At 36.3% G+C, this 288,358-nt stretch overlaps 2 protein-coding genes and 1 long non-coding RNA gene across 6 annotated transcripts; 2 read left to right on the plus strand and 1 right to left on the minus strand.

Moving 5' to 3' along the window:
* Positions 1–20,867: 20,867 nt before the first annotated feature.
* On the plus strand, positions 20,868–145,125 carry PREX2 (phosphatidylinositol-3,4,5-trisphosphate dependent Rac exchange factor 2). Of its 2 annotated transcripts, none has more exons than XM_087961822.1 (40): positions 20,868–21,373; positions 56,123–56,194; positions 56,274–56,396; positions 57,096–57,200; positions 58,571–58,672; positions 59,916–60,077; positions 67,057–67,190; positions 67,603–67,706; positions 68,972–69,121; positions 71,819–71,963; positions 73,431–73,531; positions 76,729–76,832; positions 78,010–78,059; positions 80,770–80,845; positions 81,259–81,331; positions 82,143–82,285; positions 82,689–82,781; positions 85,439–85,587; positions 86,914–86,999; positions 88,198–88,334; positions 89,937–90,054; positions 90,493–90,677; positions 97,171–97,332; positions 99,121–99,343; positions 100,579–100,786; positions 101,279–101,458; positions 102,036–102,130; positions 102,914–102,996; positions 103,638–103,728; positions 108,329–108,457; positions 112,342–112,404; positions 113,954–114,171; positions 116,751–116,853; positions 118,094–118,237; positions 119,134–119,248; positions 128,995–129,061; positions 130,406–130,596; positions 134,094–134,196; positions 135,810–135,877; positions 140,210–145,125. In XM_087961822.1, the coding sequence occupies exons 1-40, from the start codon at positions 21,233–21,235 to the stop codon at positions 140,253–140,255; spliced, it is 4,842 nt and encodes a 1,613-aa protein (XP_087817948.1). In that variant the 5' UTR covers positions 20,868–21,232; the 3' UTR covers positions 140,256–145,125. The 2 variants fall into 2 exon arrangements, with proteins under 2 accessions (XP_087817948.1, XP_026547633.2); XM_026691848.2 differs by having other exon boundaries at positions 112,363–112,404.
* LOC148131488 (uncharacterized) lies at positions 68,962–148,510 on the minus strand. 2 transcript variants are annotated; one of them, XR_015748939.1, is made up of 4 exons: positions 148,088–148,342; positions 123,388–123,499; positions 74,947–75,131; positions 68,962–69,096 (listed from the first exon to the last, which is right to left on the minus strand). It is a non-coding gene; the product is annotated as an uncharacterized LOC148131488 (long non-coding RNA). The 2 variants fall into 2 exon arrangements; XR_015748940.1 differs by lacking the exon at positions 123,388–123,499 and having other exon boundaries at positions 148,088–148,510.
* Positions 148,277–224,189, plus strand: C3H8orf34 (chromosome 3 C8orf34 homolog). 2 transcript variants are annotated; one of them, XM_087961823.1, is made up of 14 exons: positions 148,277–148,848; positions 161,745–161,892; positions 162,998–163,129; positions 166,753–166,881; positions 171,120–171,148; positions 172,681–172,850; positions 175,449–175,615; positions 189,341–189,476; positions 196,062–196,147; positions 198,400–198,473; positions 208,636–208,756; positions 212,836–213,317; positions 217,638–217,728; positions 223,126–224,182. In XM_087961823.1, the coding sequence occupies exons 1-14, from the start codon at positions 148,780–148,782 to the stop codon at positions 223,131–223,133; spliced, it is 1,842 nt and encodes a 613-aa protein (XP_087817949.1). In that variant the 5' UTR covers positions 148,277–148,779; the 3' UTR covers positions 223,134–224,182. The 2 variants fall into 2 exon arrangements, with proteins under 2 accessions (XP_087817949.1, XP_026545073.2); XM_026689288.2 differs by having other exon boundaries at positions 148,278–148,848; positions 217,635–217,728; positions 223,126–224,189.
* The last annotated feature ends 64,169 nt before the right edge of the window (positions 224,190–288,358 follow it).

The following is a 288,358-nucleotide window of genomic DNA, read 5'->3' on the forward strand; positions in this document are numbered from 1 at the left end:
GTCTAAACTAGGCCTCATTTCAATCTGATGCATCAGGTTTCTCTCTCTCTCCCACCCTCCCTCCCTCCTAGACTGGCTTTGCTGTAGCTTCCCGATGTGCTTGTGGGGCCAGCGCTTCGAACATGGATGGATGGATGGATATATATAGAGAGAAACAGGTCAGTAGGTAGGTAGATAGATCTATACTGGTAGGTAAGATAGGTAGGTAGGTAGACAGAAAGACAGGCAGGTAGATAGGTTGTCAGGCAGGCAGGCAGACCTTTTGGATGGATGGACAGACAGACAGAATGCAACAACGGCAGCACTTTGGGAAAGTAGAGCAAAGCCAGAGTGACTTTCCCAATGTGCTGCCACCACTGTGTTCGATGCCATTGATCCCCTTGCACCGCTTCAGTGCAACAGTCAATGGGATGAGCCTGCAGTTCCGGTGCCTCAAAAGCCCCCCTGCTGCCTCTTAGTGCCCCCCCTTCAGCAGCTGCTTCTGAGCAGAGCCCGTCCTACCTCCCGTAATCCCCGACATAGTTTTGCACTGACTTCTAAGCCTTGGCCCACAAAGCAAAACCTTCCAACGCTCGACTCCACCAAGAACGCTCAACATGCCGAAAGGCCCGCCCTACATAATTCCTGCGACACAACTACGAGGCAGCGCATGCGCTTTACCTCACTTCCTTGGGGAGACCTTCCTCACAGCTGGCTTGACCCAGCCCTGTGGGGATCTGTTGCGGCTCAGTGCAGGCAGCGCTTCTGGGATTGGAAGGGTGAATCCCGTCTGCAGCGCTGCGCTGATCCCGTGCCTGCAAAAAACCTCCAGCCGCTGTGTTGTTTTTTTTTTGGTGCGGCTGGACTCCTCCAGCGCCCCCCTGCCGCCTCTTAGCGCCCCCCTGAGGCATCCCACCACCCCTCAGGGGGCGGTACCACCCACTTTGGGAACCACTGATTTACACTATTCAATTTTCTTTTAAAGCTAAATTTACAAGGTTGGGGTATTGAATACCATTTAGAATCAGCTTTGATTGGAGTGACAAAACAAATTTTTAAAAAATAAAAGAGGAAATGTGTCTTCTGTTACAGCCTTAAAGAATAATTCAGTCAGTTTGACTGTCTGCTATCTGTAGCTTAGAATAACTCACCTAGAAAATAAGAAGTGAGAGCATTTTGCACTCTGTCTTGAGATTTGTGAAGAAAACAAGAGTACAAATAATAATGTGCATTTGTCTTCATAAATTTTTCTTTGTTATTTTCCAGCGTATAAATTTGATATGATAAAAATGTATATATGCTTTCAGTATGTATCTGCCTTTGTTTTGATCACCGTTTCGCTTTCTATTTGTTTACTATTTTGTAATTGTTAAAAATAAATTTAAGTTATAAGTATATTCTTTAAAATTTTACATCATATAACTATATAAAAGTTCTGCTTAATTTTTTTCATTTCCTAATTGCATCAGGCTGGAGCCAATTACTATTTCCCATAGATATATTACTTTGAATAATGTGAATTTATAGTGTGAATAATGTGTGAAATAGTGTGAATAATGCCACCATTTTGTGGGATTCATTAATCACATTAAATGAGATGTACCTTTAATTAATCAATGAATAGGTTGAACCCTGGATGTATTAGGATAATGATGTTAAAGAGTGGACAAACTCAGACTGAATGAAAGATAAATGTCAGTTGAAAAAGAATGTAAGAAATGTTACTAGTTTAATATGATTTTGGAATTAATTGCTTCCAATCTAGGCTGTTATCAGAATTGTGACAGACCTGTTGATAAGGAGAAGTCTGGATTTGATGATTGAAGGGAAGCTAGTTTTGAATGAAGTAAAGAGGAGATTGCCATTTTGGAAATGGCCCTTGACTAGCAGCTGTCACTGGATTGACAGTTGACAGCTGTGGCAAAAAGTATGTTTCCATAACTATAGGTAGTGTGCCAACAATGCTTGTTCCTGAGCCAGGCAATCTTGTTACATCTCATTGTGACTATCAAAGGTTCTTTATGTGGGGTGGCCTTTGAAAAGTATCTGGAAATTACAACTGCAACTGATGCAAAATATAATGGCTAGGCTTCTATTTGATGCAAGGTTCAGGGATTTTATGATGCCATTATTGAAAGATCTGCATGGTTTGCCAGTTCCCTTTAAGATAAAATTTTAAAGCCCTTTACAACTTAGGGTATGCCTTTCTGAGGGATATCTCCCACTGTATACCTACATGCTTAGTAGGAGAGGCCCTTTGGAAAACCACTCCCCCCTCCACTGCTAGAATCCCTTTTGATTCACTAGAGGACATTTTTCTATCCTCGGATGATATGAAATTTAACTTCTGCTTCTACAAAAATGATGAAAACCCATCCATCACAGAAAAATCCATTAAGGGAAAAGACTAATTATATAATGTCTTCTATTTTGGTTGCTTTTATAGGAGAATGAATAAGTTGCATTTGAAATAATGCCAGTGCCTTATTTTGTTTCTGACAAGCACCCACTAGAGAGCAGTATATAGACAACATACAGTATTGCTGCAGGCTTACTTTGCTTCTATGCTTCAAATGTTCTGATTTTAGCTAAAGAATCTGGGAAGAAATGGCATTAAATAAGCCAAAATTCATTTTACACTCTGTACAATTAAATGGCAAGCTACAAAAATATCCCTTTTTTGTTTGTACAGCAAAGCAATGTACTTATTCAGAATTTCTGATTTCATTAAATATTGAAGTTCAACTTTAGTTTCCAGAAATATGACACAAGCAAGTTGCTAAAATGTAACAAAATATTAAACTTAATTTTAAACTTGCCAAACAAATGATGCAACTTATCAACAGCTCTTTTAATGATCTTTAATTGGAAAGGGGATCACATCCGTTATGATAATCAGAGACCGAATGCAGTAAATCAATTCTGCATTATGTATAATTAAAGATAATTTCTTTTTGAGATAATTATTTTCAATTCTGAACATTCATGTTTGGCGACTATGAACAATAAGCTAAAATATTTACATCTATATGTTCTGATTCAAGCTATATTTTTAAATTTTCATGTGTGGTAATAATCTCAACTGAAATCAGTGAGAGTTATTATATTTATGTATATAAGGGGTGAAATGTTAGCAATTTAATTCTGTATGAATTAAATTAAAAATAAATTTCTCTGAATTTAGGTTTATTCACATTGATTGTGCACATGATTTCAGTCTAAATAGAATGAATAGAAGTTCATTACTAGATCTCTGTGGAATTTGCAGTAGATATCATGATAAAAAGTCTTATTTTGTCCCTTTAAGTTTAGACTGCTGAAAAGAATACATGGGCTTGGGGTATAGAGCATGTAAACAATTTGTGATGTTGTCATGATCACTATTTCCTGGCAGAACATCTTTCTAATGCCATGTTGCTTCTTAATTCTTAGTAAATGTTCATCCACAAGAATCACTATGTTGCTTAGGACTTTGGTTAATGGATGTATGTTTTCTGTAAACAGAAAGTTGATCTTCAAATCTGGAGTAAACCTCAGACTGACTTTTCAAAGAATGTTTAGAAAACATCTTATTCTCTCTCAGAACATTCTGTAATAGAGAAAAATTAGTATTTTGCTTAACTGAAAAGCCTCATGTGTTATATTACTTGAACATTCTTGCTTTGTATAATTATCCAAATTCCATCTTGCCACTTAAGTGGTTTTGAAATTTAGTTTATATCTATTTCCACATTTATTTTAGGATGACTGGAATTAATGTACATATTCATGTCCTACATTGCTAAAATAGCCATGATTTATGTATATTTATTAATCCTTAGTCCATTCAAATATCTTCTGCCTTTTATATAAACAGAAATTATTTAGCCTATAAACCATATTAAAAATATAAGAATATTAGGAAAATTAGGTTAAATTGTTATGTATTCAACTAGCTGTTAATGAAATCTCATTGAAAATGACCCATTTAAAATGTTCAAATTATATTTTTATAAATTAAGTAAAGAACTGAGTGGAAATTTCTGCATGCTGAAACAGTACTGTAATGAAAAATATGGTGGCTCTAATTAGATTATATTGCTTGTCTTTTAGAGATTAGTAAAATCATTTCAATCTTTGTGATACGATGTCATTTTCTTTAAAATGAGTCCAAAAATATTGTAATGGATTAGTCACTTCTTTGCTGTTCAATATAGGCTCCCAAAAGACTATTTAGTATACTTTGAGACAAATATTTTATTATGTGGAAGAGCAATTCTTGTTGTATAGTCTTGCTAATCAAGCATTTTCACAGTTCCTGTCCATTTTAGAAACTAAGTGGATTATTATTCCAGGAAGAAGAATTTTACATTTATAGTCCCACCTTTTTTTATTTTTGCATGCTTTCTTGTGGAATAATACTCTTCTTTTTTGGAACAAGAAATAGAAGAATGAAGAAAGGGAGGGATGTTGCACTGAATTGTAGTTTATTTTTACATAACTGATTGTGTTATTCCATTCACTGTCTGTATAAACTGAACCACTTACGGCTTATAGTATTCAACAAATCTTGGTTATATAAATTATCTCTGCTGTCCATCCATGAGCTGGCAGCAAAGAGATTTCTACTTTAGCTATTACAAGTTCTAGAGGAGCTTTTATACAATTAGCTCTGGAAATGGATGACCTGCAAAGCTCCTCAAGTCACTATTTTCTATACTCTTAACATCTCATTGGTGTTTATGCCCTATTGCTTGCCGTAGGAAAAAGTGAAAAATGGCATGGTGGTATATTTTGATTGATAACACTATTCTATCTGGAATCATTCTCATATCGTATGAACAATTTAGTTGTTTTAAGTGATAAAAAACCTACACTTTGCAGTTTAAGAAGAAAACTTGTATGTTGTCCATATAAGTAAGATGATCTTATTAGTAGCTTAGAAGAGAGAACATTGATTATAAAAAGAAATGAGAAATGAGAATAATTGTGAAATATATCCTTGGCACAGCTGAAAAATGAAAAAGTGCCAAAAAAAACACCCTATATTTTACTGCAGAAAAACAACATCTTTAATACAAGGTATTAAATTTTAGGGATTTTGAAAAGTCGTAGGCAAGATTTAATTCAAGTAGAAAGTTTTTAATAAAGTTAAGTACATTTTAGGGCTTAGTTGAAGACTCACAAAGTTCAATGAAATTAATCTGATCTGGATCTGATCAATTTTTGAATAAGAAATGCACTTGGCAAGAGTTTCATGAAAAAATATCGCACTGAAAGGAAACTTTTCTTTTATTATATTTATTTGCTTCCTATCCCTAGCATCTTAAAGTATTGTAAATTATACTCCTCCACAGTTTTCTTCCACTGTATATTGTATTGACAAGTAGGAATTAGCGTAAACTTGCCCAGGTGAGTTAAGACTAACAGAGCTTTAACAGATTAACAGAGTTGGAAGGGACTTTGTAGGTCATCTAATCCAACCCCTACCCAAGCAGGAGACCCTACCTACACCATTTCTGACAGTCACTTCTTGAAAGCTTCCAGTGATAAAACTCCCACAACTTCTGAAGGCAAGCTGTTACATTGGTTGATTGCTCTCTCACTGTCAGAAAATTTATCTTTATTACCAGGTTGAACCTCTCCTTGTTCAATTTACATCCATTATTCCTTGTCTGGCCTTCAGGTGCTTTGGAAAATACCTTGACCCCCTCCTCTCTGTGGCAGCCCCTCAAATATTGGAACATTGGTATCATGTCTTCTTATCATGCCATGTCCAGTTCCTGCAACAGTTCGTCATATGTTTTAGCCTCCAGTCCCCTAATCTTTTGGTTGCTCTTCTTTGCACTCTTTCTAGAGTCTCAATATCTTTTTTAAAGTATGGTGACCAAAACTGGATGCAGTCTTACTAAGGTTTTATAGAGTGGTATGAGTACCTCACTTGATCTTGATTGTATCCCTCTGTTAATGCAATTTATTCAAGCATTTCTGATCCTAATTAAAAACCTTAAACACACTACTATTTTAACTGAGTGAAAATGCCAGTTACGTCAATCAGTTAGCTGATTGTATTATAACAGACACAATATTAGCTGCTTTTGTCTCTTCACTTGAGTAATTTCCATTTAGAAAAAGAACAGTGATTCATCAGGAATGAATCTTAACCAGTATAATTGTGCATTCATAATATACCCTAAAGCAGTGATGGGCAGCTGCAATTGAGTCCATCCACCATGCTGCTGGTAAACATCTTCTCTTCTCTTTTTAAATTTCCCAGTGTTACGGACTTCTCAAGAAAGCTAAATCTGCTCCAAAATATGATAATTTGAGTTTAGTCATTTGCAACTCAAGTTAGACTTCTGGAGTGATTTGTTTTGTACAGTCTGTTGATATATAATGTTTTGGAATCTTTGTTTGCTTTCTTGGCTATTCATGGTATTCCCAGGAGTCTTCCAGAACACCATTGTCCAAAGTGCCAATTCTCTTTTTATCATGCTACTTCAAAGTCTAATTTTCACTTTCATAGAATATTGCAAGGAAATAAATTGCTTGCATGATTCTAATCTTTAGATTTATCACTGTATCTGAATATCTTTCATTTCTAATCTTCCATTTGTTCTCTGCGGTATATTTACTGACTATTATTGATGATTGCTATTGATAATTGATCCTAAAAGGCAGAAGTTGATACTAAAAGCCAGAATTACTATTTTATAATCTTCATTGCCAATTCTGAAGCTGGCTGTTGTAGCTATTGTCATTAGTCTTCTGTATATTTAAATTTAATTCCATTTTTTAATTCTGCTTCCACAGTGTAGCATAGCATAGCATAGCATAGCATAGCATAGCATTATTATTATTTTTTTAAACAAGTTTTATTAATTTCAAAAACAAACAAATCATCACCAACCATTACATATTTGAACCTTTTTCCATTGTAAATTTTACAAGTCAGATAAAACCTTATCTTATACAATACAATTCTATTTTAAACCATTTCTAAATGAGCATAAAAACATCTCTTGTCCTCTATTTCTTTCTGACTTGATTATCGTCATTCTCTTTCTGTGTTTCTAAAAGGTTTCACCAATACTTCTCAAAAACATAAACAGACACAAACAAACATATAAAAAATCTTTTAGTAAAGTAACTTGGCCCCCAGTACCTCTCTTTATATGGGCTTTAATTATATTCATGCTCATCTTAGAGATCATTACCTATTTTGTTTACCATTCTGTATCTTCTATATATACTTCTCCACACATTTCACTCTTCATAATTCTATCTTATTCAATCCATCTTAATTTAAATCATTATATTTGTATCTTTTGCCCATCCTTTATTATCCCTCTATCTCATTCCTTATAATAAGAAAAAAAAAAAAAAAGAATTTCTCCTGAAATCTCTAATCAGAGTATGATGCCTTTCTATCCTCTCCCTAAATATTAGATTAACATTTAAAATGACACCTAATATCCAATCTGATTCTGCTTGGTACATTCTATCTATTAATTTTACTTTTAATAACAATAAAAACAGAGTAATAAATCAGAAATGTTTAAATACATAGTATCCTCCTAAATACGTAGTTAAATAATAAATCTAAATAATAAATCATTATAGCATTCTCATTGCCTTTTCCTTCAATATTTTATTACATTTTAAAAATCAATCATTATTAAACATTTCAACATTTTAATTTCTTATTAACTCTTAAGCCATTCTAATTTTCTATTTCTAATACAAATATTACAATACCGTCTTATGTACCTTGCAAAATCTTTTTTAAGAAAATTTATGCTTTACCCTTTATCCCTGAAAAAGATTCCTCTTTTCCCATCCAATTTTAAAACTTTGTGGCTTTTCTCCGCCTTTCCCTTTCTTTCTTCCCCCACCAGATCTTCCTACCCCCCTTCTTCTAACCTCTGTCTTGCTGGCATCCCTTCTCTGTTGTATTCCCTTTTTCTCTTGTTTGCTATCATTGTATTTATTTTGCATCATATTTTTCTCTTTCTTAAATGTTTTTTAAAATCTTAAGTCCTTCATTTTCCTCGCTTTCTTCCTTCCTTCTTCCTTAGATAAATTTTGGGATTCATTAAAGATGGTGTCTTCATCTTCTTCTTGCTGTTGTTCCATCTGTCACATTGTCTGTTCATAGTTAACCAGCGCCATTTCTAAAAATAGAAATGCTTTTTCCATACCATCTTTACAGGCTGCTTTTGTTTGCTCATATTCATCCCTCAGTTCCTCAAGGGAGAAAGCCATTATAAATCTTTTCTTGTCTTTTTCCCTCTTTCTTCTTACTCCAACCAAAATATTCCAAAAGAAAAGTAAAACAATCCCAAAGTCCACAATCCTCAATCAATCCAAGCCAAGCCAAAATTTCCACTTTCTCTTCCAGGGGTAGTATCAGACAAAGGAAAAAAGAAAATCCAAATCTGTGTTTTAAAGCCTTATTAAAATTTTATTTCTGTCTCCAAATCCTTAAGGCATCTCCTCCAACAAAATCCAACCAGATAAATATATTTTTTGTCCTCTCCCTTCCGACTTATCCCATAAAGCTAGTTTTACCTGAAAAAAAAACAGGTTTCTCAATATCCGTTTGTTAATTCCGTCGGGAGGGAGAGTAAACTTTCCTTTCAGCACCTCAGAATTGCCGCTTACTTTCTCTTGTGGAAAGAATCATCCAAAAAGCCATCACTTCCAGGAATTAAATTAAATATTCTCAGAGTCCTGGATCGACCAAGAAGACTTTCACTTTTAAAAACTTTCTCCTCTTCCTCCTGCGCATACTTGCCCAGCTGCCGGCTTCTTTGTGGCGGCCATTACGGACCGCCGCTACACCGTCTTGGTAAAAGGAGGTTCTGCCGGCCAGGGAGGGGGTCTGCAACACCCCCAAACCCTTTTCCGGATCCCCCCTACCTTCAGCTGCCCCTGCAGGGCAGCCTTGCTCCGCACCCTTTCGGATCGGAGCCCCAAAAGCGGCTAGCGCAGCAGGGATCGCGCAGCTTCGCAAATCCCTACTGCTCGCAAAGCCGACAAACCGGAAATCCCGTGCATAGCATTATTATTATTTCTTCAATTTTAAAACCATGGTCATTGTCTTCCATTACAGCTCCTGTTAATATATATTCAGAATATAAGATGACAAAATAAGGGAAGAATGCATAACCTTGTGTCACTCTTTTGCAAGTCTGTTTCACTAAGTTCGGTCTATACTATGGCTACATGATGTGTATATAAGTTCCCCATTTTTCTAAGCACACTCCATACCTTGACATGATCAACACAATCAAAAAGCTTTTCTATAATCAATCAAGAACATAGTAGCTTCTGTTTGATATACTTTGACTTTCTTAATTAACCAGTAAGCAGAAGCATTGTCTAATGTTCTTCTGCCTTCTTTAAAGTTGGATTGAATATTTGGCATCTCCTTTTCCATGTAGGCTCTATTTGCATTGGATGATCTTAAACATAATTTTTTGGCATATGAAATTAAGAATATTGTGTGACGGTCTGTACACTCTGATGAATCTCCTTTTTTGGTATTGAAATGTATATTGAAATCTTTCTCCAGATTTGCTGGCACAGCTTGGTTAGAAACTTTATGATTCTTCCTATGTTGTTTGCAATCTTTTTGTGGTAATCCATCAATTCCTATAGCGTTTTGACGGTAAGGACCTGTGTGGATGCAACTTCATCTTCTGTTACTAGAGGGTCTTGTAAGTAGGGAATACAGTATCTTTGAAGGAATCTTGGCTGCTGCCATATTTTCCTTGCAGTATATTTCTTCCATCTTTCTTTTATCTTTTCTAAATCTATTACTATCTGTCCATTGGTCTTCTTTAGCATATTAATTTGAGATTGTATCCTTTTGAGGTCACAGATCTTTTGAATGATTTTTTAATATTTTTTCCGTGATTGTCTCAATGAGCAACGGCTTTATAGAAATTGTAAAGTTGAAATATTGTTTCTTATCTCTTTTAAGAGTTCATAGCATCTTTTGTTAAGTTTCTTGCTGAGATATTTGTCTATCTTGGCTATCACTTTTCTTCTGTTTTCTTCAGAGATCCAGTTAGCTTTCTTCTGTTCTTTTGGTCTTTGGTAGTCCCTTTTCACATTCCTCCTTGATTTTAGTCCATAATTCCTCTGGTTTTGTGTCAATGAGACATTATTTCAAAGCAATTTATGATGTTTTCCTTGAAATGGTAGTATATGGTACATTCAAGATCTTAGTGTGGAAACTGAATAGTTTTCTTCTTCTATTTTAGCTTGACTTGGAACTTATACATCAGCAGTTCGGTATCTGTTCCACACAGTCAGCTTCTGTCCACCTCTTTGTTGTGCTGAGGACCTGAACTCTGACTTAAATCCCTTTTCTGGGATCCATATAAAATTCAATATGGTACATATTGTACTACATTAGTGACTTAACTATATGCCTGTTTAATTAAAAACTTTAGAATATTTTGATAGTCATGATTTATGTATATAATTTCTGTATTGTAGTTCTGAAAGTTATATTTTAAGAATTACAATTATATTTTATATACACTTAGTAAATATTAATGCATGTAACTAAAATGGATATTTCATAATTATACAACTTCAGAGTCAGATTGGTTCCTCTTAATTTAACAAGTGGCATTAAATTCAGATTATGATTCTCTATGATTTGTGCCTGCACAAGAGAAGAAATATTCTGATTTTGGTTCAAGATTTTTCATAGTAAGAGCTTGTATATTTTCTCATTAAAGTATTTATTATATTTGGCATCTTGATTGCAGGAAATACGACTTCAGCAACAAAGTGGTCAATGTCTGGAATACTCTACCTGACTCTGTGGTTTCTTCCCCAAACCCCAAAAACTTTAACCTTAGACTGTCTACTATTGACCTCACCCCTTTCCTAAGAGGTCTGTAGGGGGCATGCATAAGCGCACCAACGTGCCTACCGTCCCTGTCCTATTGTTTCTTTTTCTTTTTTTAATTTTTCTTATATGTATCCATGTATTTATAACTATGTTTTTACTTATACCTATTATCTTGTAAGCAATTGACAAACCAAATAAATAAAATAAAATAAATATACAATAACAGTTTACAAAGACTTGACTGAGAGTTCTACACATGTGATAGTGCATTTAAAGTTATTGTTTCACGATGAAGAATTAGATAAAAGAATCCTACAATAAGTACTCAAATATTCTGGAGCACTTTTTTTTACACTTTTTAATTTTTATTATATTTATTATGCTGATGGTGCCTGCTGGACTGATAGCAGACTCCACCTCGTTCCCTCCTCCTTTTTCCACTCGCCTCTCCACCTCTTCATCTTTTTGGTTATCATATTGATAACCAATATGTTGTGTTCTTTTTCATTTTATTGTTCTATTATTTTACTTTTGTTTATACTCCTTTCATTTTTCTTCCTTTTTTATTATTGCAAGCCACCTAGAGTAGCCCCACAGTGACATTTATTGTTTATTATTTATCTTTTATTTTTCTTATATGTACCCATTTCATGTATTCATAACTATGTATATACTTATACCTATTATCTTGTAAGCGATTGACAAATCAAAATAAAATAAATAAAAAATAGAGTAGCCTCACAGTGACATAGGCAAGAAATAAATTTAACAAATAAATAAATAAATTTTGTACAACTGTTTAGAATTAATACAGAAGTGATAAAAATACCACATATCTTTAAAAAATCAATATTGTAATAGAAAGCAAAATATAAAACATAGGAATGGTAGACAAAAACTTTTGGTAAAGTACATGATGCATAAGCATTCCAATATTGCATGCTGTAAAATCAATCTAGAAATGAATTAATAATAAATAGAAGTTTTGGACATATACAGTATGCACTGAAATACATTAAAAACATTAAACGAGAATAAGAATAAGGTTAATAATGTTATGCTGGTAATGCGGAAGATTCTAGAAATGAAAAATGAGAAATTCCTTACTCACAAACCTTGTGAAGAAAAAGAAATGAAACTGAGTCAAGTTTTTTTTAACCAGGAAATCTCATTACAACAAGAATTCAGATGTCAAAATAGCAATGCAATAAGTGTCAAAAGAAAAAGAATAAGTGCATATTTTATTCTATTGAACTGAACAAATAAAAATATTATTAATGGTATTGTGATTATTTCTCATCCCACAAATTCATTTCTCATTTAAGCTTCAGCTATGGTATTAGATTGTAAGAAATAAAAAGTACATAAATTAAAAACCTTATACTAAACCATTTTATAATTGTATTTATTTCTGAGTACAAAGTAATTCACATTGTCAAAATTTAAGTATGGAATAACAACATTCTGAAACGATCACAGTTTTTATACTTGTGTTTTGCCATAAGAAAATACATTTAACTCTGTGGTTCTAGCTTTTATGTCAGATGGTTGCCATTTAAGTGCATTTAGGAAACTCACAGGCAAGTGAGTTGCTCTCTAGCAGCTGGAAGAACAAGTAAGTCATTCAAGAGATCTCTGAACTCAAAAGGACGTTCCAGCCTCTACATGGCCTGGGGCCAGGTTTTTGAAGAGCCATCATTTCCCAGTTACATCTACCCAACCCATCAGAGCAGGGAAATGGGATGTTATGGGTCCCATCTCCTAAGGATGTCCATCTTCTAGTAGGACCAAGAAGGGACTTCTCTGTGGTAGCTTTCTCCTATGGAACATTATCCCTGTGGAAATAAGGTTGACTCCCATCTTGAGAATCTTTCAAAAGGCTCTGAAGACATGGTTATGCCAGCAAGCCTGGGGACCCCAGAGTAATATAGATCCCATCAAGAGGTTAGTTTGATCGTTGTCACCAGGGGGAAGAGAAATTATTGGATTTTGTACTCACATTTTATTTCTGTAATCTAATCTGAGTCTCTGGAAATGAGTTGGATAGCCATATAAATTTTTGAAACAAACAAACAAATTTAAGGTATGCTACCTGTATTCAAGAGAAAGTACACAACCAATATACAGTCATTAAACTAATAACTGGTAATAGCAAAGTCCTCCATTAATTTGTCCAGACATTTTAAAAATAATATAAACTAGTATCAATTATCACACTGATGGCTGTGAATCTGTAAGGAGTATAATGTCCTGTTATACTGCCACTGTTTTATTATTATTCTCATAAAACTAAAACAATCTGCTGTGATAACGTAGGGAGTCAATAGCATCAACTAATTTTCCCATGAATACATGGAAGAAGAAAAATAACATTTAACTAAAACCAGAAATCTAGAAAGATCCACAAAGATCATTAACTTCATTTTCCGTAAGGAAAAACAGAAATATCAGATTGTGTTTGAAAGTTTTTGCAGAAACTAATTTCCATGTTGTCCATATATTGTGAGATTTAGTGTAGCTGATGACTTGTGGCAGTAGAGTAGAATAAACAATATTGTGTATACAACTGCTAACTGAAGATGAGAGCGTGCATTGGTATATTTAAACTAGGACTTAATAGTTTGGCAGGCAGTGCCATATGTGTCCTATTCTGCTAAGAATAATAATTCCTAGAGTTCCTTATATTTTGGTTTAAAGGAAGAACAGAGTACTATAATAATCAGATATATTCATCCTTGGTGTGGTGAGAATAAAGGTTGCTGGTAGGAGTGATATATATTAATATATGCAAATAAATGTCTAGTTTATATTTGTATTGGTTCTACTTATGTTTTATGTAATAAACTCCATTGTCCTCCCCAACTCAGATAAAGGACTGTTGTAACAATCCTTTCAGGAGTTCCAAGAAGGTTACACAGCCATTTCCACTATTCCAGATCCTGAGGGCACAGACAAACCTCCAAGTGGCCTCAACAACTCTCAGAAAGAGTGCTGAGCAGGTGCTGTAAGGAATATAAATATAACTCTTTCCATCCTCCATCATTCATTCAGAACTGAAGAAGCTTCTTGGATGAGAAACAAAAGGTCTTCAAGGAAAAAACGAAGTGCAGTTGCCTTTTCAAAAATCACTTTGGGGATAGATAGAAGTCAGCTCAAACTTCTGATTTGTTAATATAATTTTGGAAGATTAATGTGAAATCTAATGATTGTGTAGTACATGAATTCATCCTTATTTCTAAGTTTAAAAGCACAGAGTTTTCTGCCTATATTTTCTAGCATTGAGTAAGGAAAATAGTTTTTATGCATTTTTGAATTCACTGCTTAATCAAGTGTTCTAAGTGCAACAAATATGAATCATGTTGATAATTATTGCAGATGGCCAATTAGGGATGCTAATTTTGATATGTAATCATGATTCCAAATGGCAAATAATAATGTCAGGAATAAATTATTCTATACACAGAAATAATGAAAATGTGACACTCTGGCTTTTTAAATAATTTTGGCTTTTTAAATAGTTTTGTTAATTGAAGAAAAATCTGAATACATTATGAATTCAATGTCTGGGTATAAACTGCAATAACATAAGTGCCAATATAAGGAACTGTTTGAGGATGTTACAAATGATTTTGAATTTCTCTGAAGAAATAGAAATATATAAATTACCCAAAAAGTTAACATTGAAAACCTGCATGGGTTCTTTCTCTATATTTGTGTATATAAAAAATAAAAATTGGTGATAAGTATGTTGGATCTAAACATTTTTTTACAGTAAGATGGGGTAGAGGAAGACACAACAAATTCAATAAGTTCCATAAAGTATACTCTAAGTATACTTACACCATGTTTCAAATATTTCTATTCTGCAATATACACTATTCTTTAGAAAATGGTTGCAGTGTCTGAAATTTAGCTAGTAATTCAAGTCTGGGCCTTTACGATATTCTGGAAATATAATTTTATACAAGATGAAAAATGTACATTCTTTGCAGTAGAACCAAACAGCATGCATTCTCTTCAAGGCAAGCTAAGTAAGACTCAAGAACTCTATTGTCGAGTCATTAGACATTGTAATAACTTTAACTCAAAATTGTTACTCAGTTGTTTCTGATTCTTCGTAATCCAATAGGCAAAATTTTGCCTAAGACACACCATCAGTAACTCTTTTCTGAGCTCTTGTGAGTTCATGCTTGTTAGGAACAGTACATAAGCATCAGGTCTTTAGGCCTCTTTTTCAATGGCCAATTTCCCAAGACTTTAATGCCTTTGCGTTAAAATAGCCAAGCTTTTGCTTCATTGTTAGTGCTTTGTGAGAGCAATCTGATTTTGTTTCATCTAGTATTGAATTATTTCTTATTATTTGGTCCTCTAAGGATTCTTATTTCTTCAACACAATTGACAAGCACTAATTTTTCTTTAGTTAAACCTTTATGATGATCCAGATTTTCACTTGTGATCAGCGTGCGATTCTTTGCATTTTAATATTTTGTTTAGACATGTTATACTCTTTCATCCAAGTAGCAGACGCTAGTTGTCTGTTTATTTCATGGCTAATATCATTATCCCTGTGAATCTTTAAGTTTGTTAGGGGACTGTAGACTAAAGCATATAAAGAATGCTTACAGGAACTGGGCATGGCTAGTCTAGTGAAGAGAAGGACCAGGGGAGACATGATAGCAGTCTTTCAATATTTGAGGGGCTGCCACAGAGAGGAAGGAGTCAAGCTATTTTCTAGAGTGCCTGTAATCCAGACAGGGAACATGGATGGAAACTGAACAAGGAGATTTAACCTGGAAATAAGGAGAAACTTTCTGACAATGAGAACAAGAGTTTCAAGAAAAGATTGGACTGCCATTTGTCAGAAATGGTGTAGGGTCTCCCGCTTGGGTGGGGGGTTAGACTAGATGACTTACAAGGTCCTTTCCAACTCTGATTATCTGTTATCTGTTAGTACTTTGCCTTCTCCTACATGCATTTACATTAGGTGACATAAATCTGTTGACATACAGTATTATTAAGATGTTTTTTTTTTAATTGCACAGATCTGGCTTTTGCAGTCTTGTTTTTCCTCTTCATCATTGGATTTCTTAAGACTTTGTTGCTTCTTGCCATCAAGTGTCATTATGAACATATCTAAGGTTGTGGGTACTTTCCCCATCTATTTTAATTCCCATTTCTGATTTTTCTACTCCAACATTTTTCAATATATATTCTGTATGCAAGTTAATAAATAAGGTGCCAAAATTCAAATTTGGTATTCCCTCCACTCACCTTTTTTTAAAATGGCTTTGAGTCAGTTTTGCAGGACAAGTTGCTGCAGGTTCTTGGCAAAATTTCAGAAGTGATTTGCCATTGCCTGCTTCCTAGGGCTAAAAGAGAGTGACCGACTTCCAGCTCCTTTGTGCCTAAGGCAAGACCAGAACTCATCATCTCCTGGTTTCTAGCCTGTTGCCTAAGCCTTACACCAATAGCAATGTGGCGGATTCCCCGGCTAAATGAGAGGGAGAATAAAGAAGCATGCCAGCATGGAGTCATTCTGCAGGAGGATATATCATTAGACCAGAGTAGTGAAGCATGATCTACTGGTTCCTAAGATAATACAGCTTTTTGGTAAAATAATACTAGGTGATCATCAATAATGAAATTGCTTTGGCCTATTCATGAAGTTGTTCTGGTTCCTTCTGCTTGACATAAATCTCACCAGACCTATTGCTCCTGGGAAGGAGAAAACCAAGGAAAGGGCACAGACTCACAGGCCGCTGTTATGTCACCCCAGGAAATAGTGGAAGCCTTGCATTGAGAGGAGATGGAAACAGAAATGAGGAATTTAGGATTGACAATCCTTCAATTGGTTCAGCAACAAGGCCAGAATGCCCAGCCGCAGCCTGTTCCACTGTTGCCAGTAGCACAACCAGCCTCGTTGCATTCCCATGGTAGTTTGCCAAAAGTTTGGAGGAGTAGCAGACCAGAAGAGAACCTTTGTCACTCAGTCTGAGTTGTTTATGGAAACCTGAGCTATGGAGTTTCTAACAGACTGCACAAGAGTGTCCTTTATATTGAGTTTATGAAAGGAGTCTGTGGCCAAGTGGACACTGCCAATAATAAAGGATTGTGACCTGATCACGGACAAATAATCAGAGCTTCATGGAGACATTCAGAGTGCCCTTTGGGAACCAGATCTGAAAAAACTGAGATTTGGAAAATATGATTCTATACTGCAGATTTTAAACAGCACTTTAAAATCTTCAGTGTAGAATCATATTCTCCACATTGGAATAACCAAGTCTTGGTGGACCAATTCAGGCATGGTTTGCACAATGACATTCAGAATGAGCTAGTGGGAGAGTTCCACAGAATCTAGAGGAGTTCCTCTAGATTTTGTGTTGCATGCTCACAGACATCTGTTTGGAAGAGTAGCAGCAAAACCTGTATATGCAGACTGGGATGGATGATCTCAAGGGGATCCAACAAGGTATAGTATCTATTTTTGGTGGAAGAGGAAAATCCATGGCATAAGGGGAGGGTTTTCATGCCTGTGCCTTTAAGGGAAGAAGTGCTGCAATTTTCCTTGACATTAAGATGGTTTGTCATGAGGAAGCCTTCAAGACCTTACACAAAAGGCCAAGAATGTTGCCAGGCCAAGCTGTAATGTGGGAAGCTGCCAGGACTTTTACAGCCCCTAGAAATGGTCTTGTCATACAGTGTTACTGGTTGTAACATGATCTTTTTAGTTTTATTAAACTTTTCCAGCTTTCAGACAAGCTTTCAGGTTTTTAATCTCAGCAATTGAAACAGTTGAGCACTTCATTAAGGAAGACTCATACGGACATTATAGGCTTATGTGGGAGTGATAAAGTGAATATTACAAACATCATATAACTAATAAGTTCAAGTAGACTTAAACTAATCATAGCAAACCAAAAAGGTTAAATCAGAAGTTGGCATTGATAATATATCAGGTACTGTACAGTACGAAGCTGACTGCTTGAAAGCACGGAATAAGCTGGACATATTACGAAATCAGTTACAATAAATTTTAAGGTATAAGATTTCAGGCCTTTTAGATGTAGAACACTAAACTCTTACAAGTCTCAAGTTTGTATGAGCTTTTCTGACTTCCCTTTAGCTCAGATGTAAGGATGGAATCACTTGGCTCAGTTCCTGCTTTAAGACAATCAAGTTTGTCAGTGTAATTTACTTGGGGTAAATTATAATGGTTTAAAACAATAGTGAGGGAGCTTTTTAGCCAGAGAGTTGCATTCTTTTTTTGTTTAAAGCAGTTTGGCTTGAAAAAGTCTCCAATAAATTATTATAGCTTTTTTTACTGTAGGATCAGTCTCTATGTCATCAGTTAATACAGACTAAAATTATAAACCAGTTAAATACAGTTAAGCAAAAGTATTTGCAAACAAAGGAAATATTAGCATCTGGTCTTAACATATAGGTAATAATTACTAATTTGGGTAAAATACTGAAATGCCAAGGTGATATTGAACTAGGAAAAAAAGTTTATAATGTCTTCAGTCTAAAGTCTGAATTTCCAGATAGGAGCTACAAATGGACAGAATGTCTATTGGCATGTTATTTGGCAGTTCTGAAGCTCCCTGCCCTACTTAATTTGCTTTAAAAAAAAAAACCTCTTAATTGACAAAAAATGAAAAGGAATAGCTTGCAGTTCAATACTGTCCTCTAGCATAGCTGTTATATCCAGCACTGCTTCTGGACCTCACATAGATTCTGTAGCTATTCTTATTGGGACGGGGGGGTTGTGAGTAGCTACAACCAAATGCTTTGTCTTCTGGTATGAGGGTGTTCTGTGGTCACCCACCCTCACCATGGTAACTATTTTGTTAGTACCCATAATGTGCTCTCTAAATTCCAAAGGTACTCACTGGACCCAAAAGGTTTGGGAGCCCAGTTTTACTATCTAAAGAATGAAGTTTCTTTTACACAAGTGTGATTAAAGGAGCTTGGATAAGAATTGCTGAATGCATTTTCTTCCCTACACATGTGTATACATATGCACATCATCTTTGTATCTTATATAACTTTCTTTTCACATAAAATAATTGCTTTTCTATGTCCTGGCTCCTGACACAATTTGTGGTGTGGTTTTTCCTAAACTATACACATTAAAATTAAGAAAACAGTGGATTGACTGTTCTTGTTCTTTGCCTTTTCTCTGGTGGCTCACAAGCTGTCTTTGAATGAACCCTCGTTTATTTGCTATTGAGAGAAGCATTAGTGTTTTGGCTCACCAAGTACATGTGAGAGAGGAAAAGCACATTGGAATGCACTTCATTGTAAGTGTCTCAATGAAAACATGAATCTGATATTCTGGTAGCATACTCAGCGCACCACAAACATTTATCCTATAATATTAATAAGTGCTAATGCTTTTCAACGCTATATTTGATAGGTGACAAAATCCCCAGCAAGACTGAATCTTCAGTTATGGTGCCATGGCTATTACTTTGCAGTCACATGTTCTTTTATTTTACTCTGCCAGTACTAAACAACTTTAGAAGCAAGTAAAACCTCTTTTGGTTTTTACTCCTTTTATTTATCACAAGACATCCATTAGATCTCTACTTAAATCAGGATTTGGGGTACTGCAGACATCCTGAAATTGTTGAATTACCACAACATACAACTCCAGCAAACATAAGCCGTGGTCAGGGATGGTGGGAATTATAATTCAGTAGTTAAATGGTCTCAGCAGTATCTGCTGTGCCGAAAGTAGAAATAAGTTCTAATATCTACTAAAAATTAGAGGAAAAGCATGCCACCATTTTTATTTCCTTAGGCTGCAGTACTGAGTTTACTTTCTGCAGCATTTCAGTATTAGATAAATTGTTAACAGCATATTTGATACAAGAATACAGCCTTGACCACTGATTGTATTTTCTTTCTTTCTTTCTTTCTTTCTTTCTTTCTTTCTTTCTTTCTTTCTTTCTTTCTTTCTTTCTTTTTCTTTCTTTCTTTCTTTCTTTCTCTTCCTTCCTTCCTTCTCTCTCCCTTCCTTCCTTCCTTCCTTCCTTCCTTCCTCTTGGTGTTGCTTTCTCACTTAAGGTCAGCTTAGTGCTGATAATTATTTAGGCCTAGCTTAGAATTTTGTGATGATGATGATATTGTGCAGAACTATTCTGACTTTAATTTCACAACATTTGGCTATCTAAGCTTTGCAGGACCACTACGTCCACTGAAGGGAGGCCTACATATCTCTGAAAAATCATTTGGTCTTTCCAAGCTTCCAGGAAATGTTTTGTGGTTGAAAGACAAGATACAAGTGCATCATGTAAACAAATAATTATTTGCACCAATGGACCATATAAATGACAATGGAGTGTATAAATGTTGAGGAAACCTGTATATATTTGGGTGGATTTGCTTAGTGTCTATTCAGATATTAACTCAAAGGTATAGAGATCTGAAATGTTAAAAAGTATTCAGGATGGATTTAACCTGTGTTAAATTATACCTTCATAAATTGTTTGATAGGACATGACGACAACAGTTAGAGTTACCACCATTATAAATTCCTCTTTCTTGCCTTTTTTTTGTTGGGGGGGGGGAGGTTGGGGGGGTATGGCTTTTGCTGTAAATACATTCAGTAGCGTAACTTTGGTGCTATAAGTAGTGTGTATGATACACTACTTCATGTAATTATGCAAACTAATTACTGTATTGGGCTTTATGACTGATTCCCCCCCCCCTTTCTATTTTTCATTGCATGATTTTTACATAATACTTGAAACGAGTAAGAATATGTGGCTAGGAGGTACGATCTACAGGTCACTTAAAACACAAAAAGAATACATTCAGAGCCAGAATTCAGAATTTAAACTCATCTTGCTTAGGGTACTTAAAAGTTGCAGCTCTTCAGCGGAAAGGTCTCCAATTAGTGCAGAACAAACTCTAGCGCACACAGGCTTGTGTGTCAAGCAAGCCATTGTTGGCACGCAACCATTCCCAAGGTTGGGCTTCCTTTCCTTTTTCCTGAGATTTGGCGCGAGCGACGGAAGGGGTCGGAGTCACATGGATGCAACGCGTTTGATTAATGTCCAAGGGCTGCTCCTGCTGTGATCCTCCAACCCTCTTTGCTCTACGGAGGAGACCGCTCATTTTCTACAGGCAGGGTCCTTCTTCCTTACTGGAAAAAGAGCACTTACTGGTAGGCGGGAAGAGGAAAGTTGCTGCAGAGCTGGGGGAGCCTGTCTTAGTCCCTGAGGTGCCCTCTCCTTAAAGGAAGCGCGCGGGGGCTTGGGTTGTTTTATTTTCTGAACTTGGTCGGGGGGCGCGCGGGTAGGTAGTTGGGGGCCTTTTCCCGACTGCTGCCGGCCGCCTTAAGGAGTAAAGAGAAAAGTTCTAGCGGCGCTTCTTTTGGGGAGGAGAGAAATAATGACAGAGGAAAGCAAAGGGGATGGGAAAGGCGAGAGCGGGAAGGATCCGGAGAAGCAGCTACGCCTGCGGGTGTGCGTTTTGAACGAGCTGCTGAAGACGGAGCGCGACTATGTGAACACCTTGGAGTTTTTGGTGTCGGTGAGTTACATCCCACCCACCCCCACCCCCAAATTTTCCTACCTTGCTATGCACAAAGAATTGCCCTGTCTCCCCTCCCCCCTTCTCCCCTTTGCCAAGCTTGCCAAAGGAAAGCGGGATAATGCGAAGGTAATAAATCTGCAAGGTCTGCTTCGTGAATAGATGCCGCTTGCGATCCCTTTGAGGCGTCGAGATCAGCAACGCTTGCAAAGGAACGCATATCTTTAAAACGCATCTTGGATTTCTGGTGGCCGTGGACAGTCTTACTTGATGTGTAAACAGGAAGAAAAAAAAACCCTGACGTTTGGAGCAAACAAGCTAAGGTCTGGGCTTCCTACAAAAGGCCATTTCCTAGCAGATAACTTCGGAGCGTTCAGGCGGTGAAAAAGAAAACCACGTTAGCTGAATTTACGTTTACGGAGGTGTTAGCTATCGAAGTTATGTCGTTTCAACTTTGAAGTATCTATTCTATATTGTCCTGTGTTCTGGAAGGGGATAGATAACCAGAGAAAGAGTAAAAGTACAAAGGAGAGGTTGATCTACAGCATCTGTGCAATATTAAAACCACGTGTACTTTAGCATTTATCTTTTCTTCTCTTATTCTCCTTTGAAATCCTCCTTCTCAAAATCTTGTTTTGGTAAGGGTTGGTGACTGATTATTGAGAAAAAAAAACATGGCAGGGAACTGTACTTAATTTAGTGAATCCATTTAAATTAATGCCACTTAAGATGGTCCTTTGTACTTTAACACATATGATTATTGTTTAATGATACTTAAAATATCATTTCAATAGGTCTACTTTGATTAAATTTGGGTCCAACTCTGGGACTTAGATGCACACATCATAGTAACCCAAAATTTATGTTTTAAAGTTTTGGATTAATGTGTGAATTTAGATACTGTACTTTAAACTTGCAATTTAATTATATATAAGTCAGTTCACTTATTTGATTTACTTTGTGAATAAATCTTAAAAAATGAATTAATTTTAAAAACATTGATTTTATGTACTTCCTGGACAGGTTTGTTTTTCTAGAATCAATATAATAGAATATGGTTTTGCATATGGATAAAGTTGTCTCTTTCATGGAACAAAGATAATTTCAGGATTATATAAACATCAACTACATTATCTTCCAACTACAATATCTTCAGGATTTATTGGCTGCATAATTAAGAAGTAATCAAGTTATCTAGCTGGTTCTGTAGAGTGCCTGCCATAATAGGTTTCACATTTTTCCTCTTCCTCCTCCCCTCTTCATCCTGTCTGAAAGGGAAATATTTCAAAGAACAAACTTCCTGTTTAGTTTTCTGATGTATGTGAACTTTCTGCTGATTATCATGTGAGAGAAAATATATAGCTTGTCTGCTGAAAATAACATGATCTATAAAATAACTTTTTAAGTTTATTCTGATAAACTCTGTGTACATCAATACACATCAATACGTCTAATTAAAAACATTCAGATTTGTCATTTGGTTTTACATGAAAGTTATTTTTGAAGTGGGGGGGAGTTATTTCTACTGGGATGTACCTGAACATCAAAGCCCAGCTTCTTTTCACTGGATTTACATATTACACATCCTGATCTATTTTTTCACATTGTTTCTCTCATTTCATAGCTCTGTATCATAGGCTATATGTGCTCCACCAGCCCCAATTTTCTAGCTCTTTAGATGTTCTTCAAAATCACACAAATGAAATTTGGCACAGAAAGTGCTAAATTTTAGCAGCATACTCAACTTTTTAATGCAAAATACCAAATGTGTATAAGACTTAGTGCAACTATTTTACCATTCAAACTGTTCGGGCTTACTCCAAACAGCCCAACTCTTTCATCCCTCTAGAGATATGAGTGTCCATTATCTCTTCCGCCACTTAGAGGACAAACTGAATTACAATGTAGATGCCATGCTCTCTTCTATCCCATGCCCTTTTCCACCCCATTTTGACCAATCCATCCATTATTATTTTTCTGCTCTTTTTGTTGGTCAGCTTTTTTTCATTTTCCATCCTCCATAAAATAATCAGACCCATTTTCTTCTATATCTTCTTGAAAGCTCTTCCTACATCACAAAACATATACAAATCATAATTTGGTTTATGTTTGGTATGTTATGTGAACCCAATCACTGTAATTTCTAAACTGTAATTAATGGATTAATGCACAAGTTTTCAACATTTATGATGCTTGGACGCCCTCAAACTAATACATATATGGCTAATAATATGACTGAAATTACCGGTATGACTACTACCAATATTTATATGGATATCATTAGTTCTTGGAAGAATTACACTCTCCAAATGTGTGAACTTTTTGCACTGTACTCTAGAAGGCTCAAATGCCAATTCCCATCAGTTCCAGTCAGCTGGCTGGAGATGATGGCATTTGAACTACTTCCCATACCAGGAAGCAAGCCAATTAAAGGAAAAACTGGTGTTGAAGTCTTGTTTCTGGAGAGGCCAGTTAGTGTGTAATGATTGGCTTCTGCTTTGCCTTCTTACATTCTCTCTGTTTGTGTGTTTGGTTCCACCCTCCCTTTGTCCTCCTGGGACTTGGATCCCAGGTGTGGTTAGGGATGGCTGAGTTTCTGATGGATCTTAGTGAGTTATAAAGGAATTGTCTTGTTGTGTTGGTGGTGGCGAGATTAGAGATTTGTGTCTGAAGAAAACATAGGAAAGAAGGGTGGGAAGCGGGGAGCTGATTGAAGCAAGCAGGGCCAACTTTAGTATCATAGGCTATATGTGCTCCACCAGCCCCAATTTTCTAGCTCTTTAGATGTTCTTCAAAATCACACAAATGAAATTTGGCACAGAAAGTGCTAAATTTTAGCAGCATACTCAACTTTTTAATGCAAAATACCAAATGTGTATAAGACAGTGCAACTATTTTACCATTCAAACTGTTCGGACTTACTCCAAACAGCCCAACTCTTTCATCCCTCTAGAGCAGGGGTGGGCAAACTACGGCCCGCGGGCCACATCCGACCCGTTGGTCTGTCCAATGCGGCCCGCCCCTGAAAAAAAATCGCTGCCATTGGTCTGTCCAATCCGGCCCGCCTCTGAAAAAAAATCGCTGGGCGTGGCGTATTGCCCTGTGCCGCGTGGCCCCCAAAGCTGTAAAACAGTGCGGAGCGATCTAGGGGTAGGAAAGAAAAGAAATTTGCAAAGGCCTCGGCTGGGAGTTCGAAATCACCTTCGAGTGCGACCTCTCTGAAGGTGAGTCCCGCCCGATCCCCCTTTTTCCGGGGCTTCCAGGCTTAAACTTTGCAAAGGCAAAGCTTGCAGGCTGGAGCGTCTTCCCGCTGAGGAGCGGGAAGGGTTCCGCCCGACGGGCGGGGTGGGCTGCTTGGAGCGGGCTGCCGTGCGGCTCGGGCGGCGCGGCGCCCGCGGTTAAAAGCAAGCCGAAAGTTGCTGGGAAGTTGCTCGGGTTTCCGGGGCTTCCAGGGCTTTGCAAAGGCAAAGTTTGCAGGCTGGAGCATCTTCCCGTCGAGGAGCGGGAAGGGTTCCGCCAGCGAGGCGGGCGGGCTATAAACTTTGCTTGGGTGGCACTTTAAAAGCCTGCTCCCAGCACCCGAGCGACTTCCCAGCAACTTTTAACTCGCGGGCGCTCGCCCCGAGCCACACAGCAGCCGCTCCAACCAGCCCGCTCTGCCCGCCGGGCGGAACCCTTCCGCTCCTCGGCGGGAAGAGGCTCCCGCCTGCAAACTTTGCCTTTGCAAAGCCCTGGAAGCCCGGAACCCGAGCAACTTCCCAGCAACTTTTGCTTCCTTTTTAACTCGCGGGCGCCTGCACTTGGCCCCAAGCCGCACGGCGGAGGGAAGCCGCGGGCGGGCGGGCGGGCGGACTGCTTGGAGGAGGCTTCAGGCTTCCCCTCCGCCAGGCACGGCGCCTGCGAGTTAAAAGGAAGCCGAAAGTTGCTGGGAAGTTGCTTGGGTTTCGGGGCTTCAGGCTTAAACTTTGCAAAGGCAAAGTTTGCAGGCTGGAGCGTCTTCCGCCGAGGAGCAGGAAGGGTTCCGCCCGGTGGGTGGGCGGGCTGCTTAAACTTTGCTTGGCGGCACTTTAAAGCCTGCTCCCAGCACCCGAGCAACTTCCCAGCAACTTTCGGCTTCCTTTTAACTCGCGGGCGCTCGCGCCTGGCCCCGAGCTGCGCGGCAGAGGGAAGCCCGGCGGGCGGGCGGGCTGCTTGGAGGAGGCGACCGGCGGTGCTCCGGCAGCAGCAACAGGCAGTTTCACCGGGCTCCGCTCAGGTGTCCGGCTGGGGCTGTCAGGAGTTGCTACCGCCGGCGCAGCTCCGTGCGGCTCAGTCCGCGTTGCCTTGGGAAGGAAAAGGCAAAACCAGGAGCCGCTGAGCCTGAGCCTCCGGTGCCGCTGCTCCCGTTGCAAAGCACCGCCGCGGCTCTTCCTTTTGCCTTTCCCTTCCCGAGGCAGCGGGACTGGAGCCGTCGCGGACGCGCCGTGTAGCAACTCCTGACTCAGGGGCCTCCGAGGGGAGGGAAGGAGGAGAAGAGGGGAGGAAGGGGGCGATTCCCAAAAAATCTTGTGCTGACCCGGCCCGTCTGTCAAATTTTAAAAGTCAATCGGCCCCCAAGCCAAAAAGTTTGCCCACCCCTGCTCTAGAGATATGAGTGCCCATTATCTCTTCCGCCACTTAGAGGACAAACTGAATTACAATGCAGATGCCATGCTCTCTTCCATCCCATGCCCTCTTCCACCCCATTTTGACCAATCCATCCATTATTACTTTTCTGCTCTTTTTGTTGGTCAGCTTTTTTTCATTTTCCATCCTCCATAAAATAATCAGACCCATTTTCTTCTATATCTTCTTGAAAGCTCTTCCTACATCACAAAACATATACAAATCATAATTTGGTTTATGTTTGGTATGTTATGTGAACCCAATCACTGTAATTTCTAAACTGTAGTTAATGGATTAATGCACAAGTTTTCAACATTTATGATGCTTGGACGCCCTCAAACTAATACATATATGGCTAATAATATGACTGAAATTACCGGTATGACTACTACCAATATTTATATGGATATCAATAGTTCTTGGAAGAATTACACTCTCCAAATGTGTGAACTTTTTGCACTGTACTCTAGAAGGCTCAAATGCCAAGTCTCATCAGTTCCAGTCAGCTGGCTGGAGATGATGGCATTTGAACTACTTCCCATACCAGGAAGCAAGCCAATTAAAGGAAAAACTGGTGTTGAAGTCTTGTTTCTGGAGAGGCCAGTTAGTGTGTAATGATTGGCTTCTGCTTTGCCTTCTTACATTCTCTCTGTTTGTGTGTTTGGTTCCACCCTCCCTTTGTCCTCCTGGGACTTGGATCCCAGGTGTGGTTAGGGATGGCTGAGTTTCTGATGTGTCTTAGTGAGTTATAAAGGAATTGTCTTGTGTTGGTGGTGGCGAGATTAGAGATTTGTGTCTGAAGAAAGCATAGCAAAGAAGGGTGGGAAGCGGGGAACTGATTGAAGCAAGCAGGGCCAACTTGATGGTTGATGGGCAGAGGAGGATGTGGTAGCAATCCAAGGATGGGCCATGGGCAGGGACACCACGCTGCTGTTTAAAAGCAATCCTGCCATCTGGCACTCAGTTTCTACCCTAGGTGCCTGCCCCTGGCAACCATATCTTCAATGACCCTGGACTTCAGCTGTTGCTTTTGAATGACGATTCAGTTATAAGAAAGCTGCCCTTACTCATGATTTTATTTTGGAGGAGAGTGCCAAGTTGGCATATTTTACCGAGGTCTGATTGAGCCCTCTTGGAAATGTGCCCTCTGAACTTTAGAGCTCTGAACTGGCAGGGAACAGGGAAGAGCAGGAGAAGAGGGAATGAATGCTGTTATCTATGAGTTTCAGTGGCTTTCAGAGGCTCTCCTCCACAGATAGCCTGATGGGAGGCACTCTGGTTAAAGTTGGGTCTTCATGCTGCCCTGGTAGCATCTTGTCCTGAGCTACTGGATTGTGTTCCTGGGTTGGCCATAATTCTCCAGCTTTTTGGTGCTTGAACTTGCTATCTAGGGCAAGCTCAGACGTTTATGCAGTCTATGCAATATGGACCAGTCCTAAATCATTCGTAGCCAGACCCACATGGGAGGCCATACAATTATATTTGGGTTTTGTCTTGGGACAGTTGAGATGTAATCTGGCAGTGGAGGATATTAGCATTAGTCTTTTGTCATAAACAGATCGCCTTCTGGCTGCCTTTCAGCACCCTTCACCCTTCCTTTAGGAAAACAGGGCCCATTTGATCAGTCCACCCAAGGAGATTCCTTGACCCAGTAAGATTCCAGAATAAGGTGGTCATTTTCCCTCAAGATCTAGTGGGTGATTTGGTTGAAGCCTTAGTTGCTGCCAGGAATGGGTGAGTAGCTGGGGTTGTGGATCATACATTTCTTCTGTAGCCTTTCATCAATCCTTGGATGCACCTTGGTTTACCAAGGGGCTCTAGAAAACGAAGTGCTGTAAAAAATGCCTGGAACACCATTGGAGGAAGACTAGAAGTAAGTATGACAGGACACTGATAAAAACCTATTTTAGGGATTACCTCATGGCCATAATGGCAGCCAAATGTCAGTGTTTTTCTGTCCTTATTGTGCCTGATAGCCATCCCGCAATTTGTTTAGTCTCTATTGGGTCATTCTGGAGAGTATTTAGGCTGTCTGATGGATAATGTCATTCAGATTTATTTTGATTTGGATTCTGACAAGGTAGGAGGGACCTGGGCATAGTTTGATGGTGTGATGAGTTTGAGCTAGTGATTCTGAGAGATTTTTCTTTGTGGTCAGCTCAGCCACTTGTTTACTGAATTTGGGCTTGCCTTGATTGTAAAAGTGGCCAGGTAGGGGATTCACAGTTGGTCGAGACTATGGTGTATTAGCCTCTCTAAAGGAGGGAATGGTACCTCTTGCCTGGAAATTGGTCTTTGGACCCAGTTCTTTTGGACAATTACCACTGGGGGATTACCTTTTGGGGAAAGAGGAAGATTATTGGGAAGGTGATCAGTCTGAGCTAAGAAGAACCTGGAGGAAATAGGTTATTTAGGCCAGTTTCAATCAGGTTTCAGGCTGGAATTTTGTACTGAAACTCTTATTGATGATCTCTGGCAGTTGGGATGGAGATGGTGCCTAAATCTTTGATCTCCTTGATCATTGGACTTCAGTACCATCAACCATAGTACTCTTTTGAGCCACTCCATGCGTTGGGAAATGGAGGTACTGTTTTACAGTAGTTCTCTTCTCTTCTCTGGGGCCAGTGGGTGTTGGTTGGGAGAGCAGAGATCACTCTCTAGCTTCCTCCTTTGTGGAATGCTGTAAATTTCTAGTCTCTTTCTCCACTTCTTTTCAATATCTACATGAAACCATAGGGTAAAGTCATACTGTGCTTTGGGTTTGGTATCATCAGTATATTGATGTTACCCAAATACATCTTTCAACTCTGGGCCAGAATCTTAAGTGTGTCAAGATTCTGTCCTAGTGCCTGGATGCTATGTGGGTTTGGATGGAGGAATTTTATCCAATTCATTTGATTGTTGTAACCCAAATTTGTTGAAAGTGGGGCAGCATACAGTGTATCCTTATCGTCATTGTCATCATCCTGTTGACACCAAGAGCCATTTTTCTTCCTGTGCATGATTCACCCTATGAAATTCTTTCTTCCCAACTTTGGGTGTCCTTAACAAGAGCAAATGTTTCAGGGAGGAAAAGGATGGGAAAAGCATTCTGAAGAGGAGGTAGCAAAGGAAGGATTGATGGAAAGGAAGGGAAAATGGCCCAAGGGAGTTGAAACAACTCTGAAGGCTAGGAATTTGTAACTTGCTTTCTTCCTGATATTCTGATCATTCTAGTGGATTCAAGGCATAGCAAACAATCTAGCAGGTGCAATGACCCTCCCGAGAGGGAATGGGATTTAGCTCTTGTAATTTCTAGGGAAACGTTAGGGAGTCTGCTGCAGGGGAAATGGACTTCCTGAAATAAAGATATGCATGCCCTTTGCTATATAAGGGAAAATGGTCACAGCTGGAAACTTATGAGCCTCTTGAAGAACTCTGAAACGTGTGTGGGTGGCTGAGGAAGAGAAATTGGGAGATGTGTGTCTAGCATGAGAAGTGGTAAAACTGGAGGAGATTGAAGTACCAAGGCAGCAGGAGCTTATGGGACATTTGGCTCTCTGGTGATATGGAAGCTGAGTATGTTTTGCCCTAAATAGATTCTGTCTGTTGCTTCTGCCCTCTTGGACGTCATGCTGAAAGCAGGTGGTGATGATGCTGAGCAAATGTGCCATTTTTGGCAGCAGTTATAAAAAGTGGAGACTTTAGTGCCTTGCTGTCTTCTCAGAGGGAGTGCTTCTCAGAGCGCTCCTCATTCTTCTCTCCTCATTTCCTTTATACTGGCCACGTGCCGCATGCCACATGTCTCTTGCCTTCTATTGGATCAGAGCTCTGCAGAACCTGCAATCTCTGACCTATCTGGATATCTAGAAATTCACAATTCCTCGGGGGGAGGCATATGACCTTTCCCCAGAGGGTCATGTTCCAGTTTGAGAATCTCTGGAAATAGTATCATATGAATCCAGACAATTTTAGCTTATTCAATTCATTATACTTATGAAATCATAGCTAACAAGTCTACATTTTAGTGCAGTACTTGCCGTTGTGTAATGAAGCTGTTGAGGTAATATTACATCTCTTGTGGTGGTGGTGGTTGTAGTAGTGGTACCATATCTGAATACAAAAAAAGTCTAAGCTATAAAGGTATTTCATAGATGAAGTTTCAACAGACAACTTTTAAATAAATCTTGAAAATCTAAATATACTTATTTCAATAGGTAGGGCAATGATTCCAATTATAGAGGTGAAAGAGATAAAATATATAAAATATCAAGGGATATAAATTGTCAATTTTTAAAATTCCATTTAGAACTATGTAACAAATCAGAAAATATAGCAGATGAGGATATAGAGCCCTTTCTTACTAATATAAACCCACCACACTTAGGTGATACACAAAAATAACTTGTATTTGTCCCCCTATTTGAGGAAGGGATTAAACAAAAAACTTTAAAAATTACTAGTGGTAAAAATGCCAGGATTGGATGGGTTCATGTATAGAGTGACATAAAACATTTAGAGTGTACCCAAGCTCTGCCAATTATATGAAGAGATATTTGATAATGGCATTTTATCAGTGGCATTTAGTGAGACTTATATTGCAGTTATACCAAGAGCAGGTAAAGATCACAACCAGTGTGCTCATTATCATGTTGATACAAAGATCTGAACAGCAAATAGATGTTATTGTTCATTATTAAGAAAAAGCAAGCAGGGTTTACAGAAAATAAGCAGTAACAATATTAGGTTAGGCTTGAATAAGCTTGAATAAAAATGAAGACCATTTTGTAATTTATAATTAGATGCTGAAAAGGTTTTTGACAATATAAGTTTGCTGTATTAAAAATAGAATTGGAGTTCTTTTGAAATTCATAAAGTGGATCAAGCTGTTATGAAATCACCCACATCTGAAATAAAGGTTATACAAAAACGCGTTTATACAAAAACAGGTTAAAAATGAGTTACATAAGTGTAATCAGAGGTGGTATTCAGCAAGTTCTGACCAATTCTGGAGAACCAGTAGCGGAAATTTTGAGTAGTTCACAGAACTGGCAAATACCACCTCTGACTGGAGATTTTACAGTATCCTTCCCCTGCCACGCCCACCAAGCCACACCCACAGAACTGGTAGCACAAAAATTTGAATCCCACCACTGAGTGTAATGTTATATCTATCTATCTATCTATCTATCTATCTATCTATCTATCTATCTATCTATCTATCTATCTATCTATCTATCTATCTATCATCGGTAGATAAAACGAATTACCCAAAACAAAAGGAAGCTTCAATCCAAAAAGAAATCACTTTGGCAGAAAAACAAATCTGGTCACGTTGCCAACTTCAAAAGCCAATACAAAAATTTATGCCACCAGGTAAAAACTGAATGCACCAATTATCACATTAAACCAGAAGAAAACCTTCTACACACCAATTCTACGCGCGCTTTCTACAATTTTATAAACAACAAACTAAAAGACTCAAGGTCCATCCCACCCCTGAAAGGACCTACTGGTAAAGACTGCAACAACAACACTATTAAAGCCAACCTCTTTAACACATTCTTTGGCTCAGTATTTGTAAACAGCAATGGATCATGCCCAGTATTTCCAAGTTGAACCACAGACAACTACAATGATCTAATATATATCGATTTTACAGAAGACAATGTTGAAAAAGCACTATGCAATCTAAAACAATCTCTATCTATTGGACTGGATGGAATATGTGCCTACTTGTCAGCTGGTGCTCCATTCAAAATCCAAGAAAGAAATACTTAGACTCCTTTAATCAGAGAAAAGAAATATTTTACTGGAAATCAAGTGGTAGCAACAAAAGAATTCTGAATCTGAGATAATGGGCGCTTAAATCACATATACAAAGTAATGGCAACGTTCCCACCCCCAATAATTCAATTGGCTCATCCAATTAAAAGTTGTGTATATCATCATGTGGGCATCTCTAGGTGGTGATGAGGCTTCTGTTCGTTGACCTTGACATGGTTTGATAAAGAGTTGCAGCTGTGCATAGCATAGGATAGAAACCTAAGCAAGAATGTACCCTCCGCCAGCTTATACAGTTCTGGTTTGTAACACCTCCAGCTCACTTCCCATAACCATTCCCCCCTCCTCCCCCCATTACTTATGACAACCAGAAGATGCAAAGCAAAGGGAGAAAATCTTGAAGGCTGACATTCGGCCCTCCTAGAAAAGAGACATTAGTCCTAAAAAAGATAAAAATAGAAGGTAATAGAAAATATACATGTAACAGCATCATACTAATTGTTAGGGTTTATCAGGCTATTTAATACGAAATGCCTTGATAAGTGCAGGAGCTCTAACATCCTTCTCATTCACCCACTCAGCCTGAGAAGGAGGAAAATGTTTCCAAGCAACCAAATACTGGAGTCGACCCCTTCATTTTCGAGAATCCAAAATTTCTTTAACTTCAAAATGTTCACCTTCAATTAGCAATGGCACAGGGGGGTCAACCTGAGTTGGTCACAAGTCGGAGGTATGTTCAGGTTTTAACAAACTAACATGGAAAACAGGGTGGATCCGTCGAAGAGTTTTTGGTAATTTCAGTTGGACTGCCACAGGGTTCACAATTCGTTCAATTGAGAAAGGTCCAACATACTTAGGTCCAAGCTTTTTTGACTTTTGTGTGGTCTGCAAATACCTGGTGGATAAAAATACCTTGTCACCCACTTGATACGGTTTTTGTGGAGTTTTCTTTTTATCTGCAAATTTTTTATGAGCTTGATGAGTATCATCTAATGCTTTACAGGTAACCGGCCAGGTAAGCTGGAGCTGTGTTATCCATTCATCTAATGACTGAATGTTAGGTTTCTCCCATGGAAACTTGGGTATGGGCACAAAGTCTTGTCCTGAAGCCACTTTAAACGGAGTAAACCCAGTACTACTATGTATCAAATTATTGTATGCCACCTCAGCGAATGGCAATAGGTCAGCCCAATTATCTTGCCGATAATTTATATAACATTGAAGATATTGTTCCAATACCGAGTTAGTTCTCTCACAAGCCCCATTGGTTTGTGGGTGGTGGGCGGAGCTTAAGCAGAGCTTAAGCCCCGGGCAGAGCCCAATAACAGGAACTCCTTCAAAAAGTTTGAGGTAAACTGGACACCCCTGTCTGAGATTATGCGTTCAGGAACCCCATGTAACCTGTAGATATGTAAAATAAACAGTTTAGCCAACGTTTTCGCAGATGGGATTTTCGGACAAGGTATGAAATGTACCTGTTTGGAAAACAAATCGGTTACTACCCAAATAACTGTATTCCCCCCCACTTTCAGGTAATTCCACTATAAAATCCATAGAAATTTCCTTCCATGGAGCCATTGGTCTAGCCACATTTTGTAGTAAGCCTGCTGGTTTACCAGGAGGCCGTTTGGCTGAGGCACAGATAGGACAACTAGCCACATAAGTCTCAATGTCCTTTTTCAAGGTAGGCCACCAGAATTGCCTTTTAACCAAGTGTAAGGTTTTCATGAATCCAAAATGTCAATGGCTTTAGTCATGAGCTTGCTGTAATATTTGGTTTCTCAGCTTTGCTGGCACATATAATTTGGCCCCCACCCATGCCAATCCATCTCTAACCGTACAGTTATTTGAGTGAGCAAGGAACCAATCATCAAGTTTTAGAGCATCTCTTAATTGTGCAGTCAAATCATTTGATAAATCAACCTCCTTCTTTTTCTGGGCTCTGGTAACCACTGGAGCTGCCAACTGTTTGGTTGGGACAAACGGTCGTACCACTTCTTAGCGAGCACTATTATATTGAGGTAATCTAGATAAAGCATCCGCCATGAAGTTCTTCCCCCCCTGGAATGTACATCAATGAAAAATTAAAGCGCTTAAAATACTGTGCCCAGCGAACTTGCTTGGGAGACAGCTTCCGAGGCGTTTTCAAAGCCTCCAAATTTTTATGGTCCGTCCACACCTCAAATGGGTGTTTTGCCCCTTCTAAGAAATGCCTCCAGGTTAACAGAGCCCAGCGAATTGCAAAAGCTTCTTTTTCCCAGATGGCCCATCTTCTTTCGGTTTCAGTTAGTTTACGGGAAGTATATGCACACAGTTGCAGAGTCCCTGTCTCGTTTGCTTGTAGTAACACCGCTCTGACTGCTACGTCACTCACATCGGCTTGGATTACAAAAGGAGCGTCCATGTCCGGGTGCTTGAGTATTGGTTCAGCAGCAAGCAGTCGTTTCAGCTTCTCAAAAGCGGCTTGACATTCCATGGACCACTTCAGTGGTTTACTTGGCTTCGGTTTCACCTCCCCTTTGTTTTTTAGGAGATTTGTGATAGGCATTGCAATCTTCGCAAAAGCAGGGATAAATTGACGGTAAAAATTAGCAAATCCCAAGAAACTTTGAAGTTGTTTCCTGGTGCGGGGAGGGGCCCATTCCAAAACAGCACGAACCTTCCCCAGATCCATTTCTATGCCATCATGTGAGATGCGATAACCTAAATAGTCAATTTTTTCCTGGTGGAATTCACACTTGGACAACTTTGCATACAGCTCAGCAGCTTGAAGTTTTTCCAGAACTGACTGCACTAGTTTCACATGTTCATCACGACTCTCCGTGTAGATAAGAATATCATCAAGATAAACCAACACCCCTCTGTATAGATGTTCATGCAACACCTGATTGATCATTTGTATGAATACTGCAGGGGGGCCCTGTAGGCCAAATGGAAGAACGTTGAATTGGAAACAACCCATTGGGCAGTTAAAAGCAGTTTTCCATTCATCCCCTTCCTTAATTTGAACTCGGTAGTATGCTTCTCTCAAGTCGAGTTTTGTAAAAAAAAATTCCCTTTGGCCCAGTGGGCCAACATATCCTTCATCAAGGGGAGGGGGTACACGTTCTCCACTGAAATAGCGTTGAGGTTTCTGTAGTCAACACATAAACAAAGGGAGCCATCTTTCTTTTCACGGAACAATACTGGGGCTGCTACCCGGGGTCTAGCGGGTTGGATGAAACCACATTCCAAATTCTTATCGATAAATGACCGCAGCTCTTCTAGCTCCCGCGGTGTCATCGAGTACAGTTTCGGTTTTTGGAGTTTCACCCCGGGTAAAATTTCAATACTGCAATCTGTTGAGCGATGGGGGAGAAGCTCATCCGAGGCCTTTTCACTGAATACCTCCTTTAAGTCCCAATATTCCTCCAGAATTTTCTCCTCCCCCTTCAGGCTCTCGTTGCCAGTGGAGGCCAGTTCAGTGGGATTCTTGAGTTTCAGTTGAGATTGCCCCTCCCCTTCGGGTGTTGGTCAATACATATGTGCAATGACCCTCTCCTCTAATCAACGTGGGGGTTCCATTTCCGGAGCCAGGGCAACCCCAGTATTAGGGGCCGCTCCATCCCAGGAGCCACAATAAAACACAAAGTCTCTATGCTTCCCCATCGTCATTTCTATTGGTTCCGTTATGAAATGTGCAGGGCCGCCCCCAGCTACCGATCCATCCAATTGGCAAAAGGCTATGGGTGTTTTTAAAGTCTTTAGCCTAAAGCCCATTTTCTCCACTACCTCCAAGCTGATTACGCACCTTGTGCACCCAGGGTCTAACAAGGCCAGCATTTCCCCTTTGGCTCCCGGCGTGGGTACCCTTAATCTCACTGGAATGGTCATAGGGCCCTTGTTTGGACTTACCAGTGAGTCGTCTTCCGATTTGGATTCACTCTCTTCAGAAGAGATTGGAGTTCCCAGCTCCTCCTCTCCTTTCGGAGGCGTGATCTCTACAACCTCCTCTGCTTTAAGCGCCGTTTCATGAGGCTTTGCTGGAGGGTTTTCAGGTTTTCTTCCTCCTCCTGGTGCCCCCTTTGGCTCTAGCTTGGCACGGCAATCTGCAGCCCGGTGACCTTCCTTCCCACATCGGAAACATGCAGTGGTCTTGGGTTTTGCCGCCATTCCTCCCTTTTGAGGTTTTAAGGCTTCTCGAGGGCTGGTGGGAGAGGACTTGCTCCAACCAACCCCCCCCCCCGGCGTTTGTTTCGGGTCAGATCAATTTCCACCTCTGCTGCCAGCATGTACCACAGCTACAGCTCACTGGGGTCTCTTCTGGCAATAAGCTTTGATATACATCTTCATTCAACCCATCTTTAAAAGCTTCTATCAGGGCTCCCTGGGACCAGCCTCGAATATGACACGCCAGCTCTCTAAATTCCTGGGTGTAGTCGGACACTGATCTCCGCCCCTGATTTATGGTCTTCATCCTAATTCTGGACTTAAGTTCAGCAAGTGGGTCTTCAAACCCGGCCCGCAGCATAGTCATGAACAAGTCATAATTCATCAGCTGAGGGGCATTATCATTATGCAAAGTCACCATCCACTTTGCGGCTGTTCCCTCTAGAGCCCTAGTAACACATCTAACTTTGGCTGCTTCTGAGGAAAAATCCCCTCCAGATTCCTCCATATGGCTCCAGACTTGTGCCAGGAAGAATCCTAACTCCTTGGGATCCCCCCCATATTTTACTTCCAACAGAGGCACCTCTGGAGTTCTATGTCTTCTGGCAATTACTCCTCCCACTAATAATTGATTCTAGCAGCACTAATAATTGATTCTAGCAGCACCAGGGCTGCTGCTGCCTGGTGCGCTAACCCAGGTTGATTTATGGGGGTGGCTGCTCTGATTCTTCTGGCTGGGGCTGCCTCCCCCTCCTCTCCCTCATACCTTTAATCAGTTTGAGGTTCTCTGATAGCTTCATTTAGAAGATGTATGGCTTGAGTTAGTAAAAAATTCTTTCTTTCCTTCTCTTGCCATGGCTCCTCTCTTCCACGCCGACGGGTAGTGGTCACTCCTGGAGGAGGCTTTTCCTCAGGATCCTTCCAGCCGACTCCCAGGGACCATTTGGGTTTTACAGCTGGTTTTTCCCCAAGATTTAGTTCTGCTAACAAGTCGGCTTCCCCTGCTTCCTCTAGCAGCAGAGAATCTTGTCCTCCAGTTGCTTCCAGGTCTTCTTGGTCGCTGGCTGGATTTGACAGACCCCCTCGGAAGAAAATTTATTAATTCTCCGGGTGGGCTGGTAATGTGGAGATTCAGAATAATGTCAGCTGGTGCTCCATTCAAAATCCAAGAAAGAAATACTTAGACTCCTTTAATTAGAGAAAAGAAATCTTTTACTGGAAATCAAGTGGTAGCAACAAAAGAATTCTGAATCTGCGAAAATGGGCGCTTAAATCACGTATACAAAGTAATGGCAACGTTCCCACCCCCAATAGTTCAATTGGCTCATCCAATTAAAAGTTGTGTATATCATCATGTGGACATCTCCAGGTGGTGATGAGGCTTCTGTCCATTGACCTTGACATAGTTTGATAAAGAGTTGCAGCTGCGCATAGCATAGGATAGAAACCTAAGCAAGAATGTACCCTCCCCCAGCTTATACAGTTCTGGTTTGTAACACCTCCAGCTCACTTCCCATAACCATTCCCCCCTCCTCCCACCGTTACTTATGACAGCCAAAAGATGCAAAGCAAAGGGAGAAAATCTTGAAGGCTGACACTACTTCTTAAAAAAGCTACCCACTGCCATAGCCGAACCTCTAAGCATAATCTTTGAAAAATCTTTCAGGACCAGCTCCTTGCCTAACCTATGGTCTCAAGCCACAGTCATCCCCATCTTCAAAAAGGGAGACCCCAGCCTAGTTGAAAATTACAGACCAATCTCTTTATGCTGCGTCACCTGTAAAGTCATAGAATCAATTATTAACCAATCCATTATCCTCCCCTTAGAAACAAACAACCTACTCTCTAATAAACAATTTGGTTTTAGGAAAAAGCTATCATGTAATCTGCAACTCTTACATTGCAAAAACATATGGACTACACAATTCGATCAGAGCAAAGCAATAGATGCAATCTGCATAGACTTCTGTAAAGCCTTTGATTCAGTGGTACATGACAAACTACTCCTAAAACTAAAATCTTACGGTATCTCTGGACACCTGCATAACTGGATAGAAGCATTCCTGTCAAACAGACAACAAATGGTCAAAATTGGGAGCGTCCTATCAAATTCTGTACCTGTCAACAGTGGTGTCTCCCAAGGCAGTGTTCTAGGACCAACTCTTTTCATACTCTATATAAATGACCTCTGTGATCATACCAAGAGCAACTGCGTTCTCTTTGCTAATGATGTAAAACTATTCAACATCACAGACAATACTGCTACCCTTCAAAAAGACCTTGACTATGTATCAGAATGGTCAAACAAATGGCAACTTCAAATCTCAACAAATAAATGCTCTGTCTTACACATTGACAAAAAAAAAATCAGAAAATAAAATACAGGCTGAATAGTCAAGACCTTGTTGATGATCCAAACTCTGTCAAGGATCTTGGAGTACTCATCTCAAATAACCTAAGTGCTAGAGCTCACTGTAACTACATAGCCAAAAAGGCGTTAAGAGTTGTTAACCTAATCTTACGTAGCTTTTTCTCTGGTAATATTACACTAATAACTAGAGCATACAAAACATTTGCTAGACCAATACTTGAATACAGCTCATCAGTCTGGAACCCACATTACGTATCTGACATTAACACAGTTGAGAAAGTCCAGAAATATTTCACAAGAAAAATTCTCCACTCCTCTACTCGTTGCAGAATACCTTATGCCACCAGACTCGAAATTCTAGACCTAGAAAACCTAAAACTACGCCCCGTTCAGTCTGATCCAAGTATAGTATATGAAATCATATATTGCAATGTCCTACCTGTCAATGAATGCTTCAGCTTCAACCATAATAACACAAGAGCAAACAATAGATACAAACTCAAGGTTAACTCAAGGTTAATTGCAGGAAATACGACTTCAGCAACAGAGTGGTCAATGTCTGCAATACTCTACCTGACTCTGTGGTTTTTTCCCCAAACCCCAAAAACTTTAACCTTAGACTGTATACTATTGACCTCACCCCTTTCCTAAGAGGTCTGTAGGGGGCGTGCATAAGCGCACCAACGTGCCTACCGTCCCTGTCCTATTGTTTCATATATATAACTTAAGAAAACTATGTATGTATGTATGTATGTATAATTTTTCTTATACGTATCCATGTATTCATAGCTATGTTTTTACTTATACCTATTATCTTGTAAGCAATTGACAAATAAAAATAAATAAATAAATAAAATAAATACATTTAGGGAAAATTAACTTTAATCCAAAACAACCCAGCTTTTGGTTAACTTCTCCAGTCAGCCATGTCACATAGGAGATAATTTATTCTATTGTTTATTTTTATATTTATTATTTCAACATATAAGTTGTCCATCTCAAGTTAAAAAAACACCACCAAAAATCAAAGTACTATATAAGGACACATAAAAGCATATAGAAACGATATAGGGTTACCTGTTCTTTCTACTGCAAACAGAGAAGATAATCTAGAAAGGCCTTAAGAAAAAAAAAGGCTGATTTAACGTTTTGTCCCTCTGATTGCTTTAGCTTTTCACACATGCAGTCCTATTTCTTTGTCACAAGGGTTGTGATGTGGACAGAAAGGGAATGCAGATGAGCAGACATTTTCCCATTGCATTTGGAAGGAGGAGGTTTAGGGACTTCCTTCCCCAAACAAAACTAAACCAGGAAACCTTTTCTTGTGTTTGTTGGGCTTCCTGCCAAGATAGATGCTTCCTGTTAAATTGGGTACCTTTTAGTGCTGGTTAAGTATTTATGCAGGAGTAGTGTTAGACTGGACCAAAATAGTCAGGTGAATGCAGCTAGTGGATACCTAACTAGCTAATATTCAAGATTTAAGTTTATGTGAGCTATATAAACATTTATATTAAATTAAATGGAAGAAACATATTGCTTTCTGTCAGTATCATTTGCATCATTCACATTTTCTGCCCTGAATATTTCTTTGAAAGGTGGATATCAATCAAATGAATAAAATGTCCTAGAGCAGGCAAGATAAGCTTTCAATCATTCTTTGCGCTTCCCGGACTATTTTATTGCCTCTATTTGTAATTCATATTAAAAGCTGTTCCTCGCAGCTCCTCTGAAATACTGTCCACTGGTCTTTGAATCTTTTGCAAAGCTACACTAACATTTAAAAAAAAATGTGGCTCTCATTGTTGATTATTATCTTGCCACAGGAAGTATGCTGTCAAAATGTGGCATCCTCATATACAAAGAAAGTTAAGGAAAAGGACTGGTGAATTGTCCCAATTTATTTCTCTCTCCTTGCACTGAATGTCATGAGACAGGAAAAAAACTTCTACCAATCACTGTCTTTCATGTGGAATAGTGGGAAGATAAATTTAAGAGAGGTTTAAGTTTTCGATAACTTCAAATTGTGAAGATTAAAAAAGAGGCATATGAGATTTTACATTCCTAATTTTTATTTTTGGACCTCATCACAGTGCAACCTTGCAGCCTGTAGCCTGGCATTTAGAAACTTTGATTTCCCAGTTCAAAACAAATCACAACTTCTACTTCTTTAGCTCCAGTACTCAATTCCAGCTTCTTCAACCAAAAGTTCTGTCCCTCTTTCCCTTAAGCTGCAAGCAAAAATAGTTGTGTCAAGTCCCTATCAGCAGAATAGGACCCAGAAAGAAAGATTTGCAATGAGTTTCATTCATTAAGCTTATTGACAAGTAGTTTAGGGGTTAATATAAGAATCTTGGAAGTTGAATAAGCCAATGCAGGTAGTCCTTTACTTACAACCACAATTGAGTCCAAAATTTCTGTTGCTAAGTGAGATATTTCTTAAGTGAGTTTTGTCCCATGTTATGATCTTTCTTGTCACAGTTGTTAAGTGAATCACTGCACTTGTTAAATTAATAACATGGTTGGTAAGTGAGTCCAGCTTCCCCATTGATTTTGTCTGTCGTGCAAAAGTTGATTGTGTGACCCGGGACCCTGCAACCATCATAAATATGAGTCAGTTGCCAAGCATCTGAATTTTGGTCAGGTGACCTTGGGGATGCTGCAATGGTCGTAAGGTGAATAACATTCATAAGTCCCTTTTTTCGGTGCCATTGGGACTTTGAATGGTCACTAACTGGATTGTTGTAAGTTGAGGATTACCTGTGCTCTAGTACTCATTTATTAGTGAATTCATTCAGGCAGAATATCTAAGAGCCGCGGGAACTTCTTTCCCAGAATGCAAGATCAAAGAACCAACCATTTTTTTCTCAGGTAAGACTGATATTGAAACATAGGTGGGTTTTTTTAAAACAAAAATTCAACAGTATTAAGTATTTTAGTTTAATTTATATTAGTTTGTAATATTTACATCTATTTTTGATATCTGAATAAGAGATTATTATTTCTGATAATGTTTAAAAGTTTTAAAATTGTTTTACAATGTTTAATTGTTCAAGGAGTGATGAAGCAAATTTGGGCTAAATGGAAAGAGGGATTATATAAGTATGTTGATAGAGATTATAGTTAAATTTTACTGCACCTTTAATAACATTTATTAGAAAAAAGTCTGATAATTAAAATTTGAAGATACTTGTATTCTTTTCCTAACCAGAGAGTTAGCCCCAGACATCAGGAGAGAAATTTGCACAAATCTTTTGAATTCTGGGTGATTCAAAAACTTGCATTTTTTTTCTTTATTTGTTTAAAACATAAATCCATCCAGCAATAACTTGTTGCTTTATGTTTCTCAGATGCTACCAAGATGTTGATTGTTTGCGTGAGCATCTGTATTTGTGTACTTGTATAATGTTGCCAGCCAAGGGCTGCTATATTTCATGTAGCAGTAGGATGATTCCGCAGCTTAAGGGATCTTGTTGATCTCTGCTTCAGTTTGATGAAAAAGAAAACTGCCGCCTTCCTTCGGATTTTCCATGTATGGCTGAATGTTAGGAAAGTTGGAGCAGAAGGTTGGAATGTCCACTGCTACTTGGCATGTTCAACAGAGACAATTCAACATGACAATGGGGAGTGTCCAGGAGAGTGCTGAGTTATTGTTTTCTGCAGGAGAGTAATCTTACTTGCCTCCTTTAGGTTCCAACTCTCACACTTTCTAGACAATAGAATCAGAGAGGTTGAGCCCATTGAGGAAAGAGTGACTTGCACACAATGCACTGTCTTTTCCCTCCCTGGCCTGAGAGACAGGCGTTGGCTTTCACTGTACCAAATGAGGCAGTTGTCTGGTTTCCTGGCATTAGCTATGTCTTCTTTTTTTAAACTTTGCTGGTGACCATAGTGGACAAGGAATCTGAGTTGTACAAACTGGCCAAGGAACTATAACAGGAACAAGATCAGCTCTCCAAGATGTATCTCATGGTGTAATGCAGTGATCCCCAACCACGGTCCGGGACCGTACCCGTCCAACCTTTCCTACCGGGCCGGCTGCATTGCTGGCGCCGCCATCTTTTTGATGAAAAGTGCTTCCGGTGAGCTTTTCCGGTAGAAAGATCACCGGAAGCACTTTTTCATCAAAAATGATGGCATGCCTGCGCTTGGTGAGCTTTTCCGGTAGAAAGCCATTTCTACCTGGAAAAGCTCACGAGCGCTGCGCCGCCATCTTTTGATGAAAAAGTGGTTCGGTGAGGTCACCGGAAACTCACGAAGCACTTTTTCATCAAAAAGATGGCGGCGCCCAGCTGATGCCGGTACTGGTCCGGGCTTGTTCCAGCTGATGCCGGTACCGGGCCGCGGACGCATAAAAAGGTTGGGGATCACTGGTGTAATGGACAAAAGAGGATAGGTGGCAACCTGTCCTTCCCTATTCCATTCTTGGAAGGGACATGTTGGGCTCTATTCCAAATGCACATGAGAAGCATTTACCAAGCCCATGATTAAAAATAGCTTGACAAATAGGCTAGTAGGTGAATAATGAAGTCCAGATTGAAAGGCTGTTTCCAAGAAAATAAATAATGATTTCCATTCAGAGGTGGTATTCAGCAGGTTCTGATCAGTTCTGGAGAACTGGTAGCAGAAATTTTGAGTAGTTCAGAGAACCGGCAAATTCCACCTCTCTCACTGGAGATTTTACAGTATCCTTCCCCTGCCATGCCCACCAAGCCACGCCCACAGAACCAGTAGTAAAAAAAATTGAATCCCACCACTGTTTCCATTGTTTTACATTGGGAAAAATAGTTTAGTTTGTGTAAGTCCAAGTTGACCTATGAGAACTTTGTGCATCAATAGATTTGGAAAGTACATGGTATTGTAGCTGATTTGTAGATTCAGATTCAGGAGATAATTTTGCAAGCAGTCAACCTCTCCATTATCAGTGAAAATAACTGCTTCCTAGTTGGATCATGGGAAGGTTGATAAAAAAATTAAAAAAATCTCTATTTTAATGTAGATGGGCATATGCTATGTAAAAATTGGGCAGTTCAATACAACTCTTAATAACAGTGTCAGGATCAGTAATGAAGTCCACAGATGATAGCACACCAGAGACAAGATACATTATTCCATGACAGTATGAGAGCTGATCTGTAAAACAAATGTATTTGTGTTGATGGGGTTATTCTGAAAAATAGCTCTTTTGAAAGAGAGTTATCAAGAGAATAATAAATAACACCTTTGTGAACAGAAGCATTTTCCCCTTTGCAACATGAATTATTAAGAACACATACAGTAGGTTTCCAAATAACACAGAAATGGAGGACCAAATTTGTTATGTTAATACAATGTATTTTTTAATCTATCAAGCCGTTTTCCTAATTTAAGTCCAAAGGTAACCTGGAATTAAATTTACATTATATACAGTATATTATTTATATGTGTATATGTTCCATATCAACAATCTATAAACATTATTCAGAAAAATATGAATAATTTGTATGGTAATTGATGACTACATAGTTTTCAAAACTTCATGTTTTGTGAATGTTTTAAATGGAGAGGAAGAACTTCAGAGGGCTGTGCTATTTGATAAGGTTGTGTGATTTCCTTTTCCTTTGCTTCATAACATGCCATTTGTATGGCAGATGCATCTTGTAAATATAACGGAAGTTGAGGCACAATGACCATAGAAAGTCAAAATCTCTTCAATTTGCTTCTAGTTTGTATTGTTCTTAATTTGTCTATTGTGTGTGTGGGAAAAATATGAATGAATATTTGGTGACTCAGAATTAAGTTTCAGTAGCACCACCTGTTTTCTGTACCAAATTAGAATTAGTTGTTTTCTTCATTAAAATAAAATAAAATTAAATTTGTGCAAAAGAAAATCCTTTTATTCTGAACTTTGGGCTGTGGTTCACCTAGAAAATGACAAACATTAGACTGAGCCAGTGACAGTCCCTAATAATAATTTTGCATATTATTATTTCCAGATTCTCTTTCTCCTCCCCCCCTCCGTCCGCCCCTGTGTGTGTGTGCATTTCCAGTAAGACCAGAATATAAGTGTGCATGTCTGTGTGTGTTTGTGTGTGTTTTAAATACTGTTTACAGGTAGTAAACTTGAACCATTAGTTCAGCGACAATGCTGAATGAGGTACTTAAGACCAATTCTTGAAGTTCCAGTTAGTGCAGCACCCCATGGTCATATGATACCAATCTGGGTGTTCAGAAAATTGGCTTATACTTTTTGCATTACAGCAGTTATGTGATCTCCATTTGTGACATTACCTGCTAGCTTCCCACAATTAAGGTGAATGTGGGGACCACCATTGAAGTCATAAGTTGCTCAGATAAGTCTTTCCCACCCGTATGTGCAACTACATATGCACCCTTCCCCCTCTGGTAGCCGCCATCTCCATACCCAGATTCCCTGTGTGTGCCACCTACCTCCTTCTGGCTGCTTGTGAACCACCTGGGACTTGCAACTTTCTGTCACTTCACTACTGACTTTGGTGTTGGATGCCGCCAGAAATTGTGAGACAGTCCTTGCTTAATGACCCACGATTCTTGCTTTACAGTGGCAACAGGGATTGCTGGGATTGCCATTGGTAGGTAATGTGATCATGTGACATGGCACATTATGATTGCATTGCTTAGCAACAGATATTCCAATTACCATTAAGTGAGGATTACCTGCCCAAATACCCAGCACTAAAAGCTATTACATAATACTGCACTAGAGATTTAAATTATTATAATATTCTTGATAGAGTAAAAGAAATTAGAGAGTTTTGATACATTAGAATTAGTAAATGTATTTTCAGGACATAGCAAGTCTGTTGACTAAATTACTGTAAAATGGGTTAGTGGTTTAGGGAATTAACTAGAAAGGACGTGACTCTACATAGCACTCAGGAAGTAATTTGTATTGTACAGATTCATTGAGATAAATTTCAAATTGATCTCTGTCAAACTGTTGAAAAATCTGTAGCTTTTCCCAGCCTTATGCAGCTGCTAATCCTTGCTGCCTTCCAGCCATGCAAGCCTGGAGCTGCTTTAATGAGTTGAAAAGAGATGCTTTAAGAAGTGCTTAAAATTGTTTAGAGTGGTTGAAACATAAACATAGATTTTCCAAACGTTTATGTTGTAGTTATTGTTATGTTATTTTTCCCCAAAACTTTTGTTTTTATTTGAAACATAAACATATATTTTCCAATGTTCAAGAATGGGTACTATAAAGGTAACTGGTGTTTAGTTTAAAAAGCATAATGTAACACTTGGCAAGCAGTCTTAATTTCATACATACAAGGATAGGATCTGAACTGGTATCTTGGTGTCAAATTTCAACTCTGGCATCAAATAATAATTGTTATCTTCAAACCTTGATGAGTTGTGAATAATGATTGATGACTCAAAATCAAATATATTTTTCTTCCCACATGGACTTCTATGAATTTTCCATTGAGGACAGTAAAGATGAGGCTAACCTGTGTAGGAAGTTAGCACCCACCCCTATCCTAGAAAATTGAAATATTCTAGGAAATATTAAAAGGCAGAATATTTCCTCTAAAAAGAGTAGAAATTCAGAAGTAGAAACTCACCTCCGAAGTAGAAGCTCACCCCCACCTTTGTTAATGGGTGGGCCATTAAGGCCTGGACCAAATACTTTACATAACAAAGATCTCCAGGTAAAGCTACAGCAATTGCTCAAAAGCCCTTTCATCATCATCCAGCAAGGCTCAACCAAGCCTGGAACTCAGGGCAGCCTACAGAGTTGCCCCTGCATGGCCTCATGGGAGTCTGACAACCAATCAGAATACAAGCTCCAATTCAAATCCCAGCAAAGGTTATAAAACCCAGGCACTCTCAGCATATCAGCCTTTTCTTGATCTCTTCCTTCACCTTGAAGCATGTGATCATCCTTCCTTTTCACTCTGGAGCTCCAGGCCACGTGGTCCTGTCTACCATTAAACCTTCCTAACAGCCTCTATGTTTGCAGTGTCTTTTTCCCCACTTGGAACTGAACCCAGAAGGATATTTCTTCCAACACCTGCTCATGAAGCAAGTAAATCCCAGCCTTTACTACAACTTCTCTATTGACTTTGCTTGTTGGAAGGTAGCTAATCACTGTTTTGACCCAAACCTGGTTCCAAGAGAGCAAACACAAGACAAAGGCAGCAGTACAACCTTTTTATGTTTCAGCGAAGAATTCTGTTTCTTCACAGATAAAAGGCTGCTTCCAACTAATTAGGTCTGACAAGAAAGAACCTTGCCAAGTTTTTGCAAGTCTGCCAAAATACAACAGATAAGAAATAGTTTACAATACAAGAGTCTTCAAATACCAATTTTAATGTCCACGAGGCTGAGTTCAAAACGTCTTTGCCTTCTGCAAAGTACGTTCATTCACAGCTGGCTTTTATCTTTTTGAAGGAGGAGCCATTACCTCGCAGCCTTACTCCCGAGTCACCCGTGCTGTTGTAACTGCTCTTTCCTCCGAGCAATCCTGTGCACACGTGCACTTGGCACAGGCTTCTCAGGAACCTCCTCATCACTGCTGCCAGCCCCCACAATCTCTGAAGGCAGCAGTACACTCCCTAATGGTCCTGGCTCCTCATCTGAGTCCTTGCTGTCCTCAGCCGTCTGCACCTGCTGCCAGCTAACCACAACAACCACAAAAAGCTATGGGACTCTGTAATTGTTGTAAATGTGTGCTGGTTGTCAAGCACCTGATTCTCAATCACATGACTACAGGGAGGCTGTGCGCGCCCGCCTGCCAAGCGAAAGAGCCAGGCCGACCCAAGCTTGGCTTCCTTCCCAAGTCCCTCCAGCCCGAACCCGAAGGGGCCACCGGGAGAGGCCGCCCGAGGCAGTGATAGTGCCCAGCCATCCATGGACAGGGAGGCAAGGTGACGGCCTGCACCGTGTCCTCCGAGCTGAGCCCCGCCAAGTCAGCGCCTCTGCTTGATGCCCATTCCGCTGCAGCGTTTGGAGCTGCCGGCGCATTTGGAGATGCGTGGGGACGGGGACGGGGACGGGGACGGGCTGGGCGAAGGGTGGAAAGGACGGGCGGCTTCGGGCTCTCTCTGCCGACCAGGGAAGCAGCGCTGTCATCACCTCGCCTCCCTGTCCGCGGACTGGTGGGCGCTATCACTGCCTCGGGCAGCCTCTCCCGGTGGCCCCTTCGGGTTCGCGCTGGAGGGACTTGGGAAGGAAGCCAAGCTCATGTCGGCCTGGCTCTTTTGCTTGGCAGGCGGGCGCGCACCCGCAGCTCGCTTTCCTGGCTCTGCCCAGCCCACATGGCTCTGGCGCGGCCCTGGCGGGATGAGCGGAGGGTCCGGTGGGGAGGTGCTCGCTGCCTTGGTGAGAGCTCTGCTGCCGGGAAGGAGGGCCCGCCTGTCAGCTGCACTGGGTGCCCCAGGCGAATCTCTTTGTACTCTGCCCGGCCCAACGGTGGCGGAAGGTCTTCCGATACGAAGTGCCCCACCAACGCCGAGGTCAACATCCAAGCTGTCGCTGTCTGCCCACCCGATGATGCAAGGGTGGGCAATTAAGTCACCCCCGAAAAGACGGCCTAGCCGTTTTTTCAGGGGCCAAAAAAAATAAAATAAGCCCCGGCCTTATTTTGTGAGAAACACGGTAGTTGAATTATTTTATGGTAGTAAAATTGCACAAGAGGGATGCATATGGTCAGGATGGTATCTGTTTATAAAAGCATGTTACTTACAGTAGGTTTAAAATAGGAGTGCATTGGTAAATAATATTGTATTTTAGCTTCAGGTATTTTTTGGATCTCGGAATAAGAAAAGTATTGCTGTCAGTCACTAATGGGCTATCAAAGCTATATTAGTGCATAAAGTCTTTAATATCAAACTGTTCCCTTATAGTAATTTGTATACTGAGAGATTTAACAGAATAACAGAAGGGACCTTGGAGGTCTTCTAGTCTAACCCCCTGCTCAAGCAGGAAAATGTATACCATTTCAGATAAATAATTGTCCAATCTCTTTTTTAAAACTTCCAGTATCGGAACACCCACAATTTCTGGAGGCAAATCGTCCCACTGATTAATTATTCTGTCAGGAAATTTCTCCTTAGTTTTTACCTTGGATTTTTCCTTGATTAGTTTCCAACCATTGCTTCTTGTCCTGCCTTTAGATGCTTTGGACAAGTTTGGAGAATAGGTTGGCCCCTTCTTTGTGGCAGCCCCTTAGATATTGGAACACTGCTGTCATTCACCCCTAGTCTTTCTTTTCATTAAACTAGACATATCCAATTCTTGCAACAGTTCAACATATGTTTTAACCTTCAATCCTCTAATCATTTTTGTTGCTCTTCTTTGTACTCTTTCTAGAGTCTCAACATCTTTGTTATATTGTGGCAACCAAAACTGGATGCAAAATTCCAATATTTCTACATGCTTGTGGTCAGCACATTATCATATTTCTGTTGAAAAAAGAACTTGATGACCACTAGAAGGCAGCAAAAATTAGAGTTTTCTATACAGCATCACTTTGCTGCTGTCTAGTGGTGATATAGATTTTTTTCCTACCCAGCCTGGTAAGTCTAATAGTGGCTAATGTTTGGACAGCTGTTACAGTTTGACTTAAGAGATGCTGGCTTCTTCTCATCACTAACAACTAGACAGAGAAGAGAAAAACAGTTATTTTATCCAAGTTAAACAAGTACCATAAAGCTGCCTTGTTCCCAATGATAGCACAATCTTTGAGAATTGATTTACCGTTGAAAGAAGAAATTGTATCTCTATTTTAGTATAACGTAAGAAGCAGAGCATGCTGCTCATGAATACTTTAGCCCAACAATGTGGAGACTACCATTTGGCAGCATTTTATCATTGGTGGGAAGTGAAGTCTAAAACATAAAGTCCTGGAAAAAAGCAACCATTGATGTGTGAATGAATGAATAAGTAAGAACAGGAGCTCAAATTGCAGTTTTAGGACATTACAACAACATATGAAACTGAACTGTAGTTAAAAAAATAGATCAGAACAAAGCAGAATTTTTTATTGACATTACCAGACTCATTTGCTGAATTGAAGTTTAGAATTATATCAATTTATCTATGTCAACAATGCTATCTTCCCATCTTAGCCAATGAAGCAGAAGATATTGTTTGCTGGTTTACTATGTCTAAATTACAGCAACCAATTATATTAGCTTATAATAAAGTTAAAATTATGTATCATAAATCCAGGCTGACCAAGACTCTAAAAAGATGATTTCTGAAGAAAATGTGAGAAGTTTACATAAAATTTGGTTTTCAGGGAGGTCCTGGAAAAATCCCAAATGTTGAAATGAAATTACCAGATCTAAGTTACAGAACTTCAAATAATCACTAGATGTCAGGAAAGAGAAATAGAATTCTCAATTTGTTGCCATCTAATTTTGTTTCATGGTCCTAAATTCTAGTAGCCCTCAAATTCTCTAAATTTAAGAAAAGTTTTTGATTGTTTGAAATGTGTGAAGCCTTCCTTGCCTTCCCTTCAGTAATACTCTGCTAGTTGAAGTCTTGCTGTGGTCCCTGATTTAATTCTTTGATATGACAGGGCCTCAGGGCCAGTCCCAATGGAACTTTGATGCATATATTTGTAAACAATAAGTATACTGTTATATTCAAAGAAGTACAGATTTTAGGTCTTCTGAGTAGATCATAATGGCACTAAAATTGGATGGGAATAAACACAACCTACTAAGAAAAAAATAAAACTGAAATAAAATTGAAGTCAAGAGTTGTAATAGACAGTGATTTGAAATATTTCAAGGTTCAGTTATGATTCAGTAAGCACAATTAGCAAAATAAAGAGGTTTGGTCATATTTATTTTTGAATAAATAGATGTACCGTATGTCTGGAGAAGAACTGGGCTACATATATACAAGTTGTATGAAGGTTAAGTGATAGGGGGAGTCCCATTTATATGTACAATGAAGGAGGAAATCCTGCTATTTCTTCTAAATTTGTGGGGGGGTGGGGAATCTACTTTTCCTCCCAGCCTGTTGGACAGTGATACAAAGGCTTTTTCCCCTTGATTTGTCTTCAAAAAAGGGCTTGACATAATTAAAGTTACTCAATGTATTTCAGATATGTGATCCTTTCTAAAATATTCTAGCCTTTTCTCTATTCCAAAAGCATAGATGTTTTTCCTAGGACAGGCCACTTTCATTTCTCCATATATATATATATATATATATATATTAGCTATTCAGTATTTACATGTTGAATATAGCCAGACCTTCTGTTTTACATAACAATGAGTAGCCGCAAGAGTCAGTACCTGTAGGTTAATTGCAAGAGATGAATGTGTCTTTCCTCTGGTCACTCTCTTTTATATTCAATCCATTCTCAGCCAGTTACTCTTGCCACAACAAAGACCTCGCTTAATTTGCTAATATATACTTGCCAAAAATTGTTCAGTTAGATTTTTTAAAATAATAAATACCAAGAAAGGTCTTTTGAGCATTGAATGTATTGTTTATAATATGATATTACAGGCTTTTTCCTGCCCGCCTTTTCAAAAACCAGGTTGTATCATTTTATTAACAGTTTAAAATTTACATTATTAGTTTTATTAAGTATTATAATTCTAGAAATTGGCCAAGAATATAGCATTTTCAGAATTTTCAGATGAATATTAGTGTGCTGAATTTGGTTCCTAGTGGTGATTTATATTGTTGAAGAATTCAAGAAGAACATTCGTTTTGCTAAAACTTAATGAGCTTTGAAGTTAATCTAATTATTGCGAAGTGGATACTGCTGAAATGTATTATAGTTAAATTGACAGATTCTAATGTCAACATTTATTTAATGTATATATATATATATATTTCTTAAGTTTTCGCGGGTACTTACATGTATGGCATTCAGCTTTGTTCGGGTATTTTCCCACGTCATATTAGTGGTGCTTTTAAAGTTGTAGCAACGTTTCAGCAGAATCTCATCTGCCATCATCAGGCTTTTGTATAGTGTTCGTCTGTGAGTCAGGTTTTTACAGTGGTTTCAGATTTGAATTTGGGGCAGCCTATTGCTGTGCCAGAATGGTTTTTTCTTCATCCTGATTGGTTGAGAGTCTTGGTCTGTGTTTATTGGTCTTGGAGTTTGCTGTGTTCTGCTTGATTGGTGTTTCTAATATCTTCTGTCTGTCTGGTTTTTTTTTTTGGCTCTTTTTGTATCTTGATTGGCTAGCAACATTGTGTTACTTTATTGGAGGCCTTTAGTGCAGCTTGGCTCCGGGTAAATGGACGGCTATCATTAGTTAGGAAGCTAGGTTTCATCTGGGTGCCTGGTTGGGGTGTGTTTGAGCTGGAGGTATCAGGGGGGATCTGTTTGTGCCCAGGTGTTTGCCTGGCTTGTGGTGTGGAGATTTTTTTGTTTGTGAGTGCAGGCTTCCAAATGATTGACAGTCTGGTGGAATCATCTCTTCTGTTCATGCTTTCTGGTCTTTTTTCAATCTCTATGGCTTCTCTGATGATTCTGTGGCTGGGGTTTTCTATAGTGGCTAGGGTTTTGGTGCCATTGAAGTTGATGCTATGACCTGTGGCTTCCATGTGTTGGACTAGTGAGGAAGTGTGTTCCAGCTTTTTGACTGCATTTTTGTGTTCATCCAGCTAAACACCTCATGGAACTAACAGAACACTGCTTAACCAACACATATTTCATATACAAAGGACAAAGATACAAACAAATTGAAGGAGCCCCTATGGGATCACCACTGTCACCTGTCATTGCAAACCTGTTCATGGAAGAATTCGAATCCAGAGCCCTGGCCAATGCCATCCACAAACCCAAACTATGGTTAAGATACATCGATGACACATTCGTGATTCGGCCCCATGGAAAAGAAAACCTAAACAACTTCCTAACACACCTAAACAGCACACACCCCAAAATCAAATTCACCATGGAAACAGAAACAAACAAACAACTACCATTCCTAGATGTACTAATCTACAAAAAAACAGATGGCACACTAGGACACACCATATACCAGAAGAAACACACACCAACCACTACCTCAACGCCCAATCCCACCACCACCCAGCACAGATAAACTCCGTGGCTAAAACACTAATTACTAGAACCAAACGCCTGGCAGACAAGACAGACATTAAGACTGAACTATGCACCCTGACCAAAGTACTGACAGCCAGCGGCTTCCACAAAAGCAAAATCACCGGCTTGATCCACAAAAACACACTGAGACATAATAGAGACCCAGAAGATGAACAGACCTATGGAACAGCTGTCCTGCCCTACATAAGAGGCACTACAGACAAAATTAGTAAGATACTACACAGACAGCACATCAAGACTGCCTTCAAAACAGACAGAAAAATAGCAGCCATCCTCAGAAACCCCAAAGATAAAATTGACCTGGAAAACCAAGGCATATACGAAGTCCCCTGTGCATCATGCCCGGCGACATACATTGGACAGACCAATAGAAGAATAAGTACCCGCCTGGATGAACACAAAAATGCAGTCAAAAAGCTGGAACACACTTCCTCACTAGTCCAACACATGGAAGCCACAGGTCATAGCATCAACTTCAATGGCACCAAAACCCTAGCCACTATAGAAAACCCCAGCCACAGAATCATCAGAGAAGCCATAGAGATTGAAAAAAAGACCAGAAAGCATGAGCAGAAGAGATGATTCCACCAGACTGTCAATCATTTGGAAGCCTGCACTCACAAACAAAAAAATCTCCACACCACAAGCCAGGCAAACACCTGGGCACAAACAGATCCCCCCTGATACCTCCAGCTCAAACACACCCCAACCAGGCACCCAGATGAAACCTAGCTTCCTAACTAATGATAGCTGTCCATTTACCCGGAGCCAAGCTGCACTAAAGGCCTCCAATAAAGTAACACAATGTTGCCAGCCAATCAAGATTCAAAAAGAGCCAAAAAAACCAGACAGAAGATATTAGAGACACCAATCAAGGAGAACACAGCAAACTCCAAGACCAATAAACATAGACCAAGACTCTCAACCAATCAGGATGAAGAAAAAACCATTCTGGCACAGCAATAGGCTGCCCCAAATTCAAATCTGAAACCACTGTAAAAGCCTGACTCACAGATGAACACTATACAGAAGCCTAATGATGGCAGATGAGATTCTGCCAAACGTCGCTACAACTTTAAAAGCACAACTACAATGATGTGGGAAAATACCGAGCAAAGCTGAATGCCATACATGTAAGTACCCGCAAAATGTAAGAATATATATATATATATATATATATATATATATATATATATATATATATATATATATATATATATATATATATATATATATATATATATATATATATATATATATATATGTTTTCTTAAGTTTTGCGGTACTTATATGTATGGTATTCAGATACACACACACACACACACACCTTTGAATGAAGTTTGGGAAATGGAATATATTTATACACTCACACACACACACACACACACACACCCTTTGAATGAAGTTTGGGAAATGGAATATATCAATAAAGTTAGCAATAATTTTAAACATTTGAAGAAAATATTGCTGATGAAAAATGGATTGTTTGAAAAAGAGCAGGGACTAATTGCTTCAATCTACAATTGCTTGTAATCACAAGCAAAATATGTGTATGTATGTATTTATTTATTTATTTGATATGTTGACCATATTTTTGTCCAAATTACTTTGGTTATTCCCAAGAGTTGTTTCACTGTAGTTAATAGCTGAGTCCACATCTATACATGCTTGCGCTAATTGGATGTATTTGTGCTGGTGTAAGTGCAAAAATCTCTCGTCTCTGCAAATTGGAATGACAACTTCTGAAAACAGAATAGGCAATGCTGACTCTATGAAAAATAATCTGATGGTATAAGGAAATACTCTGTATATATAAGGAAATGTTTTAGTAGACAAGGCTATTGCTATTTGCTATTCATGATTGCCAAAAATAATTGGAGAAATACACCTTTTTCCTAACTGTTTTACCGACATCCATTAATACTGCACCAGATGTAATGTAAAAAACAGAGGAGGTATATTCTCAGATAATTCAATCTTTCAACATAGTTATTGTGAGGGAAGAACCTATAGTAAGTTTTTTGGAGTTAGGCTTCAATAAAATAGATTTATAGTTTCCTAAAGTAGTAATATATTTTTGGTCAGATTAAATATTCCTTCAAATTTTGACTCTCTTGCTCCTTCTTAAACATTTTAATTGTTGGTGATTGGAGATACATTTAATTGTCAAAAATCGTGTGTTATATGTCAGGTAGTTCTCTGGAAAGAAGCTTAGCTTTTCAAAAACAATACATAAGTCCAGATGGTTTATGGCTATTTAAGTTTGTTGCCTATTGTAGAAGCAAAAGAAATCTCCACCCTCTTCTGTTAAAGCATTAACTATTCTTTTTAAAAAAATCTTCAAACTATATTTGCTTACTTTTTGCATATATCACAAAAATAACAGGGAAAGAAAAAATATTGTGCTCTTTGTAGTTAATACCTGTCAAATGTATTAGATTTTACATCACTATTTATATGGTTGGACAAATTTTACTCTGGTCTGCAAAAACGATCATCTCACAAAACAGTATCTCAATGCATATCAAAAAAGAGGAAAAGAAATATCTGGGTGCTATTCTTAGCTTTATATAAACGAAACAAAGCTATATAGCTATTGTTGAAATCTCTAGCTAAGGACTGAGCTACTCTGGATAATATAATGTGCAGTTCAGTAACATAATTTAGTTTACTTTATTGTCATTGCACCTCATACAACGAAATTAAATGTACAATGGTCTTTGAGTATAAAGACTAACAGAGCAAAATAACAGAAGTTGGAAGGGACCTTGGTGGTCTATTAGTCCAACCCCCTGTTCAGGCATTTCAGACAAATGGTTGTCCAATATCTTCTTAAAAACTTCCACAACTTCTGGAGGCAAGTTGTTCCACTGATTGATTATTTTAACTGTCTCCTTGGTTCTATATTGCTTTTCTCCTTGATTAGTTTCCATCAATTGCTTCTTGTCCTGCCTTCAGGTGCTTTGGAGAATAAGGTGGCTCCCTCTTCTTTGTAGCAACCCCTTAGATATTGGAACACCGCTATCATATCACCCCTAGTCCTTCTTTTCATTAAACTAGACATACCCAATTCCAGCAACTGTTCTTTATATGTTTTAGCATCCAGGGCTTTAAAATCTTTTCAGCTTTTTACGTGAAAAAAAATGCAAATACGGACAAGTTCTCCTGTTGCTTTCAGTTGAAAATATATCTATCGTGTCAACATCAGCTGGCTAAGGATATATATTATTTGTGGTCTCTTGTGTTTTTTTTTCCATGTTGTGCTTTATATTAGCAAATAAAAACTCAGCAGCTGTGCATTGAATTGGAGGTTTTTGAACTGGTTTTGTGATGAGTGAATGGCATCCTGAGCTGCTGGAATAATTTTAGGTATTTGCAAGTAACTTTTTTTTTGGCTTCAGGATGTATTATGTGTTTTTTTTCAAACTACAATAATATATCATCTACATTCAGTGATTTCATAGACCAGGGATGAACAGAATGATACTTATCTGACCTAAGTATTTTGAAATTTTATGAAATCACACAATCTTACATTATTTTATGAGATTTCTTAATAATTTGAGAGCTCATAATTTGGTGAGTCTGAGATCTTTGCTAATTGTTTGTGTGTGTGTGTGTATGTATGTATTGTTGCAAAAAGATGCTAACCCTCATGTCAAAATGTATCACTTTATTTATTTAGCTGTTCTGGTCTACATGTCTGATACTTTAGTGTCTTATTAATTTCTTTCTTTTTCTTTTTCCTTCTATCCAGGCATTCCTTCACAGAATAATGCAGTGTGCTATTACTAAGATTGATAAAAATGTAACAGAGGAAACGGTTAAGGTTCGTTCTTATTTGTTTTCACTTCCTTTTTATTGTTTCTCAAATTGATTTATTTATACTCTGGATTTCTTACTTACAGACATTGTTCTCAAATATTGAAGATATTCTAGAAGTTCACAAGAACTTCCTGTCTAAGATTGAAGAATGTCTGCATCCTGAACCCAATTCGCAACAAGAAGTGGGATCCTGCTTTCTCCACTTTGTATGTCAAAACCAGTAATATAAGCTTTATGTAATTGATTATATTCTTTTCTCCAGTGTTCCTTTTTAAAAAAATAATTGCTGGCATGGTAGTTCATGTATACTCCACTTAGAGGACAAAATGATCTTGATTGCATAATTTATGAGATCTTTTAAGGACACTTGGAAGCCGAATTTGCAGCCTATTCAGTAGAAAGAGTAGGCGTCATCATGATTTTCATGAATCAGGCCTAGCATGTTTGAACAATAATCACTTTTTTTACATTTGTCTTGAATAACTTTCCCCTCCAGTAATATGCAGATAACATTTTTTACACCACTAGAATACATTTGACATATAAGTGAACAGCAGTAATTTCACTGACTTTAAAATGCGTAGTTCTATAAAGTTACACTAGATATTCATTGTGCTATAGGTACCATATGGGAGCTTGGTCTTTAACCATGAGAAGATACAAACACTTCCTTGAACCTAACTATAAAACAAAAAATAATAATGAAGGACTTTTTAAATAAACTGATTTGTATTGATTTTTTATAAATAGATTTGTCAACATGTAAATATTTGTTGTAAACCAATTGTGTTTTATATTAGTTCACAGACACTGTATTGGTTTATAGTTTTATTTTTATTTATATTATTCCTTTAAAAATATCTAAAATATGACCAAAATAACTAATCTAAAAACTTTTTATTCAGAGAGACAGATTTCGTATCTATGATGAATACTGCAGCAATCATGAAAAGGCACAAAAGCTTTTGCTTGAACTTAACAAAATAAAAACAGTACGGACATTTTTACTGGTAAATATATATTTGTTTTGTATTCTATATCTCTGTCTTCTGGTTTGGGTGGTAATTTGATTGCAATTTACTTCTAAGGAAAGCCAGTTTGGTATAGTGGTTAGTGCATTGGGCTAAAAACCAGGAGACCGTGAATTCTACTCCTGCCTTAGGCATAAAACCAGCGGTGTGACCTTGGGCCAATCACTTTTCTCAGCCCTAGAAAGGATGGAAAGGTAAATCACTTATGAAATCTTGCCAAGAAAATTTCAGGTACTAATCTAGGCAGTTTCCAGGAGTCAGCAATGATTCAGAGGTGTGCACGCACACACACATGCACACGCACATTACCAAGTGATATGTAAGTTTTTGAACGCTAAATAAATAGAATAAATGCCCACTTTATTCATCATCCTACTTCCCAGAATTTACAGATATTCAAATGTTGTTAACTTTTAAATTAATCCCAATTAACACAGTAAATAGAAATGAAGTGTCTTGTTTTCAGTAGTGGAAGTTTGTCCTCTGCTCAATACATTCTTTTTCTGAAATGTCTTTGAATATTAGTAGCTCAGGCTGGTAGTTATGTTGTTGATTTGAGCCCGAGCTTAGTGATTTGGTTGCAAACATTTCATCCCCATTCAAGGAGACATCTTCAGTGTGCTTTGGATTGCGCTTGTCTGGGGGAGCACTGGCCTTTAAATATCTTTCAGTGCTCCCCCAACAAGCACAATCCAAAACACTCTGAAGATGTCTCTTCGAACGGGGACGAAACGTTTGCAACCAAATTGCTAAGCTCAGAGCTCAAATCAACAACATAACATCTTTTCCTGTTTCTACCCTGCAACAGGTATTACACTAAAGCTTAATGAGGATGTTACGTATAGACAATGTGGCTAACAGCTATTAATAAAATGGTGTAGACCAATAAAATGGTATATGATCACTTGATCTTATAATTGTGAATCCTATAAACTCATTATGTGCTAAGAGATGTGTTGTCCATTGTTCTGAATTTGAGTTTATAACCTTGACTTTATGTCGGCACTGAACAGCACTTTATCTTTGGCCTTAACAAGCAAAGGATGAGTAGGTCAGAACTTTACCATAATATGTATGAAATGATACAAAGTTTTGCTCTGCAGTTAATTAAAATTTCAGTGTTTTATTATAAATAACATAGGTATACTTTATTTTATCAAGTATAAATTATATTTTCCTCAGGTAGAATGTTAAAGTCTGTTCTATTTCATTTTATTTTTGTCTATGAAAGATAGTCAGGAAGTATGTCCAGGCAAAAGTCTACCAAATCTCAGTTATATTTTTAAATTATCTCTAAGTGATGTATGTAGCCAAACAGACAAATATATATGATTTAATTCCTTTCTTAGAACTGCATGCTGTTAGGAGGACGGAAGAGTACAGAGGTACCTTTAGAAGGTTATTTGGTAACACCAATCCAGAGAATATGCAAGTATCCTCTTCTTTTGAAGGTATATATTTTTGTTTGAAGAAGTATGAAAATATGTTTTACATGGAAATTGTTTTATTTTCTGCATTTTGTTTGTCATTTGGAAATAAAAATCTGTTTGCACAAACAAATGAGATTATTATTTATTAAAGGGTATAATAATACCCATTATGCACAGAAACAAAAGATGGAATCTACATAGTATGTCAACACTATTGAGATTCTTTCTATAAAATGAAGATCCCTGGATGGAGATTTTTGGAAAAAATACTTGGCTATTGCTAAAACTTCTTTGTGCCTATAAGTTTTCTTATTTCAACTGGAAAAATAGCTGAAAGCTATTTAGGGTTTAGGGGACTACACTTCTACTTATCTCCTTCCTTGTGTAAAAATGCTCTTGGAATCATAGCGCCTACAGTTATCCAATTGTGAGGTGACAAGGGGATGAGTGGTGCTATATAATGCCTCAAGGTTTAGAATGGGGTTATAGTTATGCACAAGAAGTAATAAACAAAGGTTTTCTTCGTCACTAACTACATCTGCTGCTGAAGTAGGAGCTGTGAGTCTAGGAAAAGAGGGAGTTCCATATGGGAAAATACAACATATTCGTTTGTTTGACCAATTTATATAGTTGTCCATTTCAATAAACAAGTAACTCTGAGAGGCGTATATAAATTGGAATCCTGTCCCGAATGATGAAATGGAATAGAATGGAAAAATGGAATTCTGTCCACAAGTATGGCTGGATCATTTCTGGAGTCATTGTACTTCTATATAGTAGCCTACTTAAAATCTACTCACTTTTACCACTGAATAATTTTGAATAGAGTTCCTGGTTGGCTATTTGCAGGTGCAGTAACAAGACAAATCGTATGTAGGCATAAATGCCCATATTCATTGTATGGCTCCTGCGGTTATAAAATATTAGAACTGAATGTTTTGGTATTTGATTATAGCTCTTATAAAAATAGTGAAAATATGAATCCAAATGAAACAGGATTCAAATATGATCAAGCATCTTAAAGATTGGAATTGGAAACTATGCATTTAATGAAAATGGATAATAATACTAATTATGTAGCTTTAATCTCATGATTAGTTTGATATCACAATCTTAAGGTGCCTATAACCTCAACAGAATTTATTACCAAATGAATAGACATGGTTTTATAGCTTTATCGTGAAAGTGAAGTTTTAATAATTGACTTCCATTTTGAGAAGAGTATAATAATTGATTTTATTATTCTTTTTTTTTTTTTTTAAAGGAATTGTTGAAGCGCACTCCCAAAAAGCACAGTGACTATTCTATCTTAATGGAAGCTCTCCAAACAATGAAAGCTGTTTGTTCCAACATAAATGAAGCCAAGAGACAGATGGAAAAATTAGAGGTTTTAGAGGAATGTCAGTCTCACATTGAAGGATGGGAGGTAATGTCATAAAATGTAGTATTTTAGCAAATGTGAAAGAAATAAGAACTCTGCACAATTATTCTTATATTTTGCACAGGATATTATCATACACAATTAGAATACATCATTTTTCTTTGTAGATTGTTATCTTTGTGACACCTGATCAACCTACATCTGGTTTATTAATAACAGAAATTTCAAGTGAAGAGTTTTTGGTGCCAAGCCTTCAGGAATTTTCTAGCATTTTTGGACTTAGCTTGGTTTATATATTAACAGTTTTCTAGTTGAAAGTATGATTAAATCTACATATAAACAACTATCCAAAAGAGACAATGAAAAAGCTCAAACAGAAACATTCAATCCTGCTGGAATTGAGGAAGTGGATAGGATCCTCAGTCCTGTAAGTGCAACCACCTGCCAATTAGATCTTTATTCCTCTTGGTTGGTGAAAGCTTCCAAGAGGTTGACTAATAGGCAGGCTCAGGAGATAATAAATTATTCACTGCAAGAGGGGATGCTTGGAGGGACTTTTAAGGAGTCACTGATTTGCCTCCTCAAAAAACCATCACCTGATCCTGCCTGTCTGAACAATTTTTATCCAGTTTCTCTTCTTCCCTTTTTAGAAAAGGTGGCAGAAAAGTGGTTGCTTGGCAACTTCAGAGGCTCTTGAATGAAACTGATTATATAGACCCCTTTCAGTCAGGATTCAGGCCCAGTTACAGCCTTTGTGGATGAACTCTGGTGAGAGCGGAATAAGAGTAGTGCAACTATCCTTGTTCCCCTTGAGTTTTCAGCAGCCTTTGTTACCATCGACTATGATATCCTATGGAGTCTGGGCTGGGAAGCACAGTTTTGTGTTGGTTTGACTTCTTTCTCCAAAGCCAGTCCCAATTGGTGTTGATGGGAATGAAAGATTGAGGTGTATGCCAGTTGCAGCCTTTCCTGTATCAGCAGTCCTTTATTACCTCATCCTTGAATTATTACAATGTGGACTATAAGGGACTGCCCTTGAAGAGCATTCAGAAACTTCAACTGGTACAGAATGCCAGAGTGCTGAACTAGAAATATTCTCCTCTATTGGTAGAAATTTCAAGACTGAGTAAGTGGAAAATGGATAAAGGACAGCCACAAATTTCCCTTACAATCAACTATATTTTCCACTGAGTGGAGGACAGAGATTTTAAATAACGTGAATTTCCTTTTCAAGTAATTTTTTTTTCAGAATAAATAGAGAAGCATATATTGAGGAAAAAATGTTTCTTTCTTGCCTCTTTCTCAAAATTATTGCTTATAGGACATGACTCCTAAAAATCCTTATATTAGTTAGGAATTTTTGAATTAGGTTTTTTTGGGGGAAGCTTTTTTATGTTTTCACTGTGGTAGTAGAAACAATAATGAAGCAGTGTTTTAAAAAATAGCTAAAATGGAGGCACATGCTTTTGCAAGAAGAAAAGCTAAAAACTTTATGGTAAGTAAGTTCCTGATGCAACCATTGCATTAGTTTTTATGCTATCACAGAATTACGAAGCAAAGACTGGAAGTGAAAATAACTGATCTAGAAGAAATTACTTCAAAGAAGATACAAAATAAGGCTGAATATTTTTGGATGAGAATATAATAGAGGATTCAGCAGAAGGGGATAATAGATGAAGCGAATCACAGTACCTGATCAAATAGAAGTTTTATGAAAGCAGAAAAGAAATAATCTGTGTTGGCCAAAGCATGAAACTGTAGAGTTTTTTTCTCATGTGCTGCTAAGCAATTTTTATTAGATTTTAGCTTAGTGTTAACCCAAACCCAGTCAATAATGACTTTATAATGAAATTGCAGTTCAGCAAACCATGCCTTTGTGTGATGTATGAACTCAGTCATCATCAGCTTGGTTTCTCTTTAGCTGAGTCTGTGAATGAATGAACAGTTACTCTGTTTTCCATCAAGATGAATACAATTCATGTGCTATTTTCTCCTCCTTTTTCTCATTTCACTTATTATTCTATATTGAGTATACAACAATTAGAAACAAAACCAGTAGGCAATAAAAACATGAAATCAACTAATACTGTATCTTATATATAAATAGTAAAAATATATTTATAAATCTATGATCTCTCAGATCATTTTGAATGCAAATTTTCCCGTCAACCAAATAGATGGAAATAAAGTGGCATGTTGACCATTGATATATATCAGTAGCTTAGAATAGGGAACAACATTCAGTGCAGTTTTCATATGTTAAAGGGACCTTAGTAGTTAAATAATTGCTTTACATATAGAAGTTCTTGGTTCAATCCTTGGCATCTTGAATTTTTCTTTTTAAAATATAATATATGTCATCGTTTAGAAATTGGGATTGACAATTACTGAAGTGGTTGCTAAGTAAAACAGCAACTGTGCTTATGATCTTACTTCAGCCTTCCTTTGCTTACAGACCTGCAGAGGTCATAAATGCAAGGAGTCATAAATGCAAGAGGTCATAAATGCATTACTTTTGTCAGCACCATCATAACTGTAAACACTTCTACAAGGTGGTCACTAAATGAGGATAACTTGTAATGAGGTTTCTGGAATGTCTGTTGTGACTCCAAATAGCTGCTACTAGTTAAAGCAGGGTTGTCAAACTTGATTTCATTGAGGGTCGCATCAGGGTTGTGTTTGATCTTGGGTGGAGGGTGGGGCCAGGGGAGTGTGGCCAGCTCGACGTCTCTTATGTTGGGGCGCTTGTGGCGGCCTGAGTACTCTGCCAGCGAAAACATGCTCCCGAGCTCCGCTCTGTCAATGAAAATGCAGCTCGTTTAGCATGTTGCTTACTTAGGAAAAAACTATTTTTAGCATCTGATGTAGGATCAAAGCATGACTTGAATTCCTATGCAAAAAGGTCATAAATTGAGCTTGGTTAATGATTATAATTAGACAATTGTAGAAAAACGGACAACTTTAAAAATACATTTTAAAAATTATTTTTTTCTTCTTTAATGGTACACTCTCCAAAAACAGTTTTATTGAGTGAGTGTTTTTATTGTAGAATCATAATTGTTAAAATAACTTACTTTTTTGTTTTGACTTCTTGACAGAAAAAAATAGGATATTTTGAATTAATGCAAGCTGATAACTTCCCTCATGCCAGCAGATGATGTCACACATGGTTCTAAGCAGATGTTAAAGAGGAGTGGGGAGAGGGTGGAGCTCCACTGAGGAACTCCACAAAAAAGAGCCTCAATTTTAACACCCCCCCCATCCCCATTTTGCCTCAATCAACTGGAACCAACTGGAGGATGGAAAATTAAGAATTAAAACTAAAAAGTACAGAAATAAAAATGGGGAAAAAAGAATAGTAAAGAAAAAGAAATAAATAACTTCCTCCTTCATCACAAGTATAAACAATTTTAGTAACTTACCACTTTCTTTTAAAATACACAAATTATCTCTTCTTATATCTCATATCTTAGCTATAAACAAATCTTTAAAAGTCTTGTTCAGCAAAAATTCTATTAAGGTTTACCAGAGATAACAAGATTATTAATTAGATTTAATCTAATCTAATCAACCAACTTTATTTTTTTTTCTTTTTACTTTTAACAATCTTGATTTTTAATTCCATCAAACAATCTCCTAAACTTGATTTTGTTCAGTTTTCCTTAGTACTTTCTGACAAAATTATTCAAAACTTTAACAAGTCTATTTTCTAAATCTGATATAGTAAATGATATAATTTATTCCTTTTAATTATTAAGACATCAGTCAATTTCTTTTGTATATTCCATGGGGCATCTTTTCCCATATCATTCTGGTAGCCTTTCATTTTTAAATCCGAGAGGACCTGCCCCCCTACTAAAGGATTAAATTACTGGCCAGAACCAGCCATATATCACCTTTTAGGAATCCAGTAGGAACATGGGTTAACATATAGATAGCCAAGCTCCCAGTTCTGAGAACTCTTTCTATTTCCCCAAGACAAATAGACTTAAACACTTTTCAGATATCACAGCTAGATCATGTCCCATCAAATTTCATATGATTTTTCATAGCTACAATCTAGGTCAAAGTGGATTTGAGTAACTACGTGCTAGATGTCTATAGTAATGTTATACACTAGATATCTAGAATACTTTTTACAATGGCCATATATATATAGTCCTTCAAGCCATGCATCCCTGGCTATCTGTGAACATGATAACAACAGAAAAATAATTTGGTACTCTTGACTGCCAAAAGGTAGATTCTAATAATTACTTATGCTTGAGCATGTTGGCTCATTGTTTTTCTCCAGTGGCTTTTGCTATTATTTAATTTAATAAAGAGTGAATACTGGAAACTTTTTCAATTTTGGGTTGCATTCTGCAGTTATCTACAATGTTCTATTTGTACAAATGACCAAAATTTTTAAAAAATCTGTCGTTATATGGCCCATGAAATAACATATTTCTCAGTTAACGACTAAGCAAACATACAACTAACAGTTTTACAACTACCGTGTAGTTCTTGATCTTACAACCATGGTAGCTTCCCTGTGGTCATGAGATTGCCATTTGAACATTTCATACCTGGTTTAACAAGTAGAGTCAATGGAGAAGCTGGCAGTGACTTCACAGCTATGTGAAATGGTGCTTAATGGCCATGGGTGATTGCTAAATGGCTACAACTTACAGGACTGATAGAATAGAATAGCAGAGTTGGAAGGGAACTTGAGATCTTCTAGTCCAACCCCCTGCTTAGGCAGGAAACCCTACACCAGACCAATGGTTATCCAATCTCTTCTTAAAAACTTCCAGCGTTGGAGCATTCACAACCTCTGGAGGCAAGTTGTTCCACTGATTAATTGTTCTAACTGTCAGGAAATTTATTCTTAGTTCTAACTTGCTTCTCTCCTTGATTAGTTTCCACTCATTGCTTCTTATCCTACCCTCAGGTGCTTTGGAGAATAGCTTTGACTCCCTCTTCTTTGTGGAAACTCCTGAGATATTGGAACACTGCTATCAGGTCACCCCTAGTCCTTCTTTTCATCAGATTAGACATACCGAGTTCCACCAACCGTTCTTTATATGTTTAGCCTTCAGTCCCCTAATCATCTTTGTTGCTCTTCTCTGCGCTCTTTCTAGAGTCTCAACATCTTTTTTACATCGTGGTGATGCAAAACTGGATGCAGTATTCCAAGTGTGGCCATATGTCAGGCATGACCACATAATGCTTCACAATGATTGTATTGCTTAGTGACAATTGTTGGTGATAAGTAAGGACTACCTGTAGTAGCTAAAAATCCAATTTAATCCTTAGATTAAAAAAATTGGGTAAATTTAGAAAAATAGAAAATTAACCAATCGCTATGTACTATAGGAAGCAATGTTAAATCAAATTGAAATGTTGTGTATAACATGATTTTATGTTTTTGCTTTGAGTTTCATATAAAGTAGCATTTGAATTAGTTTTGGAAATGAATTATTTTATGTATAAAATAGATATATCTTTCTATTTTAAGTGAGTTCTTTACTGGTTGTTATTTTTGTAAAAATTATGTCAACAGTGTATATAACTGATACATTTCTAAGAGGACTGAGGGCCAGAATACTTAAACAAGAAAAATTGTACCGAAGGTTGAACCTTTTTTCTATAAACAATAACACATGATTCTTTTACTTTTATCCTTTGCAGGCATTTTATTGATTGCTTATGCTTCATAAGTTAATAATAAACCATACTTAGTTGAATTTCTACTTCGAGGATCTCAAACAGGAGAGCAAATTGATAATTGTTATATTTACACAAGGAAAAAGGAACTTGTGCAGAATCAGGATGAAATTATTTCTGTAATTTTGATTTGGTGGAATCACTAACCATTATTTGGCAGCTGGGATGTAAAGATAAACTATTAGGTGATTAGGCAAAGATATAATGTGAATAAATATTTACACAGTGATGTGAGGACAGACAAGCCAAATTTGATTAGTTATGCTAATGATTTCATGACTCATAGTATCCTGTAAGTTTTATATACTATTTTGTGCTATAACAAAGCAGTATGAAATAGCTAATATGTTTACAGATGCCTCCAAGAAAGCACTAAGAAACATACTGCCTGCAGCAAACCTTTTCTCAAGAGAGCCTATTAGAATGTCTTTGCAATTACATCAATGAAAAATGTTACCCATTATTTTTAGAATGTCATAATCCTTAAGTCAGCAAAATTCTGCTTTCTTCAGAATGAACTTATTTCTTCATTCTGATCTAGGCACCTATGGTAAATATTCTGCTTAATCCTTTTTATTTTAAAGCAAGTTTCAATGATTTCCAAGAAGGATTATTTAACCAAATTATTTAGATGTGCAGTCCACATTTTCCTATATCCATATTGTTATGGTTTCAGTTCCAAAGCATACACAGTTCTTTGAAAACATCTCTTCAAAAGACGTCTCCAAGAACAAAGCTAAAACTCATCTTAAGGCAGTTTCCAGATTTTTTGCGGGGGGGTGGGGGGCAGAGATTGAACCCATGCATTGGGTAAAAAAAAATCCCTCTTGGTATATAAAAATATCAGGAGCAATTGGAATGGAGGGACCTGATGGTACACAGGGAAAACTTCTGAAACTTTGGAGAGAAGCATCTGATCAGTGCAACCAATCTCTAAGACAGTATCCCCAATCTTCTTCCTCCAGTGGTATTGAGTTAATTTCTTTGTTCTCTGATTGGGAATAAATGATATAAAATTTCTTTATGAGAGGAGCTTAAAGGGATCCTCTGAAAAATTTAGTTTCCTTGTTTTAAAGGACCTTTTTATTAAGATCATGTTTCCAGATAATGCAACATTAGTCTGCATAATAAACCAGTTGTTAAAACAAGATAGATAGATAATGTGACTGAGAATTCATGATTAAGATTGCTTTCTAAATGCTTTGATGTTTTGATTAGCTAAATGCATTATGTATGTAGAGGACTGAGTATTTACTGGGTTTGTCTGTTGACTTTGGGTCCACATAACTCTTATTTTCATATGTTTCTTCACTAGGGATCTAACATCACAGACACTTGCACAGAAATGTTAATGTGTGGTGTTTTGTTGAAAATCTCGGCAGGAAATATACAAGAACGAGTGTTCTTTCTTTTTGACAATCTTTTGGTCTATTGCAAAAGAAAGCATAGGTGAGACACATTCATTGATTTATACTTTCAAGACTGAACGTATATAAATTACCTGAATTTAAATGTTTAAAAATATATTTGAATATTTTAATTACTTTAATGCTCAGATAATGACAATTCTAGAAGTATGAGGTTCCATCTAATGCAAAACAACAATTTTTTTAGAATAAAAGTTTAAGATTACAAAGGATGCTTTTTTTTGCATTGCAACCAAAATTTCTTATTAAAATGTTATTGATTTATTTATAATTATTACTAAATTATAAATTTATCTGCAACAGTATTAAATAAAATGAGGTTAGATATTTCATTTCTAGGTGTATAAATAATTGCTAATACTAATAAACAATCTTGGTGAACCTAAAGTGCAGCTAATACTTTTAATATTTGTACAATTCTTTTCCTTAATTAGACGATTGAAAAACAGCAAAGCATCTTCAGAAGGTCATCGATACCTTTTCCGAGGCAGAATAAATACAGAGTTGATGGAAGTTGAAAATGTTGATGATGGCACAGGTATATGAATATACATCATTTTCTTAACTATTGTTATCTATTAGATGTTGACTTTGTGTCTCATATAATGATACAAGTAATCCTCGCTTAAAATGGTAATTGAGACTAGCAACCCTGTCACTAAGCGTTGCAGTTGTAAAGTGTGATTTCACATGACTGCACCAACGTACAACAAAGCTTGCACAAGTTCCAATTTCCCTGGTTCAGCAAATGCTGCAGGGCTGTGAAGCGCGACATCACATGATTGCTATTTGCGACCTCCTGCTGGCTTCTCCATTGACTTTGCTTGTTGAAGGCATTAAAGGTAACAAATGGCAATCATGATACTGGGATGCTGAAACTGCTGTAAGTTCAAGCAGGTTGCCAAGCACCTGATTTATGATCCCACAACTACAGAGACATTACGATAGCCCCAACTACAAGTCATAAATCTCCTTGTTCAGTGCTGTTCAGCGCTATGATAACTTTGAATGGTTACTGAATGAGTGGTTGTTAAATGAGGAATATGTGTAAACAGTTTCAATAACTTATGCAGTTATTTGATGTAAATAAATTTGGCATAAATGGAAGACCAAAGGTTATACAAATAAGAAATTTATGTTCCTATTTGTGAACAATGGCCCCCGATTTTTATTAGATCCGAATTGTGTGTGAAACTGTAATGAAGCAGCATATTCCAAGGATCCATCTAGCTTGCCCAATCCAATTCGCTTGGCAGATACTATAAATGGTGTTTTAGGTAACTAGGCCCTATGACATGAAGAGCAGCATCTTGAATTACAGCACCATGTAGAACACATTGCAGAAGGCAGGTTGTGAAGTTTCCAAGGCGTGAATGGCTCTCTTTTTTAATAGAAACTATTGTTTATATTACAACGTTACTTAGGACATGCTTTGTTTTTGCTTGTTTATTTTAATATTTTGGTAAATGGATGGATTATCCTAAGAGTATCATTTCTGTTTAGATAACAGAAAGACAATGATTTGGTTTGGCTAGGCAGGATTACATTCATAATTTTGAGCTTGCAGTCAAAAATTAAATGAATTATAACATCCTCCTGATTCTTAAACCATTAAAAAATTTTCATAAAACATAGAAGGAAGCACATGGAGCATAGCATTTATCTGGGGAAGTTTTGCCTTAAGTAAGAGCACGTTGTAATGCTTAAGGTGAGATCAGAAGCAATTTTGTACAGTTCAGAGCATTTGATAGCCATTGGATGGAAAGTACATCTTAGATATTCCTTTCTGTGATCAATTTTCAGCTGATTATCACAGCAGTGGTCACATTGTTCTCAATGGTTGGAAGATACACAACACAGCAAAGAATAAATGGTTTGTGTGTATGGCCAAAACATCTGAAGAAAAGCATGAATGGCTTGAAGCTATCCTGAAAGAAAGGGAAAGAAGAAAAGGTGAGAACATGAATTTTATTTCTATACATTCTCACACCTGGAGGAAGTACTGTGTCAAGAGAAATTTCCTGAGAGCAAAAACAATTAGTCAGTGGAATAGTTGCCTTCAGAAGTTGTGGGTGCTCCATCACTGGAGGCTTTTAAGAAGAGACTGGACAGCCATTTGTCTGAAATGGTATAGGGTCTATTGCTTGAGCAGGGAGTTGGACTAGAACACCTCAAAAGACCTTTCAATTCTGTTATTCTGTTAATTCCTTTTCCATGTATTTCTCATCTGAAGGATGTAGAACAGCAGTAACTTGAAACCTCTGTTCCTATACCTCCTGACAACACCAACTACTTTCCCCAGCAAGATCTAGTAAGTGAATAAGGTCCTGAAGTGTTATGATCCTGCTGGATATTTCTCTGATGAGAAGGATAAAAAAGAAGTGGAGTTAGATGTCTAGAGACATGAATTGTGTGTTTCCAGTAAAGATGAAGCCAATGACTTCTCTCTGGTTGAGTTAAATCCACCATGCCACTAAGAAGCCTCCCATGCCCCCACTAACAACTTCTCAGAAACTTAACCTGAGCAGAGATGGTCATTAAAAATTCAACAGAGCAGAACCCCCTGGATTTTTTTTAAATGATTCCCTCTCCCAAATAATTTAAAAAATCCTATCCAGGTTATTGTTTAATGTTTACAAAGTAATTATCTATATTAGACTTGGAATTATTTACTCTTTCTATACATTACTTGAAAGCAAAAAACCCAACAACTCTCAGACTCTTCAATTTTGAGCAGTTAATGCTGATGTAAGCTGGCAAAGTTTTGTAGAAAAAATTCTTACTTGAAATATAATCTTTCTCTATTTCTACCCCTACCGCTCTCTAACATATAGCTGTAGAGTTTTACAGATAAAAGTTTGTGCAGATAAATCAAAGTTTGTAGTAATATTATTCAGCAAGGAGCAATAATTGGTGAGAACACTAGAATAATCCAGGGCATTGAGACTGGGGTGGGAGAATGTAATTTTGGTCCCACATGAATATTTTTACATTGATAATTTGATAAGCAAAGTAGGTCCTCAGGCACTGTAGAAAAGTATATCCAACAATGAGGGAACCAAAATAAGAGCAAGAGTCAGATTATTTATCACATTAGTTCTCAAAATGAAAGGTTCTGAAACATTTGTATAGGGATTTTCTTTTGATAACCTATGTGTATAGTCCAGTCATTCCATCTCCAAAACATCTGTGTAAACAACTCTTTTAAAGTCAGGATGCACTGACTTAATTACGTATGGAATAACAGATGATTCATGGACAAAACAGTTTTCAGAATTCAAATGCCTTCCCTAAAAGTAGTTGTAAACAACATTCCATTCACTATGAATAAAAAGGAGCTTTTGTTTATTTTATAATTCTATTCACATTCATGAATATAAAGCAATTGAAAAAGTTTACATAAATATAAGTGAAAAGGAAATTTAGCTGTCTTTCTGAAGTAGTAAGATTATGATCTTAAAAGATTTTAAAAAATATTAGCTTGCTTTCTTCATAGATTTTGAGCATTGTGTGTATTCTATCACAATGGAATATTACTGAATTATTTTTGCAATTCAGTTCATGTTTAACTGCATTTTAACACTCAATCTGTTAGCTGCTTTGAATATGTTGTGAATATAAAGATGGAATAAATTTGATGAAAATGCTACAAATAAAAACCACAAATATTTTAATGCTTAAAAATAGTACATAAAATATTTTGTTCTCTCTGCAATCACAATGACCTCGAAATGGGTAGCCTGAAAAGCACTCTTGTAAAAATCCTCCCCCCCCATGACTGCATGATGGTCTCATTTGTTCAATAGCAATGGTGACAAAACCAAAACCAAACAAACTATAAGGTTTACCATAATATATGAACTAAACCAGTGCAAATAAAACCCTTGCTTTTTCTAGAAAACTGCAAGTTGAATCCAGCCCTACTCAGGCAGATTTGCACTTCAGTGTCAGCCTAATGTGACCAAGAGTTACCCATTATTTCAGTACTAGGAGGTGATGTGTGTGCATCCATGCGCTCACGCGCTATGTGGATGTATTACTGCCAGTGTTTAGGCTTTGTCTTCATAATCCAATTTGTTAAATATGACACTATTGGGTCCCTAGTTTCCCTGACAACTATTTGGCTAGTCCATTCAGCTTTTGAAATGATTTTCAGATAAAAGTCCTCGTGAATGGGGGATCTTCACATTTATTGTATATTTGAAAGGAAGCTTTCTTAGATTTGTTTCTTGAGATCATCTTAACACTGAATATATTATACTAGAAATTTTAACCTAAATCTTTTAGTTCTCTCTCTCTCTCTCTCTCTCTCTCTCTCTCTCTCTCTCTCTCTCTCCCTCCCTCCCTCCCTCCCTCCCTCCCTCCCTCCCTCCCTCCCCTTCCTCTGTGTGTGTGTGTGTGTGTGTGTCTGCCTGTCTGTGTATTTGTTTATAGAAAATCATGTCTGGAATGATTTGTTTGTACTTGTCCAGCTGCTCTTGGTAATGTTTACTATTCTAATTTTAAAAGTCTTTCAAGTAAATCACAAATTATTTTACATTTAAGGTTATTAGGATTGAAAACTGAAGGACACCCCTTATGCCCCACAATTGATAGTAATATATTATTTGGAAACACTTCAAAATTATTATATTGGGATTTGCTTTTCAGGGTTAAAACTTGGTATGGAACAAGATACATGGGTGATGATCTCTGAACAAGGAGAAAAACTTTACAAAATGATGTGCAGGCAAGGGAATTTGATCAAAGACCGAAAGAGGAAATTAACCACTTTTCCAAAATGTTTCCTTGGAAGGTATGTGTTTAATATTTGAGTTTAAAAATTTGTCTCATTATTTTAGTTATTATTTATCAAATTTGATAAATAAAATGGTCAGACTATTTAGGGTTTCTGCTTTAGTCCACATATTCTCACTTTGACACTAACTAGCAAATTACTTAAGCCAGACTGGGTATTGACTGTTTTACACAATATTCCTGAAAAAAAAAAAGCCAGCAGATATTATATAAATATACCGTTTTTTTTGAATGATGATATAAATAAATACAATGGTATCTATCTGTCTACCTGTCCTCCAAGCCTTAAAAATGCAGTATTGAAACTATAAATGTTATTTTACATGTGAAAAAGTAATTGGTGAACTGCTTCTGTCTTTCATATGAACAGAATTCTGTCCTATAGTTTAGAATACTAAATAGAATGTGTAATGTGTTACAGTTCACTTTTTTAAATGGATCAACAAGATAGAGTAGCATAAATATATCTTTTTTGGCCTTGTAAAATATAAAATTGTTTTATAAAATATACAGTAGTATTTTATATATGGTATTAAAAGGAGATAAAATAACCATGGCCTATAAACATTTCTGTGTGTATGTATGTATATACACACACGTGTGTGTGTATACATACGCATGCATACATACTTACATACATACATAACGCACAATCTATTTTTCATCTTTTTATGCATATAGTTTCAGGTATCATACTGAAGATGAGTGCTATTTCATTTAATTAATAAATATATTGTATAATAAAACTGATTGAATGTTGCTTCTAGGAACATCAGATTCTTCCTGCAGCCCAGACATTTGCCTTACCAAACTTTCAATGCAAAACAAGCTTTAAGTTCTAGCAACAGTTTGTACCTGTGGACATTGATGAAGTCTGATCAGATCAGAATTGATAAGGAACAGAGACTTGTAACACTTGTAACCATAAACTCTCACATAATTCTTAATACCTTCTTCCTGAACTCTGCACAGTGGTTCCCTTACCTTTTGAGACAGGGTACATATGAAAATTATAATGTGAACTGTAAAATGACTTGCCATAATTAAAAAACAAAGAAATCTCCCCCAGTGCACCTCAGGAAAAAAGGGGTGCAGATAGAATAGAATACCTGGCCTGGTGCCATTAACTTTGATTTATTAGTTCATCCATTATAGTTTTCAGTTCTTCCAATAATATTAAATGCAGCTCTGGTCATCAACATTTTATTGACCCTTACTCTATCCTAGCTTTTAAAGAAACAAAAAATATGAATTCTACAAACACAAATTTAGATTTTAATCCGATATCTTCTCTCAGAAACATTGTACTCAGAGCAGCTTATTCATGAATAGACATGAATTGGATTACCCCATCAATGAGCAAAATGTATTCTGTTGCTTTTTTTTAGGAATTTTACTTTTTTTACTACCTTTAACTTTGATATGTTAAAATAATTTTTGTCTATCTGCTTTTTTTCTTAATTAGTGAGTTTGTATCTTGGTTATTGGAAACTGGAGAGATTCACAGACCAGAAGAAGGTGTTCATCTTGGTCAGGCTTTGTTGGAGAATGGCATTATACACCATGGTAAATAAGTTATCTTTTCTAATAATTATTTACAAACATTTAACTTTTTTTACTTGCCAGTAGATGTACAGAGTACATAATTGTTTATGAGAATGACATTTGTTGCAGGGGTGGGATGCTACCGGTTCTGCCCGGCTGTGTAGAACTGGTAGCTCTGAAGAGTAGCAGACACCGAAACGGTACTGTGTTTGCTGCTGTTTGGCCCACCCGCCTGCCCTGTCCTTTATTTCCTGCTTTTTCAATCTCAGCTGCTTTGTGCAGCACAGCTGAGGTTGAAAAAGCAGTAAGAAAGTGGCTTTTCAAATGCTGCGCAGCTGCGCGCAGTGCTTTTCAGCTGTCCGGGTGGCACAGCTTAAGGTTTTTTACATGCGCGCATGCAGTAACACTGGTTGAATCCCACCCTTGATTTATTGTAGCCAAAAGTAACAGAATAAGTCTTTGGAACAGTGAGGTCTTTGATGCTCAGAGTTCGATTGTTTTCTGATGAACTTTTCACTACCAGACTAGATAACATCATCACTATCTTTGGAACAGTTTGGTGTATTATTTGTTCTAGCTTTTATTTTTCAGATTTAGCCTAAATAACAACCTGTTTTATTGTATCTATTATATCCATGTTGTATCCAAATGATATTTAAGAACTTATATGGATCTGATATTTTCTCTTTTGTCTTTTGTACCTTGTCCTACACTTTACTGTTTTTGTTTTTGTCTTGTTGTTATTTTATACTGTTATTGACCAAAATAAAGGAACTTACATATTTACTTATTATTATGTAGATCCAGCTGTGTTTCCACAGGAACTGAATTCTTAAAATAAAATTGAATGGCCCATCTGTTTTTGTTCAGAAAATCACTGTGCATGTGAGAGACAATTTAGATTTAAATTATAACTGTGTTATTTTCTGCATTTGCAAGTTCCACTTTAAGTATCATTAACAGACTTTTATTGATATTATTCATTCAATATTATTTTTATTGACTTGTAATAATTGGTTAACTCAAAACCACTGTGAAGTTTGTGGATGTTTTTTAATTCACTTCTTTTTGAAATTTTAAATGGGTCATACTCTTTATCTAATAATAAATAACTAAAATATATGCTTTTCATACCAGAACAGTTGAAGAAAGTAAGCATTAAAGCTTTCTTCAAGTCAAGTTTAACTCTTATTGAGTTCAAAGTGATCTTGGTTTTTTTTGGCAGACAGACAATAGGTAAAAGTAAAGGTTCCCCTTGCACATATGTGCTAATTGTTCGTGACTCTAGGGGGTGGTGCTCATCTCTGTTTTTAAGCCAAAGAACCAGTGCTATCAGATGAAAATTCCATAGTCATGTGGTTGGCATGATTAAACACCAAAGTCGCCCAGAACGCTGTTACCTTCCCACCAAAGGTGGTCACTATTTTTCTACTTACATTTTTACATGCTTTTGAACAGCTAGGATGGCAGAAGCTGGGGCAATTAATGGGAGCTCACTGTCTTCCTCGTTTGTTTGGGTTTTTTTTGCTTTATACCTAGCAAACAGCTTTGGGATTCCTTGTAGTTCTCCCATCTTAAGTACAAACCAGCCTACTTTCCAAATGCAGACAAGGATATGCATCTGAAAAAAACAGAAGTTAACATATCTTAATTAAATCTTTAATATTTTTGTTCTGTTAGTCAAACAAAAGGACAAAGTGATTCAAGGATACAAAAGTTATAAATTTATAACTTTTCAATCATAGATATCAATGAATATGAATTTTAGCATTTTTGTTTGATTTTCAAATAACTTAAACTCATTAATTGTTGGTAACAGACTAATTGTTGGTACAGACTAAATATGATCAACACACAACTTGCTTTTTCCTGTTTTGTAGATCAATTTTTTTAAAATATCCAGATGCTGCAATTAAAAATGATGTTTTTGTACTTTTTTTTGTTTTCTGCTATTGCATAATTAAGTTTGTTTGAAAATCTTCTTTTTCAGTTTAATTGTTTATCAGGTTTAAGAAAATCTTAAAAGAACTGTGTATCATTATATAGGCATTGGATTGTTTTAGAATTGTAATTATGTGTTTGAAGGTGTCTGTGAAAGAGATTATATAACATGACATGGGATATAGTATTTACATAGTCATTAAATTGCACTCTGCTGTTAGTGACTTAAAAACATTACTAGGCATTTATTTAGAAAAATGCCTTGCTTTTCATTGCCCCTTTCCAAATTCTGATAGGGATATGATGCATGTTAAGATACAAGCCTTCATTAAATACTAAGTTGTGTTTAGGTTTTAAAACTTTTCAGAGTCGAACCTCCAGCAGTCAGTGGAACTATAAGAAAGAAAAGTCAGTAAAAGACAACTGGAGACCAAAAGCTAATGCTGAAACGAATGCTAATGCTAAAACATCCCAAAGCTGCATCTAAGAACAAATATACATCCTCAATATTATACCAATAAATTGTGAGAAAAGACTCAAATTCCTGACCTGACATACACAAAAAATAGTTTGTTTGTTACTAAGGGGAGGATTGTTGACTTGCTGGAATACTTGTAATACTCCCACATTATTTTTTAATGAAGCTTGATAATGAGGACATTGTGAGATTTGTTCTTGAGAAAAGGATTTATTTTCAGTTCAGGCAGTTGGCAGTGGCTACTAAAGAATGAGAGAAAGGGATTAAAGATTCATATTAAATATTCTAATTTGGCAACCGCTTTTGGAATAAATCTGGTAAGTTACAGGAAAGCTTTGGGTTCATAAGTTATGCCTTTACTATTTTAACTCTTTAACAATTGTAATTTTCCCCATGCAAAGATAGCTGGGAATAATGGGGCATTTGAGTCTTTGAGAAAGGCTATGATGTATAGCCGGGGTGTTAAACTTGCGGCCCGTGGGCCAGATCATCACACTCTGGCCACGCCCACCCCCGGTTTAGTGAAGGGGGAAAAGTTGTGATACGTCGTGATGACAATGTGATGTCACAAGTTTGACACTTGTGATGTATATCATTCTTTACAAAATAAAATTCTTGCTAATCAGATTCAGGGCAAACAACAAAATAAAAGCATATGGTGAAGCATAATGATACCCCATTAATCCTATTATGAAAAAGGGCAAACCCATTACAGCCAATTTTAGGATACAGAATACTTCTAGCACTTTTCATGTATTTTCTTTACGTTAACATATTTTTATGTTTGCTTTTGCATTAGTTACAGACAAACATCAATTTAAACCTGAACACATGCTCTATAGATTCCGTTATGATGATGGCACATATTATCCAAGAAATGAAATGCAGGATGTAATCTCAAAGGTACAAACATACTAAATAGTTATACTATTTAAACATACAAACATTCTGATTAAAAACTAAAAATATGGCATTATAAAATTGGTGTTATAAATTAAGGTAAATTTGCTGTTTTCCTGATGTGCAAAAATAAGGAGATAAAATGATGTTCTGTTGAGCTGTTGAAATGAAAGACAAATTACAGTGTTGTGTAATATAATATTCAAACCTAATATAATGTAATAGGTGAGTATAATGTGATTGAATTTAGCAATATTATCTATGTTCTCTTATTTTTAGTTTAATGTTAGTATTCTTTCAATGAATAACATGCTATATTCATTTGCTAGAGGCAGGCCAATAATTCATTAAAAATAAGCTCACTGTGTGCATTAATTATATACATCCTTCCAATCATTCTTTTGCTTCATTTAATCCCAGTAAATAAATTGGGCAGCAATACCTTAGTAGCGCTTTTCAACCTTAATGCTGGCTGAGGAATTCTGGGAGTTGAAGTCCGTAATCTTAAAATTGCTGAAATCGAGAAACACTGCTTAAGTGTGATGTTATGAGTCTAGGATAATGCTTTGTGGAAGACAAACAAGCCATACTTTATGAACTAACAAACCCTGTTTTAAATCTTGGTTTATGATCCTGGTATAATAAAGTGTTAAAAAAATGTCTGATTTATGTATCTGTTCTTGTGAAAGAATGAATAATGTAGGAAAAATAGAGCATTGTACTAAATAAACTATAAATCCTACGTTATCATAGTATTGTGACCAGAAGTGCATAACCGCTTTCAGGACTACACTTTAAACATCATGCTGATTATTAAACAGTAGAAGCAACTCTCAGCAAGAAGTATGGACAAATATTCTTTAATTCATTAGACAAAGCTATCATTTTTCTCAGATTTGTATTTGGTTTAGGTGTCAATGAATAAGAGGGCACAGTTGAAATGTTGCTGGTATATTAAAAGAACAAATGAATCAATATTTATTTTTGAAGAAATAGCTATGTGGAATTTTCCTGGATTTCAAATATGCTTTTGAAGGAATTTTCCTCTTTCTTATTTTATAAAGCTATTTAAATTAAGGCCATAAATTGCCATTATTTGAGACAGTAACCTGTATAAATATATATGGGCTTTACTTGATATTGAGTAATTTAGATTGAATATTGTTCATATACTTTTCAGGGTGTAAGATTATATTGTCGTCTGCACAGTCTGTTTACTCCTGTGATAAGGTAAGTTTGAATTTCAGTTGTTTAGTTTCATAAGGTTATTAGTAGTTGTTATCCACTTATGTAGATCTTGCTCAATAATTGTTCATTGTTCTAATAAAGAAGACTAAGCTGAAATTATAAGCATAGAAAGTCTGCTAGAAAGCAACCTTTTTTAAAAACGATCAGTCATTTTATTTTGATTATTGACCAGCAAAGCCTTCAATAAATGGTGTAATACTAATGCAAGGCACATTTGCATCTACATTTCCCTTTCCAATAGACAGACAAGCATAGAAACATTTTATATGCACACATATATGCACAAACACAGACACACACACACATTATACATACACACGGTGTGTGTGTGTGTGTGTATGCATGTTGTATGTATAGGCACGAAGCCTACTGGTGGATTCATAGATAGACATAAATAATAGCATAAAAATTATTAGTTAAAGCATTGCATACAATATTTCATTCCAATGCAAACTAAGAATAAGAGAAAAACAATTAATAAACAATACAAATCCTGAAAGAAAAAATTTAAGCCATCTTGGCATGTCACCTATATATTAAATATCAAACAATCATCATTTTAAATAATAAACCTTATGAAATGTATATCACAGAGAACATACTACATTGTTTTGATCAGTGGAAAAAATTGCCTTTTCAAACTGGATAAATTACGTACCTTGAATCTAGTCCTTGATGTCCAGAAAATTAATGCTTTTCCAATTTCTCACTCCAGATATAACCAAAGTTTTTAAACAACAGTGAAGTGTCCCACATTTTAAAACATGTCAATGTGACATTAGTATCTTTACTACTGAAAGACTTTCCCCTAAATCTACTTATATACTGTGTATTAAAATATTATTCCAAAAAGATACCCATAACTCACAGCACTAAATCATGATTTAATACCTCATCACATTTTTTGCAGTGCTAATAGATAAAATCTCTTTTCAAATACATTCTTTGGAGCATCCAATAAATTCAAATAGAACATTTTGATGCACCAGTCTTAAATCTGATGAAACTAATTTAACATTCTTCCAAGTTTGAAAGTATTGGCCTATTCCTTAAAAAATATTCAAACAATCTAGTCTTCAAGGACCACATATAATAGTCAGAGAATGAAGTGAAGCATGTTTCCTATGAAAAAGAATTCTAAAAGATGAAGTCACCCACACAAAAAGTTTTGTGTTTTATGAAAGCCAGCAGGTTTTTAGCAATAAAATGACATCTTTATTCTGGACAAAAGTTCAACCACTGGATTTCTGCTTGTTATGTAAAGATAACTGTTTCTTCAAACTGTCAATTTCTAAATAAGTGTTTAGGACACATTTGAATGTTTGAGTGCATGTAAGTATATGTATATATAATCTCATTTATATTTTACTTTTATTTATTTATTTACTTACAATATTTAGACTAGTCTGGAAGGAGGATTGGGGCCAAACATATTTTTGAGAGGCAATGCACTCTGGCATTGTGGTTAATACGAGATAGACATACCTTCTAACTCGTACCTCTCTTACTGTACTAATAGGAATCTTACTATACCTTTTACATAAACCTTTCTGGTAATAAACAAACTCAGTTGCTTTTTCTTTCCACAAAATATGCATGTACAACTTAACCCAAACAAAACATAAATAGTACTTTTTTTAAATGTACCACATAAAATCAATATAATAAACAAGTAGCAAGCAATTCTCAAACTACAGAATACCCGAAATAAAAAGAATGAATTTTAAAATGTCATACATTAATTTAAGCAAAAATAATGCAAAGTAAACTAGTCATTATTACATTTTCGTGATAAAACAATAAGCAGCAGTTGCATTTCTAGATTCATATGATTGGAAATGTACATATTTGCTTTATCTCTTTTTAGGTATAACCCTGTCTTGATATTGTTCTGTATTGTGAGTTTTATTTTAAAAAACCCAAAACATTCCTTAATCTGCCTAATCATAGTCCCATGTACATAATATATGTCGCTCAACTCCAAAGAATACAGAGTAGAGTTATGAAATAAAAAATATTAAAGCAAAGGGTTGTTCCAACTGAGAAGCTCTTAGTGGTATAAGTACATATTCAGCCATTCATTAAATTATTTTGGAGTAATCATCATCTCTCTTAGCCCAACCTATCTTACAGGCCTGCTGTAGGAATAAAATGAAGGGAGATTCTAGATAAACCAATTTCAATTTGTGCAGGAAAGGCAGGATATAAATTAATCAGCCAAGCAAAGATATTAAAAATGTATTATTATTTCAAATTTCCTTAATAGTAAGTTTTGTGTTTTGTGTCTGTATCAATATTTATATGTAGAAAGAGGGGGGAAAGTAGGAGTATTAAAAGATACAGTTCCAGAAGTCACATATTGCATGTGGAAACATCTATGGTGTATAACATTCAATATTATACTGTAACATTTTCTTTTAGTCCCTCATCAAGATAATTCCATAAATAAAAAAGCCTAGTTTTGGAGATATATGGGAGGTTTAATTTTTGTAATACACTTTGAACCTTGTCCAAAATACACAATACTTTAACTAAAATAAAGTGTTATTATTACGAAGTAATACAAACAGAAAATACTTTTGAATAGATAAGGAATTACTTAGGTTATATTTGGGGTATAATGTATGAATATTCAGCTTTTGTAGAATATATATTTTGAGGATGAACTATTTTATGTTTTTTTTCTCCTCAGAGATAAAGATTACCATTTAAGAACCTACAAAACTGTCATAATGGCTAATAAAATGATAGACTGGCTAATTGCACAGGTAGGGCAGTGCTCCGAAGTATATAAATTTGATTAGTAACATGAAATAAATGTAAATAAATTTCCATTAGAAATTAACATTTTTATATCATATAATTTTGTTTTTATATATTAACTAAGCTACAAATATTTGGATATTATTGGTCATGTGTTAAAGTCCTTGTATCTTTTGAAAGACTTTAAAGTATTAAGCATTCTTCTATTTATCTGCCCATTAAAAAAAAAGTTAGATCATATTATACAAGTATATTTTATTTTAATACCAAAGTAAATGCAACATACCGAGTATTAAACTATAAATTTAATATCACTTATGTTATGAAATTAAAATAATGGGCATGTATAAGCCAAAATATAGAAATTATTTTAATGATCATGTTTATTTTTATATATTAATAAACATCATATCTGCAGGGAGATTGCAGAACAAGAGAAGAAGCAATGATCTTTGGAATAGCACTTTGTGACAATGGATTTATGCATCATGGTAAACTATAAATTTATATAAGTTTTTAAAATGTTTTTTTAAATATAACTTTAGAAACTGATATCGATTCTGTGATAAATAATTTCCCCAGGATATGCAGTATGTAGCATTTATTGATTTGTTACTATAACTTTTGTTCTGTGATTTATACTTTAAAAAGTACTATCTAATTAAGAACCTCTTTAGAATACCTGTACAGCTTACAGATAGAGTACAGGTAGAGAAAGCTGTATAGTTACAGGTAGAGTCCATTCTTGTTTATCATAAAATTCTACACTGTTTTCTTTGTAAAATTACTTGTTAATAGCTGTGAAAAATACAATACTACCAGTATCTACTTATTTGTTTTATATACTTGCATAATCCTTGAAGATTCCTAGAGTTAACAACATAAAAATAACTTACATAACAGTATAACAAAATTACATTAAGAACAATAAGTTGTAGTAAGTTACAGTGCAATAAAGCCAAATATGATGACACTTCACCATTCTACAAACACTTTCTGGAAAACCTCATTTTAACCTATTTTCACAATGTCATTAGAATGGGTGCTGCTCTAAGTTCAGGAGGGAAAATATTCCATAATATATGTTCTATTAATAGAAAATAACTCTTTCTGAGATACAGCTCTTCCCTTTCACTGAAGTGGGAATTATTAATAAGAGATAAGGAGTTTATCAGACAGTTCAGTTTGTTTTGGTAGATGCAGTTATTTAATAAACCATTTAGTAAATAAAATTTTCGTTGAATTATAAATCAATATGTCTATAGGTGCTACACAAATATTAACCTTTTCTCTGTCAAATAGTGCTGGAAAAAAGTGAGTTCAAAGATGAACCACTTCTATTTCGGTTTTTTGCGGATGAAGAAATGGAAGGCTCCAACATGAAACATAGACTTATGAAGCATGACTTAAAAGTAGTGGAAAATGTAATAGCAAAATCATTGCTGGTAAGTTTTTTAAAAATGGAGTCTATACGTTTGTTTGATTTTGATGCTGCTAACTCCTATTATTTGCACATAGACAATGTTATAGTTTGTAGTTATTGCTATTGTCCATCAGCTTTAATCCGCTAGACCTCTCTTGCTGTTTTTTGTACTCTTCAGTTTTGTGAGGAAAATATATATTTACTGAAGAACAACATATAGGTACTTTATAGAGTCCAAAGTTAGTCTGTATTGGTTAAATATTCATACAATGCTCAAATAAATGCATAAGATTAATGTCACAGCTTATGCAGATTAATATATTTGCCAGATGTAATGTTCACAATGATAACAATCATATAGTAGTAACAGTTGCCTGTCAGCCATATTTATTCAGCATATTGATTTACAATTTTTCCTTTTTCAGATCCGATCAAGTGATGGAACTTATGGTTTTGGTTTGGAAGACAAAAACAAAGCACCAATTGTAAAAATAGTGGAAAAGTGCTCAAATGCTGAGGTAATATAGCCTTGTTTATAACTCCCAATTATTACATTTCTGCTCATAGAAAAGTTTACATGTATTTTGACAATTATTTCAATTATAAAGTTTTATTTTAATAATTTTAATTGATTTGTGTATGTGTTTAAATTATTAAAGACTATCCCAGAGCATTTGTAAAATATAAATATTTGTATTATTTTAATAATGTAGAGATTAAAAACATACAATATGGATGATTTCACACAATGCAATTAAGCCATACTGTTTTTTTTTTTAATTTCAGCATAACATGTTGTGAAAATCCAGTTATGGCCAACACTGGATATGGCCCTGCTATGTAGCAGGGCTGGCATTTTCAGTTTTTCACATCAGAGTTTTAATATTTTCTTTTAAATTATGTTAAACCTACTTGAGACTTACATTACATTTTTCTCACTTTTTATACTTCAAAATACGAGTAGGTGTGCTCCTGATTTTCAGCAACAATTATTAGAATGGCTTATTAGGGCTGCAAGAATAGTGCTTGGGAGTTCTGTACAGACAATTATTATCAGCTATTTACACCTTCATGTTTAAGCTTGTAGACAGTCAATAATTGTAATTTCCTAAAAATTTAAACGTTGATATCTTAAAGTTATTGAAAGAAACATTACTTTTCACATTTCTAATTTCACAATTATAAAGAACTATAGAGAATTATTAGGTGTGTGAAGTTTAAGAGAGCTGAGAAAATTGCTGTGTATAAGGCTACATATTGCAGGTAATTTTTTAAAGGTTACCTAGATGAAGAACTTTGAGAATCATTTTTGCAGAATAAGAAATATATTTGTGCAATACAATTTTATATATAGCTACTTAAAAGTAGGTTCATGGATAAGCATGTAAAAATTTCCGTATACAATAAATTAATGTTGCTTAGGGAATGGTCTAGCAAAGAATATGTATTAAAATAGTCATTCAGGATTATCTGATCCACCAATAATATTTTAAAAATGTGGCATCTTCCATTGCCTCCCCCATATCAGGATAGTCTTTAGTAGGGCTATTAAAATGAATAAATCTTATGTGATTGTTAGAATATTAAATTAACAATATTAAAACATATCCTTTTGAATTACTAATTTGTTGTTCCAGTTTACATTTTGAAGGCCTATTAATCAAAGTCACTATTTTCCTAGCAGATGTTGAGTTAATATGATATATATAATATATCATACTGATATGATCTACCAATCTTCTTCATTAAAAATTATGTGGAAGAATATGAGTTTCTTATTAGGAAAAAGAACTTAAGGCTTTCAGTTACATTTGTAATAAAGAATCGTCTCTTCTTACAATATCTAAGGCCTCTTATGTTTCCTGAAAGAACTATACCTCTGTGCAGGCATATCAATGAAAAATTGTTAACCGCTTATATTATTTAAAATAACTGGCTAGATAACAATTAGGTAACAAAACACAAAAACAATTACAAAACCTTTCAAGCTAGTGCCATAATAGTTTCATTACAGAATTATAAATGCAAGATTCACTCTTTACCCTATCCCCAAAGGAAAAGCTATATATTAAGCTGGAAACAAGGAGGTTAGGGATTGTTTGAGCCTTAGAGGTCCAGATTTGAGAAAAGTTTAAGCACCATCCTCTTTTGCATCTGAGGGAGAACAATTTCTTAACACTTGACCTGCTGAAAACATAGAATAGTTAACAAATGAACATATTATTGAGCCACCCCCACTTCAAATCCTGTAGCAATGAAGAGAAAAAGTTGTGGAGTTACTTGCTGTTCCTAGTCAGAAATTACATCCTTTAAAACAAAATGCTATATGAAAATGGTGGTCAGGAGAACTAGGAATGACATGTCAAGGAAATACAGGTCTGTAAACAAGAGGCCATTTATTATAAGGAAGAAAGCTTTGTAGATTCCATTAAATAGCTGGAGTTCTGGCTGTGCCTAATTAGAAGAGTTGACTTCTTCCTTCTGAAGAAGTAGCTGTGTGAATCCCCCCCCCCAAAAAACAATAAACAAAATTTATCAGCATATATACATTGTGTATATGCACTTTGATATGTTTAACATTCGATTTAGCATTCATTTCTGCATTTTTGTGAACCGAGATTAATGCTGAAAAAGAAACTGAATTTCAGGGATAAAATTTTGAGTGTTTGAATGTTTAAATAAATTGATGAGTATTCCTAAGTAAGTCCATTTGTTCAAAAGGAAATTTAACCTGGATATGTAATTTTTTTTATAATGTGGCAAGTCAAATATTTTAATCCAGGGTTTTGAAATCTTTATCTACAAACTTACTATTAATTTAAGTCATACATTTTCATATGAATTTTTCTTAGATGAATTGTGTTGGTAAATGGATAAGTGAATCTATTTAAATCCACTATTAATTTAAACTTTAAGCTGTCAAGTTTGGGGAAAAAATCTTAAAAATAATAAAATGTTACAAATACAGAAGATATTTCCAATAATACTGAATTGCCAGGATTAGTTTTTTTCATAAAGGTATTTTCTGTAAGGTTATATAAATTCCACAGTTGTAAATATAGGTACCGTATATGGGAATGTTTGAAGCTCTTCTTCTGTGCATGTAAATAATAATAAAGGATCACTGATGTTGTGATGCTTATTGATTATATATGTATTTTGCTTTCTTATCTAGGTGGCAGGTCTGGAAATTGGGAAAAAGATCTTTACCATTAATGGTGACCTAGTTTTTCTAAGGCCCTTCACTGAAGTGGATAGCTTTCTGAAAGCATGTTTAAACAGTAAAAAGCCCCTCAGGGTACTTGTGAGCACAAAACCAAGGGAGTAAGTTGTTTCTTTGGTTTTAGAAATTATAAAAATAGTAACTGAAATATGTTACAAAAGTATAGGCATAAATATTATTATGTTAGAAATAATTTAACTAAATTTCATATATTTTAATGATATCCTACCTTTCCCCTCAATTTTATGCAGTCAAGGTGGTTAAACATAAATAAAATGTAAGGTATATTTTTGAATGTTTACTATATATAAGTTAGAACCAATTCAGAAATATCAGTAGTTAAAAGCTGAACAAAAGAAATACTGTATATTTTAGCTGTTCATTGACGGATTTAAATGCAAGTCCAAAGAATGCATTTCATAGTCTGGCATAGTGCAGGAGATGTTGTCCTTTGTGCCAAACAAGTAAGAAAGAGTGGCTTTTTCTCCTCCTCCTGTTCATTCTGAATAACTTCATTGGATGGAAAAACTAGTGTCTGAATTTAAATTTAAGTTCTTGATATAAAATTGCCTTCCTCAATTTGGCTCTCTCTGGATTTTAATTATCACACTTTTCAGTCAATGTGGTAAAATCTAGCACATCTGAAGGGTGGCTGGCATCAATATATTTATCTAATGCTTTTTGCCATTAATCATTTAATAATACCAAAATATCAAGAAATCATTATATTTGTCATTCTGTTATTCTTCAGTAGCATATTATGTAGAAATGACATTTATTTATCTTTTTGCTTGATATGCCAAGATTTGTTCAGAATGAATACAGGTAGTTCTTGCTTAGCAACCACAATTGGGACTGGCAACTTGATTGCGAAGTGATGTGGTCACTAAATGAAATGTCACTTGGTGGAATTACAACATCACTTCCCATTCAGTTGCTAAGCACATTACCACCAGTTGTCAAGCAGGAAATCACATGACTCTGATTGCAATTTTACTGCCTGTTTCTCCAGTTAATCTGCTTGTCAAAACCTGTTTATGAAGTGTGTAAATGAAGATCATGTGACTGCAACAATCATAAATTTGAGAATTGGTCATAAAATTACATTATCAGTGCTGTTGTAATCATGAATGCATGTGAAACAGGGCAGTCGCTAAGCGAGGTTTGCCTATATACATGCTGGTTATTAGCTAATGATGTTTAAAGCTATGATCCAGGTTTCTAAGAAGCAAACCTCACTGAATTCAAGATTATTTTGAAGTTTCTTGCTAGTCTATGTTAAAAGCAGTTGTTATTTTTTCACTTAATGTAAGCTTTATTTTTTTTTAATTAAGTACATTATATTATTTTAATCTTATATAAAATTTGAGACATAAACAGAAATGTTGGTGTTAGATGCTTCATTGTGGGTTTTATCTTGCTTAAAGGACAGTTAAGATTCCTGATTCTGTGGATGGTCTTGGATTCCAAATACGGGGCTTTGGCCCTTCTGTTGTTCATGCTGTTGGAAAAGGTATGAAGTAACCTGCATTTATGAATAGTTGGCCAAATGCAATAAATACACAAACAACCAGAATCCTGATATTGATGTTTGAGGAGCATTCAGAATTTGATGCATGGTTCTGAATTTACGTATAAAGAATTAGTAGTGATTTCTATTGTTATATATAGCTACTTAAGAAATTTGATGCTCATACAACCAATAATAAAGGGAATAGTGGGATTTAGCCTCTAATTGCAGACCTAACAAGCATATATTGATCTGATCTTGGTCAGGAGGAACATGTGACAAGATGGATGGGATTTAGCCTCTAATTGCAGACCTAACAAGCATATATTGATCTGATCTTGGTCAGGAGGATCATGTGACAAGATGGATATTTGGCTTAAGGGTTTATTGCTCCCTGTTTTGATTTTACTTATGTGTTTTATAAAGGCAAAATACACTGAGATATACCTTGTGGAGTATATTTCTTTATGAAAACCATGAGTATTTAAGTAAAAGATTTCCATAATAGGAAACGTAATATCTTGATATATCTTTGACTATGAAAACACTGGGTATATTTTCATATAACCGGAATTAGCAAAATAAGATTTTTTAAAAAGTCCAAGAGCTAATTTTTTACCTTTTTTCGGAAATTCTGTAAAGAGGAAGAGGCACTTATTCATGAGGGAAAGCTGTTTAATTTAGCATGAGAAATTAATACGGTTCTAATATGGTAATTTAGTGTGACATAGGATTTGGGGTTTTATAAATAACTGCTTTCAGACTGCATGGGATCAATGCTATAAATTCATCTTCGGAGAATTTATCCTTTTGAATCTTATTCAGCTGCATTGTTTGCAGCCCATAATTAATCACATTAATTTTGTATAGATTTCTATAGGATAAATCCTTAAAATATGATTATGCTTTTCATCTAAGGGAGTGGACCAACAAAATGCAATGTTTGTATCTTGAGGTTTTACCTTTTAGAGGTTGGACAACTACATATTTAGGATAGCTCCCAGGAAAACGGAATAATTTTTTTCTTACATGATATTCAATGATTCAGAGTAATGTATTTCTGGCTTGTCTTTAACAATGTAGTGTTGGTTCAATTTAATATAATTTGGAATTGAAAAGGAATGTCATTAAAATCAGTTGTAATATGGCTTTTCCCTATTTCTAAGTAAATTTCTAACTTAAATTGTTAACTATTTTAAAGGAACTGTGGCAGCTACTGCTGGGCTTCATCCTGGACAGTGCATAATCAAAGTAAATGGAATTAATGTCAGCAAAGAAACACATGCAAGTGTTATTGCCCATGTGACAGCCTGCCGGAAATACAGACGTCCAATGCGTGTAATGCTAATTATTTTGTTCATTACATATGTCCTTGTTTTTATTTCAGTGGTCCCATAACTATTACCTATTTTTGGCAGTTCATGGAAAAGCATAATCAGTAATAACACTTCACCATGAATGAATGGAATGGGTTTTTTCTTTCACATGATATTGATATTCATAAGAAGGCACGCACCATGTCAACTTTTAAAATTTGCCCTGCTATTTGAAAAAGTCTGTGACTTAATTAAAACTGTGTTCTATAAAAGAGCACACATTTTAAAACTTAAATATTGAAGGGATACCATCCTTGAATATTATACTCTTTTTCCATTACTCAGGTACAATCTGCAAGTTAAATTAATGGAGATCCTGTTGTTATATATATTCAGGGTGGAAATGGAAAAGAAAAAAAACACATAGAGGCATTTTACCTAGCATTAAGTTTGTTTGATAGCTGCTCAGACTCACTTTATTGGTAAGAAGGGCAGCATATCAATTTCATAAACAAACAAACAAACCTTTTATGAGAATATCAGTGACAAAACTAAAATGGAAAACTTCCAGTGGAGGATTGGATATCCATCTAAAACAAAAACTTTTATGCTCTGACTAATTGCATATTATTGAGAATGACTCTATGCTCCTCCTGATTAATGGTGGACTTTTGAATGGACTACCATGCTTGTTCTTGTTTATTTATTTGATTTTGATCTCATTTTATTACTTTTTAAGTAAGATGGCAAATATACAAAGTATGCTTGTCTTTCTCCTCCTATTTTCCCTGTGAAGCGGGTTAGACTGAGAGAGTGACTGGCCTAAAAGTTACTTGGCTGGTTTTTCATGCCTAACTAGAGACTAGGCAAGCAACACTTCCCCAAAATGGCTCTCTTTTATGAGCAAAGAACTGGATAAAGAGTTATGGGATCAGTCATGGCTTCCACTGATGCATAAATCCTGCTTACTATTAAACAAATGGACAACACTGAGATTAAAATACAGTCCTATAACACACTGGTTGATTAGCCTCTTTTTAATTATTATCAAACAATTTCTGTTGATATGCTTCATAACAAATTGTTGTGAAATGAAAGCTAAACATAAGAGATGATACAATGATACATCATTCTATGTGACTGTGTTAGAATCTAAGTCTAAATTAGGAATTCTTCACAAATATAATTTCAATTATATTGAGAAGGAATCTATTTCAATGCTGCAGTTGTAAAAAGCAGTAATACTTGATACTGGTGCTTGAGCCTCATTTTATTCCTCACATTTCTCTTTAGGTTATATATTTTAAAATTTGTCAGAATGCAAATTTGTGTGGGTGGGAAGAATAATAATTCTGCCAACCAGTATTTGATTTTTCCCTTATTTATATAAATTTAAATAACTTGATTTTTTTAAATTATTCTCTCAGATACAGCTTCATATAATCAATGAAAAATGAACCATAGACTTCAGCAACAAACAAATAAACCCTGTTCTGTTTCCAGCAGCAGTCCTCTCTTCCCCCTTGGAAATAAAATGCAAACTAAATCCACAGTTTTTCTGTTTTTCAAAACCTATATGTATTAAAGTGTTAACAAGCCTTATAAATTATTTGTTATTCTACAGCAAGATTCTATTCAGTGGATATATAACAACACTGATAGTGCTCAGGAGGATTTTCAGAAAATGAATACTAAACCATTGGGTGAGGATGGAGGAGATGCATTTAATTACAAAGTTGAAGGTGGGATTATTTTACTTTTATTATTAATCAAAATAAAAATTTGAATATTTCTTAAAGTATTAGAAGCAAGTACAGCATACCAGAGCAAAACAAGGGGATTGCACATCTCTCTTGAAGTGAGATGCATGCCAGCACAGCTGGGATTTAAACCATCTAGAAATGCATGACGTATTCAGATATTACTTTTGTCAATTACATGAATTAGTAACTGGTAAAGTATGGAATGAAGAAATACAGTCATACTTTAGATATCTATGATTTTGCTTTTGAATTAATTGGAATCTTAGAAAATATGTAGCACTAGCTAGCCAGTAGAAAACCACGAGGGCCTGAATTTTTGGTCATAATAATTTATTAAATGACTTTGCAATAAAAATATGTGTTTCAGAGGTAGTCTATATTGATTAATCTACAGAATAGATGTTTGTTTGTTTTTAGAAGCAATTGATAAATTTAATACTATGGCAATAATTGATGGACGAAAGGATCATGTCTGTCTGACTGTTGATAATGTTCATCTGGAATATGGTGTTGTTTATGAGTATGACAGTACTGCTGGAATAAAATGCCATGTTTTAGAGAAAATGATTGAACCAAAAGGCTTTTTCAGCCTGACTGCAAAGGTATGATACATAAAATATGTATATATGTATGTATTTATATGTTGATGAGTCTGCATATCGGGATGAGGTATTACAGCTATCCCGCTGGTGCAAAAATAATAATCTTCTATTTAATATTAAGAAGACTAAGGAGGTTATAGTGGACTATAGGAAAAAAGAGCAGACATTCAGCCACTGTATATAGAGGGAGTTCGTGTGGAACAGGTGGTTGAATGTAAGTTTCTCGGGACCATCATTACAAATGACCTGACCTGGAGTGCAAACACCGCTGCTTTAATTAAGAAGGCACAACAACGGTTGTATTTACTAAGGATTCTTAGGAAACAACAACTGGCTGAGAGTCTATTGACTACCTTCTATCGGAGTTCAATTGAGAGTATATTATCCTACTGTCTCTGTGTATGGTTCTCGAGCTGCACAGTGGCAGAGAAAACAATTCAGAGGGTGATCAAGACGGCCCAAAACATCATTGGCTGCTCACTCCCCTCTTTGGAAGAACTGTATAGGAATAGATGTAAGAGGAAGATACTTAACATATTGAATGACTCCTCTCATCCGGGACATCAGCTCTTTGAACTATTACCATCGAGAAGGAGATTTAGGGTATTAAGAACAAGGATGACCAGATTTAAGAACAGTTTTTATCCAAGTGCAGTTTTGAGTCTGAATGCAGGGTCATAAGATTTTTGTGGAGTCTAATGGCTGAGAGTAGTGGGGTATTTACATTTTTAAATTGTATAGAGATTATTGTATGGTTGGTTGTGTTTAGTTTAATTTTTTTTCTTTTTTTCTTTTCTTTTTTAGTGGTGTTTGTCCACTTTTACTTGTGGAAGAGCACCTCATTTCATTGCACCCGCTTGCGAGTGTAATGACAAATAAATTCTTATGTCTTATGTCTTATGTCTTCTTACTGAAGAAAATTTAAAATTATAAAATTTAAAATTATTTCAAATCAGTGTTTTGTGCACTTTTGATATTTATTTAAGATTATGAATCATGGTTATCTACTAAATTCAAATCATAAAATGATAAATGCAAAAAAGTCTAAGCATCAAACTAGTCCTGAATATATTTTATTTGTTTCCCAAAATTATGAGCTAATTTCATCACCCCATTGTATTTTTATAGTAGTTTTAAGAATTATTATTAAAAATATTTTAATAGTAGGATTTAAGAATTATCATATCATTTGGCAAAACATAGGTGGGAGAACATGGTTGGTTACAAAAAAGATTTTCAGTTCTTCTATATATTAAGAATTCCTAATTTGATTGTTTTCATAACAACACAACTACAAATAATTTATCTAATAAACAAGGCGGATGAGATTGTGTAGTACTAGAAGGAAGAAGATACATTCAATTCAAAGGTGTTATTAGTATATGATCAAATATAATGCTCTAAATATAGATCATATAAAGGGAATTAAGATGCTAAAGAAGAAAAAGTACCTGTTTCACCTTCCCCTTTGTCTCAATGTTATCTAAATCATCACAGAAAGACTATATTATTATATATGCAGATAATATTCCTCCTTAATTAGTCCTGGATTTCATTTCACACAAAGGAAAAGTCTTGCCCTCTTTTTCTTTCTCTCAATATTAAGTCCATTATTTGATTAGCTTGCTGGCATTAATAGGGATGTATCTATATCTATCTATAGTATGCGTCATCAGTGGAAATTGTCAGTTCTTCTGTTCAGTCTCAAATGGTATTGTAAGAGGATCTCTCTACATTTGATATTTGACGAGAATTCAAAAAATAATTGGCTAGTCAATGCAGTTTGCAGAGTTACTGGTATTCTTTTTTCTAAGAATTTGAAAACCATGAAAAAATAACACTTCAGAACAGACTTAAGAAATTTGTCCTTACTCCAAAACATTATTCAACTGCTAGATTGTAACAATATATGCAACTGCTGCTGCTGCTTCTCTCCATCCTCAATGTACTGTGATGTTGCCTCCATTTTCTTGCCACTGTTTTTTTTTTGAAAATTTTATTGATTTTTAAAAACAAACATAAACAAACAAAACACAGAACATAAAAACATAAAACATCTTTTTTGAAAGCAGCCTGATCCCGGGTTACATCTTTTAGTGCAGACACAAATTCAAATTCATGCTCATTTTTATATTCCATTCCATATCTTATTACCATTCTCCATTTTGTATATAACTTCACCCCTCTTTCAACTTCCTTTATTTTATTTTATTTATTTCATCTCAATTTAAATCATCATACTTATATTCTTTGTCTGTCCTATTTCAGCTGTCTATTATCTTTTCTCATTGACCAAAATTTTTCCTGTAATCACTGATTGGAGTATGATGCCTTTATATCTTTCCCCTAAAAATTATGACATTTAATATAATACATAACTTCCATTCGGATTCTGCTTGGTACATTCTAAAACTACACAATGTATTTTTTAAAAAGGAAAAGATTACAAATATATAAAATAAATAAAACAACAATCCATACCAATTCAATTCTATCATTAATGTTGATATTCATTTAAATCTTAAACATTTTACACATTGCTTTTCAAATAAGTATCATACTTCTATGAGAACACTTACAAGCTTTCCATAATTACTTCCCTCCCACTTCACTTATGTTTTACAAAACGTTGAGTAGTTAAAATGTTCCCATTCCTTCCTAATTCAATTATCTCATTTATTTCATTTCATTTATTTTATTCACAAAAGTTTCACTAAATTACACTAACTATTTTATTTCACTTTTTAATCATATGTTGTTTCCAATTTTCTAACATTATTTCTATTACAAATATAACAACACAATCTTATGTACCTTTACAGAATCCCTTTTTCAGTTAAATGTTCACCCATTATCTCTGAATAAATCCTGTTTCTTTACATCTTGCTCCAAACCTTCGTAACTTCTCTTCCCTTGCTTCTTCCCTTTCTTCTCTCTGACCTTTTTACCCCCCTGTCTCTCCTCCATTTCCCTCTTCTGAATTCCCCTTTTCTCTTGCTTTCCAACATTATATCCCCTTTTCACATTATTTTCCCCTTTTTTGGCTGTTTTTTAGGTCTTAGATTCTCCGTTCTCTTTCCCCCTTTTCCCTTTTCTTCCCCAGATAGAATTACTTGTTCATTAAAAATGGCTTCTTCTTTGTCCCAGTCTTCTTGTTGCGCAGTCTTTTCTTGCTGTTTCTGGTAAACACCAATCGCCATTTCTAAGAATTTAAAAATGGAACCAGAGGAGCCCTTCCCTTCTTGTTCCTGTTCTTTAAGTTTTTTAAATTCAATTTTCAGTTCATCCAAAAGTGATGCCATTATTGAGTTTTTTTTTCTTTTTTAAACAACCACCCAATTGTTTTCAGCCATTCAAATGTGATTTCCAAAAGTTCCAAAGTCACCAAACAATCCAAATACACAAAACTGTTTCTTTTAACACTTTCTTCTTTTTTCACTTTCCCTTCTTGGGGTTACTATTTAGTTGCAAAGTTCCAGTTAAAATGTATCCTTTAGAAGTCTTGTTAAGATTTAACTTTTAAATTCTTTTGAATTCCAAGCAGTCTCCTCCTTTGAAGTCCTGCCCTTATTCTTTTCCTCTCCCTTCCCACTTATAGCAAAAAAAGGATTTTTAAGTGTTCAGAAATCTTTATTGTCCCTTTGGCATTTAATTATATTTCCAGTTTAATTGGTGCCAAAGCGGATTTTTCCGATTTCTTTATTCAAATCTTCTCGTTGTCAGCGTGAGGAAGGAGAGTGAAGGAAAAAAAACTTTCCCTTTTCACTTTCGTTCGCTGCTTCCAGCTCTTCTTTGGGAGCGATGTATCTTTTGCAAAATTTAAATTCCAGGGTATCTTAGTTGTTACTTTTTGTCCCAGTCAGCCAAAAACTTTCACTTCTTAACTTCCTCCTGCACTTTCTTTTCCGGCTGAGTGCTTCTTTGAGGCGACCATTTCTGACTGCTCTTCTACCGCCTTCGGAAAAGGGAGTTTAGCCAGCTGAGGAGGAGAGGTGCGGCTCCCCTCAAACCCCGCTGGGTCTCCCCTGTCTTCACCACCTCTATGGAGTGGCTTAGACCCGAAGCCAACTGGCTCGGGGCACTCCAGCGGCGAGCCCAGGCAGAAACCGCGCACGATCACGGATTCCTGCCTGCCGCCGAAGGGCTGCAAACCGGAACCTTGCCACTGTTTTTTTTAACTGTCACCTTTCATTTATTTTTTTAAATTTATATGCTACCCATCACACTCTCCAAAGTGACTCTGGGAGCTGTTGCTGCAGCTGCCATCTCCATGCTTCTTAACTTTGGAAAGTGCTACACTGGCTTGTCTCCTATGTAGACCTTTGCATGATGCTGAGGAAAGGAGGAGATGGAAAAAACTGCTTCCTGCAAGTATGATATTGGATGAATCTTACTTATTTTTACAAAAGATTTTTTGTGGAATGTATCTAAGGATGGGAAATGGACAGGACTAATGGCCATGCACACAGTGTTTGGCCAGCTGAATTGATTTATATTGTTAAGAGTCAAAATAAATGCTATTTGCTTATATTTCTAATATAAATGGCCTTAGTTTAAGAATAGAATGTTTGCATAATATATCATACGTCATAATATATACAGAGGTTTTTACAAGTCTGTTTCAGTCGCTCCATCCCTTATCTGCCTATTTCCTATACATATTCTTTTAAATTCTTCTGTATAGTGCAGTGTTGGTGTGGTGTTAGGGGTTTTGGGTTCAATGTGTGGAAAGTGAAGGATGTGTGTTTATGTTTATTTTCATGGTCATGGTCATGATAGGCACTTAAGATGATGTTTGATTTCGTTGTACGAGGTGTAATGACAATAAAGTAAACTAAACTAATAATTGTTTGTTCTGTTAACTCCTTCTATAGACAGTTTTTGCTAAATTAGAGAGGAGGATAGAAAGAAGGACAAATCACTTTCTTGAACTGCTTAGATATCCAGCACCTTGGTCATGTTTCTACATGTTGTCATTCTCGGACTTTTTTTCCCAATAAAGCTCAGTTTCTTCCACTAGTCAATCTATTGTGCAGATATTCCTTCCTGATTCTACTAGTACTTACTACATTCTTAGATGTTTCTTCCTCCTTCTAGGAGCTGTCAGACTTCAAGATCTTCCTCCTTTCCTTTGCTTCTTTCTGGCTGTCATGAGTAACGGGGTGGAAGGGGGAAATGTATGGGATGTGAGCTGAAAGTGTTACTAACTGATATTGTATAAACTGGGGAGGGTTTCTAATTCCTGCTTAGCTTTATCTTCTCTGCGCAACTGCAAACCTTTATCTGAGTAAGCCAAGGTCAACTAATCATCACCACCTGGAGATGTCCACATGATGAAGTTCACAACTTTTAATTGGAAGAACCGTTTGAACTATTGGGGGTGGGAACATTTCACTCCCTTGATATATGTGATGTACGTGCCTATTTCCCCAGATTCAGAATTTTCTTGTTGCTACCACTGACTTCCAGTAAAAGATATCTTTTCTCTAATTGCAAGAGTCTAAGTATTTCTTTCTTGGATTTTGAACGGAGCACCAGCTGACATGAGCATTCTCTCCAGTTCTATTGCCTATTTCTCTTCAGTGGCTTCAATGCTTGATACAATTGAGTTCACAATGCACAAACACTTTACCACTTACAAATCATGTCCTAGAAGGCAGAATGCTTCTGTCATTGCTCACAAGAGTTTTAATTAATCCAAGAATTTCAAGTTGTCTATGTGATCTTTTTCATGGTAAAATAGACGGAACTCAAACTTAGGACAAACTGCTCACAGTCTCAAAATCCAAATCTGAAACCTGCTTAATAAATTAATTTTTTAAAAAAAATTTAAGCCATAATAATTGGAGCAGTTGGTTTCACAAATATTAGTATTTTGAAATATCAATATGTACCCAATGAAGAAAAAAATAAATATTAAATACATGATCAATACATAAGGATAGATTCATCACATTCCTCACATCCCAGACATAAACTGTTTCAACTCCTTCCCTCAAAACGACACTATAGAGCACTGCACCCCAGAACAACAGTTTTTCCCCGAAAGCCATCACTCTGCTAAACAAATAATTCCCTCAACACTGTTCAACTATTTACAAAGTCTACATTACTATTACTGTTAATCTTCTCATCACTCCTTATCACCCATCCCCTCCCACTTGTGATTGTAGAACTGTAACGTTGTTGCTTGTATCCTTACGATTTATATTGACTGTTTCCTAGTATGATTTGATTGTTGATTGTATCCTATGACTGTCATTCAATGTTGTACGTTATGACATTTCTTGATTCTTAACGAATGTACCTTTTCTTTATGTAAACAGAATATTTACACCAAAACAAATTCCTTGTGTGTCCAATCACACCTGGCCAATAAAGCTATTCTATTCTATTCTATTCTATTCTATTCTATTCTATTCTATTCTATTCTATATATTAGGGGTGTGCTATGAGAATTAATAAACTTAAATAATTATTTTTGTCCTAATAGATCCTTGAAGCTCTAGCAAAAAGTGACGAGCAATTTGTGCAAAACTATAGCAGCTTAAATAGTATACATGAAGTAATTCCTACCAATCTTCAGAGCAAATTCAGTGCCATTTGCAGTGAAAAAATAGAGCACATTTGTAGAAGAATTACAAGTTATAAAAAGGTAAAGGTTGTTAATTTGCTTAGAAGAAATGGTAAAAATATTCAACTGGAACTAAGTATGGGTAAACAATTATGCTACAATTACAATTGTAAATATGTAGAATCAAAGTGAATACATTTAGAGAGAATTTTTATGATAAAGTATACTTCAAAGTATCCTTGGGAAGGTTTCTAATTCCGCAAAGTAGATTTTGAGAGTGTACTTGTTAAATGGAACAGGATGACATCAGAAAAAATGTTTAGCAACAAACTGGCCTTATGTTTTCTGTGATTCCTGTGCAATTAAACTTTCTGTGATAGATAAAATATTACTGGTGTAATATTGGTGTGTTATAGAAAAATTTAATAATATCTGTAGTGTCCAGAATATGAATAGCAAGAGCATATTGGACAAAGTGCAAGTATACTGTTACAACCATGTGGAGGAGGTAGACATATTTACCAAACTAGTTGTAAACCCACATATTCCCCATCTGCTCGGATAAGATCTTTGAAAATCTATGAACATGATGCATACTTATTTTTTTCAGAATGTTTTCTATTTGATGTTGGATGTTGGAATATGTCTTATTCTAAGGATAGTTTATCTTTATTTTTCAGATGGAAACAGATTGTCAAGAATGTGATTAATTGTGCCATTAGTTTCAGTGTAAAAGTGCGAAATTTATAAATAATTACGCAATGACTTTTTAGTATTACCTTATTACTGCAGCATCAATTTAACTAAATAACTTTGTAATTTCATGGGCTATAGAATATTCAGATTAAAACAAATCAGATATGGATATCAAATGAGAATAGAATGGATGAGTGATTGGTTATTTTTCTCACTTTCGGAAATGAAGCTTGTAGCTCATTCTATTATAGTTATATGAGTTGGGAAGTGGGTATAATTTGTGCTTATGAAAACATAGAATATGTTCAAATTCCTGTTGTGGATGCTACATTTGATTCTTTGTAACTGATATTATCTTTAACTCAACAGAGGTGTGCCATTCTCACTCATTTTGATGCAGAATATAATTTTGTGTGCAGAATTATCCGTATTTCCCTGAAAATAAGACTGGGTCTTATTTTCTTTTGGGCCCCAAAATAAGCACTAGGACTTATTTTGGGGGGTGTCTTGTTTCCCCTCCCTGTACGGGAGGCCCACTTCTGCTTGCTTGTGGTGGTGCCATGGCTGTAAGGCAAAGTGGGAGAGGGTGGAGCTACCCCATGTGCCCTGCACTGGCTTACCTCAGGACCCCTGCAGACAGGTCATCTACACCCTGACACCTGCCTCGCCTCATGGCCTCGGCACCACCACACCGCTCGGCCTCCTGCTCCTTTAAGGCTGCGGACAAGAAGAAGTGGGCCAGCGGCCATGTAGGCACCTGCTGTTGCTGCTTCCACGAGTCAGGTGTTGGGGCATGGATGGTCTGGCTGCGGGGGCCCTGAGGTAAACCGGTGCAGAGCATGGGGCAGCTCCACATCCATTGCTCCTTGCCTTGTGGCTGCAGCATTGCAAGCAACCAGAAGGAATGGCCAGACAGCCGGCTGCATAGGTTTTTAAGTAGTGTTATTTTGAGATAGGGCTTATATTCAGTGCACAAGTAAAAAACATTCTACGGCTTATTTTTTGGATAGGTCTTATTTTTGGGGTATGTGTTGTAGAAACAAACTCTATGTGCAAAAATAAGAGCCTGAAACAATACTTTTCTCACATCTGAAAAATGGGTTGCTAAAGTTGTTGTGTAGTTCAAACTGGAATCTTTAGATTCATACGTTTTCCTTTTGGATTTATCTGTAGTTTTCACGGGTCCTAAAAAATCGAGCTTGGCCTACTTTCAAACAAGCTAAGTCAAAGATCTCACCATTGCATAGCAGTGATTTCTGTCCAACTAATTGTCATATCAATGTTATGGAAGTCTCATATCCTAAAACGTCAACCTCACTTGGTAGTGCCTTTGGTGTTCAACTTGATAGCAGAAAACATTTTTCATATGAAAAAGAAAACAGACATACGGAGCAAGGTAAACAGCAATGTCTATCTTTAAAAATTTGTTTCTTTCCTAGCATGACAAGAAATGAAGAGATTGAGTTAATTTAGAGGTATGGAATGTTTTAACTGATACCATTATTAAAGGTAAAGAAGAAATTTTTGTTCAAGGACTAATAATTTTGGACTGTTCTTGCTTTATAAACCAAATACTATCATTGCCATCCTTTCACCTGCCTTTTCTACTTGGAATTGATGAAGAGGGGAATCCATTGTGCAAGGCATTTCTCCTTGAGGTTGTCTTGTTTATCTACATGGAGGAATGTCTGATGCTCCCTCTTAAAGAGCAAGCGGCAGAGATTGACTGCAATGGCTATAGTCCTTTGGAGGAGTTCCGAAACTTTCAAGCATCCAACTCATTAGCTTGTTCTTTGGGAAAGAGAAAATATATATAATATGGGAAATTGTCACTTTGACACTCCATAATGGCTAGTTTGGTGTAGTGGTAATTGCAGACTTATACATAGAGCTAAGTCACATCCATACATATGATTTTCCATTTTAATTTTATTTATTTAATTGTCAGAGCCAAATTTACTCTGTAATCACTACAGTATTGAAGGATTTTTATTTTGTGATCCATCTAAATTACTGCTTATTTCTTCTTCCTTGAATAATTAAATGGTCACATTATGATTGTAGTAACAGGAAGCTGCGAATGTTTATCTAATTCAGCTATTTTTTCATCAGAGCAAGTGTCCTATTTAAAGTGAGTGCCATCTTTGCTAAATAAGTGGCACATTTTTTTCTTTTGAAGTAATCATTGAACAAGCACTGAAAAGAGGGGTGTTGAGGGCATTGTTTGTTTGCTTAATTTACTCCCCTGCCAGCTGAGAAGTAATCATAATAATTTGTGTGTCTATGTCAGGCTGTCTATTTCTGTCTCTAGTTTTTGCTAAAGTATAGATAATTTTTTTCAAAAATTCATGTTTTTTCCAGTATTTATATTGTGTTATCATTTCTATTTTAATTCAGATTATTCTGTTTCATTAACTTGTGGATAATGTTAAAAAGTGAATTATGCTTGTAAAAATGAATTAATTTCATCACGTGTGGATTTTCAGCATTATGTTTTGCTTGTGTTCTGAATGTGTGCAAACTATTTATTGAATGTATGAAGAGAGCTGGATTTTTTTTTTTTTTTGCATTTAAATTAATTGAGTTATATTGAATCTAAATACAGCATTTTATGCAATATACTTTTTCTAGGTAAACTGAATCCCATGGTTTATATACAACATACTATAACAACCATGGCTGCTCCATCAGGTCACTCATTAGGTCAACAGGATGGCCATGGTTTAAGGTACCTGTTAAAAGAAGAAGATTTAGAAACACAAGATATCTATCAGAAACTGTTATTCAAATTACAGAGTACATTAAAGGAGGTGGAAAACTGTGTTTTTCAAATAGATGAGTAAGTAATCCTAAGGTTTAAGATTTATGTATTGGGATATTAATACATATGTTAGCTTTCTAGAATTATAGCTTCAACATTTGGATTTTTGTTGGAGAACCATAAGTCTGTGATAAACATTACCATGCTGCCTTTGCATATTTAGTACTTGATATTTGTGGATTGGAAAAATACTTCAAATAAATCAAACCATTCAATAACTCTCATTTCATTAAGACAACTTTAATAACAAATAGAAGTAACTCTGGTCTTTTGAATTTCTTCCAGTTGGAACAGACTCTGGCTTTAATTTAAAACTTTAAAATATTATGTGTGTGGAGTTACTGAACAATATTTGCACAGAGTAATCCATGATTTGATGCTGTATGAGCCTAGCCACATTAGATTCCTACTTCTGTTTTAAGAGTGTGCCATGTCTGCATTTACAGATTTTCATACAAATTAGAGGGATGCATTATTTTTAATTATCTTTATTACATTTATAAATTTCAGCCTTCTCTCTTCAATAACATATTCTCCAAGTTCACAACAAAGAAATCATGAATTGTTAATGTCAACAGACAATGATAATGAAAAAGGAGAACGCAATGGAAAAAAAGTATGCTTCAATGTAGTATGTGATGAGCAGGAAGATTCTGGTCATGACACTATAAGCAACCGGGATTCTTATAGGTAATGTATCATTTAAGATATCATTTAATTTAATAATAAACACCAAATTTACAATTTTACTGTATATAATGATATAATGTTAATTTTTAAAAAGTCTGTTACATAACGTTATTAAGTAATACATATCGTTACATAGCATTATTAAGTAATACATATTTAGTTAATAATACATTCTTTCCAAGTAAATAATGTATACTTGTTTAATGTATACTTTGAGGCAAACACGCCAAATGTGTACCTTCTGATTTAATATACTGATATGAGTTTCCCATTGTCACAGCCATTCCTCTGTTTTGAAAGATATTATCCTTTTTAGAGGATTTTTTAGAGGACTCAGCTGTTAATACATTTTCAATGAACTTAAACCCACTTTCCTCTTCAATTGTAGCTTTTAGCACTACATTGCAAGGCTTTAAAAATATACAGCACTAATGAGTTTTTTTTAATCCCAAGACACAAAATTTATTGTATGGCTTATTTAATTGTACAAATCGTGCTAATAAAGTATTTGAATTAAATGCCTAAAAATATGTATATTCTTGAAGGATTTATACTCTTACATTTTTCTTCTTTTTAGTGATTGCAACAGCAACCGAAATTCTACTGCTTCTTTCACCAGTATTTGCAGTAGCCAATGCAGTTCTTATTTTCATAGTGATGAAATGGATTCAGGTGCTTTTCAAATGTGTTTATGTGTACATATTTATATACTGTAGTTATTTAGGGGAATGTATGTGATTTTTGCTTACTAGAACGTGTGTTGATTGATTTGAACTTGTGTACTGTCATAATTACACATTTGTGACAAATTAAGTCATAAAACACTACAATTAAAAAAATCACATCATAACACTCATTGAAAATATTATAGCAGTAATTAAGCAGCAATGAAGTAAAGATTTCCCCAAAATTAATGTATGTGATGAAGTTGGAAATAGTGTCCTTCTTTCACTTAGCTGCAAGTATTTTCTTTATTCAGAAACTTCATTTCCATTTAATTGAACTGGGTAGGCGAGATATATTAAACTAGTTTACCCATCATTAACTCCCATCTATGGGGCAGACAAATTATACTTGAAAATCAGGATAGTTTTCTATAGGCTGTAGAAAGAAGGAAAAAACAAAAGATGGAGTTACTATCATACATCTGGTTGTTTTTTTTATCCCACTGAAACACTCTAAACACTTACAGTAAAGGATGAAATATGTTGGATGGAATATTACTATAAATCTGAATGAAACTGTCAATTAAGCTATAGGTACTTGAGTCAAATGAAGAAAGTCAGACTGGAAGTAATTACCTTTTTCCAAAAAGAGGAGGAACCCCTTCTCTGGTAGCAAGCTTAGCGCCCCAGTTCTATTTCTAGATCTTTTTCAACATCAAGATAATTAAAATATGGAATATGAATATCTCTGATCTAAAGTCAACAATGATTTCAAATATTGTCTTATTAGGTGATGAACTTCCTCAGAATATCTTCATTTCTCATGATAAGCAGGATAAACTTTATGGTTGCTTGGAACATCTTTTTGGTCAGGTAAGCTATTTCATTTCAGTTTTTTTTCTGCCCTATAACAAGTGACAGAATTATGAAAGTGTTGGGAAGGAATTGGATAAAATTAGGATCAAGGTGAGCAAAGTCAGTAACTGTCTGGCAAAGTGAACAGGCAAAAAGGGAGTCATGAGTAAAGTAAGCCATGCTGGTTTCTGTTATGCTTTTACTACGCTATGGTTTATTTAAGCAGCAATTATGAATAGACTAGCTCACAGGTCACAACCAAGAATAATCATAGTTTTCAATTGCACACTAAACCAAGGCAAATAAATCACATTTGACTGCAAGGAACTAAAATCAGCTGAGACCTGACACTGGTTGAGAAAACATAAGAGTGGTTAGTGATTTTCCATAGGCAAGCTTATTGAGATGTTGATTCTTGTTTGGTTTTGACATTTTTGATTTGTCTGCTAAGACCAAAAATGGAGGCAGATTTGTCTCCCCCAATTGAGTTCAAACAAAATTCATAATCGTGGATCTCCCACATCTCTGTTTATAGTTTCTTCTAACAAATGCCTAGGTTTTCCCTTAGATCTAGCATATATTATAATATTTTAAATCAGATTGAAAGGATTATCAGAATAAACTTTTTAATATTTATCAATCATTTCTGAAACCAACAGGTAGATTCAATTATTAATCTACTGAAAGGTCCAGCAGTGGCAAGAGCTTTTGAGCAAACCAAGTTCTTCACCCCCGGTCGAAGTTTTCAAGGTATTAATTTTGCAAAGCTAAGTATGACAGTGAGCGTAGTTTCTAGCTCTTTTATTAGCAGTATTATAGTTAACATTTCTTTAAAACACAAAATAAAAATTAGAAATGTATTTTGTATTATATTTAGAGAACCACCGGCTGTAAACATTTTATGGGCCTTTTTTTAGCACACAGATTGCTGTGGCAGAAGGATTGTGAGAAAAAAACCAATGAAAAAATTCATTGGTTCTTATTGTGTTGGGGAAGATATATTCAAGTAAATGCAATAAATATTAAACATTTTGAATAAATCTTTTTAAACAGCAGTCTAAGTTTGACCAATATTTTTTATTATTCTCACAGATCACATTTTCATTTTTCCAGATTTTTTTTTCATAATCTGCATTTTTTTGCCATTTTTGCCACTCTGCTGGAAGAAGGGAAGGAAGTGTGTGTGTGTGTATGTGTGTGTGTGTTTCTCTATGTTTCTATGTGTGAGAGTGATTATATGTGCACAGAAGACAATGGTTGGTATATGCCAACAGGAATCTGTTGAGGTATTGTCCGTTAGGAGAATGAGTGCACTCAGGGAAACGTAGTGAGAATGATGTTGAATAACACACGACCAGCACACAGATACACTGAATAGTAAAATGTAGGTTTTACTTCCAGTAAACGGGTAAACAAAGTCCAACAAACCGTCCAAATCATACATGGTCAAAGCAGTTAGTATCAGTCCAGGGATAATCCAAAAATAAAGTCAAGTATCATAAACAGAATTATATTCCTTGTGAGGGAATATGCACCCATGCTGGAGCTCCAAATGTATGTAGATAACTTAAATTTGGTTTTCTGTCATGCCAACGAGTGAATGGCAATTCACCAGTTGTTGTGTTCACCACATTGTTTAACACATGGTTGCTACACATTATGGCCTCACCCCACAGTGTTTCAGGCAAACCTGAATCAGATAACATAGTATGAGGCATGGCTTGTAACGTTTGCCCTTTGAGTTATGTTGTGGCCTGTAAGGTGCAGAACACTTATGCTTGATACCAGCCAATTTTAACATCGTTTGAAATCTATTGTTAATAAACTCAGTCCCGTTATCAGTAACTACAGTAATTACCTTATGTTTCATTTTTCTTTCTGCAAATCTTAGCCAATTAAAGAAATGTTGGAACGTTTCTGTTTTGTTTTTCATTAGATAGCAGAAACCGTACCATGAGTAATGGTCCATTATACTCAAAACATAGCAGGCACCTCCCACACTGGGTTTCCTAGGACCAATTATGTCAGCAAACACAACCTCTAAAGGTTCTTTGGTCTTAAACCCATTCAGTCTGTTTGCTGGAGTAACCTTGCTTTTCTCTTGATTACAGGCATTACAGTTTAAGTACTTGCTACAGGGTTTTAATTGTACTCCCTCTGACAATTTAACAGTTTGTTTCAGCATTTTGAAATTAATGTGCCCCAGACATCTATGCAGTAAATGTATATATTCGTCATGTGGCTTAACATTGTTATAAACCGAGTTAGCCATCTGCAACTGGTCATCATGTATCACATATAAATCATTCTCTAAATTAGCAGTAACACTTTTACCCTCTTTCTCTATTATACAGTTATTACATATTAGGTTACTAATATTAGGTTACTACATATTAACTAAAGCCCTTACTGATAACAAATTAAATTTCAGTTTTGGTACATATAACATAGATAAATGGTCATTTACACATGAACAATATGCAGTACCTTGACCAGATGCTTTCATCTTCCATCCGTTTGCCAATGATACATGTTGCTTACTCGTGGACATCTTTACAAAAAACTATTTCTAGTATGTTCCACTATCAACTACCCACAAATCATGGTTTACAATTGAATTGCTAGACATAGCTAAATTAACATTCTTCTTAGCCTTCTGGTGATTACCAGTATTCTGTCATTTTCCCTTCTTACAGAATCTAGCTATATGTTGTCCCCTAGCCCCACAAGAAAAATATTTCCTAACAGTATAGGCAGTGGAAAACAAATCCTCTTCTTGTGGTTGTTTCTCTCTCAGTTGGTCTCTTTCAAGCCTTCTTCTTGCCTCTTCTAATAATCGTCCAGCTATGTCACTCAGTGTCAGTTCATTTCTTTTCAGGACTTCCAGTGAAGATACGTAATCATCATAACTTTCATCCAATGAGGAAAGAATGATGTAAACCTGATGCAGTTCTGAAAAAATCAGTTCCTTTTCATGTAGCTCTTGAGAAGTTATTTTCATGAAGTTCAAATGAGCTAACATATGTCCACCTTTCAGAAGACGTGCTCTAAACAGTTTACGTGTAAGATGTATGTGTGCACCTACACTGTCACGAACATAAATCCTCTTCAAATTCTCCCAACGCCTAGCAGCAGACTCTTCTCCACGAATATGGACTAGCTGTTGGTCACTCAGTGTTAGTCCAATTATACAAAGAGCTCGTTTGTTGTTCCGTTTAAAGTCAGCTAACTTTTTGGCATCATCCTCATTATCTGGATCCCAAGCATTTACATCCGGTGGATCTTGAACTGCAGCCCATAACCCTTCCCTACACAGAAGTAGACTGCACTTCATAGACCAGGAAACATAGTTTGCTTCATCCAACCGGGTTATCAGTGATAGACTTGTTGACGGATCTTGTGCCATCTTTACCAGGACAGTAACCCACAATTAAACAGTAAACAGCTGTCTGTATACGGTACTGTGTATTCACACTAACTCTCAGTTATCTGAGCCTGGCATGAACTGGGCTCATAACCAGTGTTGAGGTATTCCCTGTTAGGAGAATGAGTGCACTCAGGGAAACATATTGAGAGTGATGTTGAATAACATACGACCAGCACACAGATACACTGAATAGTAAAATGTAGGTTTTACTTCCAGTAAACGGGTAAACAAAGTCCAACAAACAGTCCAAATCATACACGGTCAAAGCAGTTAGTATCAGTCCAGGGATAATCCAAAAATGAGGTCAAGTATCATAAACAGAGTTCAGTAAATGGAGTTTGCTAACAGTTACAAAAACTCACAGCAATCCAAGTAGAACGATGATCAGGCAAATACGGCAAAACAGGAAATGCAAGGAGAAAGAAACCAGGTTTCTGGTTCCATCTTATGGCCGTTGAAGGAACCTCAGCCAATCACACTTACAGCATTCTCTTAAAGATACAGTATTAAATAACTATCCTGGTTTATATATTTCCAACCCAACTGTTAGGTGACTATCATTCCTAACAGAATCATTTAATGTTGTTAATAGGCTACCTAACTAATTTTAAGCAGTTCTTGCACTCTCTGTCACACGGAGACACTTTTTTTCCCTATTCCATTATTCCGTTTTTATGAGTATGCCTTCAAGCAAGAATGTATCTTTTTTGTCTCAACATTAATATCCGTATCTACTTTCATTCAGACATACATAAACCTATATGTGTGCGTGGTGTGTGTGTGTGTGTGTGTGTGTGTGTAGAAGGAGAGAAATGGCAAAATTCAGTTCAACTGAATTGTCAATTTTATGATAACAAAGTGGGAAAGAAATGTTTGTTTTCTGTTTGCTCTTCATTTTTAGGAAAGATCATCTTAAATTCTTCTTTGGGTATAAATAAATTGTACTTAGGCCCAGTGAGAACGATTGCATGAATACAATCCCCAACCCAAAATTGACTTAGAAAATAAGGTGTAACTGAATTCTCTCCTAAATATGGGAGTCCAGGGAGACTTGTAAAAGTCTGTTCAATGTTGCAAGGCTAGGATGACATTCTTCTGCAAATGTACAACTGGAAAGCAGTATAACCTTATAATTACGAGGGCTATCCACAAAATAGATTACGTTTTCGTCTGTAGCAAGAAGGGGCGGAGCTAGCGTGGCCATCTTTGGTCTGTGCGTCCGCCGCTCAGTCTGCATCTAGTGCTAGTGGGAGGTTCGTATCGTTGCCCGTTATTTCACAGCAAACGTTTGAAATGTGTGCTGCAATTGAAAATCCTGCGAGTTGTGAGGTGCGATCAGTGATAAGGTTTTTGTTGGCAAAAAACCATAAACCAATTGAAATTTTTCGGCAACTGTGTGAAGTGTACGGGGACAACATCATCACTGAAGGTGGAGTGCGCTAATGGTGCATTAAGTTTTAAAATGGCTGAACTACGGCACTCGAGAAGTCCTCAATGCTTTCAAGGAGGAGATTTTTCCTCATCCACCTTACAGCCCCAATCTTGCACCAAGCGACTACCACTTGTTTCCGAGGATGAAGACCTGGCTTGGAACACAGCGCTTTGACGACGATGTGGAACTGCGGGCGGGCGTGACTGACTGGCTCAAATCTCAGGCGGCTGAATTTTATGACAATGGAATTACAAAGCTTGTTCATCGCTATGATAAGTGCCTCAATTTGTTCGGTGAATATGTTGAAAAGTAGTATTTAAGTGTCACTTTCAAGTGTATATAATAAAAAATTTTTCCTACACTTTGTTTTTTTTTCTATTGAAAAACGTAATCTATTTTGTCGATAGCCCTCGTATACTATAAGGTTATACTGTAACATTACAATCAGGTAAAAATATTGTAGTGAAATTAATAATTCTGATTTTGCCTAGAATTTCAGCAAGAAATTGAACTTAAGGTGAACTGCCCAAAGAAACTGAGGCTTCACATTAAACAAGATCCTTGGAACCTCCCCAGCAGTGTTCAAAACCTTTCTCAAAGCATCCGAAAATTTGTTGAAGGTTAGTAATTCAACTCTTGTTGTATGGTTCTTAGACAGAAATTCTGAAATATAAAAGAATGCTTTGATAGCTTTTCAGATGTTTCATTAACCAATTGAGAGTATCATCATTGCAAGTAAGGGTGGGGAATTACTCCATTTATATATAGTAGCTTGCCCTCCCAATATTGTTGGGGTATTGTTTTCTGCTTGATCATTTGCTGGTGTTAATTTCTGCTTATCTGGGTGTTGGCTGCTACAGAGATTCGGTTCTGGTCTTTTGTTTCCTTCTTAGATTTTTTTATTGTCTGTTTTGAATGGTGTGTAAATATGATTTATATTTATGTGTCTATTGGTAGCTGATTTGTCTTAATGCAAATCATTTATGTGTGTGGATGGGTAGGTTGGGTGAGAAAGAGACAGACAGAGCACAAACATAAATCTAAATCTACACAAATTTTAACTGTTATGCATACTAATAGATTTTAATGAAATAACTTAAAAGGAAAGCCATGTTTTTCTTCAGATTCCTTTTCTTGGCTTCATCTTTCTGAGATATCTTTTTTAAAATAAAATTTTATTAAAAAATAATGCCGACTAAAAAAGAAAAATGGAAATAGAGAATAAATAATGCAAAAAAGAAAAAGTATAAACAATTTCACTATCTAGTCATCTTAATTAAAATATATAAAACTCATCACCCCATAATTCAAATCTTAACTATAGCCAAATTTAATAATAATATCTTCTCCAATCTAGTTGTCAGCAAAATGGAGCCCTAAAATAATATTAATTAACAAGTATAAAACTGATCATTCCATAGCTCAGCTCTTGATTATAAGCACATCCACATTTAGAAGATATAAAGTGGTTCCAGTAATCTAGTATGAAGAGACTAAAATTTGATATGAAAAGGTGAGATAATTTTTCCTTTAGAGAACAAGCTCACAAAAATCCCTTTAAGAGGATCATAAGCCAATTATAATCCTCTTAAAGAAAGAGGATATGTGTTTTGTAAGACAATTAAACATAAAATCAATTTAAATGTTCTCAAATTAGGTTACATAAAGTAACTTAAGCAAAAATGCTTAAACATCATGTTAATTGTAAGTATATCCAGCATTTTTTCAGGCCAGATGCCAGAAATCTAAAGAAAACCATCCAAGATAACATGTCAAAATAACATTTTAATTCTGATCAAATAAACCAACATTGTGTTTCTTTTTCTAAAATGTACAATAATTTTGCTATTTAATTCATTCAGCTGATTATCATTCCTTATTTTGAATTTCTTCAGAATATCAAAAAGTCTCTTTTGTAAGTCTAGCAAAAATACATAATTCCAATAGCTTTCTGTACTGACATTTTTATTTCCTTCTTAAAAGCACCATCTGATATATACATTTGTATATATAATGACAAATTCTTGTTCACTTTGTTCACAGACAGACTTTTACTTTTTCTGTAATAGCTTCTTCTGGGAACAGACGGTTCCTGAGAAGACCCAGCACAGCTGACATTATTGATTCAAGGTCCTGATGCAATTCCTCAGAAATTCCTTTGAACATCATTATAAGTTGCCTGTCTTGTTGTGCCTTTAATGTGCCTTTATTCTTTAAAATTAGTTTCAAAGTCATATTCCATTTTTTTCTGAGCCTTTTGCTGCTTGGTGGCTGAGCCGGCGGGGAAGAGGGGAACCGGGTCATGTGAGTGGCAGGCTGGCACATGTGTGTGCACAGGTCAACTTGTGTGGGCCAGTGCATGCGCATATATACACAGGTCGACTGCAAGTTTTCACTGCCGCTGTCATGAGTTGGGCTACATACACACACGCGCATGTGTGCCAGCCTGTGACTAGCCTGATGTGTGTCAGTTGTGAATAGGCCACAGCCTGGAAGTGGGCCGCCGGCTGGGTGTTGGGGACCCCTGCCTTAGTTCATCAAAAACTTTCTATAGTGAAAACCTTGTCTTGCTTTTTGTTGTTTTAAATTCTTAAAAGTTATAAAGATGGAGCTTCATTTTCAAGGATCAAAGAACTCATCCAGCCTTGTCATTTTGAAGGGATTTAATGTCTTTAAAACAATTAATAGACAATTTCCAAAAATGATTAGTAAAGAAAATGTGAAAATTATGGCTGGAGCAAGTATGGAAAATTTTCTCAGGTTCCAGTTCTCTAACTTTCTGGAGACTATTTCTTTGCATTATTCTCATGAGATACAATCATATAGAGTACAGATTGGGGAACCTTACATACTCTCTTTTTCTAGAGAGGGTTGAAGGAACTGATCTACTCAGCTGCTCCCTTGTACTTAACTGTAATCATGCGGAGCCATTTTCAGCCCACCATTCTTTTTCAGGAGTCCACTGCCTCAGATATCTTCATGGTATCTTTTCTCTGGTCTTGCATCATACAGTTCCAGTTCCTAGTTTCCATAGCTGCAATCTCCTCTGTTCCACAATCCATCTGGACCCTTTCCATTCCAGTAGCATCTTTTGGCAAACCAAGAAGGAATCATGCTTAATCCCCCCCCTTTTTTTTGAGAACGTTTCTGTTTTACAGTGTTCTACCAAATTTGTTCTTGCAGCTTTTAGCATCTATCTTAATAAAGTGTGGTATTTTTCATTCAGGTTTTTTGCAATGGTATGTAAAATAAAAATTTGTGATTTCAGTTCAATTTTAATTTTTAACTTTTCCAAATATTTTGAAGTATTTCTCGTACTTTTGAATTTTTTTTACATGATCACTATAAATAATAAAACATTATTTGTTGTAGCACTTCCAACATTTATTTTTGCCTTATTTATTTAACTTGGTAATTATTGATGAAGTTACTGTAGATTCCATCTGTAAAACATTTTATACCTATTTTCCCTTAAATTATAACTTGAAATACATTTTATTGACTTCTTTCATAACTCTTCCCATTGTTATATTATGATTACTTCTTAGAAGCTTTGCTTTAACTTTTAAATCAACTTTTGATTTATCACCTTTTCATTTTTAATAATAATTTGTAGATATGACAATAGCTGATCTTGGTTTGAGTAAGTGCTTCAAATTCTTTCAAGGTCTCCCCTTCTAGTCAGAGATCATTTTTTTTTATTGTTCTAGCAATTTGTTAATACTTTAATCATGGTAAATTCCAACCTTCACTGAACAGTTTTGCTATGTTTTTAGTCTATTTTCAGAGTCTATGTGCCATATTGGCATATACGATTAAATATTTTTTCATGTACTATAAATAGTTATTCCTGAAATAATAAATGGTGTTTGATGGCAAAGATGTTGGCAATGTTACTACCGTGTTTCTCATATAATAAGGCCGGGTCTTATTTTTTTTTGAGCCCCGAAAAAATGGCTAGGCCGTCTTTTGGGTGACTTAATTCCCCCCTTGCATCTTCGGGCGGGCGGCGATGGCTTGGATGTTGACCTCAGCGTTGGTGGGGCAGTTCGTATCGGGGTCAACGCAGGCAGCACCATATCCGGGTGTGCAACAAAAGTACTTCCTAACAGCAAATCCCCCCACCATTCCCCCATTTCGCATGTTTTAATATAGGCCTTAATTTGGGGGAGGGGCTTAATTTCATTTCATGCCTATAAAACATGCTGGGTCTTCCTATTGGGGGAGGCCGTATTGTTGGAGAAACAGGGTAGACTTACTGTTTTCTCTGATTTTTCTTTAGATGGTATAAATATTTTATCTTATATAATCTTTGTATTTCATTGATAACCATGTAATTTTGAATAGAAATTATATATTTATTATAAGAATTATATATAAGATCCTTGTTGTTCCTGTGCCTATTGATTGAAAGATATATTGCTTAATAATAGAAATTTAAGGTTGAATAGAAAGGGACAATCCGTCCCTGGCCTGAGTGCCAAACATGATTTTGTCTCTTCAGGTTCTTCTATTTTTTTTCCAGAGGTAAAAGCAAGAGTCCTTCTGGCACTTCTTGAATATACAGGTAATTTTTATTTAAAAGTGTTGACCAACTTTTGCAAATGTCTTCATTTGTGCTCTCTGAACTTGATTGTTTTCTTGCAGATGTTTCATTACCAAACTAAGTAACACCATAAGTATGTTTGATAATGAAACATCTATAAGAAAACAACCAAGGTCAGAGATGACCAAGGATCCCACAGTTCCAACTCTGTGCTACAAATATTCTTTTTATTGGTACTTAAGTAAGTAAAATAGTTTAATAATATTTAGTAATTGATATTAATCTGATCTGGATAAGGTTACACTCTGGACTAACAACTTATTTTTGAGGAACAGATGATAAACATGACCAGGAAGTTTTTTCACATAAATCCATTTACAGGTGCTCCTTATTTAACAATGGCAACGGAGACCAGAATTTATACCGCTAACTGACTCAGTCATAAATTGTGATGTCATGTGGCTGCACCACTTACTGACAGAAATCCCAGCACTTCTAGTTGCCATTGTTAAGCAAATCATTCTTTGTCATTAAGCAAGTATGTCACATAGTCAATATTTATGACTTCCTGCTGGCTTCCCTATTGAATTTTTGTTTGGTGGAAGCTGACAGTGAAGGTTGCAAATGGTGACCATGTGGCTGTAGGATTTTGTCACATTATTACGATTGCCTAGCAGCTGAATTGTGATCATATGCTGTGGAGATGCAGTAACAGCTACAACTATGTAGAAACATCGTAAGCCCCCTTTGTTCAGCACCATCATAACTCTGAACAGTTGTTGAATAAGTGGTTGCTAACAAGGACTTCCTCTATAAATACATGAGCAAGAAAAACCCATGCATTTTACTGGACTTTCTGAGCAAGCACGTATAAGATTGTGACATAAAGAGGTAACTGATCATTTATCATACAGAAAGGTAGTTGCCATGAAAGTAGGCTAACTTGTGGATATGTATTATATGTACATGCAGAATAAAAAAGTATTATAGCACAGGGGTCCCCAACCACCGGTCCGGGGACCGGTACCGGTCCGCGGAACAAGTCCTACTGGGCGTTGCTGGCGCCGCCATCTTTTTGATGAAAAAGTGCTTTCGTGAGCTTTTCCGGTAGAAAGCTCACCGGAAGCACTTTTTCATCAAAAGATGGCGGCGCCAGCTGATGCCGGTACACGGGCGCGGCGCCCAGCTGATGCCGGGACCGGCGCGCGCCCAGCTGATGCTGGTACCGGGCTGGCATAAAAAGGTTGGGGATCACTGTTATAGCATACACATTAAACAAGATTCCACAATGAATAGCAGTTTTTGACACTTGGATATGTACTAAGGTAGAATAATTTAGTAATTAAATTCATTTATGATGTATCTATAGTCTACAAGCTTACTATATAGACATAGCATGGCATTTCTTTCATCAGCCTGTGCAATCAAAAGAACCTACAAGTATATATATTATCTGGTATTTAATAGCCATTTTTATGCCCAGAAAACAAAATCAGTGCATAGGACTATGCTTACTTGCTCATCAATTTAGATAATTTTTCACCTATTTTTCCAATTATACTCTTTTCAGACAGTGAGATACAGCTCAGGAGAGACATGGTCTTCTGCCAGAGTCTAGTAGCTACAGTTTGTGCATTTTCAGAGCAATTAATGGCTGCCTTAAATCAAATGTTTGACAATGGCAAGGAATATGAAATGGAAACACAAGAGGCCAGTAGGAGATGGTTGGAACAGATATCTACTGCAGGTGTTCTCCTTTACTTCCAGTCACTGCTGTCACCAAACTTGGTGAGAAATCCTATAAATGTCTATATAATATTGACCAATACTTTATTATCCTGAACAAAACCTGAAATAAAATTTTGTAAAAGAGCAATTTTTCAATAATGCTGTTGAATAGTTACTGATAATGTTCTGTATTATTCTAAAGACTTTGTAAATCAAACCAACAGATCAACTGTACCAGGAAGTCCCCATAGTGAGCTAGGTAGCAAATCAATTTAACAAATACTAATAATAATCCTTCAATTATATCTCTAACACCATCAAACATTAACACCTGTCTATCCTAGGTCCTTGGGAAGATCTCAATAGGTGGATAAAAATGCCAGATCCAGTCTGAACATCTGGCTGAATGTGCAACAGTCTATAATGTGCCAAAGTAAAAGAACCAATTAGTTCATATTAATATCCAAAATTAGTTATAGCCTTTTAGATCTTTTTGTTGCTTCTAATTATTATCATTTTCTTAATTTTAAAGGGCTCACTAAAGTCAGAACTGGGAAAAGTTTGAGACTATTAGACATAGCATTTCCGGCTCTATACCATTAGCTACAATCCTTAAGCCCTCACTTATGTGAAAGTGCTGTTTCTTCTCCCTTATATGTGATTTGGCTTCAGTCCTATTTTCTCCAGGACTTGTTTTGTAACCAGTGATATCAGGATCCATTGGATTGAATCTAGTTAGTTTCACTTTAGTTTCAATGAAAGTGGTGGTACAGCTTACTCATTAAATTGACTATAGCCTAGTTCTCATAGGAGTTCTGTCAGGAGTGAACACATTATATTATAGTTGTTAATGCTGTTGAATGTTATTGAGTTCAATTTATACCCTGTAGTTTTAATTTATTCTATCAGAAAATAGTTTCTTCTTAAATAATACTGAGTTTTGATTCTTTTCAATTTCTGTGGTTTTATATCAGTGTCCTGTATTCCTCAATTTTGAAGCAGTTTTCCCCAGCATGATATTTCAGGCCACCAATGTGTCCACAGAGATCTCTTGGCACCCATCAGCTCTCTTTTTAGCTGAGCTTAATTTTCAACCAGTTATTTTGATTAGCAAAGAAATTTTGGAAATGCTACGAATGAAGTGTCAACCTTATACCTGTGTACAACAAGTGTTGCTGGAAAATAAAAATGGCAAGTAGGTTCAGTCTAGTTGTTTGTTTGGAAAAGTGTTCTACAGAAAAAAAATATTCAAGAATGATCTGGGTCTGGAATGTAGACAGATAAATCTTGAAGAGATTTTATGGGGAAGCAATGAACAATTTCATATGTATATCTCTTGTAAATGGATACTGTGATGCTGGAAACCCGCCAAATGAAATCCAAATGAAATTGAATAACCAAATTGCCGTGGCATGCCATTCTGTGTTTGTTTGTGTGTACTCTTGTGTAGCCATGATTTGTCTTCAGAATTTCAGATATTTATTCATTCAATTTCTGCCCAATTCAACCAAGTGATTCTGGGCTGCTTAAATTCTAAAATCATAAAAGAACTAAGCTAGCAAATGTAAAAACATCCAGAAAAGAAATACAAACAACAGTAAAAATAATTAACTAAGAGCCCCATGGTTGGAATGTGAGACGCTTACAAATTATTTTAGAAGCCACAATACAGAATTTCATTTTCTTTTCAATACTTAGTATAAAATATTTTAACTTACAACAGCTAGGGTATGCACTTAAGCTTGATTTGCAGTAGCACATTTTAAATATACTCATTTATTTGAAGAACAATTAAAATTCTAGGCAATGTAAATAGCCAGGTTTTTAAAGCCTTGCAAAAAGTTCACAGAGTTGGAGTGATTCTAATCTCCAAGGGGAAAATATATCACAAGATGGGGACTGTAGCAGAGATATGTCCATTAAGCCAACAAATCTGGGATTTCTGAATCAAAAAGTTGCAGCCTTTCCCAACTTTGTGCTGTACACATATATTGCACTATACTTCCCAAAATTCCTAAATAAACACTGTCCATGCTGGCTGAGCATTCTAAGTGTCATTATACTGTACACTGAACAACATTAGGTTGATGAAAGGTGGCTAATCTTTAATAGGTTAATGATGTCTCTGGAAGTTGTGATACATCTGCATTATTTTACATTTGACTGATTTTTTTTTTCTTCTAAGTTCTATAATTCTGCCTTTCATTAGGCTATAGTTCTATGCTAATGTTTTCTTTGTTAGCAACGTGAGAAAATTATACATTATTTTAGAAGCCACACTAATACAAAACTTCATTTTATTTTCAGCATATTAAATATTGTAACATACAAAAGCCAGTGTAAGCACTTAAGCTTGGTTTGTAGTCACACATTTTAAATATACTCACTTGAACAATTAAAATTCTGTGCAATTAAATTACACAGGCAACACAGTAATTAACTTTCTCTTCTGTATATATTGTTGCTAATAATTTGACAAGAGAAGATGGAGTAAAATTTAGTAGAAGTCAATCCATATTAATTTACTGATGAGTCAGTTTATTGCTTCAGTGAAAGAGGATATGACCATTTGCAGTTAATGTTTATAATAATCAATCTAGCACGATTACTACATTCTGTCTATATGTATATATTTGCAGACTGATGAACAAGCTATGCTAGAAGACACATTGATTGCATTATTTGACTTGGAGAAAGTTACATTTTATTTTAAACATTCTGAACAGGAACCTTTAGTAGCAAGTGAGTATTGTAAAGCATACTTACATTTCCCCTTTCAATATTTGTTGTAAAATATTAGAGGATATAACTACACACTCTCATTTGTATCACATTTGCTTGTATAGTAAACATCTTTGTATGCATATGCAAAATTTTAAACTTTTAACCATTTTGAGGAGAATGGTAATATGGTATACAATATTTATCCTACTTTTCTTACTTCATAAGCAACTCAAGATGGCGAACATAATCCTTCCTCCTCCTTTTTTTTCTCCACAACAAGAACTCTGTGAGATGAGTTGGACTGAAGTGAGTGATTGGCCCAAGGTCACCCAGCCAACTTTCATGCCTGAAGTGGGACTAAAACTCATGGTCTCCTTGGTTTCTAAGCCAACACCTTTACATGTATACCAAACTAGTTCTCCAATCTTACTTCAATCTTGATGCCACTTCTTTATTCATAGCACCTAGCAAAGACAGTAGGTTTAATGTTAGTTATGATAGTTGTAGGCATTAGTACAAGTTAGAGGGGAAAAGAGAATTATTTGTGCAGCCAGGCACAAAATAGAAAGAAGATGGGCAGCAAATCTTTATTCAAGTTTCACTATGAACACAATGTATGAATACAGTCACAATTTCATTTTTTTCTTAAAGCTATCTTAGAAATGTAATGGTATCTACAAAAGAAACTATAGATGAAGAAGTCTTTCCCTGATTGGGAGTATTGCATTTTCACTAAGCTTTTAAAATTAAAAGTGGCTGAAATCTTTTAATATACATGCAAGAATTCTTATAGGATTTTAGACACTAAAAAGTATGCATTTTAAAAAAATAAATGTTTAAAAATTGAAATCGGCCCATTTAGTATTCTTATTGGGACTTCATTTGTACCCAATCAATTAATGCTTCCTCTTAACGTCTCCATTATTCCATGTAGTATATTATCACTGTATTTTCATATCTTTATACAGTAGTATAACATAAGGAAATTAATTATGTGATAATACTGTGACATAGAATTTGTATTTTTACTTACAAACAAACATTGTGGCAGAAGGATTCAATGTTTGGCATTCAGATAGTGGGTCAGTGTAGATTTTTAATCTAAATTGTATTTCCTATGGCACCACAAGGATTAATTGTGATATTTTGGTTGATGGTTGATTTAGTTTTACTTTCTCAAAATATTTGTAAATCTTTGCAAGAAAAATTGAAAAACTTTTGACTGGTAATTTTGACTAAAATGTTATTTTATTTTTAGATATGCCAATCACATATCAAGCAGAAGGAAGTCGGCAAGCTATGAAAATTTATTTTTATCTCGATAGCTACAATTTTGAACAGCTTCCCCAAAGGCTGAAAAATGGTGGAGGTTTTAAACTTTACCCAGTTCTATTTGCACAAGGTAAAATATTTTCAAGTTTACCTATTCTTAATTAGTTTGTTTAACTTATATGAAAAATAATACATAATTGCTGGCATTCTGGGGTATTCATGGATACAGCAATATGTTGAAGAAAATCACATCTTGCATAAATAAAATGCATGTATGTTATTATACATATTTGAATATTTTATTGTACTTATCTTACTAATGTCTACCTTTATTTTTAATATATTCATTTGTTTGTACAATTTTGTCTAGATGGATAACTTACTGCACGTTTGAATTTGATAAGATGTAAAAATGTTTCTTTTTAAAAAATATGCCTGGAGGAATTCTGGGAGTTAAAGTCCACCCTCATTAAAGTTGCCAGATTTGAAAAACACTGATCTAAAAATTTAAAATTTGTTTTCAAATTTTGCCAGTAAGGAGCATGTTTATATGGTTTTGGAATGTTTTTATTCTGAAAGCATAATATAAACTCTTATAATAAATAAAGAAGAAATGTGTTACTGGGTTGAAAATGGCTATTGCCAATACTTAGGTAAATCTGATCTTATGTGTTTAACTTGAAGATGTACTACTATAGGAATGTGTATGTCCTCTATATGCAACAGTGAAATGCACAACATTCTTACTTAACATGTAGTACTGTATATTTAAAGGTACAGAAAAGAACAAGCTTCTGATACCTTTCTACTTAAGAGAAAATATTTCCTTCAGGAATGAAGGAATTTTAGTTAATTTTAGTTAATACGACCATGTGCATTTCAGTCCCATGTGTGTTTGTGTTAGCTGTGAAAAAGCAATATTATATTTGGAGAATTACAGTATCTGTATAGGAAAACTGGAAAATAAATAAATCAATGGATCAGTTTGATATGAATCTGTGTTATTTCCTGTGCATTCTTTTATAGCCCTGGAAAGTATGGAAGGATATTATTATAGAGACAATGTATCAGTAGAAGAATTTCAAGCCCAGATTAATACAGCTTCATTGGAAAAAGTAAAACAGTATAACCAAAAACTCAGGTGAGTAAATAGCTATTATTTCTAAGCACGAACTTGGGTCACGATGCTAAAACAATACTGGCAAAAGTCCTGCTTTAGTGTGCAAACACATTCAGATTTTTCTTTTTTCCAATTTGACATCAGTCTAGTTAATATTTTGATTGATTATATAGGGAAAATAAAGACAAACATCTGAACATATCACACTGTCCTATTGTTTCTTTTTATTTTTCTTATATGTATCCATTTCGTGTATTCATAACTATGTTTATACTCATACCTGTTATCTTGTAAGTGATTAACAAATCAAATAGAAATAAATAAATAAATATAATTTCCAGTATAATCCCTATAATCTATTCAGCCAACTTTACTTGCATGTTTTGGTACTTCATATGAGATTCTGAACTATGATTTTTGCTTTATTATTTCACTGCCACAATTTGATTTTTTCTAGTACTGTGAACCTTCAAGTATATCAAGATAATTTTGTTGTATAACTGCCTCTTTTAAAGATATGGAAGTGAATCTAAGTCTTACTAAAAAGATTGATGGGCATATAATACCAAATCATCTCCTATGAACATGATAACTTATTTATGTTGCTGATTAGTTTTTAATGTAGTGAATTTCTCATTAACGTAGTAATGTGATTTAAAAAACCAGTAATTCATATTTTTCTGACAAATTAATATAGATGTTCAGATTAGAAGGAAAATTTGTATTGCATCTTTCCTTCCAAATGCTTTACAACTTATTCTTTTTATTGCTTGGACAGTTTAAAGACAAATAACAGTAAATTTCTTTCAGTACCACAGTGCATCAGAACAGCATATTATCTTCCATTCTTTCCTCTTAGTAACAAAAGTATTACTTTATATTGTACAAAGTAATTGTATTTCTATGTGAATCCAACTTTATCAACAAATTTGTTGAGTTAGCAACAGCTGTAATGTCATTCATGCACCATTCTTTTATTATATTTCCCTTCTGTCCTTTTCCAGACAATAGGCTTATTCTTATATTGTTTTCACAATGCAACACAATTCCTTTCAGGTTGAATATATCCCCATGGTATGCCAAATGATAAAACTAAGACAAAGTTCTAGTTTAGTGTGCAGCAGCAGCCAAAAAAGCTAATGTAATCCTAAATTGTATTAACAGAGGGATACAATCAAGATCAAGGGAGGTACTAATACCACTCTATAAAGCCTTAGTAAGACCACACCTAGAGTACTGCATCCAGTTTTGGTCACCACATTACAAAAAAGATGTTGAGACTCTAGAAAGAGTACAGAGAAGAGCAACCAGGATGATTAGGGGACTGGAGACTAAAACATACGAAGAACAGTTACAGGAACTGGGCTTAACTAGTCTAGTAAAGAGAAGGACCAGGGGAGACATGATAGCAGTCTTCCAATATCTGAGGGGCTGCCACAGAGAGGAAGGGGTCAAGCTATTTTCTAAAGCGCCTGCAGGCCAGACAAGGAATAATGGATGGAGAGATTTAACCTGGAAATAAGGGGAAACTTTCTGACAGTGAGAACAATCAATCAATGGAACAGCTTGCCCTCAGAAGTTGTGGGAGTGCCATCACTTAAGACTTTCAAGAAGCGCTTGGACTGCCATTTGTCAGAAATGGTGTTGGGTCTCCCGCTTGGGCGGGGGGTTGGACTAGATGACCTACAAGGTCCCTTCCAACTCTGATTATCTGTTAAAAGATCTGTTAAAAGTAGACTGCAGCTCTAAGAACTAAATCTGTTTTTCTAATCTCCATTCGTTTAATTCCCTGTCAACCTGAAAAGGCTTACCTATGAAAGTTGCTTCATGGTTCAAAAATTTTCATGCTTTATATTTCATGCAAGCTCAGCATTACTCTACTATTTATTGACAGAATTTATTGACAAATATTTTAGATTTGTTCAAAATTCTGAAAAAAGATATTTTCAAGAGGGGTTGTGTTCATCAAATTTTCTGCCAGGTGGCACTTGGATTTTGTAATTAGTCTTTGCTAATTCTGTTTTCTTCAGGGCACTTTAAAAAATTGCATATTGTTTTCTGTTTTAAGGTTGTTTAGCAGTATCTATTTATTCTGAATCTGGGTTGATTGGAAGATGATTTCAATCAGAAGAAATTTCCAGAATGATCCTTATGTGGCCAGGAGTTAACTTCATTTGCAGTCCTAGATTGTAGTGATATAATTAGGTGAAAGTCAGGGTTGTTAGTTTTACTAGACTCTTCCTGTTATCAATTTAAGTGTTGCCTGAGGATTTTTAAAAAATAAAATAATATATAATACAAGTTGAAATCTCATTTTATGTGTTTATTTATTCAATTTGCATAAGCGGCCATCCCATCAAGTAACCATGGGATGACAAACAATCTTAATAAATTCAAAACCAATTTGAATACAAAAAATTAAAATATATAGCAACTGAGAAGGATGTCTCAAACAGTGGTTGTTAGCATAACCACAAAACACAGGAGGTCGATTGTCCTTTGTTGGAAATTTTCAACAGAATTTTGACAGCTATTTTGGGGGGATAACGTAGAATCTCTGTAGGGGGCATGAAGTTGGAGTAATTGATCTCTAAGATCCCTTTCAACCTTTACATTCTATAATCCTATGTTAAGATCTGTCAACACATTTTGCAGCAATAGATTCCACTGGTTCATTATGTACTGCATGGATAAGTACTTTCTTTTGTCTGTTCTAAATTGCCTTCAATTGCTTCATTGGAACAATCCTGGTCCTAGTGTTTTGACAGAGGAGAAAAACTCCCGCTCAAACCAGATTTGCAAAACAGCTTTTTGTTTTTGTTCTTTTCTTCAGAGGAATGGAACAAGAAAAGCTTCTGCAATGCAAAGTGAAACTCCAGTTTGTATGCATTCAGTCTTCCTCACTCCCAAACCACTGATATCTGTTTGGGGTGGGGGAGTGATATGGGAGGGAAGCCTCACATTGCTTTTCCTAACTTCACTACAAAGCTAAATAATGCATTTATTCAAAGACAGCTGAATGCATACTCTTTTTATCCTTGTGGACACAACTTCTCCCAACACAAAGGAAAGGTAGAGAGGTGAACTCCACCCCTACATAAGATATAATTTTCATTCCTGCCAGCCTTTTCTCTTGCTTTCTCTCCCTAATCCCAGGTTTGCAAAGCTGAAAGTCACATTAAAAAAAGGGGGGGAAATGTGGGTTGGGGTGGAGGATGGAAAGAAAGTGATGGCAAACCTGTCTTCATTTTTATAAAGCTGTCCAACTGAACCAATACGACACAGGGTGGATGCAACAGTAAACAAACAACTCCCCCACCACACAACATTAAAATATTTACTATACAATATATAAATATAAGAGGAAAATATGAAACATTCAGCTTCCTTTTGTACTAGTTAAGATGCAGTGAGAGAGGTAGAACAGCAAAGAAGGAAAATAGAGCAGTTAGCCTCCTGTCAAATGTGGTGAAGCAAGGGAATTCTGTATTTCATCAGAGAATTTTGAACTGCAGATGGTGAGGACAATTGGGGGAAATGTGAATTGTATTAAAATGCATTGAGCATTATTTGCAAATGGAGCAGCTGTTGGTATACAGTAGCAGACTCAACCTCTTACATTAAGTAACCTGGGTTTACCAACATAAGGTTTAAAATTCTGCTCCTTCAATCAGAGAATGATAGATAGCAAGTCAGACAAGCCAACCTTGATGTAGAACAGAACCAACTTTTCTCTGTCAATATACAGGTACTCTACATTTACACACAAAAACCACCTCAAAAATATCTACTAAATTTTAAAAGCTATAAAGCAAACAGTTTCTGTATATGCATAAGCATTAAGATTTCATCCTTATCATTTTAAGTAGATTAAAAAATAGTGTCTTTTTCAGGTAATGTGCCAACTTTTCCATTAGCTATTGTCATAACATCTGATTGAAGTTCTCAACAAGCATTTAATAATTAAGTGAAGTGCTTTGCAAATTTATATGCTCTCCACAGCTTTCCAGGTTCTCAGAAACACAAATATCCTTTTGTGAAAAGCCACTGGAAGTTGTTCTATCAGTTTTCACTCAAGTGTCAGCTAATTAAGGAAGAAATAATTTTTTGATATGTCATATTTTAAAACTCTAATTAGCATTTGGGAAGAATAACCTTACCTCCATAGCCATTTTGATGTAGTGAGTAAGGCACTGGACCAGAAACTGGGAGGCCATGATGAATTCTAGTCCTGCTTTAGATACAAAGCCAACTGTCATTTTTTCACATGTGCTGAAAAAAAGTTCAGAACAATATTTAAAAAGGACTCTCCCAGCAGCACCTATACAGTGGCCATCTATAGAAAACAGTGAAGTTACATTTGTAGAAGTATGCACTACTCCAAATTAATCATGTCTGCATTCACATACACAATATGTGATATTTTGCTACACTGTCCCCATTCTGTCCATTTTTAAATATAATAATGTTATATTTAAAACTGTACCAACATCAACCAGGAGAAAAAGTTACATTTCTAAATATTTAACCAAGAAATAAATCCCAAGTCAATGCGGTTCTTACTCCCTAGTAAAGGTGCATATGTTTTTTTAAATTATTTGGATCATACTTTCATAGAATGTGCAGTAGTTTAATTCTTCTGATGCATGAGATTTTGGACAAAATCTGAAGCTAAGAACAGCTCTGAAATTGGATTATTTTGTATGTCTTTCAAACATTCTGAATACACTTTTGGTTTCTGTACAAAGTAATTTTGAACTCTGAAACTTTATGTTATTATTGTCAAGCATCCACACAGTATCCATGATATCAATCACTCCGAGACATTATCTCTCCAATTGATTTATTAGGAACAGATCTGGCATGTTCAAAAGCAATTTTCCAAGTGAAAGCTTTTTTGCGCATTACACGGAATCCACCTTCTCTCCTCCCACTTCTACACTTCATAAATCACGAGAACCAATTAACTGCAGCTGGAAATTCTTAATACAACACACAGAATAACCTCGAACTTTTCAACTCCTCTAACTCTCTAAAAATAAATATGTGGCAGCTGAATTTCAAAGCTGACAGGCGTCCTCCCTTGAAAACTCCTCCTAAAAGAAAAGAAAAAAACCACACATATACATTGTCCTTAACCCTCCCCCCACGAGGACCCTTCGGTTTGTGGGGAAAATCCTCATGGAATTGGTTAACCAATTGATCAGCATGAACATCCCAACTCTTTACCCAACTAGCATCTGAGAGGGGGGTATCCTTTCCATAAGACCAAATATTGCAATCGGCCATGGTATAATCTAGAATTGAGAATTTTTTGAATCTCATAATGTGTTTCCCCATGTACTGTCAACGGTTTAGGGGGAGCCAGTGGTAGTGGTCTTATCATTGATGTAGTAGCTGGTTTTAGTAAACTACAATGGATGGAACACTGGATGAATTTTCCCCAATAGTAAAGGAAGATGTAATTGGACAGTGACCGGATTGATTATCTTTGAAATTTGGAACGGACCCAAGAATTTTGGACCCAGCTTCTTACAGGGCAGTTTCAACCTAAGATACTGGGTCGACAAATATACTTTGTCTCCTACTTTAAAAGGCGGTTGAAGGGATCTATGTTTATCCGCCTGTTTTTTATAAATTTTTGCAGCTTCGTTCAAAGCTTTTTTTGTATCTTCCCACCCTTTCTTTAATGAGTTCATCCATTCTGTCAGGGACATGGACGAGGGAGGTTGCCTAGGTAACTCTGGCATTGGGACAAAATCCAATCCAATGTTGATTTGGAATGGAGTCAATCCCGTGCTGCTATGTACTGCATTATTGTAAGCAACCTCTGCAGAAGGTAATAACTGAGCCCAATTTTCTTGTTGTTAATTTACATAGCATCTAATGTATTGTTCAATCATGGCGTTAGCTCTCTCCGCTGCTCCGTTACAAGGAGGATGGAAAGCTGAGGATAACCCTTGAGAGGAGCCAATGGATTTCAGAAATTTCCTCCAAAATTTTGCAGTAAATTGTACCCCTCTGTCTGATATTACTCTGTGAGGTACACCATGTAATCTATAGATATGTTTCACAAACAGCTTTGCAAGTTTTTTCGTAGATGGAAGCCCTTGGCAGGCTATAAAATGGGCCTGTTTAGAGAATAAGTCAATTATAGTCCAAATGACCGTATTCCCTTCACTCTTAGGTAATTCAGCAATAAAGTCCATTGCGATTTCTTCCCAAGGTTGGGTAGGTTCAGCAACTTGTTACAGGAGGCCAGAGGGCTTTCCAGTTCTGTGTTTCATTGTGGCACAAATTGAACAACTTTTTACATGCTTTTTTCGACATCAGGTTTCATTTTTGGCCACCAGAACTGTCTTCTTAGTAAATGCAGGGTTTTTTGGAATCCAAAATGGCCTCCCAGCCGTAAGCCGTGGCTACGCTTTAGTACCAGTAGTCTTAGGGTTCTGGGTACATAAAGCCTAGTCCCTTTCCAAGCTAGTCCATCATTCATTGTCAACTCGGTTTGATGGTCCAGGAACCAAGGATCAATAGGGCCGTTTTCAATTCCGCAGTCAGCTTATCTTCCAGGAGTTTGGGGTTGCGGTTAGCTTGGGTTCTAGTGGTTACTTGGCCAGCCAATTGAGCATCCGAAATTAAGGCTTGTACTATTTCCTCTCGGTGGCTGTCAAACTGAGGTTTTCTGGACAGAGTATCCGCCAGTACATTTTTCCCTCCGGGTATATATTTAATGTTGAAATTGAATTGCTTGAAATATTGGGCCCAGCAGACTTGTTTGGGCGATAATCTCCTAGGGGTCTTTAGAGCCTCGAGGTTCTTATGATCAGTCCATACCTCAAAGGCCTCTGGCGCCCCTTCTAGAAAATGCCTCCAAGTCAATAAAGCCCATCATACGGCAAATGCTTCTTTCTCCCAGACCGCCCACCTTCGCTCTGCGTCTGTCAGCTTTTTGGACATATAAGCGCAAGGCATCAGTCGGCCTTAAGAGTCTTTTTGCAGCAAAACGGCTGCCACCGCTACATCACTTGCATCTGTTTGGACAGTAAAAGGCTTGGTCGCGTCTAGGTGCTTGAGGATGGGCTCCGTTGCAAAGAGGCATTTTAATGTCTCGAAAGCTTTCTGATAGTCCAAGCCAGGGGTTGACTCAGCTTTGATTTGGTGGGTGATGGGCCCGTTTTTAATAGCTCTGTCAACGGGAGGGCAACTTCAGCAAAGGATGGAATGAATTGTCCATAGAAGTTGGCAAACCCCAAGAAACTTTGAAGTTGTTTTCGGGTTCTGGGGGGGTTGCCAGTCCAGCACCGCTTTCACCTTTCCGGGGTCCATTTCAACCCCCAGGTTGGATATTCGGTAGCCTAGGTAGTCTAGCGACTCTTTGTGGAATTCACATTTTGAGAGTTTCACATAATTTGGCGGCTAGAAGTTTTTCTACAACCTGTCGGACCAATTGAACATGTTCTTCCATGAAGATAAGGATGTCATTCAGGTACACGAGGACCCCCCGGTAAAGGTGCGGGTGTAGCACCTCATTGATGAGCTGCATAAACACTGCAGAAGCCCCCTGAAGTCCGAAAGGCATGACTTTGAATTGGAAGCTACCCAGAGGGCAGTTAAAAACAGTTTTCCCACCCTGGAGGGATACTCTCTGCAGGGGGCAAAATTCCTTCTGGGAAATGAGGGATTGCCTCTGAGGCTGCAACATACCTCTGTTAGTTGATGCTTCTTTCTGGCTTCCTCCAACTGGCATCTGTATAGTCTCCTCGTTCCTCATGATATTTGGGTAAGTGAATATGGGTGGTCTCAAGCTTCCACCCGTCCAAACAGACTATGAGACCAAATCTGACATCTTTAAATTCTGGAACTGTTGATATAAATCTGCCCTTGATGGACTTCCAGGAATAATCTGGGGGTTGTCTTCTTGAGAGAAATCCGACCCCAATTGTCTCTCTTCCCTCCAATCCAACAGAATAGCCATATGCCTGGGGCTAGAGAAAGATTTCTCTTCAGACAGCTGGGTAACCCCAGGGTTATAGCAACTTCTTGAGTAGAAACGCTTCAGTATAGCTCCCAATCTCTTTCTCCTACTGCCATCCTGAAAGCATCCATCATCTCCTCCAAACAAGGGCTGGCAGGTTCAATTAATGCTCTGGAGGGCCCCCACCCGCTCCCCCCTGCACACCTCCAACTCCGGCTGATTGCTGCCCTTTGTCCATTTCTGGGAAAAGAACTCCGGGGCATCAGTCAAGCCCATTCAAAAAATAAAAGTTAGACTTGGGAAATAAATGTCAAGCATCCACAAAGTATCCATGATATCAATCACTCCGAGACATTATCTCTCCAATTGATTTATTAGGAACAGATCTGGCATGTTCAAAAGCAATTTCCCAAGTGAAAGCTTTTTCGTGTGTTACATAGAATCCACCTTCTCTCCTCCCTTCTCTCCTCCCACTTCTACACTTCATAAATCACGAGAACCAATTAACTGCAACTGGAAATTCTTAATACAACACACAGAATAACCTCGAACTTTTCAACTCCTCTAACTCTCTAAAAATAAATATGTGGCAGCTAAATTTCAAAGCTGACAATTATACATTTAAGAGTCACAGATTTGTTGATGGCACGAATCTTTTTTAACTGAAATGTATTTTAAAAATAAGTTTTCTATTAGATTAATATGATGGGAAATGTCATTTCCTTTTTTTATATGTTCTACATAGGGATGGGATCCGATTGGTATAACTACCGGTTCTGTCTATTAGCATCACGTGTGAATGCACGAGTCGCGCAAGTGCAATTTACAACCTGCTGAGCTGCCCGGACAGCTGAGCAGCGCTGTAGGCAAGTGCGCAGCGGTTGGAAAAGCCCTTGTTTCCTGCTTTTTCAACTGCAGCTGTGTCACGCAAATCAGCTGCAGTTGAAAAAGCAGGAAATAAAGGTCAGGTAAGAGCCCAGGCAGACGGGTGGGCCAAAACAGCAGCAGACATAGAACCGGTTCTATGTCTGCTGCTCTTCGGAGCAACCGGTTCTACAGAGGTGGACAGAACCGGTAGAAACCCACCCCTGGTTCTATACAATATGAGAGTTTTGTTTAAAATTAGCCATTTATTTTAAACTGGAAAAAAATATAAGCATTGTAATTGCAAGCATAAATAGATTTAGCATAATTCAGAAAGTTTCCTACACATAAGGTGAATAAGATGACAAAATCCTGTCTTATCCAAGTTCATGACTTATGGTCACATTGCTTGTTTGCCTTGTCCCCAATGGCCCTTATATTCCTGAAGGTTGTAGTGCAAGTCCTAAACTCCAAAAGGTACTCCCATATAGATTAAATATATTTTAATTATGCTGAAATGAAATTATAACTACTATTGGCAGCATGCATAAGCAGTTTCTCAAATTTTATTAATTCTGGTGATTTGCAAAAAAAGGTGCTGTTATTGTAATCAAATCCTGTATGAACATCATGAATTCTAAACATGTAAAAAAGAATTTTATAATTTAAAATTCTATTCTCTTTACTGTCTCTTGAGCATTTGTCTGTATTCTGTGGTAGAATGCTTTTAATTCAGCTCTGAGTACCTCAAAATTATTTTTTAGCACAATATCATTTCACATAGGGATTCATAAAGCAGTTCATATTTAATCTCCTGCAATTTCCGGGTTGTAAATACTTGTAACATGTCACAAAGAGACTGAATGCATTTATTTTATAAATATTCTTGAGAAATATTAATATATTGTGGGGGTCTTTTTTCCAGAGCATTTTATCTGGACAAATCAAATCTTCCTCCTAATTCATCATCAAAAGCTGCTTATATAGATAAGGTAAATCAATAGATGTGATTAAAGTAACATTTGAATATGCTGTATAGGTTAGTCCTCACTTGTGACCATAATTTGAGTCCAAAATTTCTGTTGCTAAGCAAGAGAGTTGTTAAGTGAGTTTTGCCCCATTTTATTCCCTTTTTTTCTCTTATTCAGTGAATAAGTGCAGTTAAGTTAGTAACACAGTTGTTCAGTGAATCTGGCTTTCCCATTGACTTTGTTTGTCAGAAGATATCAAAAGGTGATCACATGACCTTGGGATACTGCAACCATCATAAATAGCCAAGCACCCAAATTTTGATCATGTGAGATCATGGGGATGCTGCAACAGTCGTAAGTGTGAAAACGGTCATCAGTCATTTTTCAGTGCTGTTGTAACTTCGAATAATCATTAAATGAATGGTTGTAAGTTGAGGTCTACCTGTATTGTGAAGCAGTGCATGCTGCTACAGGAACAAAAATGCATTATATTTCATATACATGAATATAATTTAAATTGCATGAAATACCTTCATTGTCCCACAGTAATCAAATTTAAGTGCTGAATATTGAGAAATTGGAAAGGTCCCATCTATCTTCCAAGCCTGTTAGATTTACAGCTGCAATTAATTTGTTTGGCATGGTGAATGACTAAAATGTAAGTTTAAAGATGTCAGATATCACATTTGTTTTCATTTCATGGTATGAGATTTTCAGTCTGTTGAGGGCACCATTGTTGGACTGTGCTAAGCCTTAATCTGGTCAATGTTTTCAGAAAAAAATTATGTTGTAGTAAAAGATTTACAGTTAATGTCTAGTTGTCATATGTGTTTATTAGAGTCACTAGATAGAATAGTATAACTACTCTAGTGCAGTGAAAAGCTATTAAGAAAGAACTGAAGTGAAAGATAATGCCTAAGAGATTGCCAAAGAATTGAAGTGAAAGATAATGCCTAAGAGATTGCCATAAAGAGGCATGGTGAACAAAATTAGACCCATATGAGAAAACCTTTTCTCTGTGGTTCCCAGGCTTTGTAATGTAATGCAATCACTTATCTCTTCCGTAAATTTTAATGATTTTAATCTTGCCTGATTTTAATAGTATTGCATTGATTTCACTTGTATATTTTATATTTTATGTTTTTGCTTGTTATCGGTTACTGTAGGTGTTGTATAGTCAGAACTGCAGGATTTAAGGTTAATAAATGGTCATCATATGACTTATAGAAAGAATAAAATAGGACTTCATCCTTATAGGATGTTCAAGACAGCTGCATTTTTTCAAAATTTTGTTGAACTTATAATGAACCCACATGTTCAGTATATTGTCTTTTAATGATAATAGCATTGTATTTTACTTGGCAGCTAATGAGGCCTGTCAATTCTTTGGATGAGCTTTACCGATTAATGGCGTCTTTCATAAGATCCAAGCGCACAGCAGCTTGTGCCTACACAGCTTGTGGTGCTTCTGGAGTTGGACTACTGTCTGTCTCTTCAGAACTCTGCAGCCGGCTGGGAGCTTGCCACATCGTCTTATGCAACAGTGGAGTTCATCGGTATGGTAATTTATCTTTTTGTAAAAATTACTAATAATTGCAGTCCAGATTCAAGAATAAGAACATGGGTATGGATATCAATAACTACCTTGCAATTATTTATGCTGCTCCTCCGGTCATTAGCAATATAGAACTGTCTCACAGAAAATTGTAAAATAATTCCAATAGAATGAGTGGAATTCTATTGGGCCATCATGATAATATGTAGCATTTTTCATATTCTATAAAATATATATTTTAAAATGGAATTGACATTTGCCAAAAGAAATTGGTTCTACAAGCATATCCTAGAATTCTTCAATACATGATGATATTGCCAAGTTCTCTCAACAGATTGAGGTGTCATTCTATATATTGCATTAGACCAGGGGTGTCCAACCTTGGCAATTTTAAGACTTGTGGACTTCAACTCCCAGAGTTCCTCAGCCAGCAAAGCTGGCTGAGGAACTCTGGGAGTTGAAGTCCACAAGTCTTAAAATTGCCAAGGTTGGACACCCCTGCATTAGACCCTTAGGTTCAACTCAAGACATAGTGTATAACAAAAACTGCTCTGAAACTGTTTCTAAGTGCTTCCAACCTTATCTAAAATTATTCTTTTTCCTTAGCAAACAATAGTAGACTATGTTTCTCTAACATTCATCTGGATTACCCCAATAAACTCAGAACCAGGCCTTATTTTATTTTGCAACAATGAGTACTTCACATTTCAAAAATTACATTTGCATTTGATGCTATTGTACTGTTCCATCAGTATGCCTTTTATCCAAATCTGTTACAGATAGATCTTAACTTACAAATGAGCCAGGAATTTTGGTTGTACGTTGTTACAGAAAGGAATTCACTATCTTTTTACGTTGTGAGCTATGTACAGTATTTATGATGGGGTTGTTAGTGTTTGGGGATTAACCCCTAGCAGAGTATTGCAGCAGTAGTCAAACCAGGCAGCCAAACGAGAGTGGAAGGGCCCCAGAGTATACACACACTGAACACAAACACTGTTTGTAGTTTAAATAGTTTTTAATCCATTTAGAGTTTAAAGCATTGTCATTCAGTCCAATAGTCATTCACTATATTTCCATCCAGTAAGACTCACTATTACAGTCCAAATTAAGAGTCCTTACAATATCTTTATCAGCCGATAAAGATATCTTCTCCTCCTCCGGTGCCTCTCTCCAGAGGAACAAACGCTGGATATTCAGCAAGACGCTCAAACAGTAGAACAGTTGAATTCAGCAGTAAATCAGCAAACAGTAGCAGACAGAATCATCTCAGTCACAGGCACAGTTACAGTCAGTACTCACAGTTAATCACAGTAACACACAGTTAGTCGCAGTAACACACAGTAAGCTTTCCAGCTTCTAATGCTTCCTTATATTGTAACTTCTAACCGCACCCTTAATCGGCTAATTGCCTGCAGCATTGTGCTTAAAGTGATAAGCACTTAAACCATGATATCTAAGTTTTATATATTTATTCACCCAAACCATATTTGGTATCAATGTTATACCTAACAGGGGTTGCCAAAAAGAACATTTTGTTTTAAAAAGTTAGAAATGGCTCATTAAGTCATTCAGCTATTTTAACTATAACAAGCAGACAAATGTACTCATAAACCTTACAGAGATCTTTATATTAACCATGTGAATATCTTGACAAGAAAGTAGGAGTATTATACGACGTGGCCCTGAAGCTTGTTTATACTGAATATCAGCCATATCATGTCTTAAGCATGAACAGTAATGCCTGTACAGAATCATATTCTTTTAATTTTTCTTTATAGTGTATAGATGTACAAATAATTAAGTTACTTGTGGCTAGAACTATAAAATAATTTTCTGACTTCTTAGCTTATGAAAGGCCCCCAGTTTTCCAGAATAAGTGCCAGGAACATAAGAAGCTATCTATCAATCTTTCTTTAGTGGAGATCTTTTTGAAAATAGAAATGAACTATTTATACAATTGCAGTACAATAAGTTTATGGATTCACTTTTGGTTCATAAAACACAATTTGAGCCATCTTTCCCACTGGGCTCTTGCTCTGTATTAAAATAGTTTTGCTCGGTTTCCAAAAAAAGAAAAAGTAATAATGGCTATATTGGAATTATAACTGTCAATTGCAATTAGTACAATTCATTATTTTATAACAATAAGATTGTTTTTAAACTGCCTCTGATATAAACTTCAATTTTTCTGTTTGATTCTCATTACCTAGATTTGTTATTATTCTCTATAACACTCAATATCTAAAAGAAAAAATAAAGTGCATGCTAGAAATTAGGACAGCAATGAAGGTTTTATACCTTAGGGGCAGGTTGTTTTAGCGGGAAAAACTGCATTATTAACTATTGCAATTGTAGATATAAAACAAACTATCACAATATTGAAATGGATGGCAAATAAAGACTGAAATAAAACCTCGAATTCTTTAAATGTTCTGTGACTTCTTGAAATTGGGACCATGAAATCTAGGACTCTTGGATACCTTAGTCTGTGTTTTGGTTTCTGTATATGCATATATGCATTCAAATAAAATATTTGAAGATGGTACATATCTCTGAGGGAGTATGGTTGCATGGTACTTCTAGAGGCAATATTTAACTATTTTGTTACACAGGCTACTTCCCTTTGCCTAATAATACAGAGTTTTGGAAATCTCTGTGTTTTGAATAAAATCCTAATATAATTGACATTCTCATGAAAAACCTAATTTATTTAAAGGTCATTGATAAGTGAAATCCAGCAAAGTTAATAGAATGAGTAAATAGTAGAAGGAAAAGCTGGTAGGATATTTATTTAGCAAATGAGAATATAAAATCTAAAATTAATATTTTAAATAGTTTTTAAAGTTATTCAGTAAAAAGTATAATTAGTTATAATTGTTTGAAGCGTATATGAGAGTTTTATGGAAGTCGGGAAGGGAAGAAGTGATAAAATATACATCACAATGTTGTGATACAAACTCTGCCCCTTACATACTTGTGTGCTATTTTGTGACATAAGCCTGAAGGGGAAGAGTGCATCATGACATTGCTAGACATGTTTTATTATTTGGGCATAATCTTGGCTAGCTGCAGATGACTGGGATATTAATTGCTGGTTTGATTCTTGATACTTTTTTAATTTCAGGGAAGAGAATTAAATATCTAATATCCAACAGCTGAAAAAGAAGCAGAGTAAAAATGCAAAAAAGAGTTCTTGTACCATAATATTTCACTGTAATATATAGTTCTTCCTTTTAAGCCTTATAGTATTATGTGGAACATGTTTAGATTTATTATCAGACATAAAAATTTGAAAATGAAAATGTTAAAGCAGCTTACAGCAAATTATAATGCCATTATAATTCTTATCTGACTTATGGTTAATGCATTAACTTTATAGATAGCCTTAAAAATACCAACATTGAATGTGTTTGTAAGCCACCTGGGACCACCTATGTGTGAGTTATAAATTTGTTTAATATATAATATTAATTGATTTCTCGGATTTTGGTTTAGTTGCACTTTGAGCATCACTTTAGAGCAAGCAATCATTCTTGCTCGGAGTCATGGTTTACCTCCTCGCTATATCCTCCAAGCTACAGATGTGATGCGCAAGCAAGTAAGTTATATCTCTCTTCAGTGGTCTTTTTTCAAGGTTATACATACACAACTTAAAGAGATACAATTGTTTTAATGTATTTATCTTCATAGGACCATAGTTCTAGCCATCAGCTTGAGCTCATTGCCCTTCTCTAAATTCTTGCAATTTCCCTAAGCCTAGATTCCTGTTTTGGAAATTATTCTCTGCCTAAAATTGCATTTGCCTTTTTTTTTTTTTTTTTTGTAACTACATGGCTCGTATTCAGTTTGCAATCAATTATTATTCTAGCATCTTGCTTTTAAGTGCCCTTACCAAGCCAAGGATCCCATATCCTATGTCTGTAACAACCTGGAATTATCAGTTAATTTTTTCTTTATTCTCAATTCATTTCTCTGCCCTAGCAAGATCATTTAAAATTTCATGTTAGTCTTCTAAGATATTCGAGTTAAACGTTTTAATGATTTTCAGTATTTTAATGGTTTACTATTTTTATTGCTTTAAAATGTTTTAAAGATTTTAATTGTAATATATGTTTCTGAATTGTAAGCTGCCCAGAATCTTTTGCTGAGATGGGCGACTATAGAAAACAAACAAACAAACAAATAACGAAGAAATAAAATAAGCTGTCTAGCCATTTTGAATTATCTGAATTATTGGTTCCACATTCCTTCTACTTGTTAATACCCATCAGCAATAAAATATGGAACATTCCAGGACTCAGTACTGAATCCTGTGGCCTCACATTTCAGTTTGATGAGGAACCATTGATTAGTGTTATTTGAATGGATTTTCAAGCCAGCAATATACTCACTGAATTAGAAGGATGTCTAGCCTATATTTGTCAAGTATATTGTTAAAAATATGTAGTACTTGGATTGAAAACCAAGAAAGTGCTCTGGAGTTGCATGCGTGCTATACCTATCAATGTTTCCTTAAAGAACTGTAGGTTCAATAACAGAAAATTACATGTTTGAATTAGAGAAGTACCAGCATGTGCTACAAGGTATTTTGGAATGGCATGGGTACAGTGTTGACCCACCTCATTTACTCAAATGCATATTTTCTTGAAATTGTGCAGCTATTTTTTTTTTTACAAATATTTTTACTACCGGTTCTGTGGGCGTCGCTAGGTGGGAGTAGCCATGTGACTGGGTGGGCATGGCTTTTTTTTCAGTACCCCCTGCACTCTGTTTTTTTGCCTCCTGGGCTCCAGGGAAGCCTCCTGGGTGAAGCAGTAAGACAGCGAAGGGGATCCCAGAACAGCTGATCGTTAAGAGGGGGGGAAAAAAGAAATACCAGTTTGGCTGAACCGGTAGCTGTTTTTTACTACTGGTTGGGGCGAACAGTAACATTTTTTACTACCGGTTCACACGAACCAGGCCAAACCGGTAGAATACTACCACTGATACAAGTCCTAGAAAAGATGGTTTCTTTAAAGAGACACTGAGAGTTGGGCAGGACAAGAACATAACAACACTTTCTACCAGCATTTTTATGCATATATTTCTGATGTACAAGTAAAAATAATTATTTATATATTTTTCCTTTTTGAAGGTTGTTTTGGTAATTACCATAGCAAATGTTTTTTTAAAAAACTGTATGGGCAGCACAACTATTTTTCATTTTTACAGGGAGCAAGAGTTCAAAATACTGCAAAGAATTTAGGAGTTAGGGACCGAACACCACCGTCTGCTCCAAGGTAACTTAACATTTCAATCTTTTTCTTTTTCCTGAAATAATTTTAACAATTTTTGCCAGGTATATTTCCTGGATTTGAAATAATATTTAAATACAGAATTTTTTCCCCTTTTAGAATCAGTTTTTAATGTAATTATTTTTTACTTAGCAATTGGTTTCTCAAGAACATCATCAAGTTTAGGAAATGTAATACTAGAGAAAAGTGATGTTTTTTTTACAAAGAGGCCATTAAAACTAGTACACGAAGAACTCTTGATACTAAAGATATTACAGCACAAATATTACATCTTGCTCACAACACAGAATGTGCTTAGCTACATCCTGAAGAGATGTCAGTGAATCTTTGAAAGAATTATTCATATTAAAGCTGTATTTTGAAGCCTCCAAATATTTCTGTAGTTTAGGTAAATTTCTAAAGTAGAAAATAAATACTAAATGTTGGTTATGACATCTTCCTAAACTACAGTGATCCCTTCCATTTAATTAGGGGCAGAATTGGGAAAAGCAGTAGCAGAATCTTCTTTGCATTCTTTTCTACTTGCTATTAAGAGATGCCATTGGAGATATATAAATACAGGAATAACATGTTGACGCATGGGGGGAAAACCCAAAATATACATTTATTCTCTGATCAAATGTTGAAGAATTCTCTAGCTGAGGATCATTTCAGTTGGTGACAGATCTAATTGGGGATCAACATGAGCCTCCTACTAATCTTGTGACACTATTGCAAGTCCCAAAAATAAAATTGCAATTTCTCACTATCCTACAAAACATGTTTTCAAATAATGAGAATTACAAGCTGAAACTGCCAAATTTTGCTGTGTTGCCTGGGGCTGAATTGTGTGAATTTGAAGGAGATGTCTGGCTTTTATTACCTTCCATTATAATGGTGGGACTATTTAAAGGGCTTGACATATGTGTCGTCCTCGTTTAGCAACCATAATTGGAACTGGCAACTAGGTCACTAAATGGAAAATCACAGGACTGTGACTGTGCTTATGATTTTACTTCAGCTTTACTTTTTCCCCACACCTGCCCTCAATGGAATGCTCATCCTAGTGCTGGGTTAGTTAACAAGAAGGAAATTAATGCTTATATTAATTGGACAGGAAAGGGTTATAAGAGAGTAAGCAGGCACATAATGGGAAATGCATCAAAAGAAATGTGCTGACTCTGGTTGTTTGTCTACCACTCTCAGGGCTGAAAACTGTGAGTATGCTAGGCAGATAGCCAGAGTGTTCTCCATTGGATGCCTGCTTATTCTCATATAACTCCTTCTTTTCCAATCTCTTCACTCTGCAAAGGGAGAAAACGGGGGGGAAGGGGGGGGAAATAGGTCAGGCACAAATATACTTGCTGTCTGTAATGACTGAGAAAGAGAAAGATGGTACAAATGTCATAAATATGCGCTTTGGTCACAAAATTATTTTTTTTAGCATTGTCATAACTCTAAACAGTCATTGCAGAAGGCAGTCAGTCAGTGAAGTCTACCTGGAGACCTGATCCTGACACTATGATGAGCACACATGCCAACAGCATCAGCTATCTTTTCTTCTTTGTGCTTTGGTATTAATCAGAGAAGAACAAGGCATTTTTTACTGACAAGGCAATGAACATTGACCAATGTCTACAAGCATTGTAAACTTGTAAACAAGTCAACTGTTTTGATTTTACAGCACTCTGAAATCCTAACACATTTAGAAATAGGCAGCCTAGTCAATCCATTTTAATCAAAAGACTTTGGCAATAATCAAGTTGATGGGAATGCTCTGAATATTGGTAGCATGAGAACTTGTAAGGGAGAATGATAATGCCCCCATGAGGTCTTTGAATCTCAGACGAACATGGTGCTGGATTGGGTAGACCTTGGATCTTATTTAGTAGTATGACAATTCTTATTTAGAATATAAGTTTAATATTATAGTTATTTCATATGTATTTGATTTTATATTTCATGCAAAAGGTTTTAGTGCTACATTTTATTGCTGTATCTTTATCTGGATCAATATTGTCCAAGAATATATTGTTTTATTTTTTTTAAAGAAAGTATTATTAGTTTAGATTGTTGAGAATGTATTTTCATGCAGTGATGAATTAATGCATATAAAACTTAAATGGACAAGTCCTAAAGACTGAATTATACTCTTGTCCCACAGAGATCATTACAATCAATTTTGCTTACAGACTGCCCTTCTCTATCTAGATTGAAATGTAATAATTGTATTGAAAAATAATTAATTTGTATTTGTAGAGACATAAGTTAGAGTCTTAATTATAATAAGGTTTAATGGAACAAAGTTTATCTTTGAAATATCCGCTTAGTGAATTATTTAGACATCTTAATGTATATTGAATTTATTTTACTTGCTGAGCAACAGAAAGAAACATGCTTTTATGCTAATTATTTTGTAGTAAATTATATTCATGGAAGAACCAGACATTTGCCTGTGTCTTTTTATGTAGAGACTTGTGTGCTTCATTTATTGCTTTGGACTTGAAGCAAATTTATAATGACTAGGTTTGATTAAATTTCCCTATATTTAACTGCTCTTTCATTGTTGAAAAGGTTCTTTGATACAAAATTCACTACATCTCTCCATTTGAAACATTTATTCTAGGTTTTATGTTTAACAAAAATTAAACAGAAAAAAGTTGATTTTCTGTGATGTTAACTGCATATATAGAATCTTCCCATTTCCAAAGCAAAATTCATATTTTGCCTCAGTCAATCAGAGAGATAACCTTTAAGATAAATAGGTTCACACACACACCCCAATCTTGAATTTAGAACATATAGTTTAAGATAAGTTCCAATTGGGTCACCAGGAACAGAGATTTAGTCTTCCACGCTTTCAGACTCATGCTGACACTCATTCTCAGGGAAATTTTTTGGAAAAATTTTCTTTTAGTTCTTGGGGAAATTTATTTATTTTTTAATACATTTTTATTCAAACCTCTGATACCAACCCAGATTGAATTTGGCAACCTTATCCTAGAAAACATAAATTTGCCTTGAGTTCTAAGACAATGTCTTTTAAAAAGGGATAAGAGACAGATATTACTTGCTTCAATGATCCAAAGGAACACATGGGTAATCTCTCCCTATCGGTCAGGTGCAAAAGATCAGGACCATACATGAAGTTCCAAATAAACTGATTTATTGTTCATACCTTGCCTATACATGGGTATCTACTTAATAACAATTAGCACTATTTTGTGCTAGATAAGGATTAATAGAATTCAAAGGGGGAGAGATGGACTTGGTCCCTTTGTGGCGACATAAATTTCTACACTGATTCCTTTTTTGACTCTGCTACCGGAGTCTGCCATTCCTTCTCCTACAATGTTCTTCCTAGTCCTAAAACATAAAATATATTGTGATATTTGATATTACAATATTAACAAAGTAGAAAAGGCTAGCCTATCTTATCTTTTGTTATTGTCATGACTGGAACTTAAAGAAAGGGTGGAAATTTGGATTGCTCTCTGTAGAAGTGGTGGTCCCCAATAAATGTGATGAGAATCTCCTAGAGCAGGGATCCCCAACCTTTTCGACGCCGCGACCCGGTTCCGACATCAGCTGGGCGCCGCGTCCCGGTACCGGCGTCAACTGGCGCCGCCATCTTTTATGACGAAAAGGCGCTCCGTGACGCCACCGGAAGCGCTGTTTCGTCATAAAAAGATGGCGCTAGCGCTTCTGGTGAGCTTTTTCGGGTAGAAATGGCTTTCTACCCGGAAAAGCTCACGAAAGCAGCTGGCGCGCCATCTTTTATGATTTAAACAGCGCCCGGCGGCTTTCTCACCCGGAAAAGCTCACCAGAAGCGCTTTTTACCAAAAAGATGGCGGCGCCCAGCAACCAGCGGCCCGGTAAGGCTTGTTCCGCGTCGGTACCGGTCCGCGGACCGGCGGTTGGGGACCCCTGTCCTAGAGTGTTAATTATGGGAACATGTCATCTTGCAACCATACATACATACATACATACATACATACATGCATGCATACATACATACATACATACACTAATTAACTAATTAACTAACTAAATATACACATTTCCTTTTTCTTAAAACAAATTATGCTTCTTACTAAGAGCCAGATAGTAACTAATATAACTATACTTACATCAGTGCAAAACTATTTTAATACAAAAAATTCTTACAAAAATTAATTATGCATGCTTTAAGAATAGTAATTTTATTCTGGTTTACAATCTGTACTTTGCTTCAGATTCAACCGATGTATAGTTAATGGAAAAAAGCACAGTGCATAAAAATATTTGAACATTTTTCATGTCACAGGAGCTATTATAATTGTTCTTTGTGTTGGCAGATTGTACAAACTATGTCAGCCACCCCCACCTGTTGGAGAAGAGTAAAGATGGATTAATCAATATACCAGTTTTCACAAAGAGAAGTATAATAGTCTTTTGAGTATGGATACAGACCCTTTCTTCTTAAACTTGACTGTGTAAAGACTAATGACTTCTGTTGGGGAAAAAATAATATCTGGATTTACTGTGCATGTTCTGTGAATGTATTCCTTGGGCTGTTTTTAAGTGCTTGATTCAGCAATACCAATTGTTCAACAAAGTATGGGCAAGAACATGAAAACAAAAGAGAAAGATTGGAAAACCACTATATCATACTATTTCAAAAAAGCGACATCTTCATCCATAACATGATTTATTAAATTAATGCTCTGATGAAAGAGATATTCTATATTGAAATGGTTTCCTAATGCATATCTCAAAGAGTCGTAGAAACTCTACTGCCTGCTTTGGCAACGGTAAATTTTAATGTATGAAATCCAATTTGTTCCAATTGAGGTGAAACAACAGATGGAACTGATGAATCAAAATTATGTTCAGTGCTCTAATTCATAAGTTGTTCAATGGTTTTTGACAGGAATCTTTCCTGTAATAGCAAAGTTTTGATCATGGTGAGCATTTGTAGAAAATTCAAATGAGATATTCAATCTTATTCATTTTTCTACCTCAGTTGTTTATATGAAATCACAAACATTGACTAAGAACAGTTAACATATTTGTTTTAACTCAAAATTATCTTTTGTCAAACTAACTGAAAAATGAATGTTTTATAAGAGTCTTAAAAATAAGGCATATTTTTTAAAATAATGTAATAGTAGCTATATTCCATTCTTCCCCCAACACACAAGACTTGATTTGCAGGGACCATATATACAATTTGCCTTAGCTTTACTGTGTTGTGTGAATCTACTGTGATTAAAAAGAAAAGCCTTAAGCCCTTTTTGTAAGTTGTTTTTTGTAGGCTGCCCTATCTTAACAACAGTCTAGCTGAATGTCGGAAACCAGAAGAGCAGCTCCCTGGTGCACCACACGGGAGCACTGGAAATCGGAAGCTCAGCTACCTAGCATGCACATGTACGCTGGCCACCTGGTCTTCTGGTTTCTAACGCGCATGCATGCATGAAGATCAGTTGGCTGGTGCGTGCATTCACGCCAGGGAGGTGCTCTTCTGGTTTCCAGTGCTCCTGTGCACGCAAAGATCAGCTGGCTGGCATGCATGCGCATGCCAGAACCTAGAAGAGCAATGGGTGACGGCTGATGTGCCCAGAGAGATGGCTCTGCGTGATATTTCTGGCATGCGTGCCATAGGTTCGCCATCATGGGTCTAGAATCTAATATGCATTAGTTCTCTAGAGTATTAGGATTAACCTCAAAATAGAAAAAACAGGTTTTGTTTTAAAAATCCATGAAGTAAGGGAAGTTAGCATTCCCATTCCACATGCAGACCTTGAAATCCAATGAGTACACAACTGGTTTTTTTTTTTTCAGATATTTTTTACATAAATGAAAAACTATACAAATTATACAACATCTATCAAAAATTGGGTTACCTTTGTTTCTGTTGTCTGGGTTTCATTGACTTAAATGAATTTACAGTTAATTAACATTAAGCCACATTGTGATAATTGTGTAAATGTGTTACAGTATGTTTCAAGCAATAGGTAACAATGATGCAAAAAATAGCAGTATTCCATAAAAACAGATTTTGCTGTCAAGAAGGATCTAGATTGAAAGTGCAATTGTATATATTTCCAAAATAAATAAAGTTCCCCTGAATTCAGTGAGTCCCAAGTAATAGGTAAAGGATTACAAATGAACAAGCCTCTGTCTGATCCAGTAGAAATTGTTGGGTGTTTTACATTAATCCATATTAAATGCTTATGCTGACTCTGTAAACTGCTTAGAGAGGGCTGTAAAGCTCTGTGAAGCAGTATATAAGTCTAAGTGCTATTGCTATTATTAGGTTATATCCATTAGGAATGAAAGAGAATAAATAAAAATAACATAAATTCTGGTATTTATTCAGTGAAGTGGTCAGACACCAATTTTTAATTAGGAAAAAAACCCAGTGGAATTGTAAACTTTCTGTTATAATACACTTTTTATTTGACAAAAGGCCAATATAGTTCTGCATTATTAGTTCATGCTGTCGCACTGATTTCCTGTAATGATTTTTAATTCAATCAACAAAAAGCTCTCCAAAGAACTTGAAAGTAATAATTAATAATTATCTCTTCCTATCCCTGCATTTTCTTGAATGACAAGAAGACAAATGGCAAAGTTTATATATATATATATATATGTGCATTTTGGATAAAAGAAAATTATCACAATATACAAATGCTGGTCCTGCAACAATGTAATCAAGTAATCAGTCACAATATTCTTTCACTCTAAGGAAGCAGTGCAGTATTTTCTATTCAAAAGCGAATGCATTGCATAAAATTGTTTTCTTCATCATAGCTATATTGCCTTCTTTATTAGTACAATAGCAAACAGTGAATATAAAAGCATGGCAGATTAAAAATACTATGTTACAGTAAAAAGCTTATATGGAAATATTGAACAGCAATGGGAATTCATATTCATATATGTATTATAAAATCAAACATAATGAAGTCCAGATCCAAGAATGATGTATCTTAAAGAGTTTGAATGATACCTTATAGTTCAAAAACAAATACTTTATTTTTTAACATCAAGAGGTATGATTCACTTACTGAATTTTAAGCATCCTTTGCATAAGCTTCTTTAAAAATCTGAATTTTGTTGATATTTAAATGTGTACATTTGCAGCATTTAAATTCTAAAACAGAATATATCAACCCCTGAAATGTAAAAGAGTTGCCCTTGAAGTTAGTTTCCTAGTTTCCACTTTGAGTGGACAATCCAACAGAAGGGATTTGTCCTTCTCAAAAGTATTGGCATATGCAGCATTCCCCCCCCACCCCCCCACCCCTGACATTTCTGGTAACTTCTGTTTCAGAAAGTAGTACTGTATTTGTAACCTTTGGATACAAATTTATAATTTATTAGATGTGTTGTTAATTTAAAATTTCTATCTTTCAAAATGGAAATGTTTTGGTTTGATGATAAAACAGAATATGATCTACTGGTAGTATGGTATAAAATAAGCCTTAGTCATGGGAGCCTGATAAACTTTACATATCTTTAATTGGTATATTTGGCTCGTATTCAACCCTAGTCCTGATTAGTTCTAGGTTATTTGGGTAGATTGAGTTGCATAATTTATTTTAGAAGTTGCAGCATCAGCATTTGTAGACTCTTGTTCTAAAATGTTAATGTATTTTTCATTACAAAAATTGCATTCCTCAGATGTGATAGAAAGAACCATTTTCAGGTTAGAAGTATTTTCATACAATAGAAATCTTGCCTTTTAGTCTCCCTCCAGATTAAAAAAAAAAACTGCCCTACAGTTCAATAAAATAATTATTATATTCTAAAGTGCCTTGAAATATTTCTATCTTTAACCCACATCTTGCTGGCTTTTGGCTATGGCCATATTGTTACTATAGGGTAGACTATATTTCTATACCTCGTGCAGATTTCTTCCTTATTTGAAAATATCACAGCAATATTTAATCTGTAGTATGTATATAGTGTAAGAAATCAAGTAATGCTTATGCCATTTGTCATAAAAACCCTTTTTTGTTTTAGCAGAATTAGGTTATGCAGAAGAATATATTTTTTTAATTACTCAAACAGAAGTCTAGAACACTGCTGTGTTTTTGCAAAAGAAAAATAGAATATGAAAACATTTACAATATATATTAATAGCTTCTCTGATGTCTTCAGTATAGTATTATGTATTTCAACTTTTGTTTCATAACATTGATAAATAAAAATAAAAGCTCTTTATGGGTGGTTTTTGTTTTGGATAATATTAGGATGATAGGTTTGCACATGGAATTGGAATGGTATGGATATGTGGGTTCCCCAAGCTTTCCAAGAGCCAAACAATGTGGGACAGGAACAAATAACTTTTTTTTATCAGTTCAACATCGATTGGGGCTCTTGTCAGGTCCTTGGGTGCCTCGAGAAGGAGGGTACCTGTTGATTGTCTCCTAGTCATTGGAGATGGCAAAGGAGCCCTCTGGAAAGACACCAGCATTGGCAGTGCAGTGATGAAAACGGAGTTGGCAATGCTAGAGGAATTTGATGGAATGTTTTTGTTAGTGGATGTTGCCATGCAAGAGCACCGTTGGCCACAGGAGATCATATAAGAGCAGTTCCCTTGCAGATGATAGCATTCTGATAGCAGTGGACTGGCAGCAGTGGTAGCACAAAAGCAGCCCAGCAGTGGTATTGCTGCACTGTTTGGGTCACATGAAACTTGTATTAGCCAGTAACCATCTTGTCTTTGACATGCAGTACCTAGTCTTGGAAAGAACAACTATAGATATTTAGAGCTGCTGACCCACTACTATGGACTTTCCATCTTTTCCTGATGGACTGTGGCTTAGGAATGTGGACTTTTTTTTCACCGAAGAGTTGGGTTTGAATTATAGTAGATGCTCTTTACCTACCTTGACAGATAGATAACAAACGAGAATGGAGATGGATAACAGACCAGATGGCTCTCTTTTCTAAATATGAATGGTATGGTGTGAAAGGATGTGTATACAATTAAAAAATGCTGTTTATTGTACATGTTGGTAATATTTAAAAGGAATATTAATGTGAAAAATAACACGGAGGTCATTTCAATATTTTATCTATAAAAAGCATTCTGGTGTAATTGTACTTGAAATATTCCTTTTATCTTTCCGTGGTATTAGACACCAAACATATATCATTTGTAGAGTTGTTTCATTTTGGGCTTGCTCTCTTACAGTCTGTTGGCAAAAAGCCCAGTGATCACTGTAGTGCATTCAAATAAAAATATTTGTTGCATTTATCTCCATTCACTGGTTTCTTATTAAAGAGAGCATTGTTCTCACAAGATAACTACATTAAACATAGGTAATTATGTAGTAACCAATTTACATAGATGAAATTGTAAATGAAATCCAAACAGTTACAACTGATCTAGTTAGACCACCTGTATTTTTATTACAACTGAAATACAATCACTGTTTTGATATTAGTGAATCTATGCTGACTGACACAAATCCAAATGCTTTGCAGTTTAAAACTATACAGCCTGGGTCCAAGCGGAATCCTGATGGAGGAAGAAAGTGGCGTGGGGGTGCTGCAGTATCTCCATGGTCACTTGTGGGCAAATGACTTCAGGGATATTGCAGCCATCTTAACTTTGAAACAGTGTTGTAAGTAATTTGGGGGTCTGTTTGAACAGTTGTTGAGTGACCTGTGATAAATAAAATGGCACAAGATATCTCTCATTTTTTACAATAGTAAAACTATTATAGTCAATTTTTAATTGACAAGTGAATCCTAGGTCACATGGAATTATGTTATCTATTCTTATCTGTCAGCTAATATATAGCTGTTCCAGAGGCTGAGAGTTTATAACTTTCAATAAGCCAATTCAGTCAGCCATGTATTCCAAGTATATCGAGTCATTTTTGCACAGTCAACGCATATTATATACAAAGTTCTTCCTAAACAGACAAACTCCAAATTTGGGGAATCTAATGACCCTTTAATATCTTTAAATCTTGACTTCATTGGTATCCGCTGGTGGCAATCGTGTATCAAATTGGCAACATGACATGTGCTGAAGTCATATCTTTTCTAACCAACCCCTTTGCACACACACTTTTGCTTGATTTCCTCCCAAAGACCCAGTTCACCATAGGGGAAATAAAGGTAAAGATGAATATTTTCCCCCTGTCCAGTTGTGTCCAACTCTAGAGTGTGGTGTTCATCTCCATTTCTTGGCCAAGGGAGCCACCACTGTCTGAAGACATTTTCCATGGTTATGTGGCTAGCATAGCTATATATGAAAGGCACATAAAATGCTTTTACCTTTCCACCAAAGTCGTATCTATTAATCTACTCGCATTTACATCCTGCCAAATGGGCAGGAGCTAGGGCCAGTGGGGCAGGAATGGAAGCTCACTCCATTGAGCAACGCTCAGGTCTAAACTCCACTAACCACTGAGCCCTTGTGGCTCTCATTGGAGAAATATCTAACAAAAAATGAACTACTTTTCCCTACAATATATCTTCATCATAGAAAAGACAGTAACTATCATTTTGAAATACCCACAGAGGAATCCAAGGGCAGAACTATTCTGGCAAATCAGTGCCTCGCTGTGCACAACATTTGAAGGGACACTTCAAAGTGAATTGGTATTAAAAGTCCTTGAAACACTGAGGCTACTGAGCTTGGTAAGGTTTGGTAAGGTTACTTCAAAGGCTGTTCTTGATTGTTTTTGCAGTGAATCCATGCAGTCACTCCAGTTTACTGGCATTCTCGGAGGGAGCTGTTTGTGGCTGCACATAAAAATCAATCTGGAAAAGCAATCAAAGTAGCTTTGCTAAGCCTTCCAAAGGTTGCGTTTGTGTCAGTGCTCTGGGGAATCAATGCTGTGCATAACTCTTAGTATTTTCTGGCTATATATCCCGCAGGGCAGCTGTAGTGTAAATAAAGGAACATTTATCCATACACTCTCAACATTATAAATATATCAATCCCAAAGTGTTGAGGACTTCTGTTTTCACCTAAATGACAAAAACAACTTATATGACTGTTAAACAAATGATAATATTTTTGGATATTGTCACTCTACTCAGAATACAAAACATTCTGGAAAAAAAAAACAATGCTAAAAAGAAAAAATAATTATATCACAAATACCCATTTCCCCCACAGAGTTGGAATTCATGAAGAACAAAATATAGGAATCACACAGCTTGTATGTCCCAGTAAATGGATGTATAAATAACAGCTTCCAAACACCTACAGCAAAACATTCATTATTTTCCCTACAGACTAAAAGTAAACATTTTCACCACCACAGGACAAAGTACAAGTAAATGATCTCACATTGTGCTAAGTTTGTGATTTCTTTATATTTTGCTAAAGAAACACTAAGCCATAAAATGTCCTTTATATACTTTAATGGCTAGTTCCCCACAACATACTAAACTAAAACCGAATGAACCATGTTATGGCTTGCCCTCAATATGTAAACCTAGCCAGTGATATTCCTCACCATACTGATCCAAAATGTAGTTTTATTATTTTAGCTTTGGAGAATCCATCATTATAACTTAAGTATCATATTCAAACCAGGCCATTACAGCTTGTCCAACAATTTTTTTAAAAAAATCTGGTTCAGTATTCTGATTCCCACAATATATTAATGGTTGTAAAAATCATGACTGCAGAGTTTGTCCAAGACTCAGGATCAAACCATCCACCTCTTGGCTTTACAGAGTATTTATTTATCTTACATCAGCATTGATGTACTGTATACTATAGGATATAAGGAATTTTTGTACGATTTTTGAATTCTACTGGTAAATTACTTGTTTTCTCTTTATTCAACCTCTGTGTTTTTTGTGTATTAATTTCCTTGAAGTCTGGGCTGGGCAGTCGTAAAAATAAATTCAAATAAACGAATCTCATCCTTGTATAGAAAAACAAAGCCACAGAATCCTTACTCCTCAACAAACCTAGAGACATTAGTGGGGCTTAATCTCAAATAAACGAAGGTTTCACTACAGTAACAGTTACGGGACAGTTCTGAGCTGCCACTTGGATGGGAGGTGCGTATTTACGACCGATACTAGCACCCAAGGAACAAGAAACGTAACTCCAAAGGCTCCCATCCTTCCCTTTTAATAACGCCCTCCTTGCTATTCGACCCCTCCTCCGTCACGGTCGCCTCCAAGTATATAGATCAGCAGCGGGGCGAGAGCTGAAAGAAATAACGGAAAGAATTACAAACCACGTGAGAGAGGCCGTGTAGTCGCCGAAGCTGGGCGGGAACGGGCGCTGTTTCCAGCCTCCGCCAAGTCGTTAGCGCACCCCGCCGCTTCAGCACGCATTTCAGCTCAGCCGGCAACGATTTCGGTCACTGCGGTGCGCTCCCGAGGCTTCCTCCAGCCCCGCTCCCCTGACTCGAGAGAGAACCGCGGGGTGTCGTCGCAGTCCGAGAGAGAAGCGGGTCCCCCGCCTGGCTCCGCTCGGGAAGAGCCGCGCCGTTGCTATTGGCTTTGCGAGAGGCGCTGTCGCTAAGGGCGGCAGCTTGGCGAGGTGGCTTCAAGCGGAGCCGGGGCTGCGCGCCCTGTAACCAAGGAGCCGGCCGCCTGCATAGGCGACGCACGGCTCTTCCCGCCGCGTCCTCCTCGCCGCGCACCAGCCCGCGCCTTCCCCAGCTCCAACCTTCACGGCCGAGGGAGAGATGGCAGGGTTTTCTTGCCTCCTGGCTCGAGCTCGGCTCTAACAGGGGACCGGGCGTCCAGGTAGTTGAGGACCGGTGTCGCTCGTCGGACCTCGGGCTTTTCCCGACCACAGTCCCCCGCCCTGCCCTGCTGTTCCCAGCCTGCTCGTTCTGTTGGAGCGAGCTGGGAAAAAAGGATAGCAGGAGTCGCCGGAGAAGCAGCACGCGAACACCAGCCTTCGTTCCTCGGCAAGCTGATGGCGTCTCGGCAGCAAAACAGAATTCAAGCCTACCTGGAAAGGAACAAGATCGGGCCCCTCTTCGAGGTAAGAGCCCCTCCGAGCCTCCGGCTTCCTGGGCTTGGACCGAGGCGGCAGCGCTCGGGTCTTCTTGGCGCGAGCGGCTGGCCGGGCAAGTGCGCGCCGGGTCAATACCAAGTTACTTCGAGTTTGCTTTAATCGAAATCGCAATTGCTGCTGGAAGCAAGCGGTGCGGGGGTGTTTACCTATTGGTGAATGATTCAAGTCGTTGGTCGGCTATTAGCGATCGGGTAGATAAATTTTTCTCCTTGACGCTCGGACCCTCACCTGGTCTTCCAAAGGTGCACGCATTGCTACCTCAACTGAGTCCTTCCACTCACTGCTGGTCGTTCTTTTCTTCCGTGCCGATTGCGGGCCAGCGTGCTTTTTTTACCTAAAGAATTGGCCAGGCATATATGCGCGCACACGCCTCCCCCCCACCACACACATTCTTTTCCTGTGTGCTGCTTCTTTCCCTTTCCACCCGAATCAGATCGGTGACATGCTCTCATAGCCCTGCCCTGTTAAAGACAGTACAGAAGGGAGGTAGTAATATTTCTACCACCTAATTCGGTTTTTCCTGTCATACAGCTTCTGATGTTCTCACTTTTACGACTCCCTTGGTGTCTCCAGACAATGAAGCTTCTCCCACAAGGAATCCAGCAATAGTACTGCAAGCTTCCTCTGGCGGAGAGACACATAAGTCTTGCTTAACTTTTAGCATTATTCTTTATTTAAATGTCTTTTGTCCATCCTACAACCCCACCCCCCCTTCCTTTTATGCATGTGCTCTATGACTCCCGTTTCTGGACCGGCAGTTGCCTTTTCCCCAGTGCTCAGGCATTAATAGCTCAGATTGGTCAAATTATTTGGGCAGTATAGGCAGAAAATCTCCGAAGTGCAGTTCTGTATAATTGATAATAATAAATCACATTACTAACAATCTGCTCAGGCATTTTAGGAATGCCTAAAGCAGCAGTGGTAATGCTGATTTTCTAGCTTTGTATTTATTTTTTATGGTTTATTGATTTTTATAGTAATATTTTTATTGTTATGAGCTGTCCACAGTCACTGAGAGGCAGAATACAAATTTAATAAATAATAATAGTTATTATTATTGTTATTGTTATTTATTATTATTATTATTATTATTATTATTATTATTATTATTATTATTATTATTATTATTATTATTATTATTTGCACAGTCAGCCAGATAGTTAGAATGGACTTGGCATTTTTATCTACCTATCAAGCCCTTCCCAGGTATAGGGATAGACAGAAGTTTTTGGGTGGCATTGAAGGATATGCTTCACAGGATATGCTGTCCCCAAGTACAGCTGTCTGATGGTAACTTTTGCCAATGCCAATGGTGTGCAAGTGTGTTTTGGAATTACACCCAAAGTACTTAACACTATTGGTATTATCTTTGGTTTCTTTCCCTGCAGTTTTTCTACTTCTATTTGCAGGTCTATCTATTTTGTGATTTTTCTGCCGTTCTTTCTCTTCTCTTCTACTGTCTCCAGGTACTGTCATGTCCCATTATTCAGACTTTTTTTGGCTTTCTTGTTGACATTTGTTAAGTCTGGGGTGTTATGCAGCAGGTGCTAGCCTGTTTGAATATTAAAGTCCCAGAACACTTTAGCTCCTTAATTTTCTGTTACTTTGTCTATTTTATGGTCTTCCCAGTTCTTCCTTGCAGGTAAGCAGTATTTCTTGCAGTTCTTCATGCTGTTGTTCGTAGTCAATTTGTGTGAACCTTTTGCAGCAGTTAAGTAGATGCTGTTTCTTCAGCTACTTTGCAGAGGCACCATTTGTTGTTACTGTCATCTCAATTCTGGCTTTGTATGCATTTATTCTTAAAGCTTGGTCTTGTGCAGCCAGAATTGGTCCCTCTGTCTCTTTCTTCAACTTTCCTGCTCTTAGTCATTGCCAGGTCTTCTGGTCTTCTGCTTTGCCTGCTTTTTGTGTGTGGACGTATCAGCCATGCTTTGCCTTGCAATATCTCATTTCTGTTCTTAATTTGGTTTTTTTTATAGGCTAGTTTGGTCTCATCCATATTCAGCAAACGTTCATGGTGTACTAATTTCATTGCATCTTTTTCACTGTCCTTCAGATGTTCTTCCAATGCCTTTGTTTCTTCTTCAGCTATCTGATGTATTTGTAACATTTCATGACCACCTATGTTTCTCGGTAAGTATTATTACATAGAAAACAATGTGAAGTCATAGCTGCCAGTTCTTCAGCTGGTGTTAGTCTCCATTTGCATTGAATTCTTCCCAAGAACCTAGGATATTGCAATGTGTGGGCATGCTATACGTGCAAATCCAAGCAGTGTGGCCTTCTGTAATTGACAGAAGAAATTTTGTCAGTGTGCAGATGTTATAAGTGTTGCCAAAGGCTTTTTGTATGGTACCCAGTGTACCAATAAGTACTGGGATCAGCTGGCTGGTTTATGTCATAATATTTCACTTTTGAGTTTCAGATCTTGATATTTTGTTTTTTATTTATTTATTTATTTACTTTAATTTATTTATTTTAATTTATTTATTTATTGCCCATCTCACCAACAGGGTAACTCTGTGGTCTTCTCCAATTCTTTGCCTTCTATTCTGCTATCTGTTAGTATTGCCACATCAAATATCCACACTTTCTTCTTTTCATCAGTTTAATCTGACATTTATGTGCCAAGACATTTATCAATTTGTATCAAGAAATCTAACCATATTTGAATATCTTCATTTTCAACTACTTTTTCAACTATATATTCTCACCAGTTTCTCATTATTTGGCACATTATAATTCTTACAAATGTTCCAATGAATCATTTTGATGACTTTGATGTTATAGTTGATAGCTGTTGATTCAATCTACTTGCATGAGTTGAGTGTGTGATCTACATTTCTTCTGTCTCTTTGTACAGTTTGCATTTTTAATCATTTGATGACTTTTTTTTTTTAAGTTCTGGATTTGGTTATACTAGTTTGAATAGCTTCCTCTTAAGCAGCCAAATTCTTTGGTTTCTTTATTTAATGTTCCAGTTGTAAGCCATTGTCACGTTTTTTTCTTTATCCACTTTTACTTTGATCTTTTGTAGAAATTGACCATGCAATCCTTGCCAGTGTTCCGTTCCTGATTTTACTACATTATTTCAATATTCATGTTTTGTTCCCTGTACATTAAGTTCCAAGTTTTAATTTGCATCAATCCTTGGCTGTCTTTTAAATAATTAGCTAATGCTTGCTTTTCTTCTTTGACAGTTTATTTGACTTGAAGTAAACCTCTGCTTCCATTCCGGTAGAGTAGGTATAACCTATGTCACTGCAAAGATGTAATGCCTGGTGGTCATCAGTTTTCTTTTTCATTTATTATGCCCTCTCACCTATTAACATGTACATTCCTTCTTTACTGTATGACTTGACCTGCTTTGTACTTTTTCTTTTTTCCCAACTCTTATTCTCCCATTCATACCCCCTTCACAGTATACACAACATACACTTTGTCTGCTTTGAAGTTCTTTTTAGCCCCCTCCTTTGCCTAAAGATACCATCCTAGACATACTTGCTTCATCTGTTTGACATTTGAAAAAATACAGTTGAGCTGTCATTTATGTATATCTAGTTCTGTTGCCATCAAAATCCTCCTTTGATTATTTTTTCTGTTGACCTGCCTGCAAAGAATCAGAAAAACCACCTGGAGTATATGTCAACATCAGGCTGCAAATAATTTAAACTTTGTATAGGCCCATTGTCTTTTTCAGTGGTTCTCAATCTGTGGTCCATGGACCCCTAGGTCCATGATGTTGTCACAGAGGATCTGCAAAGGCTTGAAGAAATCTTATGGTTGAGTTAAGACATGGGGTCCGGGGTCATGGTCCACAAAAGGTATTTAAAGAGGGTGAAGAAAAAGTCAAGAACCACTGGTCTATGTGGTTCTGTGAGAAAATACTGAAAAGAAAGTATCCTATTAGTTGCTTGGGCAAGTAGGGGGATATAAATGAGGAAGTAATATGTGTGTCATTACATCATCCCACAAATGAAATGAGTACCAGAGCAACCTGAATTGATAACCAACAACTAGTACAGAAGACCTTTTGGTGCAAAAGCCCTGCCCATAGGCCACCAATAACCCATGAGCACCACGTTTTGCATTCTACAGAGTGACTCCCCCCAGCACTACTAGGGCCAGCATTTTGGGGAACACTGCTCTAAAACATGTTCCAGTTTGATTGACCTATTCCAAAAAAGATTTAAGTAGCTGGTTTTTCCTCCGGCTACTTATTTTTGTTACTACTGCTTATTTGCAAACAAAAAACAAAAAAAATCATGCTATCAAAGACTTTGTACGTTAGGAGAAAAGAATGACATATGCATGCTTTTTAATTCTCTTTTTATTTATTGCAGTCCAGAAAACATATAATTGAAATCCAACTTTTGTCTAGCTAGCACAATAATGTGATAAAAATTCTTCATTGTTTCTGATTGTGGTTCATGGATTACACAGAAATCTTGACAACTCCACTTAGGAAATAATTAGTCAAAAAAGTAACCTCAAATATTCTGTGAAAGAGCAAAACAGCTACTGACTAACATTGAAGGAAATATGAGAATTTCATATAGGTCTATATGTTTTAAGGGCTTGGAATAATGAGCAGAAATATCTCTGAAAAATAAATAATAGAGCTAAATTGGTGCTAAGAAAGTAATTGGAAGCTTTGAGAAATTGTCAGTGACTAACATATATACTGGTTGTTAGGGGAGGAAAATTTGGGCTGAAGATAATAGTGACTAGGGTTATATAGTGTTTCAGAAAAGTGAAATGGTCTATTCTAAAAATGTGCTTTCATGTTGTGTGTGAGTGGGATGGAAACTGGTTACACTCTTTAAAGCAGCTGCATCTTTCCTAGCCATTGGCATCGGCTGCTGGAGGCACCTGAGAAGGCACCTTTTAGTATCCAACCTGAAGTATCCTAATGGTGCCTGATATACATGAGTGTCCAGGCAAAATACATGTGTCTTGATTGCTTTAGATGACATATTATGAATCTCATTCTCTCATCCAAGATTTGATTAATGATGAAACTTAGGCAAACTGCTTGTTCATCGGTTTTAATGTTTATGTAGGTTTAATTAAGTTATATAACTGTCTGATGGTTTCTCTCAGAGCCATAATTCTTTCCTTGAGTGGTTCTTTTGCTGCAGGTGCATTTGGGATTACTACTCATGGAATAAATACCTAAAATGACCACAATAGTTTATTGTCTCTTTCTTTATGAGTCTTTTGCATTTATAGACTTGAAGAAATGGTTTGAAAACCATTTTTCTACTCTCTTTTGTTTGTTTAAATCAGTTGGGGTTCTTTCAACTAAGTTCAAGTCAACCTGAGCCTAGAAACTCACTGGACTTTGGATCAATTATTTCTTTCAGCTCAACATACCTCATGTATGATGATTGTGCGAAAAATTAGAGGAGTGTTATCTTTGCCTCTTGAGCTCCTGAATTGACACTAGGATACAGCTCTAACAAAGAAATATATTCCTATATACATGTTTACCAATCTTGACCTATTTCAGGGAAACTATTTAGGTTTAAGTAATGTATTTTGCCACAATAGGTTATGGACAGCAATTATAGTATTAAGAAGCAAAGAACACACAGAAAGTTGAACAATAGAATGTTTTATGAATGAGAAAAAGACAGAAATAAAAATTCTTAGATGAGAAATATATTAAAGGACAATAATATACAGGAAGAGTAACATCAGGTCCTTTCTTCTGCCTGGAAACCACCTATCCTACTTTGAAAAAAAGCAGGTGCCCCCCTTAAAGCTGGCTGGTATGCAGCACTTACTCAGGCTTTGACATGCGTTGAAGTTCTGACTGAGAATGTTCTCATACTCCTTATTCATAATTCTAATTTGATATATTTCCTTCTTATTCTTGCTCATTGGCTGCTATAGATATTTTTTAGAACAAGCCAGTTCATCAGTTCCAACCATTTCTCCCTTGGTGGCTGGCCTTGAAGTCTGACTCTAGATTTTTGACCTGAACATGGGCTCGGAAATATAATGTAACTAGAAAGTAACCCTAACATGAAAAATGGAAAATATGGAGTTAGAAAATATGGACTTAGAAAACCAGAGACCTAAAGAAATAAAGGAAAACATTTGTGCATATCTGTGAACCTCTTCAGTGTGAGAAACATCTTTTGTAATGATGCTTTAGAATATTATCTATATTGCACTGTAGTTGTTCAGTGTGACTTTGCGAAGGGAGAGATGAATGCTAGAAGGTACCATAATTGGCACATTGTAATGAAGCCTGGCATGAATATGCGTATAAGGTTTTTTTTCTGTTGGAATGGAAAAATAGTCTACATTAGTAGACAGTGGTCATAATTTAGACTTGGTGAATTATTAAAGGAGCGTAGCTTGTGTGCATATCATCCTTAAGGTGGTAAGTCTAGCCTTATACAAAATATAATAACCATTTTGTGATAAAAAAAAAAGATTTTGCTATTTGAAGGAGTCAACTATTATACCTCAACATAGCAGGTGTGTGTGTGTATGTAGGTATGTGTGTGTGTTGTGCATTCCTGGGAAGGATGAGTGACTAGTGCCATGCAACAGTGATATAGAAAGGCATTGGAGGAACATGATCATGTAGGCAAAGGTATGGTTTTACACTGTTCAGGAAAAGGCAACAGTAAACCACTCCTGTATTTTAGTAAGAAAACCACATAGGTGGACAACATAAAATGATTGATGATATAGTGCTGGATGATAGGTCAATCAGGTCAGATGGCACTCAACATGCTAATGAGGAATAGCTGAATATCTTTCAGAGTAATAATGGAATTTATGATGTGTTTTGATTAAAGCCTTCAGGATTTCTAGTTGCTGATGTTGCCATGCTAAAAAAAATGAAGCTAAAGATAGAAGTAATGGGGGAACATAGAACGTAAAGTTGAAACAAGGGAAAACTCAGCATAGTAAAAGATGAAATAAATAAATATCAGGTTAAATCTTAGGCATTAGTGAATTAAAGAAATTGGACATTGGACATTTTCAATCAGAATATCATTTTGTCTATTACCTAGAGCACAAAAAACAAGAAGGAACAGCATTGCTTTCGTGGTCAAGAAGAATGCAACAAGGATAACACATGGTTACAATGCAATGAATAATATCAATTAGACTTCATGAAAAACCCTTTAATATCATGATTATCCTGGTTTATACTTCAACCACTAAGACCGAAGAGGAGTTGGATGTGTTTTTATAATCAAATTCAATCTGAAATTGGAAGAACAACATTGTATTGTTTGTGGTTGGAGACTGGAATGCCAAAGTTGGAAATAATAAGGAGGAAAATATAGTTGGATTATATGGTCTAGGAAACAGAAATAAAGCAGAACAATGGCTTATTTATTTCTACTATCCAATCATTGATTTATTACTAATATAGTCCTGGAACAATCAGAACAATGCTTATTAGGGAACATCACCAGATGGAGTACGCAGATATTAAATTAATTTAATAATGGTACAAGGGTGTGGAAGAATTCAGTGATACTTGTGAAAATACTGCCAGCTAAAAACTTTTTATAATATACTTTTCTTTTAATCTCATTTGTTCTCCTGTTGATCATTTTTAAATATCTTAAATTTACTCATTTAATCTCATCTTGGCTCTCTACCTGTTGATAGGACCTACATCAGCATTCGCAATATATCTGTAAATTGCATGCCCTCACAATGAACTTGCCATAAGACTATAACATTATTTTGGATTATAGGAGTATATGGTGGAATTATGTCAATCAATACTAACTGAATAGTGGGATATAGGCAAGAAAAGTTTGCAAATAAATGTAGACCAGAAGTTAGGAACTCGGTTACCCAAAATGTTTTAGTTTTTAATTCTCACTAGTCTTCTTTACCATGACTTAGTACAAAGAATTGTGGGATTTGTAATGTAGCTGTGCTGGCATAGTGGTTAGAAGGCAGTATTGCAGGCTACTTCTGCCCACAGACTTGACTTCAATCTTGACTGGCTCAAGGTTGACTCAGCTTTCCATCCTTCTGAAGTTGGTAAAATGAGGACCCAGATTGTTGGGAACCATATCCTGACTTTGTAAACCATTTAGACATAACTAAAACACTATGAAGTGGTATATAAGTCTTGTGCTACTAAAGAAATCTAGATGCTACCAAGTTATTTATCAAGAGTGATCAGTTTTCTAATTCAGTGTGAAATAGCTCCCTGTATTTTTATCTCAACACTGAAATGACCAGTTCACATATAAATAATGAAATGTTATGATATAAACTATACACATAATGTATATAAAAGTTTAGGCATCACTGTTGACATTAAATGTTGCAGTGATACATTAGAACATTTAGTTTGACCAGGAATGTTTAAACTTTTTCATCCAAGTGTAGTTTTACATTTAGGAGTAGAAGATATGAAGTGTCTCTTTTTGTCCCTATCTATTATTTGCTGAATTGTTAAAGGGTCTGTTTCATTTTTTATTTTTTTTAGGAAAATGGAACTGAAGGACATGCTTAATGGGAAGACTGCAGTTTTTTCCTGAACTGATAATGGTTTTCTTATTGTAGAATTAATGAGGTTTTATTTCTATGTGAAATTCAATTCTGAACCATTTGCATTTTAATTTTTCTTTCATTTAGCACTTTGAAAGCATCAGAAATATTTTTTAGAGCAAAACTCTGTGCCTGCAGGATGCTGAGGTAATGGCTTTTAGAAACACATTGAAGCCAGAATCTTCACATTTCTTCTTCAGTCTAAAAATAGCATTTTGGATGGTCAGAAAAAAGCTGAAACCAATGTACCCGAGGCTGATAGTAGAAATATTTCTGGGATGTTTTAGAGGCTAAGAGAGAAAGAAACTTCTTAACATGTTTTACATTGATTTATTAGAGATATGAAACTTTCTGAAATGCTTTGAATACCTGGCTGCTCTCCTAAGCAATCACAAAATACAAAGACCTCCAAATAGAAATAGAGTGACTGTGACAAAAGAAAGCAAAGGTGGTACCAACAATAATAGATGCCTTAGGTGAACTCCCCAAACAATTAAATCACCGCTTGAAAACTATCAGCATTGACAAAATTATCATCCGTCAATTGCAAAAGCAGCTTTTCTTGGAATAGCTTATATCCTGCGACAATACATTTAACACCATTGAAGAATAGCATCTGCCTGTCCCAGGTCTTTGGGAAGAACTCAATAGGTAATCAGAAATGCCAAATATTGTTCAAACATTTGGCTGTCTGTATGACAAGCCAGTAATTATTTATATAAATTGTTTGGCCATCCAACATGAGTGTACTTCATGGACAGCCTGTCTGGCATATTGGGTTTACAACAGGATGTCAAGCTAAAGGCCCTTGGGCCAGATGCGGCCGTGGAGGTGCTTAGTTCTGGCCCGCAGGGCTGCCCTGGAAACAGCGAAGGACTGACCTGCATTGCCTCTGCCAGCGCGACCCTCCTGAGCTCCATTTTTGCTGGCAGAGGTTTGCAGGAGGCCATCCCAGCCAAAAACTGAGATCGGGAGCCCATTTTTGCTGGGAGAGTGTTAGGGCTACCACAGGCGCCCTGATATGAGTGATGTCAAGCTAGCCATGCTCCCCTGGCTACGCCCACCCCAGCCCCCTGAGATCAAACACAATCCTGATGCGCCCTTCAATGAAATTGAGTTTGACATCCCTGGTTTACAAGGTCAGATATGAAACACTTCAGGCTAGCAAAACTTTCTGTAGTAATAGACATTTGTTTTCACTGCACAATTTCAGAAGTTGGATGTTTAGACATTTGTTTCAAGATCCTGCTGAAAGGAAGTTACCTGTCAATTTAATTATGGGGGAAATATAATATTAGGAGAAAGGGAAATGAAAGAATAGTTGTATGTCTGAAACAGTTGAATCACTTTTTCTTTTCAATTAATTGGATGAATAGCGCAGATGAAATACCATGTTTCTAGGCTGGGTGTTCACTTCTAGGAAGTACTGCAAGTGTTACAATGGTATGCATATTATAACTGCCCTGGATATTGCTTGTATATTCATCTCAGTTCATCCAACACTATTATCCTATTCTTTTCCCTATCTTATCAATCCATTCCTTTCTCTTTTCTTGTTGCTTATACATTGTCATTCAAAGCTGATGGTTAGATTCTGTATACATTGCAGGTGTGATGACCCGGGTCGTGGCACAAAGGCAACACAGTCACATAAGTAAGAAAAGTCCCTTTAATACTTCCAACTTTGCCCCCAATGTCCAGTTACCTTCGGCTGGAGAAATTTTTTTCCCAAGAACAGTCTTAAGTGGAAGAAATTCAGTCCGAAAACCAAGCATATATATAAACTGTAAATAAAAATGCACACAAACCATGCTGCAGCAATTAACTGGACAAGGCAGGATAAGGAATTGTAAACTTCAAAGGCCAACAAAAAACACACAGTTGGGAAGATGCCAGGAACCCAGATAAGCCTTGACAATAAAAGATAACTCACGATTTGCTTCCAACAAGTTGCTGTGTGCAAACTCCCTTTTTAAACACTGTGTTCCCAGCTGCAGCTAATGAAGGGCCATTTCCTCCCCCATAAGCCACGCAACTCACGTTGCTCCCTTCTCCATTCCTCCCTGCATGCCCTAGGATGAAGACGGGGTGGGCCTGGATCTTCCTCTGAATTCCTTCTCCCTTGCTCTATCTCTCCCCTGGTCTTTGCCCTTCCCCAGTTTCTTCCACAGCCAACGGGAGCCACACTCCCACTCCCTGTAAGCTGCTCAGCCTCCCCTTCAGAATCAGATTCCGACAGGGGCATGACAGCAGTGTTCTCTTGGGGCTTTCTGGTAGGCAGAACTCCATCCTTTAAAAATATACTGTAATTTTCTTAAGCCAAGAGAAGAAAGATGGATGCTGTTCCTCCTGTTTTCATAAAGGACAGAAAGGCAGGTAGAAGAAAGTAATAATCATAATACAACATTATGCTTTTTGGATATGCAGTGTTTGCCCAGTGTAGAGAAGGAAAATTAGTGGGCGGGTGTTCTGTCTCACCTTTCTTCTTTCCAAAAGATGAAAGAGTACAAACTCACACAAACACAGGCAGGCAAGCTGGCTCGGACTTCACAGAGTTAATTCTTTGGAACTGATAATGTCCTTGGCATTCCAACACACTCTACCTGCCAAGTCCGAACTGATAACAAGTAAAAAGCTACTTCCAGAAAATTACAAGGCAGACCATAAAATCATTCACAAAGAAAACCTGAAGCAAGATTAAACTTTGTCCCGTACAAAGTTCCAGCCGACAACACACCCACTTTTATCCCCTGTGGGGTGTGGCTCAATGACTCAGCTCACTCTCTGACCCTCCCATGCCTCCTACGTGGCTGCTCACGTTTCTTCCTACGACGCTGCTTAGGATCAAGCCAACATTCTTCCTCTTGACTCCCTGTCAGGGGCTGCTCCGATATGCCTTCCTCCTGATTAATCTCAGGCTGTTCCTCTCGGTTGTCTGATGAAACCTGAGACATTATTAGGGAGGAAGGCATTGCCAGAGAGGAAGGTCCTGGGGAGGAAGGCATTCCCAGTTCCTCCTCCTCATCTTCCGAGTCCTCTTCCTCTAACAGCACAGGTTCGGGAATCAGAGCCACAACAGGCGGGTGTATGCATAAACATGTGCACCCATATGCTCACTTCCATAGATATCTGAACATTTGAACAAATCAGCAACTACTGCAATGTTCTTCTTCCAAGAATGAAAAAAAACATTAGGGTACCATGTGTTCACTAAGAATAATTGTGTAGGCATGGCTTCATTTTATTACTTGTGAAATTATAAAAACCATAAATAAATCAGAGCAAACTATCATTTTTAAAAAGAAGAAAGGTAATATTTTAAATTAAATGTACTCGACACAAGATTCTATATGTAGAAAACATTATAACTAGCTGAACTAAGTCAGTTTGAGGGATTTGATAGTTATGAGCTGGACCTTCTTGATTATTTACAGGTTGTTGATGTTGAAAGATAAAGGGAAAAGATTACTAAAGAGAACAATAAAACACTTTAATTGAGAAACACATTTGCAAAAATCCTTTCAAAGCATTAGGTTTTTTTTAAAAAAAGCATATAGATAGTGGTTTCAACTAGGTGAAATCCAGTGAACAAAATGTTGCAATAAAGGAGAAGGTTACATAATTATCTGGAATAATTAACTTTTATGCAAAGAACTAAGTCCTTTCTATCCTGGGAGCTGAAGTTGTCAGGTACCTATTAAATAATAAATGATTTATTTGAAGATTTTGTAGAGTGATTTTGAAAAATATACAAATGAAGAAAAGTATATGATTTTAATAAAAATAATGTATACATAAACCAAGCAAGTTGAATTATTAAATGGTTATTGAATGGTTACTGGATTTACACCAAGTGCTTGGATGTAGTGTTGAATGTTTGATTCTAATCAAAGTGGGCTTTAAACCAGGGTTTATGACTTCCTGCTCTGTGAAACTTATACAACAAACCATATTTAAACAAAGAATGTACTAAATCTAGCTAGCCTTTTCTGCCAATTAAATAACTTCTGGACTTTTCATATGGTTAAAGGAGAAGCATTCTTAGGTTTTTTGCTTTTATTTTAAGGTGGAAAATCAATTACGTGGATCAGAATTTTGCACTTCTGATTCAGTTTTTCTTTGGCAGCTTTGTGCTCTTTGAGGTGGTTTCAATAATACATAATTTTGTCATAAACTTTCAGGCATTCAAATATTTAAGCTTTTTTGCACAAAAAAGGGTTTGATTAATGAGAAGATTAATTATATTTCAAACTTCCACTGAAACAAGATGAACTTTAGAGCATGTATTTGACACATCTTCACTTGATATTTTTAAGGAACTGATGACCAAGCTAATAACAGAGACTCCTGATCATCCAATTCCATTTCTCATTGACCATCTTCAATCCAAACAAGGGAGCCAGAGCCACATTCAGAGAACATTGTCTGGATCTGCTGCTCTCTGGGCAGAGAGTGAAGCTTCAGGTATAAAACAAGAATTATTCACTGGGGAATTCTAAGTGAACACAATTTTGTGATCACTGTTGTATCAGAATTGTTATGTTTTTATTAGACCTTATTTATCTGCCTAGAGGTTATATGGCTAGAGATCATATGTTTTGTATATTCAAAGTACTTACATGTTTTCTTAAGTTTTCACGGGTACTTACATGTATGGCATTCAGCTTTGTTCGGGTATTTTCCCACGTCATTGTAGTTGTGCTTTTAAAGTTGTAGCAACGTTTCAGCAGAATCTCATCTGATTCATCTCAGCCTGATGATGGCAGATGAGATTCTGCCGAAACGTTGCTACAACTTTAAAAGCACAACTACAATGACGTGGGAAAATACCCGAACAAAGCTGAATGCCATACATAAAAGTACTTACATCTGTCTACATTTAATTTATTAAATTACCTATCTCAAAGTTTACCTGGGTTTATCAAGTAGTCTTTATTTCAGCCTAATATCTTCATATTAATTCATCAGTTGCAATGAAACCATACAATTTGGATGCTGCTCATTTGGGAATCCAAGTCAGAAGAAGTTGTCACATATTAATAGGTATTCTTAAAGAAATTGTTCTTTGAATAACCCTTCTAACATCCAGGTGTAAATTTCCAATCCATCCTGGCCATCTGATAATGGTGAGACATAGATCAGTATTTCATTCTAACTGTGGATCTTTTTACCCTATGAATAGATATATAAATGCCAAGAGGCTTTTTAATAAAAAAAATTAAAGAAGTAGTGATTTACATGGTTATTTGATTACATGGTTATGTTCAAAAAGAGTCCTTCATGTCTCTTTACTCTTTACTTGAATATATTGTGGATTATGAAAAGGCTATTATGCAAATGTAGTTTTGGACTGCGTAGTTTATTTTTTTTTTCCATGAACATCTGTCAAAGGCATACATAAATGAAAATCAAAAGAGAATCATAATTTTGTGGAATGAAGATATTTGTTCATAGCAATGTTATGATATTAAACAGCTCTATATAATAATTATTATTATTCTAATTTTATTTGTGGAGTTATAATTTCTTTATGTTTGGAAAAATTTAAGCAAATACATTTTTCCATTAGAACATAAGGGAGCCAGAAGAGATTTCAGAAGTTATGATAAACCCTGGAAGACAAATGCAAAGAAGCCTAAAAAATCAAAAAGTGACCTTGCAGTATCCAGCATTTCTCCTCCATCTCCAGAATCTAAATCATGTAAGGAAGTATTAAATATAGTTTGTGATTCCCCCCTCCCAGTTTCTATACTGATATTTTGATTTTCATGTTTCTGTATGGGTGTCTATAAACTTAATTTTAAAATTTATTTAATAAATGTATTCCTGCCCTACCTTGTGATTTTCAGCGGCCTGAATCATGTAGAATAATAAAACAATGCTATTGCTTGTGACAAAGTGCAGTTCAAATATTATTGCCTATCTAATCAATATGCAGACTGCAGGATTCATGTTATACATATTCATTTGGATATGTATCAGATAATGCATTTGGATAGACATACTGTACTTTTTCAAGTATCAAGTGTCCAACTGAGGTCAGCCTCTACTTTCCTTTTAGAGAATATGGATATATTTGTTTGGCCTATGGTTATATTGGAAGTAGAATGTCATTGTAGGTTCTTGAAAACCTTGTGGTTTTGTTAACTCCATTATGTATCAAAGTTATAATCTGATGATTTTCACATCGAAAACCACATAGCATAAGAATTTTTAGAAATAAAAAGACCTAACCGAAGTAGATGCATAGAAAAAAATGTAAAAAGAATAAAGTCATTTGTTACAATAATAAACAAGGAAAGGTCTAAAATTCCTTATTGATATTAATACATTATGCTTCTTATATTACTTGGGAGGCATTGTACCTGATGTGAAAGATAATAATTCAATAATTATAGCAGGAAAATTAACCAACTTCAGTGCTGGCTATAATAAATGCTGAATAATAGGATTCAGGAAAAGTTTAAAAAAATATTAGTAATGAGTTTTCCTAGCCATTCAGTAAAAATACTATAGTGATCATTGAAATCTGAATGAACTGGTGCTGTTGAAGGCATTTTACTTCATGCAGTTGAAACTTGAACTGGAATTAATTTAAAATTGTGAATTAAAGAAAAAGAAAAATCCCGTACTTTGCCAATAAAAGATTTGCAGTCTCATGGTTATTTTTATTTGTGGGAGTAATTTAAAACACCTTAAGTCATGTGAAAGGAGCTTTTATTCCTTCTACTTAAATTTGTGGGTACTGTAGTATGAAAAATGCGAATAGAGTTTCCCTCCCCTATTTACAAATGTAAGTATTTGAGAGATTTAGGAGGAATAAGAAGAAATACTTCTTGAACTGTTGAATATTCTGCTATCAGAGAAAGGAATGTAAATGATTTAACAAATTCATGGAGGATTAGGCTGTCAATCACTATTTTAGTGCCTTTATAATCTCAGGCATCATAATTTAAATACTAGCAGACAGAAAGCAACAGTAGATATGATCTATTGCCATCTTGTCCATATTTATGAGCTTCTCTAGAAAAGCTTGGTTATTATAAGTCACAGGAATACTAGACTTGATGGGCTCGTCTCATCATTCAGGATCTTCTAAAGTTTATATCATTGTCATCCCAATTCCTTGAAGTTAAGCGTTAAAGGGGGAGAAGACCTATCCCATGGATTCATATCTCATGGTCATTGGACTTTTATTTTGCTGAGTTAATGGAAAAGAAGAAGAAAGCCAAAGTAATTTCCAACCAGAGAAGTGGGTTATTATTTTGAAATAAAAAAGAACCTACTATTGTGCCAGTAATCCCACATCATGTAAATCCCATTTCATCATATTTTAATGATGAAAACTCCTATGAACTATTACATACAAAACTACAGTGATGAAATCAGCAACGGAAAAATGTTACATGTACCTAGACAAAATATTAGGGAATAAACCCTAATTTTATTTGTTTGTACGTTTACTTTAAAACATATTTTAAATGTGGGTCTGGAACCCACATTACGTTATCTGATATTAGCACAATTGAGAAAGTCCAGAAATATTTCACAAGAAGAGTTCTCCACTCTCTACTCGTTTGTAGAATACCTTATGCCACCAGACTTGAAATTCTAGAACTAGAAAACCTTGAATTACGCCGTCTTCGGTCTGACTTAAGCATGGTATATAAAATCATACATTGCAATGTCCTACCTGTCAATGAATACTTCAGCTTCAACCATAACAACACAAGAGCACACAATAGATACAAACTCAAAGTTAACCGCACCAAACTTGATTGCAGGAAATACGACTTCACCAATAGAGTGGTCAATGTCTGGAATACTCTACCCGACTCTGTAGTTTCTTCCCCAAACCCCAAAAACTTTAACCTTAGACTGTCTACTATTGACCTCACCCCTTTCCTAAGAGGTCTGTAGGGGGCGTGCATAAGCGCACCAACGTGCCTACCGTCCCTGTCCTATTGTTTCTCTTATTCTTTTATTTTTCTTATATGTACCCATTTCATGTATTCACAACTATGTATACACTTATACTTATTATCTTGTAAACAATTGGCAAATCAAATAAATAAATAAATAAATAAATATTTCTGGATATATATATATTTTACTTAACAATTCCCAAACAAGTCAATGAGGATTGAGCACACTCAGTAATTAGAGAATGGTATTGATTTGGCGGGGGGGACGACCCAATAATGAATTGGGAAAGGGAAGAATGTCATGGAGAATCTTGAAATGACATCTAACTAGCAAGAGCACTGCAATATTTCACTTCAGATTTCACTGATAAAAATAAACATTATGGTTTAAAAATTTGCTTCTTAATATATGTAAACAGGGGTGGGCTTCAAAAATTTTAGCAAGGGGTTCTCTGCCTGGTTGCTGGGTGGGCATGGCTATGGTGGGCGTGGCCTAGTTGGCCTCCTGCACCACGGCCGGGGAGGCGTTTTTACCCTCCCTGGGCTCTGGAGGCTTTCCTTGAGCCTCTGGGAGGGAGAAAATGGCCTCCCTGGGCTCTGAAGGTTCTCTGGAAGCCAGAAACGGGCCCATTTCCGGCCAAGTCCCCCAAACTTTCAGGAGTCCTGTTTTTCACCCTCCCCGAGCCTCCGTGCATACCCTGCACTTACTTGCATCTAAAATGGGCCGTGTGAGGACTCCTGGGAAGGAAGGTGTGGGATGGGCAGGGCCAGCCAGGAGTGGGATTTGGGGGTTCTCCAAACAGCACAGAATCTTAGCTAGGGGCTGTCCCAAATCCCTGTCATCCGCCAGCAGCCCACCCCTGTATGTAAAGCTCTTGTTTCAGTGGTGGGATTCAATTTTTTTTACTACCAGTTCTGTGGGCGTCGCTTGGTGGGCGTGGCAGGGGAAGGATACTGTAAAATCTCCAGTCAGAGGTGGTATTTGCTGGTTCTCTGAACTACTCAAAATTTCCGCTACCGGTTCTTCAGAACTGGTCAGAACCTGCTGAATACCACCTCTGTCTTGTTTCTTAAAAAATGAACTCTCTTGCAGTGTTTTTTCCGCCAGAATACATTGCAGAAGACTTTCTGAAAAGAAGACTTACTTCAATTTTCATTGTAACATAATTGAAAGGTTGAGTTTTAATTATTTAAATTTAGCATGTTTAGAAATGATTGCATGCGCATAAAGATGTGAAAACCAGTTTCTATAGAAACAAAGCTACAAACGTTAGTTTCAGTTTTAAAATATTGACTAAGCAACCTGTAAGTGAGCACTGGGAAGATAGTTTAGCACAGGTGGAAGCCAGATATTTTCCCCAGATGTTTATAATCTGAAATTGTGCTTTATTTTATTTAGTGCCGCGATCAGTAGGGCACCTGAAATGGGATTGGAAGTCAAAGTCAGTGCATCATGATTTCGATGAATTAAATCATATCCTTCAAGAAAGTAAGAAACTTGGCAAAGCTCTTGAAAATCTTTCTCAAAGTAAGTTGATCAACATGTGAGGCATGTACTGAGGGAAGCATATTCCTATGACATAAAGATTAGAAATAACTTTAGTGAAGGCAATACACGTTTGACAAGGGTTTCATTAAAATAATCTTAAAGATAAATTGGTGTATTGTAATAGATTTCTAGTATCTCTGGATGTATTCGTTTTTATATTTGTTGTCCTGTCAGTTTTGTGCATATTTTTAATTGCTAAAATTTGCTATAATGCATTTTATAGTAAACTAAATTTAATTTGATGTTGCAGTTACTAAAGTGTAGTATTATTTTTAATGCAATACTTCATTTTTATTTGTATTATGCATTGAATATGTTTCGTGTTTATAAAATCCATATGGTTTATTCAGGCTGACTGAGCAGTTTTCAGACAGAGATCAAATTGCATGTGCCAATATTATTGCAAGTAATAAGCTTGTTGTCTCATTAAAGAAGTGATGGCAGTATAACATTCTGATTTAATACTACCCATGTTGGAACTCAACATTGAAAAGGCAACTAAATCCTAATACTTCTTTGAACTTCTCCAGAGCACTATGCCAGCATAATGTTACAAGAATTTTTGCAATAAGGAATTAAAATAATACCATTTTTCAAATATCTTCAACTTTTCATATTAAGTTATTGCTTTACAGTAGCAATTATGTCTTCCATATGTTTTGATTGCCACAAGTGTAGTGTTAATACTTTTTCATATGAATGTGTACCAAGAGAGCCATATTCCATAATGATATATAGAGCCATAGGTTTATAGTAATTAGCTTCACCAATGCAGTTCTTTTCCATATCCATATATTTGCCCACCAAAATAGGGGGCATATTCTATATAGCTTATTTTGTCTTTGCTAGAATCTCATGTGAGCCTTTACAGGGATTCCTTTTTCATTTACTATAGGCATACATGTTATAAATAAATCAATAGCTCTGCTATTTTTCATTCAGGGGTGCTTTGAGTATTGATACAAGGCAAGGGAAGAAGCACACTGGAACCACAGAGAAATTGGTACATTGTTACAATTGAGCTAACATGATTATTCACACTCTCGTCCTTGTGCAAAATGCTGGCATATTTTTTAAATGCTTGAAGAAGACTTAAAACTTTATTTATCATCAGGCATGAAAGAAACATGAAGTTCCAATTAAATTGATTCATTGCTACTCATGCCTGTGCATAGGAATCTGCTGAACTAGCAGCACTATTTTGGCTCTAGATAAGGGTCTGTGGGATTCAAGAAGGTTGGACCATTGTGGTCCATTTGTGGCTATGTAAAGATTCTGAGATGATTCTTCTTTTGACTCCTCCCAGATTCTGCCATTCCTCCCACATTTCTGTTACAGATATCCTATATACCAGGGATGTCAAACTCAAGGCCGCGGGCTAAATCTGGCCAACGGGCTGCTTAGATCCAGCCCGAGGGGCCACCCTGGAAACAGCGAAGGACCAGCCCACTGTGCCACTGCCAGCCCTCCTGGGCTCCGTTTTCACTGGCAGAGAGCTGCAGAACATTGAACTGGCCCCCTGGCCACACCCATTTGGCCCCCTGAGGTCAAACACAACCATGATGTGGCCTTCAATGAAATCGAGTTTAACAGCCCTGTTCTATACAGTTGCACCCAAATAAATTATATAAGAATATAATGCTGTTGATTTTTTTTTTTTTTTTTTTTGCTGAATTACAGATTTTTGGATACAGACAAAATCAATCTTAAAATGAATGTATCAGAAGTACGGTAATATTACAGTCAAATACTGATGATCCATTTTATTTTCATAGACTGTAATCAGTTTGAAAGAGAAAAGACAAAAATGATCCTAACTGCACTGTTAAACCAGAATGTTTAATTCAACAGATTTAGGAACACCCAGTCTTTAATAAGGCCATCTGCTGGCATTTCAGAAAAGTACATCAAGATCAGCCTTTTGTTCTCAATAAAAGGGATACCATCTGAGGAACATGCATTTTGAAATATCATGGCAGAAGGGAATATAATAAGCCCCTTATATCTTTTCTGCTATTGTGATAAAAATCACCGGAATTACATTAAACTCACCTGCATTTAGATGAAAGTAAGCCCCTTGGTAATGAACCACAAATGGCTTCCAGAAGTAAAGCTTCTTTCATTTTAAGAGACACATTATGTGAATCTTGTAAATAAAGTTGAAGAAGCATAAACATAGAAATTAATTGTTAGTAGGAAAATGTTCCTAATGTATATAAATACAGTTATTAAAGCAGGGAGTGTACATTAATAAGTTTTTAAAGATAGACACTATTGTTAAGTGTTCTTTATAGAACTCTGTAGTGCTTATGGTCTCTTCTTCCTTTTTCCCTCTAGAAAAATATGCTGTAATATATTTCAGAGAAGTGCCTTCTGAATAGCCGTTCTATTGTACATCAGGGGATAATATACTGATACAGAGAGCTTAATTGATTGTGCACTTTATTTCCTTACTGTATTAAAGCTATCTTATCAGTTATTTGAACTGTGGCTCGTGGAAATCCCACTCTGAACTCATATTTTCAAAATAAATATTTAATTTAAATAATTAAATGAACATTTATTTTAAATAAAGACAAACTAAATACAGTTATAAGGGTCTATGTTTCGTAGTTTCTAATACATACACCCAATGTATTTGTTCAATGATTTAGAATAAGGATAGGGTACGTTAATAACAAGCAGATTGATTTGGTGGGTATCCCTGAAAGAGGAACCAGCAGAAGCAAACTAGCATGTCTTTGGTAGCTAGAACCTAAAACTGATCTATGAAACCAAAGTGCTTGATCCTAGAAATCAGTGTAAGAACACTGTGTAACCCAAATAAATGGTGACTTTATAATTGAGAAATAAGGAATAATGGATATCCTTAAAGGATAAATAACAAAGATTTAAAGCTTGGGGGGAAATCATATGTAGAAATGACCAAAAATAGGTTACTGTGGTGTGTTTACTCAGCTTTCTGAACAAATAAAGTCTTAAAAGTTTATTCTACTTTCTACTCCTTGCAAGTGCCCACACTGGAGGCAGAGATTGAAGAATTAGAAATGTATTCTCATTGCTAAATTAATCCCTCCAGGATTAAAAATTGATTAACAACTGGAAGCAAAGTGTTTTTGTTCAATGTATGTACTTGGTAAATGTATTTACTTTTTCATATTGAATTGGACATAAAACACTAATCCCCAGTAACAGAACTACAGAAGGCACTCTTGATAAAAATGGTAAATGGTTTTGGGCAGCGGATGTGTCTATTAAGTCACCTTGCATATGAAGAATCTCTCTGAATAATTAAAGTATCCCTCTCTTATTTGAGCCTTGCATGAAGCATCATAAATTGTTCCTGGCAGTATTTCTTTCCAGATAAAGGCACTTTGCTTAACCTTTTTCTAAGAATTGCAAATCACCTCCTTTGAACAATCTGAAATCCTATTGTCTAGGGGGGGGGGGGGGGGGGGGGGGGGGGGGGGGGGGGGGGGGGGGGGGGGGGGGGGGGGGGGGGGGGGGGGGGGGGGGGGGGGGGGGGGGGGGGGGGGGGGGGGGGGGGGGGGGGGGGTTGGGGGGGGGGGGGGGGGGGGGGGGGGGGGGGGGGGGGGGGGGGGGGGGGGGGGGGGGGGGGGGGGGGGGGGGGGGGGGGGGGGGGGGGGGGGGGGGGGGGGGGGGGGGGGGGGGGGGGGGGGGGGGGGGGGGGGGGGGGGGGGGGGGGGGGGGGGGGGGGGGGGGGGGGGGGGGGGGGGGGGGGGGGGGGGGGGGGGGGGGGGGGCCCACTCATTTAAAAAAAAGAAAAGAAATAGGATGGTAGAAAATCCTTTGGAATGATAGAAGGGAGACATGAAGCAGCAGAACTAAATTGCTTTCTAATAAATCAGTATGTTATAACTAGTTATGCTTATGATGGCAGCCATCTCATAAATAGATAAACCACCCATTGGCAACCACTTTGTGAGAGCATCAATTATATGTGTTAATAATTCTAAATATTGCAATGAACTCAAAATGTTAGGTATTCCCACAAGTAGATAGAGGCTGTGGGAATAATGTGAGAGTAATCAGGCATTATATGCCAGCATATTTTCTCAGACAGTTTAAAGCCATAATTTGATAGAATTCTATTGTTACATTTCAACCAGGCCTTGACTAGACATTAAATTACAAGCAATTATACGTTATTTATTTATTTAACTTTATAATTAAGTATAATCTTGTTCTATTTATAGGTATTGCAATTTCTGATGAACTCAATAAGGTAAGAATTACGTTTAGCAAATTACATCAAACTAATAAATCTCACAACAAAATAAGCACATAAAAATAATTTGAGAAGTTTGCGACTACATTGGCAATATTCTTACCAGAATTTAATTTAGGTAGATTACATTCTCAATTCAAAATACTGTATATTTCAACTCATACTATTTCATTCATTTCATGATAGCATTACAAATTTGGGAAGAGAAGAGTCATCTGCATAATTTTCTGAAAGTTGAAGGCCCATCACATCTAGAAGACATTGGAGAAGTCTGTTGAAATTCAAAGTGCTATTCTAAAATTTGCTGTCAGCAACATGTAACAATGATCATTCAGCTAATGGTTGTGAAAAGCAATATGACAGGTTCAGTATAGATTGTACAAGATAGTATATATAAAATACATTTAAAATGCTATGTGACAGATCATCTTTAGTAAAATAATTGTGTCAGGTCATCCAGAGAACACCTGCTCAAGGTCCTGCCTCCTTGGTAAGTGGGACCTGGACCAGTAGACAGGCACCACACTTGGGAGCAGCATACTGGCCCTCTTATTACTGACATTTTGCAGGGCCATAAAAACAATTTTTATTCAGTCTGACTTCCAAAGTTTAATAGTAATTGGATTTCCACTGTTTCTTATTTTATATCCCTTTATGATTTGGATAAGCTATTGTACTTTATGTTCATATGCTTTTATGATGCTTTATTGTATGCTATGTTTTTCTGTACCAACCAGAATCTAGTGATACATACATTAGTGGTGGGTAGTATAGTATTTGGGTCCACACCAGACAAACCCAGCATGGGTATTCTTATTCTACCTTGCTCATTAAAGAAATGGTGCACAATAGTGGTGTTCAGACTCAGAAAAATAAGTACAAATACAGGCACATCTTTAGTAAGGAGCAGCTAGTATCTAGAAGGAAAGTACACTCTTACTTGCTTTGTTTCCAAATACAGTACAACACTGCAGAAGAAGGAAGGAAAAAGGAAAGCAAAATAGAAAGAAAATCGGGCAATCTCTGTTTGATTTTCTAAGGGAAATGTACAAGTCCCAATGTAAAGCACAATCTTGGAGCTTTAGGGATAGATGTTTCTTTGAGCTAGTCTAGAAATGCAGTTTTAACATGTTGTAAGCCTATAATGCTGGTAAAGTTGCCAAGAAAGAAAAGAAGATGATTAGCAACAAAGTGGGTGAGCTCAATTACAATGGGCAACCTGTTGAAAAACCTAAAGGGTCAGGTTGGCATAGATCTACTTAGAGTAAATCTATTTATGTGATTGCTGAGAATTAACACCAACTTAATGGCACATAATGACAGAGTAATTTTAGCTATCTAGAAATGCTGTTAACTTTTCTTTAAGTTGAGTGTTATATTGCAGTCTTACCTGCTCCAGTATCTTCCAGATTCCTTTATGAATATTGTATCTTTCTATGAAATACAGTTGTGTTTTGAATTGCTTGCACTTATTACGTTTATCCATATTGTTGCCAATAAGTAGCAATAAATCATTTTCTCCCTAATAGGAAACGGCAGCATTTAATACTTCACTTGTTCGGCCTCGGGTAGTTGGAGAGTGGATAGGACGTGAAGAAAATGATGCAGATCCACTGGCTGATGAAATGTTGCAGCCTCCAGTACCAAGAAGCAAAATGGAACAGTGGGACAGTGAAGATAGTAGCAGTCCTGGAGGAAGGTACATTTTCCAACTATGGTGAATAATGGGAGATAGCTGTCTCCCATGTCATACCCATTTACAACCATTTAATTTTATTTGATTGTTAAAAGAAGCTTTCCTACTTTGTCTAAGACAGAGATACAGAACGGGGAACATAGCAGACATTTGCACGGATCTTTTATTCATTTCTTGAGTATATTCTCAGATATCTTTATAAGAACATATGCAGATAGTAGAAAAATAAGACTTCATTAAAGTAAAAAATTAACATGTTGTCTACTACACCATATCTGGAGTACTCACGCTTCTCATAGGCTGCTTGTTGCTTTCAGGTCTCCACTGTTCAGCTTTAGGTACCTTTAGGTACCTATTTCTTTGCCAATAGGATTAACGCTGATAAGCTAAATGGTGGGAAAGAAATTGCCCTTTCTTATGATGATAATTTATCAGTCTTGATAAGAATGATGGGGGGAATAGATGTAGAAATAAACATTTATCAAGTGGTACTCATCAGAATTACTATTATTTGATCCTATCTTAATCATCAGGAGAAAAAGAAAGAAAACGTTTGGTCCTCTTCACACTAGCAAATAAGGTCTTGAAAGCCAGGATCATGTGCCTGATCTTGATAAGTTCCATTTGCAAAGATTCCTCTCTCTCTGCTAGGATGAAAAGCACCCTCCCATTTATAGCTTAGCTGGATATCCATTTGTACCAGAGGTGGTATTCAGCAGGTTCTGACCAGTTCTGGACAACCGATAGCAGAAATTTTGAGAAGTTCGGAGAACTGGCAAATACCACCTCTGACTGGCCCCACCCCCATCTATACTCTGCCTCCCAACTCCCAGCTGATCGGCTGGGTCTTCTTTTGTTGCCCTGCACAGGAGAACGGAGCTGGAAAGCAGGTTAGAGGGGTGGAGTGGGAATGGAGATTTTGCAGTATCCTTCCCCTGAAGTGGGGTAGGAATGGAGATTTTATAGTATCCTTCCCCTGCCATGCCCACCAAGCCACACCCACCAAGCCAAGCCACGCCCACAGAACCGGTAGTAAAAAAATTTGGATCCCACCACTAATTTGTACATTAATATGCATTTGTATGTACTATAAAACACTATTACACTATATGTTGCATTCGAAGATAACTATGTGCAAATCCAATAGACCAAACCTAGGGGAATGAGCTATGTTTCAAAATAGGCATGAAAAAAATTAAAGGGCCAGGGAATCACAAAGCAGGTGCCTAGTCAAGGCATGGGCTGACCAAGAATGAGAATGAAAAGAGATATTATGTTTTAGACTTTGTCCATCAATAATAGGGAAACGTTTTTTGCTCTAATTAGAATTCAACATTTAAAATATTTTAAAATAAAATAGAAAATAAACTTTAAAGGTGTCTAGAATTTAATTATAGGTTTTATCTTTGAGTTAGGCTGTCTATTCAGATATTTACTGCATCGGTCATCTAGTTACAAAAAGATATTATTGATTAAATACTTCCAATCTAATTCTTTGAAGTGTTACTGTATTAAATGATCTAATGATACATGTGGTTATATGAAGAGAGCTAGTAACAATAGTTACTACTTGAAAACAATTGAGAATATATCAAACCATAGGACTTTAAAAATAACATGGATATATATTATTTTAATTCAAGGCATTTAAATATTGTATATACAGGGTATACCAAAACACTGTCGCCATAGATAATTATTATATAATTTACATTAAATATTCATATTGCTTGCCTTTTTCTTCTAAACACCTTCTTAGTCATTTGAACATTCCTAAGTACAGTAATATTGTTTCAAAAAAAGTATTAATTAATAAAACATATTGTGATTAGCTTAAGGGGCCTAAGTATTGATATACCCTGTATACTTGCAGTCTTTTCTTTCTCATTTTCTTGTTTTGTTTCTTGGGAAATTTCTTTGTTAGACTTATGCCTGCAAATTATGTCAACTGCTGTGATCAAACTTCATAATATAGGGTTTCAGAACGGATAAGTGGTAAAGGCAATTTTAGTCCTTCTAGTTAGATTTGCTCTGTTTATCCAGAGGTCCTAGGATATAAATCTTTACTTAGCTGAATTCTACACAATTGGGGAAATTGGCTTCGCATGCTTCTGTTTCATGTGAATATATTTTACTATATTTAGCTGAACACAATTACTATTTTAGTATCCACCTTGTAAGTAAATAATGGTAGGCCAAAGGATGGGTTCAACATTTTGTCTGCCATGATGATTGGATTGGGATCCCTGATGAAGACATCTTCCTACTCCCTAAAAAGCTATCGGAGTTGACATTATCTTTCTTTTGAATTGAGCTTGTGTTTCCAGTGATAGGCTTCTTTTGTATGATGGCAACTGTATACATAACAAAGTTACAGGTACAATGAAGTATATGCCATATGTGTGTTATCTTATATGGTTCAGGATGACTTGTTTTACTCTAATTATTATTATATCTTTACCCTGTAAATTGCTTTAATGTCCCATGAAATCCAAAGGACTTAATTATGGATGGTTGACTTATTTAATCTATCAAATATGTAGGTTCTCTTGGTCAAACAATTGCTATTAATAAGACTAATAGATTAACTATTATTTCTAGTTTAAAGATGAAACCGAAGACTAAAGGACTGAAACATCAACAGCAGCAACATAAAAAATTGCTGGCTGCGATGCTTTCACAAGATTCATTTGATTCTCTACCCAGCACAACTCCTTCAGTAACAGAAGAAGATATCGACAATGAAGATGATGCCATGGAACTGCTGGGTAATTACAAAACTTAATTTATCTAATGTGTCCTCAACTGATTATAGGATTAGTTCTTAGGCTTATATATTGTCCTCCAGTGCTTTGTAAATACTCTCTCTGAGTTGTTTATAAAGTCAGCATATTGCCCCAACAATCTGAGTCCTCATTTGACCAACTTCAGAAGGATGGAAAGCTGAATCAACTTTGAGCTGGTCAAGATCAAATTCCTGGTGTGTGGGCAAGGTAGCCCTCAATATTGCATTCTAACCACTGTGCCACCATGGCTCTTATCCTTATGAGACTCAATTTGGAATCTGAACTCAGGTTCCCAAGAGTCTGCTTAGGTATTATAAGCTTAGTTTAAAAGGTCTAGAGAGATATAAAATGTTGCAGTCAATGGGCTTTTTAAAAAGTACCTCATTTTTCAGACTATAAGACACTCCATACTATAAGACACACTTTAGAGGAAGAAAACAAGAAAAAAACTGCCTCTGCCTCCCAGCAATAATTCAAGGACTACCTGGATTTGTAATTGTTTTTGAAGTAATTGTATTTAAGAAAATTAATGTGAAAATAAAGATAAGCAAGGAGAAAAAAGTAGTGGTGATGGAGGATTTGAATCAGTAGAACTGATAGTGATGTAAGATTTTAATTATCCCAACATCTGTTGCAAGACAAACTCTGTCTAGCATAATTTTTCCAAAAATTAATAATTTATTTGTTAACATATTTCTCTTTGGAGAGGATAAAGTAAAGACACAACATGATTAGTCATTCTTCATGCAAACTGATAAGGAATATTTAGTTGAGGGAGAGAGGAAAATGAATATAAAAGCCTAATATTATTACTTAAGGCAAACTCCTATTTTAGCTCAGTCTTCTATGAAAAGTGGGATATTTATTCTACCAAGAAATTATTAAGGAGCAAGAATAAATCTGGAAATTGATGGTTACATACTATAATCAGGGAATATCCACTTACTTTGAATAAATTTACATCTCCAGAGTCAGATGAATTACATTTAAGATAATGAAGAAATTTAGAAATGGTCTAATTGAATCTTTATATGTTATATATTTAAAGGTCTACATAAAGTGTTGTGTCAGATAATAAGAGGACAATAATGTTCTTTTCATCAAGAAAGGAACAAAGGAGGATCTAAGGAAATGCAAACTGGTCAGTCTGTTATTAATATTTGTGAAGATTATAAACTGATCTTAAAACTATGTATTTTTAAGGATTATTAAAACAATATGATGATTACTATAAGTCAGCAAGAATTTGTTAAGAAACATTTTAACCAGTTTAATCTTATTTTTTGAATAGGCAGTTTCCTTATTTCAGAAGTACATGTAGTATATTTTTACTTAAAATATTTGATTAAGCAGTATATAGCTTTCTGATTAGAAAATCAATTAATTGTGGTTTGGATAGAAGGACATAAATCACTTGCTTGAAAGTTGTGCTCAAAAATGTTATTGGTAGTGTTGGAAGAAAAATCCTTCTGGGTTCACTGGGGAAAAAGTGGGGAAAAAGACACTGGAAACATGGAGGCTGTTTGGAAGGTTTAATGGTGGACAGGACCACATGGCCTGGAGCTCTAGGGTGAAAAGGAAGGATGATCACATACTTCAAGGTGGAGGAAATCAAGAAAGGGCTGAGGTGCTGAGAATGCCTGGGTTTTATAGCCTTTGTTGGGATTTGAATTGGAGCTTGTATTCTGATTGGTTGTCAGACTCCCATGGGGCCATGCAGAGGGAAGTCTGTAGGCTGTCCTGAGTTCCAGGCTTGGTTGAGCCTTGCTGGATGATGATGCACTGAAAAGGGCTTTTGGCAATTGCTGTAGCTTTACCTGGAGATCTTTGTTATGTAAAGTATTCTGGCCCCAGGCCTTAATGGCCCACCCATTAACAAAGGTGGGGGTGAGTTTCTGCTTCTGAGGTGAGTTTCCACTCTTTTTAGAGCAAATATTCTGCCTTTTTAATATTTCCCAGGATATTTCATTTTTTCTAGGAGAGAGGTGGATGCTAACTTCCTACAGTAGTTTCTCATCAGTAGCATAGAATATTAAGTGAAGTATCTCAAAGGTTCCTCTACTCATCAACATTTTTTAGTATAACTTGCCCGAAGAGGTGGAGGGAATGCTTCTCAAATCTGCAGATGATATAAGATTAGATGGGATAACTAATATCTTACATGATAGAAGTACATTTCAAAACAATCTTGATAATACAAGCAGTTAAATATGGAAATGTGACTCAAGTGTAATGTAAATATAAAAAAGCAAACACAGTTATAGACAACATTATCCAATCTATTATTTCCAAGTCACGAGAAGTACTTTTTCCACTTTATTCTGGGTTTGGCATTATACTTTAAGAAGGATCCAGAGACAACATGGCAAATTTTCAAAAAATTTCAAAGAAAATTTTCAAAGAATATATAGGGGGCATGCATAAGCGCACCAACGTGCCTACCGTCCCTGTCCTATTGTTTCTCTTATTCTTCTTTTATTTTTCTTATATGTACCCATTTCATGTATTCACAACTATGTATACACTTATACTTATTATCTTGTAAACAATTGGCAAATCAAATAAATAAATAAATAAATAAATAAATAAATAGCAGTGGTCAGAGAACTAAATACTGTGATAAGAGGTTGAAGGAGTTAGAAAGAGAAGAAAAGGTTGAAAGGCAGATAGTCTTCAGGATATGAACTAATGTTACTTAAAAGGTCAACGCTTGTTCTCAGTTATTCCAGTATGCAAGACACAGAATAATGGACTCATATTACAGGAAGGCAAATTCTGATAGAATTATGGGGGAGAAAAGCTTCCCACAGATAGTTGAACGTACATCCAACTCTTTTCTTCCATCTTCTGATTGCCTGGATTTCTGCAGCCCAACTTTAGTTGGAGACAGAGTTGTTACAAAATAGCTATTTTATGTGGTTTATCAAAGTGCATATTTTAAAATAAGGGAAAAAGTAATTCATATAGGAAATACTCCTACAGTTAGCACTTCCTACATTAAGTTATTTATTAAAGTGCATATTTTAATATTATTCTTGGGAAAAAAAGTCCCTATGAAGTAACAGTATGTTACAAGATCATATCACAAAAGCAGCAATTTAAATAATTCAACAACTCTAACTCTACAAATGATAGGTAGCTTGTCCTTTTATGATCAACAATAAAGAAACAAAAAGACAAATACTTGCAGGTTAGGATTTGCTAGATTAGTGATAAAGGCCTTGGAAAACATATTCAGATGCTGTGATGTGTCTAAATCAACAAAGATCACAAGTGTGTGAGCAATAGTGTTCCCTGTGATAATTTGTGGAAGTGAAAATTGAATTTTGAAGAAGCAGAATAGAAAGAATTGATACTTCAGTTGCAGCCTAGAACGGGAGGCAATGAAGAAGTTACTTATGCCCTTGTTTCTCCTGTGTGAATTATTGTGATTTGCTTTATATGAGTCTGCCTGAAGGCCACCCAGAAACAAGTACACCATCTGTGAAGAGCTACTATAGGAAAGCAGCCCAAAAGGGGTCACCACCGTAGGAATAACTTGCTTCTTGAGATGATAGCTTCTCCTTAATGGCCTTCCTGAAGCATTGCATTGAGAGCAACTATTGCTTTTGTACACACTTAGAGTCATCATGATTCAAGTAATTTATTTTTTTCTTCTGTTGAATTGTGTGTGAGTCTCGATAAAATAATTTATACATTCATAACATGGCATAATTAAAATAAACCCCCAGAATTCTGAATTAGGATAGCCAAAAGGCAGAAGAACCCAGAGCTATAGTCCAAATATAATTGAAGGTCATAGGTTGGAACTGCTGCCTAAATATTTCTTTTCAATATCTTTGTTATCTACAAGACCTTTTCACTGCTCTCATTCTTAAATCTTAAACTATCTTTTATAATCTTAAACTATCTTTTGCCATTCTTCCATCAAACATTCTCCAGACTTTTGGTCAATATGCAGACAGTTTCTATATAATGAATATTATAAGGAGGAGGATTTACATTGAATGAAATGATGTGATTTATTAAATACTAACAATAGCTAGGTTGAACAGAATGCAGAATCCAGAGATAACCTAATCTTTTATTATGTGGTTTTCAATCAGAGGTTGTCTTTTCCAATGGGGAATGACAACAAAGGGTAAATTTTCCCCAAGCAGATACTGAGAGAGAGAAAATATGCTTATTCCTCCTTCAAGCCCATCACTTCTCAGATATTTCTCTAATTCCACAGTGAATATATAAGATCTGGCACTTATTAATAATCAGGCAATCTGCTGCTACTTCTGAAAAATCCTTCTGAAAGCAGAACTTTTTCAAAATGAATGGGGCTTGTGCCAATGCAGCACTTTGAAGATCAAGGTTTTAATAAGGCAGATTCTGTAATAGCACTGGAAAGATAGTTTCCCATTACCTTAATGGGGCTTTTGGCTGTAGTTGGTTCAGATATGTTTACATTTCCAAACAAGCCCTATTTTAAAAAGCTTATGTTGGCTCTGTTTGGGACCGCTCCTTCCAAATAAATGGAGTCCATTTTCTATAATACCACATTGATTTATGTTGGATAAAAATGTCTAAATAATGTTCTTGACTTAAACTGAATTCTCGGTAGTCCAGCTCTATAAATGAGGTTTTATTGAGATAATTCCCATTATCCCTACTGTTATGGCATAATCCTGAGATTGTTAAACAATAGTAAGATTCACCAGGCTGCAATTAAGTATTTTTTCTGAGATAAGCATTTATTTTCTGTCTTTATCTAATTAAACTATAAGCAATCACTACTTGAGGAGATTTCCTCTTATCCCTTAATATTTTCAGAAAAATGGTGTTTGTTTTGTGGCATTTGTCTATTCTTTATAGGGACACCTATATAATATGATGAAAAGGCTATAATTGCTTTGAGATTTCATTTTATTTTCGTCTCTAAACATGGTAAGATCTACTTGGTTGAGTTTGGAACATACATCATTCATAAATGCATACGCCACTTTGGGGAAAGGAAGAGTCTAGAAGAGTTGTGGGGCAATTAATACAGGAATTCAGTTTCCATGCTTGTTTCAGACAGAAGAAAAATAGCAAATTTCTTTCTAATTGGTGCTAGAGGTTTACATTCAGCAGTCCTTGTTACAGAAGATGCTTCTGGACATATTCAGAAAACTAAAATTAAGTAAAAAAAAAACTGTCTTTAAAGAGAGAAGAAAATATTCACCATATATATTACCTTTCATGCAGATTATAGGTTTAATCCAACAAACAGATATTCACTATATTTGAGGGAAACATTGAATTTATTTTGTACTGCAAGCTACTCCTACTGCAATTTGGCAGATTGAATTCCACCAGGCTCAAGGTTGTCTCAGCCTTCCATCCTTCCGAGGTGGGTAAAATGAGGACCCAAATAGTTGGGGGCAATATGCTGATTCTAAACTGCTTTGAGAGGGCTGTAAAGCACTATAAAGCAGTATATAAGTCTAAGTGCTATTAGTATTGCGATTATTAAGATAGAAAGCCTCACTTTTAGCTAAACTACATATTTAGAGAGAGAAAAACAAGAACTTCTATTTGTCTCCTAAAAGTAGACTCTCTCAATTAAGAATAGGCCAGAAGAGAAACAGGCCCAGGAGACTAAGTAACAAATAACAAATAATTAGAGTTGGAGGGGACCTTGTAGGTCATCTAGTCCAACCCCCTGCCCAAGCAGGAGACCCTACACCATTACTGACAAATGGCAGTCCAATCTCTTCTTGAAAGTCTCAAGTGATGATGCTTCCGCAACTTTCAAGGGCAAGCTGTTCCATTGGTTGATTGTTCTCACTGTCAGAAAGTTTCTCCTTATTTCCAGGTTAAATCTCTCCTTGTTCAGTTTCTATCCATTGTTCCTTGTCTGGCCTACAGGCGCTTTAGAAAATAGCTTGATCCTCTCCTCTCTGTAGCAGCCCCTCAAATATTGGAACATTGCTATCATGTCTCCCCTGGTCCTTCTCTTCACTAGACTCTTCACTAGACTAGACTAGGTAAAAGCCTTCAAATCTACTTTTTGACATTTTCATCAGTAATCAAAAACCAGTAGATGCAAGGAGAGGCTGCAATCTTCAACAGATGGCTTTGGCTTTCTTTCATAAAATGGTTGGTTTCTGGTGAAAATTGGACCTTGGAGCTGTGATTTATGAAGAAACTTACACAATACAGAGCAAGCTCTAGAGGAAAGTTAAGACCATCATCTGTGGAACTGAAGATCCTTAGATTATTCATTTTCTTTTATTGACTGTACATAAAAGTGGTTATATTGAATTAAATTTATTAAACTGATCCCATTATATTAATATCCCACACCACATATATAACAGGTTGATGGAGACCTGCATCAATTACTACTTAATAGAGAAAATCAGCTGAGTGTCACATCTCCTTACATCTTCCATCTTCAATCCAAAGCATATCACATAATCCACCCTGCACAATTAAGCCTACAATATAACCATATCTATTCAGATCTGAGACACATAAATGAAAATTTAGACCAGGCATTATCTAACTTTAATATCTACCCAGTAAACTAAATGAATAACTAAAATATATCGGTAAAGCTACGTAGATCCCCAGAAATATTGTACAAGACAGACTGAGAAGACAAAAGAAGTTTGCTTGTTGTCACTATAGCTGTCAATTCCCAGCTAATACCACTCCAATACTCTTCTTTCATTCTCTGGCTTATGCTGAGCCACCTAACTGAAAACTATATTAATAATAGATTGTGCCGTAATGGTACAAATACAGAAAGCATATTCTCAACAATATTCTGCCCCCATATTCTCAACAATATTAGGGGACTATACATTTGTTTCACCTACAATGTAAAGTATGCCATCTTCAATCAACAATCTTCAATCAACTTTACATTAGATGTATTGGCAAAAATACAAAATAACACAATCTAACATTGGAAACGGCTGTATCTGGACAGCAGGAGAGGATTTTTTTTAAAAAAAACCTGCAAGACATTCATCAAAATAACAAATACTTGAGAAGAGGAATTAAAATAACCGATTGAATATTGAAATGCAAGAACAGAAATTAATCAGAAGGTTCAATATGTTTTTCATGGTTCAGATGTGGACTAAGATACCCTGAAATATTACAGTCATTAGTTATTTAAGGCTGAGAGCTTCTTGTCAAGTATTGCAATTGTTTCATGTTTGATCATCTCTAAAGTAACCGTTTTTCCTCATTCCCATTTCCTTTGCCTTCAGACCATGACATAAATTTAAGCTATCTGAGTACTATAAATCTTGTGAGATAAGAGAGTTGCTAAGCATTGTGGACTACAGAATTCTTTATTGATTTTGCTGCACCAGACTGACAAGAACACATACTATGATTTTATTTACAATCCGCTCTGTAAACTATTTTGCTTCTCTTTGACCTGACCTCAAAACAATTCTATTCTCCACTTTTTCCAACAGCATGTTCTTATAACATCTCTGTGTTCAGAATTTATTTCTGTGATAAGAAGTTTTTGATATGGCAAAACTGATTGACATTAAATATACCACAAGTTTCCCTCTCACACATTTCCTTCCTTCCTTCCTTCCTTCCTTCCTTCCTTCCTCCCTCCCTCCCTCCCTCCCTCCCTCCCTCCATCCATCCATCCATCCCTCCCTCCCTCGACTAGCACAACAATGTCTTTGGAAACTTTGATACAGAAATATATTTCTGTCTAGTTCTTGCCACTTGAGGGCACTAATGTTTTTTCTTATGGATTCAGATAGTATATAAAAAAATGTAGAAATCTTTCATATAAAATGTTTGTATGCAGTAGATAAAAAGTGATATTTAGTCTATGGATACAAAGATGAATTTGATTTTATTTAAAAAATACTTTCCAAACATTGATATAATAACCAGAATAGATTATTTCATATTTTACCCGGGATTAATATATTTAATTATGTAGAACTGATCGCAATTGATATATTAAAAGGTGTTTTTTTTCTTAAAAGAAAAATTGGCTGCACTAAAAAGAACAAACTATAACATTGAAAATGATTTAATAATTCAAATGAAATGTATTGAAAGATACCAAGACAAGCATTTTCATTCCATTAAAACCAAATAACAGTGAAAAATCTCACAAATGATAAATGTTCTCAGTTGCAGATTTTATTAAGATAATTGCTGACACCATAAATAAATATTATGTAGACACCGCTTGATATTAAGAAATAGCTCTTTTTGTAGGCCCAAATAGACTCCTGTAATGCTCAATTGTAACATTTTAGTCTTGATTCTTCTATTGTATTTGAATTCTATATCCGATCATGTATCAAAACTTGTCCTAGTTTCTAAATTATGCTTTATTAATTACATGGAAATATCCACAACTATGGTGACACAATTTGTTTGTATTTTTGTCTTTTATATTTATTACATTATATACTGGCCAACTCCCATCAACTCTGGTATTCATGTGCCTATTTCCAGTTAATTTATCCTTTGCATTAGGTAAATGTCTTCAATATCACTTGTGCATTTTTGCTATCTTTGATGAGGGGAAAAAGTATAAAATGTTGACTTTAAATTAAAATTTGGGTTCCAGATTTGTGAAATAGTCAAAGTGAGAGTTGCCACTCTTTATGCTTCCATGGGACCCTGCAATACTTAGAATGTTCACTATGTTAACTTATAGTTCAATTCAGAATTTTTAAATTTTAAAGTAGATTCTGAATTATCCCTGCACAATCCACCAATAGGGTTAGAGCTATTTTTGCTTGATAATCAGCTCCAGTGTTCATTATAAAATTATTTTGAATCTGGACCCTTAAAAGTTGTTTGAGATTAGGTAGTCCTCAGGTTATAACAATTTGTTAGCAACCATTCAAAGTTACAACAACACTGAAGAAAGTGACCTACTATTGGTCTTCACACTTACAACTGTTGCAATATCCCTACAGTTATGGGCCTTAACAACTGGCTTGCTTAGAAATGAAAATTCTGGTCCCAATTCTGGTCGTAACTGTAGGACTATCTTAAGGCATAGGAATGTGCTGTTCAATTCACTCTTAAAACATGTCCATATAATCAAAAATTTGGAACTTTGATATTATACATGTTGATGGCAGAAAAACTACTCTTCGCACAGAAATGGAAGGTCACCTTGACCCCCACAGTGGATGACTGGCTGAAAAAATTCATGGAGTTAGCCTAGATGGCTAAATTGAGAAAAAAATACAAATACTTTTATTTCTACTTGGAAACCGATTCTAGACTTTGTGCTTGAGGGTGGAAAACAATTGAAACTTTGATTTTGGGTTTTACCAATTAGATAGATTTGTTGTTACAGAAATGGCTAGTTTATTATGTAAAAGTAAAAAGTTGAGGTTTGATGTTAATGCCTTATTTTACTGCACAGGAAGAAGTCGGAAGTCAATGCCTTTTCTTTTTCCCCGTTTGTTTCCCCCACTTTTCCCTTTTTCCTTCCCTATTTTTCCTAGTATGTGCTTTTCTATTTTCTTTGAATGCTACATTATAAACTCATAAAATTATTATAAAAACATGTCCATATAATCTAGCATTTGGTTTTCATACAAAAATATTGTAGGTACATATTAGTCAATCTCCAATAATTTTATTTTATTTATTTCCTGCCTTTATTACTTTTATAAATAACTCAAGGTAGCAAACATATTCAACACACCTTCCTCTTCTATTTTTCTGACAACAACAACCCTGTGAGGTGAGTTGGACTGTGGTATGAATTGTTAAACTTTCAGTTAAAAATGTTAAAGACTTTAAGAATTGATCTAAATGGGACACTATTATATTTACAAATCATAATTGTTTTGCTGTATTTTATCATTTTAAGTGGAAAATTATATATATTTCCAGTAGATTACTTGGCAACTTGGCAAAGCCTGACTACATGAATCTGGTTACCGTATATACTCGAGTATAAGTCGACCCGAATATAAGCCGAGGCACCTAATTTTACACAAAAAAACTGGGAAAACTGATTGACTCGAGTATAAGCCGAGGGTGGGAAGTGCAGCAGCTACTGGTAAATTTCAAAAATAAAAATAATTAATTTGGGAAACGATCTCACTATCTCACGTCGCCTCGGGAAGGGAAAGGCAAAGCGCTTTTTGCCTTTCCCTTCCCGGCTGGGGCTGTTGGGAGTCGCTGCCGCCTGCCTTTCCCTTCCAGGCTGGGGCTGTTGGGAGTCGCTGCCGCCGGCGCGGCCCCAGTCCCGCCGCCTCGGGAAGGGAAAGGCAAAGCGCTTTTGCCTTTCCCTTCCCAGCTGGGGCTGTTGGGAGTCGCTGCCGCCTGCCTTTTCCTTCCCGGCTGGGGCTGTTGGGAGTCGCTGCCGCCTGCCTTTCCCTTCCCGGCTGGGGCTGTTGGGAGTCGCTGCCGCCTGCCTTTCCCTTCCCGGCTGGGGCTGTTGGGAGTCGCTGCCGCCTGCCTTCCCTTCCCGGCTGGGGCTGTTGGGAGTCGCTGCCGCCGGCGCGCCCCAGTCCCACCGCCTCGGGAAGGGAAAGGCAAGCGCTTTGTCTTTCCCTTCCCGGCTGGGGCTGTTGGGAGTTGCTGCCGCCGGGCGGCCCCAGTCCCGCGTCGCCTCGGGAAGGGAAAGGCCACGGCAGAAGGCCACCACTGGAGCGGCTGCGCGCAGCGCTGCGCTAGCATCGGATCGGGCGCGCCGGACGGTTCCGACCGAGCCCCAAGCGTCGTCTTTGGCGCCCGCCCAGCGCCGCGGAGCTCCCTGTACCGGGAGAAGGGAAGACCCCCGGGCGGGGCAGGGAGAGGAGCTTCTCCCTCCCGCCCCTCTTTCCGCGCCCACCGGTGTCCCCGCAGGGCGACCCCGCCCGCAGTCGCCGCCACTTGAAAGAGACGGGCCGGGGTGGGTAGAAAGGCACCGGGCGCCCTTGGAGGAGAAGGTCCCGCGTTCGCCTGTCTGCCCGCGATGTCAGCGGAGCAGCCACTGCTACGGGAACAGTTTACTGCCATCGCCCTCAAAAAGGGGCAACCGGACAGGGAATCCGAGGGCAGCGCTCGTTGCGTGCCGGAGCGACAAGCCCTCGGGTGGACGTGTTGCCCAGAGACCCCGGACAAAGCAGCGGCAAAGCTCCGCTGACATCCGCGGGCAGACAGGCGAACGCGGGACCTTCTCCAAGGGCGCCCGGCGCTTTCTACCCACCCCGGCCCGTCTCTTTCAAGCGGCGGTGACTGCGGGCGGGGGTCGCCCTGCGGGGACACTGGTGGGCGCGGAAAGAGGGGCGGGAGGGAGAGCTCCTCTCCCTGCCCCGCCCGGGGTCTTCCCCTTCTCCCGGTACAGGGAGCTCGCGGCGCTGGGCGGGCGCCAAAGACGACGCTCGGGCTCGGTCGGAACCGTCCGGCGCGCCCGATCCGATGCTAGCGCAGCGGCGCGCGCAGCCGCTCCAGCGGCGGCCTTCAAGCCGTGGCCTTCCCTTCCCGAGGCAACGCGGGACTGGGGCCGCTCCGGCGGCAGCGACTCCCAACAGCCCCAGCCGGGAAGGGAAAGGCAAAGCGCTTTGCCTTTCCTTCCCGAGGCGGTGGGGACTGGGCGCGCCGGCGGCAGCGACTCCCAACAGCCCCAGCCGGGAAGGAAGGCAGGCGGCAGCGACTCCCAACAGCCCCAGCCGGGAAGGGAAAGGCAGGCGGCAGCGACTCCCAACAGCCCCAGCCGGAAGGGAAAGGCAGGCGGCAGCGACTCCCAACAGCCCCAGCCGGAAGGGAAAGGCAAAGCGCTTTGCCTTTCCTTCCCGAGGCGGCGGGACTGGGGCGCGCCGGCGGCAGCGACTCCCAACAGCCCCAGCCGGGAAGGGAAAGGCAGGCGGCAGCGACTCCCAACAGCCCCAGCCGGGAAGGGAAAGGCAGGCGGCAGCGACTCCCAACAGCCCCAGCCGGGAAGGGAAAGGCAAAAGCGCTTTGCCTTTCCCTTCCCGAGGCGGCGGACTGGGGCCGCACCGGCGGCAGCGACTCCCAACAGCCCCAGCCGGAAGGGAAAGGCAAAAGCGCTTTGCCTTTCCCTTCCCGAGGCGGCGGGACTGGGGCCGCTCCGGCGGCAGCGACTCCACACCATTTTTTTTCAGAGGGGAATCTGACTCGAGTATAAGCCGAGGGGGATTTTTTCAGCACAAAAAATGGGCTGAAAAACTCGGCTTATACTCGAGTATATACGGTATTTAAATGAAGAGGACATAAAAAATTACTATGACAAATTTCATTTACACTGTAAATACTTTCAGTTTATTTTGATATATATTTAAAAATACAATGAAAGAAATGAATTCAGTAATTCAGAGTTTGAGTTCATTGGCAACAATTTCTTAAAATATATTACATGTGGATATATGTTATGAAGGAAATGTATTGAAGAAAAATATGTTGAGCCATAGGCTGCAGACTTAAACCTATCTACTGTAGATTGGTTTCAAAAGCAGAATCATTTAGAAACAAGATTTTATAATCTGACATGATAGTAGTCTTTGTGTTTCTAAAAATATACTGTATTTTCTCCTATAATCTTTTGTTGAAAGATATGATGCAGGTTTAGACTTTTCTCATGAAATTTAAATCTTACTGAAATATGTCTGAGATTGATATCCTTTGCTAAGTGAAGATAATATATTCTCCACATAAAACTTCCATGTCAGAAATAGTCTCTTAGTGTATGTTCTGAAGAATTGGCAAAGGAAAGGAAAGGGTGTAGAATTTTATGTTTTAAATCTTAGCCTACATTGTAAGAATATAAAAATGTATAGAGCATTTTAAATAGATAACACAAATTGAAACTCATAAAAAATTCATAAAGACATGTATTACCAAAGCCTATTTTAAGAGGGATGATCAAAGAGCTAATTTCTTAATCAAGCATCAGCCTCCAAATACTTAAATGAAATTTCTTATTAGACTATGCATCTCTGAGTATTTGCTGTAATTGTGAATTTCATTTGAGTATACACAAAGTTCTTTTTGTCCAAATTAAAGAGAATCATAGCAGGAATTACTATTTTGATATTGTTCATATTCTATCCATCATTCCATAAGCAGAAAAAACCTGAGTTTTTTACTTCTTGAAATGTTTCTCATAGTTTTTTGTCCCTAGACTCAAAAGATAAATATGTTGTTGCTTCTTTAATCTCAAGTGGTTAAAATATAGATTGGATCTTTGGAAGTTTATTATCTCAATTGAGCTTGATGTTTATTTTGTCTACACACACACACACACACACACACACACACACACACACACCAAACTGGGCTAGTTGAAGGATGGGAATTCCTTGGTTGTCTTTATTCCTGATCCCACATTACCTTTGCAATTCTAGAAAGAATGGAAAGGTAACCTAAGTGAAAGATTTTCAAATGCCAAACTGCACTGTTTGCTTGCTCTCCAGAATCTGGCTTTCTTGCATTCTTCCTTGTTCCTCAAGGTCAACAGGAAGCAACTGTCAGATCACACTCAGTGGGCAACCAGTGTCACTCAGCAGCATAGGGTGTGATCTGCAGCACTCAGGAAACAGACAGCAGCACCCAGTCAGCAATCGCTTCCTCTTCTCTCGTTTGTCCAGATTCCACATTTGTTTTACCTTGAGAATTTCTATAAGGATTTTTATAATGAATATATTAGATTATATTATTTAAGTTCTTCACTGTACTTTTATTTTAAAAAAATCATTTCCTTTACAGAAGATCTTGATGATTTAAGAATGGAAGGGGTAACCAGTGTGGTATCTACTGGAAGCAAATTTAACCAAACTCGAAGTTCACATACAGCTGAACCACAAGCCAAAGTTACCCTGAATATCTGTGCAAGATGTGCCAGGTAAATTATTAGACAGGCCTTTAGTGGAATTTACAGCACCACCTGCTGGGACTGGAAAAGAGAAAGATTCACTTTTATCTGACCTATTTTTCTTATTTGTTAAATTTATATGCTGCTCACCTCGTAAGGGTACAGAATCTATCCATTTTAACCTTTATTTCAGGTTCGCATTGTTTTTCATCTAAAATGTGGCAGTGGTGTTTATTACTTGAGATTTTCTTTGGATCTGAAGGTTTAGAAGGAGGAGCTTTAAACTGAATCGGATGAAGTCATTTCAAATGATGTATTTTACTTTTCCGGCTATTGCTACCATTTTCCTACTATTGCTGTTGAATGTATGGGTAGTTCTCACAGTGACTGCCTTGATAGCAACCGTTTGCGGTCACGATGGTGATGAAAAAGTAGTTTTGCAACCAATACCCACATTGATAAGCTTTACAGCATCTCTCTCTCAATCGGGTGTATGCCATTGCGGTCACATGGTATGCTTTTTCCTGTGTAAAATCATGAGCAAAGTCACTCAGCAACCACTTTGCTTCACCTGTGAATTGTTAATTGTAGTTGCTAAATGAGGACTACCTCATTAAAGATGGAGATAGAATTGGTGGCCTTGTTTTTACACTTTACAATGTTCACAGTAAAAGCATACCAAATGTTACAAGGCAATCTTACATAACAAGCTGGGATTATTTTAATTTTTTCCCCTTTAACTTTGATTAACTTGCATTCCATGGCTCTTTGAGGATGATTTAAAGTATATGCAGGCTCAGAAATACACCTGTGTAAATGAAGATTTGGTTGCATGGATATCTTCTGGGAGTTCATGAAGTTGCCTTATAAATACTGCATAATCCTAAATCTTTGGAAAGATCAAATCAGAATGAAGTTTTTCTGGCTTTGGCAGCTGGAACTTATTTTTTCCATATGTAGTGTGACAGCCAAAATTTGGAGCAGCAAAATCAACTGAAAAGGTAAAATTACACATCCTTTGATTTCTTTGTCAAAACTTCATTTTCAAGCAGGGCTTTTCAGCAGTTGTATTAGCCAACTTTGGTAAGTGGTGGAAATGAGTAAAAACATTAATGGTAAGTAGTCTTTACCATTGTCTTGTTATTTCCTGCCAATTTGTATTTTATGTGATACAAATATTAGACAGTAATTATTAAAGAGATTAGTGTACGTTTTTTTATAATGGTTCTCTCCTGTATCATTTGCATTTCACAAACAATGCTAAATCATCAGTTCCATTTAGTAACAACAGAAAGACTGTTCTAGTTGTGTTTGAAAAAATAATAAACAATAATACCAATGAACATAGAAGTACTGCAAGTCATGTAAGATATATGACCTCAGATTTATAATCAGTGTTAAATTTGTGCATATTTATTTCTTTAGGAAAAATTATTTCTATTTTATCTCTTAACATATTAGGCAAGTAGCAAAGTTTAACATACATTTAGATATGAATTACTTGATGTGATGTGCAAGATATCTACAAGTTTTTTCTGTCAATCTTTTTTCATGTCCTTCTATTGCCGAATTTCTAAGACAAATAGTTTGAAGGTACGAAGAAGTGGATGCTGTTTCTGGAAATGGTTGTCAAAGCAGACCCACACTAGCACTAGTTCTTACTGGTCCTTATAACTGTGGACTTTAAGGGAACAAAGGTTCAGTACAGTTTTCTCAGCTCTCATATACAACCCCTGCAGCTGGGTCTCTGGGCAATATTGGGTTTCAGAGAAATTATTTCTATTGCCAGAAGATGTTTCTGTTTCATATTTTCAATAGTTTAAATGTATAAAAGAGAATGGTTGACAGAAAATTTATAAGCATTGCATGCTGATTACCTCTAGAAATATTTGGTCTATAGAGAAATACAGAGCATTATTACTAACACATATTATAGAAATATGATATACCCAATCCCATAATTTTTGTGATAACAGTATTTTTTTCCTTTGAAATGTTTTTAATATAGCTTTAATTGCCTCTTCACTTGATGTCATTTATACATTTATATATTAAATATCACATCAAACCTTTTTGGGATTTGGGAAAAAATAAAAAGTGGAGGCATTTTTGAGTGAGTGAATTATGAAACAGAAAGTAGAAATCACTTCTCATACATGTTCCAATAAATTCAGAAGGGCATTTGTCTCTATAAGTAAGCACAGGACTAGCTTTCTTGGTCTAAGTTTGGTATCTCTGAATTTACTGAACATTTTTCTTAGACACATGGTTAAGGCAAGTAAAAGATAAGGTAATTGTGTAGTATAAACCATTTGTTCACATGCATTTAAGTCTTTTTAACCTCAGTATTTTTGCTTAAATTGTGGCTAAACAGCAAATGTGTATAGTGAACTAAAAACAGTAATTTTGAATCCAATGCTGCTCAACCAGTTTCATGGTGAACACCCTATGAATTTTTCTTGTGAAAGAAATGTCTAAAAATCTGAGCTTTATTGTAGAGAAATAAGAGAGAAGATTTATGTTGCGGCTTAATCAAAATCTCATGGGACGTGGAATTTCCCTAGTTGACCACATTTTCCCACTGAATAAACCCAAAAATAACACATTAAAATGTTAATGGGATAATCAAAACATTCCCAGTTTTAAAACATTCTAGAGATTGTCATAAAGAATTGCTCTCGTTGGAGGGGAAAAGAAAAATAACTGTCTATCACTTTTATAATATATATTATATATCTATCTACTTGCAGGTTTTGTTTCAAACTTTTAGAAGACAAATTTACAAGAATGTTTTCTATTTGTTTTGACAAATTATTTTTGGAGACAAATCTAAAAATCCAGTTTGCCTTTTTTTTCCTGAAAAAAAAAAAATCACTGAGATTTTAAATAGTAACTTTTCAATAGATCAGATCAGCCAAATCAGTTTCTAAACCAGCATCTTCACCACTAACTGGCTTTCTTATCACATTTGACCTTGATGTACCTTTTGCAATTTCACAATAATGCAAACATTATATCATCCAGAATGCATTATAGTAAAACACAAAAAAACCCAAATCCAAAAACCAACTCAGCCAAGCAAACCAAAAAACAAGCATGAAGCTCCAATCACCCACTGCTGGAAGAGCTCTGACTTCAATTGCTACTGGAAGATGAAGTAAGGACTTGTCTAACTTCCAATGAAAAGTCATATGAAACTGCCGGCACGGCTACAAAAAAAGCAGTGCCTCCATCCCTTGACCCTATATATCTTCTAAGAATTGTGAACAAAGTTCAAATAGGCCAGGCTGATTCAAACCGATTAATGATAACCCGTAAGAATTTTATCAAGTTACCACCATGACATGAAATTGCCTTGGCTGACACTGCAAGAAGAGCCACCGGTCTTTCCTTCTGGTTCAAAGTGAGCTTGTCCTTCTGTGGCACACTTTGGGAAGTATGCAAGCATGTCCCACAACAGAACTGGTAAATTGCCAGCCAAACTACTACTCTGCAATAGCATGTGGTCTCCTGGCTAATGTAACAATGCCATACCCTGACAACAACAATAATTACTATTGTGTATTTAAATAAGTTATTATCCAAACCCTATAACTTTGATATATATTTTCTTATGGTAAACAATATTATGAAAAGAGTTATAATTACTTAATGCTTCTACAAAACCTGAACATATAATTTGATAGCAGTATTTTATATGTTTTCTATCATATAAAATAGCTTTTTGTTATTAGCACCAATTTCATCATTTGAAAAAAAACAAAACACTAAGAATCCCAGAGAAATCTTGATGATCTTGTGAAGGGCGTAAGTAAACTAATTTATAGTACAAAAGAGCAAGTATTCCATAAAACAAGAGAAAGGGAAAGGAAGGGAGGAAAGGCTATGTCCATCCTATAAATAAAAAATCACTTTATTTCGTGGGGAAAAAAACAAGTCATCAGGGCCACCTTCAACAATATTTTTAATCAATACTCCGTTTATTTCCAGTATTCATTGTATCTTATTGGGATTAGATTCCATTACTAACCATTATTAATTTTGTTTAAGAATCTTAAGTTGTAAAGAAATCAAAGATGGTGAGTTCTAGGCTCCTCAGGCATGAAAGCCAGCTGGGTGACTTTGAGTCAATAGTTTTGTCTCAACCCAACCTTCTTCACTGGGTTGTTGCTATGGAAAAGATAAGAGGCAGGAGTATTAGATACCTTCACCTTCTTGATTTGACCCAAAATATATATTTTTAAAAAGGTGAGATAAAAATGAAAATGAGGGGGTGGGAGAAATCAGAGTGAAAGATAAGTTATAGTCAGGGTCATATTGTTCTCCAGAAGAATAATGTCTTTATCATATTATGGAATGATATCAAGGCAAGAGCCAATTTAATTTTTAAGGAGCAAGCCTTAACTAAAAAATAATGCTTATCAACTTTAGTTTTTCTCACATCCTGAAAGTGGGCAGCCCAATTTTTTCTGGATAAGCATTTGGGTCAGAGAAAAGCTGGTTTTGTGAGTAATGATACACCAGACCGGAATTGCAACCAGAAATGTATTGGTGATTACTGTTGGCCCATAGCAGGTGTTACATGCTGCTGACGGGTATCAACCAGCAAGTTGGTCACACATTTTGGACCAGTCTTACTGTCTGAGTGATCTTTAAAGTTAGCCTTCTATGCAGCGTACTGATTGAAGCAGTGTATAGAAAACCATATATAAAGCTTTCATTATACGGAGAGTCCTCAACCTACAACAGGTCATTTAGTGACCGTTCGAAGTTACAACGGCACTGAAAAGTGACATGACCATTTTCCCCACTTATGGCCATTGTGGCGTCCTCATGGTTTATCTGATCAAAATTCATATGCTTGGCAACTGACTCATATTTATAACAGCTATAGTGTCCTGGGATCATGTGACTACCTTTTGCGACTTTCTGACAAGCAAACTCGATGGGGAAGCCAGATTGACTTAACAACCATGTTACTAACTTAACAACAGTTATAATCTCAATGTCATGAATATATAAGTCTCACGATATATATTAATAATTTTAATGTTTCTTATTTTTCTACAGATAAATGGTACGTTTAATTATCAGAGAAATCATACCTTAAATTGCATATAAATGGTGCCGGGCTCAAGATTTAGGGTGTCCCAGGCTGTATTGATTGATGGCATTTTCTGCTGATTTGAAGTTTTGTATTTTTAGGCTTACTGATTTAACATTTTCTAAATAGAAAAGTATTTATACTTTATATTTTAGGGCTCTAAAATTGAAAATGAACCATTTTTGTTATGGCCGTTGTTATCAGAGGAGTAGCACCCCCTAAGTTTTGTCTCTGCACATTAGAGATTGGCATATTTGAAATTTTAAAATGCATATAACAACTTATGTAAGGGGGAATATTACTGAATCTGTAACTCTGACTCAAAAGTTGCAATTCTAAAATGTTACAAGGTTTGATGCATGACCAAAATCAGATTTGAAAAAAGAGAAAATTACTAAAATCAAATTTTAACAAAATTAGGCCTAATGATGAACCAAAATGGCAAAAGGGTGGGTTTTTCAAAAGTAAAATAAGCACTATTTGTTTCTGAATATTTGTTTCTGAATATTTTGTTTTGCTGTACTTATTAGTAATGCAAGTAGTGCACTACTAGCCTAGGTGATTTCTGACATACAACTAGCCTTCAGTTTTATGAAATGTTTTAAAATTGTTCAAGGAAGTTTATGATTTATGTTAAGATCTGTGTAAGATTTTTAAAATCTTTTTAAGCTTAATTATTATGTTTATTGATTATAAAAATTAGAGGGGTCAACTTTTGCGTAGAGTTGCACAGTCATGTCCAATGACACAATAGAAATGTTTAACTTTGACTTTTGTTCTTTTGAGGAAAAGGGCAGGGGGCAGGGGAGGAAAAATTAAAACTGTAAAACAGATGTTATGCTTTGTATGGTCCCAAAAAGTTAACAATCACATAGCCCAAAAGGGGATGGAGGCTCAAGGCAGGCATTGGATCTTTTCCCTTAGAGTCTCTGATATGAAGTGTTGATGTGAGAAAGCCTAAAGTTCAAGTAACAATAATGGAGACAGTGACAGTGGTTGGGTGCTAGAGTGAAGGAAACATTTAAAAGAAGCTTCATTCCTTGGAGCATTAAAGTAGCCATGTTCTCTGGGGAGTATGTCCATCTGCTTTAATGACACATTTAATGAATATGAACATAATTTCATATGCATTTGTTTAAACTGACCAATGAAGAATGCTAAAAATAGCAGCTAGCTCTTACCCCTTTTCTCCTTCCCTTCCTGAGTTTTTTTTTATAGCAAGAATGTTTTTTTCCTAAAAGTTCACTTTGCAGGTAGAATTATCCATAAGAGAAATTCAGAAGTACACAAGATGTAGGGCATTTCAATTTCACGAGTTTGCTAGTGATGTACTATATGCTCCACAATTACATAGCATTTTCTCTGTAGCCTGAACTAAGTGGCTCAATGTATAAAAGACCTTTAGAATCAGGGGAATAGATAAAGGCATTATTAAACTCAGACTTGCATGATATTTGCATATAGCAAGTCTCTCTAATAGCAGCACCATGTTTCTGTTTTTAATCATCTAGATTGCAAGGAGATACTTTGACAGAAAGTGCAGAGGATCCGTCTGTTGTCTCTCATACATTTGAGCAAGAAGGACCAGAATCTGTTGGTAATTTTTTTGATTGCTCCATTTATTTAGTTGTTACCTTTGTATCCCTCCTTTATCTCAGGAGTTAGAGAAAAATGTTATAAATCAATGCTTGGAAATAATTAAATTCTAGGCACTGAGAATAAACAGAAAATGCAAATCATGTATAGTGGATGAAACTGGTGAGGATGACAATATGGGTTTTAATTTCAAATAAGTGGATTTTATTTTTAAAAAGGTTATATAAAATGGCTTTCCTAGTTCTTTTTTATACAATGAAGTCATCTTACATTTTCAATTTGAAAGCTGAAGTTGAGTTGGATTTGTCTTAGTTGGAATCTTATTTTTCTTTGATTAAAGCAAAAACAGAACCCCATATAATAGCAAGAGCAATAGGGACTTCTGGTGGCACTTCCGTTGGTGATGGACCAGAGACCATGATTGTGCGCAGCTTCGATCCATGTTTACCCTATTGGAGGGTCCCAAACGGGACTGGATCCACCTCAGCAGGGTGGGGAAAGAGGGGGAGACCACCAGTTGGATCGAGGGGAGCCACATCTCCCCTCCCTGGCTATGTATACTCCCCTTGAAGACAGGAGTAAGCAGCAGTCTTTAATGTCTGCCCTGAAGACTGGAAGCTATCCGGGAATTAAGTTTGTGCTGGAGTGGTGAAGAAGTGGACAACATGGAGACCAGGCATAATTTATGGACATAAAGATACCCTGGAATTAAGGTATAAAGAATTTTTCTAAAAGGATTACAAAGCGGCGACCAGAGAGAGAAAAGAAAGGTGAAATAAATGAAAGAGGATTTGAATTTTGACAGAGCTAAATTGAAAGAGGAAGTTGGAAGAAAATTTGAACAATTATATGATTCTGGCACTAAATAGGTGTAATTAAATGTACTAAACTTGAATGTACTAAAAGGAAATGATTAATAATTTGGACTTATTGAATTTTTTGAAACTTGAAAGCCTCAAATAAAGAGGGGAAAAATGTGGAAAGGGTGGAATTTGGATGTAACAGAGAATGCCACTTAATGGTAAAAGAAAAATTATAGTGACTTTTTAAAAAAAGTGTCTGGTTCTTTCAAAATTGAAACTTGATACAAAGCAAGAGGAACTTTGTTACAATAAAATAGAAACCCTGAAAAGTGAAAACACAGAATATTAAAATAAAAGAAAAAAGTGTGAAGAAATTGTCTTGGGACTGTTTGGTGATTTTGGCACAAATTTAAACATGAATATTGGATTATTTGATGATTTTGGAAAAAAACTTAAAGAGGAATTAATAGAAGTTGATTGTTGGAAATAAACTTCAAAGACGCTAGTTGAATTAAACTAGTGGACAATTGGCTTGGACTTAAATACTAAAGAAAGGGATAAAGAAAATATAAAGTAACTGTATAAAAATGGCAGAACTTTTCTTGGAATTAAAAATGGCATTAAGAAACATAAAGGAAATGTTACATGAAAGAAATGAATCATGCTGTATTACCTTACAATTAATAGAAATGGCGATTCTGGAAAACAAAGAACAAGGAGTGCCAGAAGGGGAGGAGCTGATTAAAGAAGAAGCCAGCTTTAATGAACAAATGGTGCAATGAACATTAAAACAAAGTGGGGAAAATGGGAATTAAAACTTGGAGGTTTGAAGAGACAATTAAAAAGGGAAATGTCTTGAAAGCCAAACAAAGAAAAAGGAAACTGCAGAAAAGGGAATTACAGAAGAAAATTTTAAAGAGGGAGGGGGATAAAAATTGGAATAAGAAAAGGAAGGGAAAAATGAAGGGAAAAAGAGGTAATAAGAGAAAGAACCAGAAAATAAGGAGATATGGAAACCGAACAAAAATGATAAGAAATTGTTTAGTCAGGAGACATAGAGACAATGGGTAGATACAGATTAAAGCAATAACAATAGTATTTAGGCTTATTTACTGCCCTATAGTGCTTTACAGTACTCTCAGGTAGTTTACAATGTCAGCGTTTTGCCCCCAATAATCTGGGTCCTCATTTTATCAACTTCAGAAGATAGAAGATGAGTCAGCCTTGAGCCTCCTCGGGATCAAACTTCAGGCTGTGGGCAGAGTTTGTCTGCAATACTGCATTTTAACCAATTCACCACTAGGACTTAATAGTTATTTTTTCAAAAGTCCCACCTCCATGAAGTAACAACTGACATTTTCCATTGTAATTTTTAAAAAAGCTTACAGATTACTGGGTTGATGTTACTTGTTCTCCTAGTTTGATATTCTTGTTTCTCTGTTTTGAACAGTATCAGAGCCTGGGACAGAAATATCAATGGAGAGTATTGATGAATTGGAGAATGTATCTCTAGCAACTGAGCTGGTAAGAACACTTTATAGGTACTGTCTTGAATATTACATAATACATTCCAGTTTATTTCCAGTTCAACTAGATGTAATAATAAATATAAAAATTGGAATGCCTCAATTAATATTTAATAATATTTAAATAGTTAATATATTGGTCTAATGATCATAGTGCAAGCCCATTATGGATTAAATTCAAACTTTTAACTAATCAGTATTCATAAAAGCACAAATATTTTACCTGTGCAGCTATCTGGATTCACAGTGCTCACAAGGATATGCACATTATATCTGCCAGCATATTCTTAAATGAAACATTTTTTCTGGGATTGTGTGCAAATACTTTAAGGAGCTGCCACCAATTTGGATATGTGAACTCTGAATTATTTTTTCTTTGAATCTAAATATTTGTGTGTGTGTGTGTGTGTACAAGTGAGCCTTAATCCGCCACTGCTTACCAGATATACTACTTGACATGATCAGTTAGTTTGAATAATGCTGACCTGAGTAGCTGATACACTAATATATATATATATATATATATATATATATACATATATACACATACATATATATACACATATACACATATACACATATACACATATACATATATACACATACATACATATATACATACATACACACACACACATATATATACACATACACACACACACACACACACACACACACACACCGTGTTTCTCACAAAATAAGGCCGGGCCTTATTTTTTTTTTGACCCCCCCAAAAAACGGCCAGGCCATCTTTTCAGGGGTGACTTAATTCCCCCTGCCTTGCATCCTTGGGTGGGTGGGTAGCGACGGCTTGAATGTTGACCTCAGCGTTGGTGGGGCACTTCGTATCGGGAGACCTTCCGCCACCGTTGCTTTCCCTTCTCCCTTGCTGCCGTGGTGTTTAGAGCAACACCGTGGCATTTGGCGCAGCCATGTGCAATCACATTTTATATTTGGATATTGTTTTGCAATGTGATGCAAAATGTCAATGTAAGATTTACAGTTTGAGCAGGTTAGGAACAAATGAAAAATCTGACACTCTGAAAATAGGCCAAATTCATATTATTGTTATAAGGCACATCAATATCTTCATTTCTGTCTTTTCATATTTTTATTCAACAAACCTTGTAATTTTTAACATTATATATATGATTCAGTCTAATACAGGTAAAACAAACCCAACTGAAGAATAAAGAACTGCTGTTCAATTAAATCTAGAGTGATAATATTTACCTTTAAAACTAAGTGGTGTCTTAAATTTTAGCCTACAGCTTTTCCTTCCTTCCTTCCTTCCTTCCTCCCTCCTTCCCTCCCCCCCTCCCTCCCAAGTTAAAGATGGCTGAATCAAAAGAAATATTTTTTTTAAATAATGTATAACAGGGCAATCAACAGTTTTATATTTTGACAATGGAAAGTCATATGTAGCTTTAGCCAAGTAAGGATTCCAGCTGTGAAAATATCTTTTAAACTCTGGAGATCAGAGTTGATGAGGTCATTCTGGTTTCTCCAATATTATAGTGCAGCCAAAAAGTCAACATACACTGTGTTTTCTGGCAACTGCAAAATTATTTATGCAATTACAACTAGTCTGCTTTTCTCTCTTCTTCCTAAAGTTTCATTTTTTAATAAGAAAATAAAATTTATCGTGGTCTCTTTGGAAGCTGTGATGTCACTGTGGTCTTGGAAAGATAAAATCATTAGACCAGTTTGGTCTAGTGGTCAAGACACCAGGCTAGAAAGTGAGAGACCGTGAGGTCAGGTCCCGCCTTAGCCAGGCAAACCAGCTGGGTGACTTTTGGCCAGTCAGTCTCTTTCAGCCCAATTCACCTCACAGTGTTGTTATTGTGAAAAAAATTGGAGGAGGAAGGTTGGTTTGACATGTCCGCTGCCTTGAATTATTTGTAAAAATAATAAAGATGGGGTACAAATAAATAAATAAGATTAAGCATGGGAAAAATTTCATGATACTTCATATAAAGGAAAGAATAGAAGCATTCAGAATCTATAAACTGAAACACTCCAAATCCCTCTCTGAATGCTCCCCAAGTCTGCCAAAGCAAAAGAAAAATTGGCCAAAATGTTTGGTCCTGCTCTGTTTGGTAATGTCTTTTCACTGGAAAGCCTTCTGCGTCACATCAATACTACTGAAGGTTAAGAATCTTTCCAATTGATCTAATTTGCTAGCAATTTTTTTCTGCCTTGTCCCTATTATGTTGCTGTCATCTTGTCCCCAGTCCATGAGTGACAACATATATTGATCTGTGCGTTATACTTTATTGCTATAGGCTATAATAACAGAATCTTGAAAGCCTGATTGTGTTTTCTTTTCCCTCACTCTTACACACCAATAAACTTCTTCAGATTATTAAATTACCAGGCTACCTTATGTGTCACTTTCCTGTATTTGATTAGCTTGAATCACATTTTGAGAAGAACTATCTTAATATGTTACTGATGTTAACAATCTGCTGACAGGTTGCTTGACATACAGGACAGAACTCATAATTTCAGTTAGATATCATTTGTTGTAAAACAAACTCTAATTTTAGTTTTAAGGATTAAAAATAATTGCACCACTATAACAACGCTCTGGGGAGGATCTTTATTTTTAGGTAATATTAGAAAATGAATGAACTCCCATCGTGTGTGTGAATAGCTCATGGGAACAAAACTCTTACTACAGAAGAATAGTATAAAACAGGGGTCCCCAACCACCGGGCCGTGGACCGGTACCGGTCCGTGGATCACTTTGTACCGGGCCACAAAGAAAATAAAAATAAAATAAAAATGGCGGCTTTCTTCGCCTTCGGTGAATGCTGCTGGGATCAGGGATCAAGGACACAAATGAAAGAAGGGGAGGGAGGAAGCAACCAAAGCCTGTCCTGCTCTCTGGCTCAGTGGCTTCGGTTTCCTCCCCCACCCCGCCGCCAATCAATCCAGGTTCAATCCAGTGCTCCGTTCTGCCTGCCTGCCTGCCTTCGTTTGTTTCGGAGCAGCTTCAGCTGAGAATAATAACTATTCGCCTCTTTTACTCAGCCGAAGCTGCTCCGAAACAAACGAAGGCAGGCAGGCAGGCAGCAACGAGCACTGGATTGAGCGCGAGGCGGGGCGGGGGTGAACGGGCGCTTCGGAGGAGCTGCGCTCGAAACCACCAGAAATGAAGGCAGGCAGGCAAAACGGAGCACTGGATTGAACTGTGGGTGGCGGGGTGGGGGTGAACGGGCGCTTCGGAAGAGCTGTGCCGACAGGAAAAGCCACCCTGCAGGCTTCTTTGAAGCAGTTTCTTCCTGGGCTGGTGGAGGAGCGAGAGAGCGACTGAGAGGAACAAGGCAGACACCTGAGGGATGAGGCTGAGGGAGGGAGGGAGACACCTGAGGGATGGGGCTGATGAAGGCAGGGCCGAGAGGGGCTTCTCAGCTGTCCTGCAGGGACTATCTGTCGCTCAGGGTTGCAATGAGGAGGCATTGGCGCTTCCTGAACTTGGTGATTTGCTGGCAGACGTTTTATTACCCGACTAGGTAACAACATCAGATGTTACCTAGTCAGATAATGAAACGTCTGCAAGCAAACCACCAAACTCGGACTCCCCCCCCCCCTTGAAAAAGTGTTTCTGCGTGAAACTGGTCCCTGGCACAAAAAGGTTGGGGACCACTGGTATAAAAGAACTCTTACTGCAAAAAGCTTAGAAGTATCCAGCATACTAAATATTTAATTAGTTCTTTGAATATTAATCAACTTTCTTAATAGCTCCTTCAACAGGATTAGCAAAAAAGAATTAATTCATGGGATTATAAAAATATTTTAGTACATTTTGAAATATTTGTGACGTATTACTATTTTGGAAATTTTAAGTTGGTTACTGCGGGCTGTGTTTTTTCTGTGTTGTAAAATTATTTCATAAATTTGCTGGTAGTAAAATATTTAGAATAAAAAGTTCAGGTGAATAATTCAATTTGGAGGAAGCTAATTATTAAACAATTTCCAGGTTTTAATTTTCTATCAATTATTTTGAAATGCCTTTTCCTTAGTACATTTTTATTTTCTTAACTTCAGGAGCATTCTAGTGCCAATTCTATACATTATGATATATATATTTTAAGGAAAAAACTTGCAAATTCTTGTACAAAGCTTAGACATCCTTTTTGTATAAGATGGAAATAAATCTATCTGTATGCAGAGAGCCAATACTTTCAAAGATGAGACTATCTATGTTGTAAAAAATATTCAAATTGCATACTGGGTCTATGAATGCGAAGACAGACAATTTGTCTTTTATTATCCAAAACAGAAATGCTCAAATTCTACTGGTTCAAGAGCTTGTTCGAAGCTGTAGTTTAAAAATGAACCAAGCCAGGATCTAAAGTGGGCTTGATTCTTTCGAGTTGGGATTTTTAAAGTGGGTGGTGGAGTTAAGATTTTTAAAGGGAAAAATGCATTAAGGGGTAAAGGCACACCAAAGACTAAAGGCATCCCTTCTCTGTTTTAATCCACAAGCCTTCCAAATCTTTAAAAGGTAAATTAGTTGATAGTTGATCTTGCCCTTCTATAGTTTGTTATTAAGAATCTTTCTACAAGCCCTTTTCCAATTGTCCAAAATATAAGGAACCAATTAAAGAAGTCTTTGAATTTGGAACATTGATACCAGAAAGAATTTGCTTGTAGTAACCTGAGCAAAAAAAAAAAAAAAAGTGTTATGTAAGTGAAGAAAATATTGAAGAAACTGAAAAAGGCTTTTTAAACTGACATATGGCTGACTTTAGTTGCTGGCAAATACATCTTAAATCTATTACAGTAACATCTTTCTACTGTTGTAATAGCTGGGGTCTTGCCTTAGTTCAAAGCAGCTAGGAGAGTGGTCAAAAGCCATTTCCAAAAGTAACATTGACAAGGACATTTTGGTCATTTCCTTTGCTGGGAAAATTGAAAACGCCCATTAAGAAATATTTTTCATATCTTTTAACCAGGCTTTAAATGTTACAATAACATCAAAGAGAATATTAGCATTATTTTGAACCAGGGTCTCTCTTCCTCTGGAATACAAGAATAGAGCCTTCTCAATAACATTTGCACATTCTAACTTTTCCTCTGGATTTTCTGTGATCATCTTAAAAGGCATTGCTTTTGGTTGATTTCCATTTATTTTTATTGTATTGAAAAGACTTGAGCATTGCCGGTTGCCTTTTATCTTTCATTGCTTTTCCTATAAGTCATCAGATATAAATGTAAAAAATCATTAATTTGACTATTTCAGGTAATAAAGCAAGAAGAAAAAATTGAAAAATAACTTCTTTTTTCCCAGCAAAAAAAAATAGACTTATTTTGTTTTAAATTTTTATCACTTCTGCCAAAGCCTTTCATCAGTTATAGCATTACAGACTAGTATACCTTAAATCTTAGCTAAGAACTTACATTTGTGATAAGGCTGTGTTTTCATGTCAATGCAAATGTTTTCAGGCATAAACCTACAGAGCTTTTATATACATGCAATTAAATATATGAGATTTTCTATTATAGTCTTTCATCAGATATCTCCCAGCCAAGTATTTCATTTGTCTGGCCAATTCCCAAGAAATGTAAATAGTTGACATATTTATATATTTATTTTTGGCCCAAATGGACATCTGTTATGTGAAAGGAACTTAACTGACCTCCATAAATAAAATTTGGTTTGTTTTTATTATATTACTGATTTTTGATGTATACAGAGGTTTCAGTATTATTAACAGCAGCATCTAATGAAAGTCTCCTTTGGACCACTAGATATCACTGTGGAGTCAAATTTTAAATGACCTGTTATCTATTAGTTTTCTTTGCTTTTCTCCCTCTACCTTGTGCAGATTCAACTTTGGAGAAAAGAGTTATAATAACAAAGAATGAAAGTTAAATGTAGGTCTTAGGTGTTCCTGTATTGATACTTGAAAAAGGCCATTAAATCTGCAGTTGTGTATAGTTAGGTTTAAAAGCTACAAAATAGTTCTTTGTAAATTTCCATATATCTTTGTATAGCAAGTCTCTAGAAAATGATATTAGTAGCTTTGATGACATTACAGATCAAAGGACAGAAATTGAACTGTGTAAAATACACACAAACACACACAAAACGTATATCAGAGCAAGTACAGTTATAAATCTAGTCCTGGGATGGTGTGCAAATTCTATCTCCAATTTACACAGCATGTGTGCAAAGCCACTATTCCCCCAGTTAAAAGCACACACCTTAGCATGCTTTAATGGCTGAAGCTATTCCCTTTGTACCATCGGGTTTGGCCTTCAGACATTTAACCACAACCTTAGTCTTTGGCTTGAGTATATTGTACATAATGTCTGATATCTATAAACTCCTGGGCAAATATGGGCTTCCTTGCTTACTATGATCATATAGTATAGTAGATGAAAAGTAGTTTTTGTTCAGTAAAAGTGGTCCAACTGTCAATATATGAATCCAGCCCTAAATAAATCAACTACAGTTTTATGCATATCAGTAAGAATATCGTAACAGAGAGAGATAGAACCAATTTATGTAGCAGCACCATTGTTGAACATACAACCTTTAAGAAGGAAGGAAGGAAGGAAGGAAGGAAGGAAGGAAGGAAGGAAGGAAGGAAGGAGAATGTAGGTTCAATCTAAGAATAGTAATTTCTCCTCATACATATGTCAATTGTATAGATATAAAGAATACTTACTTTTCATAAATTTGCCAAATCTCTCTAGATATGATTTTTCACTCTGCTGCTCATATTCACGCATATTTTAAAGCAATATGTCTGTAAAGATTTCTTCCATTAATGGATATGGATTTTAATTATTCCATACGCATAATTTGGTAAGTTGGGGTTAGAAGGTTAGATGTGGAAACAAACTCTATACACTGGATCATTTTTGTAAGAAAATCTTATAAAGTCAGTTTCTTCCTGAGTAAGAAAATATGTCGGAATCTTTTAGCAGGTTTTATAGAATTGATTGATGTGATACTTAAATGTACCAATGTTTCTTTTCTGTAGAAATGCAGAACTTCAAGGTTTAGATATCAGCAGATTATATAGTTATGGCTAACATTCCTTATCCTACATTTTTAAAATATAATAGCGTGGTTTAGGGGAACATGATTACATGTCTTTTATCAGTAAGTGTTTAAATGAAAAACAGAATATCTTTTAACAATGTTGTTTCATATCTGTCAAGATAGTTGTGAAGCTCAGACTGATAAATATTTATTCAGGAACAGTTCCAAAACAAACTTATACAGCTTTCTCCTATGGTCTTGCATAGTAACATAGTATTTAATTTGAATTTTTTGGTATTTATCATCAAATGTTGTTTAGAAATTTTGAAGACTAGTCATATTTATAGATAATTAACATTTTTAAAACCCACTTCTTTGTTTTCATGAATTACATGCTTATAATTTTGTTGTCTGCAAAAAAATCCTACCAAATTTACTTCTACCAAACTACTACCAAGTTTCTTATTTTAAATATACCGTATATACTCGAGTATAAGTCGACCCGAATATAAGCCGAGGCACCTAATTTTATACAAAAAACTGGGAAAACTTATTGACTCGAGTATAAGCCGAGGGTGGGAAATGCAGCAGCTACTGGTAAATTTCAAAAATAAAAATAATTAATTTGGGAAACGATCTCACTATCTCACGTCGCCTTGGGAAGGGAAAGGCAAAGTGCTTTTTGCCTTTCCCTTCCCGGCTGGGGCTGTTGGGAGTCGCTGCCGCCGGCGCGACCTCAGTCCTGCCGCCTCGGGAAGGGAAAGGCAAAGCGCTTTTTGCCTTTCCCTTCCCGGATGGGGCTGTTGGGAGTCGCTGCGGCCGGCGCGGCCCCAGTCCCGCCGCCTCAGGAAGGGAAAGGCAAAGCGCTTTTTGCCTTTCCCTTCCCGGATGGGGCTGTTGGGAGTCGCTGCCGCCGGCGCGGCCCCCAGTCCCGCCGCCTCGGGAAGGGAAAGGCAAAGCGCTTTTTGCCTTTCCCTTCCCGGATGGGGCTGTTGGGAGTCGCTGCCGCCGGCGCGGCCTCAGTCCCGCCGCCTCGGGAAGGGAAGGCAAAGCGCTTCTTGCCTTTCCCTTCCCGGATGGGTTGAGAGTCGCTGCCGCGTGCGCGGTCAGTCCGCCGCCTCGGGAAGGAAGGCAAAGCACTTTACCTTTCCCTTCCCGGATGGGCTGTTGGGAGTCGCTGCCGCCGGCACGGCCTCAGTCCCGCCGCCTCGGGAAGGGAAAGGCAAAGCGCTTTTTGCCTTTCCCTTCCCGGATAACTGTTAGAGTCGCTGCCGCCGGGCGGCTGAGTCCCAGTAGCCTCGGGAAGGAAAGGCCACGGCTTGGCCGCCGCTGGAGCGGCTGCGCGCAGCCGCTGTGTTAGCATCGGATCGGGCGTGCCGGACGGTTCCGACCGAGCCCGAGCGTCGTCTTTGGCGCCCGCCCAGCACCGCTGGAGTTCCTGTACTGGGAGAAGGGAAGACCCCGGGCGGGCAGGGAGAAGCTTCTCCGCCCGCCCTCTTTCCGCGCCCACCGGTGTCCCAGCAGGACGACCCCGCCCGCAGTCGCCGCCGCAGAAAGAGACGGGCCGGGGTGGTTAGAAAGCCCGGGCGCCCTTGGAGGAGAAGGTCCGCGTTCGCCTGTCTGCCCGCGGATGTCAGCGGAGCTTTGCCGCTGCTTCGTCCGGGGTCTCTGGGCAAACACGTCCACCCGAGCGGGCTTGTCGCCTCCGGCACGCAACGCAGCGCTGCCCTCGGATTCCCTGTCCGGTTGCCCCCTTTTGAGGCGATGGCAGTAAACTGTTCCCGTAGCAGCGGCTGCTCCGCTGACATCCGCGGGAGACAGGCGAACGCGGGACCTTCTCCTCCAAGGGCGCCCGGCGCCTTTCTACCCACCCCGGCCCGTCTCTTTCAAGCGGCGGCGACTGCGGGGCGGGGGTCGTCCCGGGGACACCGGTGGGCGCGGAAAGAGGGCGGGCGGGAGAAGCTCCTCTCCCTGCCCCCGCCCGGGGTCTTCCCCTTCTCCTGGTACAGGGAGCTCCGCGGTGCTGGGCGGGCGCCAAAGACGACGCTTGGGGCTCAGTCGGAACCGTCCGGCGCGCCCGATCCGATGCTAGCGCAGCGCTGCGCGCAGCTCGCTCCAGCGGCGGCCTTCAAGCCGTGGCCTTTCCCTTCCCGAGGCGACGCGGGACTGGGCCGCCCGGCGGCAGCGACTCCCAACAGCCCCATCTGGGAAGGGAAAGGCAAAAGCGCTTTGCCTTTCCCTTCCCGAGGCGGCGGGACTGGGCGCGCCCGGCAGCGACTCCCAACAGCCCCATCCGGGAAGGGAAAGGCAAAAAGCGCTTTGCCTTTCCCTTCCGAGGCGGCGGGACTGGGGCCGCGCCGGCAGCAGCGACTCCACACCATTTTTTTTCAGAGGGAATCTGACTCGAGTATAAGTCCGAAGGGGATTTTTCAGCACAAAAACGGGCTGAAAAACTCGACTTATACTCGAGTATATACGGTAACTTCTAAAATCACTAGAAGATTTTTAGTAAGCTATACTTTTAAATATCACATGGTTGTGCAACCAAATAGCTGAAAGTTTTTCTTGACAATAATGCTTTTAAAGTATAGTAATGTTGTAGGAGCTGTGGTGGTACAGTGCTAAGAATTCAGTATTGCAGGCTAATTCTGCGGACTGCCAGGATTTCCATTGGTTCAAGGGTTGACTCAGCCTTCCATCCTTCCTAGGTCGGTAAAATGAGGACCCAGATTGTTGGACCCAATATGCTGACTCTGTAAACTGCTTAGAGGGTACTATAAAGCACTATGAAGTATTATATAAGTCTAAGTGTTACTGCTATTGCTATCGTCATGAGTTGTTGCAATTATATAGTGGTATTGGAGATGCTCTTTGTCTTTAAAGGAGTAGATTATATTCATATTGAGATGAATTTGGTGTTGACCTAATTTGAATGCCTTTCAGTAAAATAAATGGGTTCACACAAACTAAATCATATGGATTTGACCTTAACACATTGACCTTAATTTGTGGAAATGTTAAAGATGGTTACCTGATACTACTGATACTATCTTAATCATATGGTTAAAAGAATGGCCAATTTGAGTTCATATATGTTAGATGAATCCACATTTCACAAAATTGTCATTGTTTTCTTCCTTGTGTTTAAATATTCTAGAATCAGCCAGCCTGGACTCTAGACATTGTGGGTTCAAGAAGTAGAGACTCTTCAAGTCAGAAACCATTAGAAGATTCACTGGCTGCAAAAGAACTACAAACTATGGAAAAACACCTCTCTGGTAAATGTTATGCACAAGACTTTAATAATACTTTTCATTTAGAAACTATATAATGTTTTAGATGAATATGATAACAAAAGTTTACCTGAATGACTGTGCTACTCTGTTTTAAAGATAGGCAATGACAGTAGGTTGTATGTAGCTATCAAAGGAGGTAGCTGCCTTCCACAATAATATGCCGGTGAATTTTTATTATTACTATTAGGCAATACTGTATACATTTTCTCAAAAAACTTTAGAAAATCCAGCTTTTGAAGGAGATAAATTTTCCTCAAATTATTTGACTTTTATCCAGAGTATGAAAAATAATCTGTAAGTTCTTAGTTTTACTATATTTACAAGACTGAAATTGTCATGAGAAAAGATGACAGATGTAGTAAGCACATAAAGGAATGGAACACTAATTGTCATGGAAGTAGGACAGTCTCCTATTTTAAGCTTCACAGAATGTTTCTTTATTAAGCTCTTATTGTTCCCATTTTTAGAAAACAAATTATTCCAATTGCTTAGCCTTCGTTTCCATAATTTAAAAGGCATAAAAATTTACACTGGATGAATGCTTCTTGAAAAAAGAAAAAAACTAGGAAATACGGTAATAGTTAATACCTAATGCTCACACCTATAACCAAAAGTCATTATACCTGATATTTGCCAGGTGCTTAAGGCTGATTATTATCATCAGACCGTAAGATTTTTAGCATCATTATTGGAGGCAGAAAGTAGATATAATTCTGCTGGCAAATTAATATATTTTATTATTATGAGGGTACATTCTTTGAAGCTGTTGTTAGTTAAAATAAACAAAAACCTCTTAATCTGATTTTGTTCTTACAGTATCTTCAATACATTTGCATCAATTTAGGAAAAACATTCAGCAACTCTTTCTCTGATTAAAATCTATATAGTTTATTAGGCTGTTCCTGGGAGACAGACAATAAACATTATTTTTAAAACATGAGAAGTTTTCAGGTGCTTCCATTAATTATTCAATTTCTCACCTTGTCTATCTGACTTCTTATTACTACTTGTTCTTTCTCCAGCCCATAGAGACATCCAGGCTGTGATATTTAAATATTAGCTTGACATTCACATTGAACATGGGAAACCACATTCTTCGTTATTTCCAATATTCTAAGAATGCAAAAATGTGTTTGGTTTTTAGCAAATAACGAAACACTAAGTTTCCTTTTCAAGTATCCAGCAATTAGTTGATCTCTTGTTAACCTCACAGCCTCTTCATAGCTAAAAATGTTGTGATATGTTAATCTCTTACATGTACAGTACTTCCTCCCATTCAGTGTCATTGATGTGAGCTTTTTAAATATAATGAATGGGCCAAATACATGCTTTGATAAGTTATTTACTGGCACTGTTCTTTTGGAAATACTTCCTTTTTCATTTGTGAAAGTTGATGTTCAAAATCAGAATAAATGCTAAATAAATGTAAACAGTTCTGTACTAAAATTGTTAAATTAACTGTGGAGAAATGATTTAAATGCTTTACTTATCAGCAGAACCAATCAGTTTTTGCAGATAACAAAGCTGAGCCAAAATTATAATGGTTATTGAAACTAACTGAAACATAAATACTGCATTTTTCCAACATACCATCTCTCCTTCATTGCAGATAAGTCATGAACCGAGCCATTTGCAAAAACACAGGTTAATTTAATTGAAAGAGGATTCACTGTACATTTGGTTTAACTTACAGCATCCATGTTATTATCTCTTAAATCAAATTTTTAACAGAACAAGACATTAAATGGATAAACGGAGGAGAAGGTGATTCAAGCTGGGCTGTTGTCACTTCTGTATTTTGAACCATGATGTCCATATGTAGACAGTTCTATGGAATGTTATTTCTCCTAGTCATGACAATTGTTTGTGTGAAAATACAAAGAAAGGCTATTTGGTGAACAAGTGGAAATTGGAGTCTGGCTAGCTGGCAATAACTTTCATTATATCTACATTAAGTGTGAAATTAAATCTGAGGATTCAGTACTCCTAGAATTACTTTTCATGCCATAAAGATAAAAAGAGGTAATATAAAGTGAAACATTAAATAAAGTATAAGGGAGAGGGTTGGAGCTGAAGTATCAAATAGCATATCAATGATACGGTAACAACTGCTTCATAAATCTGCTTGTGATTAAAGGAGAGAAAGAAGCATAAATAGATTTGACATAACAAGTAAATAAAGTCTGAATGTTGACCAGGTAATAATATGACCTGTGATTCTAGGAACCAGCTGTTCTTCCAAGATCCTTTATCTGCAGCTTGTGGTTGGTAGGATGCATTCAAGGCTGGCAAGTTCTGAATAATCAACTACCTGAGGCAAATATCTGAAAATATACAGTAATTGAGAATGAAAGACCATTTAATAAGGTTATTCCAGTTTGGAATAAGAACTAATTTCTATGCAAATAATTTATATTCTATTCTTTGTATGCATGTTTATTCCAGAAGTTTCCTTAGGAGTCTAAAGATGCAAACTGATTATTAGAATACAGCAATTCATATTGTTTGAGGCAGTCTCTATGGTATTATGATCTTATTACTTGCCAGATTATCAGATAGCCATTAAAATATGAAAAAATCTGCTTATTAACAATTTTCTGTTTTACAAATGATTTTGAATAGAAGTATGAACCAGCACAAGTTTTTGTTAACAACCAGACTGGGCAAAACGTACAGGAGGGAATGGAATCATACAGAGAAATAAATGCAGAGCTTTTGGTGCTGCAATTCATTTTGCTTATTAAAAAGAGGAGCATATGTTTATGTATGGCTATGTATGTGCACATATATGTTTATTTAGATGACAGATAGATTTGCCCTGGACATATTTCAAAATATGTTTAATCTTCCTATTATTTAATATGCAATTTCTGGGGAAACATAAAGACAAGAGAAATGTTATTTACTGGGTACAGGCTAAAAATAAGCAAAAACATAAGGATATTGATAATAGTTTGAAATTTTGATAGAGTCATTTGTCTTATTTCATAATTAATATTTATAAATGTCATCTTTTGGGAATTCAATAAAATAGATTAAAAAATGATGAACTTTTTGGGGAATTCAATAAAAAGTTGATAAAATTCAAAATTCATATGAATTTCTGAATTATTTTAATCTAATCTAGACATAGATCCAAAATTTGAGGAGGGGAAAAATTATGTTAACTGTTCATAAATATATTTTTTTCAACCTTTGAACTGTTTATGAGTTTGTCATGAAGGCTATTTTCACTTCTGGAAAGAAAGTCTAAGAAAAATGCTCTGAATAATAATAAATGTACTTTGTGGAAATAATGAAGAAGGGTCAGGCATTCCAAAAATGGCTAATTTTGTATATGTATGAAGTTCATGGACTCACTTTGAATCTGTAATATACCTCTTCCTGGCACTTCTTCAAAAAGCACAATAATTTATTGAAATGGGCTGATTGATTAGACGGAATGAGAAATCAAAAAGATAGTAAGCCTCTTCTCTTACACTGAGTATATCAAAGACCTCCAAATGTTCATGCATAGGAGAGTGCAGTAAAAATGCAAGATGCTAAGGATGGAAAATTTTCTATCTCATAGTCTAATGTGTTTCATGTATTGAAAACAAAGCAGATACTTTTTTCCCCTTTGACTTTCTGTGGATTTCAGTTCATTTTAGTGGGAATCTTATCATAGATTCTTCCAGAAGAAGTCCAATGTGACTGGTTTCATAAGAGTGATGCTGCAAAAGGCATTCAAGTTTTCCCAGTTGAAAACAACCTAGTAATGGAACCAATGGCGGATTAAGGCTCACTGGTACGCTAAGCACTGACAAATCTTGGCGCCCTCCTCCTTTGTACATACTGTACAAATGAAGCCAAGCTGAGGCTACATGAAAGTTTTTGTGGTGCCCTCTTTGGGCCTGGTGCCCTAAGCACATGCTCAGTCTGCTTAGTGGTCAATATACCACTGAATAGAGCTTAGTAACAGTTTGCTTGGGTTAGAATGAAACTGATTATATAATATTAATTATACAATTTTTCCTTATTTTTCTTTTTTCATTATAATGCATAATTTTTGCAATATGCAGACATTGCAAAGGACCTAGCACTGTGGGAAGAAGGAAGATTATCAAGAAATACCACTGGACAATCAACTCATGTAATTCCACTAGATCACCAAGGAAATTTTAAAATTACCCTTAGCCAGGATTCAAGACCAGTTCAGAATGGGAAAGATATTCAGCTCCAGCTTCAAAGAAACAAATCACCACCATTATCCAGCAACAATAGCCTACTAGTCTCCAGTAGACCTCAGTCTTCCAGTACACAGACCAAGAGATCTTCTGGGCTGCCAACTCCACTAAACAGAACTGCAACCCCAGATACTTTGTTACAAAGACCTGTTTCCCCTAACAACCAAGGAAACAAAGAAGGAACCATTAGTATGCAAAGAAGCCAGTCTTTAATATCAAAGAATCAACTTGGAAGGACCATCACTAGTCCTGCAGGGCATCTTGAAACAACTGGAGTTGCTCTAGGAAATATCACTCAAAGAAGCAGTATGTCTGAAGTAAGTTTTTTTTTTAAAAGAATTACAATACTATAACACAGCTTCACTTTATTTCTGTATTAGCCTTATAATTAGTCTCTAATTAAGGTTGATTAAGAGCAAAATATCATATTAGAAGAAATTCATTGTTTATATTTATTATTTAATGCTACTTGCTGGTAACACTTTTAAGTGCTTCCAAAATTCTGTGTGAGGATATATGTACAGAAACACACATGCATACATAGCACATAGCATGCAATTTATGCACGTGTGTTCATCGTATACAGTTATGGAATTATTCTATGTTCCTTTCCAGTGTTTGGCTGAAAATCAAACATATTGGCTAAATGCTTTGTTCTTTTAAAAAATATTAGCATTTGGTCATCTAAAGAAGTTCGTACGTCTGCTCCTTTCTTTATCATCACAAACTTGTGGCATAGTGATTTATGAGTGAGAAAGTTTTTGGCAATCCAGGGGCTATGTCCACCAACAACCAAGATCTACCTCTTAGCTCCTCCTATTCATCTGTTGCCTTAATGCTAAACTAGGGACTATGGTTGCATCATGGAACAAGTTAGATCTTATGGAAGAAAAATATCCTAAGCAGCCTTTAATTCTTTCGTGCTTTAATTTAGGCCAATTCTAGCTCTTAGCTCCTCCAATTCTGTATTTTTACCACATATGCTAAGCTGTGATATAAAAAGTATATAGAACAATACAGTTCAGAACAGTTTTTATCATTTAGTTTCCTTGTTTTCCAAATGAGAGGCCTCTACTACACAGTTTTCCATGCCCCATTTCTAATATATGAAATGCTTTAAAACTCTTCTTTTCTTTATGGAAGAAACCACATAATAAACAGTTTTAAGGCAGGGATACATGAAGAATTTGGCAAAGACTTGCATGTCAGCTCTGAAGTTCTTTTTGTAAAAAGTCCAAGGTTTTAGTTTTGCTATCCTGTCTGAAAGAATTATAAGTTGCCTGATGATCTGAGCGCTTGTACACATACCCTTAGCTCTGTTGGCATGGAAAATGCTATAGCAAACGTGCAGGTGTGTTACATTACTAGCTTAGTTCAAATTCAAACCAAGCAGTATAACATAGATAAATGTTTTTGTTATTGCAGCATTCTGTGTAAACTTATGCTTTAAATTCTTTTCTACATACACTTATATACATTTAGTCTTTGATCTTCAAATATTCCTCTAATTGCAAGTGAGACATATACATCTATACATCGTATCATGACTGTTTCCTTCATTCTTTTATGAAGTACAGATTCTTCATGCTTCATCTCTTGAGACCATTATTCTTTGGAGTCTATGATAGGTCATCACCTGTATACAGGTAGTCCTCAATTTATAAGCATTCATTTAGCAACTATTTGAAGTTACAATGGCACTGGAAAAAGTGACTTATGGCTGTCACTTTTTCCAGTGCCATTGTAACTTCAAATAGTTGCTTGTGAGTGGTGCAGACACAATCATTGCAGTATCCCCATGTTGACATGATCAAAATTAGAATGCTTGGCAATTGTCATTACTTAGAACAGTTGCAGTGTCCGAGCATCAAATGATTGTTATTTGTGATCTTCCCAGCCAGCTTCCAATGAGCAAAGTCAATGGGGTGAATTAGGATTTGCTTAATGACCATGTGATTCACTTAAAATCTATAGTGATTCACTTAACAACTGGCAAAAAAAGTTCATGAAATCAGTCATGAGTCTCTTAACAAGTACCTTGCTTAATAATGGAAACTCTGGCCCCAGTTGTGGTTGTAAGTTGATTTATATGTATTGGGTTGATAAGAAAAGAAAACATCTGGGTAACATGCTTTTGTTTTCTAGTTTGCTGTTTTACTACTAATATCAAAAGAGATTCTATTTTTATTTTTTTGTTGGAACATTGGTTTATTTATTTTAATATCCATCTTTCTTCCTCAAGGGCATGGGGAAAATTAAAGCAAACTTGTAGGAAAAAAACATCATGATTAAGTCTCAGGACATTGCAAATACCTTTGCAAATACGGTTGCATAAAATTGTACACTGGCTCGGAAGTTACTCCGTAATCATTCTGAGCATAACTGCCTTTTCAGTGACTTTGATCGCATAATTTGTTTATTTGTCACCTTTGCTTTCAAAAGAATTTGCTGGACTGCCTTCTCTAGCACACAACTCAAATAAGTTATTTTTTTCCCATCTAGTTTTTTTCATAGTCCAGGCTTAAGTATAGCTCAATTCATAAATTCAAAAGAATCAGTAGAAATCTAAAAGTATGATTGATATAATTTTTTTAATGAAAAATTGAGTGTATTCGTGAAGGATGGATAATGAGAGTTTCTGAATGAAAGACATTTCTCAGTAATGTCAAGAGAGGAAAAATAAACAGGGAGAAAAGGAAAGACATGTAAGAAACTACAATAAAAAGAGAATGACAGCAAAATGACAATTACAACTCTTGTATTAAGAGAATAGGTTTACTTCCAGAAAGGTGAATGGTGAGTAGATACCAAGAAAGAGAATATAGATGCTACTTGGAACTGAGTGAAAGGAATTACATACAGAATATGACAATGTACATTTCTGTTGATAATAAGTATGAAATAGTATCTTTGATGGAATGATCAAATGAAAAAGACTTGGTGTGAAAACACACACGTACAAATGCTGTGAAAATGAAAATGAGATGCATATAATATGTGTAGAAACAAAGCTCAATGAACTTAATCTAGATTTGTTTTAATACTATTTCACTGAAATTGCTGCACATTCTCTTAATAGTTTTTAAGCAGAGTCAAGTCTTTGGTTACTCAAAAAAGTGCTTTATAAATCTAAGATACTCATTTTTTATTATCATGGACAAAAGTCTGTTTTATAAAAAGAACATATTTTCTTGCTTCTCTTTCACGAACAAAAATCTGTTCAATAAAAAGAACTCACTGCACAGTTACAGCACTCCAAACAATATAGAACTAGTGGCTAGGAGGTCATCCTCTTATGAATTCTGAATTGCACTTGCAGCAGGGCCTCACGGTGTGAAATCATGTCTTTCCTGAGCAGTTTTAAAATGTGTGCTATTGGCCTGAAAGAAATCTGGATTCTATTATAATTTACAGCTGTTCAGTGTATATCAACATTCATTTGTTTGCTACTTTTCTACACAGAGTTGACCTGTCAATGTATCAGCTTTGTTAAAGATGTCATAAAGACTAAAGAAAGAGTAGAAGGTTAACCATATGGGTTTTACTTGATTAATTAAATTTGCATAAATTTTACATATCCTGCATTGCTTCCAGTATATAGAATGCATTCCATTGGGAGTGTGCTTGGCTCCATTCAATGTTTAGGAAATTTGGAGTGATCCATCTGTTTTGCCCAGCTTTTAATTGTTAGGTGATCTTGATATTGTGTAGCATTTTAAAATTTCTGTATTCTGCCCGAGTTGAAAGGTGGATATAAATTAAAGAAATAACATGGTTAAACCCAAAATTTCCTAGGAATTCAAAAATTAGTTCAAGAATTTCTGTGAGGCCTCTTGCTAAGACTCCTTACAGAATCACAGCTCTCTACTTTCTCTGAGGTGATGATAGAAGATCTTGTTTTGGTGGTGACAATAACTTACTCCTATTTTGTTCTGAAGTTGGGTCTTTCAAGACCTGAGGTTTGGACCAGCATTCAGCTTCCACGCAAGTTTGTAACTAGTGTGATTTTGAGCAGATTCATTCAGCAAGAAGAAAAAACAGGAGAGTCTTCCTTTTACCCATTTACTGAGTTAAAAATTGCTGTCACTCTTGGTGTAATTCAGGGTAAATATATTAAGTTAAGGCACCCCAGAATCAGGAAGGAGAGGATGATACTGATTTTACTGTCATGTTTTATAATTTGCTGCTTGCTGCATGCTGTTTTGACAGCTTATATAACCATAAAGTTGGGTATAAGTTGAAAAACCAAGTAATAAATACTTTTTTAAAAGGGACTTTAAAAATAGCTAATTACTTTTATTAGTTATTAGAGCCCAGGGTCTTCCTGTAACATTTCAATTGGATTTCCATTGCTTTGTTCCATGTCTAATCTTGTAGATTAGGTAGTTTTTATATGCAGTCAGTTCAACATCTGTTTTGTGAGACTAGAAATAGTTCTTAGACAATTCTACTGATTAATGTACATTTTAAACATTCACAGAATTTCCCTTGCCTTTTCCTGAAAAAGCCTTGAAATAGAGGAAAAAATTACCTGATTAATCAGGAGTACCTGTAATTGATTTAATTAAAGAATCAATTCGATCAATTGCAGCCCTAATTTTTGCTTGACTAAATTGATTATTTTTTTGTGGCAGGAGGACTTCCTACAACAACTTCAGCTGGCTCACCAGCCATGGATTTTGCCAGCTGATACTGAAAGTGAAGAAGCAGAATCAAATCGAGATAAATGTGAGTGATTAGTACCAGATTCATTGCTGGAGATAGAGACCTAGTTTTAATGACATAATTTTAGTTGTGCATCTTTGCTGGTTTCTAACTTGTACTAGAATTTTTGTATTTGTTATTTATTTATGGAAATAAATGTCGAGCTTTCTGGTCAGCATGTAAGAGTGATAATAACCCCAAAATCATCGAAACTGTTCTCTGTGCCACAAACTCAGACTTATCTCTTTTTAACGAAAATGTCACAGAACAGGGATTAAAAACTACATTGTGACAAAAGCTTTTGATGAACACATTTGATAAAACATACTAGAGATGATTCATATTTGAAAAATATGAGTTCAGAATTAGCTGTTTTAGTTCTAACTGACAAATATTTCACTACCTCCTGTAACAAAACAGTAATACCTTTTTATTTGTCTGAACAGTTTTTGTTCGTGCAGACATAATTCATAAACTTGGCTGTATGGTTTTGCTGCTGATAAACATAATGTAGAGAACATATTACATAATGTAGAGAACATATTACATACATTTATGTAATACAGTTTAGACAAGCAGCATATGCTAATTATCTCACTTTACAGAGGCTCAATAAAGTATACACAATGATATAGTAAACCTAAAGGTAGATGGAAAAAGGAATTATTATGACCATAGCATTTGTTTTAAAAAATCACAATAGCTTGTGATATGAAGAGCAGAAAATTGTGTGATTTTCTAAGCTATTTTAGATGTTATGGCTATGAAAGAACATGCTGCTTAACAGGTACTCATTAGCACCTTGTCAATAGAATTGGAACCATTTAACCATGGCAGGGTGAATAAAAAATCCTGTTAGTTTTGTGGGGAAAAACTAATGCTAGATAGAATTTAACATAATAGTCAGGTGATTGCAGAAACTGGAAAAACTAAGAAGACTTGGGCCTGGACTTTCAGATTCCTCCAGAAAATAGCAGAGCTGTGGGCAAAACTGGAAAGTGGCTTTTTTCCTTTTTTATTTTAATTATAGAGTGAAAAATTCCTTCCTTACAGTGCTAAGACAGGGTAATTACATGAACTTGTGGGTGATTTTGGAAATACATATGGAACGGAAAAATATTTTAACCACATTGGGAAATTATACAGAGATCATATAAATTATCATTTGAATGTTTTAACGTATCCTGTCTATTTGAAGCATTACAATATAAACAGCTGATTGCTCCTCCCTTTGGGATAAATAGATAAAACTAAAAATTAGTAAAAGTGTCCGCATGATATGGTTAAAAAGTCAAGATCAGGGCCATGTCATTGAGATCAAAGCTACAATTGTTTTTTAGGTGTGTCACATTTTCATTAGCTTAGTGTGGCATCAGGAGCTAGATCTTAGTTTATTATTTCCAACTCTGGGTACTGCTCAAAGTAAATGTATCCTTGTTGATTATAAGAAATTTCCAAATAGAAAGAACATAAGAAAAAAATAAGCTGTATTTGACAGCATTGTTCACTGTTATGAACAAAAAAAATCTGTTTATTCTAGCTTGAACAAAAGGCAGAGAGTGGTAAAACCTCCTTAACTGAAATAACAGTTACCTTCTTACAAAACTTTGAATCTTGATTTTAGCCCATATATCAATTTTCATAGTAGACTTTTCATTTATTTAATTGGAGGTCACTCAAAATAGGTGGTTCATTGAAAGAGAACAAACATTGTTTGATCTGAGCAATATTGTACTGTGTGTGACATCTGAGCATGGCAAATTGGGTAAAAGAATAAGCCTTTTAAAAATAATTATATGGCTAATAGCAGACATCTGCTTTTGGAATGCAGTTTTTGTGGCCAAACTTACAAGTGAAGGGCAAGTCATGGAAAATGCAGGCTGCCAACATCCAGGTGTTGAAATGCTTGTAATGCAGAGAGCCAGGAAAACTCCTGGCAAAGTTTCTAATGCAAATTCCCTGTAAACACTGCAAATGAAAGTATTATCCATGCAGCAAAAATGCTACAAAAGTTAATAAATGAGACACAAATCTGCACGGGCATTATATATGTGATTTAGTGTTGAGAGAAATTAAATTTCATAATTTATGATTGAGAACAGAAGAGCAATCTTCTCAATAACAGGTGGTTTTTTTTGACTCAGCTTTTAATCAGTTGAATTTAGCTAATACTGCATTCTTCAATTTCAGGATATTACAAAAGAAGTAAAAAAGCTATTTTGGTCATGGAAAAGATTATAGCAAATAAAACAGTTTTTTCACAATAAAAAGGAGGCTTCAAAGCTCTAGATTCTATTTAAATTATTTGTCTGCCCACATTAAATACTTTATTTTCTTAGAAAATTTTAATTGATTAATATATTTAATTGTTTTTAATTGGGGAATTAAGTTTTTCATTTAAAATTCTGTGAAAAAATCATCAATATAATAATTTCTAATGAAGGATGATGAAAGAAATGTTGGTCCCTAAGCTCTACCCCCTTCTGTGTGTGCAATGTTGCAACGTGTGAGAAAAGAAGTGGTGCCAGCATTCCAATGTTGCAGCACTAATTTTATCACACAGACTCTCGTTACCATCCCTATACAGGATGCTGAAGAATTTTCCATTTCTGAATGGACATTGAATGGCACTAAAAGTTGTAGATTCTGACTTTCCCTTAAGGCGGAATGTCTTCCCTATTAGAAATCACATTGGTTTGTTTACTTTATGCTGTACACAGTAAATCAGCAGAATTGAGCTGATTGCAGTAGGTGTGAATTTAATAAATGAATAATAAATGGAAACAGAATCAAAATCACAAAATATACATGGTGTTTTATTTGGACCGAGAGCAACCACAAGTTTCCCAACTCATGTGGAAGCTATCCAGTTTGATTTAGGACTGAATTCTAAATCAGTATTCAACTAGAGGGACAACATATGTATATGTATATGTCTTTTTGTCTGTTCGAATGCACATTTTTAAATATGTCTAATTTTGTTTTGTTCTTGTAAAATTTCTTTTTTTTTCTTTTTTGGAAGCTTGTATTTTAACTTTCTGAATAAAATGAAAAAATTATTGTGACAAAAAATCACATTGTTTTGTTTATGCTGTTAATTACACTGTAAAACAGCAGAATCCAGCTGACTGCTGTAGGTATGATTAATAAATACATTTAATAAATACATTTAATTACATTTAATAAATGATTAAATGTGCTAGAACAAATGAAGCAGAATCAAAACCACAAAATATACATAGTATTGTATTAGGACCAAGGCCAACCACAAAGTATTCAACTCACCTGAAGGGTAATCTAATTTGATTCAGGACTAAATCAAAATCAGAAACTGTATGTCTTCTGTTGCAATGAAAATCCACAAATGATCATCTGCATTTCCCAACTGAATTGGGTAAAATGTGCAGACATCATAATCCTTTTTGAGGGACACAAAGCTTCAAGGTATCAAACAATGGGCTTCTTTTCTAAAAAGCCTGGATTTGTGATTCTGATTCACATTGATTCCTAATGCTGTAGTTTCTCCTAGTCAATCCTGAAATTGTTGCTGGAAGGCAACCCATGAACAATCCTAACCCAGCTTATGCCAACCTAGTAAAATCTGAATTGTAGTTCTTTTCCCCTTTTTGAATGAAATTCTAAAATAAAATTGTGATTTGGATGCCCTGAAAATTGTTTTAAGTTTCAATTAACAGGATTGAACTGGGTAAATGGGAAGATACACATATATGGTACTTCTTTTTATGACTTGCTATGGCTGAGTGGGATGGTGGCAGATGGTTACACTGACTTCAGTGCAAGAAGAAGGAGTGGCAAATGAAGATGTGACATTATCAGAAAAGCATCCAGTGATTGCTTCAAAGATATTTTCATTGATTGATTGACTAAGTGCCATCAAGTCATTTTCAATCAACTAGTGCCCACATCCTCTCTTTTGACTTACCTTTGAAAAATAGCTCAGTTTTAATTAAAATATCAACTGTTAATGGAACAAGTCACAATGGCAGACTTCCCAATATAACATATTTCTTATCAGAACTATTTTTGATAATATTATTTTTACTAGCATGATAACACTGACCACAATCCAAGTCTCCAGTGCTGGTAATTATAAAGTATAAGTTATGAGATAGCGTTTCTCCATTATGCTCCCAATTCTCCGCTTCAATGGTTAGATGGTCTAGACATTGGTATTTGAACATAGATCTTTTAACTTTTATATTGTGTTTTCAAATCTAGATGAAATGTTAATATATATTGCTAGTGCCATACGCTAAATAAATAAATAATAAATCTCCATTCTGAAATGAAACTATAAGCATTTTAAGTCATTTTATCTGAATGTAGTGAAACTCTGAATGTAAGGAAGATTTTCCATTTTAAAGTTCTATTAGAAGGATTCCTAATTCATCTTGATTTCAACACCGATATCCTTCATAGGAAATGCCAAGATAAACCATACTAGAAATATAAATGTTTAACTTGTCATTTGGTTTAAAAGAGCTTACTTAAATTCAAATAAACATTCCCAAAGCATTGTAAACTTTCAGGAGAGATTTCCATTTCCTATGCTCTGTGAAATTTTTACTTCATTTGTGACCTTCCTTTTTAAACTCAGCAAAGCTGGAATGCGTAAAGAAAGATAAGTCTAAAATCTAATCTATTCTATCATTTATTTTTTATTTCTTTCCTTAGACATAATAAAAATGATACAGTGAGAAATGAACAGAAAGCCATAAACTTTCACTAAAGCTGGCTCATTCATTCTCTTTAGGTTTTTTTCTAAAAATTTAATGAACTGCGTTAGCCAAACAGTGATGTTAAGCTGGTAATCATCAAGTGATTGTCATACCCTGAGCCTTTTCTTTTTCCTACCTTTCATTACCTCTCAAAGATGTTGTGACCACTCTTGTGTACATATACGCATCTATATTTTAAAACCTTACTGATGCTCCATTATTCAACATTCATAAGATTCTTGTTGCATCACATATCAAAGATTACTGCTTTGATAATTTGAGCCAGTTGAATTCTGTCAGCCCAAACCGTCTCATAGGGTGGTGGTTGTGGGGAAAATAGGTGGAAGAAGCATTATGTATAACACCTTGAGTTATTAAAAATAGGGATGCAGTAAAAATCAAGTAAATAAATAAAATTGCCAAGCAGAAGAAGATGGGAAAAGGCACAGTTACTGCCATCTTCTAAATGTTTTTCTGTACCATCATATTAACTTCATACTGATGTTGTAATGTTATTTAAATTTCATAGTCTTGTTGTTTTCACTGTCTACGTGATTATGCATATATTAAATACTTATATGAAGAATATGTATTCTTTAAATAAATAAATTATTTAAATAAATTATTTTTATGGTCCTTTAATATTTAATAGTGCTTCATCCTTTTTTTTATTTTTTTTCAGGCTTGTGAATGAAATTATGGATGCAATGAAGAACAATTGATCCCAAGTATATAACATGCAGATAACTAGCTATTTTCATGTATTGTGCATAATAGAAGTTTAGTTTTATAAATGCAACATGTAATGGAATTATTGTAAAGTGTGGATGCTACAATGTACCAGATCTTATCACAGTAATAGCGGCCGTAGGCAAAGATGATTAAGAGTCATTTTTTAATGCATAGATCTAATAAAATTCATTTTGTTTAATTTATATCTCTTTTGTTTTAGATTGACATTTTGAATATTCAGCTTTGCCTGGTGAAAAGCACACCTCCTTAAAGATTTTCTGCATTTCAAATTTTTTATTCCTCATATTTTTATAACCTTGTTTTGTTTTTATTCAATGAAATGTTATTTTATTTGGCCACATCGTGGGGGGGGGCAGCCAATAGGATTACTGTTGTTGGAAGGAATGGAAAATGTCTTATATATGCTACTAAGAACCTCTATAGATAGAGCTCAGGGTAAATGGGCAGCTGTTCAGTGTAATAAATTTAGAAATTAATGAAAATTAATGTGTGGAGGATGTTTATATGCATGTGTGTATTTTTTCAAGCATAATTTACTGAAATTAGCAGTTTCACATTGTTATATGAAAGCTTTTACTTAGTGAATTATGTGGAATAATTTATGCATGCATAGGTAAAATATTTTAATTTCAAATATGATATTATTTACTCAAATCTTTACTGCTTTAAGTATTTGGTAACATAGGTGTGCATTTTATACATTTGAAACAAACATTTGAAGCAGATTGTTATGAGCTGATTATGAAATTTGTCTCAGGAATTATGAATGATGACATGCAGAATTCATTTATTTATTTCAACTGCGAGTGGAGATGTGCTGCATTTAATACAATGGCTTTTATTCCTGAGTAGGCGTGCATAAGATTGTGTTGTTATTCAGTTATATATGAGTTTGTCTTCTTTTCTTTTTGATTTCAGTTTCTGAATCACATACTTACTACCATTATAATAGTTATAAGTATCAAAATAATAATAAATAAAATAAAATTTCCTAACACAAATGTTAAGACTGTGGCCTTTATTTTTTGTTTTTCCAATGTAAAAAATGATTAATAAGCGTGAGGAAAATGTTACTTATTGAAAGTATTTAAGTATGACCTCTATAATTGTGGATTTTAAAATATTTTATAATAGCACAAAATAAACTCACTATACAACACAGTCCAAAATAACTTTAATGTACTAATAACAGATAGCTTAATTTTTAATGTTGGAAGTTAAAATATAGCAACTGATGACTCAATGGACCAATAGAGCATTTAATAACAGACAGCACCTCCTGCCTTACTGCAGAAAATTAGGAAGATATAAATTTGTTTTAATAACATGATTTTAATAAACTTGAGTTTATCCATATACCTATCATATAAATATTAATTGCCTCTTTGAAGGATACTCCCCCCAGATAATACTTGGAGGTATCTTCATGGGGGGGGGGGGCATATTTCAATGATAAAGATTCAGAAAGTTATATAAGGGCAGGAGGAACCCCAAAGCTGTCCATCAAAAGTTTGCTCCTAGATTGCAGATTAAAGTAGCAACATTGACCACTTGGTCATGTTGTTCCCCAAAATCAGGAGTGGGATTCTATCAGTTTGCACCTATTTGCTAGAACCGGTTGTTAACATTCTAAGCAGTTCGGAGAACCGGTTGTTAGAAAAAATTGCTAGCCTAATCCTGTAAGGAAGGCAGGAAGGAAACATTCTGGTGTTGCTTACAGAAACTGCCTCTCCATTAACCCTTATTACATTCTTGGCAGGACTAGACTTCCTGTCTCAGGAACTTCTCTGGAGTTTCCCCCCCCCCCCTTTGCTGGTACTTTGTGTGGAGTGACCATTCAAAGTTACAATGGCACTGAAAAAAGTGACTTATGACCATTTTTCACACTTACGACTGTTGCAGCATCCCCAGTCATGAGAGGCCAGGCGAGGAGATGCGTGCCTTGATGTGAGTGATATTGAGTTGGCCACACCCAGCCAATAATATGACCACCAAGGCATGTCCACCCAGTCACATGACCACCAAGCCACGCCCACCACCCAAGCCACGCCCACAGAACCAGTTGTTAAAAAATTTAAATCCCACCCCTGCCCAATATGGAGAAATATGCTCACATTTAAATTATATAAATCTGTTTGCTATTCCTAAAACTGTTGTGTCTATAACTTTTAACTGGGGAAAACATTTTTTTTAAATCAAGGTACCTCAGTGGGCTAAATTTGAGGAAATTTGCATCCAAAATACAGGACACATGACTCCCATGGGATTGAAATTTGGCAAACTTGTGGGCAGTTCAATGCTGCCATGCCACTGCCCAGAGGTTCATAGACTGGTCCTGCTTTACCCTTCGGAGGCCAGTAGATCAGTTCCATTATCGGTTGCTGGAGGGTAATCAGCCATGGACAAACTCATGGTTTATCATTACTTTGTTTATTCACAATCCAAAGCTCTTCCAAATAATTTTCAGCTCTATCTATGTACACATCCGGTGTCCGCTCTCCTATAAACAAGTAACAATTTTCACCAAGTTCCAAAAGGCTTCCCTTCTAAAGATGCATAAAGAAGTCATTTTCATATTCTACCTGTTCCCATTCGTCATCACAAATATATTAAACTCTGGGAAAATTGCTCTCAAGTGGGGTGTTCAATTCACTTTTCAGTTCAATTTACTTCCCTTACTAACAGGAAGTAAAGCATAATAAGCAAAGTGGGTAGCTTGACCCAGCACAAATGAGAAAACACTACATTTGTTGAGAAGCAGGAAAACATAAGTGGAAGGTATGTTCATAGTGGCTGGGGCAAGAGAAAGATGACATCATCTGCTCTTGCTCTCCAGAAGTAGTTGATCAGACAGGCTCACAAAAGGGCAACCTGGCAGTGCAGATCAGTCCACAAGTAGTTTATGGCTTAGTGTGATGTGCGACCCTAGCAACTGTGAACTATTCCAACTTTCCTCAATTAGATTTTTTTACCAAAAGGAAAAATCTGTGGAAGAAGCAATGAAGAACTGCAAAGCTGTTTGGATTTCCTTTAATAAAATATGTGAATGGACCAGTTGATGGCTTGTAGCAGTCGTGCTACTATTTGCCTGGTAGTATTTCAAGGATTTAAAAATCAAGCAAATTCTGTAGATATAGCAATTTATGCCATTAGTAAGCACAGCAGAATATTGTTCTTTGGTGTTGTAGGCATTCCTTATTGGTGCCTTAGCAAGTCACAATTTCTTTTATCTTTTATTGGAAAAGTAATTTTTTTATTTAACAGAAACCCTCATTTTTATACCTCCTAAGTACCAAACCACTGCCTAATCTGTCCAAATAAAAATCAGAATGAATGAAGCTGATAAAAAGAGTTAAGGTTTATAGGGATCAGGAAAAAAAGCCTAAATCTGAGCACCTTACTGTATACACATCAAGAGTCTTAGGCATATTAAGAACTTTTAAAGGTACATTTGTTTGCTTCTTGGGTGGCTAAATTTTATCTTCTCTCCTTTGGTGCCAGAAGAAGAAAAAGGAGTACCATGACAGATTTGAGCAGAAACAGCTTTACTGTTGAAAACAATAATCGAAAACAATTAGAAGTTCTCAATCTAAAATTTGTTTTTGATCATATTTAAATTCAGAAAAGGAGATGATTGCACTTGGGTTATATAGATATATGTCTATCTGTCTAGCTAGTTAGCTAGCTAAATAAATAAACTGTGTGTTCTTTTCTTATGAGACCACCCCTGCAAAATGAAAAGGCATTAACACATGCTATGTCACAACCAGACATTCTTAATTCTTTGCAGTTGATGATTTTGTTTATGGTAATTAAAACGATACCAACATTATACTTAGTCACTTCAGCAAACAGATTATAAAGTCTGGCTCCTTGGATTTAAGGACTGGAAATAGAACAAGTAAAGTCAGGCAGCGTTAATTATTTCAAATTATTTCTGTGCAACCCTGCAAACCTTTAACACTGATCTGACTTTTCTCAAAACGGGTAAAGTCAAATAATACCATTTGATTACCATTCTTTAAACTTGCACAATTGTTTGTATAAATACAAAGGAATAAATTCAATGAATTTGTGATAGTTCTTCCCTTTTTTTTTAAAGTGAACACATTTTAAATACATTCTGGAGAACATAATTGACCAGAATTTCTGTTACAAAAGTTTGGATGAAAAAACAAATTTTATATTGGGTTAGCATTTCAAAGTGCTTGCAAAGGCCCAAGCTTTGAGAGATTCTTTGTTAAAAAAAGGTGTGCTTCTCATCTTTTCCCCCATCATTTCCACAATCTGCAAGGTTGCAAAACTTTCTGTCATTTTCAAAATAATGAATCAGAATATCTTCATTTGACTTTTATGTTTTAGCACTCACTTAGACTGAGAAACTATCTTCTATCTGGACCAGAAAAGAGAATGGTGCTTGTGACCACCATTATCTGAATAAACAGATGCATGACCAAGAGACCTTCCAACATGCATGTATACACAAATACATATATACATACATATTTCTGATATTAATGGGCCATATGTGGCAAGGTACAAGAAAAATTCATTTTCAAGGAATTCCAGTTCTAAAGAATAACAATTTTATGTGGTCATCTGCAGTAAATGATAAAATCAAGCTGCAGAGGCAGCTCCAAAAAATAGTTTTACTTTATTTGTGGGTTAAAATGATTAAACTCCACTGAATGAATGCTATAGCAAATTCTGTAACTAACACTCAGAAATCTGTCCCATTAAATTTTGTGGTGTTACATATTTCCAAATGCAAAGTTAGATTCTAGTCACTGAGTTGAGGAGGAGAGTTATACTGAGAAGGGATGGTTAATGAATCACAATGTGAAAAGGATTCAGAAGAAGTACTAATTCTTAAGTGGAAGTGAAGGTGGAGATTGAGAAGAAGATTTTTATAGTCATTTATTTTTGTCCAATATAATTACTATCTGTATCAATAGAATTTTATCAGATAATCAAACCATTCATGCAGTGTAATTCTGGAAAAGCAAGGGAAGGCACCAGACCTGAAAAAAAAATAACAGACCAATTCCAATGCACTATATATAGAGCCAGTATATTTATTGTATGTGAAACTTTATATCCAGACTTATTAGAGAGTTCTAAAGAATCTGGTTCATAAACCTATTTACCAACGGCATTGAACAGACAGTGCAACCTTAGTGATTCCATTCTGTTGTATTTACATTTAAACTTATATTTGTAAAAGATAACTTGTATCATACTAAGCTTCTAATAATCCATGTGTATCTTAAAAAAGAAGAATAGAATAGAATAGAATAGAATAGAATAGAATAGAATAGAATAGAATAGAATAGAATAGAATACTTTATTGGCCAAATGTGATTGGACACACAAGGAATTTGTCTTGGTGTAAATACTCTCAGTATACATAAAGAAAAGATACATTTGTTAAGAATCAATAATCATAACGTACAACACTTAATGATAGTCATAGAGTACAATCAACAATCAAATCATACTAGGAAACAGTCAATATAAATCGTAAGGATACAAGCGACAAAGTTACAGTCCTACAATAACAAGTGGGAGGGGATGGGTGATAAGGAGTGATGAGAAGATTAACAGTAATAGTAGTGCACACTTTGTAAATAGTTGAACAGTGTTGAGGGAATTATTTGTTTAGCAGAGTGATGGCTTTAGTGAAAAAATTGTTCTTGTGTCTAGTTGTTCTGGTGTGCAGTTCTCTATAGCGTCCTCCTGAGGGAAGGAGTTGAAACAGTTTATGTCCAGGATGTGAGGGGTCTGTAAATATTTTCACAGCCCTCTTTTTGACTCATGCAATATACAGGTCCTCAATTGAAGGCAGGTGGGTAGTAATTGTTTTTTCTGTAGTCCTAATTATCCTCTGATGTCTGTGTCTGTCCTGTTGGGTTGCAGAACCAAATAACACTGCTATTGTGGAATAGACGAACAGCAGAAATGAAACATTTCTTCTTTTCTGTATTTTTACAGCAACTTTATCTTTTATTTTCATAAAGTCTGTTTGGCTTATTGATCTATAAAGGCTCAGAGCTCTTGGAAAATAAAGTTCACAAATTGAGAATAATATAGCATTATCAGCTTCCTTCTTTAGGCACATACCATATCCAGTCCTGACTTCCCAGGGTTGCTGAAATGAATGAAGTTCTGGTTTTCATATTTGGAATCCAGGATCCTTGTGAGATTTTAGATTAACAGTTGTTGGTCTACATCCTGTTTTAATTCACATGCACAACAGTTTTAAGGGATTTATTGGCAAAGGCAAAGTCCATAGAGTCCACAATCCAGGTCCAGTTCAAAGTCCAAGGCAAAGGTTCAAAATCCATGAACAAATCCAAGGTCCAAACACACAATAATCATACCAATCTGAAGAATGGGAAGTTGTTTACAACAACACGAAACTCCACTCATTTGGTTGAGTAGCCCCACTAACCTCCATTGTGTTTGTCTCCTCTCAATCCTGCATGTCCATAGATCAGGTGAAGAAGACAATTCCTCCTCATTCCCATTGTCAGCTACAGCTGCGTATCTTATCCACCCTGTGCTTCCAGCAGGGCGTCTGAGCTCTCCAGCTGCAGATGCTCTTCTCCTTCTTCACCCTTCCAGCAACCTCTGTGTTGTGCCTGTCCTCTCTATTCCTGGCTCAGAAACCTCAGCAATTTTATGAAACTTCTCCGCACCTCCCTCCAAAGTCCTCAAAGCCAGCTTTTCCTCATTGTCCAAGCTGGCGTCCAGGTCAGTCATCCCACTCTTGTTGTCACATATGTTTTGAACAATTTTCTGAGAATCTTTGTATGGAAAAAATGTATTTTCCCCTTACAACATCACAGTTTATTTATTCATTTCTTTATTTTTGCTGTCCATCTCACTATCTAAAGTGGCTCTTACTAGTTTTATATTCACATGGGGAGATCGAAACCATAACCTATTCACCCTTTCTTTCAATGAAAGGGCAATGTTTTAACCAAATCGGAAATTAATATAAAATTGTGACTTGGGATAGGCCTGACTTTTAATTAAACAGGTACAGAATGTGGCCAGGAGTATCCATAGGCAGAGAAAAAGTAAAAATGGCAGCTAAGGTCATGTTGATTGATCCCACATGCTATTTTTACATGTGTCACATGCACAAAAATATTAAAGGAACAAAGCTTTAACTTACGTCAATAATGCCCCCATTTGACTTTTTTGAATTAGCTTCCTCCTATGAACAGCCCTGATGTAGATAGAGCATGTTTTCTCTCTTAATTTTCCACCAATACATCCTGTTTTAGTCATTTTGCTGGCATAATTCTTTTCTACCTAACTATGCTAAGAACTAAGAATGTTTGCTAGGATTTCTGAGGTGTTTGTATGGTGGTAGAGAATCCAGGAACCTGTGACTGCAGCAAAGTTTCCCTAAAGTCTTATCTTCCAGTTCACTAACCACTAATGTCCACTACAGGATGGAGCTCACCCCTTTATATAGCCCTTTTATGCTAGAAGAAAGCATTACTGAAATCAATGGAAAATATTTTCAAGGAAGCAAGATGCAAAATGTGTTTTTATTTTCCATCTTATGCTGCTGTGTTAGCATTTTGTCTTTACCCGCCAGAATTGCAATAAGCTCCTATGTTACTTTCAAAGCAGAGGCAGACACATTGAAGTTCTACTTTTGAAACCACAATAGTTCGAATATTGTATGTTATACTGTACATGAAAGCATTTAAAAGGCTGATCTCATCAGCTTTAGTTTTATCCCTTTTTTCCTCCTTTACAATTGTGGATTGAAACCAGGCTTTTGGGCTGTAACCCTTTGGTGATCTGAATTTCATCAGTGGTATAGAACTGGAATGCTTGATTGAAGATTGATGGCCTTCGGTGTTCACACATGCAAAGTCATGCCATTCTAACTATGAAACCGTCTGCATCTCCAAATCCACCAACAACTTGCCTTACTTGCTTATTTCCCTAAAGAAATAATTATGGTACATTCAAAGATGTAATAATTATGATCAAAGCATATTTTATAAATTAGTATTAATCACATTTTTAGTGCTGGCCCATGAACAATAAACTTGTACTTGTAGAGAGCCACATTACAGATTAGTGAAAGTTCAGAACTTAATTTTTCTCCAGAACATATTTTAGCAGGAGTAATAAATGATTTCATACAGACTTTCTGGCTCTTTGTGAATGTCTTTTTGGCACAAGTTTACTAAATATATTTATGGAACAGACAGTAGCTGCATTTCACAAACCATCTCCCCCCCACACACACACACACGTGTGTGTGTGTGTGTGTGTGTGTGTGTGTGTTATTCAGCTTTGTTCGGGTATTTTCCCACGTCATTATAGTTGTGCTTTTAAAGTTGTAGCAACGTTTTGGCAGAATCTCATCTGCCATCATCAGGCTTCTGTATAGTGTTTGTCTGTGAGTCAGACTTTCACAGCCGTTTCTGTTTTAAATTTGGGGCTAGCCTACTGCTGTGCCAAAATGGTTTTGTCTTCATCCTGATTGGTTGGGAGTCTTGGTCTGTGTTTATTGGTCTTGGAGTTTGCTGTGTTCTGCTTGATTGGTGTTTTTAATATCTTCTGTCTGTTTTGTAGCTTTTTTTTTGTCTTGATTGGCTGGCAACATTGTGTTTCCTGTATTGGAGGCTTTTAGTGCAGCTTGGCTCCGAGTAAACAGACAGCTATCATTTATTAGGAAGCTAGGTTTCATCTGGGTGCCTGGTTGGGGTGTGTTTGAGCTGGAGGTATCAGGGGGAGTCTGTTTGTGCCCAGGTGTTTGCCTGGCTTGTGGTATGGAGATTTTTTTGTTTGAGAGTGCAGGCTTCCAGATAATTGACAGTCTGGTGGAGTCATCTCTTCTATTCATGCTTTCAGGTCTTTTTTCAATCTCTATGGCTTCTCTGATAATTCTGTAGCTGAGGTTTTCTATAGTGGCTAGGGTTTTGGTGCCATTGAAGTCGATGCTATGACCTGTGGCTTTCATGTGTCGGATTAGTGAGGAAGTGTGTTCCAGCTTTTTTACTGCATTTTTGTGTTCATCTAGGCAGGTACTTATTTTTCTATTGGTCTGTCCCATGTATGTGGCAGGGCATGATGCACAGGGGACTTCATATATGCCTTGGTTTTCCAGGTCAATTTTATCTTTGGGGTTTCTAAGGATGGCTGCTATTTTTCTGTCTGTTTTGAAGTCAGTCTTGATGTGATGCATGTGTAGTATCTTACTGATATTTTCTGTAGTACCTCTTATGTAGAGCAGAATAGCTGTTCCATAGGTCTGTTCATCTTCTAGGTCTCCATTACATCTGAGTGTGTTTTTGTGGATGAAGCCAGTGATTTTGGTTTTGTGGAAGCCATTGGCTGTCAGTACTTTAGTCAGGGTGCATAGTTCAGTCTTTATGTGTGTCTTGTCTGCCAGGCATTTGGTTCTGGCAATTAGTGTTTTGGCCACGGAGTTAATCTGTGCTGGGTGGTGGTGGGATTGGGCGTTGAGATAGCGGTTGGTGTGTGTTTTGTTCTGGTATATGGTGTGTCCTAGTGTGCCATCTGTTTTTTTTGTAGATTAGTACATCTAGGAATGGTAGTTGTTTGTTTGTTTCTGTTTCCATGGTGAATTTGATTTTGGGGTGTGTGCTGTTTAGGTGTGTTAGGAAATTGTTTAGGTTTTCTTTTCCATGGGGCCAAATAACAAATGTGTCATCGATGTATCTGAGCCATAGTTTGGGTTTGTGGGTGGCATTGGCTAGGGCTCTGGATTCGAATTCTTCCATGAATAGGTTTGCAATGACGGGTGACAGTGGTGATCCCATAGGGGATCCTTCAATTTGCTTGTATCTTTGTCCTTTGTATATGAAATATGTGTTGGCTAAGCAGTGTTCTGTTAGTTCCATGAGGTGTTTGGGTGGTTGGTATTTATTTTTGATGATTTCAAGAGTTTCTTTTATCAGGACTTGATTGAATAGTAAAACCACATCAAAACTTACAACCAGATCTTTTTGTTCCACATGTAGATTTTGATCATTTCCAAGAGGTGGTATGAGTTTTGTACATGTGAAGCTGCTGCTTCAGCATGGGGCTGTAGCTGCTTTGCTGGGTATTTGGCTAGGTTTTGTAGGGGTGCTCCTCTGGATCTGACTATAGGTCTGAGAGGTATGCCTTCTTTGTGTATTTTTGTGAGGCCGTATAGTTTGGGGCATCTAGAAGATTTTTCTCTTGGGATGATCGTCTGTTGGATCTCTTTGCTCATGTGGCTGGTTATAATTTTCTTCTTGGTTATTTTTTCCAGATATGTGGTTGGGTCCGTGTTTATGGGTTTGTACGTGGAGTCTTGGAGTAGGTCTGTCAATTTTGTTTCGTAGTCTTTTTTATCCATTACTACTGTGGCATTACCTTTATCTGCTGGAAGTATGATTATGCTGCTGTTGTTCCTTAAGGCTTGCAGAGCTTTTAGTTCCTCTTTGTGCAAGTTGCTTTTGGGTGGTTTGCTTGTGCATAGGATGTTAGTGACTTGGTGTCTTATTCTACCAGCTTCATCTGTATTTAATTTAGTTAGGCTGGATTCCACTCCACATATGATGGATTCTGTGGGGATTTTTTGGGGTGCTATAGCATAATTGAATCCTTTGGTTAGGACATCTGTTTCTGTTTTGGTGAGTTCTCTGTTGGAAATGTATACTAATTGTTTCAGGTGTTGTTGTGAGTTGTTGGGGGCTTTCTTGTCATGTTCTAATTTCTTTAGTTTCTTCAGGAGTTTGTCATTTTTGTAAGTGGTTTCAATTTCAGCTCTCCAAGTTGTAAGTTGTTTTATCTTGTCCCAAAGTAGAGGGTGGATTTTGTTGCTCAATTTCAGGTGTAGAATTAGGAAATCTTTGTTTAACTGATCGAGTTGGAATCTCTTTCTGTGGAGCTCGTTCCTGAGTAGAGCCATTTCAGTTCTTTTCAGGATACATTTAGTAGCTGCTGTGCTGTGATGAAATGTTAATTTGAAGCAGGTCCGTGTTACATTGTTGTCTCTGCAGGTGCGTAGGAATTTGAGGTCACATAGTATTCCTGCTCTTTTAACTTCCAGCTCCTTGTAAGTTTTGGTCTGGCTGTTTATTTCCTCCCCGTAGAGGTCTGATATTTGTTTTCTTAAGTTTTCACGGGTATTTATATGTATGGTATTCAGCTTTGTTCGGGTATTTTCTCACGTCATTATAGTTGTGCTTTTAAAGTTGTAGCAATGTTTCGGCAGAATCTCATCTGCCATCATCAGACTTCTGTATAGTGTTCATCTGTGAGTCAGACTTTCACAGCCGTTTCTGTTTTAAATTTGGTGCTAGCCTACGCTGTGCCAGAATGGTTTTTTCTTCATCCTGATTGGTTGGGAGGGAATTAAAAACTAAGCAAGAACTGAGTAGTCAAGGGATGGATATAGCATGGTGGCCACAACTGCAGATACAATCTCGATATGAGAAAGATGCTAAAATGCATGGTTTTAATAAAGAACTAACAGAATTAGACCAGATATTAACTTGGATGGATAAAAAATTAATAAAGAAAATATATAGCTATTTATTAAGAATCAAATTGGAAAGTGAGCAAGTAAAGGAGACAATGATAGTTTGGGCTAAAAACTTTGGATATACAATAGAACTGGATAAATGGGAGAAATTGTGGGATAGGAATGTTAAATTAATTATGTCAACTGCATATAAAGAAAATACTATAAAATGCTTTATAGATGGCATTTTTCATCAACAAGATTGGCAAAGATGTTTAAAGACGTGCGCTAATGTTGGAAGTGTAACCAGACACCTGTTTCATATTATCATATGTGGTGGACATGCCCAAAGGCAAAAAAATATTGGACAAAAGAACATACTTGGTTGGAAAAAATGATAAAGCAACATATAAATTTGAAACCAGAAATATTTTTGTTGGACATCCTACCAGAAAAGTATAATCAAAGGGAATATATATTTGATTTTACCTGTACTAACTGCAGCCAGAATTGTATTTTCACAAAAATGGAAAAGCGAAGAGATTCCAACAGATGAGAGTGTAATTAAAAAAATATCAGAATGTGCAGAAATGGACAGATGAATGCTTACAATTAAGGAAAAGGAAGGAACTGAATATTCCTCAACATGGGACTTATTTTATCAATGGTTAGATAATAAAAACAGAAGTTAGAAACATGGGGATACAAAAAGGATTAATGTTATAAAGGAGATTTATTAAAATAGATGATGATGATGATGATGATGATGATGATTGAATTAATATCAATGTGATGAATATTATTGTAAACATTTTGATTATGATTTCCTAAAAATAATTGCATCCAGACAACACACTGCTTAATTGAAATTGACTTTTTATGTGTTATATAAATAAATAAAAAGTATTGGGGGGGGGAAGAATTTTAAATATTTATCATTATTATTTCTTAAATATGAACAAAACCCTTGAAAAACATAAGTGATAGGACTCTAGTTCTGCTATACAGTGACTGGTTAAGAAAAAAAATTTTTTTTTCTCAAGGACAATTATGGAAATATTTATTTCAATTAGTTCCAATAAAACAACACAATTCTAAAATGCTTTTAAAAAGTGATCAATGTCTATTGAATAGGCCTATATATGCCTGCTCACTGCTGTTGTAACTGCTATTGGTACCAGTGTGATTTAACCTAAGTAAAAACAGCCAACAAACATCTCTCCAAAGAGAGTGGAAGAGAGGAGAAAAAGAAGGGGGGAAAAGGAAGAAGAAGCGAAGTGAATGATTGTGTTTAAATTCTTAAACTCTGTGGTGGCCCAAGCACTCTGCCAGTAAAAATGGGCTCCCAAATTCCATTTTCAGCTGCGATGGCTCCCACGTGGTGGTCCCGAGCTCCAATTTTGCTGACAGAGGCACTGCGGGCCAGTCCTTTACTGTTTCCAGGGTGGCCCCACGGCCCAGATCTAAGCAATGCGTGGGCCGGATCTGAGTTTGACACCCCTGCTTTAAATGAATGAACATTACCCAAACTTGGTAACATCATCAGTGCTACTTAGGAGGGAGGTTTACCCTCAGTTTATGTTCTAGTGGCTTGCTCTGTCAGTGTTCAAGAGGTGGACTTAGAATAATTTTGGTAACAAAGGTAATGAAACATACGCAAAAACATAGCCTAGTTCAGAGAGCATGAAGGATCCTTCATAGACTTTATCTCTTGCACTCTGGAATGACCGAATGACAGAAGATAGGTCTTGTCATTCTTCTGCATGATAACCTTTCAGATACTATAAAAATGCTATTAATTACTTCCTTTGTGATTTAATCTCAGGGTTACAGTAATTCTGCTTATTTTAATATAATTATTTTGGTCTAAATAAGCTTGAATTACTTTGATGTCTCTGTCATTTCTGTACCTTTCCACCTTCTTTGAATTTTTCTCAGAATTGCAAACCTGATGCAATATTTGTGCAGAGTCTTTACTAGCACAGAATAAAGTGGAAAAATTACTGTAAATTACTGTAAAAGAAATTCAGGGTTGTGAAAAGGGAGTCATTATTACTCCTTGTGGTCTGACAACTGTTGTTCTATGATGTAAACAAAAATTGCATTTGTCTTTTAGTAGGGAATGCATATTCATATTCAGTTTGTTCTCAAGGATATATTCTAAGAATATATATATGACTTTTTTCTTAAAGACTTTTTTTTTAAAAAAAGAATAATACAAATTAATATAAAGTAAGAAAGAGAAAAGAAAAAGAAAGAAATCAAAGAGAAAGCTAAAAGTGCAGAAAAAGAAAAAAGTAGAAAAAGAAAAGAAAGAAAAAACATATAAAGTAGCTTCTGATTATTTTTTACAACAGTTGTATGTACACTTATAAATTTATCTCTTGCCCCATGCTTACAACACAGTGATGGGATTCCATTTTTTTTACTACCGGTTCTGTGAGCATGGTTTGGTGGGCGTGGCAGAGGAAGGATACTGTAAAATCTCCAGTCAGAGGTGGTATTTACCAGTTCTCCGAACTACTCAAATTTTCCGCTACCGATTCTCCAGAACTTGTCATAACCTGCTGAATACCACCTCTGTTAATTCTCTGTTATAATTCTCCTCTTTTTATACTGTATCCTGCCTAATCATCAAAATTATAAATCACAAGTTCATTTTTTTCTATTGCACACAAAAAGTCAATTAAGGGTTTTCAGCCCGCAATAAACAGACATCGTCTTTTCTCTGATCAAAGCCGTCAATTTAACAATCTGAGCAAGTTCCATCTTAACCAATCATTCCTCTATTGTGGATTGTGCTGAATATTTCCATCTTTGTGCATACAATAATCTCACTGCAGTTATCAGGTACAAAAAAAATCCCATGATTTCCCTCCCACTAACTGTTTGTTCATTAATCCCAAAATCAAAAAACCTCTGGTTTAAATTGTATATTAACCTTAAACATTCTTTGAATCATCAGTCTGTGTATTTGAATCCAAATTTGTCTAGCTTTTTAACATGTGTTCCAAACATAGTAAAATTTGCCTTCTGACTGTTAAGATTTCCATTTTGAAATGCCTTTATACAGTATAGACTATTTCTTTGGTGACACAAACCAATGATGCTTCATTTTACAAACATTATCTTTAAGATTGCAACATAGTGTAAATTTCAGTCTTTTCAATCACCTATTTTCTCATTATTCTATACAATATAGTATGCCTTCAGGACTCTTCAAGTTGTGGCCATTCATTCAGTGACCATTTGAAGTTACACTGCCGTTGCAACTTCAAGGACGAGTGCCTGAAATTAAGGCTGTTGCAATGTCCCTGCTGTCACATGAACAAAATTTGGTTGCTTGGCAGCATTATGACTCTTCCCACCCACCTTATCTCTTCCCCCTCTATGTTGCCCTGTGCTCCACCATCTCAGCTATCTTCTTGCTCCTGCACTTGATGAGGCATGCCCAGCCTGGCCCGAGGACAGAGAGAGAGGGAGCAAGGGAAAGAGAGAGAGAGAGGAGGAAGGGAGGGAGAGAGAGACAGAGAGAGAGAAAGATATCTCGGTGTTTTGTTTTCTGAGGGAAATGGTCCAAATGACTCTGAGTATTTAAGGTTGTAGAAACAGGCAGCCAAGCTAAGTGCCTGAAGGACCCCATCCCATCAGTGGGAGTCCAGATGCTTCAGCAAGCGGCATGCTGGATTTATATTAGTGGTCCGCGGGATTTAAAACTATGAGTTTGGTGATACCTGAGGTCCAAAAGGTTGGCGACCCTGATCTACACATTATGACTGCAATGAGGACTGCCAGATTACTGTTGATAATTTATGTATTCATGTTACATCATGCTTTACAACTGCATTGCTTAGCAACAGAAATTCCAATATAGGACTACCTATATTATACAAAAACCATGAATTTAGCTGACTTTATAATACATTCTTTCACAATTCTATTTTAAACTCTATATTAATGTGTTGTCTTTTGTCTACTTTAATTTTTTCTAATAACTGTAAATAAGAGAACCATTAACAAATTTGTCCTTCTGCTACCAGTTCTTCACAAAATTCTAATAAATTCTAAGAATCTTTTTAGATGAATTATATCTAATTCCCCGTTCTCAGCTGTACATTCAATTCTTTTACCTTAATGAAAAACTTTGAATGTGTTACTTTAAAATTTTGCCTATTAATCATTAGCCACTTACATTTATTTTGAATTTTGTTTATAGCTTCTAGCATATCCCACAGAACTTTGTATTATCTTCTAGTTAGATAAGAATTTCCCTCCCTACCATTTCCTTATCCAAGTCATTAATGAAAATATTGAAAGTCAGGGCTCAGGACTGAACCTTTTGTGTCCCCTTGGCCTTCATTTTAATGACAAACTATCTTGAAATACATTCTAACACGTATGCTATTCAGTCTATACTTACCTAGACTGCTAGTCAGAATATAATGGCGTATTTTGTCAAATGTTTTGATCAAAACACACTTACTTCATTTATTGATGTTATAGTTCATTTTTTCTCTGGAAGCATACAGTGCGAAGAAGGTCGATCTTAAAAAAAAAATTCCCTAGAACAATCCTGTGAAGGAGACTGTGTTGGTAAAGAATGGCCAAAATTATCCAGTAAATTCCATAATCAAACGGGAATTTCAACCCTAGTCTTCCCATTTAAAGTTCAATAACCCCTAAATTATACTCTTGAAACAAGGTTAATCTAGCAATAATTGTTTTTGACAAATCCATTCTTATCTTGGAAATTAATATATTGTTTTCACAATGACCATGGTTAATTAATTTTTTTAAAATCTTCCCAAGATAACTGTGACAAACTGACCATTAGTTAGAATTACACTGCAGAGATTTATAAATTGCATGTCTTCAAGAGCACAGTGTAATGAAGTAATATATCAGAAAAAATGGAGTTTGGGGATAATTGCTTGAGTTGTTAAACTGATAGTGAAGAAGCTTTTCTTGTCATGATATCTTTCTAATAAGCCAGCAAACAAATCAATAAATCTTTTTTTACCAGTAGAAATAGTGATTAACTGCTGTGGAACAAGTCAATATTTTAACCCATTGGCCTATTTCACATGCATTACTAAAAGGAGATGGAGGGGTAGGGGGTGAAATATATGTTTTGCTCTAATTTTAGAATCATATACCATATTTTCTTGAGGTAGATCACAATTAATGAAGTTCTTCTGGTCTTTATAGCAGTTTACCCATGAACTGATATCTGAATTGCACCTTTTAGCTCTCTTATTTTACAAATAAAGTCAGTGATTTATTAATTGCTGATTTGGAAGCTAAACAAATAGTTATCTCACAAAAACATCTGTGGAGATTCTTAATCATCAAGGTCATGGTTGTCCCAAAGATGCTTTTCAAAAGGCAACTGGACTTTCTTGCTTTTTTCCTTGAAAATATTTAACTTCTCATCCAAGAAGCTTCCTCAATTCTCCTTGGATGAGAAGTGAAACATTTTCAAGAAAAAAACCAAGAAAGTGTAGTTGCCTTTTGAAAACCACTTCTGGAATATCTTCGAAAAAATTATCCCATGCTGCTTTAAAATAGATTTGTGAAGAAACCCTGTTAATAGTTCATTTTTATTGCTGAATAAAACATTTCATGTTCAATAAATTTCTTTCAAAAAAGCAAACTCTCAACTGGCACAATCATACAAAGTATGGAAATGATATTATTACTCTTAACCTGCTAAAATATTTTCCATAACTAAACCTCAAATTTAGTACTTCATTAATTTTTTCTTGGAAATGCTAATTTAATTTGAACTGAACTTATTGCCAAGAAATATGGCTAGACATGTAATGAAGTTTAATATTCATAAATAAAAATAAACTGTTCATGAATCTAGAAGCTACAAAAAAAGAAGCGCTTTCTTCCATTCATTTCCCCCCAAATTGTTTGATTTGGTGCTGTTAATTTATTATCATGATGTCATAAATGTCTACTTGTCTGTATATACTTTATAGCTGGCAATTTGTGGCTTGCATTACATCACTATGACTAATATGATTAAAGATCTCAAGTATAACTACATTGCCCCTGGAAAAATGGGATTTGGAGCCCTTTTTAAAGTATAGATTTGAGTATATAAATTGTTCGGTAGAATTCCTTGGATACAAATGGTCCACCCCCAATTATATTTTAAAGTAGCTTTCTTGGACCTGATGCACTCCAAATGTGTTGAGAATTCCCATAGAGCACAATCAATTTATGTATATACCCAGAGGTAACCAAGTTAAAGAAGACTATGTAAAACTAAGGGTCAACATAAGATGCTCAATTATAGCAGAGGTGCTATTTGACTGGTTCACACCTATTCGGGCGAACTGGTAGCAGTTATTTGGCATGGGTTGCCAAACCAGTGGCAATCCCTGCCTGGCCATGCCCCCAACCTGGTCGTCCGGTCACTCACTTGTGATCGCTCACCTAGCTTTCCGTTCCCCATGTCCTCTTTCTCCCCGGGGAAAAGGAAGAAAGGCATGCATGCTGCAAGTATCGCTTTTCCTGTTGTGAACTAAAGAAATGTATTTAATAAAGATTCATTTGCATAGCAGGATCGTAATCCTGCACTTCCTATTGGCCCATATAATGGCAAGTTATGATTGGTTCATTCCGAGCAATCTGATTGGCTGTTGGCGGGCCGCGCCAAGATTCAAACGCTATAACGCTATCCATTGGTTATCCGGATAGCAGCTTACTCTATAAAAGAGTGACTGCTAGCCGGGTTTTTTTTGTCTCTGTTATGCTTGTGAATAAAGAGCTGAAGTTCACGGTTTACAGTCTGGTCTCTGTTCATTAAACCCATGCCTCAAACTTAACACTGGCGACGAAGGTGGGATTCGGAGACAAAAGAGCTGACTAAACCCTACAGAGCACCAACCGAAGCACGTAGCTGAGAGCGCATCTACATCGGCAGGATGTCAGGTGGCGCTATACCACCCGCTCCTTTTGACCCGGAAAAGGAAGACTGGGAGTCGTATATGGATCGGTTTCAAATGTTTCTAGAAACCAACAATTTGAAAGACGCTACACCCAGAAAGAAGCGGGCGGTGTTCTTGACCCATTGTGGACCGGCCGTTTTTAAGATGGCGAAGCGCCGCGAAACCGGCTGAGGTGAAATCAATGGATTGGGACAACCTCGAACCTATCCTACGGGCTCACTATGCCCCCGCCGTACCAACGTTGGTCTGGAGACACGAATTTTATCAACGGGATCAGCGGAAGGATGAAAGTATTGCAGACTTCATCGCTGACCTTAGAAACCTGGGAGGCCTCTGTGGTTTTTCAGACCTAGAAGAAGCTATGCGAGACCACATAGTTCTGGGATTAGATGGCCACACAGTACAGAGCAAGATCATGGCAAAAGGGGACATCGGTCTTGCAGATGCCATTGCAGACGCTACTGCAGCAGAGGCAACCAAGAAGTTGGCCGCTCGAATGCGCCGCACCAACGCACTGCTCCGTCAATTCACCTGTGAAGCCTCGCCTCAACTAGAAAGACACTCAGCAACAGCGCACCATGAGGACCTCGAGTCCCAGTCCAAGAGAGTGATGAAGAAGAGGTTAACAGACTTCGGGCCGAACGAGATCAACAAACTCTAAAATTTCAGCGCCCATGTGCGGGTTGTGGGGGAAACCACCCGCGATCCAGTTGCAAATTCCTTGACGCAATCTGCCGTTCCTGTGGGAAGAGAGGCCACATCGCACGGGTCTGCAGAAGTAAGAGGGAATCCAACACAAACAGAAAGGAGAACAACCTCTGCCAAACCACAGGGAACCTCCCTGCAAATCGAGATCATTTGAATAACCAATGGAACAATCATGCCTACAGCAGCAAAACATCTGCTCTTCCAGCAAGACGAGAAGAGGCACACCAGACTATTATTATCGGCCACGCTTCGTCATTAGACAAACAAAAGATCCGAGTGAAAGTTGCCATCGAAAACCAACCTTGCCTGATGGAAGTCGACTCTGGATCGTCCCTCTCAATGGTTTCCTGGAAGACCCTTAAACAGCTGATCCCTGCCATTCGTCGTCAAGACCTCAGGACACAGAAAATCATCCTCAGAGATTACCAAGGGAACATGATCCCAGTCGTCGGAGTGAGTCAAGTCCAAGTATCTTTTAAAAATCGTGCCGTGTCACTCCCATTAACTATCGTCGATGGTGACCGGCCCAGTTTACTAGGCCTACAATAGTTCGCCCCACTCGGGATCGAGGTGGCCGGCATTCACCGGGCCGGAAGCAACGATTGGGAAGAGAGCATCGTCCAGGAATTCCACGTGTTTTTGGACAACTTAGGCAAGTACAAGGGGACCCCTATATCCTTTAGCCTCAATCCAGAAATAGCCCCTATCCGCCTTAAGCCTCGTTGGGTGCCGTTCGCCCTTAAACCCAAGATTGACGAGCAACTTGATAAGTTAATAGCCCAGGGGGTATTGGAGCCTATTGACCATGCCCGTTGGGAAACCCCGATCGTAACCCCCATCAAACCGGATGGGTCGATTAGAATTTGTGGAGACTACCGTGCCACCCTGAACCACGCACTCCAACAGAGCGCTCATCCGGTGCCGGTGGTTCAACATCTTCTCCACTCCCTGGTCGGCGGGAAGATCTTCGCAAAGTTGGACTTAGCGCAAGCGTATCAACAACTACCCGTTGATGCGGAAACCGCAGAGGCACAGACTATTGTTACACACCGAGGTGCCTTTAAATGCAACAGACTCCAGTTCAGAGTGAGTGTAGCCCCCGGGATATTTCATAGTCTAATGGAGAGACTTTTGCAAGGCATAAAAGGGGTTGTGCCATATTTTGATGATGTTTTAATTGCTACCCCTAATAGAGAAGAGCACGAACGGCGTCTCCGACTAGTTCTGCATAGATTCAAAGACGCCGGCCTCAAGGTGAAAAAAAATAAGTGTCAACTGTGTACTGAGCGGGTGGAGTTTCTTGGGTATCTCCTCGATAAACAAGGGATTCACCCCACTGAGACTCAAAGCAATTAAAAATGCCCCAAGACCTAAAAGTAAGGCTGATCTCCAGGCCTTCTTGGGACTCATTAATTTTTACAACATCTTCTTGCCTCACAAGGCAACAGTAGCTGAACCCTTACATCGACTTCTCGACAAGAAAGCTATTTGGGTTTGGGGTCCCAAAGAGGAGCGCTCTTTCAGAAAGGTGAAAGACTTATTAACGTCCGACGCTGTGCTAGTGCAACGAGACTTTGCCATTAAATATTACGTCCGACGCATCACCGTTTGGGGTTGGAGCCATTTTGAGCCACGTGTTACCAAACGGGAATGAGGCTCCCATTGCATACTTTTCCCGCACATCAAAGGCTGAACGAAACTATAGCCAACTTGACAAAGAGGCTTTTGCTATTGTATCGGCCGTGAAGCGATTTCACGAATATGTTTACAGGCAGCCCTTTACTCTAGTTACAGACCACAAGCCTTTACTTGGCATTTTAGCAGGTGATAAACCAACGCCGCTTATATTGTCGCCTAGAATGACTCGCTGGTCAGAATTCCTAGCAGCCTACAACTACGTACTGCAGCATCGCCCGGGGAAAGCCATTCCCCACTCTGACGCTTTGAGCCATTCCCCACTTCCGGAAACCGTCAGCAACCCAGCTCCAACCCTCACTATGCTGCAAATTGAAACTCTCAACTCGCCGCCACTAACGGCAAGGGATATCGCCGCCGACACAAAACGGGACTCTATCCTCGCAAGAGTTCTCAGTTGGGTTGAACGCGGGTGGCCAGTCGAAGAACCCCCCGCCACTTTTGCACCGTTCAAACACCGGCAAACGGAACTATTTTCCCAGAAGGGCTGCATCCTATGGGGAGATAGAGTCATTGTACCAGAGAGACTACAGCGACTCGTGTTGCAAACCCTGCACGAAGGACATCCGGGCATCGTCCGCATGAAGGCTCTCGCTCGAAGCTACGCGTGGTGGCCAGGCATCGATAAACAAATTGAAGCCTGGGTAACCACGTAGAAACTGCCAAGAAGTCAGCAACGCCCCACCGAGAGCAATTCCCACCGAATGGGAAACTCCTCGAGGCCCGTGGTCCCACATCCACATTGATTTTGCGGGACCCACTAAAGGACACACTTTTCTCCTAACCGTGGATGCTTACTCCAACTGGCTCGAAATCCACAAGATGAAAAGCACAACTACTGACTCCGTTATTAAAAAACTAGATAGATTATTTGCAACACATGGGTTTCCGGACATTCTAGTTTCCGACAACGGACCCCAGTTTACTGCTCTCACCTTCGAACAATACTTGGCGGACCGGGGCATCCGCCATGCCTTAACTTCGCTGGCTCACCCTGCAGAAAATGGTAGGGCGGAACGGATGGTCCAATTCGTTAAAAAGACACTACAAAAAATGGATCCAGGGGACATTGATGCTAGATTGAACAAAATACTCTTACTACAACACATTACCCCCCACAGTGTCACCAACAAGACTCCAGCCGAACTTTTAATGGGGCGAAAGCTTCGCTCCCGCCTCGACTGATTACACCCGTTGTATTCGCCAGAGAAACCTTGTGGAACGTATCGCCAATTCAAGGTAGGCGACTTGGTCTACGCCAAAAACCTTTCCGGCGAACCGTTGTGGGTCCCAGCCACCGTATTCTACCTCACTGGCCCTAGATCTTACCGCCTTAAGACGACAGACGGCAAGATATGGAAATGCCACATAGATCAACTTCGATCTCATTTACAACCCAATATCCGCGACCCCCCGGACTTCCAAACTCAAGGGGGAGGGAATACCGAGGGGGACGAAGGCCGTATAGACGACGACGTAATCGAGGACAGACGGCCGCTAAACCGAGTACTCGCGCCACCTGAAGAAGGTCCGGGATCGGGGGCATCCTCCCCACAGAGGAACACCGTAGTGGAAACATGCCCGCCCGATCCAGTAATGGACTTAAGGGACCCTGATAGTATTGAAAACAGCACCGTGGAATCAACCCCATGCGAAGACGAGCCTTACGTTCCGCCGGAACCGAACTTTAAACAAAAACCGGTGGAACAGCGAAAATCTAATAGGCAGGTAAAACGACCTGCATACCTGCGATTACGTCACCACGGCCGTCAAACGGAACCCAGGGGGGAGGGGTGTTGTGAACTAAAGAAATGTATTTAATAAAGATTCATTTGCATAGCAGGATCGTAATCCTGCACTTCCTATTGGCCCATATAATGGCAAGTTATGATTGGTTCATTCCGAGCAATCTGATTGGCTGTTGGCGGGCCGCGCCAAGATTCAAATGCTATAACGCTATCCATTGGTTATCCGGATAGCAGCTTACTCTATAAAAGAGTGACTGCTAGCCGGGGGTTTTTTGTCTCTGTTATGCTTGTGAATAAAGAGCTGAAGTTCACGGTTTACAGTCTGGTCTCCGTTCATTAAACCCATGCCTCAAACTTAAACATTTCCCTTGGTTTTTTTGTGAGTTAAAGCAGGGGTCCCCAACCACCGGTCCGCGGACCGGTACCGGTCCGCGGAACAGGTCCTACCGGGCCACTGGCTTGCTGGCGCCGCCATCTTTTTGATGAAAAAGTGCTTCCGTGAGCTTTTCCGGTAGAAAGCTCACCGGAAGCACTTTTTCATCAAAAAGATGGCGGCGCTAGCGCTCGTGAGCTTTTCCGGTAGAAAGACATTTCTACCGAAAAGCTCACCGAGCGCGCCGCTTTTTGATGAAAAAGGCTTCCGTGAGGTCACCGGAAGCACTTTTTCATCAAAAAGATGGCGGCGCCCAGCTGATGCCGGGTACCGGGCCGCGGCGCCAGCTAATGCCGGTACCGGGCCGCGGCGTAAAAAAGGTTGGGGATCACTGAGTTAAAGTGTCAGGAGTGAGAAAGAGTGCAGTCTGACAGAGGGGGTGGGGGTGAATCGAGCCTTGGAGCACTTTTGCAACGTAAAAGAAATGCATTTTGGAAGCAGGACTTTTAAAAACTTCTCCAAGGATTCCCCATGGACGCTGCAAGTATCGTTTTCCCTTGTGAGTTAAAGTGCTGGAGTGAGAAGGAGTGCGGTCTGACAGAGGGGGTGGGGGAATCCACTCAAGTCTTGGAGAAATTTAAAGGAGCTGCTTCCAAAATGCTTGTCTGTTAAGTGCTCTCTCTGTGTGTGTGTGTGCATGTGTGTGTGTGTGTGTGTGTGTGTGTGTAGAGAGAGAGAGAGAGAGAGAGAGAGAGAGAGAGAGAGAGAAGAAAGAAAGAAAGAAAGAAAAGAAAGAAAGAAAGAAAGAAAGAAAGAAAGAAAGAAAGAAAGAAAGAAAGAAAGAAAGAAAGAGGAAGGTAGAGAAAGAAAGAAAAAAAAGGTTTCTCCTTCGTTTTAGGTTGCTTCTCTCTGTTCAGTTTCCATCCATTGCTTGTTGTTTGCATTCTGCTTTGGAAAATACATTGTCCCCCTTTCTTTGTGGCAGCCTCTTAAAAGCCTGTTGCCTACCACACTCTTGAGTAAAGCATGTGAGCCATTTCCTCCTTTCAGTGGTCCATGAAAGTACATCTACAGTATGCAGATAATAAAGTCAAAAAAGGTAAACAACATTTTTACAGAACTTGAATTTTTGCAGAACATAAATTGAGGCTGGGTGAGAAGGAATGGCTGGGAGGGGAGGGCCAGGTGAGGCACCCCTTGATGTGAGTGACATTGAGTTGGCCACGCCCACCCAATCACATGATCACCAAGCCATGCCCAGCCAGTCACATGACCACTAAGCCACACCCACCCAGTCACATGACCACAAGCCATGACCACCAAATAAGCCACGCCCACAGAACCGGTAGTAAAAATATTTGAATTCCACCACTGAATTATAGATAATGTTTTTCTGAAACATAACTATCATGGATGCTCAAACTCTTCATATCTATTAGTCACTGAATAACCTTCATAAGTAAGAAATTATCATTATCTACCAAATCATCATATTTTTACAAAATATTATATGAATGTGTATTTCATTAACATTATAACTGTCTGATTTGGTTCTGCAGCCCAACAGGACAGACACAGGCTTCAGAGGATAATTAGGACTGCAGAAAAAACAATTACTACCAACCTCCCTTCCATGGAGGACTTGCATATTGCACGAGTCAAAAAGAGGGCTGTGAAAATATTTACACACCCCTCACATCCCACACATAAACTATTTCAACTCCTTCCCTCAAAACAACACTATAGAGCACTGCACATCAGAACAACTAGACACAAGAACAGTTTTTTCCTGATCACCATCACTCACAAATAATTCCCTCAACACTGACCAACTATTTACAAAGTCTGCACTACTATTACTATTAATCTTCTCATCACTCCTTATCACCCATCCCCTACCACTTGTGACTGTATGACTGTAACTTTGTTGCTTGTATCTTTACGATTTATATGGGCTGTTTCCTAGTATGATTCCATCGCTTATTGTACCTTATGACTATTATTAAGTGTGGTACCTGATGATTCTTGACTCTTGACGAATGTATCTTTTCTTTTATATACACTGAGAGCATTTGCACCAAGACAAATTCCTTGTGTGTCCAATCACACTTGACCAATAAAGAATTCTAATTCTAATTACACCAGAATGAAGTAGCTGCCATTTGGCTCAATGTAATGCTTCAGGGTGCTGCAGTGTCATGATTCAATTCAGTAAGATTCCTCTAAAAGTTTCCTCTGGGATAGCAGCAGTTGGAAGATTCTCTTATAGTGCTTCCCCAGCTTCTAAATAGGAGCATCATTAAACAAAGTAATAAAGATGTTTTGCTTTATTATTTCAAAAGCAGCAGTTATATTGCTTTATGAAGCACATTTCAACAGATGCTTTACTTGGTGCATAATTAAAGCTGTTATTGTCTCATGGTTTCATATAATATTATTTAAAAGAAATGTGACATTCTTGATTTATCATATTCTATGTCACAAAATGACTGATACTCCCTGTTTGCTGAAGAGGATAAGACAATTTGGGTCAGTTTTGATTTGTGAATTCCCACGTTTACAAACCCAGCCAGCATTTATCATCACTGGCATACTCAGAAACATAACTGTGACTCTTCTTCAAGAGCTTGGTATGATGTTAAACAGAAAGGAGTAAGCTAAAAAACTTCAATGTCTGTTAAACATCTGTGAATTCTTTGATGCTTCACTTTCAATAGAGAAAGTGTGTGAAAGGGTTTGAAGTATAGTAAAAGAGTAGATTCTCTAAGAAAGTTTGTACTTTAATAATAATCAAGATGAATGCCATTTATGCCATTGCATGATTGAATTTTCAGTGCAATCCAAGGGTTGTTACAGAAGAACAATGAATGGTTCAACTCACTGGAAATCAGTTTTAGGATTTAATTTTATTTAAACTGATTACAGTATTTGAGATACAACAAGAATCAGCTTCATAAGGTTCTGTGAGAATCAGCCAATTTCCAAGTCCCCTAACATGGTAATCATTTCCATGCTGTTTAATTTTCGTGAATTGTAATCATTTGACTAGCTTAACCATTAGCAGATTATGTTATACAGTTGCCAAGAGATGAACAGATATTTAGCCATTTTATTTTTCCCTGTTCCTATATAAGAAAAACAACTTGGAACTAAAAGTATGAAAAATTCTAAAGTTCCAGCAAGCAAAAAGAGCCATACAAAGGAATCCGTATTTGAGCAAGGAATGGGTAGATTAGGAGAAAAATATTCTATGTATGAAGTGATTCAAAGTCTAACAGAGTTGTCTATGAAGGAAAGGGACAAAAATAATTAAAGATGTCAGATATCGTAGCTGAACGATTCCCCTGGTTAATTTATTGTATGTATAATTCACATAGAAAAGGGGATGTCTTCAATTCTATGTTTGTGCCTAGTATCCTGCCTGCTTGATGGCCCCTTCCCTTTGTAGAAGCCCCTGGTCTTCATGTGTAATATTGTTGTATATGAGTGCTGTCAGATCTTATACACTATTATTGCAAAAAGGAACTTAACCTTCATCTGTTGATGAAATTATTGCTGGTTCCTTGAGAGTATACTATTTTGCATCTGAAACACAAATCTACTCTCAACATATCTATGACGGTGAATATTTTTCTTGTCCACATTCAATGAAAATGTGGGGAAAAAATGCAAAGTGTTGGTCCAGGAGCCAAGCAAGGCTGCAGGGAGACTTAAAGGGAGAGAGACTTAAAGATTCAATATTTTTGTGATTGCATGCATATCTTATTTGGTATATTAAAAAAATTAATTATTTTTATCCTGCAGATATTTAATTATTTAATTATTTTTAGAATGCATAAAGCAGAGTGATTGAGAAAGACAGCAGACCTTTGCTTTCAGTCTTAGGTTCTATTATTGGTTATGAAGGATAATATAGACCTAAAGAAATATTATAGGAGTACAAAAGCCCAGCTTTTAAAGGATATATGGCATGGTCAGACAACTTCTAGATTTCCCAAAACTTTTTGGGATAGATAGTCAACAGTTTTCAGTGTATTCCATTACCATGTTGGAAATAATAATCTCGGTATCCCAAAAACATTTAACTTGGACATTCAGAATAATTTTTAATAACGTGGACCTTACAAAAAAAGATTTCCAAGAGACTTACCAAAATGTCTATAAATTGAAGAATTTCATAAAGTTAAGCAAAGATTTGACTGGAGTAAATTATATTGAGTGAAGGTTCAAGGAAAAAATTGAAAAAGTGGAAACATATATTTAAATAATGAGTACTGTTCTGCTAAATAACTGTTCTTATTTCTTCAGTGTTCATTCAATAGATTCTTTAACAATCATTTGAATATAAATTCAAATGGTTGTCTTTCCATTTTCCATTTATGGTAATTTTCTGAATTTTTAGAAAGATATTTAGGTGTAATTAGAAAGAAAGTTTATATTTGTTTCTTATTTACTAGACACTCTGGGACAGGGGTTCCCAACTTTTTCGACCTCAGGGACCATCAAACTCATAATTTTTAAATCCCGAGGACCACTAATATGGATTTTTTAAAAAAGATAATATATTTAATATAAATTTTTTATTTTTATATTAAATATAAATTTAATATTAAAAATTATATATATATATATATATATATATATATATATATACATATATATACATACATATATATATATATATATATATATATATATATATATATATATATATATATATATATATATATATATATTTTCTGAGGTTCTCAGGTATTTTGTATGTGGATCTTTGGTTATTCGGGTTTTCTCCGCGTAAGATTGGAAGTATCTAGGCAACGTTTCGATGAAGTCTCATTCATCATCTTCAGGCTTCTGTCTTCAGCTCTGTCTTCTCACTCTGAGAAGCACAGAGCTGAAGACAGAAGCCTGAAGATGATGAATGAGACTTCATCAAACGTTGCCTAGATACTTCCAATCTTACGCGAGAAAACCCGAATAACCAAAGATCCACACACACACACACACACACACACACACACACACACACACACACACACACATATATATATATATATATATATATATATATATATATATATATATATATATATATATATATATAAATATCTATATCTATCTCTGTGGGACAGAGTGAAGGGAAAGTAGGGGCCTCTCTCATCCTTTGGGAGGAAAGAGGGTGCCTGGAGGCTGGGAAGTTCTGGACAGGGAGGAACTGGCTCCCCCTCAAACGGAAGAAAAGCAGAGCCATCTCATATCTCCCCCAAGTCAGAGGAAACCTCTCCCTCCTTTGCCAGGTGTGGCTGCCTGGAGTTAGTTGGGGGAGGGAAGGAGGGCTGGGCTGGAATCACTGACGGGCTCCGAATAACCAGGCAACACTCCCCTTCAGCCTCCACATAAGAAGAGAACTCCCCTAGGCTAAGCTCCAGGTTTCTTCTGTCGCTTCTAAGCAGAGAAGGATTCCTCCCTGTGTGGAGGCTGAAGGGTGTGTGTGTTGAGTCCAGAAAAGCTGGAGCTCTCACCTGAACAAACAGGCTGGTTATTAGGAGCCCATCTTCCTCAGCGCTCTTTTGGTCTGGGCACTCCGCTCCTTCCTACCACCACCAGCCAGTACTTCTCTACAGCCCGTGGCCATCCCTACAGCCCGTGGCCATCAAGGAAGAGCCCAGGCCAGGAGAGGCAAACTGGAAGGTGCGGGAGTGTCACTCAAATGCAAGTAGCGCGGCATTCCTGCACATTCTGGCCATCTCCATTGCCGCTTCAGCCCTCCTGTGCTGCCAGCCCCCTCTTGCTGCAATAGCACCATTACCTCATCCTGCCGGCGAGGGCTGCGCTGCTTTTTGCAGGTTTGCGCTCAGCTGAAGGGTAGGAGCCAGCAGGTGGGCAGGCTTTGGGGGTGTGCTTTGAGGGAACATTTCTCTGTGGCCCACCAAAATTTTCTCACAGCCCACCAGTGGGCCATGGTCCACTGGTTGGCGACCACTGCTCTGGGATACTTAAACTCAATTTGGACTTGACATGTTAGCAGTGTCTAAAATTCCTAAATTGTTATTAATAGTGGAAAAATATTGATTCAAAAACTTTCCTTTTACAAATAGCTAAAAAGTATAATGAAAACAAATACTGGGAATTTATAACAAAAGAGTAATGAAATTCAGAATTTTTTTTTTTTATTAAAATCAATGGGTTCATGTATTATAAATAGTGAATAGGTTAGTGAATAGTGAATTTAAAAAAAATTGAACTGTGAGAAAGGGGATATTTCAGGGCTGGATTTCATTCTGAATAGAACTATATAATGGTGGAAAGGACACCAAATTTTATATTTTCGGGCCTGCTTTAATTTGTTCTCTTTTAATTCAATATTTAAGAAATATCAGTAGGAAGCTGGCTTCTCATTTTCCTGACCTCAGAAGGATGGAAGATTGAGTCAACTTTGAGCCGATGAGACTCAAACTGCCAAACAACTGGCAGTCAGCAGAATTAGCCTGCAATACTGCATTCTAACCACTGCATCACCATGGCTCTTGTAGCATGTTCAACCTCCATCTATAAACTTGCTTTGTACCAAAGTAGAGAATGGTCCAAAAAATACGTCTTTATGAAATGTTTATATTGTAATTTAAAAGCAAAGTTATTTTTCTTAATTCATATATTTTATCATGATTCATATATTTTGTTTTAAATTGGTGGTAGCTTCTTTCTTTCTTTTTTTAACCTTTATTATAATACTAACAATCTAAAAATTATGACTGGTCAATGGTTGAGCTAAATAGCAGTTCTAGGCCATGTTTTTTGTAAATTCAGAATCTCTGTTGCTTGAAAAGCTTAATGGTATATTTTGGTATAATGTTCAACCTATTACCGCTTGGTCGGGAACTCTCTGTTTTAAGAAAGCCATATTCCACTTAAGCTTTATCTTTTATTTTGATTATAAAGTGATCACAAGCAAAGGTTTTGGTTGCAGCACCATGGATAGCTCCATGTGAATAATTAGTCCACATCCATAGACCAATATCCATACTGGCTGGGAATTCTGGGAGTTGAAGTTCACCTATCTTAAAGTTGCCAAATTTGAGAAACTTTGATATGCATGATTTTTAAAAAATGAACTGATGGCTTTTAAACTTTGGGATTAGACCCACCTATTAGACCACACTCTTAAAGACTCCTAGCCTATCATCTAGCAATATTTTCAACTTATTAGGATATCACATCTGGTTTTCTGCCTCTATTTGTGAATGATTGTATCAATATAGTGTTCTGGGTTGGGTATGCTGCTCATTGAGCTTGGGGATTGTAGGTGAAATCCTTAGAGACAGTAGTATAAGACCCCTGCATGGGTTGGAATCAGGAATTGCAATAAAATCCCTACTTAGAATTAATTTAATGCTCTGTATATTCTTGTAAGGGATATAAAATGTATTTTATATTATTGGATTCTACACTTGTCACACTGGAAACTTTGAGAAATTGTTAATAAGGGAACAATAGGAGAAAGCTTTTTCTTTTATGTTGTTTAAATGGCATGATTACATGACATATGTGGCATGATTACTTTTCAGAATGATTTGTGGGAAGTTTTATTCTTTTTTAAACTCTGATATTTTTATTTAGGGCTTAAATGGTTTTCATTTCTTTCATTTATTTTCTAAATGATGAAAAATTATTCCATCAATATTCAATAATGATGCTCAATAGATTTCAGGAGCAAAAAGGAAGACTTGAAGGTTACTTATGGCCTTCAGATCACCTATTGCTGCTACTACCCATAGAGGGGAAAAGGATATTTAGAGTTAAAGCTTGATAAAATAAACCATGAATTTAACAAGGCAGTTTTTGTCTTAAAGTGCATATTTCCAACAACGATTTAGATGATGCTGAGCTTAAGAGCTGGATCACATTTTCATAGATTTTTGAACTAAACTGCTATTGCATTTTTAAACTCTCCCATTCCTGCACTCTCTAGTACCAGCTTGGAATAGGACCAATATTGTACCCATGATCTAATTCCCATTTGAATCTGATGGTATATTTTTGCTCTACTAAAATCCAAATGCACTTGCCATGTATTTAGAATTGTGGTGGCCTTAGAATTTAATTGGCCTTTCTTCTCTACTTGAAGATCTGGTTACAATAATATAATAGACCTTCAGAGCATTATTGTCTGTCTTAGCCAAATGTTTTGTTAAGCCAAAAGCCAAATGCTATTAATTTATATTTCCTGTGTCTTTAATAGCTTCAGAAAACATCTGGTAGTGTTCCTTTCTCATTTATTCTTCAATCTATCTTTATGTACCTTAAATATAAAACCATAGTATCTACTATGTAGCTCTTTAATGGAAATACCAAGCCAATCAGTATTTTTTTTAAAAAAATAAAAAAATGTCTCTTAAGGCATGGGCTGGAGAAAAACTACATTACACCATAATTGCTAACGTTTACTTATTATTGCCACTTTATTACATTTATGTAAAGATAGTTTGGGATACTTTCGAAGTTACTTAGGACAACTAAAAAGCTGGAGCTTGCCTTGTTCAAAATTGAGAAGGCATAAAGTGTAGATTTTTCTGTGTTCTATGGCCCTTAGAGAGAGTCCCATTTTAGCATTCTGGTCTAAAGTGAATTTTTCCAAATTAAAATACATTTTCCATATCTCAAGGTGTTGTTTTTTTTACTGGAACAATTTGTCCTGGCCCCAAATGATGCCAAGGGAAGTGCTGAGGATGTTTTTTTTATAGCTATCTAGTCCTTTCATAGTAGTTGCTTGCTCATCTTTATTTTATGGGGTGTGTGGGAATAAAGGCCTGAATATAATAATGAAATTCCAGTAGAGACTCCAATAGAGTTTGGGAGAAATTCAACCTGGAAATAAGGAGAAACTTTCTGACAGTGAGAGCAATCAACCAATGGAAAAGTTTGCCTTCAGAAGTTGTGGGAGCTTCATCACTGGAAGCTTTCAAGAAGAGACCGGACTGCCATCTGTCAGAAATGGTGTCGGGTCTTCTCTTTGGGCAGAGGGATTGGACTAAATGACCTATAAGGTCCCTTCAAACTCTGTTAATCTGTTAAAGTTATATGCAGCTGTAAATGTTCCCCTTATTCCCTGAATTAAGCAATTAGGAATATTTACAGCCCTTCCCTGAGGAATATTTGGAACAGAGTTGGCTTTTTCAAAATGGATTTTTTGTACCTTTATACAAGGGATGTATAGGCCCATTATCATTACATAGTCTGAGATCTCAGACTTTTCTTTATAAGTTACTGAAAAATGACATTTGTTCTCTAGTTCAGAAAGCTAAAATATATCAGAGAGACATGCAGAGGTAATAAAATGCTATGTGATGTCTGCCTATTAGTGGAGGGAAATCCCATACAACTGCAAAGCAGTTAAGATACCCATTTTAACTGTTAAATATTGGTTAGCCCTTTTAATTTATTAACCCTTTAAACAAAAAACAGATGGGCATTATCTCAGTGAATTATGCCATTTAGGCTAATACATATTCCTGGCAAATACCCCTTTTTGTTACATACTCAGCCCTTATAGGGCACCGTGATTCAAACCAGGTAATATTCTTGAGAAAATGTCAACTGATATGAAACTCTCGTGGCTTATATCTTATCTTATCCATATGAACATAATCCCATTTCTCCTATTTGCCAAATGACAACAGTGCATATGTCAGCTTCAGAGCTGGCATTCAGCAGGTTCTGACCAGTTCTGGAGAACCAGTAGTGGAAATTTTGAGTAGTTTGGAGAACCGGCAAATACCACCTCTGACTGGAGATTTTACAGTATCCTTCCCCCGCCACGCCCACCCAGCCACGCCCACAGAACCGGTAGTAAAAAAAATTGAATCCCGCCACAGCTTACACAAGTTATCTTGTTATTGGAGTGCCAGCTGAATATAATGATCTCTGCTAAGTGCAATAAGTTTTTTCTCTCCTCCCTGTATGTTTCTCTTTCTCCTCATCCAAATATCAGACACATATATGAAAATGCATGTGAACAAAATGTATGTGATCTCTCTCTGTCTGTCTGTCTCTGTCTGACTCTCTGTCTGTCTGTCTAGATGTGTGCATATGAATCTGGGAATAAAGACAGAAGGAAATAACCTCAGATTACCAATTTTAGAGGCTAAAAGTAGGAAAATTGATAAAGGGACAAAAAGAAAATCTTAATTCTCTATCTATACCCTTTTTCTCCCTGTAGTTAGTAACTCATGATATGCTGAAGAGTCAGTCCTGGATTCTGGATTCAGAATTTCAATAGTTTCATATGAAAGACAACTTGATTAAATATGTAAAAGACACTATATCATGCCCATATCAATATAGATAAGACGCCATAAATTAAAACTGGAAAATAACCTTGAATAATTGATTATGAAATATAAAGTTAAAAAGTGGAAAACCTTAAAGAACACAGAGCACAGAGTCTGGATTAAATTACTTGTGTGGTTCTTTATTTTAATTCAAACCAATTACTTTTGGGAGACATTTTGCTAACTTGTGGTTCCTCAAAGATTCTGCCTTTAAAGCTTCAATACTTTTGCTAAAGTACTTAACTAGTCATTATGTTGATTGTTTCATTTGATCTATTTTCTTTGGCAAAACATTTTTCTCTTAAGAAAACCACAATATTTCAGCAAGTCCTTGGTTGAATCATTTATTATTTTATTTGTGCATCACTTTTTCAAGTAAAGGAGCTAACTGTAAAATCATAGAACTGAAGCAACTAATATTATAGGAAGGAGCTCAGAATTGATAAATTAAAGCTCTTCAAATTAAATAATATATAAAGGAGAAAGAAATAAGTCTTCCCATCAAACTCTTTTTCTGCAGCAAATAAATGTATATGCTAACAAATCTATCTGAATATAAACGAACACATATTTTCTCCTGCCAGTAGAAAAACTTCACTCTGCTTCAATGCTGAACAAATTTTGCATTATTTTATTTATTTATTTATTTTATTTATTTGTCAAGCAATTATAAGATAACAGGTATAAGTATAAACATAGTTATGAATACATGAAATGGATACATAAAGGGAAAAAAATCCAGTAGGACAGGGACGGTAGGCACATTGGTGGGTTTATACAGGCCCCCTAATTAGTAATTAGTAATAGGACATTTAATCCCTGTATGAGGTCAAAACTGAATGATAACTGCACTACCGAAGTTTGCCTAACATAGATACAGGTATCTTTTCCAATATTATATACAGGTAGTCCTCAACTTATGACTATTCATTTAATTACAGTTCAAAGTTACAACAGTGCTGAAAAAGTGACTTATGGCTGATCCTTATGACTGTTACAGTGTCCCTGCAGTCAAGTAGCCAAACTGATTTCTCCAGAACCAGCATATGTTTACAACAGTTGAGGATCCCAGGGTCATATGACTGACATGTACAACCTTCCCAGATGGCATCAAACAAACAAAGTATATGGGTGAATCTGAATTTGCTTAACCTCTGTGTGATTCACTTAATAATCATGCTTATTTGCTTAACAAGCATGGCAACTGCACTGCCTACTGATAAAAGTTCCAGTCCCATTTATGTTCATAAGTCAAGACTACCTGTATGAAGATTTTCTATTTCCCATTTTCTTATAAATCTGCCAAAGATAAGCCAGTTAAGACAATTCACAATGAAATAAAATGCTATGTTTTTTTCTTATAACATAGAAGGAGATCACATGACTCCTTTTCTAAATTCATGTGCCTTATCCAAAATATTTTTTGTAAAAAATAAAATATCTCCTAATGTTCTGCTGGACCTCATTAGTTACTGCTGATTTTTCTAAAGAAATTTCAACTAGTCACCTAGAAGCAACCATATTATTTTATCTTCTGTTTTATCAATTATTTTTAGGACAAGCACCTTTATTAAAAAGTAATCAATTGCTGAGAGGATGGGTGGGGAAAAAATCCACTCCTCAAACACAGTCTCTGAATTCCGATAAAAAGTACTAACGCTTTTTAAAAAAATCTTAAAAAGCATTAACTATCTAGAACATGTCTTAAAGGTCTTCTGGAATACACTTTTGACATATTTAAGGGACACATCTAAGGAAAAAAAATATGTAGCATTAAATTGCTCATATTTCACAGAAAAACCCACTCTTAAAGATTTGCATTTATTACCATTGTTGTTAGTGGCATATTTTAGTTGAGAGAATCAAACATTCTCCTGTTCCTTTCAGCCCCTCACATTATCCTTTTCTAAAAATACACCCAGTAGGTGTTTGCATTAGCTGATATTTCCTTTCAGTGTTTCTAGTAAGTTATCCTTTCTTTGTGGGTAAGTAAGAGTTTGCAAAACTTTCACCTTTATTCTTAAATTAAACACTGACAAGGAGTGGAAGTGTTAAGCATTCTAATCAGTAGGACCTCCCTGTGGGAACCCATGATAGAAGACTGTTTCACATTGAGAGGCAGACAGCACTGTTGACACTGGCTGTCAAAAAGTTTCATGTCTTTGAAAGGAAATCTTAATCTTCTTTATTCATGTGTGAACAAGTCCAGGCCTTCATCCCTGCAGCTTATACACATAGACAGTTCAAGCCATAGGTTGCTAGGCTGTGGGGATGGTTTGTTTGACTGTCTACATTGTGCAAATGGATGAGGACTGAAAATTAAAATCTGTCGCCCACAGAGCACTGCTTCTCTGTCTGTGTTTGAAGAGACATGGCAACCCAGGGTGAAATGAAAAGGAATTTTATTGGGTGCAAACTGCTCAGCCTTTTAGACGTTGGGTGCAAGATCTGAATGGTCAATCTGGGAGGTTTGTGGATTGTTTACAGACAGTGCGGACAGCTGTCAATCACAGTACAATGGCAAAATTTATGTCAGGGAGAGAAAAAAGTTGCTTTTTAATGCTCAAACCCCTGCTTCCTGTTAAAATGTTCAGATCAATAAACAAAGAGTTTTTGTCTGAATTTTACAAGCAGGGAAATTTCTAAATAACAACTGCCATTGCTGTTGAGCACTCTTTTCTTGATCCTTGGAATGGTGTTTAGCTAGCAATTTAAGAGTAGTTTTATCATACCGTGAACATGTGTTTGTTTTTCTTGACTGTTTAAAAACCAATGGAAATACTGAGGAAGAAAAAAAATCTAACATATGTTAATGAGATACAGTTTTTTTAAAAAAAGAAAATATATCTTGCTAATTATGAGTCAATAAAATCCTATCATTGGAGGGATTAAGCCCGCCTTCCTCAATCTAACACCATTCAAATATATCAGAATACAGTTTATTATTCTAACGTAGCAGTACCCTCTTTTATCTGAAATACCACACAAATATGATTTTCTGGTTTTGTTTTTTTTAAAGTAAAGAAACTGGTCAAACAGAGACAACAGAAATATATTTCAAAAATATTAACTTATTGGTGCTTTTCAGATAACAGGTTTTTAATGAAATCACAGCATAAGATATACTAATGTTCTGAATAATTATTTTAAAACTTTCATTTGTTTAAATAATGCAAAATATTTTATTTCTACCCTTAGTTTTATTTAGATTTATAGCACTGAATATTCAGTATGCAGGCTCTACACATGTAACGTTCTGAATTTATTTGCAGAATCTTTCTGTTTTATGAATCCATAGTAAAACAAACTAGTGTGAATAAAGTGTAAATAAAGTGTAAATTATGTATACTGTGATCTATCTGTTGTTTGGAGTAGAAGATGACCCAGAGTCCATTTACATGTCTCTGTTTCATCAGGAGGAAATATTAGAGTTTGTTTGTCTGTCTGTCTATATCTATCTATCTATCTATCTATCTATCTATCTATCTATCTATCTATCTATCTATCTATCTATCTATCTATCTATCTATCTATCTATCTATCTATCTATCTATCTATCTATCTATCTATCTATCTATCTATCTATCTATCTATATCTATCTATCTATCTATCTATCTATCTATCTATCTATCTATCTATCTATCTATCTATCTAGCTAGCTAGATTTATTCATTTATCTATCTATCATTCTACAGTATCATCTATCTATCCCAGTGTTTCTCAATCTTGGCAACCTTAGCATGTTTGGATTTCAATTCCCAGAGTTCTCAGCCAGCCATAATATATCTCTCTCTCATTCATACACACGGGGCGGGGGGAGGGTGGGGGCAGAGAGACCCAATCTTTTAGTTAAGAAACTTTGAGACTGAAAAATCCTGCTGCTTCTATTTCTTATGTCACAGGGCACTACATCCTCATCTTTAGGTAGGACTAAACCTGACCAATTAGTATAAACAGTATTGAGCTACATGGTCCAATTGTTTGCCTCATTATAAGGCAGCTTCTTATGTTCTTATTCTATATTCCATAATGGCTAACTATAAGGACATGAAAGCAACACCTTTCCATTATTGCTTTTCAGAAGCTGATATTAGCAATGACAAAAAGGCATTAAGAGTTGTTAACCTAATCCTGTGTAGCTTTTTCTCTGGTAATATCACACTACTAACTAGAGCATATAAAATATTTGCTAGACCAAGACTTGAATACAGCTCATCAGTCTGGAACCCGCATTACATATCTGATATTAATACAATTGAGAAAGTCCAGAAATATTTTACGAGAAGAGTCCTCTACTCCTCTACTCGTAGCAGAATACCGTATGCCACCAGACTTGAAATTTTAGACTTAGACAACCTAGAACTACGCCACCTTCAGTTCAATCTAAGTATAGTACATAAAATTATATATTGCACTGTCCTACCTGTCAATGAATACTCCAGCTTTAACCAAAACAATACAAGAGCACACAATAGATACAAACTAAAGATAAACCGCACCAAACTTGATTGCAGGAAATACGACTTCAGCAACAGAGTGGTCAATGTCTGGATTACTCTACCTGACTCCGTGGTTTCTTCCCCCAAACCCCAAAAACTTTAATCTTAGACTGTCTACTAGTGACCTCACCCCTTTCCTAAGAGGTCTGTAGGGGGCGTGCATAAGCGCACCAACGTGCCTACTGTCCCTGTCCTATTGTTTCTTTTTTCTTGTTCGTATCCATTTCATGTGTTTATTACCATGTTTATACTTATACCTGTTGCCGAATAATTGTTTGACAAAATAAATAAATAAAATAAAATATTTACTTACTGTATCGAAATACCTTTTGCTTTACCAAAAGGCAATCACAAACACCATAGGGAGGGGAGGGGTTGGGAAGGAAGGAAGGAAGGATTCCTAGGATAAGTATCTGCATAATTGTACAAATCTTTGCCTATCTTCCCCAGCCACACAAACTAAGGCATGAAATAATAATTTTGGTGGTTTGGTTCTGTACTTTTTTATTCATTATATATTGAAATATCAGTATTTCAAGTACTCTTGTACTATATGTTTGTTTAAGAACACTATGATATTAGCAATTTAGAACCAGTATTTTCTTAATGATTTGCAAAATGAAAATGGTTGCTTTCACAGTACTATTTGAGTCGACTTTTTTAAAGCTATTCACCTAATATCACCTTCTAACAGATATCAGTAACTCAGGCTTCAGCAGCATATTCTATCAAGGCTGTGTAGGAAGTTTATAAGCAAAGCAGGAGGGTGAAATAATTATTCTATTACATTTCTTTAGCCTATAGCATCTGTGATACACAGCCTAATTGTGGCATCTAAGCATCAAGATATCAGACATTCATTTGTAGATCAATGTAACAAGTGACACTGGGCAGCACTCTGGTTACTTATATTTGCTGTCATGTCTAGCAAATTGCTTGAACAGAAAAGAATAAATGCAGTGGTGGGATTCAAATTTTTTTCTACCAGTTCTGTGGGTGTGGCTTGGTGGGCGTGGAAAGGGAAGGATACTGTAAAGTCTCCAGTCAGAGGTGGTATTTGCTGGTTCTGAACTACTCAAAATTTCTGCTACCAGTTCTCCAGAACTGGTCAGAACCTGCTGAATATCTCCTCTGGATAAATGGAAAAACTGATAAGAAAGCTAGGGCTTGGACTAAAGAAGAGAGCAATAAACTTCCAGCTACTAAAATCAACATTTTCTGCCTGGATATATCCAAAATGGTAATGATATTGTGACTCAAAAGGGCTTCATGTGATCATGATCATTTTGCAAGAGGGCCAATTATATGTTGTTAATATCCCAGAATTGCTCAATGACCCCATAAAGACTAAGTTGCCTTGATTTAAATATTCTTAATGTAAATCCTTTTACTCTATTGTCACTCTGAAGAGTAAGTCTTTGTAGCATTTTAATTTTCAAAAAAATTTCTATTACTATTTTTAATAGCAAGAAACATTGGGCCAATCACATTATCTCAGCCAATTGACCGCACATGGTGGTGGTGGTATCTTGAACCTCTGAATGAAATGCAGGACATCAATCGATCAATGAAATCAATATATGTGACTTGGAGACCATTTTTAGATTTCCTACAAGATAAGTAGAAAAATCAACTTTGGGCTTTGAAAACTAAATCTAATTTGACCAGAAAATGTTGTGGATTTTCAATTATATGGTTATTTATACTTAACAATTTATTTTATGTCGGACTAAAATTAAGAGAAGGATATATTAAGAATATTGCCTTTTTAGAATGTTAATTGTTAGTACCTTAAAGTATTTTAAGTATTGGTATTAATCATTTAAATTAATTTAGAGACAGATTGTTTTATTGTATAATTATCTATATTCTGGAAAAAATGGACATCATTGTTATTATATATTTGTTTGATGTATTTTTCTGTCACTTTTAAACTTATCCTTTCTCATTTTCCTTTCATGTAAGTCTGTATTATAATATTTGTTTTAAAATTTTAATAAAGGCATTTTAAAAAATCAAACCAAACATGTATATTGTTTAAATTGATGATGTATAATATGTGTATTGTCTGTATTTTGGATTAACAGTGGTATCCTTTAATTTGATGTATTTGGGGGACAGCCAGAGACTACATGTGGGGAAACTAAAGAATCATTATTAACAAAATCACCATCAGTCAATTGCAAAAGGCAATTGAAATAGCTTACATCTTACATCCTGCCACAGCCTTCACCTTACATCCTGCCACAATAATTTTTACACCATCAAACAACAATATCTGCCTAGCCTAAATTCTTGATAAGGACTCAATGATGGATAAAGCTGTTTAATCCAGTCTACATATCAGGTGGACTGTGACCAACCATAATGAAAAAAGGGGACCTAATCTGGATTGGAACTGTTATGTCAGGTTAATGTTTTAATGCTTTATTCCCTGATCTGGACTAGGCTTCTAATTCCTACAATCTGCATAATTTTCAATGTGTGGAAAGTCTTTAGAATGGGGCCTCAAAGGCTAACCTTTGGCCCCATGTATTTCTGATCCCCGAGTCTCTCTGCATTTTTCTGAGATAATCATGAATTACTTCATACTATTCAGGGGATGAGTGGTCCAATGAAATATGTTATCCAAGCTGAGTTTCTAAATAAAGCAGTTACACATCAAATAAAAATGTCAATAAATACAAAAATTTTAGCAAAATTATAAACAAGCTGTAGTTTTATACTAAGCAAATGTCTTGACTGCTGCTCAAAATTTTCTTCTTTCCATATTGTTTTATTTGCATATTTAATAGACTTTATTATCTGTCAAAAATAATATTCCAAAAAATAAAACATGCGGTCACTGGTGAGACCAGTTAGAATAGAATATTTTCAGGGAAGGAGAATGCTGCTGCTTCTTGGAAGATTTAATTAGCCCTGGGAAAAAAAGTTTAAAGAAAACCTAGAGCTTGGATAGCAGAACACCTAAAAAAAATAATGCAAATATGATTCTGAAAACATTGCACAAGCTTTTCCCATATCATGACATGTTTTTCCTCTCAAATTTCCTCTCCTTGATGTAAAAAAGAGGTATTTCTTCATAGATGGCAGTTTTTATGTCCGTTGGAAAGAGTCATGGCTAATGTAGAACCAAAGGATTATATATACGGGATCCCTGCCATGTCCTTGTTGTTAAGGAACTGTCTTCCAACTATCTGGTTGAACATGAAGCTATGATAAATTTAGGCAAAGCTTTTATGTGGAGGCAATAATTTATTATGAATTTCTTTAAACTTTTGATAATTGATGCAAGGAAAATTACTTTAGATTATATTTTCCAAAAGAAAAAACAAATTAAATTATCATAATAGGGGAAAAATTCTTTGCATTTATTTTAGTGACAAAGTAGATGAAGGATGTGTGTGAATGTCCTGGGTCATTGCACAACCCTTCTCCAGAAGTTGGTAACCTCCCTGAATTTTTATATTTTAGCTAAAATTCCAACAGAAGGCCTAATGGGAAAAGAGCTCTTTCTGAGTTTTTTAAGTTGTGTGGGAAGTCCAAAATGATGGGAAAATCTAACAAAGCAAAGACACTTTCTCATGTTATAAAAATAAAGCAAGCGTTTAGAAAAAAATTCTACTACGGCACCAAAAAAGAAAAAGGGAAGAAAACTTTCAGGGACTTCAGGATTTCCTTTACAACATACTGATATTGTTTAATTCTACTATAATAATCAAACTACTATTTTTCAGAACTTTTTAAATGGTCTATATTGTTCAACATGATGAAATCCTGCAACCAGGTTTCCAATTTACATATGTGCAATATATGCAAAGGTAAGAAATTGAGCACACATGGTACCATTTTGTGCCATCAACATTAAATTTACTAGCACTTCTTAAAAGTACAGTACAGACTAATTATTTTACAATGGCTGTGCCAAATTTTCATAGGAGTGCCATATAGGTGGCCCTTTCTTAGTTCATTTCATTATGTTTCCATGAATTAACTGTAGTGTAATAATTTTATGGAATACATTGGTTCATCTATCTTTTGAGCGACTAAACCCTTCCTAAATTCCCTACCAGCTTTAAATGGCAGTCCAAAAGAAAGATCACCTTCACTCCTGTTTTCTGAATTCTGTATAAATTGTTAAGTGTTTGAGAGAAACTTTTCATTGCGTAAACCAAGGATAGGAAAATCATTCCCATGCTGTCTGCAAAGGATCAATTTAGAGCTCTGGCAAGAATGATTTGTCTCTTTTCATCATTCCAGTGGATGGTAAGAGAAAGGAGGCCCATGTCAAAAGGTTGAACATAAAGAAGGGAAAAAGAAATAGCCTTTGATTTGGACTTATCTACCACTTGGTGGACAGTCCCAGAAAAATTATAATTCAGGAAATGCTACTCTCAACAGAAAATAAAAAAAAATTGCTAATCACTTTGGCATAAACAAAAAAAGTAGCCCCATTCCCTTCATAAGTCTTTCAGGACAGGCAGATAATAAGAAAGAGTGGCTTCTAAACTAAGATTTATAGTTTGCTGAGCTGCAGAAGATTCAGTCTCAGTATATATCATTGTGACTTTCTTACTCTAGTTCTGAATGATGCCAGATTTGTCATACATTGACCAACCTGGTGAATCATAGTTGTGAACTTTTCCCATTGCACTAAGAGTGCAATACCAAGAAAGAGAGGGAGAGATTGAGGCAGAGAATAATCAGAGAGAATTTATTTGAGCCAAGCATGTTGTTCAAGAGATATTTCTTTGACACCTCCTTTTCGCACCAAACATTTTTCACTGAGAAGCAAACAACTAGTTTTCAGTGTCAGAACAGAAATTCAGAACAAAGTAAGACAGTACTAACATACTGAATAAGCATCCCACAGGTTTTTAATATTTAATTTATTAATAAATATAACATAAAATGTACTGTATTAGTCTTAATTGCCATTTACTTGCCATTTAATATTTTATGAATTTTTGATAACCTTTGGGAGATATTTATTTTTATAAGCAGTCTTTATATATCCTAAAATAAAATGAAACAGGATGCATTTTTCTTATTAGTAAAAGATGTGTAGCATAAAATGCAGAAAAAAATCAGCTGACTTTAGTTGAGTTACTTTACTGGTAAATGGTTTGGTTGTTTGCTTGGATTTTTTTCCTGTAAACTCTTGCATTGACTGATGACACACAAGAAAAGTATGACAAATAGGGTATAATGATCACTTATAAGAATAGAGAAAAATACCCCAAAGAATTAACTATTGCCCCCACATCATACCAAAGTATGAGCATTGTATGTAGTTTATTTTTTGTAGAACTGAGATATTATCCCTGAGATTGTGCATTTTTAAGACTGCAAAATTTATAGATATTGTCTTGCATGTTAGTAGTGACAGCTTTACCTGTAGAAACAACAGTATTCACCTCTGAACATCATAAATATAGGTAATAAGCAGGTAAACAAATTTTTATTTTTGCAAAAAGCGTTCTTGTAAAGATCTGAAAACTAGACATAGAATTAATTTAGTGTATCATCTATGAGAATATTATTACACAATTATTAAAAATGTTGACCCTTGTAGTGTATTTTCTAAGCTAATGACATCTGAAAACTCAGGTCCTGATGTCTTAAATTTTGTCATAATAATCAGAAGATTTTTATAGAGTATTTTGGACTTATTATAAATTAAATATATGGAATAATAGACAAAGGTTATTAGTCCATAAATTAGATATGTAATTGAAAATTTAGAATAATGGGATATTACTACATTTAATGAATAAAAAAAACTATGGGAAGTTGTAAGGATGACTTCATTACTGTTATAAATCTGCCAGTGCAATGATGTTAGAAAAGATCTTGAACCTTAAAATACTAATAAATATTCTCAATGATGTTAAATAGTGGACGAGAAAGATTTCAACTAGAAAGTAAATTAATGTGGGTCCAAAAAAGGCTTAGATGGACAGTATAAGAAAAAGTTAAAACATAACAGGAAACTGTCTCCTATACATTGTAACTAGCTGTGCATTTGAATAGCTTGTTAGATGCTAACGAAGATTTATCTAAAGATTTAGTTATTGAATAATTAACTAACCATGTGAACATTTTTATTTATTTTAATAATTTTTAAAAGCTGTACTGAATTTTAAATACTAATGAAAAATTTAAAGCAGAATTTTTGTAGCATTCAAAATGATAGTTCAGGCTTTGTTTCAAAAACAACTCCGTTTCTGTTACAATTAAAAGAGAACCATGAAAGGGAAGACTGGCATTGTACTCAACAGTGTAATTTTGGGCAACTTGTTTAATGGAGCGGCCAAAATCCTGGTTGGAAGCCTTGTAAATTTCTCTTATAAATCCCCTGACTGCAAGTTATTACTGATGATTTGAAATAATTCTTTTACTGATAAAAAAGATTAACCTAGCCCCACCTCATTTACCATTTGTATGGGACACCACAATTCTTCACTCTGAATGAAGCTTTGGAGAGAGCTTGGGATTTACCATGATTGGAACAGTGCTGGCAATATCTCATACATCTCCTCAATTCATTCAATGTCTGCACATATTCTAAGATAATATTGTAGTGCTATATATGCTGTACAAATTTTTTTGAAACAACAGCTCAAGTAGGTGACTTATATAAGTAATTCCTCCATGAAACTATACAGGAACAACCTAGTGGATGTAATTGAAACTGATACACATGCAATTGGAGAACACAATGGACATGCACAGTAAGTGCCATGAATGAAAATCACATACTGTAATAAAGATATCTTATAGTCCAGACATAGCCTGAAGGCACAAATTCTTGGAAACATTAGAAAGGTCAGTTTCCTGAAGCTTTTTCAAACCTATATTCTTCAGGCATTGTACAGTTTTTGACTCAAAACTAGGAAAACCTTACAATGGTATCAAATGAAAATGTCAATACTTTCCAATAAAGAAAGTAATTTGAGTTTTCCTTTTTCAACTGCCAGGCGAACTGCACTTTAAACTTGGCGTCTAATCACTTCATATAATCATGCCTGTTAAACATTTTTGCCTCCAGATGTATGTCTCTTACTCTAACAAATGTATATTTAATCATGGCTTGTACAACAGTAAATTCTACTCCACAGTATGTGCTCTATTAATGAAAAGTTGAGGATCTTTCAGAGTTTATGACATGGCTACTTAAAAACCTTTAGGATATTTAGTTGCTAATGTTGATAACCAGGAAAAGAAAATCTGAAGCTACACAAACAAAACTACAGTGGGAACAAGGAACATAAGAAATATGAATATGGGAAAACTGAACAAAGTGAAAGATGAAATGAAACAACTATAACTTGATAGCTATAATATGTACAGCTGTATAATATGTATATAACTTGATAGCTAAAGTATATGATAGATGGGAGATGTGGAGAAAAAATGCTATCTAGGGAAAGGTCAGACAGAATAGCCTGCAAATGGATAGTGGAGGAGCAAGAAGCTCAAAAAGAACTCATCCTAGTTTCTTGGGCTGTAAAGGAGATGGCAGGAGAATTGTACTTTCAGACTCTTAATGTAGCTTTACAATAAATAGAACTGTCTTATCTGGTCATGCTTTCTGTCTGGTCTACCTGGGCATCAGTGACCTGAGAAGGATGGGGACTGAAAGCTTCCAGTCAGAATAGTAGACTGTTTACTACTCAGAACACGAAAAACAAAGAAGCAAAGTCATTGCTTTTATACTTAGAATGAGTGTACCAAGTTTATTCATTGTATTTATTTATTTATAAAATTTATCGGCTACCCATCTTACCACAATGTAATTAGTTGGCTACAACACAAAAAAAGTGACTGAATAAGATCAGTTAAACTTCATCCATAAGCGTGCTTCAACTGATGTAAAAGAAGACATTTATGATTTTTGTGATCACAATCCATTTGAAAATGACAGGTTGTGATTGGAAACTGGAAGGCCAAAGTTGAAAATATCATTGAGGAAAATGAAAATGGATTGTATGGACTGTACTAATCCATTTCTGTCACTCCAATTATTTGTCATAACTAACAGTATTTTCAAATAACCCAAAGGATAACCTTATACCTGAACATCACCAGATGGAAAACTAGAAATCAAATTGATGTATTATTGCTGAAGGATGTGGAGAAACTGAGTTATAGCATCAAAGACATGGCCAAATGATGCGAAACAGATCACAAACTGCTTGTGTGCAAGTTCCAAGTAAACCTGAAGCAGAAGAAAGCCAGTTTCTACAAAGTGATCTTGAGCATAAAAAAAAAAAAATGGAGGGAGAATATACACAAAGCAAGGAATTGCTTTGAAGTTCTGAACTTCCTTTAGAGGAACTGTGAAATAAATTTAAATAGGTCATTAATGAGAAATGTGAAAAGAGACTTGCAAAGAATAAGAAATAGAATAAAGCAACTGGATAGTATAGAAATTGAGAAGGAGAGAAGAAAATCCAAAGCCAAGAAAGACAAAAATGTCAGAAAGAAATTTAATAAAAGTTTCAGAGAGCTGCTAGAAGAGGCAACAAGAAATATTACAACATCTGTAAAGTCACTGAAAAACAAGAAAGTCTTTAAAAAAACCTCTGAACTTCAAACTCCAAAGAAAGTTCCAACTTCAAAATAATATTCAAGAATATGCCAATGGACAGATAGTAACTGATTCAAGGAAGATCAAAGAAAAGTGGAAAAATATACTGAAATTCTGTATAGTAGAGATGACAACAGCTAAGATATCTCAGAGGATACTCCCTATTTTCTAGAGCCTCTAGTACTACAAGATATTCAGCATTCTGGACCTTCCAAGTCAGAAAGCTACAGGAACTGATAGAATACTACCAGGAATATGTTAAGTACCTGAGGAATCAGTAAAGGCTACTGCAGAAAATCTGAAAATTAATACAATACAGATTGGAAGAAGTTAATGACACTCTAACACTATATGAAAGCAAAAGTTGGACTTTGAAGAAGCAGGTACTGACTTGAAAGTTGCTGAGAGTTTTGTACCTGCAGTTACAGTGGTAGTAGACTATATGCTATTGGAAGATCAGCTTAGGAATATATTGGCATGGAAAAAAATCTATCTATGTGGTCACTTTGAGTCAACTACTTGGTGGTGGCACAATCAATCAAACTGCACAAGAGGACAAAAAGGAAAAACAATATATAACATATCATTAATGCTCCTTAATTATGGTTTCTTTTCTGCTGTTTACTGCATAACCTGATTTTAAAAATTAATATGATTGTGCAGTGTTTTGGATCTGAAGAGTAAAAATGCTTTGGGAAAGTGCACCCATAGAACATAGAAATTCTTCATTAGTTTAACCTTGTTGAAATAAATCCTAATTTAAAAGAAAAAAAAGAAAGTGCAGGGAATGTTAATGCTGGGATGGGTCCTTGTCTGTGAAGACAAGTTAAACTGTAATAAGATTTATTTATTTATTTTCTAATTTTTTTCTAGTCAATCTTAATCAGTACAGGAAATGTGAAAGAAGGATGGCATTTTTCTACATTCTTCAGACAAACATTTTGACTCAGACAAAGTTATACAGAGAAACGTGTATACAGAAAAATGTGTGTTCCAAAGATCTGAAATAATAAATCTGAAAATATTTTTTCTGTAGCTTTTTAACACAGTAGAAATTGGACAACATACTTCTATTACTATCTATGGGCCAGGAGGCCAATAGTTCAGATGTTGACTTCATTCTGAACTCATTAATGTAAGTTATTAGGAAATCTTGTTCTCTCAGCTTTATGTTGCTTTGCTATTTTGGCAGCGTAGTAATATTGAGAAATATAATAGGCTTTTCCCAAAGATTCTCAAGGTAATGTATTCAAGGGACCCTTCAATTTATTAATTGTAAAATCTATACAAAACCTAAATTATATACCATGGGATAATATGGTTTGTTTTTAAACAGAGACACAAGAACTAAACTCTATCAAAAACGATTGAAGAAGGAACAGGATAATTATATATACATTGCCGGTTCTTAATCATTCAGATGAAGGCATTAAAAAAATCTTATGAACGCAGCCCAAATTTGTGAAGTGCTTTGAGCCCTTAGAAGAGTTATATAAATTCCATTATTATTATTACTTTATTCCCTACCCTATAAACCATTTGCTTTTAAGTGGCAATTGTGTATTGTTACACTGTAGTGCTATGAAGCTATCATGTTGCTTAGAGGCAGAATGTGTGATTTATATATCATTTGAAGTCTGCAAGGCATGTCATTCTTTGGCAAGGAAAGATTAAAATAATAGAACTGAAATCCTGCATAATACTTTAATATCACACAATCATATATTAATGCAATAAGAAATCGCTGACAGAAACCTGGTTTTTTACATTGGCATTTATATGCCACATTATTCAACCACTATTTCCTATTTTCTGAATCCAAAACAATGAAGTCAGTAACATTGACTTCAGTACAAACTAGGTAGCCTACTACCGCACAACTATTTGTTATAAGAAAAAAATAAAATAAAAAATATAGAAAATAGTATATTTAACTATATTATAGTGGAGAGAATAAGCTTTTCTTCCCTTTAAATAAATCCATATTGATAGCAGAGAGCCTGCTACATGGAAAAGCCTGGAAGCCAGAGTTATTTCAGAACAGTAATTATTTCTTCTTCACTATCCAACTGTTGTGTTCTTACTAAGGTTTAAAGAATCTATAAAGAACCCTAAGCTTTAATATTCCAAATTTTAAAGATGTTGTAGATTCAGCTGGTATTTTTGTTTTAATCTATTCTGGTGCTTCTAATGCTATCACAAAGTTATTTAATTGTTTTGTCTTACAGATGTTCTTGTACTAAGAAAAACCATGTTAGAAGAAGCTGTAGGGAAATATGTGAGTTTACAAATACATTTTAGAGGTATTTTTAAGCTCAAAAGTAAATCTTCAGGGAAATGCAAAATCGAAATTGAGCACATGCTAACCTTCAGTTTTTTACTGATGTATTTCTATTTTCATTCGTGAAATGTTGAGAGGCATTCTTTGTTATCTAATTTCTTTATATGCAGAAAGAATACTCATGAAGATTATTTAAATGTTATTTTATCTTCAAACATTTTTTATTAAATTATTAAGTATTATAAAATATAAAAGTAAACTGAGGAAGGAGGGGAAAAAGGAAAGAGAAGTTGGGAAGGATAGGAAAAAGAAAAGAAAAAAAAAGCATTGACTTATGACTCTCTTTGTTGCAGTAAAATAAAACTTCAAGTCACAACTTTTTGTTTTTCTATAATAAGTAATTTCAATAAAGTAATTTCTATAAAGATCTATCAATCTAATCTGTAAAACACGAAGTCAAAGTTACATTCTTTTCCACATCAAGCACGAAATTCAGAAGCGGTTTTCCATGTGGAAACAAATGTCTTGTATTCTTTTCTTTAGTCGGAGTAGTCAGTTTTGCCACTTCAGCCAACAGCATCAACTTCTGCAACCATTCTTCCATGGTAGGTATCAAAGTGTCTTTCCATTTTTGCACATATAACAATCTTGCTGCTGTCAACATGTATAGTAGAGATTCTCGTTCATCCAGTAGTTCATGGTTGTCCCAAATATGCTTTTTCAGGAAGCAACTGGACTTTCTTGTTTTTTCCTTCTGAAGATATTTCGCTTCTCATCCAAGAAGTTTCTTCAGCCCTGACATGATGAGAAGCGAAACATCTTCAAAAGGAGAAAAACAAGAAAGTCCAGTTGCTTCCTGAAAAAGCACTTTTGGGATAAATGAGTTATGCTCACTTAATTTTAGTAACAAAGTGAATTTCTATTGTTATAATGAAACTGCAGGGATCTTTAACTGCATTTTATATAGAATATGGAACTAATATTGATAAGAATCCTTATAAATGCAGTGTTTAAATTGTAACATGTCAATTTCCCCCATACATTGATCACATGATCACATATTCCTTACTACAATTTTATTTTCTTATAGCTAGTAAAATGTATTTTTTTATCAGCAGAGCCTTTGATTTTATTTATTTATTTATCAAATATGTATGACACTTGAGTCCCAACAATTCTAGGCAGCTCACCCTAACTAATACAAGAAAAATACATAAAAATAATTCTAATTAACAAAAAAATGTCTCCATAATGTATAATTGTTAAATCTTTAATAAAAGCAATTCTTTGAGGAATAGATCAATATTAGTATTCTAACTATGATGATCTCTCTGTGCAAGTGCCCATGCATTGATACCAATAGGCAATAGGCAACCAGATCAGTCAACAGTAGTATTAAATTAAAACTGCAATAGCTACAAGGAAGAAAAATATTGATTTACTTTTAAGTTCCATCTTTAAGTTCTAGCTTGAATTATATCATAAAAAACTCCACTCATCCATCTTTCAAACAGCGTAGCTACAGCTGATATATTCTGTTCATGGCTCTCTTATGTGGTTTCTGAGTAAGTATATCCTTGGTAAGATTTTTGTTCCAGTGGTGAATAAAATCTCAATTCAGCAAGTGAGTGATTTTAACCAAGAGAACATATTTGGGCAGCTAACTTTAAAGAAAAGCATTCTTGGTGTTAAAACATAGCCACATTAAAAACCACTGAAAGCTGAAAACCCAGTGATTTTTCAAACAATTCCATTCAATTAAAAAACTCATGGAATATAATATGAATTCAGTTCTGAGATATGTGAAGCAAAGCACAGGGTTGTGAAATTATTTCTGCAACTTAGATTACAGAATATAGTGCAAGTTAAAAAAATGATAACTTCTCTCCCGTTTTTACTAGATTTCTGATTTGTTAATTTTAAATTTTAGGTGGAATCCTGCATGTTTTGGGAAAAGTGAGATATTAGAGAGAACAATGAAATGGAAAAAATACACTTTGATATTCCATTACGTTCCACCCAGTATTACATACTAACATTCCTATTTTCTTTTTGTTTATTTCCATGGGGAAAAGGGGAAAATACAACTTGTCACAGAAGCAACCAAAAGGATTTGGTTGGAAATGAGATTTATGATGGTGGAATTGATTCAAGATATTAAAAAGATGCTCTTTAACAATTAACCAAATAGCTAAGGGTGGCAGGAAATAGAATCTAGAATAGGCAAGTACTCATTAAAAGGGAGTTATGGAGAGCTTATATAGGACTGAGGTTAAATTTCAGGCTGAGAACCTGATACAAACAATTTATTTTTTTGGGAAGGACAGCTCAAATTGTACAGCTGTTCAGACAAACAACTGTCAAATAGTATAGTCTATCCTGTTAACGTTCATACGTCTTTATGCAAAACTCCATCTAAGGTATTGTGATGGACTATCAGAGTGAAAGGGAATCTATTATTTTAAATAAAGGAAAATATCATAGATTTCCACAGCTTTGATATTTTAGTTACTAATGGATTGCAAAAAATATATAGTCAGGATTCAGGAGATATCAGTTGGACATTAAGCCAATTATGACCAACTTTAATGAATCTAAGTTTCATCAAATCTCAATGCAACTAGTAAATCCATGCTCTGCAGTTGAATCATGCCTGGAGCTTATAGGTGTCTTCAGGATCAGAGGTTTGAATGAAACATTGCACTATGGTAATGCAAGTTCCATTCATTTTCTATGTGCATGTAATATCACAACACAAGTACCAAATTGGCAGATTTAACATAACAATAGTGTGGTGCTGTTCTTGTCATCTGCTCCCCCATTATCATCTCTGCTTGTAGTCTGTCTGCCTTTTGCAAAGTTACTTCACTGTTTTACAATGTCGTTAGAAAAAAAATTGAAGCTAACAAAAATATATTAATTTACCAGAGGTCTTTACCAAGAACCAATTATTGGCATATTAAAAGTAGATTGATGAAACCTGAAAAAGAAATGATGTAATTAATCATTCTGAATCTCCCTTCTGTTCTTCAAGTGTTTTTGTTCTGGACAGTTAGCTCTTCACAGTTAGTTTGTGTAAGATGTGCGTAATATGTTTATAGAGCACGGCAGCTGATCTAATGTAGTTCTTGGCAAGTTATTGCATTCCCTTCCCACAAGTAAAATTTTGAAATGATAGCCCAACTTTCATATGAGTAATTCCCCAGCAAGGAAAAAAAATGGAACATGTCAAATCAGCCTCGTTAAAATGTTCCATAAGGTACAGCTATAGGTAAAGTAGCATTTGTTTCAATTCAAGGTTGGAGCAGACTTTGGAAGCCATAAAAAATACTCCGAAATGTTTGCTGCTCAATTAACAGATTGTAATTCTTCTGAAGTAATTAAAGCAAACAGCACATTAAATTTTATTAAAAACTGGGAGGGACTAAGAATGAAATCTATTTCAAGTATTGCCTAATTATAAGTGGCCAGTTCCACCTTGTGCAAAATGGCATTGGATCAAAGCTGTGGATTTTCATACATGAATGAACATATTTGAAGCCTCTGTTCCAAAAGAACTATATGAATAAAGCTGTTTATTTAAACTTCTGGAGTCAGTAACAGTCACCATGTTTAATCTAGTCAAGAAGACTTTCTCATTTCAGAAGTGCGGGAGTGGTTTGTATGTAAATTGAAAGGTTTAAAAATAGATGCTGGCCTTTGGCTGATCAGATATTTGCTCTGCATTTAAGTATCAATGAAACACATAAAATGGGTGCCTTTCTTCCATCTTCTTCTTGCCTTCCTTGATTCCAGGGGCACAATAGCAATAGCACTTAGACTTATATATTGCTTTATAGTGCTTTACAGCTGTCTCTAAGCAGTTTTATAGAGTCAGCATCTTGCCCACAACAATCTGGGTCCTCATTTTACCCACCTCGGAAGGATGGAAGGCTGAGTCAACCTTGAGCCTGGTGAGATTCGATCTGCTGGCAGTCAGCAGAAGTAGCCTGCAGTAGTGCACTCTAACCACTGCACCACCTCAGCTCAATAGACCTGACACAGAGGCAGAGATGAAATCATTATCCTACTTTAGTTACCCAAAGTGAGGACCATTCCTTAACTAAACCATGCTTTGTTTAACAATTTGTATAAATTACAACTAACTGTATTCATACTGTCATTGTGTTAAACAGTAGCAGGTTCTATATTATTTTGAGTTGGGATTTTCTGAAAATTAAATGATTATAAGTTATGGGTAAGTCACCTGGTAAGGCCAAGGAAAATCAAAACCATTAAAAAGCAAAAGTTAGAATATTTTGGACATGTGATGCGACACCTGGAAAAATACGGAATACTTCATTTAATCATCCAGGAAAGATTGAAGGCAAACAAGATCCAGGCAGAAGAAAAACATAATGGCTTCAAAATCTAAGGGATTGGTTTGGACAGTCCCTTAGCAGCACTTTTAATAAAAATAGGATCGCTAACATGATCACCAACGTCCGATGATGGATACAGCACAAGAAAAATAGGTTATGGGTAGTTTATGGCTTATGGCTTAGTGTATTATGTAAATCTAGACAATTGTGGTTTATTCAGTGGATTATAGGTTAATAAACTCTGACTTTGTGTGATGCATGAATCCAGATATCAATTGGATAGTAGGAAGACAAAGTAAGGCTATGTTCCACAGGAAAGACTAGAATCTTTTTCACTTAATTGAAGGAGAATTAGCATATTTTTACAATTTGCGTCAACCAAACAATATTCCCAGAAAGGTGGATTCCCTTCACTATACTACCATTTCTACAGTTCGTTGTTCATGAACTCTGATTTACAGTGGATCAAATTACTCTGCATATTAACAAGCTTGTGCATGAAGCTATCACTTACAGATCTGACACTTTCATAAGAATTAATAGAACAGGCAATTCTTTTCATGGAACTATCACCTTTGGCTGCAGAGTATGTTAAACATACTTTTGGGTGTGAAGTATATTAAATATATTTTATGGTTCTAGAGTGTGTAGCTGCTTCTGGGATTATGGGTGACTAGGAAGTGGTAGTAGCTGAGGCCGAGGAAACAGCTCTTTCTGTTGTTCTCCCTCCTTTCTTCTGTTGCCTTTCTGCTGTGGGTTGCATGTCTGGGCTGCAAAATCCAAATTATAAATAGATACAAATACAGAAAACTCCCTGGCACTTTGTTGCTGTTTAGTGGTTATTCGGATTTTTGGGGTATGCTTAATCTTTTCCTGCATAATTCAGATTTGTCAAAGGTGTGGGATAAAAAGTAGGCAGCAAGCAGTGGTCTAGCAGGTACACTTGCCCCAAGGTAGCTGCCTTCTCTGCTTTTACTAAAGAAAATTAATATATGCTGTATTTCTTTTACCAAGATCACATGGGTTTAATTTTCTTATTTATTTATAAATATATATTATAATCTCACTAACTTAATTTATTGAAAGGAAAAATAGTTCTGGACTTTGACTTGTTTTAATGAAGATTTAAATGAGGTCACAAATATTGTTATTTCTTCATTCTAGGCAGACTAAAACACCTGATGTCTCTTCCAAGATTATCACTACACTGCTGAAATTCAATCTTGATGTGACAAATGAATGTATTATTGTAACAAGTATTGTAGTTGGTTTACATGGTAGTAAAATGTAAATATAGCTATAAATCTGAAATTTATAGCATTAAGAAGAAAAGATTAAAGTGTAAGTTTTTAAAAACTTAAAAACAAATCTTAACATGGGAAAAATGAGGTAACTTCCAGTTTCTAGTACTTTTTATCATTCAGGATACATTTCTTTGAGGTGTTTTTTAGCTAATAGAATAGCCTTACCACACATGAAGCAGACACTGCCAAGAAAAGAAGCATTGAAAATGTCTCTATTATGTTTGTCAAAGGTTAGAAAAGATAGGACTATTGTTGAATTATTCAGCTATCTTGACATCTGAATCAACAAAACTATATTTTAATGTAGCATTCAACGGTTATCTAGAAATCATGCATACTTAAACTTCTTGATGACTAAGGAAGAAAATTTTTACTTAATCATTTTGAACTTAATTATTTATTTCTATATTTTTCCATTTACTTAATTTACATTGAATTACATTATTTTTTCTTTTAAAAGCTAGCGGTATTGCTCCATGAGTTAGCACATTTTTTAAACATATGTTAATATTATTTTATGATTTTTATGTTTGATAAGCAGTCAAGAAACTCTACAAAAATTCAGAATAAAAATTATTGCTAACTGGAGTTTGATGTAATAGAGGACAAAACAATAAAATTAATTGAGCCAATGTCGAATTAAAGATATGTTCATTATAATTGATAGCAGAAAAAACTATAGCTTATCCATAGAAAGTCATGGCAGACATTTAATGTTTGTTTTACTGCTGTACATTTAGCAAGAAATAGATTTAGTTGAGGATGTCAGTATTTAAGATACAGAATTTGTGATAAAAGTATTATATTATCAGTTGATAATGTGTTGGTTGTGCAGCAATAATAGATACCTGAGTTGAAGGAATAAGTGAGATCATGTTTGGTTTGGCAAATTGTTGTTATAAGATTATGCCTTATCTGGATTGAAGTTTCCCTTAGAGATTTTATAAGAAAGTATAACCCAGACTAGGCCAAGCAGACACAAGAATGTAGATAAGATAAAAGAATTCTGAATCCTGAGTTCCACATTTAAAATTCTAGACTAAATAAATGTTTCTTTTAAAATCAGGGTAGAGTTCCTTCAAATGCAGGGATAGGGTGGTTCTGTTACAGAATCATTCTTAGGCAGAAAATAGATTCCTAAAGAATGACATTTACATTCTGTACAAGAACTTTAGCTCAACGAACGACAATGAATTCATCTTGTCTTACACTTAGTCATTTCCTTCTGAATTAGTATTTTTCCTTGGAATGGATTATCTTAGAACATTTCCTCCAGATCTTAACTGCCTCACTACCAATTCTTCACTTCTAAGTTTTCTAAACTGATGTCATCTTACCAAAGTATTAACCCTTTCAACTGATAAAAAAACCTCTTATATTTTTGTAATTATTTACAAAGTTGCTTATATTGTTTACAAAGTTGCACATATGAGTACAAAGCATATGTCAAACCACTTGAATACACTTTTGTTTGCATTGATACGTTTCCAGTGTGATGTATAAAACAGGAAAAGAAGGTTTAAAGGCTTAACCCATATTATGTTAGAACTCTTAAATTCTCTTGCAGTTTTGATTAGATTAAAATAGGAGAAAGGACACATTTCAAGCATATTTCTTAATAAAACCATCATAAACTAATGAAGTAAGTAAATGTGTCCATACATATGGTTTGAGTCAAGCTCTCGTCAGATTGAAATGAACATTAGTGGTAAATAATTGTCAATTTCTCTGAAAAAGAATATCTGTAGTATTTGAAACGTAAAATAACTTTCTTCTCATTTTTTTAGTGTCAGACCTACTGACCATACTAATATCCTCAAAGCAAACTTTGCTTCCTTGACAGCATGCTTGCATATACCTTAAAATTACATTGTAGGAGGACTAATATCAAAATAAAACTTGCAGGAAAATAACATTAGAAAATAATTAGAGTTATCTCAGCTTTTAGTTCAACAACTTGCAAAGTAATCTGTAAGCTCCTAAATAGCATGTTGAATGTTTTCTAGCATTTGGTTCTACCAAGCTGTGTGCTGTAATTCATGAAATGTTGTCTTTCTTTCCTGGGTTAATATATTAAAGAAACAGCAGATTCCATCACGTGACTGGTGTGTCTTCAGAAGCTTCTCAGCTGTCTTCAAACTGACTTGGTCAGCAGTAAAATGCAAAAAGGCCTTCAGAAGCAGTTAGACTTGCCAGACTCTACTGTTCCACTTCTATTGTCTGTATTCAGGATACAGAAATTAATTTCACCATTATTTTCTTTACATGCCAGAGAAACTTTCAATTGCAATAATTATGCAATGCCTGACTTTTGTGTGATGAGCATAAAGAGAAGCATATAAAAGTTTGCTACAAAGGAGAGCTGAACCAAGTTAATGAGTTTTGAGAGTTTTCAAATCCCTTATCTGGTAACAAGAAGAAAGGATTCTTGGCAGAACAGTAAATGTAGCTTTATTCTCTGTACCCAGTTTAGTATATTACCTATGGAGTTTGAATGTACAGTTAAACTGTTCAACACACACACTCAACATACTTATGACCACAACTGAGCCCAAAATTTCTGTTGTTAAGCAAGACAATTGTTAAATGAACTTTGCCCCATTTTATGACTTTTCTTGCTATGGTTGTTAAGTGAATCTGGCTTCACTTAACAAGTGACTTTGTTAGAAGATAACAAAAGGTGATCATATGACCTTAGGATACTGCAATCATCAAAAATATGAGCCAGTTGTCAAGCATCTGAATTTTGATGACATTATCATGGGAATGCTGCAATGGTCATGTGAAAAATGATCATAAATCACTTTTTCAGTGCCGTTGTAACTTCAAACAGTCACTAAACGAATGGTTGTAAATGAGGGACTACCCATTCTCTTGCAATTATATATTATTACGGGTCTCTTCTTCACAGACATATTAACTTACACATGTACGTATACATAATCAAAACAATTTCTTAAAAGCACAGGAAATATAATAATATAATTAAATAATAATGCTATGTGCCCTAAGTTGGATAGAGTTTTAGGTTCTAACCTCACAAAAAATATACAATCATAAAAATTAAAAATGATGTACATTATGAATTTATAATAATTATTGTCAACATTAATTTTGAAATATCTAAAGTTTAAAAAAAATATTAACTACAATTGTTAAATCTGAATAAATATCTACATTTAGTCACTAAAATATAAAGAAGACCAAACTTTCAGAATATGTTTATCTGGATAGATAAACCTTAGAAATGTGAGTTTCTGTTGGGTGGAATAGAAGAAAGACATATGCTTTAATCATTTCAGTGTTTCCTAGTTTTTTGTATCTGCTTTAAAATCCTGCAGCCTGTAAGCAATGTTTTCTCATCTGGTATGGTCACTGAGTGATACTTTATGAGGGTGATCGAAGAACACCAATTTGCTTCCAGAATAAACACTATGTAAATATTAGAGGTTGCAGATAGATAGACATGCACATACATGCAGTACACACTTGCACACAAACAAAGAATATGCATTGATTTAAAGATACTGTTTTTTTGATCACATAGACTGAAGTAGACCAAATATCATAATTAATGCTGTTATTTTTCTCCCTCCCATTTTTTAAGGATTGTTAATAACTGTATAGATACCTTACGTGTGTCCACTGTTATTAAACTATTCCTTTGACCATTAACATTGAATGTTAGTAACTGTCTACATTCCTGGAAAAAATAGGATTACCAATATTTTCTTGTGAGCTTTCAATATCTGTTATTTCACTCTGAGTATATCACTGATCAATTCAGCCTGATAGCCTACATCATCTGCCTATTAATACATTTGTTGCTTGAAGAGATATATTCTTGAGGGCTCTATTGGGCATTCAGATGCCAATATGATATAGAAAAATGGGCTGTCTTTAAAGAATGGAAAATCTAAACTGGCTTGCCCCACTTGTAAATCAAAACTGAAAGCAATTAAGCTAGAAAAGCCAGTGGCTAGTAAAAAGAAAAAATGCTTTATGTCTGATATCAGGTCAAGTCCGGTAATAATAGAAGGTTAAAATAACAAGAATAATAATATTTATTTCACATAAATTCAGTCCAGTTTTAGAATGTATATCATAACATTATCTTAAAAACCAGTGAGACTTTAAACAGTAATAGAAAAAGAAATATTAGAAATGAAAACAAGAAATTGATTTGCTATAGAAAGTGTGCTTTTAGATATCTACAATACAAGAAATAGGATATTTTCACTTAAAAAAACCCAGATCAACTACAATGTGTGATGGAATGTAAGCAATTGACATTCAAACTTGAAATGTTTAAATGAGATTCTGATATCTTTGCATAATCAGCAGAGCTGTTGAAAAGTATTGGGGGCAATTGGAAAAATAAATAAAATGTTTCAACACAAATATTCTCATCATATTTCAAGTCAGAGGGTGATGAAAACCTGGAGAAGAGCAATGTATCATGGTTCGTAAATTTAAATCTCTAAATATCTGTAGATTCTCAGTCATCAAGGTCATAATTGTCTAAAATGTGCTTTTTCAAAAGGCAACTAGAGGAAGAAGAAGTAGACATTTTGTTTCTCAACCAAGAAGCTTCATCGGTTCTGGCAGGATTGTAGGGGCTATCAATGGATTAGTTCTGAGAGGATATGGGAGGTGGGGTTTAAATAATCTCTAGTTTTAAATGTGGAACTTAAGGACCTTTTTCCTTTTATAGCTTTTCCTGAACATTTTAGTTATTGATGAGAGTCTTGTTCTCACCTCTTCTGATTAGACCTTCTTATAGTGATAGTTAGAAAGTGGCATTCTGTGTCCCATTAAATCCACTCACTGCATCGTTAAATGACAGCTGTTCTACTAAAGTGAAGTTTTAAAGATGGGGAAACAAGAGAGGTTATTTCCTTTTACTTTTAAATTATTTTCTGATATGTTTTTTGGGATTCCTCAGTCTAGACAAAACGAGCAAATCATTGGTTTTCCACTCAACAGTTTAATTTCAATAAATCTGTATGAAGACCTTGAATATCTAGTATGGTATAACATGATGAGATATAATTTTCAAGTGTCAGCCAGTGCGAGTATAATCAAGTCTAGTCTGATGAATGATTAATGAGGGTTAGTAAATGATATTAGTCTAATAGAAAAAAAATACTTGTCTTCCTGCTGGTAGCAATATATTGTAGCTGTATCATCCATGCCCTTATAACAATTTTTATCATGTTTCTTCTAGCATTTCCTCTAGAAATATATATAGCTCCTACTCTCTTTGCATTCTGGAAGTCTTTGAAAACCTGGCTCTGTTCCCAGGCCTGGGGTTAGGGTGGCTGAGAACCCCTGTTGAGTTTTTGCATGTTAGGGAATGTTGTTTTGGTCTGGTAATTATGTGGTTTTTAAACAGTTTTTAATCTTGGTATTGGGCTCATTGTATGCTGCCCAAAGTCTTCTTGGAGTTGGGTGGCCTTAAAAAATCAATCAATCACTCAGTCAATCAATGGGAAACATTAATTTCCTAAGATTAGATTTTAAATGTTTCATGTTAGAATTATTGGAATTTATATGTTGGTCCAACTGCTAAGAGTGTGTACAATAATCAAGGCAATTTTCATTTTTAATGTGTATAAGAAAGAAATGAATCATTCTATCAATTATGAAATGGTGTAGTTATTTTTGCTAATTATTCTGCATTTTAAAAAATAAAGATATGGCAGAAAACTCATTGCTTGGTTACATAGTATTTTTGAACTGATACTGTGAAGTTTTGTATAAAATGATTATGCTGCATAAACTGGTTCTTTTTCATCTGCCACCCGTTTTAATGTGATCACAAAATACACTGAAGTAAAAACTTTACTTATAGTAAAATTTATATACAAGTTTTTGCTAAAATAAATACAGCATGATATAAACTATGTGGTTTATGGATACTAAAAGAAACAGATATTTATTACTCCAGCAATAGAAGTTTCTATGACCCACTCATGACATAATTCTTATACATTTTATTTATTTAATCTGTAATCTGTAATTATACAATCCTTTATTGTGTATTCTGTAATAATCATGTGAATATGAAGGCAAACCTGTGAATTGTTTTAAAGCTTTTGCATTATTTATATTCTGATTATCTCATTGCTCTCCATATGTTTGTTTTAAGATGTATCCCTTTTTAAAGGGATACATCTTTTAAAGACTCAAAAGCCTTGTAAAATCAATTGTATGATTTGAAAAACAGTTTGTGATTCAGTGTGAAACTTACAGTGTTTTTTTTATATTCACTGTGAAAATTACAGTATATTAAATGGATGGGAATAAAGGATCAAACTTTCCCACAAAATTATGAAACTTTATGCCTTGTATGACTTAAGAGATGTTAAAACTTAAAATAATTCTCTATTTCTTTATTTTTTTTTTCAAAAAGTTTGGCCAGAAATCAATAGATTTTTAAAGAAAGCTTCTAACCTCCCTTATTCTTTTATGATTAACATTAAGAACAAACCATGTCTCTGATTGTACACAGAATATGTACAAATGTTATTATCACTGTAGGTATACTATCTATATTGGTACTTTCAAAGAATATTTACTTGACATAAAATTTAATTCAGAGTACACAACAGGGAAACTGAAATAACTGAAAACAACAGTAGAAAATGAAAACAATAAGCACTGATTTCTTTATACACATTTAATTCAGTTATACCTTTAGGAGGTTGATCCAAAAAATAAATTAAATATGTCTTACATGAGCGTGAAGTAATGTGTGTTTGGTCTTTTTCACACTCATTAACTAGGTGAATCATGATGACATTAGAATTAGAATTCTTTTTATTGGCCAAGTGTGATTGGACACACAAGGAATGTATCTTTGTATAAATTCTCTCAATATATATAAAACAAAAGATACATTCATTAAGAGTCAAGAATCATAAAGTACAACACTTAATAATAGTCATAGGATACAAAAAGCAATCAAGTCATATTAGGAAACAGTCAATATAAATTGTAAGGATACAAGCGACAAAGTTACAGTCATACAGTCACAAGTGGGAGGGGATGGGTGATAAGGAGTGATGAGAAGATTAATAGTAATAGTAGTGCAGACTTTGTGAATAGTTGGACAGTTGAGGGAATTATTTGTTTAGCAGAGTGATGGTGTTCAGGGAAAAAACTGTTCTTGTGTCTAGTTGTTCTGATGTGCAGTGCTCCATAGTGTCGTTTTGAGGGAAGGAATTGACACAGATTATGTCCCAGATGTGAGGGGTCTATAAATATTTTCACAATCTTCTTTTTGACTCGTGCAGTATACAGGTCCTCGATTGAAGGCAGGTGGGTAGTAATTGTTTTTTTCTGCAATCCTAATTATCCTCTGAAGTCTGTGTCTATCCTGTTGGGTTGCAGAACCAAACCAGGCAGTTATAGAGGTGCAGATGATAAACTCAATAATTCACTTTATGGTGAACCATGAACTATGGGCTGTAAGCCACCATGTCTAGACTCTCACACATAATGAGTTGAAACCAAACATACTACATTAGAGCTTGGTGAGATATAAGAATCCAGTAATTATGTTGAGCAGACTGACACTAGCCCCCATGTATTTTTCTGATAAAAGTAAATCACACAACAGAATGATTCATCAAATCTTGAATGATCTCAGGATAGTGATATTCATGAACACCACAGTTATTTGAAGTTGCATATTCTTGTTTACATAGCTTTTTAAATCTTTAAATCTTAATTCTATAAGATATTGCCTTAAAATTATACTTCAAATTGAAATTGAATTATTTATTTATTGACTTGTAAGGAACAAATTCATTGATATTAATTGTAATTGTTTAAATCTATTGGAGAAGGTTCTGCATGTGGCACAAAAACAAGAGAGATGCAAGATGCTCATTAAAGGATGGTTAGAATAGATATTTTGTCAAGAGAATGAAAAATAATGGAAGAATTGATAAGTTTAGGGAAGGATTGGTTCTTTCTCAAAGTATTCAAAGTGTTTTTTTCTGAAAGCTTAAGAATGCTGAGAATGTTCTTTTATCTGGAACCTTGGAACATTCATCATTCACATTGTAAGAGGTACAAAACTGGTTTGCTATAGCTACATTTTTCTGTTATTAGCTATGCTGTTCTACTTGTCATATTAAAAGAAAGAAATTGAATTACCAAAAGTATAAATCCTACTAATCAATTGATATTTACTAGAAAACTATGTTAATCATACATTATCATTAATGTTAATTAATGATGATTAACTAATCATTATTTTGGTGATTTTCCTGTCTTTTCTTGAAATTTAATTATCCAGTATTACTTTCAATAGACCTACTTTTGCTTTTTATTTTATTTTTTTAAAATAATTTTATAAAACAATTTTTCTTATATACAACATCATTTCCATTCATTACAATGCTTTCTTGATGGTATACATACTTTTACATAAATCTTAACTATCTATACGGTATACATACTTTTACATAAATCTTAACTATCTGTACACTTGTCTATATTGCTTAATCTATTGTCTACTATAACTTTTACCTTATTATCTTATTGTCATCTTCTCTACTCAACTCTATATCTATTATTTAGCCAATCATACAGTATATTCCATGTCACATAATAACTCATTTCCTCTCTTTCCTTTATCTCCATGGTGAACTTATCCATCTCGGCACACTCTAGTATTTTTCTTATCACATTTTCCTTGGTGGCATCCTATCATTTTTCCAATTCTGTATGTAAGTTATTCTTGCTGTCATTAATAAATGTAGCATTAGATACTCTGTTTTCTTATCATATTGTCCTATTATTATACCTAATAGAAAACTCTCCGGTCTTAATTCAATTTGCTGTTTAATTATTTCTTCTATCTATTTTTTAGTCCTTATCCAATATTTTCTCGCTACAGGGCATGTCCACCATTTATGGTAATACGTTCCTTGCTTTTGTTTGCATTAGCAACACTCAGCTGATCTGTTTGGGAACATTTTGCTAATCTAGCAGGTGGTAGGTGCCATCTGTAGAACATTTTGTACAAATTTTCTCTATATGATGCTGACATCATCAATTTATAATTCTTTTCCCACATTTTTCCCATTTCTCCAATTCTATCATGTAGCCAAATTTTTTCATCCAATCAATCATCATTTCATTAACCCTCTCCTCTTCTATCTTATATTCCAACAAATAATTATATGTTTTAATCAATTTCTCCTCTGGACCTTGTAGAATCTTATCTAATTGCGATAGTTCTCTGATTTTGCTTTTTTAAATTTACATTTAATTTGAAGCCGGAAACTCTAGGTGCTCTCCATCCAATCATGCTGCCCGTATATTAATTTTTGTAGGAGAGGCACAAGAACAGTCATGTTGATGTTGGAGTCAAAAACACATAAAATTTCGCTGATGTCTGGATATGATTTATCTATTCATTTTGTGGCAATAGCAGAGAGCTAAATATAAATGTGTCATTTAAAAAGAGCAGTGAATGGTAAATGGTTATTTATAAGGTGAAAAAGTACACATATTTCAGCTTCCCAATGCTTTCAATCTTAAAAGTTTAAACAAATGTCGCTATTCACATCTGGTCCTAAAGGCTCAAGGGCTGTTTGTGGTAGGGAAAAATGGACTATATCAGTCTTTGAAATATTTATATCAGACTTGACATAACATTAAAGTGTTCTGTTACAATCTACAATCATTTTATTGGTATATTGGTTTCACCAAGCAATTAGATTGTTTTAATTCAATAAATGTGCAATTATTGTCCATTTCTTACAGTAATAAAGACACTTTTCTTCAGTTTGCATTTTTATGAAGAAAATGTGTTTTTTTTTCAACACATTTGAACCAGCCCCAGTTCCAGTTTTAGATGGACTAGGTCCCCAAATGTCTATTGTAACTTGGTCCTTCCATTAGAATTAATTCTGTGAATTTAATCTCCCACCTTATTTTTGCAGTTAGCCTGTAGAGATAATACAACAGTCAACATTCTAAACAGTCATGATTCCTGGCCTGTTACATAAGTTAATAGACTCACAAGGATAAAGGGATGGTTACAGCAGTATTGCCATGAAAGGCAGACAGTGTTCTCAGATATGAGATACTTATACTTGCCACAGAATGAACAAGCTTTATATGGCACAGAAAAATTACTGGTGTAGCTGTTGTAATTGGTATTTGAATCTAATGTAGGCACTTGTTGTTCAGTAATGAGGATGCTATTTTGTGCACTTTCATTTTATTCTCTGTGACAGGGGTGTCAAACTAGATTTTATTGGGGGCTGCATCAGGATTATGTTTGACCTTGAGGGCAAAGGGTGAGCATGTCTAGCTTGATGTCACTTGTGTTGAGGGTGTCTGTCGTGGCCCGAGTGCTCTGCCAGTGAAAACAGGCTCCCAAGCTCTGTTTTCGGCTGTGACAGCCTCCTGCAACCCTCTGCTAGCGAAAACAGAGCTCGGGGGAGCCACATGCAGCTCTCTCAAGCTCTGTTTTCACTGGCAGAGGCACCATGGACTAATCCTTTGCTGTTTCCAGGGTGTCCCCGTGAACAGATCTAAGCACCTTGTGGATCGGATCCGGTCCATGAGCCTTGAGTTTGATACCCCTGCTCTATGATAATAGGAGATGGATGGAGCCACCAATTAAAAGTTGTTATGGAGCTAATTCAACTATGTTTTGATTTTAGGGTGGATCATCTAATACTTTTTTTTTTTACAAAAAATATAAGAAGTAAGTAAGTAAGAGTGGATTTCAAATGGCAGAAAACAGTGTAATATCTTTAATCTCTCCAGATAAATTTCTGTAACTGAGGC

Source organism: Notechis scutatus, chromosome 3 (genome assembly GCF_049901735.1).
Source record: "Notechis scutatus isolate UNSWTSFEM ecotype Mainland chromosome 3, rNotScu1.2, whole genome shotgun sequence".
In the NCBI taxonomy this organism is placed as follows: domain Eukaryota; kingdom Metazoa; phylum Chordata; class Lepidosauria; order Squamata; family Elapidae; genus Notechis; species Notechis scutatus.

What these genes read in the sequence shown, in the direction of transcription:
- C3H8orf34 (XM_026689288.2), top strand. Translation starts at nt 148,780, where the DNA reads ATGGCGTCTCGGCAGCAAAACAGAATTCAAGCCTACCTGGAAAGGAAC. An exon ending in TATGGAAAAACACCTCTCTG is followed by an intron (nt 208,757 to 212,835) that starts GTAAATGTTATG and finishes TGCAATATGCAG; the next exon opens with ACATTGCAAAGGACCTAGCA. An exon ending in AAAGAAGCAGTATGTCTGAA is followed by an intron (nt 213,318 to 217,634) that starts GTAAGTTTTTTT and finishes TTTTTGTGGCAG; the next exon opens with GAGGACTTCCTACAACAACT.
- PREX2 (XM_087961822.1), top strand. Translation starts at nt 21,233, where the DNA reads ATGACAGAGGAAAGCAAAGGGGATGGGAAAGGCGAGAGCGGGAAGGAT. An exon ending in TAGACTGGCTAATTGCACAG is followed by an intron (nt 80,846 to 81,258) that starts GTAGGGCAGTGC and finishes TCATATCTGCAG; the next exon opens with GGAGATTGCAGAACAAGAGA. An exon ending in GGCACTTCTTGAATATACAG is followed by an intron (nt 112,405 to 113,953) that starts GTAATTTTTATT and finishes TACTCTTTTCAG; the next exon opens with ACAGTGAGATACAGCTCAGG.